The sequence below is a fragment of the Canis lupus genome, chromosome X (assembly GCF_011100685.1).
Source record: "Canis lupus familiaris isolate Mischka breed German Shepherd chromosome X, alternate assembly UU_Cfam_GSD_1.0, whole genome shotgun sequence".
Lineage (NCBI taxonomy): Eukaryota > Metazoa > Chordata > Mammalia > Carnivora > Canidae > Canis > Canis lupus.
In genome coordinates, this window is record NC_049260.1 from 115155703 (window position 1) to 115444060 (window position 288358).

At 38.4% G+C, this 288358-nt stretch overlaps 1 protein-coding gene, 2 long non-coding RNA genes and 1 pseudogene across 5 annotated transcripts; 2 read left to right on the forward strand and 2 right to left on the reverse strand.

Annotated features, from left to right (window-relative positions):
- The first annotated feature begins 31390 nt into the window (after nucleotides 1–31390).
- Nucleotides 31391–31611, forward strand: LOC100686375 (annotated as a pseudogene).
- A 54138-nt stretch (nucleotides 31612–85749) lies between these two features.
- LOC100856426 (TSC22 domain family protein 3-like) lies at nucleotides 85750–85926 on the reverse strand. The gene has a single exon (XM_038586626.1). It carries the CDS (start codon nucleotides 85924–85926, stop codon nucleotides 85750–85752), a length of 177 nt encoding a protein of 58 aa, XP_038442554.1.
- An 11641-nt stretch (nucleotides 85927–97567) lies between these two features.
- On the reverse strand, nucleotides 97568–179031 carry LOC102151614. 3 transcript variants are annotated; one of them, XR_005386023.1, is made up of 4 exons: nucleotides 178795–179031; nucleotides 173806–173944; nucleotides 98819–99064; nucleotides 97568–97983 (listed from the first exon to the last, which is right to left on the reverse strand). It is a non-coding gene; the product is annotated as an uncharacterized LOC102151614 (long non-coding RNA). The 3 variants fall into 3 exon arrangements; XR_005386022.1 differs by lacking the exon at nucleotides 97568–97983 and having other exon boundaries at nucleotides 98450–99064; XR_005386024.1 differs by lacking the exons at nucleotides 97568–97983; nucleotides 98819–99064 and adding an exon at nucleotides 158763–159222.
- A 139-nt stretch (nucleotides 179032–179170) lies between these two features.
- Nucleotides 179171–231301, forward strand: LOC111094678. The gene is made up of 3 exons (XR_005386025.1): nucleotides 179171–179290; nucleotides 216106–216241; nucleotides 231198–231301. It is a non-coding gene; the product is annotated as an uncharacterized LOC111094678 (long non-coding RNA).
- Nucleotides 231302–288358: the final 57057 nt, after the last annotated feature.

The window sequence follows — 288358 nt, forward strand, 5'->3', positions numbered from 1 at the left end:
TGAAGGCTATAAATCTGCATTTCCATTTGATCACTTGTATCAGTAGTTGTGCTAAAGGACCATTAAAGATTGTAAACAGAGTTAAAGCAAAATAATGGCCTTAAGTAGTTTGGCTGAGCAACTGAAATGTATCTAAATCTGACATCTGTAGAATGTTGTAAATAAAACCAAAACCTTGTGTGTGTGTGTGTGTGTGTGTGTGTGTGGTTGTGCTTTAAAGCACGCTCACAGTACCTATTAACATTGCTAACAAGTGTCTGTTTATAACTTCATAAATTTCATTTTCTGAAATCATACATCACACAGTTTTTCTATACTCTAAGTAGTTATTTTTGGGATGGGTTTCATCTCTTCCTTCCCTCACGCCCAGAATCAGTTTGATTCAAATTGCCTGTATGCGATAGTGTGAATGAATTAGTGCTCTGGAAGCAGTCGCTTTGGCAAGCTCTGTCGAGAGTGTGCCCCTCTTTCTCACCTGTGTAATCCCTTCTCTTACAACAGAAGTTCAGCCCACTAATAATTTCTGCAACATTACAACCATTGGAGAAACTGTGTTATAAATGACTTCGAATTTCACAAAACGCTATCATCATGTATGCACATAAATCATACATTGGGATGTACCGATTTATGTTTTTTTTTTCGATTTATGTTTTTAAAAGATTTTATTTATTTATTCATGAGAGACACACACACACACAGAGGCAGAGACACAGGCAGAGCTCCATGCCGGGAGCCCGATGTGGGACTCGATCCCGGGTCTCCAGGATCACGCCCTGGGCTGAAGGCAGACGCTCAACCGCTGAGCACCCCTGGCGTCCCTGGATGCACCAATCTAGAATCCATATCTGTGGTCAGGAATGTCCACAACGTACATATACATGTATCTGCGAATGCTTATGAATGCATGTGTAAGTGTGTGCACACACACTCAGTGAGCTAAGAAATGGATTCCACTGTGTCCACACCATCATTGAACCCCTAGTGCTTTGCAAGAATTATTTAAACTCTACTACCATATAGTCTTTACTCTGAGCATCTTTTCATATGTTTACTAATCACTCATATTCCTCTTTCTGTCAGTGTCCCGTGTGTCTTCCTTGCCTGCTTTTCTATTGGCTTGTTTTTTTTTTCAACATATAGATTCACCTTACATGTTTAGAATAATCCTTTATCAAAAAAAAAAAGAATAATCCTTTGTCATGTTTCCTCATAACATTATTTCGAGTCTGTTGTGTCTTCTTTTAACGTTTTATTTTAAAATAATTTTATACTTAATAGAATTGCAAAGATTTTCGTGCAGAGTTCCTGGACACCACTGAGCCATCTTCCCCTGGTGTTAACATCTTATGGAAGAGGCATGATAAAATTACCAAGACTAAGAAATTAATGTTGGTACAGTATTTACTAAACTATGGAATTTATTCAGATTTCACCAGGCTTTCCACTAATCTTCCTTTTTTGGTTTCAGAATCCAATCCAGTCTCCCACATTTCATTTAGTTGCCATGCCCCCCTAGTGTCCTCCAATCTGAAACCTCCTCAGTCTCCTCCTTATCTTTCATAACCTTGAAACTCTGGTCAGGTGTTTGTTGAATGTCCTTCAATTTGTTTTTTCCTAATATATCTTTTTCCTGATTAGACTGAGGCTGTTGATTTGAGGATAAATGCCACATAAACGCTGTGCCTTTCACCTTGAGTATATAAGGACATTCATGTTATCAGTAAGTCCTATTACAGGAGATGTAAACTTTGATGGCTTTGGTGAAGTTGGTGTCGGCCACAAATCTCCACTCTGAAAGTTATTTTTTTTCCTTTCCATATACTACACCTAAGAAGCTTGTCATTAAGTCCAGCCCATGCTTCAGTGTGTGAAAAATTAAGCTACAGAGCACTGAGTGGCTCAGTTAAACACCAGACTCTTGATTTCGGCTCAGGTCATGACCTCAGGGTGATGAGATCAGTCCTGCATTGGGCGCCACACTCAGCAGAGTCTGCTTCTCCCTCTCCCAGCCCTGGTTGCTCATACATGCTCTCTCTCTCTCTCTCTTAAATAAATAAATAAATAAATAAATAAATAAATAAATAAATTCTTTAAAAAAAGGAAAAGAAATATTAAGCTACACATCCTAAGATATGTCAAAAGTTTTGAGAACATATGTTAAAACCACCAAAGTCATTAATTTTTTGGGGGGTATACATATAGTCTATGCAAATATCCCATTTCTCTTAAACTTTTGCCAACTATTACTTTTCAGAGTGGATCTTGCCTGCCATAATTATCATTGGCGTTCTTTTATTTTTTAAAGATTTTATTTATTTATTTATTTATTTAGTTAGTTAGTTAGTTAGTTACAAGAGAAAGAGAGAGAGAGAGAGAGAGAGCAAGCAGAGGGAGGAGCAGAGAGAGAGAGGAGCAAGCAGACTCCATGGAGCCCAATGTGGGCCTCCATCCCACAACCCTGAGAACATGACCTGAGCCGAAACCAAAAGTCAGTTGCTTAACCAGCTGAGTCACCCAGGTACCCCTATCACTAATGTTCTAATGACAATTATCTATTTATCACATTCCCATCACCATTTATGATTCCCATCATTTATTTACATCCATTTGGACCCACAGGTATTAATTTTATTCTTTGCATTTTAATCCAAAACTTAGACTATTATTTCTTTTATTTTTCACATTACTCTACCTTTGGCCACTAGGATCTCTTTTGGATTGGTGCTTATGTCCTTTTTTTAACTATTTTATTTATTTATGAGAGAGAGAGAGAGAGAGAGAGAGGCAAAGACACAGGCAGAGGGAGAAGCAGGCTCCATGCAGGGAGCCCGGCACGGGACTCGATCCCGGGTCTCCAGGATCAGGCACTCGGCTGAAAGTGGTGCTAAACCTCTGAGCCACCCAGGGGCCCCTTGACATTACTTCTAGCCACTCTCTTCTCTGCTTTTGCATTTCTATGCTTTCTGGCATCACAAGACCTTTTAGGTGCACCCCCAAGGCCTGGAATTAACCAGCCCCCAAGGAGTCCTGGCTCCTTTTATTAGTAAAAGGTGCTTAAAGACAGAAATCTGGGAGCTATATGTGTGTTCTTATTGGGGTGTCATTGTTTCTAGGTCCTCTAGCCAGAGCTATGAATTAAATGTACGTGAACTAAGTATACAGTATATATACTTACTTATATAGATGTAAATATAATCATCTTTATTTGTTTATATAACTGTATACATGCTAAAATAAGCATGAGCTCTTAAGATATTTCCAACTGTAATCCACTACCACAGGGTGCATTAGAGCATTCCCCTTTGCCTAGTTGTGACTTCTTTCTTGGACAATGAGAAACTTGGCTCTCATTACTGCAATGTATTTTACTCATTTTTTATAACCTAGGTACATGTATAGTGATTTCAGATTTGCTAACCCTTAGTCTTGTGAAAACCTAATTTAACAATTAGAATGCAAGGCTTGTGTACAAGTCTTTTTGTCCTTTCCCTTACAGTATCTAATCAAAACATCATTTTCTTTTTTTAAAAAAAGATTTTATTTATTTTTGAGAGAGAGAGAGCGTGTGGGCACTAGTTGGAGGAGGGGCAGAGGGAGAGAATGAAGCGGACACCCCTCTGAGCAGGGAGCCCGAGGCGGCTCCACCCCAGGACTCCGGGATCATGACAGACACTGAACCTACTGAGCCACCCAGGCGTCCTCAAACAACCTTTTCAACAGTTGCTTACATCAGCTTCTTTCTTCCACCCCTCCTTCAATATGGCTAGGACCTACATTTTATAATTAGATTCATTTGTCACAGTCTGCATTCCCTCTTGAGTTCCTGTGACATCCTGTTTGATTTTTAAAATTTTTCACTAATATTAAATCTTCGTAGCCTATAATTCTGAGGACCTTGACAAATGCAGAGTCATGAATCTACGGATCACAGAACCCCCCAGAGGGGGTCCAGCACCATGAGAGGTGGCTTGCCCTGACCCTTTGTAATTTACCTCCTTTCTCCAATCCTGAAAGCCATTTGTCCCTTTCTCCATGCCTATACATTTGCCTCTTCCAGAATGCCATGTAAATGGAATAACACAATATGCAGCTTTTCTGTTGAGCCTCCTTCAATTAGAAAGATTCATTTGAAAAGCATCCACGTTATTGCATAGATCGATCAATGCTCCCTTTCCTTTCATTTCGGAGTATTATCATAGTTTGGTTTATATTAACTCATGGAGAGACAACTGGTTTGTTTTCAGATTTTGGCAATTATGAATAAAACTGTTATAAACATTCATGTACAGGTTTTTGTGTGAACATAAGTTGTCGACTCGCTTGGGTAAATGCCTAGGAGTGTGATTGCTGGTTGTATGGCAAATTTCACTTTGTAAGGAAGAGCCAAAGTTTGCATTTCTACCAACTGTGTGTTAAGTTCTAGATACTCCACATCCTCACTAGTACCTTTTTTCCTTTTTTTTTTTTTGTCTTTTAATAAATGTGTAGCGATATCTTATTGTGATTAACTTTCATTTCTCTAATGAATAATCATGTTGAATGACTTTTCCAATGCTCATTTGCAATCTCTGTATATTCTTTGCTGAAATGTCTGTTCAGAACTCTGATTTATTGTTTGTGTTGTTGATGAGTTTTACTCGACTCTCTATTATATAGAGAACATATAATCACATGATCAAATATGTCATTTGGAAAATATTTCCTGGTCTGCAGCTTGTCTTTTCATTCCATTAGCTGTGTCTGTTACAGAACAAGTCTTAACGTTTTCATAAAGTCCAATTTATCAATTTATTATTTGGAGGGTCATGCTGTTGGTGTTTTATCTCAAAGCTCTTTGACAAACGTATCACACAGATTTTAGTTCTTTTTAGTATCAGTTGTGCAGTTTGTGGCAAAGTTCATTTTTATGCTCATGGATGTTTGCTCCACTACCATTTGGTGAAAAGGTTATCTATTGAATTGCTTTTGCACTGTTGTTAAAAATCACTTGTCTCTATTTGTGTATGTCTCTTTCTGAGACTGTTGGTACATTTAAAAAGTGATAAAGATGTCCCTCCCAGGGGATCCCTGGGTGGCTCAGCGGTTTAGCGCCTGCCTTTGGCCCAGGGCGGGATCCTGGAGACCCGGGATCGAGTCCCACATCGGGCTCCCGGCATGGAGCCTGCTTCTCCCTCTGCCTGTCTCTCTCTCTCTCTCTCTCTCTCTCTCTCTCTCTCTCTCTGTCATAAATAAATTAAAAAAATCTTTAAAAAAAAGGTGTCCCTCCAGTGCCAACAACACAGTGCTCCTGCCCCTTTATAAGTCTTGATTGAATAGTTTGAGTATTTGAACATCGTTCTTTTTCTGAATTGTCTTGAATATTCTAATTTCTGTGCTTTTATATATACATTTTCAAATGAGATTGTCAGTATCTACAAGAAGCTTGACAATTTTGATAAGCCTATGTTGTACCAAGGATCAAATCAGAAAGAATCAACATTTTAACAATATTGAATCTTCCAATCTATGATTAAGGGATATCTCTCCACTTACCTAGGTCTTACTCTGACTTCACCAGTCTGTTTTATGGCATGCAGCACAATGATCTGGCACATATTTTGTAAGACTGATACCTCATTATTTTCATTTTTTGCTGTGTCAGTGGTATTGTATTTTTTATTCAAGTTATGGTTTTTCATTGCGATTAAAAGAACACACTTTATTTTATATTTGACCTTGTGTTCTTTTTTTTTCTAGATTTCATTTATTTATTCATGAGAGACAAAGGGAGAGAGGCAGAGACACAGGCAGAGGGAGAAGCAGACTCCCTGCGGGGAGCCCGATGCGGGACTCGATCCCAGGACCCTGGGATCACACCCTGAGCCAAAGGAAGCCTCACTCAACCACTGAGCCACCCAGGTGTCCCCACCTTGTGTTCTATACAGACAATGATGTGTTCTGCTGCTAGAGACAGTTTGAGTTCTTTCTTTCAAACATTTTGTGACTTCTAAAATAGTTTAGAGGGATCCCTGGGTGGCGCAGCGGTTTGGCTCCTGCCTTTGGCCCAGGGCGCGATCCTGGAGACCCGGGATCGAATCTCACGTCGGGCTCCCGGTGCATGGAGCCTGCTTCTCCTTCTGCCTGTGTCTCTGCCTCTCTCTCTCTCTCTCTCTGTGTGACTATCATAAATAAATAAAAATTAAAAAAAAATAAAATAAAATAGTTTAGAACTTAAAGCGTGATGTTCAAGAGAAGACATCTTTGCCTTGTTCTCAAACTTAGGGGAAAAGCATTCATACTCTCACCATTAAGGATGTTGCAAACTGGAGCATTTTTAATATATGAACTTATTAGGTTGTGTACGTTGTCTTCAACTCCAAGCTTGTTGAGACTTTTTTTTTTTTTAGGATCTGCTTGTGAAATTTGTTGAATGATTTTTCTGAGTCTATTGATTTGATCATATGATTTTTCCTCTATATAGTCTGTTCCGATGTTAAAAAATGTATTAATACATTTTCAAATGTCAAAGCAGTCTTTCATTTTTGGGATGAAACCCACTTGTGTTTGATGTATTATCCTTATTATGTATAAGTACATTGGATTTGTGAATATTTTGTTGTGGGTTCTGCATTTATGTTCATGTGAATATTGGTCTATACAGATATTGGTCTGTAATTGTTTGTTTTTGATATTAGAGTAATATTGGAATCATAATACGGAAAAAGGGGTATTTATTTTCTACTTTCTGGATGATATTGTGTAGAATTGGTATTTATTCTTTAAATGTTTGGTAGAATATGCCAGAGAAACCATCTAGGCTTGGAGTTTTCTTTGTTTTGGAAAGTTTTTCAACTACAAACTCAATTTCTTTAGTAAAGATGTGGGATTGTATATGACCTATTTCATTTAGAGTGGGTTTTGGTAATTAGTAGCTGTGAAAGTATTCATCATGCATTTTATGTAAATTGTTACAATTTCAGATATAAAGTTATTGTAACATTCCCTTATTTATTCAGTGTCTCTATAGGCAGTAGTGATACCTCCTCTTCCATTCTTTTTTTAAGGATTTTATTTATTTATTCATGAGACCCAGAGAGAGAGGCAGAGACATAGGCAGAGGGAGAAGCAGGCTCCCTGTGGGGAACCTGATGCAGGATTCGATCCCAGGACCCTGGGATCACACCTGAGCCAAAGGCAGGTGCTCAACCACTGAGTCACCCAGGTGCTGCCTTCCTCTTCCATTCTTGATAGTGGCAATTTGTGTGTTCTGTTTTTTTTCTTGTCAGAATGGCTTGAAGTTTGTCAATTTTGTTGATCTTCCCGAAGAATCAACTTTTGATTTCTTTTTTGATTGTTTTCTTTTCTCAATTTAGTTTTTTTCTGCTTAGATTTTTATTACCTCCTCCCTCTGCTTGTTTTGTGTTTAATTTGTTCTTTTGTCATAATTACTTAAAGTTGAATATTAGGTTACGGATTTAAATTTTTCTTCTTTTAATGCTTCATTAAATATAATTAAATATAATAGATGCCATTAAACATAAGCATTTAGTGTTTTAAAATTCTTTGTAAGTTTTGCTTAGATAGATGCATTCTAAAAATCTGATGTTTTATATTATAATTTTAATTCATTTCAATAATTTCCCTTTTACTGTAAGATTTAGATAGATGTTATTTAATTTTAAAATATTTGAGGATTTTCTAGGTATGTTTTTGTTACTTATTTCTAGTTTAATTCCCTTGTGGGCCAAGAACATAATTCATATGCTTTCTATTTTTAAATTCATTAAGGTTTATTTTGTGATTCAGAATATGGTCTCATTTGGTAAACATACATTTCAGAATTCTTCACAAGCTTTTCGAGATCAGTTCCTCACTTGTAAAAGGGAACTAAAAATAGTACCTATGTATGAGGTTTGTTTGCATTCTGCTATAAGTAAAAGATAACCTGAAAAATACTTGCTTTATAAGCTGGATTTCTTTTCACTCAGACAACCATAAGTATGGGGGTAAGCAAACAAAGGTCTGCCCACAGAGGTCATCCAAAGTTAATCTTAGGTATCTTCCTGTTCATAACAGCTTCATTTGGTGCTTTTGTTACTTGTGACCAATAAGACGCCCATTCTATCGCCAGGCATTATATTCTAATCCTTGGAAGAAAAATCCGAAGGGTTGTGCTTACAGTAGAGAAAGTTGTCCTAGAAAGCCTCAATTTCAAGGGCACAGGGGGTAAGGGGTGGTCTAGTTTTATTTGAAGGCAGACTAGCATTTATTAAAATGTGTACTATAGGGGCACCTGGGTGGCTCAGTCAGTTAAGGGTCTGACTCTTGGTTTCAGCTCAAGTCATGATCTCAGGGTCATGAGATCGAGCCCTGGGTTGGACTCTGCTCATTTCAGAGTCAGCTTCAGATTCTTTCTCCCTCAACCTCTACCCCTCCTGCTTGTGCTCTCTCTCTCTCTCTTTAAAATAAATAAATAAATCTTTAAAATGTATATTATAAACCTTAGGGCAACAACTAATAAACTTTTTAAAAGTCATACACAATGAGCAAATAGAAAAGGTAAAATTGAATAAAAATGCTCAACGAATCCAAGTGATGGCAGAAAGGAGGAGAAACAAAGAAGGAATAGAAAATAGTGAGATACAGATTTTAATCTGACCAAATTCATAGTGATTTTAAATGTGAGCAGTCTAAACACATCACTTAAAAGTCAGGGATTATCCAATTGGATAAAAAAAGCAAGGTACAACTAGATGCTGTTTTCGAGAACCTCACTATATGTATAAAGACGTAGAGCACCTACAAGTAAAAAGGTGAAGAAAGTTATATAGTGCACATACTGACGAAATGAAAGTTGGAGTAGTTCTCTTGATGTCAGGTTAGAAATCAGGATGAGAAACACCCTCACGGATGGAGAAACATTACACGATGAAAATGTGGCAAATTATTCAAGGAGATATAACATAACAAATACTTTTTTCATGATTATACAGCCTTAAGAGATAGAAGAGGCTTAAACTAAAACATGTTCATAATATATTTCCCACGTATATTCAAAATTCTTCCTGAGTTTGCAACTTGGTTGCACTAAGTTATCTGTTAATTCCTGCGCTGATGTCACAATCTACATTAAAACTGCTTTATAGTGCATTTTAATTCCTGTAAAGGTTAATTCCCCTGCTATTATTTTTTAAACAATTCCTTGGTGTTTCTCATGAATCGTCTTTCATATTAACTTGAAAGGATATTCTGTTGAGTATGAACAAGTCTACACACATAAATTTCACCACTTAGATGAAATAAACCTATTCCTCAAAAGATGCAAACTACTACAACCTATTCAATATGAATAATCTTAGAGCTAGTAAAGACATTGAATTCGTAATTCTTATGGCTGCTTTGCTTTCGAGGAGCCTAGGAGGAAGAAATGTAAGAAATAAAATGGCCAGCTCAGAAGAGATGTGGATTAATGAGCTTGATGTCTTTTAGAACGTTGTGGATTAAAAAAAAAAAAAAAGAACGTTGTGGATTATCTGAAAATAATCTGCATTGTGTGTTGATAGACCCGTGTTTGTATTTGTGAAACAGTGTGTTGGGGTCTGGGCTAAGTTCAGGGAAGTGAGGAAAAGCCAAATATATATTCTACAAGGTTTTCCTTGATTGCTTGATATACTTTATATACATCATCACATTTAAGGCTTCCCATAACCCAATGATGTAATTGGTATTATTATTTTCTCTATTTTATAATAATTACAGTGAATTCTTATATAGTGCCTATCATTTGTCAGGCATTATTCTAAGCCTTTACATAGATGCATTAATCTTGTCAGCAATCCCAGGAGATTAGCACTATTTAGAACCCTATTTTGTCTTCAAGGCATCTGAGATACAGAGAATTATACACTCTACCTCTGGTTCTATAGCTCTTGAGTAGCAGCATCCGGATTCAAACTTATGCTCCAGAAATTTTTCTCATAACCACTCTACTGTGCTAGGTTGGGAAGGATAAATAATTTCCCCAGCCAAGTTCAGTAATTCGGAAAGATGGAATACAAATCCAGCTGTGTCTAACCCCAAAACCCATGTTCTCTCCACTCTCCCTGTGAGCAGAAGTGAGAAGGGCTAAAAGTTTGGAGTCATCTTGTGCTATAGACATTTGTAAGTAATCACAGTTTCTCATTTTGTAGTTATTTTCACAGGAGCTATGACAGGCATAGGCCTGCTACATGACTCTCAATGTTAAAAATCTGCCAGTAGCAAATAAATGAATAGCTTATAGGAAAGTCATGGCCCCAACAGTGAGCTTCACATTTGTGGTTGGGGGTATTATTATTATTTTTGGGGGGGATTTCAAACCAGAAGTAAAGACAATAAAAACAAAAGTAAACAAATGAGACTACATTAAATTGGAAAGCTTCCGCTCTGCAGAGGAAACCGTCAACAAAATGAAGTCCATCTACAGAAAGGGCAGAAAGATTCTCAAATCACATGTTTCATAAGGGTTAATACCCAAAATACATTAAAAAAAACTCACACAACTCATTAACAAAACACAATCTGATTGAAAAATGGCCAGAGGAACTGAATAGACATTTTCCCAAAGACATCCAAATAGGCAACAGGTACATTAGAAGGTGCTTGACCTCAGGAAAATGCAAATCGAAGCCATGATGAGATATTACCTCATGCCTGCTCCACTTGCTTTGATCATAAAGAGACCCCGGGCCCTGATGAGGAGGATGGTGAGAAAAAGGAATCCTAGTCCACTGTTGGAATTGGTGCAGCCACTGTGGAAACATTAGGGGATTTTCTCAAAAAAAGTATAAATAGAGCTACCATATGACCCAGCAATCCCATTTCGGGGTGTAAATGCTAAGGGGACGAAGACAGGATCTCAAAGAGCTCCATGTTCACAGTGGTATTGTTCCCAGCAGCCAAGACCTGGAAACAACCTAAACATTCGTCAGAGTGAAGACATGAAGAACGCGTGGTACGTGTACAGAATGGAGTGTTACTCAGCCATGGAAAAGAAGGAAATTTTGCCATTTGTGACAATGTGGATGGACCTCACAGGCATTATGCTGAGTGAAAGGAGCCAGATGGAGAAAGACAGATACTGTGTGGTATCACTTATACGTGGAATTTTGAGAAAAAAAAAAAAGGCAAACAGCTACAGAAACAGGGAGGGTATTATGCTGAGTGAAATAAGTCAGAGAAGGACAAACATTATATGGTCTCATTCATTTGGGGAATATAAAAAATAGTGGAAGGGAATAAAGGGGAAAGGAGAGAAAATGAGTGGGAAATATCAGTGAGGGTGACAGCACATGAGAGACCCCTAACTCTGGGAAATGAACAAGGGGTAGTGGAAGGGGAAGTGGGCGGGGGGTTGGGGTGACTGGGTGACAGACACTGAGGGGGGCACTTGGCGGGATGAGCACTGGGTGTTATGCTATATGTTAGCAAATCGAACTCCAATAAAAAATTTAAAATAATAAATAAAAATAAAAATAAATAAATAAAACCGAGAGAAAAAAAAAAAGATTCTGTGTCAGGACTAACTTCCAGAAAAAAAAAAAAAAAAAGTCAGACCACACGTCAGAAGGAAGGAGAGGACTGTCAGCCTACTGAGATTATAGAGGTTAATGTGAACGGCCTTGCACAAAAGTGCCCGTGAATGAAGAAGCTCAAATACTCCCTCCTGACCTTCAGGGGATCCCCTGAAAACCACATGATCCTGTTTTTGAAAGCAGCTGTCCCATAGTAGGCCCTTGAAAAAGTCAGAGAGTTTAAGGAAGATTTGGCCTTATCAGAAACTCCCTCAAGGAATGAAGAGAGTTGTTCTAGTAACAAATGACAACAGTGGCTTTTTATTGAGTACCTGCCATGGGTCAGCCTCCGGGAGGGACTACGAGTGCTCACCCACACCGTATCTTTCCTTCCTGGACACAGAGGGGAACTGCGTGGTGTCATCAGCAGAAGCCAGTGGGCTACTCCCATGCTTTGTCTTCCACCCAGGCCCAAACATGGCAACCCCTTGTTCCAATGGTGAAGCCAAAGGATGGAAGCTGCCTGGATCCCTGGGTCACCTCAGAGTAGAGACCCTGCCAACTGCCACGTGAACTTACGTGAACAAAAGTGACTTCATTACTAGCATCAGCTAGCAGTTACGCGGACTAGTAACACACAGCTAGTGTTTCTGTTGTGAGGAGTGTTTAAATATTTTTTTAATTTTTTATTGGAGTTCAATTTGCCAACATATAGCATAACACCCAGTGCTCATCCCGCCAAGTGCCTCCCTCAGTTTAAATATTTTTATTGCAACAGTAGTCCACTTTTTGTTTTGTTTCTTTTTCTTCAGCTTTATGGAAAATCATAGGATAAAATCATAAGATACTTCAAGTGTCCGTCATGGTGATTTCATGTACCTACACACTCTAAAGGGACTCTCTCCATTTAGTTAACACATCTATCACCTCACATACTCATTTTGGGTTTTTTTGTTTTGATTTGTTTTCTTGGTGAGAACATTGAAGTTGTACTGTCTCGGCAAGTTTCAATTACGCAACACAGTGTTTCTTCTCAGCGACAGTTACCATGTGCTCCATTAGCTCCTCAGATTTTATTCATCTCACACCTGAGAATTTATACCCTTTTATTCATCTTCCCTATTTCCCCCAACCCCCAGCAACCACTTTTCTGTTCCCTGTTTCTTTTTTTAATTTTTTAATTTTTTTTACTTATTTATTTATTTATTTATTTTAATAATAAATTTATTTTTTATTGGTGTTCAATTTGCCAACCTACAGAATAACACCCAGTGCTCATCCCGTCAAGTGCCCCCCTCAGTGCCCATCACCCATTCACCCACACCCCCCGCCCACCTCCCCTTTCACCACCCCTTGTTCGTTTCCCAGAGTTAGGAGTCTTTATGTTCTGTCTCCCTTTCTGATATTTCCTACCCATTTCTTCTCCCTTTCCTTCTATTCCCTTTCACTATTATTTATATTCCCCAAATGAATATAGCCTCTACTCCTCTCCGCATGGTCGAACATGCCTGGGGGGTTCCACCCCCACCCACCCCGGGGCCCTTAGGCAAACTGCGAACCAGGATTTTCCCGTGTGGAAGGTCCACAGACACAGAGGCACAGAGGCAAGGCAATAGAATATTTTTTTTTCTTTTTAAAGAGTTAGCATGTCTACCAGGGAGCCAATTTTTACTTCGTGGGAGGATTCCAGGGTTTTAGGGATTCAGCTTCAGTAGATAGTTTTAAATGCCTAGGTGAGCTGATTCATCTGGGTCTGCGTTCACTGGCCAGTTTCAAAAAGACAGCCATTTAAAATCCTACTTCAACTATCAGAGTGGTTTAAAAAAAAAAAAACTTCTAATTTCAGGGTTATAAGCCTCCAAACCAGGAGATTATGGGCCAAGTCACTCTACTCAGTAGCCCAAGTGGAAAACACTTGGAGAGTGTGTTCAAGAGGCCAAAGGGGAATGAGTAGGCCTGGAAACATGGTGTCCAAAGTGGACTTTTTAAGTCGAAGGGGTTGTTGCTGTCACAGAGGTTCCAGGGTGAGAGGGTTGGGAGGCAAGGGGCGTTCTGGAAGGAGCAGCAATGCTTTATGTCAGGGGAAGGAAGGGCAGGTGACTCTAGGCTGTTCCCCTGGGAGTGAAGCATGGCCTTCAGAGGAAGACTTAGCAGGGGGCTAGTGAGCCGGTCAGGTTCCAAAGTTGGGCAGGAGGGCACACTGGCGAAGCCCAAGGGACAGTGCTGTCATGTGGGAAAGTGCTGGAACCGGACAGAAATAGAGTCAGCCCTCAAGGGGGCCCCTGTGGTTTGGAGAGGAGGGGGGATGTTAACAAAGCCCATAGGCAGTGCCCAAGTCCTGTTTGGTTTGCATGGCCACCTTCCTTCTTAGGCCTGCCTCCCTCTCTGATATTTCCCACTCATTTTCTCTCCTTTCCCCTTTGTTCTCTTTCACTATTTTTTATATTGTTCTGGGTTTTTAAAAGATCTCAGAACACATTCCATACCTGCCTCCAGTGGGGTGACTTCTCTCTGCTTTGTGCCTGATCCAAAGTGACTGCTAGGACAGTTTTCTGTTCCAGACTTTTCTCTCAGCTGTAAGGCAGGCCTTTTGAGAGTCTGGCCCCAGCAGAACTTAAAAGTCAGGGCAGCCCGGGTGGCTCAGCGGTTTAGCACCTGTCTTCAGCCCAGGGCCTGATCCTGGAGTCCCAGGATCGAGTCCCACATCGGGCTCCCTGCATGGAGCCTGCTTCTCCCTCCTCCTGTGTCTCTGCCTCTCTCTCTCTCTCTCTCTCTCTCATGAATAAATAAATAAAATCTTTTTAAAAATAAAAACTTATAAAAACAAACAAACCAGGAGGTGCCTGGGTAGCTCAGACCATGATCCCAGGGTCCTGGGATCGAGGCCCACGTCAGGCTCCCTGCTCAGCAGAGAGCCTACTTCTCCCTCTCCCTCTGCCCCTTCCCCCTACTTGTTCTCTCTCTCAAATAAATAATTAAAATCTCAAGAAAAAACCCACAAAACAAAGGAATGATATTTAAAAAAAAATAGGAAAAGGGAAAACCTCCAAATGGCCCACGTTGAACACAAACTCCAGGGTGTTATGCACTGTGTTGCCCCCAGATCCACCGCAGCTCTACACTACTTAGAAATCTGACTGTTGTCTTCAAATGAAGAGTGAAGAATCTGTTCATGTCTTTTGCCCATTTCATGATTGGATTGTTTGTTTCTTTGGTGTTGAGTTTAATAAGTTCTTTATAGATCTTGGAAACTAGCCCTTTATCTGATATGTCATTTGCAAATATCTTCTCCCATTCTGTAGGTTGTCTTTGAGTTTTGTTGACTGTATCCTTTGCTGTGCAAAAGCTTCTTATCTTGATGAAGTCCCAATAGTTCATTTTTGCTTTTGTTTCTTTTGCCTTCGTGGATGTATCTTGCAAGAAGTTACTATGGCCGAGTTCAAAAAGGGTGTTGCCTGTGTTCTTCTCTAGGATTTTGATGGAATCTTGTCTCACATTTAGATCTTTCATCCATTTTGAGTTTATCTTTGTGTATGGTGAAAGAGAGTGGTCTAGTTTCATTCTTCTGCATGTGGATGTCCAATTTTCCCAGCACCATTTATTGAAGAGACTGTCTTTCTTCCAATGGATAGTCTTTCCTCCTTTATCGAATATTAGTTGCCCATAAAGTTCAGGGTCCACTTCTGGATTCTCTATTCTGTTCCACTGATCTATGTGTCTGTTTTTGTGCCAGTACCACACTGTCTTGATGACCACAGCTTTGTAGTACAACCTGAAATCTGGCATTGTGATGCCCCCAGATATGGTTTTCTTTTTTAAAATTCCCCTGGCTATTCGGGGTCTTTTCTGATTCCACACAAATCTTAAAATAATTTGTTCTAACTCTCTGAAGAAAGTCCATGGTATTTTGATAGGGATTGCATTAAACGTGTATATTGCCCTGGGTAACATTGACATTTTCACAATATTAATTCTGCCAATCCATGAGCATGGAATATTTTTCCATCTCTTTGTGTCTTCCTCAATTTCTTTCAGAAGTGTTCTATAGTTTTGAGGGTATAGATCCTTTACATCTTTGGTGAGGTTTATTCCTAGGTATCTTATGCTTTTGGGTGCAATTGTAAATGGGATGGACTCCTTAATTTCTCTTTCTTCAGTCTCATTGTTAGTGTATAGAAATGCCACTGACTTCTGGGCATTGATTTTGTATCCTGCCACGCTACCGAATTGCTGTATGAGTTCTAGCAATCTTGGGGTGGAGACTTTTGGGTTTTCTATGTAGAGTATCATGTCATCGGCGAAGAGGGAGAGTTTGACTTCTTCTTTGCCAATTTGAATGCCTTTAATGTCTTTTTGTTGTCTGATTGCTGAGGCTAGGACTTCCAGTACTATGTTGAATAGCAGTGGTGAGAGTGGACATCCCTGTCTTGTTCCTGATCTTAGGGGAAAGGCTCCCAGTGCTTCCCCATTGAGAATGATATTTGCTGTGGGCTCACCCCGATGTTTCTAGCAGCAATGGCCACGATAGCCAAACTGTGGAAGGAGCCTCGGTGTCCAACGAAAGATGAGTGGATAAAGAAGATGTGGTTTATGTATACAATGGAATATTACTCAGCTATTAGAAATGACAAATACCCACCATTTGCTTCAACGTGGATGGAACTGGAGGGTATTATGCTGAGTGAAGTAAGTCAGTCAGAGAAGGACAAACATTATATGTTCTCATTCATTTGGGGAATATAAATAATAGTGAAAGGGAAAATAAGGGAAGGGAGAAGAAATGCGTGGGAAATATCAGAAAGGGAGACAGAACATAAAGACTGCTAACTCTGGGAAACGAACTAGGGGTGGTAGAAGGGGAGGAGGGCGGGGGGTGGGAGTGAATGGGTGACGGGCACTGGGTGTTATTCTGTATGTTAGTAAATTGAACACCAATAAAAAAAAAAAAAAAATAAAGCAAAAATAGTAGAAAAAAAAAAAAAAAAAAAAAAGAGTGAAGAATCTGCTTTGGACTTCCCCTAGGGCAGGAGAAGCTGCGGCTGGGACCCTGGAACGTTCACTGGCCATGGCAGTAGTACCGTCGGTGGTGGCAACCCTGGCTCGGGTTCTCTCTCGCTCTCGTCTCTCGAAGCTTCCTCATACCAGCATGGGAAGCAAGTGGGGTCAGTGCCATTGACCTTGGCAAAAAACTGCAGGATCTGCAACTTGCTGGGCTCGGCGTGGGCCCTGGGCCCCCAGAGGAACTCGTCGCGGGCAGGGTCGCTGTTGGGTACCACTTATACTCCAGGTAGCCTTCTGCACCCAGATGCTGGCGAGGAGCTTTCCGGGCCCTTCCAACATGCACCTCCATCATATTCAGCTCTTCCCAGACTTCCTCCCCAGGGGCACAGTTCCCCTCCATGAAGGCCACACCCAGGATAAGACCAAGAGGCTTGTGTAGGGCATGCCTTGGTCACCACTCGGCACCCCATTGCACAGCAGCGACTGGTGGGGTCCGGTTCCTTCACTTCAGCGCCAAAGACAACCTCCATGCAGTCATGGGCTTTCCTGAGGTCACAGGGAAATAGCCCTTGTGCTCTCTGATGACACTGCAGCCTTGGTGACAGCTCCTTCGTTACCTCCTTGACACTCAGGAACCACACCAATTTGGCCACCTTTGGGTTAAGTGCATCACTGAGGAAGGACGTAGGCTCTGGTGGAGCCCCTTCTCTTTCTTGGCTTCTAGAACTCTCATCAGATGGACACGATGGAGTGGCTGTGATGGCAGCAGCCTCTCTCAGAACTCTGGCGACCACTTGGTTTTCTGGCAGCAGGAACCGCCTCTGGGGTGCCCGGAGTCAAAGGAGAGAGAAGAGGAGGTCGTGGCTTCTTCTCCTGAGGCATGGGACCCTGCACACCTACCAGGCCCTGAGGCTGTCTTGGGGCCTGAAGGTCTCCCTGAAGCTTGCACACTTCCTCCTCTGCCCCAGAGGCGTGGTGACTTGTATTAGGAGTAGCTTGCAGGGCGGAAGGGGGGGGGGCATCGGGGATCCACAGACCTTGGGGAGAGAGGGAAAGTATCAGTGGCCTCCGCTGAGAGCCTCCACCATGACAGCTCAGATGAAGGCAGCTTACAGGCCTCCTTTCCGGTAGTGCTCTTGGGCCTCCAAGGGGGCCTGGTCCTAAGAACTGAAAGAGGAATTGAGATAGCTCCTCGGGGTGCAGCTGGCACAGCCTGAGGCTTCCAGGCCTGGGAGTAGGCCACCTATGGTCAGGCGCTGTGGGGTCCCCTCTTCTGGGGCCCTAGGTAGACACGCAGGGGTGCACCTCACCTTGACTCCCGGTGCTGCGTCAGCCTCTCCGCGGTGCTGGCCCGACACATGTGCCGCACACCACGGCTCTCCCCTCCCAGCTCCTCTCCCTAGAGCTCCTATGAGGGGAATTGCAGGGCCACCGCAGGCTGCGGACTACAGGCACATTCCTGGGCCCGCAGCGCTGACAGGAGGGCTGGGGCCACACCCTGTGAGGCCCCCACTGTGCTGGGGTCCACGGTTCTCTCACGGCCCAGAGTCCCCATCGTTCCTCTGCCAGGGTCTGGGCCCCACCACTGGCCAGAACTCTTCGGACTTTCTCCTGAGGAAGAAGTGAGGGGCACCGCGGCTGGCTATTCTTGCCCGGGGTCTCCCGGGGCTCATAGCAGGGGCCTCCTTTGTCTATGGTAGGAGGGCCCATTATCCCATTATGTTATGAATATTTACTCCTGACAGGGCCTGCTCCAACCTCTGCCTCAGCCGACCTGACTTTGCATCCTCAGACTGAAGGCCTCCCTCTCTGAGAGGACCCCCCACCCCCGCCCAACCCCATGGTGGAAGTGGGCCTACCACAACTGGCCGCCTCTAATTAGTGCCTCCCAGGTATGACAGCAGGGGCTGGGCTCATCTGTTCTGGGATAGGGGTACCCTCGGGTCTCCTTCAGGGTGTTCAGCTTTATATCTGTCCCTCCCCTCACCATATCTTCTTCTCAGACCTCTCTGGGACCACTGAGAGGAAAGGGAAAGGATGCCACATGCACCTACTTTTGCCTGAGGTCTCCCAGGCTTGGCAGCAGGGGCAGGTTTCTGTGGGATGCCCTCTCCCTGGGGCGGGGAGGTATTGTCACTCCTCCTCAATGTAGTCACAACTACTCCTGACAGGGCTTAGGCCACCTGTATTCTGTTGACCTGACAATTCTTCCTTCAGGCCATGGCTCCAGTATTCCCAGAGCTTCCCTGTCCTTCCTCAGAGGCCTCACTTTGATGCTAGCCCCTTCAGGCCCAGGTTCTCCTCTCCCTGAGATCCCTGATCCAGAAATGAGGTGGGGGTGTTATCCCTCCCTGCTACCCAGGACCTCCAGGACTGACAACAGGGGTCAGGGCAAATTTTTGTGGGGACGCCTCTGGTTCTGAGGTGGGGATCTCCCAGTCATTCTCTAGGTATTGCTGTTTCCTCTTGACAGAGCCTGGGACCCTTTCCTTCTGCGGGCCTGAGGATGTTCTCACATCCCTGAGACCCCCCAACAGGTGAGTGTTGGGTAGGCTTTGCCTGTCAGCCATGCCTGGAGCCGCCCAAGGCAGATCGCAGAGGTAGGTGCCTGTGAAATCCCCTCCGGCTGCGGTGGGAGGGTCCTTCACCATCCTCGCCTTGACACCCAGCAGGCTCTGGGATTCCTCCCCTTGCTGACCTGAGTCCAGTCACCCCAGCTGAAGCCTCATCTCCTTCAGACTCCAGAGGTTGAAGTCAGGAAACACTAAATCCAAGGACCCGGCCAGGGCCTCCCTTGGTTGAAAACAGGCTCTGCGGTGGGGGGTCAGCTGAGCCTTCCCACAGGATCAGCTCTTTGAGGCCTGGAACTGCCTGAACCCCCTCCTCCCCCCACCCTCCAGTCGAGGCTGGGCATTCCAGTTCCCAGAGCTGCAGATGGGGGTGGGGGGTGGGGTGGGGGTGCTTTGCTTCTCCTGACAGCCCTGCCCAGCGTCAACCAGGGCTGACGTAGGGTCACAGCGGGATTCTGGGGGTCCACACTGTTCCAGGGTGGGTGGACCCGTCCGTCTTCACTCACGAGGCTCTTGGCTTAGTTAGATGCCCTCTGGGAGAGGCTGTCCTCTGCCAGCTGCAGTGCTTTTACAGGAAGGTTCTGTTTCTCAAAGTGAGGCGCCAGATGGGGTGGCGGCGGCACCCGTGACGGGTGGTGGAGATCCGGAGAAAGCAGCCCGCCTTCCTATGGTGTCTCCTCACCCAAAAGGTGTAGACTTTGGAAATGTTCTGGTCCAACAGGTTATGTCCTACACCGCAGCAGCCAAGCAGCATGACTGGGGGAGCTCCTGCTCTTTTGAGGTTATCCGATATCGCCTTGTCCGGTGCAGTAAGTTCCAGTTTTCTCAAGCCTCACTGCTATTCCGAAGTGTATCCTGTAGCTCTGTTAAGCGTGCAATTCCCTATTCAGGACATTTTTATTCTGTTAAAATATTTATTTATTCATGTGACACACAGGCCGAGGGAGAAGCAGGCTCCACGCAAGGAGCCTGATGCGGGACTCGATCCTGGGACCCCAGGACCATACCCTGAGCTGAAGGCAGATGCTCAACCGCTGAGCCACCCAGGTGCCCCTGTTAAAATGTCTTTTTAAAGGCCAGGCTTCACTCGCTAAAGTGGTTTCAGGCGGTCATTAGCAGAGCCCGAAGCCTCACCGCATCAATCAAGCCAACTTTCCCTGATATCTGCTCCGACCCCAGGGCTACTGGCATCTGTGGTCCGAGGTGATGCCTCAGATTCCTTCAGTGAAAGAGGACAGAAGTTTAAAAATGTTCCTCCTGAAAAAAAAAAAAAGTTCCTCCTGCCTATCGCATCATCTGCCATCGATTGCAGGCCACAGACCCTCCTGAACTTCACTGCGGCCTCCCCAACCCCGCCAGCCCCCCAACCCAAGTACCAGTTCCCCACAGGATTTCTCATGTCTTAGCTTAGATTTTGTTGTTGATAGGCTGAAAAATTCTCCCCAAACATACCATCTCCCAGTCCCTAGAACCTGTCCATGCTCCCTGCTTGGGGGAAGGAGTCTTTGGGGTGTGTGTGATTAATTTAAGAATCTTTGGATGGTAGAGGCGTGGGTGGGATTATCCAGGTGGGGCCCTAAATGCAATCACTTGTATCCTTAGAAGAGGGAAGCAGAGGGATCAACAGAGAAGGCAAGTGAAGATGGAGCAAGGAGAGATTTGGAGATGTTGACCTTGAAGGTTGCAGCTAACGTTGCCCAAGCCAAGGATTGCCAGCAGCTGCCAGGGGCTGCAGGATGCAAGGAACAGATTCTACTCTGGGGTCTCCAGGGGGAGGACGGCCCCGCCAGCATCTTGATTTCAGGTCAGTGAAAGCGATTTTGGGCATCTGGCTTCCAGAATTCTAGGATAGAGCTCACTTCTGTTGTTTGGGGAACCCAGGTCATGGCAGATCTAGGAAGCTGAGCCATCCTTGTTTTCATTCTCCCTTCTATAGCTTTCCAGGGTTGACTTTGGGGAGTGAAAGACAGCAGCCCAGACCTGACTATCCTTTTTGGCAACTATAGCTAAGGCGCTAAATCTGTAAGTAATTTAAGGAGCATTAGCAGCTTTACGATATTCTGTTTCACATTAGTGAATATGGTAGGTATACTTCTCGCTCTGTTTGGGGCTATTTCTGAGTCCATCAGTATAATGTGATGTTCGCCTCCATAAAGATCCCATACATTTTTGTGATTTTATAGTTCCTCTTAGGCAACTTTGGGACTTTGGTTGCTACTGTGAGTGGAAGAGTATGTATTACATGTTCTAATTAGTTACTTCTTTGGTGTGGGAAGGCTCTTGACCTTGCTATGTCAACCTCCTACACACCACCTTTTCAAAGTCCCTTATCTATTTGAATATATTCCACACACCTGTTCCCTTTAATTTTCTAGGCATTTGACCCTATTGTCCACAAATAGTATCTTTTCAATGTTCATATCTCTGATTTGATATCCGAATCTCTGGCTTTCAGTTCCAGCGCAGTTTTAAACACTAGAGACGAGAGTACGTGTCTGTCTTGTTCTCGACTTTAATGAGAATGCTTCTAGCGTGTCACCTCTATGTTTGCAGTAGAATTTAGGAAGAGGAAGTTCCCTTCTATTCTTAGTTTGCTGGAGTTTGTACCACGAGCACATGTTGAATTTCTTTCAAAGGCTTTTTCTATACTCATTGGCACGAACACTTGTCCTCCTCTAATTTGTAAATGGAGGGAATTAACAATCGAAAGTGTTTTCCAATGTTAAGTCATGTTTTCATTCCTTGGACACAGCCTGTTTGCTCATTTAATTCACTGCTCTCTGGACTATGCTATTTTATTTGAGAAACTTCCTGCCATACGAATGAGCTTGGCTCAGATGTTCTGTTAGTGGGATTGGGGGTGAGGTTCTCATTTGGCTTTTGAATCAAGGGGAGTTAACTGGGGAAAAATAAGTTGAATAATATCCCCCCTTTTGGGGTATGCTTTGGCAAAGTTTACTAAGGCTGGCAATTAATCTTCCCTGACCATTTGGTAGAAGTGGTCTCCAAAATAGTCTTATCTCAGACATTTGAGAGTGGCTTAAACTTTATTTTATTTTTTTAAGGTTTTATTTATTCATGATAGACACAGAGAGAGAGAGAGAGAGAGGCAGAGACACAGGCAGAGGGAGAAGCAGGCTCCATGCAGGGAGCCTGACGTGGGACTCGATCCCGGGTCTCCAGGATCACACCCTGGGCCAAAGGCAGGCGCCAAACCGCTGAGCCACCCAGGGATCCCCGAATTTTAAATATGGTTTCCATTTGTGTTTTTGAATTAATGCTTTATGTTTCTTTATGGTTGAATTTGGTTATTTATTTTCTAAAAAACTGGTCCATTTCCCTTAAGCTTTCAGATTTAGTGGCATGATATTTATAATAAAAAGTGTGACAGAAACTGCCAAACTCATATACCAATAGAGAGAACAGTATAATGAACCCAATAGACCTGGCATTCAACATCAGCGATCATTAATATGTGACTAATGCATTTCCAATTATACCTGCACCATTCACCCAGCCTGCAACTTGAATGTGAAGCAAATTTAAGGCATCACCGCTAAGTATTTCAGCATGCATTTCTGAAGGATGAGGAATGTTTTCCAAAAATATAAACTCAATACAATTTCTATTCCTAAAAAAAAAAATCCTTAGAATTAAATGTCCATTTTTTCATGCTTGTCTGACAGCCTAATTACTTAAAAAATGTTTTTCTGAATTGATGTATAGTCTATATATCCTGATTGTTTATGTTCCTTAAATCTCTCTTAATCTACAACATTTCTCCATATCACTGCTTTTTCCTTGCATTTTTTTAAAAAAGTCTTGTGTTTTATCCTTTTTCCCATAGTCTGGATCTTGCCCACGGTACCACGGTAATAACCATGAACATGTTTTTCAGCCCTCTGTATTTTTTGAATTTGTAGATATAGAAGCTTGGTCGGATTGGTTTTTGCTTGTTTTTCCATCCCTCCCTTCCAGAAGACTACACCATAGGTGAGGCTGTGTACTTCCATTAGGAGGTGTGTAATGCCTGTTTCCTTTTGTGTTGATGTTAGCAGTCATTAATGGTTATCACCTCTATCTATTAATCCATTCGGGTGTCATGGAATAATCATTTTACCATTCCTTCCTTATTAGCTGAAATAACCTCTATATGTGAAAATATTTCCCTGGCTACAGTTTGGTTATCCTGAGGGAACTTATGTTCCCTTAGAGTAAACTCTCATCTCAATTTTGTACAAATTTATTCAACTTGTTTGTTCCCGCTCTCCTCTTTAGTAATTGGTCATTATTGCAAAAATGTCTACCTTATAGGTGGTTCCAAAAATACCTTGTGTAAGTTGGCTCTGCTGTTGGCAATTTCATTATTTTCTGCGTTTATCTTCATTATTTCCTGGCTTCTAGTTCTTGAGGTTGAATGTGCTATTCGTTCCATACCTTCTTGAAGTGCTTGGCTGTTGCCAACATTTATTTTCTAATCCATCTTTTTAAGACTATACATTTCTCACTGAGTACCACTTGAGCTGTGTAATACAGGTGGTATTACATACCTTCATGGGCAGTGCTTGAATGTTTTACAAGTTGAATACGTCACTCTATTACTTATGCTATTAGAATTTATGTGTGGACGTATATACATACACTAACTGAAATGTGCAAAAATTTATTTTTGAGTAGGCTTTAAAGAGGACAAAAGAGATAGAATATTTAGAGGAGGTTTCATAATCCAGAGGTATTTGTTTTTGCTTTTGTATTAATTATAACAGACACTTAAACATATTTGACTGCCAGTGACAGAGTTGAGTTTGTCCCACGACTGTGAATACGTTTAACACTAGGAAATCAATATGATTGGTAACATGTAAAGAATTGCAGCCTGCAGATGTCAGGCCCTATGTAGAGCAGGGGACAAGTGTGGATTAGATCTGAGGGAAAATACGTCCAGGACAGGCATACCACATTGACATACAATGTATTAACAGAAAAAAGGACAAACTTCACATGATCATCAAAATAAACACATCCACAAAAACTAGGAATAGAAGGAAACTTATTTTTTTAAATCTTTATATTTTATTTTATTAAATAATAGTAAGTATACTCTTTAATCCCCATCCCCTTTTTCCCCCTTCCCCCTCCCCCCTCCCCCCCCACCCTGGTAACCAGCAGTTTGTTCTCTATAGTTAAAAGTCTGTTTCTTGGCTTGTCTCTCTCTCTCTTTTTTCCTTTGCTCGTTTGTTTTGTTTCTTTTTTTGTTTGTTTGTTTTGTTTTGTTTCTTAAATTCTACATGTGAGTGAAACATGGTATTTGTCTTTCTCTGACTGACTTGCTCTGCTCAGCATTATATTCTCTAGCTCTATTCATATCATTGCAAATGGCAGGATTTTATTCATTTTTTATTCACTGGAAAAATATTCCATATATGTATATATTCCATATATATGTATATTCCTATCTATCTGTCCCCAAAGAAGAAGATACACACCAATATTGGAGTATATAAATACACACACTCACATATATATATATACACACACATATACACACACACACACATATATATATCTTTACTCATATACTGGTGGACACTTGGGCTGCTTCCATAATTTGGCTTTTGTAAATAATTCTTCTATAAACATAGATGTGCATATATCCCTTTGAATTAGTGTTTTTGTATTTTTGGGCTAAGTACCCAGTATAATATCACAATTCCTGGATCATAGGGTATTTTAAATTTTTAAAAGATTTTTAATTATTTATTCATGAGAGACACTCAGAGAGAGAGAGACATAGGCAGAGGGAGAAGAAGGCTCCTCACAGTTTGCATTTTCACCAACAGTATGGTAGTATTCCATTTTCTCCATGTTCTAACCAACATTTACTGTTTCTTGTGATTTTGATTTTAGCCGTTCTGACAGGTGTGAAGTGATATCTCATTGTAGTTTTGATTTGCAGTTCCCTGATGATCAGTGATGTTGAGCATCTTTTCATGGGTCTGTTGGCCATCTGGATGTCTTCTTTGGAGAAATGTCTATTCATGTCTTCTGCCAATTTTTAATTGGATTATTTGCTTTTGGGGTATTGAGTTGTATGAGTTCTTTATATATTTTGGATATTTACCCTTTATTGGATCTATCATTTGCAAATATCTTCTTCCATTCAACAGGTTGACTTTTAGTTCTGTTGATTGCTTCCTTTGCTGTGCAGAAGCTTTTTATTTTGATGTAATTCCAATAGTTTATTTTTGCTTTTATTTCCCTTGCCTCGGGAGACCTATCTAGAAAAATGTTGCTACAGCCAATGTCAGAGAGATTATTGCCAGACTGAAAGCTTTTCCTCCACAGTGAGCAAGAAGAAAGGATGCCTACCCTTATACCTTAATAGTCAACTTTGTACTGAAGGTTCTATCCAGGGAAATTAGGCAAGAATATGAAAAAAAAAAACACCATCTAGATTGGAAGGGAAAAAATAAAACTATTCTTATTCACAGATGACATGAGATTGTATAAAAAAACTATAGAATACACACACACAGACTTAGAGTAAGAATTCAGTGAGCTTGCAAGATATAAGATCAAATGCATATCAATTGTATTTCTTTTTTTTAAGATTCCTTTATTTTAGAGAGAGACCGTGCATCTGTGTGTGTGGTGGGGAGAGGCAGTGGGAGAGGGAGAAGGAGAGAAGCAGACTCCCTGCTGAGCACAGAGCCTGAGACAAGACTTGATCTCATGAACCTGAGATCATGACCTGAGCCAAAATCAAGAGTTGGATACTTAACCGGGAGCCCTGAGTTGTATTTATATAAACTAGCAAGGTATAAAAAAAAAAAATTAAGTAATTTCCATCTGCAATAGCATCAACAAACCAAAATCTTTAGTAGTATTTTAAAAAATAAGTACAAGCCTTGTACATATACATTTACAAAATATTATTGACAGAAATTAAAGAAAACCTAAATAATGACATCCTGTGTTCATGGATTGGAAGACTTAATATTGCTAAAATGGTAATCCTCTTCTACGTGATCTGCAGATTCAATCTGATTATGTAAATCCTAATTGGTATTTTTGTAGAGATTGGCAAGCTGGTCCTAAAATGCTTGTGGAAATTTCAGGGGCCTAGAATAGCTTAAAAATCTTGAAAAAGAAGAACAGAGTAGAAGGACTCACACTTTCCAGTTTCAGCTACAAAGCCACAGGAATCAAGCCAGTGCAGTGTTGGCATAAGACAGACCTATACATCAATAAGAAGTAATTTAAAATATAGATGTAAACATCAACAACTATGGTCAGTGGATTTTTCTTTCTCAAGAAGCTTAACAAGACAATTTGATGTGGATACAAGCACCTTTTCAGTTATTTTAGTGCCATTTGTTGACAAGTCACATGCAAAAGAATGAGTTTGGACTGCTGCCTTATATCATATACAAAAATTAAGTCAAAATGAACCACAAACCTAAGTATAAGCCAAAACTATTAAACCCTTAAAAGAAAACGTAGCTATAAACCTTCATGACCTTGGATATGGCCATGCTTTTTTAGATAGGACACTCAAATTACAAGCAACCAAAAAAAAAATTTGACTTCATCAAAATTGGGAAATTTTGTGCATGAAAGCACATGATCAAGAAAGTGAAAAGACAGCCCACATAATGGGAGGAAATACTTACAAATCTTACATATCTGATAAGGGTCTAGCATCCAGAATATATAAAGAATTTTTACAACTCCGCAATAAAAATAACTCAGATAAAAATGGGCAAAAGGGAACCTGGCTGGCTCAAATTAGTAGAGCATGCAACTCTTGATCTTGGTGCTGTGAGTTTTATTCCCACAGATATGGGGATTACTTTAAAAAAATGAGCAAAAGACTTAAGAGAGTGATCCAATGAAGCTATGAAAATGGCCTAAATAAGCAGAAATGTGCAACATTATTCATCATTGTGCAGCATTATTAGTCATTGAGGCAATACCAATCAAAACCACACGAGAGACCACTTCACACCCACTAGATGAATATTATTTTTTAAAATTAAAAATTTTAAAAAGTGTTAGCGTGAGTGTCAAAAAATTAGAAACCTCTTGCATTGCTAGTGGGAATGTAAAATGGTGTACCCACTTTGGAAAACAGTTCTGCAGTTCATCAAAAGGTTGAAAGAGATATCACGATATCCAGCAATTTCACACCTAGGTGTAGTCCCCAGAGAATTGAAAACATGTTTACAAAATAACTACTACATGAATATTCATAGAAACATTATCATGATAGATAAATTGTGCTCAGCAACTAATGAATCAATAAACAAATATGGCACATCCATATAATGGAATATTATTCAGCCATAGGAAGGAATTGATGACTGATGCATGCAACAACATAGATGAGCCTTGAAAGTATGATGCTAAGGTTAAAAAAGAAAAAGCCAGAGCTAAAAGACCACATGTAGTATGACTCCATTTATATGGAATGCTCAGAATATGCAGAATGCATATGGACAATAAGTAGAGTAGCACATGCCAGTGCCTGGGGGAGAAGGTATGAGAATTGATTCTTTATAAGGTGTCTTTTAAATGTGATAAAATGTTATAGAATGGTTGTGGTTTTGCATAATCTTGCAAATACACTAAATACTACTGAATTCTATGTTTTAAAATGTTGATAATGGGTGAGGAGCCTACTTTAAAAAAGAGTAGAGACTTCCTTTGTGGCACCTGGCTGGTTTAGTCGGTAGAGCATCCAACTCTTGATATCGGGGTTGTGAGTTCCAGCCCAACACTAGTGTAGAGATTAATTACTTTTTTAAAAGTATTAAAACGTTGAATTTTATGGTATATAAATATCTCCGTAATAAAAAGAACCTCCAAACTATTTCCCAGAGTGTCTGTAACATTTTGCATTCTTATCAGTTGCTCCCTATCTTTGTCAGCACTGATATTTTCAGTATATTTATATAAATCTAGCTATTCTAATGGGCAGGTAATCTCACTGTGATTTCAATTTTCATTTCCCCAAAGGAGATGAATATTCTTTCCTGCTTTGTCAAAGATTAGTTGACCATATAGTTGTGGGACAGTTTGGTACCGGCACTAGAACAGACACCTAGATCAATGGAACAGAATAGATAACCCAGAAATGGACCTACAACTGCATTTTTGTTCTTTTAACAATGTGTTTCACAGAAGAAAAGATGTTAATTTTGATGATGCTCAATTTATCAGTTTTTCCTTTTATGGATTGTGTTTTTGGTTTCAAGTCTTAAGAACTCTTCGCTTAACCTGAGTTGTGGTGATTATCCCCCATTCTTTTTTCTAAACTTTTTTAGCCTTACATTTTATATTTATACGTATGATTCATTTTGAATTAATTTTTGTATGAAATATGAGATGTCAAGTTTCATTTTTTACATATGGGCTTCCCACAAGATTCTTAGAAAGGACTAGCCCGCCTCCATTGAATTGCTTTTGCACCTTTGTCAAAATGTCACAGCCATTTTTTGTGGCTTGGTTTCCAGGTCCTTTTTTGTTATATTCATCTATGTGTCTATTTTTTTTGCTAATACTACAATGTTTTGCTTTCTGTAGCTTAAATTCTCTCTCTTAAAACAGGGTAATACAGCTCTTCCCACTTTCTTCTTTTTCCAAAATTATTTTATCTACTCTAGGTCACTTTACCTTTTCATATAAAATTTAGAATCATTTTTTCTAAATCCGTAAAAATACTGTTGGATATATTTTTAAAAGTAAGCCCTCACTCAACATGGGGTTCAGACTCATACTCAGGGAACAAGAGTTGCATGCTCTACCAGCTGAGCACACCAAGCACCCCTCTTGTTGGGATTTTGATTGGAATCCTTTTCAGTCTATAGATCAATTTTGAGAGAGTGGACATATTTACTATTTTGAGTCTTCAAATCCATTAAAAACAGTATCTTTTTGTTTTATGTAGTTTTTCTTTTATTTTTCATCAATGTTTTTTAGTATTCAGCATACCGATCCAGTACCTGTTTTCTTAGATTAACTCAAAAGATGGAAACACTAAGCTATTATTGTAAATGATATTAAAAAAATTCACTTCTCAATTATGCATTGGCTGTATATAGCTGTTGAAATAAATGACTTTTATATGTTGGCCTTGTAACCTGTGACCTTGTTATGCTTGTTAATTCTAGGGATCATGCTGAGATCTGAACATAGATATTAGTCTGATGGGTACAGATATAAAGATGACATGTATTGCTATAGTCCTCTGCATGGTATAAAGGTCCTCAGCATAGTAAGAAAGGCAAGTGTGAAAGCTCTTCTCTCAAGTAACAGTGAGCCACCTCTGTAGGCTTAGAGGGTTTTAGAAAATCTAGAGCTTCAAGATTCTCAAATGCATTTATGCAAAAATCACTATCTCATATTCCAGTTTTCAACCATTTTAGGGCTCTGACTTCACCCAGGATACTTGTCGAGTATGAGAATCCATTCAACATTTTCTGAAATTCTGCTACTCGTACAATTAAGCCTTGGGTCTGAGCTTTAGCTCCGTCAAACCTGTGGTAGCAAGAGATAGAAGTTTCTTTAAACACTGCTAAGGAGCCCTCTAACTTAGACTTTGCTTTGAATTGATGGTTAATTGAACTGAATGTTATTTTTTTTCTCTTCAAGGCCTCACTGGTACTCAAAAATGGCCAACTAGTTTTACAGTTATTATTATTATTACCATTTCCTTGTCTTTGCTTAAATGCCATAGATATTGCACAGGTCAGTAAATTCCCTTTTACCTGTATCTCACTTCAGTTCGCCACAGTGAATAACAACTTTTGATAGTACTATCAAAACATTCCAGGGGCACCTGGGTGGCTCAGTTGGTTAAACATTTGCCTTTGGATCAGGTCATGATCCCGGGGTCCTGGGATCAAGCCCCACATGAGGCTCCCAGCTCAGTGGGGAGCCTGCTTCTCCCTCTCCCTCTGCCTGCCACTCCCCCTGCTTGTTGTGTTCTCTGTCAAATGAATAAATAAAATCCTTAAAAAAAAAAAAAAACATTCCAGAGAATACCAATACCTAACCTCCAAGTAGTGATTTGCCAGCCAGCTGTGAGTAACCAAATTCCATATCTCCATTCTTAGGCTTCCTAGGCACACTTATGTTACCAATTGTCTAAGCATGTGTTTCTTAGAAGAGAGCATGGGAAGGTTATTCTTGTGCAAATGGTTTAATGATTGAATGCTTTCAGAACGTACTGGGAGTTCAGTGAGGGAATCAGGTTAGGGTAAGGAGTGAAGTGGATAGCAAAGTTGTGAGTTTAGCTGAAGACTAGCTTCAACTGTATCCCAATGGGAGCTCTCAGAGGGAAATGGCATCAGAGCTGTGTTGCCTTGTGGCAAGAGGGTAACCACTATATCATTGTGTCAGTAGTCCATTGTATGGATATATCACAATGGATAAATATCACATTTATCCATTAATGAAATGATAAACACTGGATTGCTCTCACTTTTTGGCTATTAAGAATAAAACTATTTCAAATAAAGCTGTAATCAACATTTATATACTAGTCTTTGTATATATCTAAGCTTTCATTTGCCTGAGTGAGTACCTAGGACCAGGATAGCTGGGTCATATCATGTTTGTTTGAAGTTTTGAAAAAATGAAATGTAGTTCTCAAAGTAGTCATACATCCCATTTGTCACTTTCAACAGCAATATTTGAGAGATCTAGTTACTCCACATAATTGCCATCTCTTGGTCTTAGGAATATAAAATTGGTAAAATTATAATTTCAGCCATTTTAATTGCTTATCCTCATGGGCAAACTATCATGCCTTTAGTAAACTCAGTTCTCAGTTTAGTTCTTTAATCCAAAAATGCAAATGGCTTTTAGTTTGTGTGAGGTACAGGTGGTTCAGGATTCATCCAGAACCTTGAGTTTAAAACCATTATTATGGTTTTCCCTTCTCTAGTACTCTCTCTTCCTGGACCTCTGCCATCCAGCAACCTGGTGTTCTCAGGCTCATTTCCCTGCTTCTTCCTTACAAAAGTGTTTTATTTTGGTGTTTTATTCAGTCCACCTACCCTCAGGGCACAGCGTGTGTCTGTCTGTATGCACAGATGTATACATACACACACCCAACAACTTCCCTTCTTGCCAATCACATCAAGTTTTGACTCCCCTCCAAAATCTGCATGCCCATGTCAAATCCCCAGAGCACTATTTGTTTTAGAAATAATTATAGTAGTAGTTATTTTAAAAATAATTCATCCAGGGGGGCATCTGTGAGCTCGCTGAGTTGATGCCATGAGCAAGGCTCACCCTCCCAAGTTGAAAAAAATTTATGGACAAGAAATTATCATTGAAATTGTGACAGACATGTCCAAGGAATATTGCAAGGGTTCGATCCGTTCATCAATCTTGTGATAGATGAATGTGTGGAGATGTCAACTAGCGGGCAACAGAACAATATTGGAATGGTGGTAATACGAGGGAATGGCATCATCATGTTAGAAGCCTTGGAATGAGTATAAACAATGGGCATGTTTATCAGAAGAGGAAAACTGCTTCCGCATGTCCCCTGTCCATGGTACCTGTTTTACTACAATATAAAAATCAGGTCACCTGCATTTTCATGTTGAACTTTTTTATTAAATAAACTTTTATAATAGTCAGAAATAATAATAATTCATCCAGGGTTTATCAATATTATTTCTAGGAGGATTTGTTTCTTAGAAGACCACTCTTTCATACCAGATGTGAAACCTAACCTGGTGTACTTCTTATTTACTCAATTGCTTTTCTCTCTGAATGCCATTAACTTCAGTAGTATTCAAAAGTACTAAAAATAGCATTCTTTTGGTCACAGTTGCTGACTAGTTAAAGGATCAGATCTTGCATTTGATCCCTTAGCAAAGTACATTCCTAGCATAAACAAACTTTACGTTCATTCCCCTTTCCTGACCTCATGACAGTACAGTCACATCACATAAACAGCCATTTTCAAGGTCATACTATGAATTTATGGCAGATGAGTCGAGGTTTCTTAAATGCCTAATGAATTTATCAGCAACCTTCAGTCAAGGGAGATAAACTGACAAACCATTTCTTTTTTTTTTTCTAAGATTTTATTTATTTATTTATCCATGAGAGAGAGAGAGAGGCAGAGACATAGGCAGAGGGAGAAGCAGGCTCCACGCAGGGAGCCCAATGCAGGACTCGATCCCAGGACCCCAGGATCACTCCCTGGGCCGAAGGCAGATGCTCAACCCCTGAGCCACCCAGGTGTCCCATGACAAACCATTTTTTTAGTGGCCTCCCACTTTGACTCTGGGGTTATTCCTGTGACTTGTTTTAGCCAATTAGATATTTGCAAAAATGACGCAAATAGAGGCTTGAAAAGTGCTGTTGGGCTTATTTTCTCTGGATTTTCTGCCGAGAGAACATGACCAGGCTAGTTACGTGGAGCACAGCTGCATCATCCCAGTCAGCTCTGATGAAAAAATTGTAGGTCAGCCAGAGCCATCTGATTCCCAGTTATGAATGAGTGTCGCTAAGATTAATTCAGCCCAGCCTAGTTTAGCTGCACCCTATATTCTTGTGAGTTAAGGAAATGATTATCACATTGCCACAGGGATTTGTGATTGGTTATTTTGCAGCATTACTGTGGCTAAAGGTATTTGATACACGTATATTATTTTATCCTTACAATTCTCTATGTGCCTCTGGCTTGAAGTCTCTCATGAGGCTTCTTGATGGGGAAAGGAGCCATCAGTTTCCAAAGTTATTTATATGACTGTTTGGAGGCCTCCGTTCCTTACTACAGGGAGCTCTTTGCAGGGATGCCTCATAAAGGACAGATTGATTCTATCAGCTTGCTTCCATCAGAGTAAGAGATCTAAGAGAGGGAGGGTGACAATGCTCAAGGTGGAAGACACAAGCTTTTTTGTTCTTACAAACTTTTCCCCCAGCTCTATTGAAATATAATTGATATATAACACTGAGACAGTTTAAGGTGTACAATGTGTTGATTTTATACACTGATCTGTTGCAGTAGGATTACCACCATAGCATTATAGCTAACACATCCAACACATTGCGTAATTCCATTTCTTCTTGTGGTGAGACCATAAGGTCTACACTCTTAGCAGCTTTGAAGTGCATAATTCAGTATTGGTAACTGTAATCACTGTGCTGTACATTAGATCCCCAGAATGTATTCATCTTCTAACTGGAAGCTTGTAGTCTTTGACCAACATCTCCCTATTCCCCACACTCCTCAGCCCCAGCTAACCACCATTCTACTGTCTATTTCTACAAAGTGAGCTTTTATTTTTTATTTTGATTCTACATAAATACTTGACATTTGAATGGGCAAAGATTTTTTTAAAGAGGTCACAAAAAGAACTAACTATAAAATCTAATAAATTGAACTACAACAAAATGAAGAATTGTTAATCAAGGGCAAGAAGAGGCAAGAAACAGAGAAAAGATGTTTGTGATATGTACACTTGACAAGGGTCTAGTATCCAGCTATATAAAACATTTGTAGGTAGTGGTAAGGAGAGACAGATACAACATCATGGGCAAAATACCTAAACAGGCACTTGAATTGAAATAATAAACAAATGGACAATAATTATATGAAAAAGTGCTCAAATGCATTAGTCATAAAAGCAATGCTGGAGTGCCTGGGTGGCTCAATTGGTTAAGCATCTGACTCTTGATTTTGGCTCAGGTCATGATCTCAGGGTTGTGAGATCAAGCCCCGCCAAAGAGCTCCGCCTGGGTATGGAGCCTGCTTAAGATTCTCTCTCTCCTTCAACACCCCTCCCCCTTACTGCTCATGCATGTGTGCACACATTCTTAAAAAAAAAAAAAAGGCAAATTAAACCCTTGATATAATACCACTATATAGACACCAGACAGATTAAACCAAATAGCAATATTGAGCATTGATGAAGATCTATGGCAACAATAAATACTATCAATTAGTTATATGACTATGTAACATTATAATAAATATATGAAATTATTTTGAAAGTTGTTTCAAAAATGTAGAAGCATTATGTATAATTACATTATGATAGTCAAAAATTAGAAGCAACTCATGCAAAAATACTAGAGTGAATACATAAATTGTAAGATAGTCCTGTAATAGAATACAACATAACAAAGAAAAAACCGCTCCTGGGGTACCTGGGTGGCTCAGTCTGTTAAGTGTCCGAGTCTTGGTTTCCATTCAAAGAATGATCTCACAGTTGTGAATTGAGCCCTGCATCAGGCTCTGTCCCCAATTCTCTCTCCTTCCCCCTCCCATCTGTCTGTCTCTCTCTCAAATGAATAAATAAAATCTTTAAAAAACTGTTCCTGCAGCAACACAGATGAATATCACAATTGTGCAATACAGGGCAAACAAAGCTAGGCACAAAAGAGTGTATGTTGTGTAACATTTACATGAACTTCTAAAAAAGGAAGATCCACTCTATGGTAATAGAAATAAGAATAGTGATTTACTTTTTTTTTTTAAGATTTTATTTATTCATGAGAGACACAGAGAGGCAGAGACCTAGGCAGAGGGAGAAGCAGGCTCTATGCAGGGAGCCCAGTGCAGGACTTGATCCTGGGACTCCGGGATCACGCCCTGAGCCCCCTGAGCCAAAGGCACATGCTCAACCACTGAGACACCCAGGCAACCTGATAGTGATTTACTTTTGTGGAGGAAGAGAAAAGTGTTCATTAATGACAGGGATAAGGCATGAGGTAGACATTTTGTGTGTGTAACATGTTAAGTGTTGGTGTGAGGGTGGTTCTATGGGTGTATTCACCTTTCAGGTTTTTTTCAGCAATATGTTCTGGTTTGTGCACTTTTCCATAGGTTATTATATTGGAATTAATTTTTTTTGTGTAATAGCTTGGTAATGGAAGGATGGACCAGTCAAAATGAAAAGTTAGGACTATTGGATATCAATATTAAAAAAATAAAATTGTATCTATATTTCACATATAATTCACAAGTGAATTCCATTTGTATGAGAAGTCTAAATTTGAACATTTTAAAATGTAAAATTACAAACTCAATACACTAAAAATATCTCCAATTAAATAAGGAGGAATTTCTTTTCATTTGTTTTTTTTAGGTTAAATTTATTTTTTGTGTGTGTATTCTTTTATTGGAGTTCAATTTGACAACATAGAGTATAACACCCAGTGCACATCCCGTGAAGTACCCCCTCAGTGTCTGTCACCCAGTCACCCCGTTCCCCCCCACACCTCCCCTTCCACTACCCCTTGTTCATTTCCCAGAGTTAGGAGTCTCTCATGTTCTGTCTCCCTCTCTGATTTTTCCCACTCATTTTCTCTCCTTTCCCTTATGATCCCTTTCACTATTTTTTATATTCCCCGTATGAGTGAAACCATATGATGATTGTCCTTCGACTGACTTACTTCACTCAGCATAATACCCTCCAGTTCCATCCACGTCAAAGCAAATGGTGGGTATTTGTCATTTCTAATGGCTGAGGAATATTCCATTGTATATATAGACCACATCTTCTTTATCTTTCCATGGACACTGAGGCTCCTTCCGCAGTTTGGCTATTGTGAACATTGCTGCTATAAACATCGGGGTGCAGGTATCTCGGTCTTTCACTGCATCTGTATCTTTGGGGTAAATCCCCAGTAGTGCAATCGCTGGGTTGTAGGGTAGCTCTATTTTTAACTCTTTGAGGAACCTCCACTTGGTTTTTCAGAGCTTCTGCACAGCAAAAGAAACAGTTAACAAAACAACCTAAAAGACAACCTACAGAACGGGAGAAGATACTTGCAAATGACATATCACATAAAGGGCTAGTATCAAAGATCTATAAAGAACTTATTAAACTCAACAGCAAATAAACAAACAATCCAATCATGAAATGGTCAAAATACATGAACAGAAATTTCACCAAAGACGACATACACATGGTCAACAAGCACATGAGAAAATGCTCTGCATCATTTGCCATCAGGGTTGTTAAACAATTTCCCAGGTGTTGTGGATGCAGCAATAAACAAAATGGACAAAAAATATTCCCTGCACAAATAGAGCTTGCATTCTAGTGGAACTAAAGAAACAATGAAAAACAAACATATAATGCATTTAATGATGAACTATAAAGAAAACAGGATGATAGGAAATGCTGTGACTGGAATGGAAGGTGTTTTTAAAGATTTATTTATTTATTTGAGAGAGAGATTATGAATAGGAGGAGCAAAGGGAAGGGGAAAGAGAAGAGATCTGTGGAAGAGATTTTTCTGGAAGAGCAAAGAACAATTGTGAGAATCACAAAACTGGAATGTGCTTACTGTATTCCAGAAACAGAAAATAGGCCAGTATGCTGGTAACAAGGTGAACAGGGGGAAAGTATTTGGAGATGGAGTCAGAAAGGTAAAGAGGGCAGGGTAGATTAGAGGGTGTTAGGAGAAAGGAGTTGTGTGGAGACTTACAGAATATTGTCTAAACATTGGCTTTTACTCAGAATGAAGTGGGACCTATTAGAGGAACTGTAGTCATATGGTCTGTCATATATGTGTACAGAATCACTCTACCTACTGTAAAGAATGATGGGAGTAAGAAGGAGAAAGCAGAGGACTGGATAGGAGATTCTCTCAGTGATCCATGCTAGAGATGATGGTGATCTGGACCAGTGTGATAATGGACAACGTGTGGAGAAATACTTAGTTGGACTCTGGATAATTTTCGAAGCTAAATCCATGAGGATTTTCTGGCTGATTGGAAATGAAGTGTTAGATAATGAGATGAATGAAAGATGAAGGGGAAACTACATGGATGGATTTACCATTAACTGCAATGGAAGATATAGTAGATGCATATGTTGCAAAGCCACAAATCATAAAGGAAACATATAAATGTGGCACATTAATATAAAAAATTCTGCCCAAGAAAAGTAGCTATGACTAAAATTGCAAGACGAGTCACAGGCAGGAACATATTTCAATTACCATAAACAACAGAGGTAGTATCTACTACAAATCAAGAATTAAAGTAATAAAAAGCAAATGAGAGACCTGAATAGTAAATTTATAGTAAAGGAAGACCAAATAGCCAATATATATGTATATGAAAAGATGCTCAACATTACCAGCAGGAAAATGTCCTTGAAACAAAACTGAAGTATCATTTCAAATGAATTGGAATTGCATACATTTTAAAATCTGATAAGAACAAGCGTTGGTATCGATGGGAACTCAGGAAATCCTGACAAGAGTAGAGATGATCACACCACTTCTGGGGAGATTTTGCAAATGTCTTATGAAGTGGGCCTGTATATATAAACCCTGTGATCCTGTAGTTTTACTTAAATACTCATCAAACAGGAATAGATAAAGGAATTGAATTCATTCAAAATGGGGAATCTTACACAACAGTTAAAAAGAACTAACAAGAGCTACATGTAACATCACAGATGCTAACATTTACAAACATTATGTAACATCTGCAATGCTCTTACAAAATTAGGTACATTCCCCAATGTACAGATGAGGAAACTAAAGTTTAAAGACTTTCAGTTGCCCTAACACCAGGATTTACATCCTGGCCCAGAGCTAAGTGAATTCCAACTTGATATTATTTGCAGCACTGTATGAGGTGTTCAGGATATGTCCTCAGCCAAGATGCACCAAGGGAAATGATGACGATTTTTGCCTTCTTAGTAGTCCCCAGTTCATTAGTCACTGAAAGACTATTCAGTTCTGAAGGTGTAGCATGACTAAAGTGGAAGGTAGACTTGCAGTTGTAATATATAATGTAAATGTCAATATTTGTTTTTGCAGACTTGGGTCTATTTTTAATTATACACATAAAGATGCATGATTTGCTCTTCTATGTAGATCAATACTAAGAATGATATTGATTCTTTCCATAATCTCCTCTCCAAACTTTTCGACATCGCATTTCCCTACAGTATTGATGACTATCTGCTCCAACCTGCAATTAAAGCAAGAACGTCTGAGCATTGTATGGTTTTCTGATTAAACTTTTCCCCAAAGTACTAAAGGCAGTCATTTAATTCATAATAATTAGCTTTCCTATTTATATATGGTCCATAACTAAACATTAATAAAAATTTAGACTTGGCGATGTAAGATGCATAGATTTAGTTGCATATCAGTACAGATACTGACAGGTTTTTGATTGTCTGTCTTACCACTTAACAGTGTCTAAAAGTCAATAGTTGACTTTCCTGCATTCCCTTTGTTAAAATTATTTCTCAGAGATAGGGTATTACTGAAGGAACAAAACAAATAGAAGATTTTCCATGGATGCATACACAACTATGATTTATACAGAGATAATTCTAAACTTATACACGGTATATTTGTGGAAAACCATATATTCATAGAAAAAGATAAAAATATCACATATTTCTGGATAAAGCCATAAGAAAATTGGCAATTCTCAAATTCAGAGTGAATTAATTTTATCTGAATGTCTACACATGAAATAATTTTTCATGTGTAAAACTCCAAATAAATATAATTGCCTAGAAACTAGGAAGTAAGGATAAAAACTTATAAAGAACTTTGTGAACTCAGCAATAAAAACAGACCCTTCCATTAGAAAGTGGTCAAGGGCATTGAAAAGCTTGGACAAAAACCTGACCAAAGAAGTTACAAGAATGACAAATAAGCACACGAAAAAAATGTTCAACATAAAAAAGAAAAAAAAATGTTCAACATAATTAGCCATTAGGGAAATGATATTACAACTACAAGGAGATATTGTTCCACCCCATCACAATATCTACAATAAAAAAATAGCAATAACACAAAAAGCGAGCAAGGATGCAGAGAAACTGGATCATTCACACATTGCTGGTGAGAATATAAAATGGTACAGCTATCCTGGAAAATAGTTTGGCACTTAACAAAATATTCAAAATTTTTCCATCTGTTTCACAGCAACTTGTGTTTTTGGTTTTTTTCGTTTTTGTTTTTGTTTTTGTTTTACTTTTTGACTCCCTTTACCCATTTCTCCCACTCCCCAACACTGGTAACCCCTATCCTGTTATCTTCATCTATGAGGTTGTTTTTCTTGTTGTTGTTTTTTGTTTCTGTTTTTTGAGATTCTATATATAGAAGATTATAAATAGCTTTTGTCTTTCTGTGATTTATTTTACTTAGCATGATATCTTCAAGGTACATCCATGTTGTCAAAAATGGCAAAATTTCATTCTTTTTAATGGCTGAATAATATTTGATTGCACACACACACACTACAATTTCTTTATCCATTCATCCTTTGGTGGACACTTGCATATATCTTTCTGAATTACTGTTTTCATTTTCTTTGGATAAATACCCCAAAGTGGAATTGCTGAATCATATGGTATTTGTACTTTTAATTGTTTGAGGAACATCCTTACTGTTTTCCATTCTGACTGCATCAATTTCCATTCCTGCCAGTGTGCTAAATTTCCCTTTTCTATATGTCCTCACCAACACGTATTATCTTTTGTCTTTTTTATTTTATCCATTCTAGAAGGTGTGAAGTAATATCTATCTCATTGTGGTTTTGATTGGCATTTCCCTGATTAGTGATGTTGAGCATCTCTTCATGTACCAGTTGGCCATCTGAATGTCTTTTAATTAATTAATTAATTAATTAATTATTGTATTGTATTGTACTGTGGGAGGGGAGGCAAGGCAGAAGGAAAGGGAGAGCGAATCTCAAGCAGACTCCATGCTAAGTGAGGAGCCTAACTCGGGCTCAGTCTCACGACCCTGAGATGATGACCTGAGCCAAAACCAAGAGTCAGATGCTTAACTGACTGAGCCACCCAGGTGCCCTCAATGATTTTTGTGGAGAATGTCTATTCAGATTATCTGCCTGTATTTTAATTGGGTCGTTTGGTTTTTTTTTTTTTTGGTTTTTTTTTTGTTTTTTTTTTTTTTTTTGCTATTGAACTGTATGAGTTCTATATATTTTGGATATTAGTCCCTGATCAGATAAATGACTTGCAAATATCTTCTCCCATTGCGTAGGCTGCCTTTATATTTTGTTGATGGGTTCCTTTGCTGTGCAGCAACTGTTTGTGTGTGTGTACAGTAGTCCCACTTACTTATTTTTGCTTTCGTTGCTTTTTATTTTGGTGTGAGATTAAGAGAATCATCACCAAGACCTATGTCAAGGGGCTTATTGCCTATGTTTTCTTCTAGTTTTATGGTTTCAGGTCTCATTCAAGTCTTTAATCCCTTTGGGTTAATTTTTGTGTATGGTGTAACACAGCAATTTAGTTTCATCCTTTTGCATGTTTCCCAACACCATTTATTAAAGAGACTGTCCTTCTCCTGTTGTATATTCTTGGCTTTTTTCACAAATTGACATATATGTGTGGGTTTATTTTCAGGCTCTCTATTCTGTTGCATCAATTTATATATCTGTTTTTATGCCACTACTATACTGTTTTAATTACTGTACCTTTGTAATATAAGGAGCATGATGCCTCCAGCTTTGTTCATTTTTCTGAAGATTGCTTTGGCTGTTTTGTTTTGGTGTGTGTGTGTGTGTGTGTGTGTGTGTGTGCGCGCGCGCGCACGCACAGTTCCATACAAATTTCAGGATTGTTTGTTCTATTTCTTTGAAAAGTGCCATTGGAATTGTGGGGATTGCATTAAATCTGTAGATTGCTTTTGGGTAGCATGGACATTTTGACAACATTGGCTCTTCCAATCTATAAGCATGGAATATCTTTCCATGTATTTATGCGTTTAATTTCTTTCATTAATATTTTATAGTTTTCAGCATACAGATCTTTTACCTCCTTGTTTTCCTAGGCATCTTATTCTTTTTGATGCTATTGTAAACGGGATTCTTTTCTTTATTTCTATTTCTGAAAGTTTGTTATTAGTGAATCAAAATGTGTCAGGGTTTTGTGTATTGACTTTACATCTGCAACTTTGCTGAGTTTGTTCATTTGTTCTAACATTTTTTTAATAGTTGACCAGAAAGGAACAAGGGTAATTTGGAGGATATAGGACCGTTCTTTATCTTGACTGTGGTGATGGTTACATAATTATATGCATTAGTTAAAACCCAGAGTACTGTACTCTAAAAAGGGTGAATTTTAAAGTGTGTAAATTATATCTTAGTAAAAAAATTCAAAAAGATAATTAACTTGAAGTAGAAATTAATAACCATATTATGAAAGCTTTTGAACATATATTGTAGTAAAAGATGAAAGTAGCACAATGGAGAGAATGAAAGTATATTTTGTAAACTAATGACAATATAAGAAAGGAGATGTAGTATTAGTTGCTTGTAGAATTAATAATTTTTAAATACATGTGGTAAAATCTTGCAGCAACTTCTGAAAAAAATAAAGAGGAAATTATAAACCAATTGTGGAAATGAAATTAAATACTAAAAATGCATATTTAATCCTAAAATCATCAGGAAAAATGAGAATGAAGAATGGAAAACAAATAGAAAGATGCTACACTTAAAAACTATCATACCAAAAAAAAAAAAACCTATCAAAAAAAAAAAAACCTATCATACCAATAATTACATTAAATATAAATGGACTAGGGGTGCCTGGGTGGCTCAGTTAAGTGTTTGACTATTTTAGCTCAGGACATGATCTCAGGATTGTGAGGTCGAGCCCATGCTCAGCAAGGGTCTATTTGAGATTCTCTGTCTCCCTCAGCTCCTCCCTCCACCATACTCACTCACTTGCTCTTTCTCTCTCTATCTGTATCACTCAATTTTTTAAAAGATTGTTTATTTACTTATTCATTAGAGACACACAGAGAGAGGCAGGGTCCATGCAGTAAGCCTGATGTGGGACTCGATCCTGGTATGCTGGGATCATGCCCTGAGACAAAGACAGACTCTCTATGGCTGAGCCACTCGGGCATTCCTCTCTCTCTGTCACTCTAAAATAAATAAACCTTCAAAAAATAGAAATGGACTAAATATTTAAATTAATTATATATTAGTAAATTATTTAGTAGAACTATAGTATAATAAAGATAAATATTTTAATATTAACTGTTATAATTTAATTAAAATATCAGCAATTTTACAATGAATATAAAACATAAGACCCAATTATACATTGCATTAAAGGATTCATCCTAAATACAAAGATACATGTAGATTAATTTTAACAAATAGAAAATTATATATTCTGCAAAGACTAATTATAAGCAATCTCTAGTGTCTATTACAAAATCAGACAAAGTACACTTTAGTGCAGGGCATATTAATAAAAATGAGGGATGTTATATAAGAATGAAAAAGGAAATTCATCAACAATACAGTGATTCTATTTATGTCTGCAAAAATAATAGAAAGAGATGAACTAAAACAGAATTGAAAAGGAAAAGAGCCAAATCTACAATCACAGTTTTGGTCAGAATATTTAACATATTTTTCTCAATAATTGATAGATTAAGTGGTCAGAAAATTATTAAGTACATAGTATACTTAAAGCACTAACTAATCTGGCTTAGTTAACCTTTATAATTTCACACAAAAACAGAAGAATAATAATTTTTCCCATGATCATAGGTGTGAAAATTATCATAATATCAGAAAATAAAATCCAACAATGTATAAAAATATTTCTATATCATAACCAAATAAAATTTATTCCAGTTACACAAGGCTAGTTCAACATTCAAAGTTCAATAAATGTAAACTAACTCATTAGCTGGCTAAATAAGAAAAATCATATCCTATCAATTAGTGGAGAAAAAGCATTTAACAAAATCCAACACCTAATCATAATAAAAACTACTAACAACCTAGGAAAAGTAGGAAGCTTCCTCAAATTGATAAGTAACAACTATAAAACTACAGCTTGCATTATGCTTAATGTCTTGCCTCACCATTCTTATGTAACATAATATTGGAAGTCTTAGCTACTGGAAAAGGAGAAAATGAAATAAATGGCATATATATGCAGATTAGAAAGAAAGAAATGCAATTATACTATACAACTTTATTTGAAGATTACATAATTGTCTATGTAGAAAATCTCAAAGAACCAATACAAATACCTCCTGAAACTAAAAAAAAAAAAAAAAAAAAAAAAAAAAGAGTACATCAATAGAGCAGCATATAAGGTCATTGTACAAAAAAAAATAAGAAAAAAAAAAAAAAAAACAAAAAACAAAAAAAAATAAGGTCATTGTACAAATAAATTGCTTTCCTATGTACTGTCAGTGTACAAACTGCAACAAATAAGAGAGAAATACTTAGGCATAAATCTAACATAATCTGTACAGGATGTATAGAGAGAGAACTGCAAATCTCTTGATAAAAAAACATCAAAATACTTCCAAATAAATTGAGAGAACATTCTGTGCTGATGGACTGGAAGTTTTAATATGAAGATATCAATTATTCTCAACTATATTTTAAATGAGCTGCACTCCCCATCAAAATACCAGCAAAATATTTTATGGATATTGACAAGTTATTCCTGAAGTGTCCATGTAGAAAGGCAAGAGACCCAGAATAATTAAAATAATACTGAATTAGAAGAAAAAAAATTGGAGGACTCACACTAACCAGTATAAGACTTAGTATAAAGCTACAATGATTAAGACAGTTTGGTATTAGCAAAATAAGACACATTGATCAATGGGACAGAACAGAGAACCCAGAAATATAGCTACACAAATATAGTAAACTGATCTATGACAAGGGCTAGAAGCCATTTAATGGAGGAAGGATAATCTTTTCAACAAATGACACTGGGAAAATTGGATTTCCATATGCAAACTAAATGAAACTAGACACAGAATTTTCATAAACACTAACTCAAAATTCACGATACATCTTGTAAAATTCAGAAATTCTAGATGTAAAATGTAAAACTTCTAGAAGAAAACATTGGGGGAAAATCTACTTAACCTGGGGTTTGGTGATGAGTATATAGATAAAACACCAAAAGCATGATTGATAAAATAAAAAAAAACCTTTTTGTTAAGTTGAATATCATTAAAAATATAATCCTCTGCTTTGTGAAAGATACAGTTAAGAAAATGAGAGTATATGCAACAGACTGGGAGGAAGTATTTGCAACATGTATCTAATAATGGACTTTCATTAAAATATACAAAGAACTTTAAATAGTAAGTGTTGGTGAGGGTTTGGAGAAAAAGAAACCTTTGTGCACTGTTGGTTGGAATGCAAACTGGTTGCAGCCACTGTGGAAAACAGTATGGAGGGCCTCAAAAAATTAAAAATAGAACTACCCTAGGGTCCAGGAATCAAAGTACTGGGTATTTGCCCAAAAAATACAAAAACAGTAATTCAAGGAGATATATGCAATCCTATGTTTATAGCAGCACTATTTATAATAACCAAATTATGGAAGCAGCCCAAGTGTCCATTGACAGATGAATGGATAAAGATGTGGCGCATATATACAATGGAATATTACTCAGCCATAAAAGGAATGAAATCTTGCCATTTGCAATGACATGGGTAGAGGTAGAGAGTATAATGCTAAGTGAAATAAGTCAGCCAGAGAAAGACAAATGCCATATCATTTCACTCAAATGAGGAATTTAAGAAATAAAACAAATGAGCAAAGGGAGAAAGAGAGAGAGACCAAGAAATAGACTCTTAACTATAGCGAACAAACTATGGAGATGAGTCAAATAGTTCAAGGGGATTAAAGAGTACACTTATGATGAGTACTGAATAAGGTATAGAATTGTTGAATCACTATATTGTACACTTGAAACTAACAGAACACTGGATATTGACTATACTGGAATTAGAATAAAAAATTTAAAAAATAAATAAAAACAAAAATTTACAAAGAATTCTTAAAATACAGAAATAAGAAAACAACCAATTTTAAAAATGCACAAAAGATCTGAATGCACACCTGACCAAAGAATTTATAGTGATGGCAAGTAAGCCAAGGAAAGGAAGCAAAACATTGTTATTTGTGAATTGCAAATTAAATCAACAATGTGATGACACTACATACTTAAAAGAATAGTTAAAATACAAAAACAAAAAAGCCTGACAGTACTAATTGCTTGCAAGAATGTGGAACAATAGGGACTCCCATTAATTTCTACTGGGAATGCAAAACTGACAGTCACTTTGGAAGATAATTTGGCAGTTTTTTACAAAGTTAAAAGGATAAAAACAATATGATTATCTTCAATAGATGCAGAAAACGCTTTTGACAATATCTAATACCCATTATTGATTAAAAGCTTTTGTGAAACTAGAAACAGATGGGAATTTCTCTTACTTGAAAAATGGTTTCTATGAAAATCCTACAGCTATCATCACAGTTTATGGTGAAAGACTGAATGCTGTCCCCAAGATCAGGAACAAGGCAATAATGCTCACTCTTGTGCCACCTCTATTCAACATTGTGCTGTAGGTCTGCTAATGCAATAAGGGTTGGGGGGAAGGTATCCAGACTAAAAATAAAGAAATAAAACTGTCTCTACTTACAGATGACTAAATACTGCATCTACAAAATCCTGAGTAATCTCCACAAAACTTCCAGAATAATAAAGTAGTTTATTTTATTTTTTAAATAAAATAGTTTAGCTGTGTAAAGATACATGGTAATAAACAAAAGACCATTGTTCTTGTATATGTTAGTACTGAATAGCTAAAAATACAATTTAAAAAAATTCATTCACAATAACATCTAAAGAATAATATATTTAATAATCAACTTAACTAAAGATAATATATTTATATGCTGAAACGTATAAAACATGCTGAGATAAAGAGATTTAAATAAAAGGAGAGATTCCCATGATCATGGGTTAGAGAATCTAATATTGTTAAGATTGTAAATCTTCCATACTGATCTCTAGGTTAATTGCAATCACTATCAAAATGCCATGGGAAATTATTTTTTTAGATTTTATTGTTATTTATTGGAGGGGGAGAGAGAATGCACAGAGACTGGGGAAGGGCAGACTCCCTTCTGAGCAGGGAACCCAACACAGGGCTTGATCCCAGGACCTGGAGATCATGACCTGAGTCGAAGGCAGACACCTAACCAACTGAGCCACCCAGGTGCCCCCACCATCGGAAATTTTTATAGACATTGAAAGGCTACTCCTAAAACTTATTTGGAAATGCAAATGAGAGAGAACAGGCAAAATGATTTTGAGAAAGGAAAACAAAGTTGAAGGACTTCCTCTACCCAATTTCAAAACATACTATAAAACTATAGTGACTAAGATAGTAAAGTGTTGATTGAAGTATTGGTATGAAGAATTGAGAGTTCAAAAGTAAAATCTTTGATTTATGGTCAGTTGATTTCAATCAAAGGACCAAGGCAATTAAGTGGAAGAAAAGATAGTTTTTTTTTTCAATGAACTAGGATAATTGGGTATCTATTTGAAAAATCAATTATAAATTGGACTTCATTAAAATGAAAAACTCATTTCAAAAGACACCATTAAGAAAATGAAAAAAGTCCACAAACTAGGAGTAAATAGTTGCAAATCATTTATATTTTAAAAAACTCCCATCCAGAATATATAAAGAACTCTTACAACTCAATAAGAAGACAACCCAATAATAAATGGGTAAAATATTTAATTAAACATTCACCAAAGAAGATATATGAATAGATACATGAAAATATTCTTAGCAAAGATGCTAAAGTAATTGGGCAAATTGAAATTAAAACCACAATGAGGTATCACTTTATATGATGAATAGCCAAAATAAAAGAGATGGACAATAACTGTTTATGGCATTTTGGGGAAATTGGAACTTTCATATATTACTGTTAGGAATTTAAATTGTACACTCAGTTTGTAAAACAACTAATTTTCTTAAAAATTAAAACATCAACTTACTATCACACTCAGTGCAACAACTTCTATCCAAAGAAAGACTTGTAAATAAACATTCATAACAGCATTCTTTGTAATAGCCAAAAAGTAGAAGGAACCAAAATGTCCATGAACTGATGAATGGATAAAAGAAAGTAGTAAATCCATATTGTAGATGTCTACACTTCAATTCAAGGGAACAAACTACCGATGCATTCTAGAGCGTGATTGAGTCTCAAAAACATTATGCCACGTGAAAGAGGCAAGACCCAAGGACCACATGTTAGGATTCTGTTTTCATGAAACTTAAGAAAAAGCAAATCCATAAAAACAGAACACATGTTTTCTTGTTGCTGGAGTCTGAATGGAGGTTGACTGCAAATTAGTTTGAGGGAATTTGGGGGGAGGCTTTGGTCCAAATATATCCCCCAAAATTCATATGTTGGAATACTAATCACCAAAGATGATGGGTATAGGAGTTGGGGCCTTTGGGAGGTATTTAATTCATGAGGGTGTAGTCCTCCTGAATAGGATTAGTGCCCTATAAAAGATGATCTAGAGAGATCTGTAGCTTCTTCCACCATGTGAAGACATAGTGAGAGGCTATGAACCAGGAGGAGGGCCTTCACTGGAGCACAGTCAGAGCCATGCCATGATCTTGGGCTTCCCAGCTTTCAGGACAGGGAGAAATAGATTTGTTTTTTATGAGCTATCCAGTCTGTGGCATTTTTATAGCAGCCTGAACTGAGTCAGGAGGTGACATAAATATGTCCTTAAACTAGATTTTGGTGATTGTTGCACTGCTCAATAAATTTACTAAAAATTATTGAATTTACACTCACAATGGGTGAATTTTATGGTATATAAATTATATCCTATTAAAACTATGAAAACATGAATCTAATAGTCAAAACAATGAATCTGATAGTTAGCTACCACTAGTCTAGGAAAGCAAAAGTGGCATTGTATGTATTACTGCCATTAAGCATTGGCAAGATTACCTATTTTTTAGAAATGTTTTGCTAATTTTCACACTCATGTCAATGACCAATACATATTATCATTCACCATGCCTTGGTGCCTCTGTAAGAGCTTTAATGAAATGAGCTGTGTCCTGTGAGGGCACCAGAGCTGAATCATCATCTGATCCTGCCCCTGAACAACTGAGGAATAATTACAAAATCTACTTAATCCCTTTAAGTCTCAAACATTTAATTTAATGAAGAATTATGAGAATAGTATGTTTGTGTAATAGAAGATATTTATAATTGAGAGCTTAAAGCCAACAATAATTTTTATTAAGTGAGGAATCTATGTTTGATTTGTAAGTCTTTGTTTTTCAGATAGTTTTTAGCATAAAACAGCCAGTAGTCTTTATTTTACTCATATTAAGAGATATTTGCTGAGAGTTTGATATCAATGTAGTCTAGCAGCTTTAATATGAGACATTTCAGAAACCTGATATCATGATATCTTGAACTCTTTGGGCCACTGTCTTAGTCCATTCTGGCTTCTGTAACTGAATGGCTTCAAACAACAGATATTTATTTCTCACAGTTCTGGAGGATACAAGTCCAAGATCAGGTGCCAACATGGTCGGTTTCTAGTGAAGGCCCTCTTCCAGGTTACAAACTACTGTCTTCTCATTGTACCCTCATATGGTGGAGAGAACTAGAGAGCTCTCTCAGGGTCTCTTATATAAGGATGTTAATCTCATTCATGAAGGATCAACCCTCACAATCTAATTACATCCCAAATGCCCCACCTTCTAGTACCATCCCATTGGATCCAACATAGGAATTTTCATTCCATTCAGTCCATAACACTCCCAGTAGCCACAAGATGATGTCTGTACTCCTTATCAAGGCACAGGAAACCTGTTACAAACTCATCTCAACCTCCTGTTAGCATGTCCTCTCTTGTCACCCCATCCAGGGCCCTATACTGCAGCCACACTCCCCCTCTCACTGTTCCTTGAGAAGAAGTCTAAGCTCTTTTACAACTGCATTCAGTGCATATGTTCTTTCCTTGGCCAGCACGACTCAGCTAATCCTTCCAGTGACAGCAAAAATAGCACATCCTTTATGAAGCCTTCCTCCAACATTCCCGTCCCATTTTCCTTCCTCCAGTTCACACAGCTATTTATATTTTTTCTTTTATTGCACCTATAATAGAATATTATGCTTTTTTCCTGGTAAATTATACATGTCTCAAGGAAAAGAACATACCTATCTAATGTTTTGATCCTTAAGTTCCAGCATAGTATATGACACATGGTAACCACTGAGTTATTGGATGAATGAATCAGGGATGAATGAGGTTCAGTTACTATTGCTATCTTTAAAATGTACACAGCCAAAAACCTCCAAGTCACTTCCTCCTTCAGAGGAAGATAATAAATAAAATAGCTTGACCTACATGCAACCTATAAGAAGGACAGTATTTAGAAAAGATAGAGGTGAGGGGCGGATCTGGGGTGTCCAAAATATTTCTGACAGCTATTCATATATATGTGGCATCTGAAGTCAGAAAAATCACAAGATCAGAAGCTTAGAGCTGAGAAAAGAACCATGTGAGATTACTGATATGGTAACTAACTTGATTGTTGGAATGCTTTCACCGTTTACACATACATCATCACATTGTACGCCTTACGTATGTTATAATTTTCTCAATTATACTTCTTTTTTTTAGATTTTATTTATTTATTCATGAGAGACAGAGAGAGAGAGAGGCAGATACATAGGCAGAGGGAGAAGCAGGCTCCATGCAGGGAGCCTGATATGGGACTCGATCTCAGAACCCTGGGATCACACCCTGAGCCAAAGGCAAATGCTTAACCACTGAGCCACCCAGGCGTTCCTGTCAATTATACTTCAATAAGCTGGGAAAAAATTACAGATAGAAAGCTAATTAATAGTTTTAGAATTTTTCTTAAGTATTCTTCAAAAATATTCTTTATCTCAAGTATCAATAAATAGCTTTTGAAATTTTCCTTGGTATGGGATCCCTGGGTGGTGCAGCGGTTTGGCGCCTGCCTTTGGCCCAGGGCGCGATCCTGGAGACCCGGGATCGAATCCCACGTCGGGCTCCCAGTGCATGGAGCCTTCTTCTCCCTCTGCCTATGTCTCTGCCTCTCTCTCTCTCTCTCTCTCTCTCTCTCTCTGACTATCATAAATAAATAAAAATTAAAAAAAAAAAGAAATTTTCCTTGGTATGAAATATAGAACTGGTTATACTATCCACTGTTAGTATCACCACCTTGACTGAGCCTGATGGACAAGCAGACTCCCTGATGAGCAGGGAGCCTGGTACGGGGCTTAATCCCAGGACCCTGGGATCATGACCTGAGCCGAAGGCAGACGCTTAACTGACTAAGCCACCCAGGCACCCCCACCGCCTTGGCTCTTGCCATAAATAATATTCCCTTTGATGTAACCATAACGGTAATAATAGCTATTTTGTTTTGGACATCAGGTATACACCAGTAGTTGTGCTTGTTGATTTGCATATATCATTCCAAATCTTTTTTTTTTTTCATTCCAAATCTTAATACCAACTCTATGAAGTCATTTTACAGATGAGTACATTGAGGCCCAGAAAACTGTAGCAAATTGTTCAGGATTAGTTAAGTGGAAAACCCAGGATGTGAATACAGATTCATCTTATTCCGAGTTCATGAGCTGTCCTTTTATATCATGAAGATAGCTTTGCTCCAGAGCTATTAAAGGGAACTAGAGTTGGACAAGACAATAACATATATATTATATATATATATATAATATACATATGTATTATATGTATGATCAATAAAGAGGAATTATGAATGCAAGTTGTTTCAGAAATAATTATGAATTTGGTAGCTGAGTAATTAAATTGGATTCCTGTAAGCAATAATACAAATTATTCTAGCAATAAATAGTAGCTATACCTAATCAGTCCTCAGTGCTTTTATCTATTGTGTATTAATAGACTGTTTCATGTATAAGAATACTTGAAAAAATATAAGCCAGTACTGTTAGGTATTAACAACTTTTAGAGAAATCTGAAAACTGGACAGTATGCTTTATAAAATATATCCTAATTAAACAGAACACCCTAAACACTGAGGAATAAAGTCAAATCCAGAAACAATCATTTAACTTTTGTCTGTGCCTCAATATACTTCAAATGCTATTTTAATAGTATCAGGGGGTGCCTGGGTGGCTTGTTGGTTAGGCATCTGACTTTGGCTCAGGTCATGATCTCTGTCTGGAACCTTGAGATCAAGCTTCATATCAGGCTTCCCACTCAGGGGGGATCTGCTTCTCCCTCTGCCCCTCTTGTACTTGTGCTTTCTCTCTGTCTCTCTCTCTCAAATTTTTTAAAACTTTAAAAAATAGTATTAGAAAAAATGTGTATATGTAAATTCCAAAAATATGTATTTTGCATTAAATTTACCTAAGCAGAGGCACCTGGGTGGCTCAGTTTATTAAGCATCTGCATTTGGCTCTGGTCATGATCCTAGGGTCCTGGGATCAAGGCCTGCGTTGGGCTCCCTGCTCTGAGGAGTCTGCTTCTCCCTCTCTTCACCTCCCGTGTGTGCTCTCTCTAGTTCTCTCGCTCTTTCTCTCTTTTAAAGAATTAATTAATTAACTAATTAATTAAAAAAGAAATAAATAAATGTAAAAAAATAAATCTACCTAAGCACTTAGTGCACTACTTAGGACAAATATGTACTATTTGGCATATTATGGAGCTGAAGGGTTTGAAGTATTATCAAAAGGATCTTTCACCTCTAAACATGAGGAATATACTTTCAAATAGGTAAAATGTTAGAGCCAAATGTTTATTGGAGAAACACTATCATAATGAGATATATTAAAATCATGACAAACTAATAAGGTCACAAATTTAAGAAATAGTGATTTTTTATATTTTTAAAGAAAAAGTATTTGTTGTCTACATAAAATATAGTAATAGATACTTTTGCATCTCTGCTTGAGGATGTGAAGAGCCAGAAAGAGTGTGACTCCCACTTTGCAGTTAAAAAGGAAAGCTGAAGAAAAATCTTTGAATTCATAATTTTTCACTAACTCGTGAGAGATTTGAGGTTGCAGGGCAACCAAGTGTCCTAAAACCTAAGGAAAAGACGTGAGCTCTGGCTTACTTGGAGAAGACAACAGGCAGATGATAGTGAATAGAATTCATCCAGGGTAGTGTTCACTTGCAAGACAGTGAATCCCATGATGACCACAAAAATTGAAGTCTGAAACATCTTGAAGGCTTTTCCTGCATGTACCTTAGAAGATGGATCACAGAGAAGATTAGAGAGAGTCCTTGCCTTGGAAAGTTCCCTTTATGGTACACACCAGGAAAAAAGGAACAGCAGCCACCATGAGAGGAGCTGGAACAAGGCTCAGATCATGACCCCTATTATCCATATTGAATAAAATCCTTCATCTCTGGGAGGAAAGAAAAATAGCACACTGATACTTAGGGCATTGGTGAAAATTTGTTGTTGGAGAAAAGGAACAGATTTTTTTTAAAAAATCTATTCAGGGGGAGGGACAGGCATGAGTGCCGTTGTCAGACCTACAGTTGGAGGAAGAATCAGGAGACTTCTCAGTCCAGAGCCTTGAAAGCTGACCAGGCTGCCTGCCTGGGAGGCACAGAGTAGGGTACGGCATTATCAATTTCCCATCTCTGGTGTTTTTGCCCAAAAAAAGAGCATAACTCGTATCTACTCATGAGAAAGCATCAGATAAAAGTGAACTGAGAGACATTCTATAATATAGCTTACTAGTATTCTGCAAAATTGTCAACATCTTGAACAATTAGGAAAGACAAAAGAAGTGTCACGGAAACGAAAGAGATGTGACAACTAAGTGTAATGTGCTATCACGGTCGAGCAGAACAAGGACCTTCGTTGGAAAAACTGGTGGAATCTGAGTGTCGTCTGTAGTTTAGTCCCAGTGTACACATTTCTGTCTCTTCATTTTTATCATTGGAGTGTGGTCAGGAGATGTTAACCTCTGAGGGAGCCGGATGAAAGGTGTACAGAAATTTTCTGCACTGCGTTTACAAGTCTGTAATTTTAAAATCATCCCAACCATATGCAATACCTTGTGGTCTCAGCTATGTATTTCAAGGGTGTTTGGTTGATTTTGCCTTGCATTTCTTTATGTTTTATAGAGGGTGGTTGTTCAGGTTACCTACTCTTTCTCTGTTGTTGGAAATAAAAGCACTCATCTACACATAGGTGATCAGTGTTATAACAGAATGTTCTAAAATGTTCTAACAGAATGCCCAGGCTACTAGTGATTTATTTGATGCCAAATCCACTAAGTTTTAGGTCCCTTCTAAGTATCCCTTAATATCACTTGATACACTACCATCCTTTTTGAAACACTCTTTTCCTGTAGGGTCTGTGTCACCACACTCTCCTGATTTTCTTCACACTTCTGTCTAGTTGTACACGTTTGGGATTCTCTGCAGATCTGTTTCCTTGTGTACCCGTCCCCCAAACTGAGAAGTCTTCTTTTTGCTCATTCACTACATGTCATAAATCATCAACTCTTGTTGATTTTATTTCTTAAATACTTTCCATATCCGTTCATTTATCTCCATCACCACCGAGCCCCTCTTTGCCCAGGAAAACATCAGCACTGTTACTGCAACAGTCTATGAAGTGGTATCTAGGTCTCTGTCCCCCTCTTCTAGAGTAACTGTTCAGTGGCAAACCTGCTCCTGATAAGCACCTGCTTAACATCATTCCATAGTTTCCTCCATTGGCCTGAACATGGTTACCAAGACCCTTTCTAACCTAATGCCTTCTCACTTCTCCTTCCCCCTTAGGTGAGATTTGTTTTCTTTTGTTTTGTTTTGTTTCTGTAGTCCTTTCCAGAATAGCATCATCATTTCTGCATCTGGACCTTTGCTGCTAGTAATCACCTGTGTCCTTGGAACTTTGTGCCGCGCTCTTCCCACATTGTCACCTGGTTAGTTCTTCTTCCTTCTTCGCGTCTCGCCTTTGCTATTATGTCCTCTTCAGACTCCCACAACCGGGTTAAATGCCCCACTAGATGAACTTCCCTGGTAACCTTTACCTGCCTCCCCTGACGTCTTCACTGCACCACTTATAATCTCTTGTTTGTATCCCACGATAGGCAGTAACTTCCTAAGGAGCAGCAGCCTTGTCTTGTTTGCTCTGTTAGTCCCAGAACAGAACTCAGGACTTTTTGTTGAGTGAATTAATGACACCAGGAGAGAGAGAGAGAGCATCATCCATGAGTGACACTGCCCATGAGGCTCTGGGCTTTGGTGAGGCATGGTCATCAGTTGGCCTTGCATGATTAATGGACTAATTTCCCATTATATTCTGAGTGCGTGTTTCCTCCCTGCGTTCTCTCTACCATGTGGTCGTGTTAACATTTTTTCATGATTTCTGGAGAGTTAGTAAATAGAAACCAACTCAGTGACATTTATGAGGCCTCTCCAAAAAGCACTCTTGTGAACAATGGCTGTTACACATTCATCCTATTCCCTTCCATATTGCCTACCCTGAGCTAGTATAATTCAGCGAATTGAAATAGTTGTTTTTGTTCGTCTCAAGCATGTTGTAAATGGAATGATAGTGTGGAGACATAGTAGATAATCTATGGATTGTTTGTCCTTTAGGGAGCACCATTCATGGCTGTTTGCCCTTGGCACTCATTTTCCTCCTGTTAAATGGAGATGTTGTACTGCAGTCAGTAAATTAGTAATTGTTTCTATCTCAATTTGGGGACAGTCTTCATAATGTGGACACACATAGACTCATGCCAAAAGGATAAGGTCATGTGCTTGAACATACTCATTTTTTTTTAATTCAGGCCTTTTCTTTTCCTCAGCCAGGGAATCCAAATCACTTAGTTCTTGGCCTTGTTCGATTGTTGATTTTTTTAATGCTATGTATCATCTTACCAATTAGGCTGTAAAGTTTTCAAGGGCAATGAGCAAGTCTTAGGCTTTTCACAGAATTGTCACTTGACGAATTTTTGAAGATGAAGATCTTGTATCACGTATCCTGTTATTCTGTGTAATAATAACAAATATAAATGTTACCCTTTATTAAATACCTGCCATATTCTGAGTACATGGATGTATGACTTCATTCATCTCTATTTTACAGATAAGGAAACTGAAATTTAAAGAGTTTGGTTACTCAAGGTCACATAGTTTTGGCCAGTATTGAACCTAATCTAGCCGATTTCGAAACCTCCGCTCATTGTCCTGCCCAGTGATTGATTGATTGATTGATTTAAGATTATGTTTATTTATTCATGAGAGACCCAGAGAGAGGCAGAGACACAGGTAGAGGGAGAAGCAGGCTCCATGCAGGGAGCCCAATGTGGGACTCGATCCCAGGACTCCAGGATCACACCCTGGGCCAAAGGCAGACGCTCAACTGCTGAGCCAGCCAGGCCTCCCCAGCCCAGTGATTTAAAACAATTTTTCTCCCATGGACCCTTTTTAAAACAAAGTATTATCCAAGCACAGTTTATAAAGACAATTAAGAACTGCTCTGTTGGGCAGCCTGGGTGGCTCAGTGGTTTAGCGCTGCCTTCGGCCCAGGGTGTGATCCTGGAGACCTGGGATCGAGTCCTGCATCGGGCTCCCTGCATGGAGTCTGCTTCTCCCACTGCCTGTCTGTCTGTCTGTCTGTCTCTCTCTCTCTCCCTCATGAATAAATAAATAAAATCTTAAAAAAAAAGAACTGCTCTGTTGAAGCAAGGAGTCAACCCTACTCCTAATTGTCCTCTTCCTCACTTTCCATGGTGACGCACGGACATAGACATGGATCTACCCAAGCTACAGAGTGTCAAGCTGGGCAAGTCCTCACTATTTCTTGTTACCTCTTCACGCTAACAATCTCTCATTTGGATGAAGAAGAAACAATTCTGAAATTAAGAAACCACATCATATTCTTGTCACACTTTCCTTATAAAGAGAGAATGTTTTATGAAATAGTTTCTATGCACCTAGTTTAGCCAAGTGCTGTAGGTAGCTCATAATAATTTGAGTAGCGATGTGGATTTTGTTTCCATCAGCAGGGGTTTCGAGCAAAAAGTATATTTGCATTTTTCAGTAATGAGGAATACCTGGAGAAACAATAGAAAGATGGTAATTCCCTGCAAATGAAATTTAGGTGATTGCAAAATGTAGTATAGCATGAGGAAAAGCCTATATATGAAGACAAGCTGGTTTACAAAGGAAAACCATTGAATCAACTTCCCCGATTTTCAGCCTGTAAGAATAGAACGTACTTTGTGATGTGTATCAGACGCTGGATCATCTGGGGTAGATATCACTCACTTTTTCAGGTTACTCTGAAACAGAGATAGAAGCCAGGAGCCAGATGTTGAAGGTGTGGCTAAGGATCTCAAATCACAGCAGAACATGGGAACAAAAAAATCAAATATGGGTACAGAACAGGCATTTGCCCCTAACAGATACTATGGTCTTAAAGGACCAATATTAAGCCTAGTTTCTAAGGTTATTTATCTTAGAGTTTTCTTAAATAGCATTTTAAGTCAGATGGTATTGTTTATGCATGAATGTACATAAAAAGATTGCTTCTTGTGACCTGCTAGTGCATCTTCAGAAGATTCTCTTCACTCCTGCTCTGTCTTCATAATGAACAAGTGGCTGCATGAAAAAATTCATCGTGACTTGGGTAAAAACAAATTCGGAGAAAATAGTAACGACAATGAACAGAAGTTGTGAACGTTATATAAAAGAAGAATGTTACTTCCAATCCTATAGATCTGAAGACTCATGAGCTATATGATTACAAACATGTCTCTAACCATTCTGACCCACATTCTTCTCTTTTTTTTAAATTTTTATTTATTTATGATAGTCACAGAAAGAGAGAGAGAGAGAGAGAGAGAGAGGGGCAGAGACGCAGGCAGAGGGAGAAGCAGGCTCCATGCACCGGGAGCCCGACGTGGGATTCGATCCCGGGTCTCCAGGATAGCGCCCTGGGCCAAAGGCAGGCGCCAAACCACTGCGCCACCCAGGGATCCCCCCGCATTCTTCTCTTTAAAAATGAGAGTATTTTGAGAATGAGCCACAAGGGTAATCACAAGTAATGATTCTTAAAGCCTCCACATGGAGCTGTTATACTGTGACTTCCACTCTTGTTCCATAGATTACAAATCTCATGGTTAAAAAAAAAATTTCATGGTTAAACCCCCAAATCAGCGGGACAGAGGAAGATATTCTGCATGCAGGAAGGCATGACAAAGGTTTGAAGGGAATAATTGTGAGCAGTGTCTACTGCACCGCTCTTAAGATAACCATTGTTAAAATGTTTGGGTATAACTTTCATATAATGCATATTTGACTTGAATTTTGATGGATAGATAGAGATTAGCAATGTTACAAAAGTCTTGACTTTTTTTCATAAATATATCACCTCTCTACAAAGGCTTTATAATCCTGAACCAAAATATCCATACATTCCAACTTTCTTTTCTAAATATTATATTTCACATCATGTTCAAAGATGGAGTCCTACAATTTTAGCAGTAATATATTTTTCTCATTCAAGTTTACTTAGAAACCAGATTTAAATTAGAACTGAGGAACATCCTAAGTGAGAGACAAGTTCAAGTTAATACTTATTTTCACCATTCTCTTTAATTCAAATTCTTTTGACTATTTCAGAAAAGAAATCTCTTATCTACTTAATCATTCCTACATCAGCCCACCCATATACTGTAAAATTTACAGTAAGGTGAGTGGCAGAGAAATTTACTCCGATTAACCATGCCATACTTGAATATATTTCTGGTATTCTAATAATAATGAGTCCACATAAGAGACCAACTTGAAATATTCCCTCAGTGCTTAATGTAAAACAATGCCCTCTAGAAGAACGCACTCTTAATATAAATACTAAATGAGGAAGGGTGAGCCTCCTGATTGAAACTAATGATTTATTTGCTAATCCCTTCTTGAAAATACTTTTTAAAATGTCAATCTTTGTCATAATTTTTTAAAAGGTCTATTTATTGACTTTAGAGAGAGAGCACAAGCAGGAGAGGCAGAAGGAGATGGAGAGAGAGAATCTCAAGCAGACTTCTCTCTGAGCATGGAGCCCAATGCAGGCTGATCCCATGGCCCTGAGATCATGACCTGAGCTGAAACCAAGAGTCAGATACTTAACTCAGTGTGACACCAAGGTGCCCCATCATCATTTTTCTTATTTGTAAAGGTCATACTGGATGCCAAAGAAGATTCATACTAGGAAGATAGGTCCTAAAAGCATTTCAAGGCAAGGCAAATACCAGTGCATCTTCTAAAAAGTCCTATATAATAAGATATTTTATGGGTACTAACAGACATCCCAGGGACCAGAGGGTGGAGGTAATAGATACATTGACCATTCCGTTCCTTTTTTTTTTAAAAAAAGGTTTTATTTATTTATTCATGAGAGACACAGAGAGAGAAGCAGAGACATAGGCGGAGGGAGAAGCAGGCTCCCTGCAGGGAGCCTGACGTGGGACTCGATCCCAGGACTCTGGGATCATGCCCTGAGCCAAAGGCAGATGCTCAACCGCTGAACCACCCAGGTGTCCCTGGCCATTCCATTCCTGATGAGGTATGGCCCTATTGTCCAGAATATGCCTTTACAAAATATAATCCCAAATTGAACTACTAACTAGCTCTGTGACCGTGGGCCTGTGTCTATCTTCCTTCAACTCCGTTTCCTCGTCCTGGCTTTGCCATCAGAACACCTCTGACATTTGACCAACCATATAAAACATTATTTCCAAATCTGTTTCCTTTCTATGCGATGAAAATACTGCTAATATCACCATTGCAAAGCTGTTGTGAGGGTTACAATAAATGAGCCAGTGTATACGAAAGCACCGTGTAAACAATAAAGCCCTATATAAGGGCTCAAAGGAACATCTATCCAGCTCACCTTAAAAAGGTTGTGAGAAAAGTGTGAGCTAATTTATATCAATGAGCGAATGAATTAATTGGTAATAATAAATATAACTTTTCTTACCCCAATAATCGTGGTTTGTGGCTTTATTATGTCACTTGCTATAGTGTATCATACAGTGCTCGCTTCGGCAGCACATATACTAAAAACAAGTGTATCATACATTGCAGGTACTTATGTTTCTGTCTTGTTGTTCACTAGATTTTGGGTACTTAAAGGGCTTAAGCCAGTTTTTATTTATCTCTTTGTCTCGTATAATGCCTAAAGGGCACATGGTGGATGCTCGGTATGTTGAATCATGCTGTTCCAGATACTGTTCTAAGCAGTTGATGTATACCGATTCATTTAATCCTCAAGTGCTCAAGGAAGAATGATAACAGCTTAGATAGTTTTGGTGATGATGAGGATGGAATTTAATGATGAGTTTAGGAGTATGAATAAGCAGGCCTTCTTAACCATTTTTTAAAATGTGCTATCAAAATCAAGGCAGTAGCTGGAGTAATATTTTATCTAGGAGAATTTTGAGAATTCATCATTTTGGGAATATTGCCTTCTGTTCTCCATGATATGCTTCCACCTTATCAAACAACATACAGAACACAAATTCCCAAGCCCTCTGATTGTTTAATTCAATGCTTCTCAGCCCCCAGAGAAAATTCTGTGTTAGGACAAAATACATTCCAGTTCCAGTTCCATGTCTTAACTTTGGACAAATCACTTCCTCATGTTTTTCTCTGTGTGTATGCCAGATTGTAGGAAATGACAATGGCTGCTGCTTCTCAGGACAAAACACAAATAAATTTTAGCCATATTAGCAACTTCCTCAGAGCAAAGCTACTCTATAAAAGTGTGACCATTTTGTGGTGCTCATATCAGCAGAAATCTTGGTTTCTATATGACCTTAGTAGAAAGAAATGCAGTTTTTAGATTGCAATTGGAAGTCTGAATATTAAAGAATAATCGCACATAAAGAAATAGCAAGCAATTCAGCATGCTATCAGGAGTTTCATTAGTTACTTAATAACCATTTTCAAAATTACCAGTAGGACAACAGATCCCATGTGTTTTGTGAAGGGAAGGTGTTTGTTCTTTCTATCCCAAAGCTTTGAGATTAAGATAAGCATTCACTGTAAGGACAAAGGTAAGTTGATTATACTATAATCCCTGAATTGGTAGCAAGAGAAAGGCTGACTCAGTTTACTTCACTTACTGTCCCTATTGAATTCCTGGGTACCTTGGAGAAGGAGCCATGGCAGCAATAATTAGCTTAAAAATACATGGGTTAGCCTCAGGATGTCCTAGTAGTTGAAACTCCTAGAATAGTCATCTTTTCATTATCCGATGCTCCTGGGAATGCCAGGATTCCAAGGGCTCCAATCCAATCCTTGTCTGTTTGCTCTGCTTTGTTCTGCCCTGACTGAATGTGTATTGCACCCAAATGATTGGTTGAAAATCAGAAAAATCCAAACAAGCTCACTACCCAGCATTAGATAGACCACCTGGCCATCTTACGGAAGTCAACCCATTGGTTAGTGAGTTTTACTAATTTTCCCCTGATTATCTGCATAGAAAAACCTGCCTAAGGACCTCATGTAGCATTGCTACAGTGGCAGCCTGCTAATGGGGTAACTATCATAAAGTGAGGGCAAAGGATATGAAGAATTGCTCATGCTTTTCAGTTGTATTTGAACAGAACTGGTGTTAAATATTTTTTCACTCATAATAAACCAACTTCATGTTACTACATCTATTCCTATTCCCTATGCATTATTTATAAGGCGGTAGATAACTCTTGATTTGCCTTACAAAATATAAAATCCATTTGAATAAATTCAAATTCTGAAAAATCTTGGACTAGAAGTTAAACTCTGGATATACCAAGTGTGACTTAAAAATAAGGTGATTGATTTTATAATGTGAAGATTTGAACTCATCCATCCAGATAAGTGTCATCCCCTTCTAAGTAGTACACATGGGAGAACATAAACTTCTTTCAGTGATGAAGCTACTGCTCAAATAATTCATGAATCTTCCTTCTTGGAATTATCTCTGGAGCCTGTGTCTCACTTATTCATTTATCCACAAAACATTAATTTAGCATCTTCCATGCACCAGTTACCATTTTGGTACTGCTCTCATCACTTGCAGGTGGATAAGGATGTTTTAACTAAACACCAAAAAGTAGTGTGAAATTACTAAATGGAAAATTGACTATTTTTTTTCTAAAACAAAGTATTAAAATTGCTTAGACAAGTTTCTCAAGTGGCTTTCAGCTGGCTTCCAAGAAAATTCCAAATGATGTATTCCAAACGTGTTCTGAGCACTAGCAGTAGTACTGGAATGTGTTATTTTCTAAGATTTTATTTTTAAGTGATCTCTACACCTGATGTGGGGTTCAAACTCACAACCCCAAGATCAAGAGTTGCACACTTGGGATGCCTCGGTGGCTCAGTGGTTGAGTATCTGCCTTCAGCTCTGGGCCTGGTCCTAGGATCCAGGATCAAGTCCCATGTTGGGCTCCCTGTGAGGAACCTGCTTCTCCCTCTGCCTGTGTCTCTGCCTCTCTCTCTCTCTGTGTCTCTCATGAATAAATAAACCTTAAAAAAAAAAAAAGAGTTGCACGCTCTACTGAGCCAGCAGGGCACCCCAATAAGTGTTATTTTGAAGCAACATGTTCATTGGATGGATAAAGCTTAGTACATATTAAAATTAGTATCTTTGATTTGCATAATAAGAATGTATAAATTCTTATATATGTAATTAAAGGTGAAATTATATTTTCTGATTATATTTTACAATGCACTTTTGTTTCATAACATTAAATCAGTGGCTACCATTTGTCATCTATTCACGATACTAATATAAACCAAATTCCAGAAATTTTCATTCAGTTGTAGTGCAGGATACAATCCTTTGTTGTACTCCTGGCCTATAAAATCCTTGCAGTGGGTCTCCCTGTCAAGAGTATACTATGACCTTTGCAAGCCAAACTGATGTGAGAAGTAAAGCTTCAGAATTATGCCTTTAATACCACAAAATTAGGCTTGATGCTTCATTCTGGGATGATATAATATTCTTAACTGGAGCATCTTGTTTTATTGCCAGTATCTACTGCTAACTTACGACTGGGTTGTTTTTGTTGGGTACTTCTCACCAGCATAGTTGTTAATCCTCTTTGAAACTTTAAATTATATTAACATTATTTTCTTCCATGAACAGCTGAAAGATGAAATTTGGTTGTCTTTGATTATATTTTCCTTTTCTGCATATCAAATCATTTGTCAATATGTCAACAGTGAAATGATTAATACTGTTTGTTGAAACATCAGGAGTATTAATAGTCCTATTAAAATGAGGTGGGTTATAAATACTTTCAGAGCTGATCAATGCAGCATATCATTATGGAAAGAAATCCAGCTGACTGAAGAAATGATGCATATTCTTTTCAAACATTGAGTGGAGCAGAATGACTGAGGTTGTTTCCACTCGCAGCTGAAGCTGTGCATTTGCAATGGTAAAAATAAATATATTCTTGAAAAAAAAGTTCCAACAGAATGTAGAACATAGATGTTCTGTGAGTACATAATGGGCATCCGGTACTTTCTATTCTTGTCAATTAGAATAACTTGGCAACAAAGCCCTGTGGACTTCCTAGTATAATCCAAACAGTCTGTCAAAAATAGAGAAAGGATGAAAATCAATGTAAAAAGGCTAAACTCCATCACTGAACAATTGTTCTAATGCTTTTTTTTTTTTTTTACCAGACTAAAGAAATCATAATGTAGCCATTAAATCCCTGGGCTGAATCTGAAACCTAGCTCTATCATGAACTAGTTGCATGTCCTTGAATAGATTTATTTTTCTTCTCTGTACCTCAGTCTTAGCATCTATAAAATGGATCATATTTAATAATAATATCTTCATCCAGGATTGCATGCATTCATACTTGTAAGCACTTAGAACAACCCTTGGCGTGTAGTAAATACTTTTATTTATTAAGCTCACTGAGATAGTGATTGTGTAAAACTAAATTTTTTTAAAGGATCATTTTTCCTCTCATGCCTACTACTGGCAAATGTTCTTAATTTTATGCTTTGCTGGCAGTGGTCTGGGTCATATATATATGTTTTAAATAGGGGTTATTTAAAGAATTAATTGACCTATAAGGGTTTTTCAAACTTAAAGGTGCAATGATACTTTAATTCTGTGAAATGTGCATATATCAAAATATCATGTGTGTCCCACGAGTAATTAACCTGTTACTAAAGATAATGACAACAATCAATAAAAATGTCAACTCTGAAATTAGGTTCATAAACTACCAGCAACTACCAAATATTTAGCAATTATGTTAAGACAGAGCTTGGGTTTTATAATGTAAATCAACATAAAATGTGAAAGAACAGACATGTTCATTGTGCATTAAAAAAGCTATCTGTTGAAGAAGTGGAACAACTGGAACCTTGTAAATGTCTAGGTTTCCTTGAAAGAATTGGACATCCCATAACTAAAGGGAAAAAAACCAAAAGGAAAACAAGAACACAAATGTGTTTATTTTGGTATAAAAATTATAAAACTGTTTAGTTCCAAGAAACAAAATTAAGACAATATTTATTAGAAATTTAATGTATTCTAATTACTTGGTATTCTAATGCAATCCAGTGCAGACTTGGAAGTGATCCCATTTTAATACAGCAATTCTTTTTCTCAGATCTGCCCCCTCCTTTGGATCCACCCCATAAACCACAGATAAAGAAATCATTTAACCACTTGAAGTAGGCAGAAAGAATTCACATTATTTTTCAGAAATCACAACAATAGTACTATACTGGTTACATGACTTTGGCAACTTAATCTCTCGTGTATTTTGGTTAACAAATTTTTTCCAGTGGGAAAAAATAATATCCATTTTGTAGGGGTTTTATGTTTTCATTGAGATAACACATATAAAGCACTTGTGCCAGACACAATAGAAATGTTTAACAGAGAGTATCGCTTTGGCATACAAACACAAAAGGAGTAGGATAGCATTCATGTTGATAGTTTCTTCATGGGATGATTAGGAAAATAGCAAATCAAGGTAAGGAGAGAATTCAGCATGGTCAGAGAAAAATGATGGCCTGAGACAAGTCCATGGTGTGAAGTGATCCATGCCCACGCTTGTAACTTCTAGTTGCTGAGACATGATACTAACGTGTCATTTATCCTCCAAATCACTGACTGTATGTTGAATGTTTAATTCCTATTGAAAGGGAAATTTATTTAATTTATTTAAGATTTTATTTATTTGAGATAGAGCATGTGTGCAGGTGTGAGCAGGGGGAGAGGCAAGGGGGTGGGGAGAGGGACGAGCAGTATCCTTGTTCAGTGCCGAGCCCCATGCCGGGCTCAATCTCAGGACCCTGAGATCATGACCTGAATAGAAGAAATCCAGATGCTTAACCAACTGAGCCACACAGGTACCCCTGAAAGGGAAATTTAAATAGTAGATTTGATATGCATAGTTGAGAGGAAGTGAGGTTGTATTTGAAAAGGTTGATTATATCTCAATTGGAAAAATGATTCATAAATATGAACTAGGGTGAGACCATATTGGTGAATATATGACATATAGTAGAGATGAGCAAAAAATAAGATAGCATAAAGGTGAATTCCCTGAAAGATTAGTAAAGTGAATATTGCTTTATTTCATGTCTTGTGTCAATTACTATGTCCTAAACATTTGTCTCCTGGATATATTTTTAATCTGTCACTGCCTTATGTTCCTACCCTTAATTTTTTTAGTAGAGGTTCTCCTCTCTCACCTAGGATACTACAACAACCACTTAGCTGCTCCTCCTGCCCTTAAGCTTCTATTCTCCACACTGTAGACATAATGTTTCTTGTTCTTTAATGCTACTCTTACCATATCACTTTCCTTTTGAAGACATTTCACTGGCTTCACATGGACTATATATATATATGATTAAGCTCAAATGACAGCAATGTCAAGGTAAGATCATTTTGGGCTCTGTTCATGTCTAGGAAAGAGACAGATCATGAGAAAGGATGGCATTGATAGGGATAAAGAAGAGGAGGCAGATTTAGAAATATTTAGAGGACAGGTTGTTCAGAAACTGGTGACTAAGCAGATGGTGAGTGAGAAGGAAGTATGAGTTTGGAGGCTTAGCTGTCATCCGTGGATATGGGACTACGAGTAGGAATAAAAATCTGATTGAAGTAGAAATAACCAGCAGGTCAACACTGTAGTTGAAGCCAAAGAGTTGATGGGATTCCCTATAGACCGTAGAATAAAAAGAACATTGGACGAAGACTAAAACATTTTTAAGCACCTGCATTGAAGGAGTGGAGGGAACAAAAAGAACTAGAAGGGTGGTATGAGGTCAACGTGTGGCATTATTAAGGCCAAGAGAGTAGTACCTTTCAGGAAGTAAGGAGAATAATCAGCATCAAATGCAGAAACGAGGTTGAGTAAGGGAAGGCATGAAAATGTGTTTGCGTTTGAGGTAAGGAACCCGCTGATAACCTAAATCAAAACACTGTGAAGCCTAGAATCCTGATGCAGTAGTAAGGTACAAAATAAAGTCATAAAGCTCACTAATATTTTGTTGAGATTTTTTGCCTCTGTATTCGTCAGAGATAATTGGCATATGGTTTCTTTGCTCGCAGTGTCCTTATCTGGCTCTGGTATCAGGGTAATGCTGGCCTCATAACATGAGTTTGGGGGGTTGCCTACTTCCTCATTTTGGGGGAATTTTATGCATTTATTTTAGGTTACCCATTTGGTAGATGTATAATTTTCCATAGTAGTCTCTTACAACCCTCACAGTACTGTAGTATCAGTTGTAATGTGTCCTCTATCATTTCTAATTTTATTTGCTTGAGTCTCCTCTCTTATTTTTTTTAATTTTTATTTACTTATGATAGTCACACACAGAGAGAGAGAGAGAGAGGCAGAGACATAGGCAGAGGGAGAAGCAGGCTCCATGCACCGGGAGCCCGATGTGGGATTCGATCCCGGGCCTCCAGGATCACGCCCTGGGCCAAAGGCAGGCGCTAAACCGCTGCGCCACCCAGGGATCCCTCCTCTCTTATTTTCTTACTCAGTCTAATGACAGTTTTGCCAATTTTGTTTATCATTTTAGAAAACCAATTCCTGTTTTTCTGGTCTCTATTTTATTTATTTCTACTCTGATCATTACTTCCTTCCTTCTGCAAAGTTTGGGCTTGGTTTGTTCTAGTTCTAGTTTGCTGGGGGTGTAAAGTTTGGTTGTTTATTTGAGAACTTTCTATTTTCTTAATATATGCCTTTATCACTTTAAACATCCTTCTGATTTTGAAGCATCCCATAGGTTTTGGTGTATTTTCATTTTCATTTGTTTTGACAGATTTTCCTATTTTTTTAAAGATTTATTTATTTATTTATTTATGATAGACATAGAGAGAGAGAGAGGCAGAGTCACAGGAGGAGGGAGAAGCAGGCTCCACGCCGGGAGCCCGACGCGGGACTCCATCCCGGGTCTCCAGGACCGCACCCCGGGCCAAAGGCAGGCGCCAAACCGCTGAGCCACCCAGGGATCCCCTCTTCTTTTACATACTATGGTTGTTCAGGAGTATACTTTTTAGTATCCACATGCTTGTATGTTCCTGTTTTCCTCTGGCTGATTTCCACTTTTTTACCATTGCAGTAGGAAAAGACACTTGCTATGATTTCAATCTTCTTGAATTTGCTGGCTTGTTTTGTGGCCTATCATGTGATCTATCCTGGAGAATGTTCCATGTGTACTTGAGAATTATGTGTATTCTGCTGCTGTTGAATGGAATATTCTGTATATGACTGGTGAGTCCACTTGTTCTAATGTGTGGTTCAAGTCCAGTGTTTTCTCATTGATTTTCTGTCTGGATTACCTATCCATTGCTGAAAGTGGGGCATTGAAGTGTCCCCCACTATGACTGTATCTGTTTCTCCTTTCAGACCTGTTAGTCTTTGCTTAATATATTGAGGTGCTCCACTGTTGGGTGTGCATATAACTATGATTGCAATGTTTTCTTGACAAATTGACCCCTTTATCACTATATAATAACCTTCTTTTCTCTTGTTACTATTTTTGGCTTAAAGTCTATTTTACTTGATGTAAGTATAGCTATCTCTTCTTTCTTTTGGTTTCCACTTGCATTTGAATATTATTTTCCATCCCTTTACTTTGAGTCTATGCATGTCCTTACTCTGAAGAGAGTCTCTTGTAGAAAACCTATGGTTCCGTTTTGTTTATTTTATTTTTTTTTTAGACTTTATCTATTTATTCATGAAAGACACACAGAAAGAGAGGCAGAGACATAGGCAGGGGGAGAAGCAGGCTCTCTGCAGGGAGCCTGATGCGGGACTTGATCCCAGGACCCCGGGATCATGACCTGAGCCAAAGACAGACATTCAACCACTGAGCTACCCAGGGGCTCCTAGTCTTGTTTATTTTAATCCATCCAGCCACTTTGTGCCTTTTGATTGATGAGTTCAATCTATTTACATTCAGAGTTATTTTTGATAGATAAGGAATCACTAATGCCATCTTACTAATCACATTATGTCTGTTTATAGTTCCCACTGGTTTTCCCACTTCTCTTTCTGCTTATCTTTATGAATTGACCATTTTCCATGGTGGTTGCTCTGCTTTCTGTTTCTTTGTCTTTTGTAAATGTAGTATAAGTATTTCCTTTGTAGTAATGGTGAGGCTTACGTAAAACATCTCATAGATAGTCCAGTTTGAACCGATAGCAACTTAACTTTAATCGCATATGAAAGCTCTATATTTATTCCCCCTTTTATGGTTTTGATATTACCTCTTTTTGATGGTGATTTATGGTTTTGATTGCCTCTTTTTATATTGTGTATTCTTTAACAAATTATAGTAGCTGTAGTTATTTTTAAGACTATTTTCTTTAATCTTTATACTATAGATAAATGGTTAACACACCTTCCTATTACAGATTTAGAGTTTTCTAAATTTGACCATATGTATATTTATCTTGACCAGAGTGTTGTATGTTTTCATATGTTTTTTATGTCACTAATTCACCTCTTTTCACTTCAGCTTGAAGCACTCCTTTCAGCTTTTCTTCCAAGGCAGGTAGCTTTTGTTTTCACGGAAAGTCTTTATTCTCCACCCCACCCCCCTTCATATCTGAAGGATCAGTTTGTTGAGCTTTGCTGTTTTGTATTGAAGTATTAGACACCTTCTCAAATCTTCCTTGTTGTCTTCAAGTGGGAGATGTTTTGCACTGGTCATCGCTTAGATCTGGGACTTACTCCAATCTTGTATGGATACACCTGCTACACACTTATCACTTCCCCTTGTGGCAGTATTCTTAAGCTTGTATGTCTTTTCTGGTTTTTATAAGTCACCAGGTTGGTAGTCTGAAGCCTCTCTTGTTTTCCAGAAGGTGGCACCACAGTTCAAATGTGTGGTTTTTCCCAAGCCCACAGACTTTGATCTGTTTTCTGAGGGAGTCCCTGTTTACTGAGGCTCGCTCTCACTGTTGTATCAAGTAGCCAACTACAGAGTGGGGGGTGATGTGAGTTTAGAACTTGGGGTTTTGGGAGTGTCCATGGGCCTCCTTGGGTGAGGTTCTCCCAACGTTTAATGGGCAGTCTTCCCGCTGGATCCAGAAAGCAGCCAGCAAGAATTGTGACCCTTTAATACCCTTTGGTATTCTTATCCACCTCTTTCCAGATCCCTTTCCTTCACCCATTCATGGAGTGCCCCCACTTAAGCACTCTTGGTGCTGCTGGAGAGAAACAGGCTTCTCCAGCAGCTTCTCACACAGTGGGAGCACTCAGGCCCTTCCTCACGTCTTTCCCTTATCCTCATAAGAGAGCTCACTGTCCTCTAGTTGTCCCTGTAGTCTACTGCCCTGGGAACGAGGCAGTGCTGGCAAAGCTCCCCTTACCTTCTCCATTGTGTTCAAACTCGGTTTGTCTTTTTGTTGTTTTGTTTTGTTTCCTCCAACATAGTGCTGGAATCCCTTTTCAGGAAGGCTGAATATTTGCAAAAGCTCTCGTATCCATGGGTGTCTGCCCAAGTCAGCACTTGCCTGGTTTTCCCCCACTATGGTCAAGAGAGACTTTGGCTGGTTCTGCAGCCCATACTGTGGTCTATCTGCCTAATACCCAATGCAGAAGTAGGAGACACTCCTCCCAGGCCCCTTGGCCTGTAGTCCCAGATTCCACAACTCCCACAAAGGTACTTTTGTTCTTTTTAAAATTTTGTCATGTTTGGGGATCCCTGGGTGGCTCAGCGGTTTAGCGCCTGCCTTTGGCCCAGGGCGCGATCCTGGAGTCCCGGGATCGAGTCCCGCGTCGGGCTCCCGGCATGGAGCCTGCTTCTCCCTCTGCCTGTGTCTCTGCCTTTCTCTCTCTCTATGTCTATCATGAATAAATAAAAAAAAATTAAAAGAAAATTTTGTCATGATCATACCTCCTACCATAATACCTTATTGTGAAGTTAAAACCAGATAGAGTACTTCACACTGCTAAGTGCCTGGTTTCTTGAGTAAATGTCAGTTGTAATTATTATTGTTGCTAGGCAATTTTGAAGAAAACTGTGTAGCATAATGTTACTATCACATTATTCTTAAGAGATTGTTGGGGGCTTCTGGATATATTTTTTGAAAATGGCAACAGACTCTTCTGTCTGAATGTCATTTGGCTTGTTGGTCAAGCTCCTCCATTCTGTTGTTAAAAGATTTAAAACCATATTTGCCTGCCTTGCTCACACACCCATACACAGTCATGCAAATGTTGGGCAAAGTGTTTGACAAATTGGTGTTTTTGTAAAACAGTATTGTTTACAATAATGATTGTGATAAAAATGTTAAATATTTTAGGAATTCATTTCCTTGAATCTTATTTTTTTAACTTTAAGAAATAACTGCATACATTCATTCAAGTGTTGACTAAACAAATGTTTTATTTCAACTTTGAGAATTAAAGATAGTCCAAGCTTCTGAACCAATTATGAAGAAGCAGACAAGATGAATATATTTCAAATTATACTGAGTATTTCAGAAACAAGTCTATTCTTGTCTTTTGTTCATACACTCATGGCTTTTCTAACCACATTGTTTATGCTTAAGAATACACATGAATTGTATAGATAATGATAAATGGAAAATTCCTTTGCTACCTATGCAATGATAATAGATTAATTCCTTAAAAGTAAATATCACATACCTGAATTTTGCTGTTTTTCCAGAGAAAGCTTTACAGAAGATCCAGGGATGCTTGTTTCATATATACTTTCTGTCAAATATTTAGGTAGAAAAATTATACTACACTCCAAAAAAAATTCTCTGAAATAATTTATCTGCTTTAAAGTCTTTTGTACATTAGTGCTACAAGTGATGATGGGCAAAACATATATAAGTTATGGACTATTTAGAAAGGGAAATTTGGGGGAAATATTTTAGATTCAAATAACTGAAAACACAGATCTTCTCTAAAAGATTAAATTTATAGCATATGAGTTAAATAATCAGAATAAAACGTGCAGTACTCACTACACTGTATATCTAAGGTATGGCCTTAAACATTCAGCAACTATATAGCTATTAGAATAATACTTTGAAGAACATCTGATATCATGGGGAAATGGTGATGGTGTATTGTTAAGCCAAAAAATTCTATAAAGTAGGAGCCTATGGAGTAGGATCCCATTTGTGGGTAAACTGTAGGCATGTACTACATTCAAGTACAGAAAATGTGGAAAAAATACAATCGTGTCAGTTTCTATCTCTGGGTCATTAAACTATAGATGTTTTCTTTGAATATTTTTATCAGCTTTATTTTTACTCAGCATTTCTACTTTAGTTACTATTCATGTATAATTGACATGCAATGTTATATGAGTTTCAGGTGTACAATATAAGTGATTTAGCAATCCTATACATTACTCCATGCTTATGATAAGTGTCATCACCAGAGGTTACTACAATAGTAGTGACAATATTCCTTAAGGTGTAGTTTTCATCTCTATTTTATAACTAGAAGTTTGTACCTTGTAATCCCCTTCCCCTATTTCATCCATCCTGCCCCTGCTTCCCTTTTGGCAACCACCAGTTTGTTCTCTGTTAATCACAGGTAAAAGTGATATATTTAAAATTGTTTTGAAGTTGAAATTACATATAGAAAATCTTGGTAGCTGTTGTAAGGATATACTGATCTTATTCCCCAATATTCAATGCTAGTTTTGTAATGGGGTTCGCTACCAGTAGAATATTTTAATGCTGCAGTAATAGAAATTGCCTTCATAGGGATTTGTCAGTAATTCTCTAATGTCTCAGGGGGAACTTGGCAAGGTCCTAAAATTGGAGTTACAGATTTAGGATTTTTACATTACCATTCTCATACAGTATGAAAATAATGAGTTGCTTACAAGCCTTAAAGACATTCATGAATGTTTCAAATCCTTTCTCGAGCAGAATTGCAACACAGGCTACAATGGAAACAATTTGGATACAGAGAGAATAATGATATCTTCCCACTTCCACATGTTAATTAATAACCAGGGCTTGATTTAGAAATGCTATGGCAGTTTGAAAAGCAATTATAGATCACATAGATGCAGAGTTTTCCTGATAAAACCTATCACAGTATCATGAGTCAGTAAATCCCTAAATTATCTTGAAAAACAATTTTAAAAAACTTGTTAAATAAATGCTGACTGGTATTATACCTAGATAGAGCAAAGGAACAGTAAAAAAAGAAAAAAAAAGAAAAAAGAAAAGAAAAAGGAAAAACAATTGCTGTAGCTAATGAACTCCTTTGAAGTTGCTGTTGACAGTCTCTCATTTGGGGTATAGTTTTATTTTTTTAATTTATTTATTTATGATAGTCACGGGGAGAGAGGAGAGAGAGAGAGAGAGAGAGAGAGAGAGAGAGAGGAGAGGCAGGCAGAGACACAGGCAGAGGGAGAAGCAGGCTCCATGCACCAGGGAGCCTGATGTGGGACTCGATCCCGGGTCTCCAGGATCGCGCCCTGGGCCAAAGGCAGGCGCTAAACCGCTGCGCCACCCAGGGATCCCCTGGGGTATAGTTTTAATACTGTGTTTCTTTCGCAATTTTTCATGAATACTGGAATTATGCAAATTCTCATCATTTCACACTGGACATTTCATTTGGCAGCAGTACACAGAATGATGTAGTACAGCATGAGGGATATTAATAATGAGAGTTATACTCTCTTCTTTGCAGCTACCCCCTTGTCCACCAGTGCAGTGATCTTCCCAACAAAGGAAATTAGTTTTGTGCCATGGTTTATTGCAAGTGTCCACTAGTGTTCCTACATATCTTTCCAAATGCTCTCAAGACATCTCTCTAACAATTTGGTAAACATGTGTCTAGTGTTACTGTCAAATAAATTGGACTGTAGTCTAGGGAATATGCTTTCTTACTAATTCCTTATGAAAACTAAAACATGGTTAGGTTATCATAATTTTTCATCATTTCTTTCATTCTTCATGATTTCTTTATGATCAAGGAGAGTGGCTTAAAACCCTTGTCTGAAAGCTCTTTCAATGACCCAGAATACAATTTATCATTTCAGAAACTTAAAATAATTTTCAAAACAGAGGAGTTCTGAGAATATATCTGAAAAGGTGAAAAAGAAGTTAGAGGCCATTTATTGAGTAAGTAAAATGCCATCATTAAAAAACAAATGTACGGGCGCCTGGGTGGCTCAATTGGTTAAGTATCTGCCTTCAGCTCAGGTTGTGATCTCAAGGTCCAGGATCAAGTCCCACATGAGGAACCCCAGTCAGCAAGGAGTCTGCTTCTGCCTCTCCTTCCCCTACTTGGGCGCTCACTCTCTTACAATCTCAAATAAATAAAAAAATAAAATATAAATAAATAAATATGTATATATGTATGTAGGAAAAATAGGCACTTCCTATTATATTCAATTTTGTGTTTATTCTAAAGTAAAAATTGGAGGCTAAAAGCAAAGTCAATCTCCCTGGTGAGAAACCTGAAAGAGATATTTATTTTATTATCTAAACATTATTTTCATAAGAGGCTCTATATCTACATAAATTTTATGTGTTATGTGATGTTGAGAAGTTATTTATCATCCACTTTGTGCATCAGTTTCTTTATCTGTATAATGGAAAATATGCTACAACCTCACAGTGTTGTTTTAATGAATACATAGGATCATTTATTAAGGCCTCTGGCATAGTTATTTAGATTTAATTTAAAGCTGAATGCAGGGACTCCAGGGTGGCTTGGGATGCCTGGGTGGCTCAGCGTTGAATATCTGCCTTCCCCTCAGGGTGTGATCCTGGAGTTCTGGGATTGAGTCCTGCATTGGGCTCCTATAGGGAGCCTGCTTCTCCCTCTGCCTGTCTCTACCTCTATCTCTGTATCTCTCATAAATAAATAAATAAATAAATAAATAAATAAATAAATAAATAAATAAATCTTTTTTTAAAAAGCTACAAAAAAATGAATGGGATATCTCTTGGCTTGCATTTTCTGATTCTTTTATATAATTTATTTTAGCACCTTAATATTTAAAATATTTTATTAGGATTTCATCTTAGAACATATCATATTTCTGACACAATATTCTTGAAGATTATTTATGTTTTTGCTTATAATTTGGGAGAACTAATAATTTCTGAAATGTTTGCTTTGACTCTTTTGCTGATATTCTTAAGAAGGGCCTTAAAAAGAGCATAAATTATTTAAACTACTACAACATAAGGGGTGCCTGGGTGGCTTAGTCGGTTAAATGTCCAACTCTTGGTTTCAGCTCAGGTCATGATCTCAGGGTTGTGAGATCAAGCCTTGAGTTGGGCTCCGTACTCACTTAACAGAGAGTCTGCTTCTCTCCCTCTCCCTCTGTCCCCTCCCCGCTCACACATGCTCTTTCTCTCTTTCTCTCTCTCTCTCTCTCTCTCCCTCCCTCCCTCCCTCCCTCCCTCTCTCTCAAATAAATAAATAAATCTTTAAACTACTACAACATTAAAATATTGTTAAAGTAACCCAGGAGATAATTTTTAGTTTCTCTTCAGGTGCTGACACTATTCCAAATTTCCTTCCCTTCTCAGATGATCTCAGACTGCAAACGTCTCCTTCTATGGAATAGTAAATATTGTAGATATAGAAAATAAAATACTTCTGGGGCGCCTGACTGACTCAGTTGGAAGAGCATGCAACTCTTGATCTCAGGGTCATGAGTTCAAGCTCCACGTTGGGTGTAGAGATTATTAAAAATAAACTTTAAAATAAATACATACATGCATACATACATGCATACATATGTTTTTTAGAAAAAGAAAATACAATGCTCCAGTGATACCCTTATAAGTGGTTCTTGCGCTCTCTTAAAAGCATGTCATTAGTCACAGCCAGTCTAGAATCTCTTTCTGGAAAACAAATGAGCAAAGTAGACTCCCATGTAAGCTCTAATTCATAATAGAAATCTCAATTTGCCTTAGTTGTGGTTGCCTTATATTTCAGTGTTTTTATACATTTCTGTTGCTCTCACTATACTGCCCATTTTGGGGAGGAACCAAGGATCACTTCATGTTTCCTTTTGTCTTTCACAACTTCTGAAGCTGTATTTGAATTATATAGTGATAAAAACTATAAGAAGTTGGTGAATAACAGGATCAGAAACCACTCATAAGATAGGACTCTGAAGACTTTCTCAAGTCTCTAGGTTCTGAGGCTTAGGCAAGCTTTGTCCGCCCATCTCTGTATCTATGAATGAGTTTTAACCTTCTACCATACTGTGAGGAGAACAGCTCCTATCAGACACAGAAAGTCAGAACAAGCAAGAGATGAAATGTTAATTCTAGCCTATCTTTTTAAAAATATTGACTAAGATGTGGCCTAGTAGGAATCTTCCAGGTAAAATTTTACTTCCATAGAAATTGCATCATATTACTTTCATTAAATTGCTTCCAAAAATAAAAAAAAAAATAAATTGCTTCCATTTATTCAGCTATAACCATGCCTTGTACATTGACACCTCAAGAGTTCCCAAAATTCCAAAAGTGAGAATAATTGAGGAAATATTTTAGAAGCACAAATGGAGGGTTGCGGACATCTAAGACTAATGACTGGCCCAAAGGGGCCACATCTTGAATAATTCCCTAGGAAGTGTTCCTAATCCTACAAACTAGGTTAGGGCCTGCTATTATCTGCTTTCAAAGCACCATGTATTTTCTGAGGTAATATTTTACTTTACTTTTACTTTATTGTATTCTATTTTATGCTGCAAAAAGTGTTATTGTATGCATTTGACCCATGGCCTGGGACAGTGATCCAGAGTGGTTGATAGCTACCTGGTGGGTGGAGAGAGAGACTTAGCCAGAATCTCTGATACCAGGGGGGTGAGAGGGGCCTGTCAAAGGCTGCTGGGCTCCAAGGGCTCCTCGCTGTACCCTTGGAGAGCTCCTAGCTTGGGAACTAGCTAATCCATCAATTTTAGTCAGGTGGTCACTCATCTTGTTGATGAGTATCACCTACTCATCTAGGCAATCATTCTCCAGGAGGTCACAAAGATGAGGGCAGAACTCAGGATGTACAAACCCGAAAGAGCCTGGTTCATGTCCTTCTCCAGGGCCATGGCAGCTTTCATTCAGGTTGCCACCTCACTCATCTTGGGAGAGCTTCTGCCCATCCTGGAAGAGGGCATAGTTGCTACATTGGTTTTGTATCTTCAAGAGACACACAGTACGCTTGTATTTTCCTGGGCCATCTCACAGAAGAAGTGGCCCACGCTCTCTATGGCCATGTGGTTTCCTTCTAAATAGAAGCCCAGCAAGTGATAGATATAGGATGCACATTGACCATGAAGTTGATAGCAGCCTCCACCTTGGTGGAATAATTCTTATAAGTCCTGGAGCTCATGGTTGATAATAACAAACTGACCACAATAAAACAATATTGGCTGGTCCCAGAAGCAGAGGATAGACAAGAGGGTGGCCCTAGAAGTAGTGACTAGTGAGATGGTTAGAGGATGGCTGGAATCTGGAAGAAGGGGAGTCCCTGGGTCTGTTCTATTCCAGCAGTTTTGAAGCAAGAGACAAATCCATGGGACCACCAGGTGCACTATCTACTTTATTTTTATGGAATTTCAAATTTGCAGAAAAGTTACAGGAATAGTACAAGAAATCCTGAATATGCTTTACCCAGATTCTCCAGTTGTTTGCCATTTATTCCATCACTTTCACACTCTCTGTCTCATTCCCCCTCTCTAATCTTTCACTCTTCCTGCATCCTATCATGTAAAAATAAACACATGCTCAATTACCTCTAAGTATTTAGGTGTCTTTTCCCTAAGACATCTCTTACTTAACTACCGTAACCACACTAGAGTTATCAAGATAAGGACATTTAACACTGATATATTATTATCTACTTCACAGAAGAATTCAAATGTCAGATGTCTCTCTAATACCATTTATAGGGGTTTATCTTCTAGTGCATGAGACAGTCAAGAATCAGGCATTGTAAATCAGCAATATGGCTGAATAAGATGTCCTTCATCTTGTCTCTCCCTAACAACAACAATCTGGCATGCTTCCATTGATAGAAGTGCCTTTGTGAAATCTGTGGGATCCAGGGCCATATGCCAAGGAACCCTAGAGGAGTCTTGCCTGCCTGGGCATTGGGTAATAGCATACAGACCTCAGTCCTAGCTGTGGACTCTGCAGTGACCCATGAACCAGCTCCAGCTTCTCTTGGCTGCATTATGGGAGCCCCTGGAGAATACTGTCTTAGATAATCACCCACGGATGAGAGAGTTTTGTGGAAGTCCAGGTTTCCAGTGGAGAAACTCCAGCACACCATTGGAAGGGAAAAAAGAGTTTGAATGCATTAGAGAGTTGAACTGAGTCATGAGCTACGTGATGCGGGGGTGGGGGGGCAGGTTGGGTGGGAGGAGGCTGGTGAATGGTGGCAAGGGGATGAAGATCCTACTAACTGCATCATGGACTCCATCAAGAAGCTTACCCACAAGTTACTGGGGACACCTCGCCTGCAAATCCCCCCACCTGGCCCATGGACACACCCAGTGCTTAGCATGCCTCATACATGCACCCCCACATCCTTGTGCATACTCTCAGTGGAGGCAAAAATGAACTTCGGCAGATGGCTAGTAGGCATACACAGAAAGCCAGACCAAATATGGATGCCAAGGAGAGACCACAAGCTTGCTCTGTAGTTCCACTCTTGAGAAACCAAAGGGAGGCTGTTAGTGCTTGGACTGGTACATTGCAGGATCAAAAGACACAAGCTGAAGAACTCTGCCACAAGAGGGGGAAGGAAGTATGGCTCAGATGTATCCATAAGCCTGAGAAAGCCTCAGAATCTCTAGCACAGCTGACAGGGTCTTGGTCTCTCTCTCTCTCTCTCTCTCTCTCTCTCTCTCTCTCCCTCTCCCCCTACCTCCCTCTATTATTTTTGTTTTAATTCTAGTTAGTTAACATACATTACAATATTAGTTTCTGGAGAATTCAGTGGTTCATCACTTACATACGACACCCAGGACTCATCACAATTAAGTGCATGTACCCCTTCAAATATGTATTTTTTGTATCTTTTGGGTAAATACCTAGTAGTGCAATTGCGGAATCATAGGGTAGTTCTATTTTTAACTTTTTGAGGAAACTTCATACTGTTTTCTCCAGTGGCTGCACCAATTTGCATTCCCACCAACAGTGCAAGAGGGCTCCCCTTTTTCCACATCCTCTCCAACACCTGCTGTTTCTTATGTTCTTAATTTTAGCCATTCTGACAGGTGTGAGGTGGTATCTCAACATGGTTTGGATTTGTATTTCCTTGATGATGAGTGATGTCAAAATCTTTTCACGTGTCTGTTGGCCATCTGTATGTCTTCTTTGAAAAGTGTCTATTCATATCTTCAGCCCATTTCTTAACTGGGTTATTTGTTCTTTGGGTGTTGAGTTTGATAAGTTCTTTATAGATTTTAGGTACTAATACTTTATCTGATATGTCTTTTGCAAATATATTCTCCAATTCCGTAGGTTGCCTTTTACTGTTGTTGACTGTTTCTTTTGCTGTGCAAAAGGTATTTATCTTGATGAAGTCCAATAGTTAGTTATTTTTGCTTTTGTTTCCCTTGCCCCTGGAGACGTGTCTACCAAGAAGCTGCTCTGACTGAGGTCCCAGAGGTTGCTACCTGTATTTTACTCTAAGATTTTGATGCTTTCTGGTCTCACATTTAGGCCTTTCATCCATTTTGAATTTATTTTTGTGTATGATGTAAGAAAGTTGTCCAGTTTCATTCTTCGGTGTGTTGCTGTCCAGTTTTCCCAGCACCATTTGTTGAAGAGACTTTTTCCATTGGATATTCTCCTGCTTTTGATTAGTTGGCTATATAGCTGTGGGCCCATTTCAGGGTTTTCACTTTTGTTCCCTTGATCTATGTGTTTGTTTTTGTGCCAGTACTATACTGTCTTGATGACTACAGCTTTGTAATATAGTTTGGAATCTGGAATTTTGAAGCCTCCAGCTTTGTTTTTCTTTATCAAGGTTGCTTTGGCTCTTCAGGGTCTTTTGTGGTTCCATACAAATTTTAGGATTGTTTATTCTAGCTCTATGAAAAATGCTGGTGGTAGAGAGATTGCACTAAATGTATAGATGGCTTTGGGTAATACAGACATTTTATCAATGTTTGTTCTTCCAATCCATGATTTCAAAACTTTTACCTTTTTGGTTAGGTTTATTCCCAGGCATCTTATTGTTTTTGGTACATTTGTAAATGAGAATTATTCCTTAATATCTTTTTCTGCTGCTTCATTATGGTGTATAGAAATGAGTATCTCTTCTCTTCTCAGGGCAGTTAGTAAAGACCAGAAATGATGGCTGCTACTTCAAATGTGAAATATTTCCAAGAACTTGAAAAATCAAGGAAATACAAGACCACCAAAGGTTCACAATAATCTTCTAGTAACCAATTCCATAGGCCTTGTATTTATCTGAAAAAGAATTCAAGGGACTCCTGGGTGGCTCAGTGATTGAGCGTCTGCCTTTGGCTCAGGTCATGATCCCAGGGCCCTTGATCCCATCAGGATCAAGTCCCACATCAGGCTCCCCACAGGGAGCCTGCTTCTCCCTTTGCCTATGTCTCTGCCTCCCTGTCTGTATCTCTCATGAATAAATAAATAAATTCTTTAAAAAAAGAATTCAAGATACTTAATGAAGGTCAGAAAATAAAGAATGACTTTCAGTGAGGTGTGGCAAGAACAATACAAGGCAGGGATGCCTGGGTGGCTCAGTGGTTGAGCATCTGCCTTTGGCTCAGGGCATGATCCCAGATTCCGGATTCCTGGGTTTGAGTCCCACATTGAGCCCCCTGCATAGAGCCTGCTTCTCCCTCTGTGTGTGTGTGTGTGTCTCTCATGAATAAATAAATAAAATCGGTTTTTTTTTAAAGAATAATACTAAGCAAACTGAGGAAGTTTAACAAAGAGAAATAAATCATAAAAAAAATAACCATACAGAAGTTCTGGAGCTGAAGAATTCAATGTTTTCAATGGAAAACAATGTACTAGAGAACATCGACATCAGAATAAATCCACAGAAAAAAAGAACATATAAATAAGAAGACAGGAGCTTTGAGACTATATAAGAGAGGAAAATAAAATTTTTAATAATTGGAAAAAAGTGAAGAAATCTTACTTGATTTGTGGGATACCATCAAAATAACCGATTTGTGAATTTTGGATTTCTAGAAGGAGAAAGAGGGAGAAATGATCAGAAAGTTAATTTAAGAAAATAATGTCTGAGAACATCCCTAATCAAGTGAGAAGTTTGGATATTCAAGTTCATAAACCTTATAAGTCACCAAACTCAAATTTAAAAAGTCTTCAAGATGTATTATAAGAAAACTCAAAAATGAAAGACAAAGAGGGAATCTGAAAAGCAATAAGAAAAAATTTTGTAGCTTAAAAAGGAATCTCAATAAGGCTATCAGCAGATTACTTATGGAAATAGTATAGTCCAGGAGAGAGTAGGATGATATATACAATGTGATGAAAGAAAAAACACTGCTACCTAAGAATACTCTGACAAAATTGTCGGTTAGAAATGGAGGAGAAAAACACTTCCCAAACAAAACCTGAGGGAGTTTATTAACACTATACCTGCTTACCAAAAAAAAAAAAAAAAAAATACTGAAAATAATTTTTATAGCAAAAATTAAGGAATGCTAATAACATGTAAGTATATGAAAATATACAACTCCTGGTGAAGATAAGTATATTGTCAAATTTAGAATAATGCTGTAATATGGTGGTGTTTATCTCTTAACTCTAGTATAAAAGGTAAAGGATGAAAGTATTACAAAATAACTATAGCTACAATAACTTGTTGATAAATGCACCATATAAAAGTGTAAATTGTAACACATAACCACAGAGGTAGGAAGGAGTAAAAAAGTAGAATTTTCATATGAGATCAAAGTTTAGAAGTTATCACCTTACAATAAACTGTTAGGTGTATAAGATGTTTTATGTGAGCCTCATGGAAACAACAAAGTGAATATCCACAGTAGATACAATAGATGAAGAGACAAGAATCAAAGTACTTGCATTACAGAAAATCATCAAAATGAGGGAAAGGCAGCAACAGAGAGAAAGGAACTACAAATAAACCAGAACACAATAAGATGGCACTAGTAAGTCCATACCTATCAATAATTGCCCTCGATATACATTGATTAAATTCTCCACTTAAAAGACAGAGTGGCTGGATGTAGAAAAAACAAGACCAAATTATATGCTGCCTGTAAGAGAGTCAGTGCAGCTTTTAAGGACACACATAACTCAAATTGAAGGAATGGAAAAATCTGTTCCATGAAAGTGGAAACCAAAAGAGAGCAGAAGTAGCTATACTTATATCAAACATCTAGATTCTAAGCCAAAAGCTGTAACAAGAGACAAAGAAGGTCATTGTATGATAAAGGCATTAATTCATCAAGAAGATATAGCAATCATAAATATATATGCACCCAAAATGAAAGCACCTAACTATATTAAGTAAATACCAACAGATCTGAAGGGAGAAATAGACAATGCTGTGATAGTTGGGGGCAGGGGTTGATATCCCACTTGCAGCAATGGATAGACAGAAAATCAACAAGAAAATTTTGGATTTGAACTACAGTTTAGACCAAATGGACCTAAAAGACATGTACAGAATGCCTATATAATGCCAGCAGAATACATGTTATTCTCAAGCACAGGCAGAGCTTTTCTCCAAGAGAGACCACATTAGGTCACAAAATAAAGATAACAAAGATAAGAGCAGGAATGAATGAAATGGAGACTTAGAAAATCAATAGAAAAAAATAACCAAAAGCAGTTTTTTAAAAAATATATAAATAAAATTGATAAGCCTTTAGGTAGACTAGCTAAGAAAAAAAGAGAAAGGACTTCAAAATAAGAAATGAAAGAAGAGACATTACAACTGATCATACAGAAATACATAGGATCATAAGAGACTACTATGAACAATAATACACCCAAAAAACTGGATAACCTAGAAGAATGAAAAAGCCCTAGAAACATACCACCTACTGTTATACTATATGTTGGCAAATCGAACTCCAATAAAAAAATTACAAAAAATAAAACAAACCCCAATCACTCACAGCATAGGGGTGGTGAGTGTTCTGAACTCAAAAAAAAAAAAAAAGAAAAGAAAGAAAGAAAGAAAGAAAGAAGAAAGAAAGAAAGAAAGAAAGAAGAAAGAAAGAAAGAAAGAAAGAAAGAAAGAAAGAAAGAAAGAAAGAAAGAAAAAAGAAAGAAAGAAAAAAGAAAGAAAGAAAAAAGAAAGAAAGACTGGATCATGAAGGAATTGGAATTGAAACTGAATAAACCAATCATGAGTAAGGAAATTGAATCAGTAGTCAAAAATGTCCCAACAAAGACAACCCAGGACCGGATGAATTATACCAAATATTTAAAAAGAATGAATGCCAATCCTTCTCATACGCTTCCAAAATATGGAAGAGGAGGGAACACTTCCAAATTCATTTTACAGGACCAAGAATTACCCTGATACCAAAGCCACCAAAGGACACTACAATAGGGCAGCCCCGGTGGCGCAGCAGTTTAGCACTGCCTGTAGCCCAGGGCATGATCCTGGAGTCCCGGGATCGAGTCCCACGTCAGGCTCTCTGCATGGAGCCTCCTTCTCCCTCTGCCTGTGTCTCTGCCCCTCTCTCTCTCTCTCTCTCTCTCTCTCTGCATCTCTATGAATAAATAAATAAAAAATCTTTTAAAAAAAGGACACTACAATAAATAGAAAACTACAGGGAAATATAGCTGATGAATATAAGTGAAAATTTTTTTTCTTAAGATTTTATTTATTTATTCATGAGACACACAGAGAGAGAGGCAGAGACACAGGCAAAGGGAGAAGCAGGATCCGTGCAGGGAACCCAATGTAGGACTCGATCCCAGGACTCCAGGACCATGCCCTGGGCTGCAGGCAGGCACTAAACCGCTGAGCCACCAGGGCTGCCCTAAGTGCAAAAATTTAAACAGAATACTAACAAATCAGATTCTACAGTACATCAGAAGATCATACTTTAGGATTGAATGAGATCAATATTTGACAAGCATTGGAATGTTTAATTCTGGCTTTTGCGACATTGTGGCGGGAGCTAGAGGGTACTTCCTAAGTGTGATAAGTCAGAGAAAGAAAAATAGTGTATGATTTTATATATGGAATCTAAAAGTAATCTAACTCACAGAAACAGTTAGAATAGTGGTTGCAGGAGGTTGGGAAAATGGGAAGCTATCAGTCAAAGGGCACAAACTTCCAGTTATAAGATGAATATAAGTTCTGGGGATTGGTGTACAATGTGGTGACTATAGTCAACAATATTGAACTACAATATTGTACTATATACTTGAAAGTTGCTGAGAGAGTAGATTTGAAATGCTCTCACCCCCAAAAGAAATAAGTATACATGATTATGGAGATGTTAATTAACCTTACTGTAGTAATCATTTTACAATATAAAAATATCAAATTATTACATATCTTAAACTTACACAATGTTATAGGTCAGTTATGTCTCAATAAAGCTGGAAAACAATAAAATAAACTAATGATATTTTAAAAAGAATCAGGTAGGGGCACCTGGGTGACGCAGTCATTTGGCCATCCAACTCTTGGTTTTGGCTCAGGTCATGATCTCGGGGTCATGGAATTGAGCCCCTAGTCAGGCTCTGTGCTCAGTGCGGAGTCTGCTTGGGATTCTTTTTCCCTCTCCCTCTGTCTCTCTCTCTGTCTCCCTCAAATTTAAGTAAATCTTAAAAAAAAATTCAGGCATTGAATTAAGTTGACATATCTCTTTAGTCTCCCTTAGTTATTAGGAGTGATGATCATTAGTGTTACTCCTGATACCATCCCCTTTTTCCCCCCAGACCCATGTCTTCTTACTGTTGTAGATTATATTAGTGCCCTACTATTCGTGTAACAAGTTACCATACACTCAGAAGCTTAAAAGAAAACCAGTTTATTCCCTTATACATAGTACTGGGAATCATAAGTCTGAAATCGATTTCACTTGGCCAAAGTCAAAGTGTTGATGGAGCTGTTCCCTTATGGAGGCTCTATTTCCTTGCCTTTTTCAGCTTCTATGGCCTCCTTTGTCCATTGGCTTGTTGCTTCTTCCTCCATTGTCAAAGTACATCACTCCAGTCTCCACTACTGTCATCATATAGGCTTTTTATTTTTTTAATCATATAGGCTTTATTGCTTTTATTGGTAGTCAAATCTCCCTCTGCCTTCCTCTTATAAGCACACTTGTGATTACATTTAGGGCCCACCCGGATAATCTAGCATAACGTCCCCATCTTAAGATCCTTAGTCATATCTGCAATACCCCTTTTGCCACATAACATAACACAGGTTCTGGTGATTAGGGCATGACACATCGTGAGAGGTATTACGGGGACCTCTTTATCGAACACAGGGACACAGTGTTCAATAAAGGTCTCTGACTCAGTCTATATACTTTGACCTAGAAGGTGGTGTTCCATCCTCAAAGAATATTATCTGTGAACAGATATTTTAGTTACATCCCCAGCTCTTTCTTCTTCCAGTTGTTCTACCAATTAGTGAAGAATCTTAAACTATCTTTGTGAATTTGTCTATTTCTCTTTTTAACTTTGTTGGTTTTTTCTCCATGTTTTTCAAAGTTGTTATTAGGCACAGTCACATATATAATTGTCACTTTATACTTTATAATACTTAATATTTTATAATGTCACATATATAATTGATGCATGATTCCTTTTATCTTCATGGAATATTTCAGGCTCTCAAAAAATATTTTTGAGTTAACTTAAATAACAAAATACAGCTAATTATCAAGTTCAACATAAATATGAAGTAAAGTAATACATCTTGATGTTTTGGGAAGGAAAGACACTAACCAGAGTTCCAGCCTTTGGAGAAACTTTCAGAATACTTTCTGAGTTCTTTAGACTCCTATTTTTTTTTTCGTTTTGTTTTTGTTCTTAGGAAAAAAAGAGCAAAGTTTATTGAAATTTCAAGCTACATTTGAAAAATCAAAATCCAATTCCTGGAGACACACATCAGGCTAAGGTGTCAGAAAGTGGAAAGCGATCACTGCCACAGAACCCTCTAGAGACAGGCTCCCTGAGCACATTACCCAGGCACCGCCGGGTCAAAGCCATCCCCTTGTCCATCAGGATACACCAGCAAGCCAATCATTCTGTTCACTTGAAAGTTTTCCACCAACATGAAAACAAAAACTTTTGAATGACAATGTGCAGTCCCAGCTGATCTCTCAACCCCATTCTATGTAGTCAGCACCAGTGAGCAGTTGGTCTGGCATTCCAAAGGGGACCTCACACGTCTTCAGGGGACAGATGGGGCAAAGGTTGCAGCAGCAAGGCATCAGTAGCCACAGTTAGAGGCTGGCCTCCTCCCTGCGTTTACTCTTTTGTCTTACTTAACAGAAAGGACAAACTGGATCAACTTGGTTAATGAACACAGTCGAAGAATTAGCTGCAAGAGATAAGAGACGGGTTGATACACCCAAAGCCTGTTAGGCCCTTCAACACAGACGTGTGTGTGTGTGTGTGTGTGTGTGTGTGTGTGTGTGTGTATACATCACTACCCTAAGTTACAGATCTAGCCCTATGGGCTTATATACGTGTGTGTGGCTGTAGAGAAAATCTCTGCCGGTACTAACCAAACAGGACTTTGTAAGCAGTCATCCCAAAGCTGTAATCCCACACTGGGCTGTGCATAAAGCCATGCATTAGACCGTATTAACCAACAGAAGGCTGACTTGGCTCCATCTTTTCTATCCATGGCCCTGCCTTGGCCATGCAGGGGAGGGGAGAGAGGTTGCCTCCGCTTGAACCACAAGCACCTTCCTCATAGGAACAGTGGTTGTCAGGCAAAGCTGCTGAAGGTGTCCATGGAAATGAAAACCAGACCCCTTACAGTTTCTGGAGTAAACTGGCATCACATCTCACACTACCTTTCCTCCTTGCCAGTTGCAGCTAAGTTGCCCAGGCCCTGGCAGCCACCAGGGCACAGCCTCCAGGGACCTGCCCTTTGTCAGGGGTCTGTCATGGATGTGGGCCCAGGTGGCCACATCCTGGGGGCATCTCTTGGCACCAGCTATGCTACGTGTAAAGGTCTCCACGTGAGATGATACCTGGGGAACCCAAAACCTGGAAAGAACTAGGTAGACCAAGTTTAGTGGCTCTGCTCCCCTCACCCCACTTACACTGTAAAACTACCAGGGGTCTCAGGCACTCATGGGCTTTTAGGAACTGACTCTTCAAGGCTCAGGTGGGCCTGGAACTTCTCCAGCTGCTCCAGACTCGCCAGGGTCTTCAAGAGGCTGTTTCCTACCAGCTCTCCCATCTGCTCCTTCAGCATCTCCACCTCCTCTCCGACTGCATACATCAGATGACTTTTTACCAGATCCATGGCTTGAACTTGTTGTCAGTGGCCCCAGAGGCCCAAGACCCCACACTAGCTAGGAATTCCTTCTTGGCTCCTGCTCCCCAGCAGAGCACAGCTGGTGGCCAGCCCCCTGTCCGGCCCTACCACCCCTCTGCCTCCAGTTGCCTCTCTAACCTCTATTTTCTTATTGTAAATATACCAGTGCTTGCTATTTGAAAGTAGGAACTTTGAAGAAAGCCACTATTTATAGCACAAAGAATGGACCATAGCAAATGAAACATCCAGCAAAATTCTGTGTCTTTAGGATAAGCACAAATAGAGTTCTTGATGTTAACACTGTAGTTGATGTTGCCAGGCTCTTCCTCCGAGCTTCCTGGAGACACTGGTAATTGTGGGCTGCAGTTTGGGTGGCCCCCACTAGAGGGCAATCATATCCCCTGAAGTTCAGTTTTCTTTTTGGTAGGATATTAAAAAGGTATGGTTATAGAGATAACAAATTAATCTGCGGAAATAATTGAGTAGACCAAAACTTTTAGTTCAGGATGGAACAACAGGAGTCTTAGGCATCCTGAGGATATCCTACCTCTCATGCATATGCTAGAAACCTGGTTTTTTAATTCATTGAACTTCCTACCTCAGAAGTGACAAATCCAAGATATCTTTCATTCATTACTGGCAAGATGTGTCAAAACTAATCTTAGCTTTATAATCCTTGTTAAAATTCAGCTGCAGGATAAAGGTTAACCTGCTCAGGCTTATATCCACGTTACCTTAAGTATTGCTCACGGAGCATCTCCTTGTGCTAATCTAGGCAAAGCGGTAGTAGCGCTAATTTTGCCCTTTGCAGTTGAACTATTCCACCAAAGATTCTGTGTTCCCTTCTTAAATTCAAACTGAACTTCTCATGCTTCTCAAGCCTATTACAGCCCCCCTCTCCCACTGATTACCACTAAAAAAAAAAAAAGTCTGGGCTGAATATAAAAAGCAACTACCCGAGGACTTTGAAAAGTATGGTAACTGGGCTGTCTGGAGAGGGAATTCAAAATGTGGAGCACAAGCTCCATGGGGTTTTTCCTGTTTTTGTGGGCTTTTTATTTGTTTTGTTTTTTGATAGTTTGCTGTTTTCCTCTTTGATCTCCTGGCTTTGTCCCAAGTCCTAGAAATCCTCAGAGAGAAAACTCCTAGAAAAGTCTCTTGGTGGCCAGAGGACAAAGGGAAAGATTCACCTGTGAACTGAGGAATGGAGTAGGATCTTCCTTCCCCCCTCCCTTTACCCTCCCCTCCCTTCTTCTTGCCTTTTTCTGTTTCTCTCTTTCTTTTTGCCATGATTAGGTTCAGAGAAAGGTTTCTTTCCAAAGAGGCATCTTGACGGGATTTGAGGGGAGCTGTAGAGCCTTTCCCCTATGTCTGTGGTGGTGCTGACATGGCTCTACGCATTTGTCAAAACTCACACACCAAAAGGTGAATCTTGCTCTATGCAAACTAGAAGAAAGCTAAAAACTTGAACTGGCCCTAGATGGGCCGTGTGCTGTTTTGTGTATACCAGGAGATTTTAAATTGGAAAGTCTTCTGTTCAAATACTAATTCCGCTACTTACCAATTTGTGTACCTGATTACATGGGAATGTGTATAATAAATTATTGAAATGGAAGTCAATTGAAAATCTATATTCATATGTAAAATAGTTGTTAGCAATCCTGGCAGCTCCTTCTTTCGAACTGAATAGAAGAATGTGAAGTCACAAATTTTTTCCTCAACCATGACTTTCTCTTTTTTTTTTTTTTTTTCTTTTTTTTAACCATGACTTTCTCAATCAGACCTGGCCAAACCTGCTAGCTTCCATGTCTGCCAATTATACAATACTGGCAGGATATGGGTTCTCAGACCTTCTTTAGCCTAGAGAGAAATGGCTAATGGATTAAGAACCTCTTAGACTCTTGTTCCTTCTTTATCTCTGAGTGGCTATTTCAATTTGAATTTGCATGGGAAAAGTTCCCATTACAAAGCTAATAAGTACATTTAATATTAATATGTGACATATATGTAAGTCTGGGTCAGTGATGAAAGATAAAATAAAGCTGCATGAACAATGTAAAACAACATGGCACTTGGGCATCCTAATAATCATGTTACTAATTAATATGATATAACATAAATAATGCATTAAAGCAAACCAGACATTTAACTGATAACTTCCCCATACACACAGGTGGTTGGAGTTAGAAGGGATTTTAGTGAATAATGTCTCAGTGTTTAAATAATCCTAAAGAGGTCCCGGTTATGTTTGCTTTGAATTTGTTTTTATTTGCTTTCCAGTGAGAAATAGAACCTTTTTTGAGGCAAAACCCTCAACCTTGAGGGGGGAAATTATAGGGTATTAACAAAACCCAGGTTTTTGCTGTATTAGTGTAATTAATTGAGAAATACTTAGGGCTTTGGTACCTAAGTATTTCTCAATTAATTACACTAATACATATTTTTGACAGTTCTATACTGAAGAAAAATAAATTATATCAAGATTGTAAAACTCAAAGACATATGAAACTGTTTTGGATTCAGACACAGGACAGCCTTCGGTTATGGCTTCTTCCTACATTGCCCTCTACACTTGACCACAAATGAGGACAATAGTACAATAGTATCTTTGTACAATAGTACAATAGTATCTTTTCCTTGAATAAGGACTACTCTCCTCTTTGTAAATAATTACTATACTGAGAACTTCCAGCACAAAAGAGAGAGCAATGCTGTATTGTTTTGATCCAAAATAATGTCCATTAACTTTCTCTGATTCAGTGATTATAGAATGATGTATTTTCTATGAAATGACACGTTCTTTAAGGAATGTACTTGTGACTAAGAATAGAGGCCAGAGGGGAATGACAGCCCAATTTACATCCTCCATAGTGTTTTGTAATGCTGAATTTGAGTTTCCACTGTAAGACAGTGTTCTTGCATCTTCTTCATTCTGCCCAGGAAAATATCCTGTTGCTAGCACTTGAGGTAATTTCATAATTTTGAAATTGTCTTACAAAAGTTAAAGAGCAAATTGAAGGGAATCCCTTCTGAGTTGAATATACTCATGATGAGAATATTTCTCCTGCATGGCCAGGCCTACATGAATCTGATGATAAGATGGTACAGAAATAGCTCAGCCATGGTGATTAGTGACAACAGCTAAGCAATCTAAGCTGACTATGCTATAATACATGTGGATAGCCATCTTTAAGCTAGAGAGTAGAATCATAGACTCCAAGATTAGAAGGGACCTACAAGGCCATTTCTAATTTGTCCTCCTTTCTAATTCAGAAATCCCTTTTCAAAATGGTTGACACGGTGGCATCCAGCCTTTGTGTCACCCCTTTTGGTGATAAGACAGATGACTGACTTAATTCTTTGACATCCCATAATAATATTGGAAGAACGTTGACACTAATCAATCTTATAAAGACAGAGCTCAATCCCCAAAACCAAATCCATCAAGAATGCTAGTGAGCATCATTTATACAAATAGTACATGGAAAGATTAAAGTTTATATGAATTTGGGAATAATAGAAGAGCTTTTCTATAAATTAATATGGTATAACTGAAGATAAAAATTATGTCTGTTGGCTTTTTTTAAAGTATTATTTGCATTTTACGAGCAGTTTGATCACCAAATGGTTCCGAAGAGGCTATGCCTTGATTTTTCAAATTCTTCCATTTGTGTTTCCAAGATTACTTCATTGATTATTTATAACCAATATTTAATGAGTTCTGCTATGTGCTCCACACTGTGGGAGATGGAGAATACTGTTTGAACATTTATCATCAGTTATTGAAGAACCATATTTTAAAGGACTAATTTAACTCCAAATATAAGTCCACTCAAAGCTAGCTCACATTCAAATTTACAAGTCTGATTATACATGCATATTGTAACGAGCAAACTTGAACGAGGCACATGCATGTAAGGTGATCGGTCTCATACTATGGCATAAGCAAAATGAAATTCTGAAATATTGGAAAATAATAATGTCTTGATATTTTTTGTGTCCAGTATATCATGACACACATTAAAAATTAAGGAGAGTTATTTGAAAAAATATGAGTGACTATCTCAGTAGGACCAGAAGACATATAGATGTATTGGATATCCCAAGGTGAAAGTGTTGTGTAAGTGACCAAGTCACTCCCCTGATGATGTGTCTGTTGAAAAGGGCACAATTTGAAGAGGCAAGAAAAGTTTTAAGTGGTAGTTTAAAACTTTCATGGGAAGAGATTCTATATTAGTTCCCATTGATGCAAACTTACTGGCTTAAAATAACACAAATTTATTATCTTACAGTTAAGGAGCTCATAATTTTAAAATGAATCTACAGGGCTGTGTTCCTTCTGGGGGTTTAAGGGGAGAATTAATTTCCTTGCCTTTTCTAGCTACTAGAGGCTGCCCATTCCTTGACTCGTGGCCCTTTCCTCTATATTCAAAGACAGCAGGAGAACATCTTTAAATCTCTCTCTTTCCCTCTCCCTCTCTCAACTCCTCCCGCTTCCTCTTTCTCTCTCCTTCCCTCTCCTTCTCTTCCTCCATCTCTCCCTTCACCGCATACACACACAGTTCTCTGCTTCTATCACCCCATCTCCTACTCTGTACTCTAGGGACTACAGTCTCTCTCTTAAAAGGAGCCTAGTGATTATGTTGGGCCCACCCACATAATCCAGGTTAATTTCCCCATTTTGAGACCCTCAACCTTAATCACATCTGCAGTCTCTTTTACCATGTAAATTAATATAGTCACAAGTTTTTTTTTAATTTTTTAATTTATTTATGATAGTCACAGAGAGAGAGAGAGAGAGAGAGAGAGAGAGAGAGAGAGGCAGAGACATAGGCAGAGGGAGAAGCAGGCTCCATGCACCGGGAGCCCGACGTGGGATTCGATCCCGAGTCTTCAGGATCGCGCCCTGGGCCAAAGGCGGGAGCCAAAACGCTGCGCCACCCAGGGATCCCTATAGTCACAAGTTTTGAGGATTGAGACATAGACATCTTCGGTGGCTATCATTCTGCCACAGTCTCCATTGGCCTCAGATGACCTAAACATAATTGTGTGTTTTTGTTTTGCTTTTTTAAAAAAACAGTCCACTAAAATAAAGTTATATTTTATATGTTTATTTTAGATCAGACTTTTTTAAGAAGAAAAATGTCCTAAGAATAATTAAATAAATTAGTGACAATTATATCCTTAAGTGTTGATAAGAATAGTCCTACTAGAAAAGTTTAAATCAGAAATTCCAGTAGAATGTTAGAAGGTCATTCTGTCATTGATTTACTTATGAAAAACACAATTTACACAAGCTTATTTAAACAGTTGTTTGAATCGTGTTCCTCGCATCACTCATTTTCTATGCTCTTTGCCCCAAGTTAGTACAACACTGACAAATATTTGAAGAGTAATCATTTGCTTCAGTACATATAGATTTAAAATATAAAGATTGTACTTTCTATTAGGTAGTATAGTCCTTGAATAATAAATATATTCCTTGTCAGTGTTCCTTTCTAACTATGCAAATGATACACTTTTGATGTTTAACTGGTCTTGTGTGCTTTATTTGTGCACCATATGGCTTTCATAGATAACTGTAGTCTAATTGGTTTGAATCAAGCAACTGACACAAATATGCAAATATAGTCAGAATAGAAAATATTTCTACCATAGTTCCCTTCTGCACTATTGATTGAAATATGAATGCTTAAAAATAGTTCTGTACAAACTATGTGAATAGTTTGTAATTACATCCATTCTCAATTGTCTCTGTTCAGAAGTATGACGCTAACAAGGGAAAATGACTGACCAAGTGCATTTATTTAACACAGTACTAACTCTAGAAAAACATTATGCTTGTGATTATTTGTATTTGGTGAGCAAAAAAAAAATCAGCATGTTTCTCAGTAAAACTGCTGTTAAGGATATACTGTTGTATGTCAAAGTTCTATGCGATTAGGCTAATGTTATATTACATTCTTGGTAAAGTTATTTTTTAAAGGAATCCTTATTATAGAAATATTTTTTTTTTATTTGAGGCAGCTTCTTTCTTTTCTTTTTAACAGCCAAGTGGGATTGCTTTAATTAAGGTCTCTAGCTGGTTCTATCTCTGTGCATCCTTTTTATTTTCCTCTGACCTTCCACAATCTGTTCACATTAGATATGAGGTGGACCATGTCATCAGTGAGCATATTTTCATTTGAAGGACTGCCAGCATAGCTTTCTGCTGTTTCTTTCCATTTGCTCAAAAGTATTGATGGAACTCTAGTATAACACCACTCAGGGTTTAGTTCCTGTACAGGTACCAAAGACTCAATAAAAGCTGAGTCACTCTTGAGCATTCCTTACTTTATGTCTTGCTATTTTCCTTCTCATTGTGGACCATTTCTTTCCTGCTTATTAATATTTTGTTAGATATTAATTCCAAAGTCACTTTTTCCCATGAATATGAATTCTTCTGACTCAATGAGACTGAACATGTCAAGAAGAGGAAGTATGCTTTCTACTTCATGTGTCACCCCATGGCAACTAGCTCAAGGCTTTACATACAAAAAGAACTCCACAAATGCTCATGTCTGGCAGCCTGTGTATGTTCACATATTGTGAAATAATGCATTCTATTAGCCAATTTTCCCCAGTATATTAGTCTCTGAGTGCAACTGATACAATTTGTGAGGAGAGGAGGTTAATTTGCTTAGGTCACTGGGATGCTATCAAAGAACAACTTTCTTTTTTAAAAAAGATTTTATTTATTTGAGAGAGAGAGCATGAGAGACAGAGCACGAGTGGAGGGGGAGGAGCAGAGGAAGAACAGGGAGCCCAACACTGCTGGATCCCAGGACTCTGAGCCGAAGGCAGACACTTAACTGACTGAGCCACACAGGTGTCCCCAAAGAACAACTTCCTATAGTCAATTAAGTGATACTTCAATAATAGTTTGCAATTATTAGGTTGTCTCCAAAATTTCAAAATGACTTATAAAACATCCAAAATCTTGGGCTGATTTTCTCCTTCAGGTTGATCCGCATATAAAGCTAACTTTATAGTAGCTTCTCATTTCTTTGGGACAAGCCTATATCTAAGGAGACTTTCAGTGGATTTGTGCCTCGTTTTAAGTTGATCCAACAGTGAAGCATAAAGATAAGCAGAGACTGAAAACAATTCAGTAAGGTACATCACTTTGGGTTAATCACCTTCCATTTTTTTAATGATCTAGGAGTAATAATGGTAACATGACCTTGATATTATTACTTGGCTAAGTATGGCTGTACAGCAACTCTCAATCTATAGGACAGAAAGTCTGGTCACTATTAAATTCTGGGTTGTTTTTCCCTTTGAAGGAAGTAAACTATTGTTCCTTTAAGCAGTGATTCAACAGTCATATTTTTTTAAATACTGAATCACTTCTTAATTTCTCCATTTTATGCAGTAATTATTTCACTAACGTGCATAATTCTTTCAACGATAAGAGTTCAGTGTTCAAGATAAAATGATAAGGGTATTGGGAAAAGTTATAAGAATGAGATTTCTTTTTACACACACTTATTCATTTCAGTGATGTGAGCATTACCTCTCATATACTCTCAACCAGTTACATACAAATGGAACCATATATGTGTATATTTCAGTATAGGTCTGGGATATTTGCTATGTTTGGACTGATTGAGAATCAGACCACTAAAAACTGGATTAATGCTATTTGACATAGAAACCAGATGGAAGGATGGGCAAGGGTTGTGTGTAATGACCCCACTATATAGGGGACAAATTCATCTTTTGCCAAGATGCACTTTCAATTCTCACTAGGGAATCTTACTCACTTCTGTATCCTCATGTGCCATCTGAGCCCTGTCCATCTGTGACTCACCTTCAGGCCAAGAATCACTTGTGTTTTTAATCCATGAAAAAAAACCCAATCATCATATAGATTCTTGTTTCTCTATCACATGTTCTCATGCTAAGTCTGTCCCCTGGCAATAGCCTCCTTTGTACCACCTTGAATTAGGAAAGAATAAAGAATCCACCTACCTATCTTCTGCCCAAGAAGAAACCATTGCTATAATGGCAGATCATATTTAGCATTAAATGTCTTGCAGTGTATCATGCATGATTCCTACCTACTTACAAACACAGCGCATCAAGACATCCATATGGACCATGGCTAATTGGCATAAATCCTAAACCGTTATGTGTAGCCAACTGAAAAGGAAAATAATAGGTTGTGAAAATGATTGTAAAATTTAAAAACTGCAGTATAAATAGAAACTGCTGGTATTAATTTTTAGTTCATATAGAACTATGTGTAAGACATAGGGTTTGACTTAACATCCAATAAATATTTATTTACAGAAAGTTTCTATCCTTACAACTGACTAGATTGATGTATAATGGGACTTATTATTACTATTTTATTTTAGTGTCATATATTGGTTCATTAGAAAGCACTGGTCAAATTCTGGGTAGGGAGATGTCTTCCTCATGTGTCACATTTGTTGGCTATATTCTATGTACATGCCTTCTGAATCCTTGTTATCAAAGAGGACAAGTTTAAAAAAAAAAAAACAAAGAGGACAGGTTTCCCACATGAAGGAATGTTCTTTATTCAGTAGTATACAAATAGCTATAATCCTTGACCAGAATCACAGCTAGTAAATACTATTAGAGTTCTTTTTAAAAAAAGATTATTAAAAAAAAAGATTATTTATTTTGAGAAGGGGTTGAGAGGAGGAGAGGGAGAAAGAAAGAGAGAATCCTCAAGCAGACTCCCCGCTGAGCATGGAGCCTAACACCAGGCCTGATCCCAGGGCCCTGAGATCATGACCTGAGCCAAAACCAAGAGTCAGACACTTAACCGACTGAGCACCCAGACAACTTCTTTTAGAGTTCTTTAAATCAAATTTACTAAGTATGTTCAATTCAGTGCTTTAAGAGTTGATCACATCTCAAGCGTAGTGTGGTCCGCAGGTGAGATTGTGCCTATATAATGCCAAATCTCCCAATTCAATAATTAACAAGCAAACAGAACAGTCAAGCCAACAGTTGGATGTCTAAGTACTGGAAAAATTCACTCAGTTAAGTTTTTTTTTCATTAAGTTTTTTACTTCTAAATAGGCATTGTACTTTCAATTAGACATTTTGCTGACTCTGTCATTATTTGCTTACATTTTCCCATTTATGACTTACAGGTATAAACTTGATTCTTTCTCTAAGTATAAACTCAGTATCTTGTTTTGTTGATAAGAAACTCCCAGTAATTCTTCCTTGTTCTGGGGCTACTTTATTATTTTTTTCTGGGGCAACTTTAATAACACTTTTTGTGGATTTCATGTCACATTATGTTGTTTAGGTCCTTACTATAAATATTTGTTACCCAAAATATATTTTCTATTTTTTGAAGTGGGGGATAGTAACCCATACACACCTGTATTATTAGATCATAGCTGTTGTATGTACTTAAAAAGAACTCTAAACAAAAGACTTTGGCAGCGAAAAGGGGAGAACAATTAATTTTGACTGCAGGGATTGGGAAGGACTTGATAGAAGCAGACACATTTGAATCAAACTTTGAATCATGAGTTGTTTCATTCATAGTAAAGAAAGAGTGGCTGAGGAAATTGTATTAACTGTATTTCCTTCTTTTCTGTATTCTGGACACCGTGGTCTCTGGGGCCTTGCTGACCATTGGGAAGGGACTGCCCCTTCTAGTGTTAGCTAATTCCTACAGTTAGCAAACAGCTCACCCTTTATATGCAAGCCAACCAGTCCCAAGCCTCGACTCCCCAGCTACCTTCTTTTTCTAGTTCCTATATTCTAGGTCATTGTCCATTTGCCCTACTCACTCCAGGGCCAGGTACCAGACAAATAGGGGTGACCCCCATATCCCAGAGCTCACTAAAATTATTCAAACTAGCCAATTCCAAGCTTTCTTACCCTGCTTTGTTTTGCCTTTCCCATAGAAACAACAAAAAAGGTTCTTGTCTATGTCTTCCCCACTCTCTCTACTTCCTGATTGGCCCTGATGCTTCCCCATATGGCACTATGTGGTATACCATACTTTCTGTTTTTAGGGAACTATGAATGAATTTTTCCACCATGACAGTCATTTCCATGTCTGTGTGTCTTATTATACCTGATTAAAACAAATCTCCGGTACATTTTTAAAATGTATTTGAGAGAGAATACACACAAGCTGGCAGAGGGACAGAGGGAGAAGGAGAAACAGATGCCTTGCTGAGCAAGAACCCCAATGCAGGGCTTGATCCCAGAACCCTAGGATCATGACCTGAGCTGGAGGCTGATAGTTAACTGACTGAGCCACCCAGACATCCCTCAGGTACATTTTTAAATAGCAATAATATAAGCAAAAGGAAAGAGACATAACATTGCATGGGTTTGTTCATTGAATGGCTGGAATCCGGAATTGTGGCAGGCAGGATAAGGATTAAATGAATACAGGGAAAATACTGTCTCGTATATAAATACCTGTCGAATCTAAGTATGAACACTTGGAATTTATGCTCATCCCTATCTTATCCTTTCCAGTGATGTCAGAATGATCATCCTAAAACAGCAAACTTGATTTTGTGGTCCCTCTGAAGATTTCTGGTAGCTATTAGTCATGTATAGACTTCTGAATATCACCATACCCTTCCCTATATCTTTCTTATACTGCAGCTATGCCAGCCAACTTGAAACTTGTATTTTCTTGGAAAGACTTCTTATTACATCTTTGATTGCATCTCCTATTCTTTTTCCTCTCACTCACATGTAAACAAGGCTGGGGATGAGGATGGAGGTGAGTAAAAAAATGGAGGTACAGTGGAAGCCAAGAAAGACCTTCACTTGGGCTATACTTACTGACCAAACTATGGTAAATGGAAACCCATGGAGAATCAGTGCTTTAATTCAATGCCTTATTGTGCTTTAGCAAAGGGAAATGGTGATCAGAAAAACTTAGATTCGTGGGCAGTCCAGGTGGCTCAGCGGTTTAGTACTGCCTTCAGCCCAGGGCCTGATCCTGGAGAACGGGGATCAAGTCCCACATTGGGCTCCCTGCGTGGAGCCTGCTTCTCCCTTGGCCTGTGTCTCTGCCCTTCTCTCTCTCTCTTTCTGTTGCTCATGAATAAATAAATAAAATCTTTAAAAAAAACTTAGATTCTTATTATAAAAACAAACTTAATAACTACATAATTTTAGAGAAATCAAATTACTTAATAGAGAAGCTATGGAATAGAATTCACATATTTGTTCATTTGTTGTCTTACTGTAGACTATTATCTATACCATTCAATTGATCCTCCTAAGGTAGAAGTTGTTAAAATGCAGAGTTCTGTATTAAATGCATTAGCAAGGGGGATCCCTGGGTGGCTCAGTGGTTTAGTGCCTGCCTTCGGCCCAGGGCGTGGTCCTGGAGTCCCGGGATTGAGTCCCACGTTGGGTTCCCTGCACGGAGCCTGCTTCTTCCTCTGCCTGTGTCTCTGCCTCTCTCTCTCTCTGTGTCTCTTGTGAATAAATAAATAAAATCTTTTAAAAAAATGCATTAGCAAGGGGTATCTGGGTGGCTCAGTCACTGAGTTAGTTAAATGTCTGCCTTCAGCTCAGGTCATGATCTCAGGGTCCTGGGAGCGAGCCCTGTGTTGGGCTCTTTGCTCAGCGAGAAGTCTGCTTCACCCTCGCCCTCTCCCTCTGTACTCTCTCAAATAAATAAAATATTTTTTAAAATAAATAAATGCATTAGCAACATAAAAGAATGACCCCACTGAATATCATTGTTAATAGTAAAATGAACTTTCTCTACAAACAAGAGGGACTATCTGATATTGTCAGAATCAAACTAGTCTCTTAATGGTAGGGGTTTAATATGGTGGAAAAGTTTATTCTGTCTGTTGATATGATATGGTGATATAGAGTTTTTATTGTCAGATGCCAAGAAATTTGTCAAGTTTCAGTATCTTTGCTCTTTTCTATACCACGCAGGGAGAAAAAAAACAGAACTGCATCAATAAACTTTCATCCACTCTCAAATCATCCTCCATGGTCACCCTTTCAGGAACAGTAAACCTGGAAAAACAATGCAGTATAACTTGGAAGTCTTCAAAATTAATGGGAATTCTTGTTTTTATATGAGTCTAAGTTTTAAAATTAGGCACATAGGCAAATAGGTTCCAGATTGTGAGCTCTTCAAGAACAACTCATAAAACCAATCCATACACATGCCCAAAAAGGTCAGAATAAAAAAATCCTTCTCAATTCTGAAGCTTGCAGTATGTAATGATTCCAAATGTAGTGAACTTCTTAGAGTAGAAACACTTTCTATTCATATAGAAAAAATTAGAAGCAAAATTAGCTTGAAATTGAAGTGAGGATTTCCCAGATGAAAATGATCCATGCACTAGTTAAATTTAACCCCTCTGTGGTCCCAGCATTCACCAGTGATTTATAGAGCTAAATGGTTTGAATTCATGTTTTTAAAATAGCTCTAAAGTGTTTGTTTTGTCTCATTATTGTAATCTAGGCACTTCCGAGGAGTATCAGAGGGGAGATATTAAATTTAAAAAAATATACATAGACAACAGATAACTTAGGATAAACATCAGATGTAAGCTTAAAGATTATAGAGAGAAAAGGGAAAGACAGTTGTCTAGGATAAAGGAACAAATGATCTAGAGATGTTATTATTACCAAAGTGAAAATTTAATCTTACTTCCCAACAGGAAAAGTGACAACTTCAACAGCAAAGGTTAAAAACAGAAAAAAAAGACCACATCAGAGTGTACCATAGAGTTTTCCACAAGGCAAGCATTTTCCTGATTCTAAAATCAAGAAAAGTTTTATAGGGTTGCTCATTATTTTTTTTTAAGTATATAAAGTGTGACACTGTGGATAATTATCTTACCTTGGGATATGCAGATGCAATATTTTAAAAATCATTGCTTTTATTTGCTCATCATAAAAGCACAGGCTGTAGAAGAGTTGAGGCTGTTCAGGGAGCAGGAGTAGGCCAGGGGTGTACTCCAGGTACTTTAGACTCAGCCTGGCCGGGGCAGGGGCATCATTCTCCTCTGTTGCTCCTACAAATGACTTCTTATGGAGCCTGAGGGTTTGCTATCATCACCTCTGCACCTTCTCTGAGCAGGTTACCCTGAAAGCAGATAATCATTTTACTTAGCATAAAAGAATGGAAAGTTTAGGAATCTTTTCAGCCACTTTTCTTTTTTCAAATTTGTGCTGTGTACTAGATAGATTGCAAAGCAACAGGATATACATGATGTCATTCTTTGAATCAGTTTACTTGAACATTTCGGGGGGGGAGGTAAGCGTTTTAAAGCAATTTCATGGGTAATTTGAAATATATTTAGACTTCAAAAGGTGTAAAGCTTTTTGTGGAATAAAAAATGCACATGATTGTGATGAGCACCAGGTGATATGTGGAATTGTTGAATTACTATAATGTGTACCTGAAACTAACACTGTATGTTAGTTCACTGGGATTAAAATAAAAACTTAAAACAATAAAAGAGTGCACACGAATGTTAAAAAAGAAGACATAAGAGAAACTTCTAACTTTTTTGTATGCTACTTTAGACTATTTCTCCCAAACCCAATCTGTGCTTCAAGTCTTCCTTTGTTTGTCACAGAGACATTCATTAGACACAAATAAACAGCCCTTTTTTTACATGGTTTATAAAATTGAAATGATTTCATCTCTGTAGAGAGGTCCAGGCAAAGCTACATTCTCTGATAAATACCCAGAAATGTAAATGAGATTCGAGCAATGTATGAAATGTAACCATTGTAATAGGTTTATTAGTTGTTGTAGTAGTTTTTTTTTTTTAATATATGTTCTTTAGAAGAAAGTATACTGTGGAATTTGGGAGGATAGATTTTGAAGTCAGATTAGCCTCATCTCTGGCATGTGATGGTTGTATGACCTTTGGAATAGTCATTACCTCTCTGTGCTTCAGTTTCATTGATGTATAAAATAAAGAAAATGGGGCTCCCGGGTGGTGTAGTTGATTGTCAGACTCTTGGTTTCATGAAGCTCAGGTCATGATCTCAGGGCCATGAGATCCAGCCCATGTTGGGCTCTTTCTCAGTGCAGAGTCCCTCTCTCCCTCTGCCCCTCTGGCTCATTCTCTTTCTTTCTCTATCTCAAATAAGTAAATTAATCTTTAAAATAACAAAAATGTTACCAACATCATGAGTTTAGGGGATGGTTAAATAAGATAATACACGTGAAACACTCTGCAAAATACCTGATACATAGAAACATGTAAGCTATTATTGTTTTTTTTTTGTAAGCTATTATTGTATATGAATATTTAGAGCATATAGAAATTATTGGGAAAGATCACCTATACTCTCTACTCTCAATATGCAAGGCCAACTTCTGTGTATATGCCTGTGTGTGTATGTGTAGTGTGTGTGTGTTTCAGGTATGAACTCCTAAAATTTCATCATCTTGGAGAAGATTTCACTTCTCTTAACAATGAATACTGAGGACTTCTCCAGCGATCATGGGAAAACCATGTTTATTAATTTACAAATAAGCACACATTGGGATGGCCACATAAAATTGTAATTTTATAATATATATACATTTATAAGTGTTTAATTACTTACTTAAAGATTATTTATAAAGTCAATAAAATAACTGTTGAATGCCTACTAATTTCCAGGCACTGAACTAGATTCTAGAAATATGGTAAGGGATGAAATAGACAAGGTCTCTTCCTCGTAGACATTCTAGAAGAGAAATGGACAGTAACCAAGTAGATAGAAACATACAGGGGTTATATATTGTGCTCTGAGGGCAATAACAATGGACTTGATATGATGAGTAACAGGTGATCTTCCTTTAGTCAGAATAGTCAAGAAAGGCCTTTCTGAATAGAGAATATTTGAAATAAAACCATACAAGTTTGGAATAAAGAAGCTGTGGTCTATATATACAATGGAATATTACTCAGCCATTAGAAAGGATGAATACATACCATTTGCCTCCACATGGATGGAACTAGAGGGTATTATGCTGAGTGAAATAAGCCAATTGGAGAAGGACAATATAAGAAATAGTAAAAGGGACCATAAGGGAAAGAGAAACTGAATGGGGAAAAATTAGAGAGGAAGACAAACCATGAGAGACTCCCAACTCTGGGAAACAACGGGTTGCCAAAGGGGAGGTGGATGGGGGGATGGGGTGATTGGGTGATGAGTACTGAGGAGGGCACTTGATGGGATGAGCACTGGGTGTTAGACTGTATATTGGCAAATTGAATTTAAATTTAAAAAATTTTTAAAAGAAATAAAACCATACAAGTTTGGAGAAAAGAATCCCAGGGAAAAGGGGGAAAGTTTGCAAAGATTCTAACAAGGGAATGTACTTATTGTGCTTTGCAAAGAAACTGAAAGGACAATTAGCCTGGCTGGAATTTAGGAAACATAGGGGAGAGTGAGACCAAATGAGATTGAAGAAGTAGACTGAGGACAGCCTATCAAGAGCTTCCATTGGACATGGAAAGGAATTGGTATTTATTCTAATTATAATTAGAAGCCACTGTGAGCTTTATGCAAGGGGGCTGATGTGATCCAGTTATAGTGAAGAAAATGTTTAGTGGGGGATGATAGAAGTTTTTGTTAGGAGATTGCTACAGTAATACAGTCAATAGGTGTTGAACTTGGAACAAGGTGATGATGATGGAGAAGATTTGAGATACATTTTAGAGGTTGAAGCAAGTGTTCTTATTTATTGTTTGGATATGGAGTAGGAAGTGATAGGGAAGAAAGGGAGAAGATAAAGGAGGATTCAAAGATGACTTAGTTTCTAGCTTGAGAGTTTGATCAATTTGATCCCATTTATTGACATAGGGAATACTATGGGAACAGGTTTAGGAGAGAAAAGTGTTCTATAACAGACAAGTTAAGCTTGTGACATTTATGGACTCTCCAAATGGAAACAAGTTAGGTAGTTGAGGAAAATGAGTTTTAACTTCAGAGCAAAGGATAGAGATATTAATTCAGGATCATCACCATAACCATTGCATGTAAATATATGGATCTAGATGAGCGTACCTAGGAACAGGGTGTAGAGAAGAAAGGAAGGTCTAGAACCAAAACTTGAGAAACTCCAAACATTTCCATTTAGAGATGGAGTATCCTTGAAAGAAAATAAGGAGGAAAATGGCCAGTGGGGAAGAAGAAAAACCAATAAAGAAAGGTAATATGTGATAACCAACAGAGGAGACTATTTCAATAAGTCTTTTTTAAAAGATTTTATTTATTCATGAGAGACACAGAGAGAGGCATAGGGAGAAGCAGGCTCCCTATGGGGAGCCTGATGGGCCTCGATCCTGAACCTGGATCATGCCCTTAGCCAAAGGCAGATGCTCAACCCCTGAGCCACCCAGGCACCTATTTCAAGAAGCCTTGTGGTCAAGCTGAGAATGTTAGGTGTTATTAGAGGTGCTCATTAGATTTGGCTACAAGGAGGTGGGCTGCTTGACCTTAGCAACTGCAATTTCAGTGAAATAATAGGGGTAGAAAATAAGATTCTAAGGCACTGGTCTTCAAGTGTGGTTCCCAGAGTAGCAATATCAACAACACCTGGGAGCTTGTTAAAAGTGCCAATTCTCTGCTCTCCCCAACCCAGATCATTAACTCTGGGGGCAGTGTCCAGAAGCCCATGGTTTAACAACTCCTCCAGGTGATCCTAATGTATTAGTTATGTTATATATCTGAACCCTTTGTTCTATGGGGTGAGTTTCAAAAGAGAACCAAAGGATTTTATCAAGAATGTGTAAACATCTAAGAAACGTAACTTTAAAAATATTTCAGTTACTTTGAATGGATTCTGGCGCATAAACGCCCTCATAGAACAGCATGAATTCCTGGATTTATTCTTTAATCAGATAACTTTACCTTTTTTGAGCATTTGTTTAGTTACTAAAAGATTTAAAATTCCAGGGGCACCTGGGTGGCTCAGTGGTTGAGCGTCTGCCTTTGGCTCAGGCGGAGATCCCGGGGCCTGGGATGGAGGTCCTCATTGGACTCCCCACAGGGAGCCTGCTTCTCCCTCTGCCTGTGTCTCTGCCTCTCTGTGTGTGTGTCCCTCATGAATAAACAAAATCTTCTAAAAAAATTTTACATTCCAATTTTAAGATGGTCACTGTTGTGTACTGCTCTGAGATATTGTCAAAGAAAGATAGTATGACATTAGAAGAGATTAAATATACTGGGAGGCCAAAGTGAAGTTTTAAGATGACACCAAAAATGAGGAAAGTGCAATGAAAAGAGAGCAGTTGGAAGGGGATATATGAAATGTCCCAGGACTAATCAAATGGAAGCATTGGATACACATAATCGAAAAGTTGTATGGATTTGGCTGCTCGGTGGACAGGAAATGTGTATTACAACTGTGAGCACTGCTCACCTTCACCTGCTGGTCTCAATCGGTGCATGCCTCCCATACCATATGAGACAAATTTGCCTTTCAGTTTCAAGACAATATCCTACCTCCTTTTCAATAAACATCAGATAGTCTCAGGGATAGATTCTTGACATCTTTATACTATATTTATTCACAGGAACTATAGCATATTAATTGCCACTAAATTCAAGCACTGGAGTTACTGTTAGCTCTTTAAAAGATTGTATTACTATCTTTAAAATACAGTTTAAAAAAATAAAATAAAATACAGTTTATCACCAAATACCTAAAATACCATAACCTTTTATTATTGTTAACTATTCAGGGCAGCCCGGGTGGCTCAGTGGTCTAGCACTGCTTTCAGCCCAGGGTGTGATCCTGGAGACCCAGGATGGAGTCCCACGTCGGGCTCCCTGCATGGAGCCTGCTTCTCCCTCTGCCTGTGTCTCTGCCTCTTTCTGTCTTTCATGAATAAATAAATAAAATATCAAAAAAAAAACTTAAAAAAAAACTATTCAGACCTGTGTCATAACTTACGTTGGTTGGGTCAGTTTTCGATGTGATTTTGTTTTAGTTCTTTTTTGGTTTAATTGCTTATATAATTGTAATAATACTTCATGTGCAACTTTATTTGCTATACATTTCACATAACAAACATTCTCCGTGTTGTTATAAATGGTCCATATGTATGAATTTACCAGCTACAAAATATTCTGAAGTTTTTCTTGGCCGTTTTCCAGTTGTTGAAATTATCGGGGTTTTCCTCATATTTTTGGATATTATGATGCTAGATGAGGATATTTATGTATAGAGCTTTGCTCCATATTTGGGAATACTTCCTTGGTATAAATTCCCCAAAGTAAAATCAATGGTTTTGTCAGTTTAAAACTTGTGGGAATCAGATGCCAAGAGGGAGTTATAAGTGCAAGAGATTTATAGGGAGGTACCTGTGAAAGATACACAGTAGAGGGCGTAGGAGGAGGCAAGGAGGGAGTCCCCATAATATAGGTCAGACACCTGTGAAAGGATAGAGGGAGAGAAGGAGACTTGTTTGGGGGAATTCTCAGCCCGTGGTGGAGCTCTGAGAAAGTCTTTCCCAGCCCAAAAGAGGCATTGTGGTGATTGTTCATAGAAGTGTTCTATGTTAGGCAGGAATGGGCAAGCCTGGTACCCCTACCATACTCTGTCAGCTGCCAGGTTAGAGCATCACCTTGGATCAAATGTTGCAGCAGATTATGAAGGTGCTGCAGCAAAAGGCTGTCAGCTAATTGTATTCCTCCCACTGAATTGCAACTTCTTTCTGGATGTTCCATGAATTCCCCTGTAGAAGTGGTATTTCGAGTTATAATGTAGCATCAGATTATTTCCCAAAGGTCTGTAAAAGTTCACACTGTAATACCCATGGTCTATTACCAACTTTCACTATCATCAACAGTAATCCTAAGTATTTTGAAAGATAAAATTGTTTCTTTCATATGTGTTTCTTGATTAGTAATGATGTGATTTTCCCCCATTGCTTTGTTAATGGGGTATCTTTCCTTTCTATTGATTCACATCTTAATGGAGGCGGAATATTATTGTGGATTCATACTAATTAGTTTAATATTTGGTGTTAACACGTAGTATTCTGGTTTTTGTTTGCCTTTACTTTTTAATTAAATATAGAGGGATTTAATTTTTTAGTGATTTTTGTCTCTCACTCCATAGACTTGAAAACCACTTGTTTTCTTTTATTTTGTAATTATTTTATATGAGACTCCATGTAAGAATTTATATTGATATGAATGTGATTTTACTATATCCCTAGTTGCCAATTAATATTTTCAGTTTCCTTTCTTGAATAAACTTTCCTTTCTCCATAGGTTTTTGTTAGAGCATCAGTGAGTTCAGATTCCCATGAACAGTGTATCAGAGCACCCATTATCCTGATCCTATTATATTAGATTTCATTAAAAAAAAAAGATTTTATTTATTCATTCATGAGAGACAGAGGCAGAGAGAGAAGCAGGCTCCATGCAGGGAGCCCGACGTGGGACTTGATCCCGGGTCTCCAGGATCACGCCCTGGGCTGAAGGCAGGCGCTAAACCGCTAAGCCACCCAGGGATCCCATTAGATTTCATTGATCTCTTCACCTGTGCAGAACCAGTGAGGATAATTGTATTTCATTGTTATTTAATTTGCATGGTCCTGACTGCTAGTGACACTGAGCATCTTTTCATTTATTTGTTCATTCATGCAAGAAATATTTATTGAATGACATGGCAAAAACAGAATGACAAAGATCCCTTTTCATAGGATAGAATACTTAGATTTGTTAAATACTAGCTTTATCTTTCTTCGTGAATTAATCATTCACGTATTAAAATAATTTTTTTCTACTGCTTTTGGTCTTTTTCTTACTGTCGATTGAATCTTCTTGGCATACTGAAAATACTGTCCTTCTTCTAGTTTATGCAATGTTAATATTTCTCCCAGCTTTTGACATAATAGAAGGTCTAAATTTTAAGGTAACTAAATCTGTCAAATGTGGTCATATCTCATTCTGACATACAACTAAATAACATATCATTAATATAGCATAGTGTGGAACAACACAACATGATACAATGTGATATGATGTGATAGAGCATGAGAATATGAGCACTTGCTTGACCCCTAGGACATCCAAATGTTTTGCTATCCCCACAGCACCATCTTATTTTTTAAAGTTTTCATTTTAATTCCAGTTAGTTAACACACAGTGTTATATTAGTTTCAGGTGCACAATATAGTGATTCTCCACTTCTGTACAACACTTGGTGCTCATCACAAGTGTGCCCCTTAATGCCCATCACCTATTTCACCCATCCCTCCATTCCCCCCCCGCCACCCGGTAACCATCAGTTTGTTCACTATAGTTAAGAATCTGTTTAGGTTTGTCACTTTCTTCCCTCTTTGCTCATTTGTTTTGTTTCTTAATTCCACATATGAGTGAAATCATATGGTATTTGTCTTTCTCTGACTGATTTCACTTGGCATTATATTCTCTAACTCCATCCATGTTGTTGAAGATTGGAAGAAATGGCAAGATTTCATTCTTTTTTATGGCTGAATATATTCCATTACATACACACATACACACCCACGCACACACACTTGGGCTGCTTCCATATCTTGGCTATTGTAAATAATGCTGTTCTAATCATAGGCACGTGTATCCCTTTGATTTAATGTTCTTGTATCCTTTGGGTAAAATGCCCAGTAATGTGATTGCTGGACCATAGGGTAGTTCTATTTCTGAGGACCCTCCATACTGTTTTCCAGAGTGGCTGCACCAGTTTGCATTCCCGCCAACAGTGCAGGAGGGTTTTTTTTTCTCCACATCCTCGCCAACACCTGTTGTTTCTTGTGTTACTGATTTTAGCCATTCTGACTGGTGTGAGGTGATAGCTTATTGCAGTTTTGATTTGTATTTCCCTGATGATGAGTGATGATCATCTTTTCATGTATCTGTTGGTCATCTGGATGTCTCTTTACTTCTAAGAAGTTACAAAACTCAACACCCCCAAAACAGAAATGTCTGTTCATGTCTTCTGCCCATTTTTAATTGGATTTTTTGTTTTGGGGGTGGACATCCTTGTCGTGTTTTTTTTTTTTTTTCCTTGTCTTGTTCCTGACCTTAGGGGAAAGGTTCAGAGTTTTTCCCCATTGAGGATTATGTTAACTGTGGGTTTTTCATATATGGCCTTTATTATGTTGAGGTATATTTCCCATAAACCTACTTAGTTGAGGGGTTTTGTTTAAAAAAAAGATTTTGGCCAGCCCGGGTGGCCCAGCGGTTTAGCGCTGCCTTCAGCACAGGGCATGGTCCTGGAGACCTGGGATCGAGTCCCACGTCAGGCTCCCTGCATGGAATGGAGCCTGCTTCTCCCTCTGTGTCTGTGCGCGTCTCTCTCTCTCTCTCTCTCTCTCTCTCTCTCTCTCTGTCTCCCATGAATAAATAAATTAAATATTTAAAAAATTTTATTCATTTACTTGACAGAGAGCACAAGCAGGGGGAGCAGCAGGCAGAGTTTTTCCCCATTGAGGATTATGTCCTTAATCCCAGGACCCCAGATCATGAGTTGAGCCATCCAGGCACCCCTGAGGGTTTTTATCATGAATGGATATTGTACTTTGTCACATGCTTTTTCTGCATCTATTGAAATAATCATATGGTTCTTATCTTTTCTCTTTTTGATGTATCACATTGATTAATTCACAAATACTGAACCACCCTTGCAACCCAGGAATAAATCCCACTCAGTTGTGTTGAATGATTTTTTTAAAATGTATTGTTGAAATTGGTTTCCTAGTATTTTGTTGAGGATTTTTGCATTTATGTTCATCAGGGATATTGGACTATAGTTCTTTTTTTTGTGGTGTCTTTATCTGGCTTTGGTATCAGGGTAATGCTGGCCTCATAGAGTGAATAGAAGTTTTCCTTCCTTTTCTATTTTTTGGAATAGTTTGGGAAGAATAGGTATTAATTCTTCTTTAAATGTTTGGTAGAATTCACCTGTGAAGTCATCTGGTCCTGGACTTTTGTTTGTTGAGTGTTTTTTGATTAATGGTTCCATTTCTTTGCTGGTTATTGGCATGTTCAAATTTTTTTCCTTTTTTGTTTTTGGTAGTTTATATGTTTCTAGGAATTTATCCATTTCTTCTAGGTTGTCCAATTTGTTGGGATATAGTTTTTCATAGTATTCTCATATTCCTTTGTATTTCTATGGTTTCTATGGTGTTCTATGGTTGTTATTTTTCCTCTTTCATTTCTGATTTTGTTTATTTGAGTCTTCTCTCTTTTTTTATTGAGTCTCACTAAGGGTTTATCAATTTTGTTTATCTTTTTAAAGAACCAGCTCCTGGTTTCATTGATCTGTTCTATTGTTTTTTTAGTTTCTATTTTTTTAAATTTCTGCTCTATTATTATTTTCTTCCTTCTATTGGTTTTCTATTTTATTTGTTCTTGGTTTTGTAGCTCCTTCAGGTTTGAAGTTAGGTTGTTTGAAATTTTCTCTTGTTCTTGATGCGGGTCTTGTATTGTTATAAAGTTACCTTTCAAAATAGCATTTTCTGCATCCCAAAGATTTGGACCATTGTGTTTTCATTTTCATATGTCTCTGTGTATTTTTTGATTTCTTCTTTGATTTCTTGATTAGCCCATTCATTGTTTAGTAGCAAGTTATTTAACTTCCGTGTATTTTTGTTCTTTCCAGATTTTTTCTTGTGGTTGATTTTTGGTATTATAGCATTGTTGTCTTTAAAGATGCATGGTATGCCTTCAATCTTTCTGAATTTGTTGAGACTTGTTTCATTGCTTAATGTGTGATCCATTCTGGGGAATATTCCATGTGCACTTGAAAAATATGTATAGTCCATGGTTTTAGGATAGAATGTTCTGAATATATCTGTTAGATCCATCTAGCCCAATGTGCCATTCAAAGCCACTGTTCCCTTATTGATTTTTTGGACGATCTCTCCATTGTTATAAGTGATGTCTTAAAGTCTCCTACTATTATTGTATTACTATCAATTACTTTCTTTGTGTTTGTTAAGGGGTGCTTTATGTATCTGGGTGCTCCCATGTTGGGTGCAGAAAATTTACAATTGTTATATCTTTTTGTTTGATCGTGCCCTTTATGATTATGTAGTGTCCTTCTTTGTCTCTTGTCAGTCTCTTTTTTTAAGTCTACTTTATCCAATATAAGTATTGCTACCCCAGCCTTCTTTTCATGTCCATTTGCATGATAAATGTTTTTCCATCTATTCACTTTTTTTTCCCCATCTCTTCACTTTCAACCTGCATGTGACTTTGGGTCTAAAATGAGTCTCAGCATATAGATGAGTCTTGGTTCTTTTTATCCATTCTGTCACCCTATGTCTTTGTATTGGAGCATTTAGTGCATGTACATTCAAAGTAATTATTGATAGTTATGTACTTATTGCCATTTTGTTCTTTGTTTTATGGTTGTGTTTGAAGGTCTTCTCTGTTTCTCCTCTTGCTCTCTTGCGATTAGCTGACACTCTTCCTGATATACTTGGATTCGTTTGCTTTATTTTTTTCCATATCTATTACCAGTCTTTTGACTTGTTACGATTAGTCTTAAGATAACATTTTGTGCACCTAACAGTCTACATTAAGTTGATGGTCACTTAAGTTAGAACCCACTCTAAAAGCACTAAATTTTTATCCTCCCCCCTACATTTTAGGTATATAGTATCATACTTGACATCATTTTATTTTGTGAATCCCTTGGCTGATTTGTGTAGATACACTTAATTTCACTGTTTTGTGTTTCCTATTTTTCTTACTCCTGCTTATGGTCTTCCCTTTCCACTCAAATAATCTACTTTAACATGTTTTGTAAGGCTGGCTTAGTGGTGATAAATTTCTTAACCTTTTTGTTTGTCTAGCTGTTTTCTTATCTCTTGCTGCTTTTAAAATTCTCCCATTATCTCTAATTTTTGCCATTTTAATTACTATGTATCTTGGTGTGGACTCTTGGGTTGATTTTGTTGGGGGCTCTCTATACTTCCTAGATCTGGGTATATGTTTCCTTCCCCAGATTAGGGAAGTTTTCAGCTATTATTTCTTTAAATAAACTTTGTTCCCCCTTTTCTCTCTCTCCTCCTTCTGGGATCCCTAAACTGCAAATGTTATTATGCTTGATGGTGTCGCTGATTTCCCTTAATCTATTCTCATTTTTAGCATTATTTTTCACTCTCCTGTTCAGCTTAATTGCTTTCCATTACTCTGTCCTCCGGGTCGCTGGTCTATTCTGCTTCCCCTAGTCTACTGTTTATTCCCTCTAGTGTGTTTTTAATTTCAGTTATTGAGTTCTTCATCTCTGATTGGTTTTTTTTTTATGTTTTCTATCCCTTTGTTGAGGGTCTCACTGAGAACCTCTGCTCCTTGCTCAAGTCCAGTGAGTATCTTAATGACCATTACTTTCAATTCTCTATCAAGCATATTACTTATGTCCATTTTATTTACCTCTCGTTCTGTGATTTTGTCCTCTTCTTTCATTTGTGACATATACCTCTTTCTCCTCATTTCGTGTAACTTGCCGTGTCTGTTTCTTTGTGTTAGGAAGGTTAGCTACATCTTCTGCTCTTGATAGTGGTGGCCTTAGGAAGAAGAGGTCTTGTAGTGGCCTGCAGTGCAGTGTCCCCAGTTCAGCAGAACCTGATGCTTCAGGGGTGTCACCTATGTGTGTTGTGTATGCCCTACTGTTGTGGTTGAACCATTTTTGTCTTCAGTCCAGTTGACTACAGTGCCTTCAGTCCAGTTGACTACAGTGCCTCTCTTTGTTATGGGCAGAGTTTGGGCCGGGCGTAGTTAATGGGACATTCTAGAACCACCTTGGGCTGTAGTTGGATCAGACCAGGCATTTACCATACTTATAGTAGAACTGAACTGTAGGGTTCTCTCCCTGTGTTGTCCCCTGGGAGGCTTTCATTGGTGGTGACAGGGCCTACAGCCAGGCCAGATGTCTGCCCCCAGCCCACTGCTGGAGCTGCAATCTAACTGGTGTGTGTAGTTATCTTCCCCTCTCCCCAGGGCAGCAGTCACTTTGGAGTGGTGCTGGCTCCTATCAGGGCTGCTTACACACTGCCATGTTTATGGCACTGCTTTGGAGGGACTCCTGCTAAGGGTTTGTTGGATGGGGAGGGTCCTCACAAGAATGTGGGAGTGGGGCATGTGGTGTTAGCAGGTCTGTGCAAGTCTATTATGAAAGGGGACCTGCAGCAGCTTTGGGGAACTGCTGAGGGCTGTTTGAGGGGGTAAGATCCACAAAAGAGTGTAGGGGCAGTGAGTGTGAGCAAGCTAGATGGAGAGTGTTCAAGCTGCTGTGGTTCCTGCAAATGTTTGTATATCTAGGTTAGGGACTGGGGATGAAAATGGTGCCTGCCAGCTCTTTTGTTCTTGGAGAAGTCTCCTAAATATTCCTGCCTCTCCAGTACTCATTCTGAGTTTAATAAATAAATTTCCCTGTATACCCCAGGCATTTTTCAAACTCCCACTTTTATATTATATTTCTGTGGAGCTTTGTTAAGCTGTCTCTTTAAGTGTGGGAACTCAGATTCCTATAGTCCTCCAGCTCCCCCTGAGCTAATAAGCCCATTGATTTTTAAAGTTCCAAGTGATAAGCCCCACTGACTGTAAGAACTCATGAAGTGAAGCCCCTATGGTTTTCAAAGCCGAATGTTATGGGGATTTGTCTTCCCAGTGTGGGGCCCCCATGCTTGGGGTACCTGATGTGGGGTCTGCTCTTTCATGCCTGAGGTGTGACTCCCTCCTGTGAACAGTCTTGCAGATCAGTTTGGTCCCCAACTGTGTCTCTGCCCTTCCTACCCTTTTTGATGTGGCCTCTTCTCTACATTTAGCTGTGGAGAATCCGTTCTGCGAGTCTTTGGGTCATTTTCTGGGTTATTTACTCGAATGTGAGTGTTATCTAGGTGTATGCTTGGGATGAGCTGAGCTTAGGATCCTCCTACTCTGGAAACTCCTTTTTAAGAGTGAGGCTTTTCTAGATTCCACATGTAAGTGAGATCACGCAGTATTTATCTGTCTCTCTCGGAGTTACTTCACTTTTTCTACTGTCCTCAAGATCCACTTGTGTTGTCATAAAAGCTAGGATTTCCTCTTTCATGTAGCTGGATAATATTCCATTGTATACATATATCACATTTTCTTTATCCATTCATCCATAGATGGACGCAAAAGTTGTTTCCATATCTTGGCTATTGTGAGTAACACTGCAGTAAATGTGTGGGGGGAAGCTATCTCTTTGAGGTTTTGTTTTTGTTTCCTTTGGATATATACCCAGAAGTAGGATTTCTGGATTATAGTGTAGTTTTTAACAAATTTTTTGAGGAACCTCCATAGTGTTTCCATAGTGGATATTCTCACCAACCGTGCACATCCTCACCAGCCAGCACCTGTTATCATTTCTTTTCGATGATTACCATTCTGACATTTCCACAATGATTAGTAACATCAAGCACCTCTTCATGAACCTTTCGGACACTTGCATGTCTCCTTTGGAAAAATGTCTATTCAGATCCTTTGCCCATTTTTAAATCAGATTGTGGGGGGTTTGGGCTATTGAGTGAGTTCTTTATATATTTTTAATATTAGCCTCTTATCAGATTTATGATTCACAAATATATTCTTCAATTAAGTAGGTTGCCTTTCATTTTGTTGCTTGTTTCTTTTGATGTGCAAAAGCTTTTTATTTTGGTATAGTCGAACATTAATTTTTGCTTTGGTTGCTTGTGTTTTTGGTCTCATATCCTAAAACAATCATTGCCTAAGACCAATGTAAAAGAGGTTTTCTCCCAAGCTTTCATCTAGAAGTTGTATGATTTCAAGTCTTTTTTTTTAAATTTTTTTTTAAATTTTTTTTATTTATTTATGATAGTCATCAGAGAGAGAGAGAGAGGCAGAGACACAGGCAGAGGGAGAAGCAGGCTCCATGCACCGGGAGCCCGACGTGGGATTCGATCCCGGGTCTCCAGGATCGTGCCCCAGGCCAAAGGCAAGCGCCAAACCGCTGCGCCACCCAGGGATCCCTGATTTCAAGTCTTATGTTTAAGTCTTTAATTTATTTCTATTTAATTTTCATGAAATGGAGGTCGAGTCTTATTCTTTTGCATATGGTTATTCCGTTCTTCAACACCCATTTGTTGAAGAGAATATTCTTTCTCTATTAAGTATTCGTTTTTTAAAATATTTTATTTATTTATTTGAGAGAGAACACAAGTGGGGAGAGGGGCAGAAGGAGAAGCAGACACCCCACTGAGCAGGGACTCCGATGTGGGACCTGATCCCAAAGGCAGACACTTAACCAACTGAGCCACCCAGGTGCCCCTCCCCATTAAGTCTTCTTAACTCTCTTGTAAAATAGTAGTTGACTATAAAATGTAAGGGTTTCATTCTAGGCTCTTGATCCAGTTCTATTGGTCTATGTGTGTAATTTTATGCCCTAACCATACTGTTTTGATATCTTAGTTTTGTAGTAGTTTGAAATCAGGAAATGTGAGGCCTCCAGCTTTGTTCTTCTTTCTCAGGATTTCTTAGGCTATTCAGGATCTTTTGGGGTTCTTTTTTTACATTTTATTTATTTATTCATGAGAGACACAGAGAGAGAGAGGCAGAGACACAGGCAGAGGGAGAAGCAGGCTCCATGCAAGGAGCCTGATGTGGGACTCGAACCCAGGAATCTGGGATCACACCTTGAGCCAAAGGCAGGCACTCAACTGCTGAGCCACTCAGGTGTCCCATCCTTGGGGGTTCTTTTTTCTGTTTTTGTTATTCAGCTCCCCAATTTTATTGTTGTAAAATATACATATTATAAAATTTACCATCTGAACCATTTTCAAAAGTAAAAAGGTTTTTTAAATGTACAATCATAATGGTATTAAATATAATGTCGTGCTACCATCCGTCCATCTCCACCATCCATCTCAAGAACTCTTTTCATCTTGCAAAACAAACTGCTAAACAATAGCTGCCCATTCCTCCCTACCATACTCCCTGGTACAATATTCTCTGTCTCTGTAATTTTAACTCTTCTCAGTATCCCATAAAAGAGGAATTACGCACTATTTGCCCTTTTTGTGACTACTTTTTTTTATAAATGTATTTTTAATTGGTGTTCAATATGCCAACGTATAGAATAACACCCAGTGCTCATCCCATCAAGTGCCCCCCTCAGTGCCCGTCCCCCAGTCACCCCCACCCCCTGCCCACCTCCCCTTCCACCACCCCTAGTTTGTTTCCCAGAGTTAGGAGTCTCTCATGTTCTGTCTCCCTTTCTGATATTTCATCTTTGGGGGTTCTATATAAAGTTTAGGATAATATTTTTCCTGTGAAAAAATACCATTGGAATTTTGAAAAGGATTTCATTGAATCTATAGATGACTTTTGATCGTATGGACACCTTAACAAAACTAATTCTTCCAGTCTATGAGCATGGGATATCTTTCCATTTGTGGCTTCTTCAGCTTCTTTCATCAAAGTCTTGCAGTTTTCTGTGTACAGATCTTTCATTTCTTTGGTTAAATTCATTTCTAAGTATTTTATGTTTTTCTGATGCTATTATTACAAATGGAACTGTTTATTTCTATTTCAGATGTTTTGTTGTTAGAATTTGGTTGTTTATATACACTATCTGTTGGTTCTTTGTGCTACAACTTTACTAAATTTGTTGATTACTTTTTTGGTGAGTTCATCAGGATTTCTTCTCTATAAGATCATAACATCTGTAAACAGAGACTATTTTAATTCTTTCTTTTGAATTTGGATACCTTTTAGTCCTTTCTCTTGCCTGATTGCTCTACCTAGGACTCCTACTACTATGTTGAATATGAATGATAAGAGTTGGAACCCTTGTCTTGTTCCTGATCTTAAAAGGCAAAGCTTTTGGTCTTTCACTGCTTCGTATATCAGCTTTATATTTGTCATATATATGGCCTTCATTATGTTGAGGTATGTTCCCTCTATATACAATTTGCTGAGAGTTTTATCATGAAAGGATGTATTTTGTCTTGTCTTTTATTTCTGATTTTACTTATTTTAGTTAGTCTTTGTTTTCCCAGTTTAGCTATTGATTTGTCAAATTTTTATCATTTTAAAAAACAAGCTCTTCGTTTTATTGATATTTCTATTGTTTTTCTGGCTATTTTATTTGTTTATTCTCTGATCTTTGTTATTTCTTCCTTTATGCTCACTTTGGTTTTAGTTTGTTCTTGGCTTTCTAGTTCACTGAGGCTTAAAATTAGGTGGTTTGAGACCTTTCTTTGTTTTCGTTTTTGTTTTGATGTAGGCATTCATCACTCTAAATGTCCCCCTTGGAACTGCCTTTGCTGCATCCCATAGATTGTGGTATATTGTATTTCTAATTTAACTTGTATCAATATTTTTTTACTTGTCTTTTGATTTCTTCTCTGACACAATAATTGTTCAGGATTGTATTGTTTAATTCCTACATATTTGTGAATTTTCCTGCTTTTCTCATGTTACTGATTTCTAGTTTCATACCATTGTGGTCTGCAAAGATGGTTGTTATAATTTTAATCTGAAATTTGCTAAGATTTGTTTTGTGATCTCTGATATGATAGATCTTGGAGAATGTTTCATGTGTGCTTGAGAAGAATGTATTCTGAAGCTGCGGATGGAATGGACTGTATAAGTCTGTTAGGTCCCTGTAGTCCAAAGTACAGCTCAAGTCCAAAGTTTCCTTGTTGACTTTCTGTTTGGATGACGTACACCTTGCTATTATTGTAGTGTTGCCTAAGTCTCCCTTCAGACCTGTTAGTATTGCTTAATATATTTAGATGCTCCAATTTATATGCAGATACATTTATGATTGTTATATCTTCTTGATAAATCTATTCTTTTTTCATTATATAATAATCTTCTTTGTCTCTTGTTTCTGTTTTGGGCTTAACTTTGTTTTCCCTGCTCTCTTTTAGTTTCTACTTGCATGGAATATCTTTTTCCATCCCTTCACTTTGAGCCTGTTTGTGTTCTTAAAGCTGAATTGAGTCCCTTATAGGAAGCATATGGTTAGGTTTTCTTTCTTTTTTCATCCAGCCACACTATCATTGGATAGGAGAATTTAATACATTTTTATTTGGGTAATTAATGTCAGGTAAGGACCTACTAATGCCATTATATTAATTTTTCTGGATGTTTTATAAGTCCTTTATTCATGTCTTCATCTCTTGCTACCTTCCTTTTTGAGTTGATGACTTTCCCCAGTGGTATGTCTAGACTTTCTTTTATCTTCTGTGAATCTACCATAGGTTTTTGCTTTGTGGGTACTATGTGGCTTACCTGAACCATATACACAGCAATCTATTTTATGCTGATAACAACTTAACTTCAATCAATGCAAAATTATGCCCCTTTACTCTCTCCCTTTTAATGTTTTTGATTTCACAATTTATTTCTTTTTAAATTGTATATTCATTAACAAATAACTATAGATATAGTTAAATTTTAATGTTGGTGCCTTTTAATCTTTATACTTGAGTTAAGTGATTAATATACCACCGCATTGCAGTATTAGAGTATTCTAGAATTTGACTATATACTTACCTTTAGAGTTTGTTCTATATTTTCATGACTTTTTATGTTACTAAGTAGCATCCTTTCTTTTCAACTTGAATAATGCTTTTCAACATTTATTGTGAAGCAGGTCCAGTTGTAATAGATTGCCTTAGCTTTTCTTTGTCTGGGAAAGTCCTTATCTCTCCTTCATTTCTGAAAGATAACTTTGCCAGATAGAGTATTCTTGCTTGGAAATTTTTTCTTTCAGTTCTAACTATATCAACCCACTCTTTCCTGGTGTGCAAGGTTTCTACTGAGAAACTTGCTCTCAGTCCCATAGGGTTCCCTTGTAAGTTTTAATCTTCTTTTCTCTTGCTCCTTAAAATCTCTATTTTTGATAATCTTATTATAATGTGTCTTCAAGAAGATCTTTTTACATTGATTTATTTTAACCTATGAGATTCATTCACTTAGATATCTAAATCTCTTTGCATATTTGGATATGCTCAGTCTTTATTTCTTTGAATAAGTTTTCTGACCCATTCTCCCTCTTCTCTCCTTTTGAAACTCCTAGAACACACAAATTGGTTATTATGATGGTATCCCATAGACGAAGTGGGCTTTCTTTACTTTTTTCCATTCTTTTTTCTTTGCCCTACTCTGCTGGAGAATTTCAAAGTTCCTTACTTCTATTTCAGATTCTTTTTTTCTTCAGGTGAGTTCGGTGTTGTTGTTCTCTATTGCAGAATTTCTGTTTGGTTCTTTTTTTATGATTTCTGTTCCTTTGTTAAAGTTCTCATTTTTTTCACGAATTGTTTTATTTCTTTGAACTGTCTTTCTGTGTTTTCTTGTAGCTCAATGGATTTCCTTAAAACAGCTATTTTGAATTCTTTATCAGATAAATCACAGATCTTCATGTCTTTGGGACTAGCTACTGGAAGATTATTGATTGTTTGGTGATGTAAGTTTCCTTGATTACTCTTATTCCTTGAAATTTTGTGTTGCTATCTCTACGTTTGAAATAGCAGTCACCTCTTCCAGTGTTTACTGCCTCCAGGAAAGAAATACCTCTGTCAGCCTTGCTAGTGATTCGGAGTCTTTCTCAGACCTGTTCCATGCTTCTTGCTACCTCTTGAGGTAGAATCTTAAGTTTGTATGCTTTCTCTAGATCCTGCAGTGTACCAAACTGGAGGCTGACAGCCTCATTTTTGTTTTCCTAAAAGTCATGCTAAAGATGAAGATTGTGGTTTCTTTTTTGGCCTGCAGATTTATGACAACTGTCTTCTGCCAAAGCTCTCTGTCACTGCCACAGCTGGAAAGGTGTACAGGGAGCTAGCCACAGGGTGCAGGTGTTTGTGAGTGTGGCACTCTGAGCACTAGGGGTGCCCATGGGCCTACTGAGGGGATCTGTGAGTGAGATGTTTCCAACAACTCCTTGCAGGCTTCTTTTTTAAAGTTTTTATTTTAATTGGTTAAGATACAGTGTTACATTAGTTTCAGGTATATAATATAGTGATTCAATAATCTATACATCACCCAGTGCTCCTTATGACAAGTACACTCCTTAACTCTTGGGGTGGCTTCTTGATGGAGTCTGTCAGATGTAGTTAGTAGGATCTGCATTTCTCTCTCTCTCTTTTTTTTTTTTTGGTAAAGATTTATTTATTTATTTTATATATAAAGAGTGCAAGTGGGGTAGGGGCAGAGGGAGAGGCAGAATGAGAGAATCTCAAGCAGACTCCATGCTGAACACAGAGCCTGATGTGGGGCTTGATCTCACCACCCTGAGATCACCACCTGAGCCAAAACCAAGAGTCAGACACTTAACCAACTGAGCCACCCAGGCACCTCAGGATCTGCATCTCTTTAATTTCCTCAAGAGTCTCAGCCACTTCTTGCTCTCTACTTATGCAGCTCTCAATTCTGTATTCTGGATGGGGTGAGAGAGTAATCAACCTCTTTCTTTGTCAGAATCCCTTATAGCTGGGAATATGGAGTATTCACACTCTCACTTTTCTCTGGGAGAGAAATCATAGGCAAAGTACGTCTCTCTTGACCCTAAGCTTTGCTGCCTTGGGGGAGGGGTGATGCAGTAAAGTCAAGCTGTTCTTCTTACCCTCTTCAGTACGTCCAAACTCATATTTTTTGCTCCAGTGGTGTGCTAAAACTTTTCCTCTGTAAACTTACACTTCCACAAGGGCTCTCCTCTTCCATTGTGGGTGATTGTCTAAGACAGAATTTTCCAGACTGGTGGAGAGAAGCTGGAGCTGGTTCATAAACCACTGCAGGGCCCACAGCCAGGACTAAGGTTTTTATGCCTCTTATCTGATGCACGGGTGGGTGAAACTCCTCCAGAGTCCATTGGTGTATATATTGCTGGATCTCATAGTTCCCACAAAACCACTTTTGTCTGTAGATGGATGCCAAGTTATTTTTGTTGGGGGAGAGGACAAAAATGAGGAACATTTTATTTCACCATGATGCTGATATCACTCGTTGCCTCTATTTTTATGCTTTTTGTCATATAGAAATGTTAATTTATTATAGATTAATTTATTACTATTATCATCTCTTCATGTGTTTCTTTGTATCTTTTTTGTAACTTCTTTAAGAAACATCAAGACCATTTAATTGTCTCGAATATTTAATAATTTTGAAGGCATGGTTTTATCATTTACATCCCTAACCATATACAATTAATTTTTGTAATAGATGAGAAAATATAATTTTAGATGGATAATCAGTTGACCAGAACCATTTATTGAGTAGCCCATCTTTTCTCCACTGACTTGCTGACCTCTCTTTTATATAGCATTTTCATGTATTTTTGTGTCTTTTTCTGGGTTCCCAATTCTATTCTAATGGCTTGTCTCTCTATGAAAATAACAATTTTTAAAAAAATTTATTTACTTATTTTAGAGACAGGGAGTGCAAGCCTGGAGGGGGGGGGGGCTTGAAGAGGGGAGAGGGAGAGGAAGAGAAACCCAAGTAAATTCTCCACTGAGCATGAAGCCCAATGTAGGGCCTGATCTCACCACCTGAAGATCACTACCTGGTCTGAAACCAAGAGTGAGACGCTTAACCAAAAATAACAAGCTTTAATAATACATCCTGATATCTTTTAGGATGTGTGTCTCTACTTTATTGCTCTTTTGTTGTCATTATTGCCATCATTGATATATTTTCCGTCTCTCCCTTCTCCTCCCCTCTTTCTCTATCCTGTGAAAAATGTCATATAAATTTGGACTTTCTCTTCACCTAATTCAGTACATGTCATTACTAAAACTATTGAGACCTGTTTGGGTTTTATTTGTTTGGGTTTTTGTTTTGTTCTCTTCTTGTGGTATTTTCTACAAAGTGGAATACTTGTATTTTCCCTTATCCTTCTAAAGTTCCATCAAACCTCCAATGCTGCCTTTGGATTTAGAACACTGGAAGGTTATTGCTCCAGCCTGCTCACTGCTTTGTGATTCTATTGTGTTTCTGGTCTTCAGAGATATGTATCATATTTGAGATATGGACATGACTATTTTTTCTTTTAATCTGTCATTGCTATATGATTGAAAAATATGTGTGAATGTATAAACTCACTGAGCCATATTGACCAGAAGTTTAATTTTAATATATGCATTTTCTTTTATTAAAAAAAAATACCATTCTACAAATTCTACAAATAAAGTTTTGGTTAAAGGTCAGGAAATCATGGCCAACCATTAGGGTTCCCTTCTGTTAAAATATTAATTATTTATCCCAGGAGTAAGCACCTTTTAGACTAAACTATGGTTACAAGTGGATTTAATGTTATAATGACTTTAGTACATATGGAGAATTAAGGCCTTAAGAAAGGAGTGGGGTGGGCACCTGGGTGACTCAGTTGACTAAGTGTCTGACTCTTGGTTTCAGCTCAGGTCATGATCTCAGGGTTGAGATCCAGCCCCAAGTCAGGATCTGTGCTCAGTGGAGAGTCTGCTTGAGATTCTCTCTCTCTCCCTCTGCCCCTCCCCCTGTTCATGTGCTCGTTCTCTCTCTCTCTCAAAAAATTAGAAACCATCTAAATGACTCAAGAGGGGGACAGATAAATCATGATGCATCCTTGAGGAGAGTATTTTTGAGCTCTAAACAAAAGATACACTTAGAAAGCTTATTAGGATATTGAATGTAAAGGGCAATTATAATAACAATAACAGCAATCACAACTGACATTTATTGGGTATTTACTTTGTGCCAGGGACTGTGCAAGTGCTTTACATTTACTTATTTAGATCTCACAACTCCCCTCTGAGGTAGGAAATATTATTTTCTCCATTTTAAAAATGAGGAATCTGAGACTTATTGAAGCAACATGATTTGTTATCACACAACCAATAATAGTGGGCCATGATTCATGAATTCATGTATGTATGCATGTAATACGTGGGAAAGATAACTAGAATAAAATGCACTAAAATGTTAAAAAATCGTTATACTTGCATGGGTCATTTCCTTTTCCTCATATAGATATGCACATGCGGGCTGTGTTTATGTGCATGTACATATTTATATATTTATGTATATTTTTCCAAATTATCCACCATGAGAGAATGCCCTTTAGAATCAGAAACAAAAATTATTTTAAATGTTCCATGACCTTCACCCATCTGTTTCTTTGCCTTGACCTCATTGGTATGGTCCAAAATATAAGAAGGACCCTTTAGAGAAATCCCATTGTCTTTCTTATAACAACAGAGAAGTCAACATAATACTCACGATTGAATTTACCATGGATGTTATTAAACCCAGTTTTTTAAAAATAAATTGTGTGTGTGTGTGAAAGCAAGCTAGTGAATCGCAATTGAGCATTCCACATTCTAAATGTCATCTATCAGAATACAGCACTATAGTATGCCGCACAAAAGCAACTGAGCCAAAGAGATGAGACAGTAAGTGGCATTAAAAATGTGAAGATGAATTTGATAGACCAGGATTTAAATGAAACATATTATGGTATGAAGTGAAGTGGAAACTAATAATAGCACAGTAAGACATAAGAGTGCTAAGAGCTTTGTGATAGGAATTCGAGCAAACACAGTATTATTAAGGAGTAGACTAGGGTTAACTGTATCCACCTGGTACATTCATACAATTGCAGGGAATCATGCTTCCTCACTCACCCATTACATCCCATTTATCACATGAATATGCTTTCATAATATTACTGCCAAGACAAAAGAAAATTACAGGATGAAAAGATCTATGTTCTTTTCTTCTCTTTAGTGTGTAGTGTTCTGCAAATACTGCAATGTATTTTGCTATGTTTAGAAGAACTTCGAGCACACTATAAAGGAAGGGGTCTTCAGATGTTTGGATGAGATTATAGTGCTTCAGAGAAGATAGTTAGGTCTTAAAAAAGAAGGGTTAATTTTCCTGGGGAATGTTTCTTTCCCAGGTGATAGTCAATCTACTATTTGTGAGCATCCGACCAAGATCAAAATTTAATTCCTCATTTGGTGCTCCACAGAACTTACCAGATGCCCAAGATATATACACCAACACTTTATTACTTCCTAGGACTTACACATTTCTATGTGCTTTTTCAACCTTATGAACTATTCTAAAGTGCATATTTCCTATTAGGACTCCATTAATGCCACTCCCACTCAGATTGATAGCCATGTATTGTATGACCACCAGTCTGCCTGCCAAACTCACTGAGTTGACAAGAGAAGAATAAGTCAGGGAAGTGTTGGCTATACCTTAAACTTTAGGGCAGTGATTCTCAATTTGGGGAGAGGGTCCAAAGATCTCATTGAGAATCTGATTAAAGCAGCGGATCCTTCCCCCTCAAATGTTTTTTTTTTTAAATACATATATGCTATGATTCACATAAAAATTTCACATACTGTCCAGACTCCAGTTCTAAAACTTGTGCTCAAGCAGAGTTTAAGCCCCTTTACCTCAGTTTACCCCAAACAGAAGAATCCTATATGCTATCATAGGATGTACTGCGATAAACTAGACTGTGGAGATAGAGGATTGGGCTTTTAGCATAAATGAACCTAGAACAGGAATATCTTGATAAAAAAGATTAGGTGAAGCCTGGGAAAAAAAATAGATATAAGGCCACTGGATGTGTCCTCTATTTGAGTGACATTATTTTGCTTGCATTCAATGGGTTATCCCAGCTCCCAAGAGCCTGAGTTTACACGGCTGAGGCTTAATCCCTGAGTGAGACATAATTATCTAGGGTGTCCTGTGTGGATAAGCCCGTGTACACAGGATGGCCAGAAGTGGTCAGAAGAGAAATGAGAGTTGGAAATGTGCCCCATCCCTTTTTTAGACTAGGCAACATTAATAGCAGCCAACTAGGAAGAAGAAACTATGGTGACAGTAAACTAATCATTGAAATATACTTGAAGGCTCTTGGCTATATAGCTTATGGATGGATGGTTGTGGCAGAGCCAGTGTATACATGTAACCTACGACACATGTCTCCGCTAACCACGTTGGCTGCAATAGACTTGGAATCTGTGTCCATCCTCATAGGGCATAGACTCTGATTTTTTATTAAACAATGTAATTTTGGAGCAGCACACCTCAATGAAAAAAATAAAGGCTTGGAGTTAGACACAGCCAGGGCTGAATTCTAGCTCAGACACTTCCTGTGATCTCTTCTATATTATTCTTCATTTATGAGCCTGTTTCCTAATCTGTGAAAAGGGTATAAATAATACCTACCTCAGGATCACTGTTAAGAATTGAGAATCAGTTAAAATGCCTAATCTTAGCTCTCAGTCAATAGTAGCTATATCCGATTATCATCTTGGGGCCAATGCTTCTGTGTACCAGAGTGATCCATTCAAGGAAATTATTAAAACCACTGCAATAATTGTGGTTGATCTTAATTCCAGAATAAGAAGCCCCATGCTTTATTCCACAGATAATGGGGAGTCATTGAAGATTTCTCTCCTAATTTTTCATGTGAATGAAAACAAAACAAAATAAGCTAATGGAAAATTATGAGAAAGTACTTCTTCATTCTGCAAATTTAGATTGATTTAATTACATTCTGCAGGCCTCAAAACATAGTCGTTTTTCAAAGAAATAATTTAGAATTTCAATGACCTTGCATCCTATTGCAGCTAGTGTTTTCATTATTAGAAAGGCATGTTGTGGGATCCCTGGGTGGCGCAGCGGTTTGGCGCCTGCCTTTGGCCCAGGGCGCGATCCTGGAGACCCGGGATCGAATCCCACGTCGGGCTCCCGGTGCATGGAGCCTGCTTCTCCCTCTGCCTATGTCTCTGCCTCTCTCTCTCTCTCTCTCTCTCTCTGTGACTATCATAAATAAATAAATAAATAAATAAATAAATAAAATTAAAAATAAAAAAAAAAATAAAATAAAAAAAAAAAAAAAAAAAAAAAGAAAGGCATGTTGTGGACAGTTAGCTCACACCTAAGTGATGGAATTTGTTCAAAAGTTGCCAACATCCCTCACAAGAATCTGAGCTGTATTAGTTGAAGAAAAGTGAGAGACTAGAATATGTGAGGTTTTGTGGAACTCACATTTACTTCTTTAATAGGGGTTACAATTGCTGGAAGCCCTCTCAGATGGCCAAGGCAGGGGAAACTGAGGCCCAGGCAAGAGCAGTGGAGTTGTATAGTAAGGTAGTACCAGAGTATAGAACACAGAATACAAACGTGAATTTTCTTTCTAACACTGAAAAATGTGAGTGAAATCTTTGCAGGGAAGGTTTGTTCCTTTCACAAATACAGGAGTTCCTACTTATGTGGGAGGGAGGTCATTCATTCCATAAATATGTGAGTCACTACTATGTAGCAGGCACTATACTAAGTGAACAGGTCAGACAAAACTCACCCCTCATGGAGCTCATAGGTTAGAGGAGTGAGTCAGACAGTAAAACAATTGAGACATTTTTGATTTACCTATAATTCTGTAACTCTGATGCAGGAGATGCATAGAGCTAAGAGAGACTACAAAGGGAAGAGCTTATCTAGTTAAGGAAGCCAATACAAATTACTACAATCTAAAACAAGTTTTTTAGTATTTTAAGAGGCTGCTCTATCTAGGAAAATAATTCTGATGGCTACAGGAGTCTTTATATACCAAGTAACTCACAGTTTATTTGTATCCCTTAGAAAACCATACTGTAAGGTCTCAATCAATATGTTACCTTACTTGACTTTATATTTTCATGTGTAATTCCTTACTACACAAGTGGGAAAAGTATCCTTTGATTTGATTTTGTGTTTCATTGCTTTGAAGCTATTGCCTTCACCAGGAAGTGATCCAGGCAGGTCTAACCACTAGGGGTCGCCTTGGGCCAGGGCAGCAGCAAGAACACCTCTTCACCTACATCTGTGGCTGGAGTCAGCATGAATCCAAAATGTGTGTTTAAGATTCCAGTTGAGCCTGGAAGAGTGGTAAGACTTTGGATATACACAGTTGGATATGAGAAGAACCTCAGTTATTTGTTCCAATATTAGCAAAAGCAGAGTGGGGAATATGGAGGAGGTTAATGGACAGAAACAACTAAATCAGTTCAGCTGGAACACTGAGTGTGTGAAGAATATAAACAGAGCATAAGGTTGGAAGGGTGGTTTGAGATGTAATTCTTGAAAGTCTTAAGTACCAGGCCAAGGAGTTTAAATTTTATCATGTTACCGATTGGGAGTCTGAAAAATTTTTAAGAAGGAAATATAAATAGAGTTACCATGGTTTAGGAAGTTTTTAAATATCCCAGTGAGACATAACGACAGAATTGTCATAATGGCCAATCACTGCAATAGAGAACGCAGAAAGAGGAGGAGGATGAAGGGAAAGCTAAGGTCAAGTTTGTACAGTGCTCTAGACTATGGGTTTGATGGACTTGTGAGTCATCCTGATGGGATATAGACTGGGCAGTTGGAAATAGAAATTTGGACCCTAATAGAAAAGGAGAGCTATCAAAAAAATTCAAGGAAAATAAGCTTAGAGGCGATAAAGTCCCAGAATAGAGCATAAGAACAGAAGCAGAGAAAACCTAGAATGCGAATTTGGAAGATTGCTACATTTGGGTGTAGGATGTTGATGAAGCAATAGAGGAGACAGAGAAAAAGTAGCCAAAGTGGTTCTTATTCTACTAAAACAGTAGATTTGGAAGAAGGCTGGCAAAAACCATTTTTTGTATATAGAGTTAGAAATTGACAACAAAGAATAAAAGTCAATGAAAAAGCAGCTTTGCTCCCACAGCTTTGAAAGACATAGATAGATACAAGCCAGAACCAGCCAAAAGAAGAGACACAGCCCAAGGTCTGGGAGTGTCCCACATGTGAAGCTTCGGCAGCCTCCTCCCTGTGGAGTTAGGATGGTTCACCCTCCTAGTAGAGTATTGTCTAACCAGGGAAGCTCACCCCAGCTTTGGTGTCAAAACTTTTACTCAGGCTTTTTATTGGGGTTTCATTATGTAGGCATGATTGATTGAATCACTGGTTAGGAAGTTGAATCAATCTCCCTCCCTAGAGGCTCCCTTTAGTCACATGATTGGTCTTTCTGACATGGCCAGCCCCATCATAAATTATTTCCTTAGTAAAATTTATCTAGGGGCTCAACATAAGTCACCCCATTAGCATGAACTATCAAGTGCAGTATGTGGGACTTGATAACAAAGCCACTCCTATCACTCCTATCACTGAAAAAGCTACTCCTATCACTGAAAAAGACCAAGGCTTTAGAGGCTACCTCCCAGGTAGAGAGAAGAGGGTAAAGAGGAACAGGGATAGAGGGAGAGAAGAATGGAGAGAAGCAGGGGAGGGGAGGAGGAAGGGAGGGAAAGGCAGCTCTAGATGGACTTCCACTGGTGTTTAAATGCCCTGGCCCAACTGCCATGTTACTTCTGCTCACAACTCATTAGTCCAAACTAGTCATATGAATTCACCCAACCACAAGGGGGTCATGAAGTACAGTCCTCCCATGGGATTGGAAAGAGAGAATAAAAAAAAAGAAACTTAATAATGACACCAATAATTATTCTGTAAGTTTTTCCACTGGGCAATCATTTTCTTAGCGTGGTTGCATTTTACCAGTATTTCCATTCACAATAATTTTTTACATGAGTGTGGCCTTTAAACCTAGCTAAAATATCATTATAATGAATGATCTTATTTGGAAACTCATTGATTATTTTTTATAGGTTTAAGGGTTTTTTAATGATATAAGATGATTTCTAATATAAAGCATCTGTATTCGTCTTTTATTTCCATTAACCACATTAAATTGTGTGTTCAAAATAGAAATTGTGTGTAGCAAATTGGACACTTTAAATATTTTTTGTTTGTGAAATTATTTCAATAAGAATAATTTTAAAAGGTAACATATAGCCATTTTGTTATGTTAAATTAAAAACTTGGGCTTGAGAGACAAATGTTTCTCTTTTATTTACGAAGTAACCTAGATTGCTATCTAGCTTGATTTTGATATCACAAATAGTAAGGGGAATGAAGTAATCTTAAGCTATTAGTCATAATGTCATGCAAATACACAGATAAGTAGTTATTAATATGACCTCAGAAGGTAATAGATTTTTCCTTTGTAAAATAGAACTTATAAATAGATTAAATGAAATACAAGACTCAAAAGCAGTATTCAACGCCATTCATCTGACAATCAAATGCTCAGTATATATAACCATTTCTGGATGATGTCAAGGGTATCACATCTGTGGGAAAGAATAAAAAGAACTGAAAAAGGGAAAGATGATTATTTTAGAGAACAGACTTGCTTTTGTTTAGAGACTCAGAATAGCTGAATCTCCTCCCGTTCCCTATGCCCCAGGCCTATGTGAATAATTGCTTGATATATTACTTCACATCAGTCATCACCTAATAAGATGGCACTGCTAGGATCTTCCTGAAATTGCATCATACTTTCATACTTCCCCACTTACTCTTCTGCTAGGAATTCAAAGAAGGAAATGCCTAACTAGTCAGGCAGCATGGGAATTATAGTTAATTCTGAAAAGACTCTTATAATATTAGAATTCAGTTAAAAAGAAAGAAGATATTCTCAAAATCAACTGGGCTCTTCTTCCAAGTCAAGAGAGATCAGATGGAAAACTTAAAAAATAACAACAAATTCCCATGGGACTCTGATCACCAGTCTTGAGCAGTAATGAAAAGAATGATAGTGATTTTTATATACTGAGAGTCTAACATGTGTGAATTAGATTCGTTATCTCTAAGGATCCTGGTAACATGCAAAATAGATGTTAGGATCCTTAATTTGAAGAGGAGGACATCGAGACTCCAAATAGTAAAGTTATTGGGCAGCCCAGGTGGCTCAGTGGTTTAGCGCTGCCTTCAGCCCAGGGCGTGATCCTGGAGACCTGGGATTGAGTCCCACGTCGGGCTCCCTGCATGAAGCCTGCTTCTCCCTCTACCTGTGTCTCTTCCTCTGTGTGTATGTGTGTGTGTCTCTCATGAATAAATAAAAATCTTTAAAAAAATAGTAATTACTTCATCAAAATCACACTTGCTGGAGCCAATGATAGACCATAGTCACCAGATTCATAGATAGGACCATCCTCCTTTTCTTCCAACCTCTGGCTTGCTGGAGCTGACCTATACTGGTGTGCAAGGGACAATTGTTAAATTTTCAGGGGTTTTTCAAGCCATTATGAAAAAACAAATTATATAAACCTACAGGCAAATAAATTATATTTTATAAGGTAATAAATACTTAAAACTTGTAACTTCCTAATAATTTTCTTATACTTTATTGCCTGAGTTTTTGAGGTTATTTACCTGTTGCACCTGTATGGTGGAAACAACAAACAGTGGTTCACTGCTGTGTATCTCTTTCTAACTCCCCATTCAGTGACATGTTGGTAGCTTGAAATCAGTCATGGTGGGAGTATTTAGACCATGAAAATCAGCAAATGCTACAAATCAGAGCTCGGATTATTGTTCTGGTGCTTTTCTAGATTTAATAAAGTGCTAGAAAAAGTGTTAATAGTGCAGATTAAAAGTTAAAGTGTTCCACACCTGTAACCATTGTGTTGTGAATAGCAGAAATAAATGACATAGTCTTCCAATAACAAAAAACTATCATCCAATTTAGCAAAAATTCACTCGTGTTCTAGGCAGAAAGTGAAGTTTTGACATTGACCTTTGATGTTTCACTTTCATCTTCTCAGCATAAATGAAAATATCAACCAACACTGATGTCAGAACTACATTCATTGATTCATCAGTTGTGGCCAGAATATAGAAGTTAGGCAAAAATCAACAAAAGTATTCTGCGAGGATAACTTGACTAAGTAGAATTGACAATTTATAATATAGAATGTTGTATATTATATTAGTCTTTGTAAATTGCACAATCCTTAATACCATTGAAATTCATTAAAATGTATGTATACCACACACGTTTTTTTCAGAGAGCTGGTTAAGCATTTGTCAGAACATCAGAGCTTTCAATGTCATCATATTGTCAACATTGAATGAGATTGCTTTTGCCAGAGTCACCAATTCCTAGTCACTAAATTCAATTCTTTCTTATTTGATTTCTTTGTAGCATTTAGCACTTCAGCACTCTTTTTGTGTGTGAAGTATTCTTAGCTTCCAGAACCTACTCCTTCTTTGCTTTTATCATAGTTCAATCTAAGTCCCTTATTTTGATCTCTCTTCTACTTCCTATACTCAAAATACTGGTATTCCAAGGAGTTCTATTCTAAGGTCTCTATCCTTATAATATTCACTCTGAAAAATCTCAACTGCTCGTAAGGTTTAACAACTTATGGTTTGATAACTTGCAAATCTGTATTTCTGGCCTAGATATTTCTCTTAGCACTATATAGGCAACTATATAACTATGTAAATATTCGAAAGTGGACCTCTTTTACTAACTGCCATAAGCTCAATGTTTATTGAAACATAATCTCCACTGTGATGGTATTAGGAGGTCACCTTTGGGAAGTGATGGCATTAGTACCCTCATAAAAGAAATCCCAGAAAATCCCCTCATTCTTTCTACCTTGTGAGGACACAGCAAGAAGAAGGCCATCTATGAACCAGGGAGCTGACTACCAGATACCAAATCTGCTGACACTTTGATCTTGAGTTTTTCAGCCTCCAGAACCATGACACATAAACTTCTGTTGTTTACAAGTCACCCAGTCTAGGGTATTTTTGTTATAGCAGCCCAAACAGACTCAGACAGAAGTCTTGCACTACATACAGCCAAAACCTAATATGTTTTCCCTTGCAAGTGTGCTCCTTCTTTGTTATTTTCTAATCTGATTAATGGCATTATGCAGCCATCCAAGAAATCTATGAGTCATCCTAGCCTTCTCATTCAACTCCAATTTCAATCAATTATGAAGTCTCTTTATCTGGTATGTCTCTCCTTTTCTTTTTAAACCTTAAGTTAATGTTTTAGTTAGGCTCTAACCAATCTGTTGTCTGGACTATTGTAATAAGTTTCTAATTGTTTTCCTCACATGTACTTTTGCCCACCTATAACCCATTCAACAAGGTGCTGCCAGAGTTGTATTTTTAAAATGCAAATGTAATCATATCATTCCCCTATATGAGACCAAATTTTCTTTAGCAGTGTTCTTCTGTCTCTTCCACTGTAACTTTATAGGAAGAGATACTTCATTAATCAGGACCCAGTGTATGTACACATGCATGTGTGCACACGAACCTGCTGGGCACACACACGCGCACACACACACACACACACATACATACACAATTGAAACAAAAATGGAATGAAACAAGTTAACTTTCTTACATGCTTGCATTCTATTTGGTACATATTATGTAATATTTTAACTGCTAGCCAACTACAGGCCACTGAATTTATCCTATGACCTACAGATGATGTGACCCTTCACATTATAAAATACCAAAGTAGAAGAAAAATAGTCTGCATCCATGAAGCATAGCACACAAAGCCTTTTGTGATCCAAAGTAATACTAGAAAATGTTTGCAAATGGAAGGTAATAAAACATCACCTATCAAAATGTGTTGTATGATTCTGTAACTCTAAAGCTATTCTAAAATACAGTTTATGGGATGCCTGTGTGGCTCAGCGGCTAAGCATCTGCCTTTGGCTCAGGCCATGATTCTCGAGTCCTGGGATCGAGTCCCACATCGGGCTTCCTGCATGGAGCCTACTTCTCCTTCTGCCTGTGTCTCTGCCTCTCTCTCTCTCTCTCTCTTTCATGAATAAATAAATAAATAAAATCTTAAAAATAAAATACAATTTATCAAAATTGTGTTGGATGTAGCTAAAGCAGTACTTTGAAATATAAAGTAAAGGTAAGATTTAACTAAAAACAGGCACGAGGAAGCTCTCTGGAATGATGGCAATATTCTATACCTTGAAACTTTAGGCAACATAGATGTATGCATTTGTCAAAGTTCAACAACTAGCGCTCATATTATCTGTACTTTTTATTACATGTGAAATTTACCACTAGAAGAAAAAAAAGGAACGACACAAACATGTACAACTATGAAGATAGGCATATTGAAGTATTTAGAAAACATCATACTAATATGCATGAACTGACTTTGATATGCATCCAAATCGAATATGTATTGGAGCATAGACAGATATGTGAGAAAGCAAGTATGGTAAAAGGTTAGTGGTAGACTGCAGTGGATGGGGATGTGGATTTTCACATTCAAATTCTTGTAACTTTTTAATATGACTGAAATGCTTCTTAATACAGTGTTTACAAACTCATGCTGTGTAAAAGAATACAGACACAGAAGAGTACCTACGATAAGATTCCATTTCTGTGATAATCAAGAACAGTGAAAAGTATGGGGGAAAAATGAGAATAGTGATTGACAGTAGGGATGGGAATTGACTGGAAGGGGTAAAAGGAAATATCCTGGGGTGTGGTCTGTGTGGTGGTGGTTACATGGACAGATATATTTATTAAAATTCACCACATCTACATTTAAGATCTGTGCATTTCACTCTTCCTAAATTTTATCTGAATAAGAGCAAAAATTCTAAGAATAATAGGTTATGTTATTGGAATCAGACATGTTGAATTCAGAGACAAAAGTACTAAAGAATACAACAAAGGATACTTCATAATGAGGAATGAGCAATTAAAATGTTGATTTGAGGTGATGAATTTTATGTACCCGATCATATAGCATCAAAATATCCTGTGTAATACCACAGGTATCATAAAGAGTCTGACTCCATTGTTGTTGTTTACCTGCTGACAGCTGTCAGGCCCCAGTGCTCCTCTTTCTCCTCCTGCCTCATGTCTGAGCTAGGTGAAGAGAAAGTCCAGGTACCACCTCCCTTGGTGCTGGTGGCAAGCTCAAACCATGTGAGCCCAGGCCCACACAAGGGAGAACCCTCAATCCAGCCCCACCCCCTAACCATGATGGAAACCTCCAGCCAGTCTCCTTGCCCAGACCTATCAAGCCATTTGTAGACCTCCTTGGGAGCTGCCCATCTGTCTCTGGTAAATCATTTCAAACACTTTTGGTGCGTGTGTGGTGTCATTTGTACCAAATTCTGGGTGAGAGAATCCATCCTACTTCTGTGGAGTGACTACTGAAAACAGGGCATGCAATAAATAGGAGGAGATCATAGAGATATCCTTTGATTTACCTCTCTTGCCCTTGAAATGTCACATAAACAAATAAGAGCATTTCACTTTTGCTGCATGACAAAACACCTCATTACTTCGAGCTGGAAAAATTTATTATTTCTCACAGTTCTTAGTGCTGACTGAGCACAGCTGAGTGGTTCTCACTAGGTTTCCATCACATGCCATGGATAGACTCAACCAAAGGCTTCTTCACTTGCATGTCTGGTTCATGGACTGAGGTGGTTGGAAAAGCTGGGAGCCATCATGCTGTCTAACGGTTTAGGGCTTCCTCACAGCATGCCATCCTCCAGTTAGTCACACTTCTTATTGGTGTCTGGCTTCCAGGAGGCAGGAGGTAGAAGCTGCCAGGCCTGTTCTGTGCTGTGCCTGGAACTGGCACAGTGCCACTTCTGCAATATTTTATTGGTCAGAACAGTCATGGGGCTTGCCCAGGTTCAAGGGATTGGAGAGTCAGGCTCTTTTTTTCTTCAGTTTTTATTTAAATTCCAGCTAGTTAACATACAGCGTTGTGTCAGTTTCAGGTGTATAATATGATGATTTAACACTCCCATACGTCACCTGGTGCTCATCAGAAGTGTGCTCCTTCATCCCCATCCCCTAGTTCACTCATCCCCCCACCCGCCTCCCCTCTGGTAATCATCAGTGTGTTCTCTGTAAGTTAAGAGTCTGTTTCTTGGTTTCTCGCTCGCTCGCTCTCTATCTTTTTCCCCCTTTGCTCATTTGTTTCATTTCTTAAATTCCACATGTGAGTAAAGTCATATGGCATTCCTCTTTCTCTAACTGAAATAAGTTTCGAGAAGCAGGCTCTTTTGGAGGGGGAGTGGCAAGTCTCACTGCAGGAGAGCATGGGGGATGAGAGTCATTATCATTGCCATCTTTGGATAATACTGTCTTCCATAATAAAGATAAAGGACAATGTAAAGTAGAACTAAGTGATGTAGGTTAAACTCTATAACCCGAAAACTTAAACCCTAGACTCTATTCAAGTACACATAAAACATTTGCAACACTAACTATAAATAAGAGCTAATACATTTCAAATAGAAGCAGGGTAGGGAACATTCTCTGGTCATTAAAACCGAACAATAATACTTAGTGATTACAAAACAAACAAACAAAAGCAAGTATTTCTCCCCCCTGGAAAATTAAATGCGATAAAAAAATTAAATCCTTTACGAAGCAACTCGATTCACAGAGCAAATCACAACTAAAATGTTGGACTCTCAGGAAAATAATGAAAGTGTTATATATAGGAAACTTTAAGATCCAGCTCAATCAGAGCTCAGAGGTAAATTCATGTTGAAATATTTATCAAGTAGGGCAGGCTGAAGGCAGTAACAGCAGTGCACACTTACAATGGCCCAAACACAACAGAAGTGTATGTATATCTTACATAAAAGTACAGCACAGGTGAACAGTTCCTAGGGCTATTCCTCCTCCACATAGTCATTTGGAGTCTCTGGCTAATGGAGGTTCTACTATATTGAATTTCTGGCTTTCAGGGTTTCCCTACCTGTCATCTCCATCTCCATTTACCTACCAGGCCAGAAGGAGCAGAGAGGACTGAAGTGGGTTTTCTTTTTTAAGATGCAGACTTTAAAGTAGCACAATTCATTTGGGCTCCCATTCCCTTGGTTAGATTTCGAACACATAACTGCGTGTCCAGGGAAGATGAGCTAAAAGAGCACGGATGACATTTATGAAAGCAATCTTTTCATTAATGAGTGTGTTATTGAAAGCCTGATATTTAATGGGACCGGTGCTAGGAATTTGGGATGTAGTGATGGATATAAATCGGACACACCATACTCTCATGAATCTTAGAGTCTAATTAGAAAGCAAGTGATTATAACTTAATATATGAGTTATGATATATTCATACAATGGCATATTTTCATCAGTAGAGGTAAGTGAATTAGAGATGCATCAGAGTGTATACATCTTCAAAGTGTATTGCATAGTGAGCACAAGTTACATAAGGTTACATTTTATATGATATGTTATATATACATTATTAGTAAATGAATGAAGACATGTATGTGAGTGGTAAATACCAAATTCAGGCTAGTGGTCAGCACTGGGAAGGTAGATGGGTTGAAAGAGTCTAATTTGAAGAAAGTTCAGGGGACTTGAATTTGTAATGCTTTATTCTTTTTTTAATTTTTATTTGAGCAAATCACATATATTTAAGGTATACAGCATGATATTTTGATATATTCTGAGCTGAAATAATTACCAAAATCAGACTAATGTACATATCTATCACCTCTTATAGTTACCATTTGCCTCTGTGTGTGGTGAGAACACTTGAGATCTCTCAGCAAGTTTCAAGTATATATTATTAACCAGAGTTACTATTAATTATACTTACATGCTGTAAATTAGGTTTCTAGAACTTATTCATCCTATTGCTGAAAGTTTGTACCATTTGATCAATATCTCCCCCCTTCCCCCACCCCCACCCAGCCTCTGGTAACCACCATTCTTTTTTTTAAAGATTTTATTTATCTACTTGAAATAGAGAGCAGAGTAGGGGGAGGAGAAGTAGGGGGAGGAGGGGAACAAGCAGACTCTATACTGAGTGTGGAGCCTGTCATGGGCTGATCCCAGGAGCCCGAGACCAAGGCCAGAGCTGAAACCAAGAGCCAGACACTCAACTGACTGAGCCACCCAGGTGCCCCTGCTACCCAGCATTCTGTCCATTATTATGAGTTCAAGTTGTGTTTTGTTTTGTTTGTAATGCTTTATTTTTTACCATGGTGATGGAAACACAGGTGTTCATAATATTATACTTTCCATGTTTTGTATGTCTGAAATTTTAATAAGAAAACTTCAAAATAAAACCATAATCCTATGTACATATTCAGGAGTAAATCATATACAAGTGCTTTTGTCATAATCATCAGTAAATATTTATGGAAAGGTTTTTTAAAAGACTGTGGGGAAGACATCACATTCATTATTCACTGCTCCAAAGAGTGATTGTATTATCCTGGACAAGAATGGAATGTTCGGTGATTGAATTAGTGACTCTCATGAGCATCTCCTGGACACGAAATGAGTTCCTTATATGGCCAGTCCAACCATCTCTGCTTCTGCCTATTCAGACTTAATATGTCCTTCAATCCCACTGACAAATTAGTAAAGGTTTCCCCATGGCTGGACCAGGGTGGGAGTTTCTGCTAACAGCCATTACTTCCTGGTGCTGGCCTTGGGGATTTAGGATTGATTGAGAGGCTGAGCAACCACAAGTCACAGCCAGATTTTTTTTTCTGGAATTATTTATCAAGTAAAACTTCAGTTGACTGCCTGAAAATTCATTCCAAAGAATTCTATTTGATAGCAACTAATGCCAATAGCACCATTGGGTCGTGCTGTTTGAATCCCTGAGTGAACAAATGGAAAAACCAAGGATGTGCTAACCATCTAGGGCTTCTTTTTTTCTCCTGGGCACAAAGCTTTTTTTCTTTTGCTCCCTGCTTAATGGGATGGCCTCACATTTTGGATAAGAAAACCATTATCCTGGTGCATTGGGTTGAGAGACATCTCAAATCTTCCTTAGAATGTAATGTTGGCTTACAACATACCCATTTTCACTTATTTTTATTTAGTAGGGATAGTTCAAGAGGTGCTTTGGAGAGGCCTTGAGTTTCTGGGTTCTCCCAGTTCCACTGGCTCCTCCCAGATAACCCTGTATAAACAGTATAGTTCATGGTTACCTAACCAGCACATCTATTTTAATTCTAGAAAGTGGTTTCAGCAGAGAATTTGACTGCTTCAGTCCAGCAAAAGTCATGATTATAGAAACTTCAGCAGTCTCAATAACACTAGCTAAAATCAGAAAGGACTTCCTTAACAGAGGTTTCCTATCATTAATTCTAGATTTTCAGGTAAACAACCATAGGTTGCAGCACTTATTATTTAACTTTTTTTTTTTTTTTTATCTTCCAGTGCTCCGGCAAGAAATTTATGGCATGCTCAAAGTGAGTAATTTGAAAATAAATTGGTAAAGGGACTATTCATATGGATGTGTTCGGGGTTTACGAAAACCAGTGACAGGGTATGGTATCCCAGGACTATCATCAACAGGTAGATCTTATGACCCTTAGACTTAACAGCATAAAGGGAGAGACCATTTGCTGAAACCCTAGTAGGTTTGGAGAGGGCTGCCTGACAGGAGCTGTGTGCTTCCACAGATGGACTCGACCATGATGACCCAACAGAGTGGTAAGCATGGGTATAAAAGCCCTGTCTTCCTTTCTCTCCTTCTGCCCATGTTGTGTCAGACATAACCAGACACCAAAGGTCAAGGGAAATCATGAGCACAATCAATCCATATGGATCAGCCTACCATAGCATAGAGCTATGTGAGGCAGGGTGAAGGGTAGGACCAAAGGGACAAATGTAAGATATCCAACGTGTCTCACTCTCTTATAGTTTCTTTCTTGTAATTTCTTTTTATGACTTAATTTTTAGAGTAGTTTTAGATTTACTGCAAAATTGAGGGGAAGATACAGAAATTTCCCATATCCCCCCACCCCGACACAGGCATAGCTTCCCCCATTATGAACATCCCGCACTGAAGTGGTACATTTGTTATAGTTGATGAGCCTACATTGACATATCACAATTACTCAGTGAATAATGAACGTTGTGTTTTTCCCACACTCTTGAAACCCATGGTTTAAATTAGGATTTACTTTTAGTGTTGTACATTTTATGGATCTAGATAAATGTATAATGATATGTATCCATAACTATAGTGTCATACAGAGTATTTTAACTGCCCTAAAAATTCCCTGTGCTCCACCTATTCATCTCTTCCCTCTACCCCAATCCCTGGGAACCACTGAACTTTTTAGTGTCTCTATAATTTTGCCTCTTCAAGGATGTCATATGGTTGGAACCATACAGTATGGTGACTTTACAGATTGACTTTTTCTCCAAGTAATATGCATTTAAGGTTCTCCCATGTCTTTTCATGGCTTGAGAGCACACTTATTTTTAGCACTGAATAATTAGTGTAGTTTCTTACTGAAGAACACAGGAATAGCTTACATGCTCTGATACAATGGCAGTTTCCTAGAACTCTCTCTTAAGCTTAGGCCATAGTGGTTACATATACTGCATCTTATACTATGGTGCACCCAAAACTGTTCAATAGCAGTCATCATATTTATCTATTTGATCATCATATTTATCTATTTGATATATTCTCCCCTAATATAAGTTATCATTATAATATGTTGAAATGATCTCTAAACTCAGGCTCATAAACCTTGCTCTGAATAACTATTGTATGACTTACAAGCCATGGGTTATTCAATAAGTCACTAAGTTCTCTGAACCTAGATACCATTATCTCTAAAATTGGCTTAATAACACCTGCTCCAACTACCCACTGGGTTTTCATGGCCAAAGGCTATAAATAAATTACATATGAATAAAATGAGATAATGTATGTGAAAGCTCTTTGAGAAATTATAAGTCAATGCAATTTTAAGTTGTTTGCATTGTTTAAAGACAAATTTCTTCCATTCTTTTTCTTACTTCTCAAGCTAAAGCCACAGATCATTAATTTTCAGTCTTTCCTTCTTTTAAATATAGAATGAAATGCTATACATTTCAAGTATGACAGCAGAATCCCATGAGTTCTTATGTGGTTATTTTCACTACCACTCAGTTCTAAATGTTTCCTGATTTCCATTCTATGTGTTCTTTGTTCCATGCGTTTTTTTAGATATGGTCTTCTAAAATTCCAAATCTTTGGATTTTAAGAATTTATATTTTTCTTATTAGTGACTAGAGAATAAGGTCTATATTCTCCAAAAAAGAATCAAGGTAGAGTGTTTCTTTGGTGGCTGTCAATGAACCACAGTTCCCTTTATTCATACTCTTCCATAATATCTCTACTATATTTGCTCTGGGCTTGGACATGTGATAAGCTACAGACAATGGAACATTAGCACTCATGATATAAGTTGGAGCTTGATAAGCACTAGCAGTTATGTTTTGTCCTCTTGGAATATTCCTTCTGGGAACCCAGCTACCATGCTGTGAAAAGCCACATGGAAAAATCCTGTGTTTTGGTTATCTGTTGCTGTGTAACAGTACACCCCCAAATTTAATAGCTTAAGACAACAGCTTCCTATTTCTTACTATTTTATGAGTTGGCTAGATGGTCCTTCTGCTTAATGTGGTGATGGCAGTTGGGGCACTGTGGCAGCTGGAATGTCCAAAGTGGATTCATTCATATAGCTGGCAGATGTCTAGGGACACAGCTAGGGATGTTGGCCAGGGGCCTTGTTTCCCCCATGTAGGCATTCCCAAATGGTTGTTTAGGTTTCCTCCCAGCTTGGCAGCTGGGTTCCAAGGAGTGTTTCAAAGGGACATGACATTACTTAACAGCAGAGTCAATACTCCAAGAGGACAGAAACAAACAGGCAAAGTTAGCATTATATTTAAGAAACATAAACTTAAAAAAAATCTAGCATTCTAGGTACAGATTCTATGAGGGCAAAAGTACAGGGAGGCTAAAAATATATAGTCTAATAAACCGACTAAAAGAGATAGTGGAAGATATAAGCAATATGAGATGAGAACATACGAAGATGAAGAAGAAAATCCCTCTAGGTAGCAAAAGTATATTAATTGAAGTAAACTATGCAATACAAGAGATAATGAGCAGATGGACAAAGAGGAAAAAGAAATTAGGAAATTTATAGAGCAGATTAAAGAAATCTCATAGAAGAAAAAAGTAGGAACTGTAAAAGAAAAGCTAAGAAATATAGAAGATAGAAATAGGCAGGATATTAGAAAAAATAGCAGAAAAATTTGAAGCAATAACAGAGATAAATTTGTCCAAATACTAAAAGAAAGACCTCAGAGTGCCCTAAGGGGCCAACATGGAAGATTAGGGGAAAAATACACCTAGACATGTATAGAGGGGAAAATATTAACAGAAAGTAGAAAATAAAAAAATAAAGGATAAGTCTAGTAGTAGGTTTATCTTTAAGAAAGAAAAGCTCACATATAGAAGAACAAAATCAAATTGACCTTAGATTTTTTTCAAAAGGGGGCTCCTGGGTGGCTCAGTGGTTGAGCATCTGCCTTTGGCTCAGGTGGTGATCCTGGGGTCCTGGGTTTGAGTCTTTCATCAAGCTCCCCATGGGGAACCTGCTTCTCCCTCTGCCTATGTCTCTGCCTCTCTCTGTCTCTGTCTCTCATGAATAAATAAATAAAATCTTTTCTTAAAAAAGATTTTTTCAACAGTAAAACTGAACCTATGAAAACAATGGAGTAGAATTTTTGAAGTGCAGAAGGAACATAGCTGTCTTTCAAATATAAGCTTATGAAAATTTCTTTAGATATAGTTGGCTTCCAGAATTTTGGCACACAAGGCCTCATACCACAAATAGTTTGCATGATGTGCTTAAATAAGAGATATTAAAGGGGAAGAGATGAACAAAATTAGGGTTATCAGATATCTCAGTGAAATATATTAATATCATTTATAAATCTAATACTAAAGAAAAAGAGAACATATGTTCATAGTTACTTGTAATTAAATCTTTTAGATAATATTTACATGATGGAATTTGGGAATAAGGGAGACCAATGAATGTATGATCTTAATAAAGTTCTTGTCTTACTAAAGGGCAAAATAGATAGCATTTTTGAAATAAAGTAACAAAAGATAGAAAGGGACAGAATACTTCCAAACTTGTTTTATGAGGCCAGCATCACCTTGATTCCAAAACCAAAGACCCCACCAAAAAAGAGAATTATAGACCAATTTCCCTGATGAACATGGATGCAAAAGTTCTCAACAAGGATCCAATAGGATTCAACAGTACATTAAGAGGATTATTCACCACGACCAGTTGGGATTTATCCCCACGATGCAATGTTGGTTCAACACTAATAAAACAATCAACATGATAGATCACATCAACAAGAGAAAAAACAAGAACCATAAGATCCTCTCAATATATGCAGAGAAAGTGTTTGACAAAATACAGCATCCATTCCTGATCAAAATTCTTCAGAGTGTAGGGATAGAGGGAACATTCCTCAGCATCTTAAAAGCCATCTACAAAAAGCCCACAGCAAATATCATTCTCAATGGGGAAACACTGGGAACCTTTCCCCTAAGATCAGGAACACGACAGGGATGCACACTCTCACCATTGCTATTCAACATAGTACTAGAAGTCCTAGCCTCAGCAATCAGACAACAAAAAGAAATAAAAGGCATTCAAATTGGCAAAGAAGAAGTCAAACTCTCCCTCTTCACAGATGACATGATACTCTACATAGAAAACCCAAAAGACTCCACCCCAAGACTGCTAGAACTCATACAGCAATTCAGCAGGATACAAAATCAATGCCCAGAAGTCAGTGGCATTTCTATACACTAACAATGAGACTGAAGAAAGAGAAATTAAGGAGTCAATCCCATTTACAATTGCACCCAAAAGCAAAGATACCTAGGAATAAATCTAACATAAGGATCTATACCCTAAAAACTACAGAACACTTCTGAAAGAAATTGAGGAAGACACAAAAAGATGGAAAAATACTCTGTGCTCATGGATTGGAAAAATTAATGTGAAAATGTCTATGCTACCCAGGGCAATTTACACATTCAATGCAATCCCTATCAAAATACCATGGGCTTTCTTCAGAGAGTTGGAAGAAATAATCTTAAGATTTGTGTGGAATCAGAAAAGACCCCGAACAGCCAGGGGAATATTGAAAAAGAAAACCAGAGCCGGGGACATCACAATGCTGGATTTCAAGCTGTACTACAAGCCGTCCATCCAAATCCTAGAGAACACAGGCAACACCCTTTTTGAACTTGGCCACAGCAACTTCTTGCAAGATACATCTACGAAGACAAGGGAAACAAAAGCAAAAATTAACTTAAGATAAAAAGGTTCTGCACAGCAAAAGAAACAGTCAACAGAACTAAAAGACAACCTACAGAATGGAAGAAGATATTTGCAAATTACATATCAGATAAAGGGCTAGTATCCAAGATCTATAAAGAACTTATTAAACTCAACACCCAAGAATAAACAATCCAATCATGAAATGGGCAAAAGACATGAACAGAAATCTCACAGAGGAAGACCTAGACATGGCCAACAAGCACATGAGAAAATGCTCCACATCACTTGTCATCAGGGAAATACAAATCAAAACCACAATGAGATACCACCTCACCCCAGTGAGAATAGGGAAAATTAACAAGACAGGAAACAACAAATGTTGGAGAGGATGCGGAGAAAGGGGAACCCTCTTGCACTGTTGGTGGGAATGTGAACTGGTGCAGCCACTCTGGAAAACTCTGTGGCAGTTCCTCAAAGAGTTAAAAATAGGGCTACCCTATGACCCAGCAATTGCACTACTAGGGATTTATCCTAAAGATACAGATGCAGTGAAAAGCCGGGACACCTGCACCCCGATGTTTATAACAGCAAAGTCCACAATAGCCAAACTGTGGAAGGAGTTTCAGTGTCCATCGAAAGATGAATGGATAAAGAAGATGTGGTCTAGATATACAGTGGAGTATCACTCAGCCATCAGAAATGACGAATACCCACCATTTGCTCGACGTGGATGGAACTGGAGGGTATTATGCTGAGTGAAGTAAGTCAATCAGAGGACAATCATATGGTTTCACTCATATGGGGAATATAAAAAATAGGAATTATAGGGGAAAGGAGAGAAAATGAGTGGGAAAAATCAGAAAGGGTGACAACACATGGGAGACTCCTAATTCTGGGAAACAATGGGTAGTGGAAAGGGAGGTAGACAGGGGGATGGGGTGACTGGGTGATGGGCACTGAGGGGGGAACTTGACAGGATGAGCTCTGGGTGTTATACTATATATTGGCAAATCAAACTTCATTTATATATATATATATACATATATATATATATAAAATGAAATAAAGGATAAAGATTAAACAAAAATTATGGAACAAATGAAAGTAATGAGTTAGTATGATAGAACTAGATCTAAATATATCAGTAATTAGAATAAATGCAATTGGATTAAACTGGCTAGTGAAAATTGACTAACTGGGAAAAATGCAAATATACACAGTTTACTAGACGTACTCCTAAGTATATGCAAAGATTTAAAGTAGAGTGATGGAAAAAGACCTGAGACAACTATAAATCCTAGATAGCTGTAGCTTTCTTAGCTATATTAATATGTAGCTAAATTAGTATAAGAAAAAATATTCATTAATGCAAATGTACAAAAGCATCATTTAGGGATGATAAAGGTCACCACATTATAAATATTTGCATTCAAAAGAAGACCTGATGGTTAAATGTGTATGTGCCTACTAATATGGCCTTAAAATTTATGAAGTAGAATCTGTAGAACTCCAAAAGGTTGATGAAACCATCTTCCTTTTGAAAATTTCAATCCAGCTCTCATTCAATTCATAGGTGAATCCGAAAAAAAAAAAAAAGGTATACAAAAGATGAATGATATGATTAGCAAGCTTAACCTAATGAATATTCAGATACTGTATAATGGATATTAGGATACTGCACAGTGGAGATTAGGATATCTGTATGTATGTGTATAGGCAGATTGATAGATGATAGTCTTCCAGCAGTTAGAAAATCCACATTTTCTCAAGCACACGTGGAACATAAAACATTAAACTTGTACTAAGCCATTACAGAAAGCCTCAACAAATTTCAAAGACTGAATATCATACAGACTGAGATCTCAGCTTTTACTTCAGTTATATTAGAAGTTAATTTTTTTTTGCTGTTCATTGTCATTTTTTTTGTTTTATTTATTTTCTTATTGGTGCTCAGATGTGGTCTATGTATGCATTAGAAGTTAATTTTAAAAATACACTCGCCACATTTAGACAATAAAATATATATTACCAACTGACTCATGGGTTAACACATTTTAAAAAGCATTTCAAATATAAATCCCTATTTTCTATGAGTTCCAGTTCTACTGTTGTCAAACAACCTTTCACGTACAAGCCTTTTCCTTATTAAGACAAGAAACTTTCCCCAAAACAGTTTATTGCTGTGAATTTCTGTTCTCCTTCATTTTGTTCCCTGAAGAATTTTCTAATTTTATTGTGAGTTCAGATATTAATTTAAAATGATGTTTTATTTTATCCAGCATCTCTTTGTGGGTTTTGGGATGGATTTCTGTTTAGCTGAAGGGTTTTCAGAGTATCTACCCTGCCATATTGTTGGAACTTGAAGTCTATACTCTCTTTTACTTTTACATGATTTACTCATGTAAATCCATCTACCTTATTTCCTTCAAACCTAAATTGGTAGATAAAATGCTTTCACCAGAGATTATTTAGCAGATATGATCTCTCTAATTATAAAATATACAACACTGTAAAATATGTATCAATAAGACTCCAGCATGGAAATTTCAAAATAGATGTTAGAACCAATTGAGAAAGTACCAACATTTTTCTATGCATAACCATATGATGCTCGATAATTCACATGTGATCTATTTCCTGCTTTCCTGGTATTTTCTAGATTTTGTCATATATTATGCACAGTTCCTGCCTCTGGCATAGCTAGAAACATAAACCAATTGGGATTTTCAATGCTATGACTGTGAATCAAATTACTTTGTCATTTGGACCAGAAAGTGAACAATAAACTCAGTGACAGTTAAGAAAACCAAAGACTTGACAGGTAACCAAACTCGCTCTCCCCCTCAGCATATGGAGATTGCATCAGAGGTCATTAAATGTCAAAACGTCCTGCCCAAGATGTTGATGTGAATACAGGCTTAATCTTGAAAGTGGTGTCAAGGACCGTTTTCCAATGTTTATGGTGTGATATGTCTTGTTTATTTGAAGAAGCACCTCACAGAGTTACCAAAGAGAATTCACCTGTGCTAGTAAACAACTCCAAAGTTACATTTTTAAAAAAAATTTTATTGGAGTTCAATTTGCCAACATTTAGCATAACACCCAGTGCTCATCCTGCCAAGTGCCCCCCTCAGTGCCCATCACCCAGTCACCCCAACCCCTCGCCTACCTCCCCTTCCACTACCCCTTGCTCGTTTCCCAGTTAGGGGTCTCTCATGTTTTGTCACCCTCACTGGTATTTCCCACTCATTTTCTCTCCTTTCCCTTTATTCCCTTTCACTAATTTTTATATTCCCCAAATGAATGAGACCATATAATGTTTATCCTTTTCCGATTGACTTATTTCACTGAGCATAATACCCTCCAGTTCCATCCATGTCGAAGCAAATGGTGGGCATTTGTCATTTCTAATGGCTGAGGAATATTCCATTGTATACAGAGACCACATCTTCTTTATCCATTCATCTTTCGATGGACACCGAGGCTCCTTCCACAGTTTGGCTATTGTGGACATTGCTCCTATAAACATCAGGGTGCAGGTGTCCCGGTGTTTCACTGCATCTGTATCAAAGTTACATTTTCCACTCATTTTTTTCTTTGATTATTTGAGTATAAGTTACCTAGCTGAATGAATTGCCTCTTGAGCAAATACAATTCAGTAATTTCTTTCTGTATTTCCCTGTTTCATCCACGGAGCCCACGGTTGTCTCGAGTGTGCTCTGTATCTTCCCAGCGTCTCTTCTCACATTGGTGTGTTGAGAGAGTGACAGCTGGTTGAGCTGTAGCTTATGAGGATAAAACAAGAAATTGCCTCTCCTTTTTGACCTGACAGAGTCCTGTGCAGAGTGATATTAAGGAAACAAAAAGTGATTTGAAAACTTCAGCAAAATAGAACAATTCTGGAGCTTTTACTGTTGGATATGGTGTGTAATATGTGATCTAGGGACCATAAGCAAACATCCAGAGTTTCTCCTTCATAAAATGTGCTCTTTACTATGCTGAGAATTATCCATTATTTCCAATATATTGAATTTTAAAAATGACAGTGACAACTCATATGTATTATTTAATGTTCCCATGTGTGTAGGTAGGTGATGCAAAAGGTCAATTTAATTTCACTAAAGTTATCTAGTACAAAGCATTCCATTGCTTCATTTCCCACTAGTGAAGCATTCTAGCCTAACTGGCCTATAGATTCCTTCCGTCAGGTTCCAAAACACTCTCCCTATCCCTTTTCCCTATATTAGCCTCTCAGCTCTTGGTGGCAGCAGATCTGCTCTTCTATTTAACCTTCTGTGGTGTCTAGCCTTTCTTGCAAATAGTGGGTGTTCGATAAGTGTTGAATTAAATTAAACATGCTTAAAATTCTACTTGACATCAATAATTTTTGTTTCATAGAGAATAAAATTGCCACACATTAGTTCCATAGAAATCTAATTAATTCACATTTCATCTTTTATGTTCTTCTTCTTCTGTTCTCTTTTCTTACCAGTATGAGGCTGAAACTTCAGGCAGGTCTGAAGCCTATGTCTAATGAGGTAGATGCCTGGAATTGGCCTCTGATTTCATCCAGGGCCCTGTGTCTTGTACTAGCTCTCTTACTTATAAGGCAAATGAGGGGATATGAACATTCAAGGACAAGGTGCATTAATACCCTAATGCAATTGATTTATACATGGTTGCATCAAGCTAGCAGGCTGGCATGGAATCAGAATTTCTTCATGCCTCTCAGAACAATTAGACGTTGCCACAGGGGAATGAGACCTCTCCCAAACAACAACACAAAGATGAGGGGGAGAGTGCTTAGGCTTATCTTCCTAAAAGGCTTGATGGAATCCTAATCCTGATCACACAATATCATTGAGAATTGTGTGGCCTTGTGTGGGGCAGAAAAGCTGCACCTCCAGCTGGCAAAATGCTACTGCATCCCATAGCCATCTCAGGTCAGCTCATTTGTTATAAATTTTATGTATATTAAAGGAACCTAGGGGCACCTGGGTGGCTCAGTCCCTTAAGTGATTGCCTTTGAGTTCAGGTCATGATTTTAGAGTCCCAGAATAGAGTTCAGTGTTGGGCTCCCTGCTTAACAGGGAGTCTGCTTTTCCTTCTCCCTCTGCCGGCTGCTCCCCATGCTTGTGCTCTGTGTGTGTGTGTGTGAAATAAATAAATAAAACCTTTAAGAAAATAAAGAAACTTGTATCATGTGTCTCTGGGTTGATATTACTTCCACCCTTGTGACACCTGTCTTAGCTGTTCTATATAATTTTAAAGCATGATTATGGGAATGTGAGTGATAGTTTTGTACTGAAACCCCATAACTTATACAAACAAATGGGTGCTGTCATTTTTTTAACTCCTCTTGTAGAGATTTGTTTTCCAAAATTATAGTTCCTCTAAATAATACCTTTACTTCGCTTTAATTTTCTTATTTTCTACAGCATCTTAACGATACTTCCATTACTACTGAATAACTGTGTGACCTTGGGTAAGTTACTTTGTCTCTTGTAAATGTCTTTTATCATCTATAAAATTGAAACAAGCGCACATATTTCGTGGTGAGACACATAGTCTGAGTTCTAGGAAAAGGATATTCAGATATTTACAGAGAAGGGTCTACTATCACATCCTCTAGTAGGGAATATGGAATCTAAAAAAGATTTGCAGGAGACTAATTAGGCAGCTCTTGTCATATTTCTAGGGCCTGAACTAAGATAATGGGTGTAGGGATGGAGATGAAGGGTCAGATTTAAGACATATGGCATAAATGTCATAGTTGTGGTTGAGGACGAGAGGGAGAAAAATCTAGGATCACTGCCAAATTTCTGACTTGGGCCACTAGATGGATGACAGAATGTTAACCAAGACAGAGAACATTGTGGGATGGGAAACAATGGGTTCAATTTTTTAATATCTAATATTTATTGAATTATTATATGTCAGACTCTAAGTTAAGTATGGGGAATATCTCATTTAACACACACAACTTTCTTGTGTTAGTGCCATAAATATCCTCAATTTCAAATAAAAATACTGAGACTTAGAGAGGTTAAATAACTTAACCACATCAGAAAGCAAATGAGTTGTGTAGCCAAGCACAGAAACTACATCTGCCCAATTCTAAAGCAAATGCTCTTAACTATTACTAGTATAGCATGTCCCAGCTCAATCAATGGTGGATACTGCCTTTATTTTTGAATATATCCAAATTTCCTATTGTAAAGCTAGCACATTCTAATTCTTGCTGAATAGTCCTTACATCTTTATTAAGGACATTTTCTAAGATTGTGATCGTAAAATATACAAACATTAAATTCTATTATCCTTATTGAATATGTTTGAATTAATATAATTACATTTCATGGACATGTCCTCTGATGTACAAAAGGTAAAATTTTCTGTAACTGAAGCTTCCATTGGCACTGAACAGTGGTAAAACTATTAAAGTGACTCAAAATAAACTTAGTGGTTTCCAGCTTATACCTTAGTTTCTTTTTGCATAATCCATTCAGGAGTTCCCCTTCCCCCCCTTCCCCTTCCCTTTACCCTAGGAGGATTGAAGATATTTCTGTCTTGAAGTCAGAGGGGGCTGGCTTCTATTAGCAGCTCTCTTTGACCAAAGTACTATAGTCTGTGTTGGGAAACCACTGTTACCCTCTGCCTTCATTCTCACTCTACAGGTTATATGAGTTCAGGGTTGTTTTTTATTTTAAAGATTTTATTGATTTATTCATGAGAGACACACAGAGAGAGGCAGAGACATATGCAGAGGGAGAAGCAGGTTCCCTGCAGGGAGCCTGATGCAGGACTCTATCCCAGGACCCCAGGATCACCATCTGAGCTGAAGGCAGATGCTCAACCACTGAATTACCCAGGCATCCCTATGAATTCGGTTTTAAATTTGAAGTTTGTTGTACTTGTGGGAAAGTCAGAGGAGTTGGTTAGCTAGCAACTGGAAATATGATTCTGAAACTCAAGAGAGAATTCTGGGATTGAGATGGTTCTTATAGAAGCATCAGTAATACATGGTGGTTTCAGACACAGATGCTGATAATATCACCCAGAAGTCATGCATGAAGTTATGAAAATGGAGGCAACAACCATGTGCCTCAGTTATATTGAAAGGGGATGTAGAGGAAGCAGAGTCTACACAGTATATTGAGACAGATACGTATCTGTGTGAGCTTGCTGTCAAATATTATACTCAGATATTTCAAAGACAGAAAATAACTGTGTCTAACAAACTAGAGAAATTAACAGGGAAGGTTTGCATTTCCATTTAAAATCAATTGTCCACAGGCAGAGGAGGAGGGAAGTCTGGTTTGATACAGTTTGGTATTGAAAAGACTTAGCATGGGATGCCTGGGTGGCTCAGTGGTTGAGTGCCTGCCTTTGGCTCAGGTCATGATCCTGGAGCCCCAGGATCGAGTCCCACATCAGGCTCCCCACAGGGAGCCTCCTTCTCCTTCTCCCTCTGCCTCTCTTTCTCTGTGTCTCTCATGAATAAATAAATAAAATATTTTTTAAAAGGAAAAGACCTAGCAGGATTGGGGTTAGTTGACTACAATCCCAATGCCTGGGGTAAGAAATAATCTATCTGATCAAAACTGATTTTCCAAAATGCCTTTCTTATTTCTCTCTGTCTTGCAAGACCATTTATCTTAAAATTAGCAGTCAATTCTTCTCTGGCTCTGACGGATGCAAATTGTGTATCACTTTGTGTGCTATTTTTGCCAGCTTCTGCTTTAGAATTCCTGTAACCATCGTTTCATAGTATCAGTATCCTCCAGTGTCTCAAACTCTCCCTGCTTCATAGTAAAATAACTTGGCTAATGTATCCTATGCCATCTTAGTACTTTTTATCCTCAAAAGTTAGTCTAATTCAGCATTAAATTCATTATACTCAGACCCCTGTGCCTCAACAACTTGGATCTAATAGTTTGTTGTCAAGCTGGGATGAATGTCTCAAACTGATACACTTCCTTGGCCTGCTCTGGTTGGGCTGGCTTGCCAATAGTTGAGCCTTTCCCTCAATATGTTCCTGGGCAATTGGAAAAAAAATGTATTAATGAGCCAATTATAGACCAAAGACACCAAAATTTAGAGCTTTGGGAAGTTGAGCATTATCCCTCTAAAGCCCACCCCAAACTTGTCCCTCAATTATCCTCCTTAGAATTTTACTTTCACAATTGTTCCCAGTAGTATCACTTTCTTTTGGTCCTCTCTCCCATTATTGACATGACCCTGACAATCTGGACTTTTCTTATTTATTTATGGTAATTCTCAGAAATCATTGTCTGCATCTTTTGTCTGTTCTCTCTGAAAACTGTATTAAATTATGGATGTATTTATTTTGTTTTTGTAAATTTACTACTGCTACTATAATAATTCCTAGTACTGCAGAAGTGATCATCACTCACCTCAGCAAGAGCATCAGCTCTTACTCGGGGACTTGATACTGTGGCTGCTAGAGGTCCTTAAACATACATGTTTGCTTTTGAAATATATAACATCTTTTTTTTTCTTTTTCAAAGGTTTTGTTTTTAGATAATCCTACACCCAGCATAGAGTTTGAATTCACAATCCCGAGATCAAGAGTCACATGCTCCACTGACTGAGCCAGCCGGGCACACCTGTAGCATCTCTTCTCTATCAGTATTTTAACTCATGTAGGGGCACCTGGATGGCTCAGTCGGTTAGGTGTCTAACTCTTGATTTCGGCTCAAGTCATGATCTTGGTCATGTGATTGAGCCCTGTGTCAGGCTCTGCACTGGATGTGGAGTCTGCTTGAGATTCTCCGTCTCCCTCTTCTTCTGTCCCTCCCACACTCTCTCTCCAAAAAAAAAAGAAAATTAATTCAGGTAAATGGTATTGTGTTTAGATTCCATTATCTTAATTCTTTCACTCAACTATACAATTTTTTAAAATATCCATATTGATATATTTAGTCCATTACTTCTCGTTCCATAGTATTGCATAGTACGCATCATCACATTTTGCTGTTTCTTTTACCAAAAAAAATGATGAATTAACACTGTTTTTGCTTCTTTTTACAACCAACCTCATTAGAAGAGATGGTTATACTTGCTATCCTCACTTCATCATCTCTCATTCTGTCTTGAACACAGAACAATCACTCATCATCAACACTGTAGTATAACACTATATTAAACATATTTGTCAGGGTTGCCAATGAATTCCAAGTTGCTATATCCAGTTGTCATTTTTCAGTTGTCATCTTTCTAGACCTTCCAGCTGTCTGATCTTCAACCTCATACTCCACCACTTTCCAATTCATTCACTGAACTCCAACTACATGTGCTATATTGTTGTTACTCAAACACATTAATCCTGATTCAATATCATCATTTTTGCTTTTGCTGGTTTTTCTGCCTGAGACCCTCATAGCTCCATACAGATACATCACTCATTTCCTCCACTAATTCCTCCAGCCTTACTATCTGGTAAGAACAGCCCTGTGACTGTCATGTTCTCTTCCCTTACCCTACTTTATTAACTCAGAACACTTAATATTACATGAAATCTCATTATATCATTACTTATTTATTTTGTTTATTGTTTGTCTCCCCTCATTAGAATGTAAGCACCCTGAGGGCAGGGATTTTTTTCTATTTCTTTCACTGCTACATTTCCATTGTGTGGCACAATGTTTGGCTCACAGATTTTGAATACATTTTAGTTGAATTAATAACTGAATCATATCACATTACATACCTATATAGTTTCTGTAAGAAATACAATTTGCTCATTCTTTTGTTTGCCATTTTAGTAGTGTTAGTAGAAAAGAAGCATACCAGACAATTGAATTATGATTGGCTGTTACTAAGCCAATCATTTCTGCCTGAGGAGGTCTCATTTTATGGGTCCCTTCAAAGTAAGTAATGAGACAAATTACAGGAATCAAGACATATAAACCCATTAAATAGTTTTTCTTCTCCTTTATCTTCTACCTTAAATAATATTAAACAGCATTCAGATGTTATGCAAATATTATTCAAATAGTTGGGCCCCTGTCCTTGTGAGATTTTTCTATTTTCCTGACGTCTATGCTTCCTACAAAGAGTGAGGAGATGATTTTAGTTTCTGAAATTTCTAACTCATTGCTTACTTTGAAGGGACCAGAATTAGCTCCAACCAAAGAAGGATGTCACCTTTGAATTTGGTAAGTGCCTAAAAGATCTATAAGCTTGTAAAGGACAATAAGATAGTCATTACATAGTAAATGTAATGAAGATTTTTACAGATATAAAAATATAGCTCTTCCTCATATGAAAACCTCTAATATTGAAAACAATTTACAAGCACTATATTTGTGTCTAAAATAATAGCCTTATTGTGTATGTCAAATTATAAAGCCTAAGAAGAAACTTGCTATTTCATAAATATCTAATTTTGTCCTTTAACAGACAATATTGCTCTATAAAGAAACAAAAATCAGTGATTATATGTTGGCAAATTGAACACCATTAAAAAATAAATTTATAAAAATTTTAAAAATGTAAAAAAAAAATCAGTGCACTATGAATGACTTAGAGGACAAGATGACCAGGTTGACCTCTATTCTAGAAGACCTACTAAACCATATCTGGAAGACACACTAGTAATTATGTCACTTGGTATTGCCATTTGCACTCCAAAATTAAGCTGTCTTGTTGTTTCAGCCTTTGTTATACTAAATGCCATTTGTTCTTGAAACAGATGGGCCCCTGCTAATTAAGAAAACTGCTCTGGTTCATTAAAGAAATAGCAAACAACCAAATGAAGTGTCAGTTCTTAGGGTCACTCAATGTACAAAGCTTGATCACATTACTCATTTGTTCCATCTTTCTCTGAAACATTGACTAACCTAATGATTTACCATCTATTACTTTGAAGTATTGTAATTGCAAAAACCACAGCATACCAAAAGGTTTAAGTATGTGAAATATTATTTTGGGGGTGAATATTTCATACTCTTTTTTGGACCCTGAAAAAGATGATTTATAAAAGTTTTATCTTCATACTTGGAAGAGATCTTAGGCATCTTTTATTTAGTTCAATGTCTTTCACTCTTTCAAATGTTCATTACTTTTTGAACTCCTTCTACTTGCTAGATTTGTGCTAAATGCTCCTGATGCAGATATTACTAGGATTATCCTTGTCCTCAAGCTTTCAAAGTCTATTTGGGGACAGAGATACATATAAGGTATTCCAAATGGGTTATTTTGTCATTTAAATGTGTAAGAAATTTTGTCAGTGCACAAACACCTAGCTCTAATATTGTGTAGGATGGTTAGATAAAGTTTTCATGGAAGAGATAATCTTACAGGTATACAGGAAAGCTCTTAATTTTTGTGTGTTTTTCTTGCTGCTATCTTGAATGCCATTTTGTTGATCTCTCCTACTAGCTCTAATGGTTTATTAGTATATTCTCATTGATTTTCCTACATAGATGAGAATATTACCTGTAATGATGATAACTTTATACCTTCCTTTCCTGTTTATCATTTTTTATTTCATAGTATTGGCTAAGATACTCTAAACTTTACTGTGTTAGGTGCGTAGGTGGTGCAGTTGGTTAAGCATCTGACTTTTGGTTTTGGCTCTTGATCTTGCGGTCATAAGATTGAGCCCCGTGTTGGACTCCACACTCAATAGGAAGTCTGCTTCAGGATTGTTTCTCTCCCTCTGCCCCTCCCCCCCACACACTCGCTCACTCTCTCTCTCTCTCCAAATAAATAATCTTTTAAAAAGAACTTTAATGTGTCCTGTGTTCTAATTTATTTAATAATGAATAAAAGTTTTATTAGTTCAATTCCAGTTAGGTTATAGAAAGTCAAAATAAATTGTCTTTCTCACCCTATCAGTTAGAAAAATCTAGATAAAATGCAAAGTTATAAATTTTCAAAACCCATCAGAGAGCTGAGAATGTCCCAGTGAACAAAATACATAGACTTCAAGCCCTTCCTAGGTGATACAAGAACTCCTGCTGCTTCCATCCTTGACAAAGTGAGAAGAGGTAGAACAATCCTTTAGATATGGGGGTAAGGAGAAAAGAGCAAAACTTTCAGTAAACATTTAATGGCTACGCGTGGCCTGGAATTGCAGAATATAATTTTTTCTTTTCTTTTTTTTTTTTTGAGAGAGAGAGTGTGTGGGGGGGTGGAGGGGGTGGGGGGCAGAGAGTGAGGGAGAGAATCTTAGGCGGGCTCCACTCAGCACAGAGCCTGACACGGGGCTCGATCTCATGACCCTGAGATCATGACCTGAGCTGAATCGAGACTTGGATGCTTAACACACCAAGCCACCCAGGTGCCCCCAGAATAGGCTTCCTGAGAGCTCCTGCCTCCAAGCAATTCTGTGTCTGCCTGCCAACTCTTTCCAATGGATCTTCAACAAGGTCACAGGGGTAGGCTAGCAAAGACTGAGTTGAAGGCAAGAGAGCTAAGAAAGCTCTCCCACTAAGGCACTCATGGAGCATTCAGTTAAAAGCCAAAGCCTCAAGATATGACAAGGAGAGCTGGCTCTTCATCAAGGTCAGTGCAATAACCCTCCAAAAGCTTAGGGCAAGGCACCTCAGAAGAGATCAAACAAGGACCAGAAATCCAGAGACAAGATTGAATAACAAAGAGAATTCTAAAGCAACCCAATCATTGTTGGCCAAGCCACTCTGTAAAGCAAAGTGATTTCCCATGGATTAGAAAGCTGGTGACTGTAGTATTAAGCATAAAATGTTCTCTAGTGTCTTGCTGATGCTTTCATATCTTTTGAAGGGGAAGTTCTGACCCTACCTTTGAAATATTTGGAATTAATGCTGAAACAAAATCTAACGTAAATTGATGAAAAAGTTCATACTCTGGTCAACTATAGGTTAGAAAGACTTAATTTCCGACCTCTAATACATTTAGTGACTCAAAAGAAGAAGAGATGTGATCTCTTTCTGGAAAAAAAATATTATTTACTTCAGAGTCTGCTGTATTCTTTTTTTTTTAATTTAGGCTACACACCCAGTGTGGACTCCAAAACAGGGCTTGAACTCACGACCCTGAGATTAAGACCTGAGCTGAAATCAAGATTTGGATGCTTAACCTACTGGCCACTCCAGCACCCCTTTGCTATATTCTTTTATATGCAATATCCAGAACGCAATAAATTATGAGAAATGTTAAAATAAATAAGCTATAACCCATGATCAAGAGAGGAAACAGTCAAAGGGAGCATACACAGAGATGGTCATAGGTTGAAATTACCAAGGAGGAGCTTTACAATGTCCATGGTAAATGCATATAATACTTATTTGAAAAGGTGAATAACCTATAATAACTGATGAAGAATTTCACCAAAGAGATGGAAAGTAGTATTTAAAAAACTTCAAAATAAAATAAATACATACATACATACATAAAAATAAAAATGCTAGGATTAGAAAATACAAAATCAGAAGTACAGAACTTATACCATGTGATTAATAACAAACTGGACACAGTACAAGAAATTGTTCAGTATAAAGAGAGACTTCCATAAGGATGATCATAGCATCATTATTCATAACAGTCCAAAATGGAGAACAATCCAATATCAAATAATTGGGAAATGTATAAACAAATTATGGTATATTAATATTTAAAATTACAACCAATATAAATAAGAATGAACTCTTCCATGTAACATGGATGAATTTCAAAAACATGCTTAGTGAAGCCAGACACCAAACAGTACATACTGTGTTTCCCCATTTGTATAAAGTCCTTAAGAGACAAATCTAATCCATATTGACAGAAATTAGAAAATGGTCGCCTATGGGAATTCATGGGAAAAAAAGACAAGGGAACTTTCTGGGATGAATGAAATGTTCAACATATTTTGGAGGCATGTGATTATATGTGATTATGAACTTTAACAAGAATTGGACACTTAAGATCTATGCATTTTATTGTACATAATTTAAACCTCACTCATAAGATATATATTCCTAGAGTTAAGGCTATAAAACAAATACCAACATATAGTAGCTTACATAAGCCAAAGTCTATTTTTCTCTCATGTAACAGTTAAGTTGTTCCGAACTGGAGAAGATACTCTGCTCAAAGTAATCACTCAGGGAACAACATTCATATGTTGTTCATATGTTCTTTTTGCTCTCACATTCCCTAAAGTCATCTTCAACTACATGGTCAAAGCAAGGTTGCTGCTATGTTCATGTTCTAGTTCATGGATAGAAAAAAAGAGCCATGGAAGTTTGTTTTCTTTAATTTGAGATGATCCAGAATTCATGCACCTGACTTCCACTTCCATTCCAAAAGCTCAACATTAGTCACATGGCCACTCCTACCTGAACACTCATCATCTAAGAGTTATGGCAAGGGAGCTAGAAGGGCATTAGGAAAAAGAAGGTAAAATATAGTTACTTAAAAGGTGGGAAAGTTAAGCTGCTGGGTAGAAAAGTATAGCTTTAGACAGCACTGAAGGCCCACTTGAGGTTTGTGATTAGGAATTTAAAGTGCAATCAGCTAACAGATTTGTTCTGTTTCTAGCCATGTTCAGCTGCAACATACAAAGGTGGAATAGCCTGAGAGTTTTATTCAACCAGGGGTGGCTTTGCCAAAGAAGTATAGTAAAGTGAGAGAGGAACAAGGCAATTGTGAGTGTGTGCATGGGAGTGATTATAATGATTGACCACCTTACAGATGACTAAACAGTCTCATAGAAGGTGAAGGATAAACCCAATGTCATGAACCTACAAATGTGTGGAGCCAGGGGTTTAAGCCAGGTCACCTGATGACAATTTCTCTACTTATTATATTGTAGCACAGAGAATCCTTGCTTTAAGTCAGAGCTGAACAACACAATTTCATGGATCAAATAACATCTATGTATCAGGGACGTAGATGTACAACTCTACACAATAATAATCAACTGACTTCAGGAATTAAGGAGAAAATAGTATTTAGATAGAAAAATATGTGAATGATTTAAACTAAACTAAAAGAATTCCCTGATGGATCTATCCAGGTAAGGCAAATTTATTTAAAAGGTACTTTGTTATCACTGAGTGACTAGAGGAGTCCAACTGCTTAATTTTGTAAATGAAGAGACAGATCTAGAAATTATAAAGCACAGCCTGAACTAGACCAAAAGTCTCCTGATATCCAGGCTATATCATTCTTTACATTACACCACGCAATTTCAGAGGGTTTAGATGTAGTCCTGTCTAATGCCAAGATGATTGGACAGATGACCTCCTGACATTGCCTTTATTCTTTTAAGATATATTCCTTGATTCTAAAATACCTGCCACAAGATTATACACACTAATATCTGTAACACTATTTTCTTAGCCTCTTTTTCCCAGATTTATTGAAATGTAATTTACAAAAAATGTATATATTTAAGGTGTATAATGTGATGATTTGAAATCTGTATCCATTGTGAAATGCTTACCACAATAAGCTATCTTAGCCTCCTCATGACTCCCTGTATCCTTTATCCTAAAGACTCATGGAAGCTCAGAATTCATTGTATTAGTTTGACTGTTTTGAGAAAAACTGAGAAAAATAAATAAGGGATAATGATTTTAGCTAAGATCGTAATAGAAAAAGTAGCGAGTTTTCCAGAATCTCCTAAGTAATTTTCTACTGAGGAAATCTGAAGATGAGCTTAAGAACTGTAACTGGTAGGCAGTGCTTATTGAAATTTTTCTTACATTGCTGAATAATTTCACATTACTTAGGCTGTGTCATTATGTATTTCTATCACAATAGGGGGAAAACATTAAAGTAATGAATGTCGTGCCTCATTTGTCAAGATCTGAGTCACTGGCATGAAGCATCTTTCACTGTAAATGCAATTTGGAAGATTCAACTATACTTCTCCTATTTGAAAATACCAAAGTGGTTAGTACTGAGCCATTTTACTAATACATTGAACATTAAAAATGATTTGACATATGGAAAAGCTATTTGAGACTAGATGATTAAAAAGGAAGACTAAATGAGACTGCATGTTTTATTTGTACAGGCCATAGTTTACCCTTTTGTGAAGAACAGCAGGACTTGTCTGAAAACTGGTACTTTTAGAATGCCATAGTGTATAAAATATTATGGAAAAAATCAATTTCCATTTTCCTAAACACGTCTTTCAAGATGCTGCTTTTACAAGCATCATGTGGGTGTCCTTCATTGTAAACACCGTAGGATATGAAAAAAATCAATGTACACAGTTTAAGACAATGAGCAAACTGGCTAATCCATACTTGAAGTGTCAAACTATTGGGGCCAGGAAAAAATCCAGGGCAGGGAGTTTCAAAATAAAACAAAAACAAAATCACTGAACAAAGAAGCAGGTGTCAGACCTCTCTTTTTCCATCCCTGTTAATGAAATTAGAACTCCAACTTCCATTAGGAAAACAGAAGAGAAATTAAGCCTAGGAAAATGGGAAGGGGCATTAGTTTTTATAGTATTCATGTAGTTTTTTTTTTTCTGTTAGATATTGGGTATGAATTTTTGAATACTAGAATATATGCCTAAATCCCGAAACGTGTATTGACCTGGAAATGGAGTTGAGACCTGCCTGGACATCTGTTCACCAAGGTTAGGTGGTCCGAATACAACGAATAATTCTTGAGGTCTAAGTGGCACACTATGCAGGGAAAGTACACGAGTATTTTATATTAAATGTAATCCTGCCATACTTCTGATGATTCCCACCTCCTGGTATTCATGCTTTTGTATAATCCCTTGAGGATGGGCAGCCTGTGACTTCCTTCTACCCAACAGATTATGACAAAGGTGATGGGATGTCACAACTGTGATTATGACATTATATAAGATTCTATTTTAGCAGACTGCAATGAGATTCCTTGTGGGCATGAAGTAAGCAGCCATATTAAAGAACCCCATGTGGGAAATAACCTCAGTTATCCCCCAGGATCTGGAGACAGCTGCCAGCTGATAGTAAATATCCAGGGCTCTTAATAGTATAATTTCCAGAAAGTGAATCCTGAAGATTCCCCAGTCAAGACTCCAGATAGCTCCAGCAAGCATTTTGATTGCAGCTTTGTGAGACTCTGAAAAGGAGGGCCCAACTAACCCATGCCTGACTCCTGGTCCACAGAAACTGAGATAATAAATGTATGTTTTACTTGAGACACAAAATTTGTGATAATTTTTTAGGCAGCAATAGGAAAACGAACAATGCAATATATGCATTCCTGGAAAACTTCACAGTTGGTAAATTAATGCATAAAATATAAAAGGGTTTGTGGAGGGAATACGGTTGTGACAGACCACTTAAAAAATCATGCAACAGGGATGCCTGGATGGCTCAGTAGTTGAGGGTCTACCTTCGGCCCAGGTCATGATCCTAGAGTTCTGGGATCGAGTCCCACATCAGGCTCTCTGTGAGGAGCCCGCTTCTCCCTCTTCCTATGTCTCTGCCTCTGTGTGTCTTTCATGAATAAATAAATAAAATTTTTAAAAATCATGCAATAGATAATGCAGAGTACAAACAAAAACTAACAAAGTCCTGAGAAATTTTAAAAGATGGGGTAAATCACTAACAAAATTACATTAGATATATGATTTCACCAAGAAGGGTTAAAGGTAACTTGATGGAAGGTAGTAGAAGGGTTAGGACTGCTGAGTTATGTGGACAAAGGTAAAATGCACACAGATCTGTGAGAATGGACTGATAAGCACTTCCAAGCAGAGCAGGTTGTCTAAGCTATGAGGAAGAGCAAGGTAGGGGATGGACATCATGTACAGTGTATTAGTTTTGTAGGGCTGCCATAAAAACGTGCCACAAACAGGGAGGCTTAAACAACAAGATTTTATTGTCTCTGAGTTCTGAAGGCTAGAAGTCCAAAATCAAGATGTGGCCAGGGTTGGTTCTTTCTGAGGACTCTGTGGGATCTGTTCCAGGCCTCTTCTGGCTGTCTTTTCCCAGTGTCTCTTTATATCATCTTCCCTCTATGTGTGTCTCTGTGCCCAAATTTCCCCCTTTCATAAGGACATCAGTCATATTGGATCACGGTCCACTCTAATGACCTTACTTTATTGCCTCTGTAAGTGCTCTGTCTGCAAATAAGCTTCACATCGTAAGCTACCAGGGGTTAAGACTCCCAACATATATTTTGGTGGGGGGGTACAATTCAACCCATCATATAGAATAATGGACCCCTTTGTGGTTTGCTGGATTCACTGCTGTGCAACCTTTGTGGTTTGCTGGATTCACTGCTGTGCATTCAGCTGCTGTTATATGGTACAGAAGTTTCATTGCTGATGGGGAAAAAAAAGAGCAAAAGCCAAATCAACTTCCCCATCATACCAATTATTACTAATCCCTAATACAGAAACCTACCCTTTCACAGAACAGTCTAGAAAGCATCTAACCTCTTCACTCTCACATTATATATATGTGTGTGTGTGTGTGTATGCATAAAATGATGTTGACTGCTCACCACACTTAATTAAATAACTTGCCCAAGGTCACGCAGCTAGTAAAAAAAAAAAAAAAAAAAAAAAAAAAAGGTATAATTTAAAAATGGGAGGGGCACCTGGCTGGCTCAGTCAGTAGAGCATGCAATTCAAGCCCCAGAGTTGGGCATAGAGCTTACTTAAAAAAAATAACAGGAAGCAAATGCAAGTACCTTGGCTCAACACCCTGTAAGTTTCTAAATTTTATTTTAAATTCCAGTATGATTACCATACAGTGTTATATTAGTTTCAGGTGTGTAATATAGTGATTCAACATTTCCATAAATCACCCAGTGCTCATTACAAGTACACCCCAGGGATCCCTGGGTGGCGCAGTGGTTTGGCACCTGCCTTTGGCCCAGGGCGTGATCCTGGAGACCTGGGATCGAATCCCACGTCGGGCTCCCGGTGCATGGAGCCTGCTTCTCCCTCTGCCTATGTCTCTGCCTCTCTCTCTTTCTCTCTCTCTGCATGTGACTATCATAAATAAATAAAAATTAAAAAAAATTAAAAAAAAACAAGTACACCCCATATCACCATAACCTATTTTGACCATCCCCCCAACCCCCTCCCCTCTGGTAACCATCAGTTTTTTCTATATATATAGTTAAGAGTATGTTTCTTGGTTTGCCCCTGTCTCTCTTTCCATTTGCTCAATTGTTTTGTTTCTTAAATTCCACATATGAGTAAAATTGTATAGTATTTTTCTTTCTCTGACTTACTTCGCTTAAGCATTATACTCTCTAGCTCCATTCACATCGTAGCAAATGGTAAGAATTCACTCTTTTTATGGCTGAATAATATTCCATTGTATATATACCACATCTCTATCCATCCATCAGTTGATGGACATTTGCACTGCTTCCATATCTTGGCTATTCTAAATAATGCTGCTGTAAATATAGGGATGCATGTATCCTTTTGCATTCTTTGTATTAGGGTTTTTGTATTCTTTGGGTAAATACTTAGTAGTGCAATTACTGGATTTTAGGGCTACTTCTCCTTTTAACTTTTTAAGGAACCTCCATATTGTTTTCTCCAGTGGCTGCACCAGTTTGCCTTCCCACCAACAGTGCAAAAGGGTTCCCTTTCTTCCATAGCCTTGCCAGCACTTGTTGATTTTAGCCATTCTGATAGGTGTGAGGTGATAGCTCATTATAGTTTTGATTTGCATTTCCCTGATGATAAGTCTTGATGAGCATTTTTTCATGCATCTGTTGGCCATCGGGATGTCTTCTTTGGAGAAATGTCTGTTTATGACTTCTGCCCATTTTTTAACTGGATTGTTTGTTTTTTGTATTTTGAGTTTTATAAGTTCTTTATATATTTTGGATACTAACCCTTTATCAGATATGTCATTTGCAAGTATCTTCTCCCATTCCATAGGTTGCCTTTTAGTTTGTTGACTGTTTCCTTTGCTGTGCAAACTTGTTATTTTGATGTAGTCCCAAGAGTTTATTTTTGCTTCTGTTTCCCTTGCCTCAGAAGACAGATCTAGAAAAAAATTGCTATAGCCAAATGTCAGAGAAATTACTGCCTGTGCCCTCTTCCAGGATTTTTAGCACTTCAAGTGTCACATTAGGTCTTTAATTCATTTTGAGTTTATTTTTGTGCATGGTGAAGAAAGTGATCCAATTTCATTCTTTTGCATGTGGCTGTCTAGTTTTCCCAACTCCATTTGTTGAAAAGACTTTTTTTCCCCATTGCATATTCTTCCCTGCTTTGTTGAAGATTGACCATATAATTTTGGGTTCATTTCGGGATTCTCTATTCTTTTGTATTGATCTATTTTTGTGCAGTAACATACTGTTTTGATTACTAATGCTTTGTAATATAGCTTTAAGTCTGGAATTGTGATACCTCTAACTTTTCTTTTTCAAAATTGCTTTGGCTATTTGGGGTCTTTTGTGGTTCCATATAAATTTTAGACATTTTTGTTGTAGTTCTGTGAAAAATAACAGCCTACAATCTTAACTATTATACTGTGGTGTATCTCATGACACAGATGTTAGAGTAGCCATCCTCTAGATATATTAACCCACCATACTGGGGCTATAGGCACTGATCTAAGCCTGTTTTTTTTTTTAACACTGAGATCTCTATGAGGATTAAGTGTTTTATTTACATGTTAATAATTTTAAAATATTAATAAAAGCATATTATGAATTATTTGGATTGTTATCTTTGAAAGAGTTATGCCCATGTCTCTCTGTATTTCCATTTGTGTTTAAAGGGAAATAAATGACCACCTAAAGTAACATCATTTAGATTCTATTGCACTTTTTCTCAAATTATGATCTGAAGACTTTTGGGAATTGAGATAATTTGCCAAATTTATAAAACACTCACCTGGCCTAGGATGAAGGACTATCATGAACAAATCATAAAGATGGGACATTATGTACCAGACTTAAATTCAGAGTAGACTTACAGTATAATGGTGGGCATGGTACACAAGATAGGTACTTTGGTCAAAAGCATGAGGTAGGGATATACACTCACCACCTCCAGCCCCCTGGAGTGCCTGGGTGAAAGAGCGAGTATGGACGTGCATGTATACACATGCACACACACTTGTACAAAGTATTTTGAGGGTTACCTGAGTGGCTCAGTTGGTTAAGTGTTCCAACTCGATTTCAGCTCAGGTAGTGATCTCAGGGTTGTGGGATAGGTCTCCACACTGGGTGTGGAGCCTGCTTGGGATTCTTTCTCTCCCTCTCCCTCTGCTCCTTCCCCAGATCATGCATTCTCTCTCTCTCTCTAAATAAGTAAAATATTTTTTAAAACAAGATTTTGATTATAGGAAGGAAGAAATATGACTTTGAGGACAGAGGAGGAGAAAGGATTAGGGGTGCTTCTGAGGAACTATGCCCTAAGGTTAAGTCTGATTGTCAATACTAAGGAAGCAATACAAGAATCTATCCAGCTTAACTGGAACTCTGCATATGGAATTATGATTTAACTGTAAATCCCAGACCTATTTTAGTCAAAGCCTGGAGCTGCAGCATCACAGGGGAGTTTATCAGAAATGCATAGTCTCAGGCCTATACCTCAGACCTATTGAATCAGCATCTGCATGTTAATATGTTTAAAAACAGATTTTGAACATCTAACTCCAATGCTTATCATTTAATACATCTGAGGTGAAGTATTTCTAATAAGTTCTCATATGATGCTGATCCTTATGCTGCTGGTCCATGCACTGTACTTTGAGAACCACTGTTCTAGTATAAGGGGGCTGAAGAGCACAAGAAAGTATAGATATACTTCCTGCTTTATTTAGGATTCAAACATAAGATGAAACGGGCTTGAGCCTGCAGGTGGAGATTATCAGTTTGTTCAGCCTTTTTTTTTTTTTTTTTTTAATTTTTTATTTATTTATGATAGGCACACAGTGAGAGAGAGAGAGAGAGAGGCAGAGACACAGGCAGAGGGAGAAGCAGGCTCCATGCACCGGGAGCACGACGTGGGACTCGATCCCGGGTCTCCAGGATCAAGCCCTGGGCCAAAGGCAGGCGCCAAACTGCTGCGCCACCCAGGGATCCCCAGTTTGTTCAGCCTTGAAGAGCTAGCAATATAATTTCTTCCTATACATGAGGAGGCCTTGTACATTATTTTAGCAATTCCTGGATACCCCTGTATTAGTCAAGGGTTCTCCAGAGAAATAGACCCAATAGGACGTGTGTATATATCCATCTGGAGAAAGAGAGACAATCATTATAAAGAATTAGTTGAAAATTTATGGAAGTTAAGAAGTCCCAAGATCTGCAGTCAGTAAGCTGGAGACACAAGTGATCTGGTGTGTAGTTTCCAGTCTGAGTCCAAAGGCCTGAGAACCAGGAGAGCCAATGGTGTAAGTTCCATTCAAAAAGCCAGAAGACCAGAGACCCAAGAAGAGCTGGTTTTAGTCTGAGTCTGAAGACCAGTAAAGACCAGTGTCCCAGCTGAAAAGGCAGGCAGGAGTTTCCTTTTTCTTGGCCTTTTTTGTTCTCTTATGGTCTTCAAGAGATTGGATGAGGCCCAACCACTTTATGGAGGGCAAGTTGCTCTACTCAGTCTACCAATCCACATGTTCATCTAATCAAGGAACACCAGAATATCAGAGACATACCCAGAATTAGGTTTGCCAAATGTCTGGGCACCCTGTGCCCCAGGCAGAGTGAGACATAAAATTAACCATCACACACCCATAGTTTTGGTTGCTACTATGAATATTTAAATCATTATAAACTTGTTTAATTTGCTGTGATGACTCTATAGAAACATTTTGGTGCCTTGATCTTGTGTGTATAAATTGCCTAAGAAATCTTCTTCCTAAAATTTATTTTGTAGATATATTTTCCATGTAGACAATCATATCAGCTAGAAATAACTTTCTTCCTTTCTTTCTAAACTATATACACCTTACTGCTTCTTCTTACCTGAGATTGTAGACTGGTCAGAAGTATTGAATTGGTAGCTAACTTCCTCTCCTGCTTTCAATTACAGCTATGGAATGTATGGTATAATCTTAAGTTATCTCACATCTTTAGATCTCAATTTCATCATGACAGTTAGCCCTAGTATGTATCTTAATACTGGTTGTCCCTTGAAGAATTATGAGAATTAACAAAATCTTGATGGAAAGTACTTATAATTTCTATGGCTTTTATGTTTCTCTTTCTATATTAAGCAATTTCTGTTAAATCTTATCCAGCATTTCCATGTTTATAGCAGGATTGGGACTTATTGGCATCAGCTCACGTCTCCAAACTTCAGGCAGTCGTCTAGGTCAGATTCCTTTATGTTGTAATCTCAGTATGACTTGCACCAAGTCACTTGGGTTGCTTGTTTTAAAAGGCCTATTCCTGGATACCCTAGGCCAGACCAACTAAAATAGACATGACTCCAAAAATCTGCATTTTAAATGAAAACATGGCACCTCTGCACATTAAAGTTTACCAACCATCTTTTTGGGATTTCCAAATTAGTGCTCCAGGACAGAAAAGACAACCAAAGCCCTCCTGGGAGTAGAATGCCAGTTATATAGATTTCTTTACTGGATTTCCATATGAATAAATCCTCAATCTCACAAACGTAAGAGGAAATCCTCAAAATGCTAGAGTAATTTTGCTTTTTCTTTAAATTTCAGGGCACTGTTGACTTTCTCATTCTGCTTGCCTTAATAATGAATTCTTAAGTGTTGGAGCGCCTGTTGTGTGCGCTTCCCTAGCAGAGCTGAAACAAGCCAGGCAATTTCAAGCAGAGCAAAGAGACATTGAACGACAAATCTGGTTTAGTTTAGGTGAAGAAAAGAAGGAGGAATTTTCCACTTTAAGCTTACTGGAGGCTGTAGTGACACTACATTCCATCTGTTTGAAAAATCTTCTTACACCAATTAAATGTGGCATATTTTGATTTAGCTTCCAATAAGTTTAGATTGTGTAATTCAAAGCTTTTCTTTTTCAGGAGACATTCTCTACCACATTACAGTTTAGTACCTAACCCAGTGAGTTCAGTGGTTGCTAAGGGACTATTCAATGCATGTTTGAACTATCAAAGCTGTACCTTCAATTGACAAAGAGTTAAGGTTAAGAGATACAATCAGGCAGCTGAGAAATGTCCTCTTGAATGTAAAGGATGATCATAGGGTTGAGTGTAGAGGCATAGTGCTAATGAGTATTTTTTTTCTCTCTTGAGGAATTGAAATAAAGAATCAGGTATGCTTCTTAGCATCCAGCTAACTAATTTTGAACTTTGGGAAAGAAACTTAGCATCTTGTTACTGATTATTTGAGAAACTGAAGTCTTTATCAATCGGGGAAAGATTCCTCCTACACAGGCAACAGCTGAGAAGAGTCGTGTAATGGAGAAAAGGAGGCCAAGAAATATCTCTGAGGAGATTGGAATGTGCAGGAGGCAGTGATACTTCTTATACATAAGGAAGGTTTTGCTGGCAGAAGAGTCTGGCCCCATCCTGATCTCAGAGAAGCTCTATGTAAGCTCCCAATTCTTCCCAAGTATTCTGAGGATTGAACACAGGCCACACCTTCCCATTCACTAGGTACCAGCAACTAACCACACATACACCACACACACACACACACACACACACACACACACACACCTCTCTCCCTCTCTTTCTCCCTGCCCCCCTTCCTATTTACAGAGTCTAGGTGAATGAAATAACAATTTCTCAGTGTAGCATCCCTCTGGGTTTTTAGGACCTCTTGACATTTATTTTTGAATTACAAAAGCTTTTCACAGGAAATTAGCCATATATGTTAGGGCTAAAATCATTTTTGCACAAAGCTTAAGCTATTTTAAGGAAAAGGGTAGAGTTAGAAGAAATGTTATATTTAGGAAAACAGTGGTTATATTAACTAGTGGTTGATAAGAAGGATTAGCAAGTAAAATACGAAATTGGCCTTAGGTACGTGGGTTCTTTTGATCTTGCTTTAATCATAACCTATGAGGTCAGTAGTGTTTATTAATGAACAATTTTAATGAAATAGTATTTGGATATTTTCAGTAAAATAGAAAGCAAAACTGAGTTTGAAAGCATACCAACTATATGTAATACATTTTACCCATTTATTAAGTAAGTTAGGGAAAGAGGAGCAAAAGCAAAAAATTTCTTGCTCAGCAACATGTTGGTAGTTAATCAGAGTCCAGATTCCCAGGTTTTCATTCCAGTGCCTATACTACACTATATTTTTAAATCTTTTATTCACTTTATTTTGCCTCTGAAGAAACTAGTTCCTTAGAGCTTGAAGGCATCACCAAGGCACTCCTATCTATCATTAAGTATAATCTAAATATGATCTAAGCAAAAGAAATAAAAGGGATCCAAACTGAAAAGGAATAAGTTAAATTGTCTCTGGTTAAAGATGACATGATCTTATATATAGTAAACCCCAAAGATTCTACAAAGAAACTCTTAGAATAAATGAATACAGTAAATGTACAATACATAAAATCAACGTATAAAAATCTGTTGTGGGGATCCCTTGGTGGCTCAGCAGTTGGGCGCCTGCCTTCAGCCCAGGGCGTGGTACTGAAGTCCCGGGATGGAGTCCCACATTGGGCTCCCTGCGTGGAGCCTGCTTTTCCCTGTGTCTCTGCCTCTGTGTGTGTGTGTGTCTCTCATGAATAAATAAATAAAAACTTTAAAAAAATCTGTTGTGTTTCTACATACCAAAAATGAATTGTATGAAAAAGAAATAAAAAATACAATCCCACTTACAATAGCATGAGAAAGAATAAAATCCGTAAGAATAAATTTAGCTGAGACACTGAAAACTATAAGATGTTGATGAAAGAAACTGAAGAAGACACAAATAAATTGAAATATATCTGTGTCCATGGATTAGAGGAATTAACATTATTAAAATGTCCATACTACTCCCGGCATGGAGCCTGCTTCTCCCTCCTCCTGTGTCTCTGCCCCTCTCTCTCTCTCTCTATCATGAATAAATAAATCTTAAAAAAATAAAATAAAATAAAATGTCCATACTACCCTAAGTGACCTACAGGTCCAGTGTAATCCCTATCAAAATTCCAATGGCATTTTTTATAGAAATAGAAAAAATAATCCTAAAATTCATATGGAACCATAAAAGAATGGGGTAGGCAAAACAATCTTGAGATGGAAGGCAAAGCTGGAGGCCTCACACTTCCTAATTTCAAACCATATTACAAAACTATACTAATTAAAACAGCATAGGGATGCCTGAGTGGCTCAGCCTTTAGCTCAGGTCATGAATCCAGGGTCCTGGGATGGAGTCTCGCATCAGGCTCCCTGCAAGGAGTCTGCTTCTCCCTCTGCCTATGTCTCTGCCTCTCTCTCTGTGTGTCTTTCATGACTGCCTCTCTCTCTGTGTGTCTTTCATGAATAAATAAATAAAAATCTTTAAAAACAATAATAATTAAAACAGCATAGTACTGGCATAAAAACAGACACATAGGCCAAAAGAACAGAATAAAGAAATTGAAAAGAAACCCATGATAAGTGAAATAAACCAAGGACAAATACTATATGATCTCAGTTGTATGTTGGAATTTAAAATGTCGAGATCAGAGGGCACCTGGGTGGCTTAGTCGGTTAATCATCTGCCTTTGGCTCAGGTCAAGGTCCCAGGGTTCTGGAATCAAGTCCCACATCAAGCAGGGAGCCTGCTTCTCCCTCTCCCTTTACCCTTCCCCAACTGCTTGTGCGTTCTCTCTCTCTCATAAATAAATAATCCTTAAAAATAAAATAATAAAAATAATAACTTGATATCATAGAATCAGAGATTAGTACAATATATACCAGTGACTGGGGGTTGAGGGAAATGGTGAGATATTGGTCAAATAAAACAAACTTTTAGCTACAAGATGAATGAATATGTTCTGGAGATGTGATGTGTGATAGGGTGACTATATTTTATTTATATTGTATTGTATACTTGAAATTTGCTAGATACTAAGTATTCTCACCACACCAAAAAAAGGCAATTATGTTTTATGATGGATGTGTTCATTAACTTGATTGTGAAAGTCATTTCACAATGTGTACATATCAATGTATTACTTTATACACCTTAAATATATATATATGTATATATATATATATAATATATATATAATTTTGTCAAAAAATAAATTAAGTCCTTCAGTCTTACTGGCCTCATTTCAATTTCTCAGTAGCAACATGTGTCTCCCATTTAGGACAATGCAGTATTCAATCCTGTTTTCAAGGGATTTGTAATAATAACAAAACATGCAATCTAAGATTTCTATAGAGGGAAGGACGTCACTGAGAATAAGGATATAATGGTTTCAGTGACTTAGAAGTTTAGATTATACAGGTGCCTGGCTGGCTCAGTCAGAAGAGCATGTGACTCTTGATCTTGGGGTTGTGGGTTGGAGCCCTGTTGGGTGTAGAGATTACTTGAATAAAACTTTAAAAAATTCAAGAAGTTTAGATTATAAAATATCTGAATGTGTGGAGGCAGAAAGCTAAGAGCATGAACAGATAAATGGGGGTAATGAGAGAAGGAGGCATGTTTTGGAGGTTTGTACTGACAGCATGTCATGATGGCAATGTCCAGAGTGGAACCACAGAAGTCTTGGCTACAGTGGAATGGGATTGGCAATGGGAAAAAAGATCATTAGAAGTAAAGAGGGTGAGGAACTGAGGTTATGGAGCTTTGGTTGGGTCACCCACCATAGATGCTTAAGTCATAGCAGCTAGTAACAGGAATAGGGTCGAAGGGAGAGACTATGAGCCAAGAGTCCAGGTCCCCAGTGAAAAAGGAAATTTGAGTAAGATGTCAGTGATGACTGAAGAAGTTGTACTGGAGTTACAGTCTTTTTTTTTTTTTTTTTTGGAGTTACAGTCTTGTATGGACTTGTAGCATAGGCTACAATGGTTGCATGAGCTACAAGAATGCTGGGCATTTTTTAATAAGGTGGGAATTAAATGGAGGCTGAAATGTCAGAAGGTGCAGTTTCCAGTGTCCATGGGAGAGCAAATAGGAAAAGGAGAGAAAAGTTTTAAGGATGATATTAGAAAGGACAATTTCCAATCTAAGACTTTTGTCACAACTGAGTGCAGAGTGACAAGCCATATATGACCTTGGCCAGCAGCCCCTGGGGCCTTAGGAAATACCTGGTAGGAAGAAGAGACAAAACATTAAATAAAATACAGTTGGGTGGTTCCAGAGATGAAGCTGACTTGAGAAAGCGGAAACAGAGACTAGGAAGGGTTTTTAAAGTGGTTGATATGAGCATAATTCTCAATTGGCACAGTAAGGCCAATAACTAATGAACAATCGATCTCCCCGCTGAATATTAGACATGGTGTTAAGAAGAGCAATAAAGGGGGATCCCTGGGTGGCGCAGCGGTTTAGCGCCTGCCTCTGGCCCAGGGCGCAATCCTGGAGACCCAGGATCGAATCCCACATCGGGCTCCCGGTGCATGGAGCCTGCTTCTCCCTCTGCCTATGTCTCTGCCTCTCTCTCTCTCTCTCTCTGTGATGACTATCATAAATAAATAAAAAAAAATAAAAAAAATAAAAAGAAGAGCAATAAAGGGAGCTGGTCTGGGAACTATCCATCTCTGATCTTCACAGGGAAAGAGCTTCCTATATAAGCAGTGACTCTACTTGGGGGTACAAACACACACTCAACACACAACAATACAAAATGCAAACACTTTTATTAAGAAGTTTTCAATAGGCGAGGACCTAACAGATGAGGTAGCAGAACCAGGACAGCTCCCTGCATAAGCACAAAGAACAGAGCACATAGAGCTCAGAAAGCCATTTGAGTCCAGGAGTCAGCATCTTCCTAAAGTAAACCTGGACTCAGGGATGTTCCAGCCCCCAGCCACGGGCAGCTGCTCTGAGGCCCTGTCTGTGAGCAACCTTGAGGTCAGAGTCTGGGCTCAGTAAAGAATCGCTGGAGGAAATGAAAGAGCTACTTATGAGGCGTCAGGAAGAAGCATGCAAGTCTAATAGTTTCCTTCTATCAGTTCCTCCCTGTTCCCCAAATCCATTCAGACCTCTGTTCATGACCATATAGGCTCCCTCTGGTTGCATCCAGATAACTCAAGCCCAGCAACCATCATAGAGGAGCTCCCCCATGAATGCTTCAGGTGCACCCATGCTCTCAGAGGACATGTCTGCAGGTCTCACCATGTGGGGCATTCTTGAAGGGCAGGTGTTACACCAGGAGCTCACAGCACAGCACCTGCACGCCAGATCCATCTCCTCAACTCTGTGTTCCTCCTGCAGTCATTTCTGAGGTCCAGACTCCTGCATAATATTTTGGTTTTCTGGTTTTTTTTTTTGAATAAGGATATAGCAGTGAGTGCTGAGCAGAGCTCTCATAGCCAGGAGGGTTCTTCCTCCCCAGCCTCAAATAAGCAGAGAGCTTCAAGGCTCCAGGAAGCTCTGGACAGACTCCTTCTTGGAAAGGATCCTCTGCTGAGAATGAAGTGTTGAGAGAGAGAGAGAGAGAGAGAGAGAGAGAGAGAAAGAAAGAGAAAGAGAGAGCCTCCTACTCTCCCACACCCAGGAGGTCCGCTACAAGCACAGCCACAGCACAAAGCCACTGCTGAGGAAGATGGGCAGGGCCCAAAGAGGCACTGATCTTACACAAAGAGAAAACTCTGCACCTAGTTTTTATAAAAGTATACATGTACAGACAACATGATAGGTGGCCAAAGCACACAGGAATGGCAGTTGTCCACTCTGGTAATACAATCAAACTGGTATGTGATCCTTGAACCAGTTCTGAAGAGGGCTCAGTGTGAGGACATGGTTATTTTTAGACCTCTCTATACACTAAATCTGTTAACTTGAGGTAACACTGAGTATCTCGTATGGTCTGAAAATTAGCCTCAAGTTAATCACAAAAAGGAATTCTAAAACACCTTGACCAGTGACAGTAGCATCAGAATAAGCCCATGGTGATAACTGTGACGCCCACACATACCTGCATGTATTCACTCTGGTCCACCTATTAATTCTAGTAGCTTCAACACAAGGAAATGGAAAGACGTTCCATGCTCATGGATTGGAAGAAAAAAATGTTGTTAAAATGTCTATACTACCCAAAGCAATCTACACATTCAATGCAATCTCTATCAAAATACCAACAGCATTTTTCACAGAACTAGAATAAACAGCCCTAAAATTTGTATGGAACCACAAAAGACCCTGAATAGCCAAAGCAATCGTTTTTTAAAGCTTTATTTATTCGACAGAGAGCAAGAGCACAAGTGGGAGGGGCAGAGGGAAAAGAGAGAGAGAATCTCAAGCAGACTGTCCGCTGAGTGCAAAGCCCAATACAGGGCTTGATTCCACAACCCTGAGATCAAAACCTGAGCTGAAACCAAGAGTTGGATGCTGAGTCAACTGTGTCACCCAAGTGCCTCTCCCCCGCCCCCCCCCCCCCCCGCCAAAGCAATCTTAAAAAAGAAAAGCAAAGCTGGAAGCGTCACAATTCTGGACTTCAATTTATATTACAAAGCTGTAGTAATCAAAACATGGTACTGGCACAAAAATAGACACATAGACTAATGGAACAGAATAGAAAATCCAGAACTAAACCTGCAATTATATGGTCAATTAATCTTCACCAAAGCAGGAAAAAATATACAATGGGAAAAGGACAGTCTCTTCAAAAAACAGTGCTGGGAAAACTGGACAGCCACATGCAAAAGAATAAAACTGGACCACTTTCTTCTACTGTACACAAAAATAAATTCAAAATGGACTAAAGACCTACATGTGAGACCTAAAACCATAAAAACCCTAGAAGAGAACAAGGGCAGTAACTTCTCTGACATTGGCGGTAGCAACTTTTTTCTAGATGTGTCTCCTGAGGCAAGGGAAACAGAAGCAAAAATAAACTATTGGGACTTCATCAAAATAAAAAGCTTCTGCACAGTGAAGGAAATGATCAAGAAAACTAAAAGGCAACCTACAGAATGGGAGGTGATATTTGTAAATGACATTCTGATAAAGGGATAGTATCTAAAATATATAAAGACATCATAAAACTCAATAAGCAAAAACCAAATAATCCAATTTAAAAAATGGGCAGGGGGCGCCTGGGTGGCTCAGTCAGTTAAGTGTCTGCCTTTGGCTTAGGTCAAGATCCCAGGGTCTTGGGATAAGACCCCACCTCAGGCTCCCTCCCTGCTCAGCTGAGAGCCTGCTTCTCCCTCTCCTCCCCATTTGTGCTCTCTGTCACTATTTCTCTCTCAAAAAAATAAATAAATATTTTTAAAAAAACATTAAAAAATGGGCAGCAGACATAAATCGACATTTCTCCAGAGAAGACATCCTGATAGCAGACAGACACATGAAAAGATGCTCATCATCACAGAAATGCAAATCAAAACTACAATGAGCTATCACCTTACACCTGTCAGAATGGCTAAAATCAATAACACAAGAAACAACAGGTATTGGCACGGATATGGAGAAAAAGGAACACTCCTGTACTGTTGGTGGGAATGCAAACTGGTGCAGCCACTCTGGAAAACAGTATGAAGGGACCTCAAAAATAGAACTACCCTATGATCCAGCAACTGCATTACTGGGCATTTACCCAAAGGATACAAGAACACTAATTCAAAGGGATACATGCGCCCCTGTGTTTATAGCAGCATTATTTAGCCAAGATATGGAAGCAGCCCAAGTGTCCCTCAATTGATGAATGGATAAAGAAGATGTGGTACACACACACACACACTATTATTCCGCCCTAAAAAAAAGAATGAAATCTTGCCATTTGCAATGACAGGGATGGAGCTAGAGAGTACAATGCTGAGCAAAGTTTAAGTCAGTCAGAGAAAGACAAATAGCACATGATTTCACTCATATGTAGAGTTTAAGAAACAAAACAAAGGAGCAAAGGGAAAAGAGAGAGGCGACCAAACCAAGAAACAGACACTTAACTATAGAGAACAAATTGATGGTTACCAGAGGGGAGGGGGCTGGAGGATGGGAGCGCACTTATCATGATGAACACTGGGTGATGTATGGAATTGTTGAATCACTATATTGTGCACCTGAAACTAATATAATACTGCATGTATTATATACAAACTTTAAAAAATACAAACTTTAAAAAATTATTTAAAAAATTCCAGTCACTTTACAGTGACATTCACAGTCCTTTACCAGATCAAATAATGAGATGTCTTTTCAGTGTTTTTTCTGAGTTGATCATGAGTTCAATTTGGTTGTGTGTAGTATTTTGTTTTAGATCTAATTCCACTCCTAAATAACTGCTGAGTTGAAAACAGAGAAGCCCCCCTACAGAGGATCAAGGAGGCTAAGCAACACCTGTTAGCAGAAAGAATGAGGAGTCAACATGGAAGCCCACACAGCTACACAACCATCCCCATTCCACACTAAAGACGAAGAATAATCAAACAAGTGGACCAGGAGCAAAAGTGAACAAGTGAGGGGCATTCAAAACCACATAAAGTATGTTACTGTTGATTTTGTTTTAATTCAAGTCCTCAACAGCTTTCAGTGGTGTCATACAATGTGCTGATTTGTATATGGATCCTTATCTCCATAACTATAATAACTTCATAAAACACTATACTTACTATTCTGATTTCTTATACGTTTCAATTATTTCAAAAGTCGGGACTTTCATATTTCTTACAAAGAGTTATGCTCAAGGGGAGAGACAACATTCTGGAAGAAAGAAGGCTTTCAATATGTTTGTAGAGCTGCCTTCAAGTACCACACCTGACACTGGATGGCAGTGAGCATTTATAACAGGAATGTCCCCTCTGGGGACAACGAAGCTTTAAGCCTATAACTGAGACTGTGTTTTCCTCTAAAGGATACCAGGTGAGAGGTAATGGTAAATGCCTTCTGGGCGCCAGACTCACCTTTCTTCTTGGAAAATAGCTCCTCACCAAGGGCCTCTGCTGTGGGGCTCTGGGCACCCCATACCCCTGGGCCAGCCAGCTTCCCTCTTGTGGAAATCCAGGATAAGGATCTCAGACTGAGTCCAGCCTATGATGGGCACTGCAGGGAGAAGCAGAGGGAAACAGGCTCAGGTGGCCCTTTCCTGCCTCTGGGATGCCCATGTAGGAAAGCCTGACTCCAGGGAGAGACTAAGGATGTAAAACTCGCAGAGAAAAGTAGAGGCAAGGAATCTGGGGGCCTCAGAGAATGATCTGCAGCACAAAGAGCCAATCAGCTATACAGAGAGGATGCAGAAAAGCCATGACAAGAGCCACAAGAACCACTACCGTGGTTCCTTTCAGTTCCTGATTTCAGCCTGTCATGGGGCCCAGCTGGACATTCTGCCCATGGCTTCTGCAATAGCTCCCCATTCCCTTCCAATAAATTCTCCCTTCATTTTGAGCCACTTTGAAGGGGATTCTAATCCTGGCCCCACCATTCCCTGGAAGGCACATAGGGAGACCAGGTAGGATGTGAGACCTAAATGAGGCAGGAGCTATGGGGAGGAGAGAGGGAAATCTGGCCTGGCCAGGCCTGAACAGTGGGGGCAGAATGAAGGTGGTTGCAGGTTCCCTAAGGGAACACCTTAAGGAAAAACCTATCCAGTGAGAGCAGGTCACCTGGGTCTGCAGCACCACCTCCCAGTGCAGGGACCTCTGCTTTCAATCTTTTGGGCCAGGACCCCCCCCAAGGAAAGGTCATGGCCACATCCTCAAAGGTTGCTGATGCCTAGGAAGGCAAAGGGAGGCAGGGATTAGAGTCTGTCACTCTGTCCCTGGAAAAGATCCAGGGGTACCCAAGGTCCTAATCACTATGCACCTCCTGAGGGCCTCGCTCTGCGCTGGGCTCAAGGGGGAGGTGGACACTGCCCTTGCACAGAATGCAGTTGCGTCAGAGTAAAAAGTCTGCTGTAGGGGAAGCCAGTGGAGAATGACACAAGACAATAACACGCCTCTGTGTCCTGAGAGGAGCACATAGTAAGCACTTGAGGACGTCAACGGAGGAAATCACGACGGCAATCATCACACCAGTAATGGCAACAGCAGCAGCTGCTGAGTCTCCCTGGTCCTCACTGTGTGCTTGGCTCAGAGCTGAGGCCCTGACAAACCATGTTACGGTGATGAAATGTCTCCAGCAGTAGAGCCAACTCCTAGGCTTGAATTGAGCTTCTTGAATCTGACACTTGCCTGCTGTGTGATCTTGGGGAAGTCACTTCATTTCTCTGAGCAGTGAATTCTGCACCAGTAAGACTAATCATGCCCAGGCTGTTGTCAGAAGGCAAGAGGAGATGTTCATAAGGCAGACACTGGGATGCCCGGCCCATGTCTGTGCTCGGTATGTTTTTGCTGCTTATATTAATCTTCCCACAACCCAGGTCAACACTATCATCTCCATGTCACAGTCAGTGTGCTGAGGCTCAGGGAGATCTAGCAAGTCAACCAGAGTCATGTATCTTATAAGAGGAGATCTGAACTCAGGTCCCTCTGGCTCAGGGGTTATGTGTATAGCCCCCAAACCTGCCTGTCACTACAGTGAGGGTGAGATGAACATGCTGCAAATGATCACACAATTTTGTCTGCTGGGACATGTCTCAGCAGATGTAGGGGGCTCTCAGCAACCACATCGGCCCTCTCAGTGAGCCTCCTGGAACAATCCATATTCCTGCCTTTGCCCATGCAGTCCCGTCTCCCCAAAATGCTCCCAGTGCCTTCCTCATTCCTAAGCCCAAAACCATTCTGCAAAGGTGACTTCAGATGCCATCCCTAGGCCTCCCCAGACCACTATGGGTACTGTCATGGTTGGGAGTGGAGGCTTTGGTGGTTGGCATAATGAGTTTCAGTTGCAGCTATTTGAGAGCTGTGTGACCTTGGGCTGGTAACTTGACTTCTCTGAGCCTCAAGTGTCTCTTCTGTGAAGTAGGGATAAGAACAGAATTGAACTCTAAACAGGAGAGAGTTAAATGAGGTGGTACAAAATAGCTTCCCCTCAGTGCATATCAAGAGCTCAATGAAGGCCAGCACTTACGGTTGTTTTGTTACTACTATTTTTCCTTTTTTTTTAAAAAAAAAAGATTTTATTTACTTATTCATGAGAGACACAGAGAGAGAGAGAGGCAGAGACACAGGCAGAGGGAGAGAAGCAGGCTCCGCGCAGGGAGCCCAATGTGGGACTCGATCCCAGGTATCCAGGATCACACCCCGGGGCAAAGACAGGCGCTAAACCGCTGAGCCACCCAGGGATCCCCCCGACTACTAGTTTTCCTATTGACTCCATCAGCAACCCGGAAAGGCTCAACCTAGCCTGCATTTTTGCTTTTGTAACTGTGCCAAATTCCCTGCACAAAAATGCCAAAATGAAAGCAGGCTGGGACAGGGGCCATTTTAGCTCGAACTGCCAGGAAAGGCCTCATCAAAGAGGTGACATTTGAGTAGAGCCTGGAAGGATGTGAAAGGGCTGCTAAGGAGTCATCTGGCAACAGTGTCCCCATCAGAAGCAACTCCAAAGGCCAAAGCTGGAAGGAAGTAGGAAAGAGTATGGCATATTCAGGTTGGCCTGGCAGGATGGCTGTGAGCAAGGGAAGAATAGAAGGGGACAAGGCTGGAGATGGTCTCCAATGATGGGACTTTCCAAGGCATGGTAGGGAGTCTGTGAAGGGTAGCATCGTGTACTCATTTACTGAGCACCTGTTACAAACCAGCACTGCTCTCGGCCTGAGGATAGAGCACAAAGAGAAGCTTATACTCCCGAGTTGGAGAGAGATCATCCACAAGGAACTAAACAAATGATCAAGAGAATCCTAAAGACAACCAATTAAGAGTAAGGACACAAGAGACTGGAGGGCAACTTTCCATGGACCAACCAAGGAAGGCATCTCAGAGGAGGAGACATTGGGTCAAGCCTGCAATGAAGTGAGGGACTGGATCGATCCATGTCACAACAAAGGAAAAAATTAGGCAAGTCCTGACAGTCATCAGGTCTGTGATAAGAGCAGAGTGGCTCCTAGAGAAGTGACTGGCCCTGGTGCATGTTTGCATCCAAAGGGACACCTGGGTTCAAATTCCAGCGCTGCCCCACACCAGCTGCATGACCTTACAGAAGGAATCAACTGCTCTGTGCCTCAATGTACTGATCTGTCAAATGGGCACACCAATGGTACCCATCCCATAGGACTGTTGTTGCTATCAGTTTAGTGTAACATGTCAAGTGCGGAGTATCAGCTTTTCTGTCTACAGGATTAACACCTTGGTGCAATGAGGTGATGAGCCTTTGAAAATGTGGGCGGCTTTCCTGCTTACTAAGCATTTAAGAGGATGTGATATTTGAAACTTGTGATTTTAATCAAATGTTTGGAGATATAGTAACTTTTCAAACCATTGGTAAGAACGTGAGTGAATTTAAGTAGTTAAACGTGTAAATCTAAATTTACATTGTGGGTTTTTATTTAGAGAAATGTCTAAAGAAGCAATCATTCCCTAAATAAATATATCTATAAATTTGTGCGCGGGGGCAGGGGGCAGGGGGCGTCTAAGCAGGCTGGTGAGATACTAGGTCTTTCAGCAATGCAGCCTGTGCGCCACACGGTCCCCTGCCGGAGAACCTGCTCATGGAAATGTCCATTAGAGCACTGGCCCAACACTCCTGCTGGAGGGCTTGAGGGAGCTCGAAGAGGTGCCGCACCCCTGTCCCGGTCTGGCCTAGGCTGTTCCACTGGCCTAGCTGACTCTTCCTGTGCTCACAGGAATGAGACACAAGGTCCTGCTGAGCCCACAGGGCAGTTGATACATACCACCCTACAGCGCGGTCTCTATTCCTGCCTGGCTCTTTACCCTCAGCTCCTTATCCCTGGCCTCCCCTCCCTCAGATAACGGCCAGAACGCAATGGGACCGAAGGCCCTCTCCCCTCTGGAGGCAGCCTCAGGGATGCCCACACCCTGTGCCTCCCCTCCAGCAGTTCCATCTCTCACCTCGGGCCCATTGCAAATACCAACGACCTTATGGTTCCCTCTCCTATATCCACTCCCCAGGCCATGTACTGGTCCAGATCTAAAACTCCCTTGGACATCCCCAGTGTAGACCCCCCCTGGAACTTCAGACTTGCTTGTCCACTTGTCCATCTCTTTATCTTTCTCCCCGCCCTCACTTTTCTGGAACATCTCAGAATCACCAAGTTCAAAATGCAACCTCTGATCTCTCCCTCCCCCAACCTGCTCCCTCCACCCAACTTCTTCATCTCCACTCTCCCAGATGTTTGTCTCCCAAACAAACAAAAAACTTGGGGTGGTCTTTCACTCCCGACTTTTCTTCACAGGATGCAGAAACCCCTAAGCTCTCTGTGTCCTCAGGGTACTTTGCCCTCGTCTACTGTCATCACTGGCCTGGACCCCATTCTAATGCTCCTGGACTCTACTGCAGCAGTCTCCCCATTTGTCTCCCTGCCTCCACCTTCATTTCCACTGTCCCACTCCCCCAATCTCCCCTGAGCAACTTTCGGGGAAACTCAAAATCCTAACGCAGATCATGTCCCTCTTGTGTTCACCACTGTCCATGGCTGGTAGCGCCCCTAGAAAAAAAGGTCCACCTGTCCAGGTGCCTTTCCGGGTGTGACCCGCCCCTCACGCTCCAGTCCCTGCAGACAGGGCGCGGATGCCTGACTTCCCTCGGGGTTTCCCAAGTGCTCCCGACCCAGTCGCACATTCCGAGCCTTTGCACATGCCTGTCCTCCTTGCCGGCAACGCCCCCACTCCTTCTCCCACTGGCTGTCAGAAATGGGGACCCCCCCCTCAGGGCACCCCTCTGTGTTGGGACACAGCCGCCCGGGCTTCCGTGACCTCAGCAAGCTCCCTCATTCGGAGCTTCAGGGTCGGTAGGTGGCGTCGGGCGGGTGACCACCGGGGAGTGACAGCACCCACCTGCGCGGGGTCCCACAGCGCAGCCGCCTCCCCCGGATGGGGAGCCTCCCACACGGGTGGGGACCGGAACTCCGTGGCCAACGGCCCAGGCCCCGCGGCGGGTGACACCAGGCAGCGACACTACCGAGCCTCAGACCCGGCTCTGTGCAGTGGGGACAACACTTTCCCTCCAGTCACGTCGAGAGCGACACAGCGCTGCGGAGCCGGGAACAGTTAAAATATCCGCCTCACGGGCAATGCCGGAAGTCCCGCCCCGACGGGCGCGTCGTGCGCGGAAGCGTCCATCTCCAGCTTCTCCATTGGCCAGCGACGCCGAAGCTCGTGGAGGAGAGCCTTCTGGGTGATGTAGTTCCCCAGAGCCCGGCGGAGGCCAAGGGTCAGGGAGCTAATAACCAGGAACAAGTTCAATGCAGTATTCTCGGGGACAAGAGAAAAGACTTTACACACGACCACGGTTGCGAAGATGGAAGAGACATGCCAAGGGGTCCTGAAGCAGGTAGACAAGGGTGGCGCTTCCCCTGGTTCCCTCAGGGGAAAAAAAAAAATCTCCCCGCCTGTATAGTTAGAAATTGTGTCCCAAACTAGGTAGTAACACCGTTTTACCCAGATGTGTCTTACTCCAGATCCTGATATATATCTGATTCATTTTACACATATGGGACCTCGCTGGGGAGAAAAAAAATAAAAGTGACTTACCAAGAGCCATTTCCTGGGGGGATAGTGGCTGCAGTGGTCACAGCACGTGTGGAAAAGGGGCCATAAGACCCCTGCTTAAAAGTTTGGGACACCATGATTTCATCTTCTTGCTGGAAAGTGGTTATAATTTCACCTGAAATCTCAGTAGCAAGGTCTGCATAGGGAGTTGAGATGATCTCAACTCATGTACTTATGAAATATGTACTTATTTATGAAATATGTACTTAATTAAATATGAAATATGTACTTAATTAAAGCTACCAATAATGCTAAGAAAGTGGCAGAAATGGATCTGGATAAACATATCTGACACATATGAAAAAGCTACGAGCTCATTTAGTTTGACCAGGGAACACAGAAGTCTGAGAAGCTGAGGACATGGTTACACTGGAAACTTGGCTATTCTGAGGCTTTGACTTTCTAAAGTATGATATATTTCTTAAGGTTTTTAAATTTTATTTTAGAGAGACAGAGAAAGCAGCGGAGGGAAGGGGCAGAGAGAGAGGGAGAGAGAAATTCAACCAGACTCCATTCTGAGCAAGGAGCCCAAGGCGGGGCTCGATCTCACAACCCTTGAGATCACCACCTGAGCTGAAGCCAAGACCCTAAAGTATGATATTTTATTTTTAAATATTTTATTTATTTATTCATGAGAAAGAGAGGGGGAGAGAGGCAGAGGGAGAAACAGGCTCCATGCAGGGAGCCCGACATGGGACTTGATCCTGGATCTCCAGGATCACGGCCTGGGCTGAAGGTGGCGCTAAACCGCTGAGCCACCGCGCTAAACCCCTGAGCTACCCGGGCTGCCCTAAAGTATGATGTTTTAAATCATTCTTGAGAACACTGAGCAATACCAACTTGAAGAGAGAGGCAAAGTGGGAATTCAGGGAGTTTTCAGAATGGTAACAACCAAGAACTCATACAATTACTCGTAAGTAACCCATTGTTTTGATAACTTCCCTTCTCCAAAGATCCCTAAATTTTGTCTCACTTTCAAGCTTAACCAGGCACTGAGATGCAGCTCATTGCTGGCTGCCCTCAAGAGAAATATTTCCTGTTAACCCTCCACTCCCATCCCCGCCAAATCATACTGGCCACTGATCCCACAGCTTCCCATTCCTTGCAAAGCTCCTGCTACCCCTCCTTACCCTTCCCTATTAAAAAAAAAAAAAGGCTTTTTTCCGTTCAAGTTTAAGATGCCTTTGGATATTGTGGTTAGAGCGTTTTCCCTATTGCAATAGTCTCTTCAAATAAATTATTTCTTTACCTAACTCTGCCTTTATTATTTGAGTTTTGTAGTGCTATAACTCAACACAAGATTGGACCTCTCTTACAGAGCCCTGTCATATTTACCTGCCCAGGTATCTAGTGGCACCTTGCAAATTCTTTGAACTCCTCTCTTGTTCATGAATTCGGAATCCTTTGGTAAATTCGGTTCTCAAACCAGTGCTCTGGGCATCATGTCTATGCACAGTAAGGAGTTACTTTGATTGTTTGGGCAAAGAATGTTTCCTTTGGCATTTTGAATGGAGTCTCATTCCCTGACTCTTGAGAAGAAGCCTTCCCTACTCTTCTGTGTGAGGATGCCCTCATTTTCCCTTGGGAACTGGGGGAGAGAATTTCGTTGACCCTTTGGGAATGATCAAGCAGGAGTCTTTCCTGCTTTAAGGTCTTATCTCTGATTTAAATGACTAATGCCATGGGTAACTGTCACTCTACTTTCCCTGCTGACTATATGCTCCACCATTATGGCATTAATTCAGTTCAATATCTTCAAAAATGGCTAATTTTTACTATAGACAATTTAGAATTTCAATGGCTTCTTTGGGAAACACAGGATCTCCCTATACTGGCTCATCAATTACCTATCCCTTCCTATCACCTGCCCCCCCATCTTCCTTCCTCCTTTTCATGACCTTCAATCTTCCCTTCAGCTCCCTTGAATCCTTTGATCTGTCTGTCTCCCTTTAATACTCCTACCTCCTCTATCCGTCTATTCACTTCTACCCAATTTTTTTCCATCCCCATTGGGCTCTTCAACATCTTATAGTCACATAAGCCTCTAGAACCCTCTCTCCCTCTCGGAGCTCTTGAGGGGCTCAGGGACCCCAAGAGCAAACACCTAATGCTGAAAAAGTTCATCTGAAACAGGCTGGATGTTTTATCAACTCAGATGAACTTTAGACACCACTACGGTCACTTGGTATCTCTTCAGTCCCTTGCCCAAGATTTAATCCACAGCCTCCATAAGATTACACATCAGGGCAAAGAAAATTTGAAGGGTCTCCTCCAACTAATATTGTTGGAAACACTTGAGCTCTCATTTTGAGTAATAACCTCCACTTGCCCCATCTACCAGAAATACAGTCCTGACTTTTTTGTGTCTGGCTGCGTTTGTGTCTGGCTGTATATGTATATATGTATGTATGCTTTTTTTCCTACCCGCAAATAGTATTAACATAATTGGATTATAAAATGCCTTAAATGGGATGCCTGGGTGGCTCAGCAATTGAATGTCTGTCTTCGGCTCAGGGCATGATCCTGGGGTCCTGGGATCAAGTCCCGCATTGGGTTCTCCATGGGGAGCCTGCTTCTCCCTCTGCCTGTGTCTTTGCCTCTCTGTGTTTCTCATAAATAAATATATAAAATCTTTAAAATAAAATAAAATGCCTTGAATAATTCTATTTTAATTGGCTTAGAGATAAATAAGCACTTCTCTAAATTAAATAGCCCTTAAAAACCTCAGGCAGCCCGGGTGGCTCAGCGGTTTAGCACCGCCTTCAGCCAATGAGTGATCCTGGAGACCTGGGATCAAGCCCCATATCAGGCTCCCTGCCTGGAGCCTGCTTCTCCCTCTGCCTCTCTCTCTGTGTCTCTCATGAATAAATAAAGTCTTTAAAATAAATAGTCCTAAAAATCTCAAAAGTTGAGGAATTTTAACATCTAAGATTTTTTAAAGATTTTATTTATTTATTCATGAGAGACACGAGGGAGAGAGAGAGAAGCAGGCTTCATGCAGGTAGCCTGACGTGGGACTCAATTCTGGGTCTCCAGGGTCACTCCCTGGGCTGAAGGTGGCGCTAAACCGCTGAGCCACCCGGGCTGCCCAATATCTAGGATTTTTAAAACTAGTCTTACAGAAACTAATCCAAATATATTTTTTAAGTTTTTTGTTTACATTCCAGTTAGTTAACATACAGTAATATTAGTTTTAGGTGTACAATATAGTGATTCAACACTTCCATAGAATACCAGGTGCTCTAGGAGAGAGAGAGCACACATGGGCACTTAGGGTAGGGGCGTGAGGAAGGGACAGAGAGAGATACAGAATCCTAAACAGACTCCACCACTAGTACTGAGTCCTGAGCTCCCCGCAGGGCTCCATCTCACCACCCTGAGATCATGACCTGAGCTGAAATCAAGAGTTGGATGATTAACTGACTGAGCCAGCCAGGCACCCCTAACCCACATATTTTTAAAACTCAAGTTCATACAAATAAATCTTGACCAACATGACTAGTTTAATATTATTGGTTTAATAAAATCAAGTATGTCTTCTGAGTTATCAAGTTTAGATAAAATATTTTATTCGGAATATTCTTCCTCAACTTATACAGGTTTACTGATTGAAAAGACTATTACATCTATTAAATATTTAAGATTATAAAAAATGGAAATTTGTGTTTAACCAAGTTAAATCATTATCCCGACAATCTTTAGTTTAACGCTGATTATGTTTTGTAATATGTCAACTTGAAAACAGTTTTCAAAATCTTCTGGTAAATTAAAACCTTAGACTTAAGCTAAATTAATTGATGAATATTTATTAAATGACTAGATCATTCTTAGGATAAATATTGAAATATTAATAACTAATCATACTTTTAAAGTGATATGTGTTTGGGTCTATTAATGCATGTATTCATTTTGCCTCACTGAAAAGTTGTACTATAAGAAATAGTTATAGCTATAAAAATTGTAAGATATATAATCTCTGGTGATCTGCTACAAAATACTGGTGTATGACAGACGGTTTACAATTATCCACCTCCCAGTTTTCTCTAAAATAAAAGTCACTGTGCTTGAATGTTGTAATCAATATATGTGAGTGAAATTCTACTAGTAGCAATAATGGCATACAGGAACAACTTTGTATGCAAAGTAAAAAAGATATGGTTTTATTAAGGGAAAACATAGTTACGTCCTAAAGTAAAATGACTAGTTGTTCCAGAATTAAAAAGAAGAAAATGTAGGATAAAATTTAAGTGGATATAAACAGTGATAAAGCGAGATTTTATTTGCTGTGGTCAAAGCTGGCAAAAGGTTAATAGGCTTATTTTTAAGTTTTTAAAAGGGAAACTATCAAATATACTAATGCAAAACTAGAATTAAGTTTTACTCCCTGTTAAATAACAAAAGTTTCTTGGATTATAGATCTGCTCATAATAAGAAATCACAAAATTTTTTGACTTCTAAGTAATTTGCCTAAAAGGCAAAAATACTCTATCTTATCAGAATAATTTCATATGCTTTTTGTATTGATTTAATCATATCTGTGTTTATTTAAGAAACCAAAGTCTTCTCACTTTTAAAAGTTTGAATTCCTTGGGGTACATAGGTGGCTCAGTTGGTTAAGCATCTGCCTTCAGCTCAGGTTATATCTCAGGGTCCTGGGATAGAGACCAGTGCCTGCCTGGCTTCCTGCTCAGTGGAGAGCCTGCTTCTCCCTCTCTCTCTGCCCCTGCCCCCAGCTCATGTACTCTCTCTCAAATAAATAAAATATTTTTTAAAAGTTTGAATTTCTTTACAAACTCCCATAATTTTCATGCTTTGTTCTGGGAAATAACCAAGACTGTGGACAATCTTACTGAAACCATGAATATGATCACCACAGAACTACATCAATTTCAACAAGTGGCCTTCTAAAGTCATCTGGCCCTGGACATGATTCTGGCTTCCCAAAGGGGCACTTTCACAGTGGTCAGTGGTCAGAAGTGGCTGCTATGCATATGTTCTTCGAAACATCTCTGATGTCTGTGCTATCACCAAAAATATTCAAAACACAAACCAGAAAACCTATTAGATCACCACTGCTATTCTCACTTTACCATCTAAAGACACTTTGGGTCCAGTGTCCTAGAAGCCTCTCAACAGTCTTCTTTCCAACCTCAGATTTTGGTTTTACTCCCATATTCAACCTTGATTACTCATTCTTTTCATTATATTCCCAGGCATAGCCCTCAGCAGTGCCTTGTCTCTAAGACCTTCCAATAGCTGTCAGTTGACAAAATGCTCAACATATAATATAGCTAATACTTCAAAGCCAACAAGAATGTGAGGTCCAGCACACCCCTGAGAAGTATTATGACCAACTTGGACCTCACAGCAATTCTAATTTTATCCATGGTAGTATGTAAGGACAGTCTTTGCCTATTTATCTATCTATCTATCTATCTATCTATCTATCTATCTATCTATCTATTGTTCAATTATCCAACATATATTACATCATTAGTCTCAGAATCAGAGTTCAAAAATTCATCAGTTGCATGCAACACACAGTGCTTATTACATCATGTGCCTTCTTTAAAGCCCATCACCCAATTGCCCCATCCCCCACCCACATTAAGCTCTCATTCTTCACAGATAACATGATACTTTATTTTTTAAGCTATTTTACTTATTTGTTTGAGAGAAAGCATGAGCTGGGTAAGAGGCAGAGGAAGAAACAGGCTCCCTGCTGAGCAGCGAGCCCAACTCAGGGCTCCATCCCAGGACCCTGAGATCATGACCTGAACCAAAATCAACAGTCAGTCACATAACCAACTGAGCCACCCAGGCACCACTATTTTATTTGGGGGGTGTGGGGGGGACTTGAGCAGGGGGAGGGAGAGACGGGGAGAATCTCAAGCAGGCATACGTAATCTCAAGCAGATGCGGAGCTTGATCTTACAACCCTGGATCATGGCCTGAACCAAAATCAAGAGTCAGTCTCCTAACCGACTGAGCCACCTGGGAACCCCCAGTCTTTGCCTACCTTAAACAACAACAGGGCCTAAGTGCTCACAGTAATCTATAACATACACTCTGAGTTGGCTTAACCAAACTTTAGTCAGGTTTTCCTCCTCATGCGCCTCTGAACTTTGGCTCACCCCCCGGCTTAAGCAAGAACCAAGATGCAGAAATCCCCCATTCAACAGCTCATTCTGAGAATCAACTAGAGAGAGAAATCTTTCCTGTTCCCATCACACTATCAGCTCACTTCCCCCATTTGTCCCCACACACAAAGTTCCTGCTATCCCTGCCTACCCTTTCCTATAAAATAAACACCTTTTTCTGTTCAGTTTTGAGATGCTTGCAGACCTTGTGGTCAGAGCAATCTTTCTATTGCAGTGGTGGTTTCGAATAAAGCTCCTAACATAAATCAGGATTTGTTTGTACTTGACAGGAAAAATGAACAGGAATTCTGTGGCTTAATGTTTATTCCTATTTAACAGATATTAATTGAACCCCTACTGTGTGTCAGGCACTGTTGTGGGTGCAAGGGACACATCAGAAACCAAAAGACATAGACCCCTGCCCTCATGGGGCTTCTGTTCTGGTCAAGGAACATGGAAGGGAAACAGCCAACCAAATAGTCCAATGATACTGTATAGAGAGAAAGTTCCAGGTGATGCGAAATAGGGAATTCCATGCCCCCAGGGGGCAGTAAGGGAGAGGCTTTATTAATCCAGAGCATTTAAGCAAAGACTTAAAAAAGTGAAGGAATGACTTTGCTTGTATCTTGGGGAATAAATTCTAGGCAGAAGAAACAAAGACAAAAGCCCTAAATTGGTATTGTCTGTGCCCTTCTGAAAAAGCAATGAGGCTGGTGCAAATGGAACCAGATGAGTGAGGAGGAGAGTAGAACGAGATGAGCTGCTGGACAGAGACAGCAGGCAGAAAAAGGGGGAAAGCAATATTAAATTTATTTTTCCATTTACATGATGAATTGGTTCACAGTACACAAACTGTAATGCGCTGTGGTAGTACAGAGGAGAGGCATTTGTCATAGTCTGAAGGCAAGGAGGTAGGGGAGGGGTGCTTTTAAGTAAAGACACCTGAGGTGAATTCTCAACCGCCAGAAGTAGGTAAACAAGTGAAAAGGTGGGAAAGTGTTTTCCAGACAAAGCAAGGGGGGAGAATTCGCAAAGGCTCTGAAACCCAAGAAAACTGGTTCTTCGGGAGTATATGTGTGGACTACGACTACAATGGAAGGTAGGATGGGGGCATTGGGAGGAAAGATAGCCAGGCAGACATAAAGGGGTAAGAACTTGAAGAGACACTTGGATACATGTTAATTTAATAGCTGTATAACTCTGCTTTGAAATAGCTTTATTAATGTTTTCTAGTTAAAAATATATACTCAAAAAAAATAAAAAATAATATATACTCAGTGCAAAATAATCTGGAAATGCAAGAAAAGCTATAAATAATGAAATTAGAAAGCACCAATCATGCCCTCTCACAGAAATATGTAGTGTTAATATTTTGGTGCTTATTGTTCTGCCTTAAATGATTATAATGTATACAATATATACAATCAAATGGGCATTTATTCACAAATGAATATACTTTTTGGAGCAGAAATTGAACTGAACTCTACATGCTATATTGTGGTTTTCTTTTCAACACAGTATTTTGGGAAAATATTTCCAAGTCAACATATATCTGTCTTTTCTTTTTTTTTAAGATTTTATTTATTTATTTATGAGAGAGAGAGAGAGGCAGAGACATAGGCAGAGAGAGAAGCAGGCTCTCCGCTGAGCAGGGAGCCCAATGCGGAACTCAATCCCAGGACCCCGGGATCACACCCTGAGCCAAAGGCACACGCTCAACCACTGAGCCACTCAGGCGTCCCTGTTATCTTTTCCAATGATCGCTACAGTGTTCAGATTCTTGCATAATCCCATACTGGAATCAAGTTTCATGAAGATAGGGACCATGTGTGTCTTGTTCATTGTAGTGTCCCTTACATCTAGCAGCATGTAGAACATAAAAAAAAAAAAACTTAATAATGTGCTTAATTGTGGATTTTTAGGTGTCTTTACAATCTTTGTTATTATAAACAATGATACTGTGGAGAATATGTGCATAAATGCTTGCAAACTCTTTGGTAATGTCTTTAGATGCTAAAATTAACTTTTAGATTTAAAAGTTAAAATGCTAAGTCAAAATGTACGTTCCTCTTAAGGCTTTTTATATCAATTGGCAGCTGCCCTTCAGAAGAGTTTTTATTGCCAATTCATAGTCTGAAAATAGATGAGAATGCCATTTTCCTCATGTGCTTGCCAACCCTATATAGGAACAGTAGTATTCATGTTTGCAAATATGATGTGACAAAGTAATCGCACCTTAATATATATATGTATATTTGATTACTAGTGAGATAAAAATATCTTTCTATATTTTATTGATGTTGATCACTGGTATTTCTTCTCTGGTGAATTTCTTGATTATGTCTGTTGCTGTTTCTCATTCTGTGTTTGTCTTTTCCTGATTTATAACTTTTTACTCGTAAAATGCTCTTGGCATTTTGTCTAGGTAGTGAATGTTGTAAGTTGCTTCTGTAACATTTATTTTACCCATTCCCAACTGTCTAGGATTCACATCATTGGGAATGGATTAATCCCCTTCTCCAGGAGTAGACTCTGATTGGTCTACACTGGAAAGGATAATTCCACCTTCTGGCCTTGGTGATTAATTCAGGCACTGGTGCCTAATTCAGGCCTTGGCCAATTGGTGATTAGTTCAGAGGTGGCCAGTAGTAGCACTCATATTGGTGGAATACTACACTAAGACAATTGAATAATTATACCCCACATTCCACAGGGATAGGCACTAGGCCAAGCTTAACTGGATCAGGTGATGGCAATACCCCCTGGCCAGAGTGATGGAGTTTAAGAGTAATCAGAAATAAACTTTAGACACGTTTTATGTTATGGGAAGTAGAACATCTCCTCTCCTTGCAATGAACAAAAAATTATATAGCCCAAGCTACAAGTCACAACTAACTTATGAGTATGAAGAAAGCTGACCTGAGGATGAAGTCAACACTAGAAAGAGTATTCAATCAAGAGAAACAATTAGATCCAGAGCTTTGTTATAACCATACCAGATGTCTACTCAGAGAAAATATAATTTTCTAGAAGTATTTTAAGGCAGCCTAAGAATATATGAAGGTAAAATAAAATTTTTTATTCTACTTATTCTTAGTTGATCTACTCTATAACTGTCCAAGGAATCCAACAACATATTAAATGGTAATTACAAGCATATGGATAAGTGAAATGAAAGGCAGCATTGTTATAAGGGACAGGAGGGAGGAATTGAGAACATTCTATTTATCACTATCCATGATGTGGATATAATGGTATTTGAAAGTTGACTTGGATCAGCTGTAGACTTATATTGTAAACTCTTGGGAAAAAAAAAACAATTTTTTTAAAAAGTATAATTTATATAGAAAGGAGAGAAAATGGAATCATATAAAATGTTCAGGTAAAACCAGAGAAGGCATAACAAGATGGGAAGGGGGGAAAAAGCAACAAAAACAAGTTGAACTAATGAAAATGACTACAAACATGGAAGGTATTTACTATAACAATGATCACTTTAAATGTAAATGATCTAAATATACCAATTAAAAGACAGATACTGACATAGTGGGTTAAATAAAAAACCCAGCTAGATGTTGTCTATTTTTTAAAAAAGTAACACCGAGAAAGTGTAATATACTTCAATGGAAGAGGAAAAATTAAAATGAACTCGGGGAAACCTATCTGAACCACTAAAACAGATAAACTTGTTAAAAAGGATAGGCAGTTAACATTTTTTTAAAAGATTTTATCTACTCACTTGACAGAGAGAGGGAGAGAGGGAGAGCACGCACAACTAGGTGGAGCAGCAAGCAGAGGGAGAGGGAGAGGGAGAAGCAAACTCCCCGCTGAGCAGAAGCCCGATGTCAGACTCGATCCCAGACCCCAGGATCATGACCTGAGCCGAAGGCAGACAGATGCTTCACTGACTGAGCCACCCAGGTGCCCCCAGGCAGGTAACACTTAACCAAAGCAAGGGGAAAACAAGTTTATGAAAAGTAAAAGATCTCTATAAAATATTATCTTCAATCTGATACACAGATACTTTTAAAATGGGCCTTTTTGCAACATTCACTAAGGAAAAACTTCCCCAGTACCTAAGCCTCCCAAATTAAAAACCATCTGCTGCACAGCAACCACAGGTGGTATAGTAGAAAGATAAGAAGTACTTGAAAATGGTAAAACCAGTTTCTTAGCTTATGAAAGCAATTGAAGAACGTACGAATTTGGAAAATATACCTAAGAACCCGTTAAAAAGAACTGTTAAAAAATATGACCTCCTGGTAAGAGATTATTTTGTTTTTATTTTTGTTTCTTATCATATGCTCATTTTAAAATCGAGATGACTAAAATTTATGGCATGGAGAGTTTCTCCTCATTTGTGTTTCAAGATTTTCTGCTTGTTCTGATTTGATGTTTCCCATTCACGCAACTAACTTTATTGTGATTTTTGCCCATTTTTATTGATGCGAATGTTTTTCGGTCTTATTTTTTTTGCTTTTTAGCATGCAATTTGAAGGATTTTAAAGTCAGATAAAGTCAAATTAATCAAGTCATCCAATAAATATTTACTGAATGTCTCCTTTGTGCCATATATTCTATTGGGCACTCACATCAGCAAGCAAAATAAAGAACAATTCCTGTTTCCATGGAACTACTCACATTGGAGAGTCAATACCTCACATATTACTCAACAGTCTTTCATATCATTTATAATTATCCTCTTGATACATATATTAGGTATTTAAAAATATTTTCTATACAGAAACTGAGTCCTAGAGAGGTCAAATGACTTGTGAACATCACATGGCTAATAAAAAGCTGGGCCAAGTTTATAACCCAATTTTGCCTTTGACTTTCAGGATAACTTCAGGAAATGGCATTGTTCTTGTTACAGGAATGATGATGCTATATTTGAGTGAAGAATGTTTCTGAAAGCAAACGGGAAAATGACCAAGCACAGCTACTGAGCCTCAGCCTGTGTGTTTAATCCTTTAGGATTTAATGAGCATTTGCTGATTTCTGATAACATCTCCTATACTTCCAGTACTTAGGATACATATAACCTCTTCTGATGCTGAAGTTTATATGAAAATCAAAATAGTTCAGGCATTTTGACCCAGTATTTGGGAAGGGGATTTGTTTACAAAGATCCTAGCATAAATAGTTGAATGTTCATAATGGATCCTAATTCATAGGAAAAAGCCCTTAGGGCCAAAATATATGAGAATAAAATAAAGCTATTTCATTTTCTCATCATAACAGGTCATGTTCTCATCAGAAAACATTTTTTCCTAATATATCCCTTTGGAACTATGCAAAATATGAGTATTTTAGAAGAATTCTATAACTTATTATTATAGACTTAAATGTATCTCTATTTTTCTATAATTTCCTTCTTTTGGAGGGAGAGTTAGATAATAGTATGTTGATTACACACTGTTATGGGCACCAAAAAAAAGTAAAAAGAAAAATGAACCAAACATTCCCAAAGCAGATTTTATTTTGTTCTTGATGCAATTTCTTCTTACGTTCTGTTTTGTTTTGGATGGTTTCCTTGAATGATTTCTTTCACTCATGTGGACTTAACTTCTTATCTTACTTCAATAATTCCTATTTTGAGTTTTTTTCTGAACTCTGAGACCATATTTTTCAACTACTAACTGGATATCCCCACTTGGGTGACACAGTGGCAACTAAAACTCTGGTAGGACTGGAAGCAAATTAATTATCTTCTCCTATACCCATGTCCCTCCTTGTATTAGCCTAAGCTGGTTAACATCTCCACTGACTATACTCCATCTCCCAAGAGCAATATAGAATCCATCCTCAGTTTCTTGCCCTCTCTAATCACCCACTGTCAACAGGTTTTGTCAATTCCATTCCCATAACTCAAGTGTGCCTGCTCTAATACATCCATGATGCTTTAGTTCATGTACTAATGAGTTCTTGGCCAAATGTTTGAAATATTAACCTATTGTGTTTATGATTAACCCAAATAAGTACAACAGTGCAGCTAGAAAGAGGCATGCAAGCAATTAATGATTCTGATAATTTATTATATAATATAATCTGAATAAAGAAGAATCTGAGGATATAAGAGGTGAGAGAGATCAAAAGGGTGGAGGTCCAATGTATTAGAGATGCTGCCAGGGGGGTCATAGAATGTTTTAGATGTGGTACTAAGAAGAGCAGGTTGGAAACTTCAAAGGTTGGAAAGTTATAAGGAATGGGAAGATAGAGGAGTTGTGGTTATTGGAAATGATAAAGTCTAGGATGTGGCCATGGGAGTGACAGACTATAAGGAAGTGAAAAGCAAGTTCACTGGAGGAGGGGAAAAGGAACTGAGAAGACAGAGGACTGGTAGGACCATCTGTGTTTATATTGATATTGCCCACAATTAGGGCAGGAGTAGAGTTAGAAAGAGCAACAGGGAGTCAGTGGTCTGTAAATGAGGGATTATGGGGTCCATGCTGTGAAAAGATGAGATATTTTGCTGGATTGTTGAGTAGATGTTGGTAGTGATCATTTCCAGAGTATCCAGTGAATGGGTTTCAGGAGTTGAGAGGTAGGAGAAATAGAAAAGATGCACTAAGGCTTTTAGAGTCCAGGGGAGAAAGGATAAATGACTCAGGACTCTTGGTTTGTTGTGGTAACTGGATCAACATGCATAAAAAACAAAATGAATTCTATTTTTTTATTGTAAAAATACAAACATAAAATCTAACCTCAACAAGTTTTGAAGGATTAAAATTCTATACTGTGTATACTGTCTTGTTTACTATATGCTCATTGTTGTACAGCAGACTTCTAGAATGTTTTCATCTTGCATGAAACTCTATACTTCTTGAACATCAACTTCCCATTTCACACTACTCCCAATCCTTGGCAACCACCATTCTTACTTTGTTTCTATTAGTTTTACTACTTTAATTACCTCATGCTACATGAGGTATTTGTCCTTCTGTGACTGGCTTATTTCACTTAGTATGATGTCCTCGAGTATCATCCATATTGTAGCATATGACAGGATTTCCTTCTTTTTAAAAGCTGAATAATATTCCAGTGTATGCATATATCACACTTTCTTTATCCATTCATCCACCAATAGACATTTAGATCTTTTCCATCTCTGTTCTATCGTGAAAAATGCTACAAGGAACATGGGAATGCAAATGTCTTTTTGATATCCTGATTTCAATTATTTTGGATGAATACCCAGATATGGGATTGCTGAATCATAGGGTACTTCTATTTTTAATTTGGGAATGTCCATATTGTTTTCCTGTTTCCCATAGTGGCTGCAACAACGTTTACTCCCACCAACCATACACAAGGGTTCCAGTTTTTCCACATTCTTGCCAACACTTTTTATTTTCTGTTTAAGATATGTATTAATATATTTATATGACTATATAGATCTCTATCTACTTATCTAACTAAGATGGTCATCCTTGCAGATGTGAGGTGATGCTTCATTGTGTTTTTTATTTATTCCCTCATATTGTGTTGAACATCTTTTTATACAACTTTTGGTCAGTTTTTAAATTTTTTCCGGCTTTATTGAGATATAATTGATATATAGCATTGTGTAAGTTTAAGGCATACATGGTATTGATTAGATACACATATATATTGCAAAATTATTACCGCTGTAGTCTTAGCACCTACATCATATTACATAATTACCATTTCTTTTTTGTGGTGAGAACTATTTATTTATTCATTCACTCATTTGTTCATACATACATACATACATACATACACACATAACTTTTTGGCCCTCTTCATCTATTTCTCTTATCCCACATGCCCTGTCTCTGGCAGCACCAACCTCTTCTCTGTACCTATGAGCCTGGTTTATTTGTTTAGATTCTACATGTAAGAGACATCAGATAGTATTTGTCTTTCTCTGTCTTATCTCACTTAGCATAATGCCCTTGAAATTCACCCATGTTGTAGGATCTAGTTCTTAGCAGCTTTCAAGTACATAATGCAATACTATTAACTGTAATCACCAGGGTGTACACTGGATTTCCAGAACTTGTTAATATTATACCTGAAGTTTATAGCCTATGACTGGCATCTCTCCATTTCCCACACCCCTAACCTCTGGTAACCACCACTCTACTTTGTTTCTATGAGTTTTGGATTTTTAGACGCCACATATAAGTGATATCATACAGTAGTTGTCTTTCTCTGGCTTATTTTACTTAGAATAATGTCCTCAATGTCCACCCATGTTGTTGCAAATGGCAAGTTTTCCTTCTTTCTGATGGCTGAATGATATTCCATTATATGCACCCATATAAATAAGATATGTGTACAGCATACATAAAAATATATATCCTATATAAAATCATATAACAGGTATAATTAATAAATATAATATATACCATATATAACATCTATATCCATTTGTCTGTTGATAAACAGGGTATTTTCACATCTTGATTATTGTGAATAATGTTGCAATAAACATGGGAGTTCAGTTATCTCTTCAAGATTGAGATTTCATTTCCTTCGGATATATACCCAGAGGTGGAATTGCTGGATCATGTGGTAGTTCTATTTTTAATTTTTGATGAACTTCCATATTGTTTCCCTTAATGGCTGTACCAATTTACATTCTTAACAACAGCACACAAAGGTTCCCTTTTCTCCACATTCTCACTAGCATTTGTTAACTGTTGTCCTCTTGATAATAGCCATTCTAACAAGTGTGATGTGATAGCTCATTGTGGTTTCGATTTGCATTTTCCAGATGACTAGTCATATTGAGCATCTTTTCATGTACCCACTGGCCACTTGTGTATCTCCTTTGGAAAATGTTTACTCAGGTCCTTTGCTCCTTTTAAAATTGGACTGTTTTTTTTTTTCTTGTTTTTGCTTTTTGCTATTGAGCTGTATGAGTTATTTATATATATTGGCTATTAGCCCATCATCAGATATATGATCTGCAAGTATGTTCTTCCCTTCTGCAGGGTGCCTTCTCATTTTGTTGGTCATTTATTTTGCTGTGCAGAAGCTTTTGAGTTTGATATAGTCTCACCAGTTGATTTTTGCTTCTGTTGCCTGTGCTTTTGGTAGCACGTGCCAGAAATCATTGCCAAGACAAACATTATGAAGTTTTTCTTCTGTGTTTTCTTCTAGGAGTTTTATAGTTTCATGTCTTACGTTTTGATCTTTAATCAATTTCGAGTTGATTTTTGTGTGTGGTATAAGATAAGAGTCTAATGTTATGCTCTTGCATGTGGATATCTAGTTTCCTGACACCCTTAGTTGAAGAGAAGACAGGATGAAGTTGAATCACGATCATCACAAGGCCAGAAGAAGAGGTGACAAGCGTGTAGGAAAAGCACTAGGGTGAAGGGTCTTGGCAGGAGCAGTTAGAATTCTGGGACTCCCCCTTGATCCCTGATGATGGATGGATGGATTCCTGCAGAGAGGTGTTATCGCTCTCAGCACATAAGCTCCCTCTTGACCTCTGCTGAAAAAAAGCCTCAGAGCCAGCAGTATGGTGCTCTTTTTGTGAGTCCATGAGCACTCTGTTGGCTTCTGCCTTTGGTTTCTAAAAGGAGTGGTGTTAATACAAGGACATGGAGTTCTTGACTTCTGGTAAAAGAAACCGCTGATTTAAATAGCTTCCACCTCTCTTGTGTCAACTGTATTTCAATATTATTTAATTAAATTAATAACATCCAACTCCTACTCACTCTCCAGTTTGTCTGTGTTTTGTATTATATTTTCAAAACAGATTCTTAAATGTAATTTGCAGAATAGAGTGATTCTCTCCCCCTTATACTCCTAGATAACTCTACTTCTGATGATAATTTACATCACAGTGTTGATTTTTAAGAACTTTACCCCTCTAGAATGTGTTTCTGATAAGCCACACATTCAAACAACTATTATATAGGCAACGTGCAGTAAATAGTAAAATAAATGAGTAGAGAGAATTTAAAAACTAATACTTAATGGGGTGATTGAGAAAAGGACTTTGGAAGGTAGCTGTTAGTCTAGGCTTTGATGAATATTAGGTTTGGGGTCATGGAGGATAGCATGGATATAGGTGAAGAGGAAAACAGTGGGTCTTATGGAAATCATTGCATTAGTCAACTTTTCTGGAGCTTGAATAGAGGTTGTTATGGATGTGGCTGCAAAGATAAGTTGAAGCCTGTTCAGAGGGGATCCTTCCTGTAAGTTGAGAGTTTGCACTATACTTTGTAAGTGCTGAGGAGCAAATTACAGCTTTTGCAATAGGAAATGACATGTCGAATATTCTATCCTTTCCAAGGGGAATTACACCCATTTGGTATTGATCTTTTTTGTTATTATTGTTCTATTTGGCTATATTTACTCACCGTTCATGGTTTCTTATTTATGTTTTTCTTTTCTAACCCTAAGTATCCTTGAATCCTTTTTTAACTCCAAGTATTCTCAGTTCTTTGTGGAATATGACAAAGTATCCCATGCAAATTTAAGTATATACTGGAGCTCTTTTGGGAAACAGGGTGCTCTAACATTTGCTTTTGGTCAGCCTCAGCTCTTGAGGCATAGAAATCAGTTACCTTGCAGTATAACAGCAAGCATTTCTGCAAGTCCTACAACAGAGCATTAAAGTGCAATAGTGTCAAATGCTTATAATGTATGCAGATCAGGAATAAGAACATTGGCCTATCCATAGACATAAGCTCTCTCTGTCCATATCAGCCTGGTAGCTGCTTGAGATAATCGATTTTCTACAAACAAGGCATGAAAGTGCTCCCACTTCCTTTGAAAGGACAGCACACCCAGGATGTCTTTCACTCTTATTGATTTTAAATCACATTCAGCGACTGACTTTGAATCATCAACTGGGTTTCCCTGGAGTTAAAGTGCCAGAAAGATTTAATTAGAGAGCCACAGTCCAGATAAAAGATACCATATCATTGACTTAAAATCTGAACTGAGCTTCTCTTTTGATGCTGATGGGTGAAAAAACTCCATGTTTTAGCTTTTTCTAAAATGTTTTCTGAGGTCATGCAAGTTTCTTGAGGTCAGGAACTTTACCTTATGTATCACCATTTCTGCAAAGCTTAGCAGAGGCCCTGGTATTAAGTGGGTACTCTGGAAGAGTTTTCAGTTTATTTGATTGAAAGGTACTTTACCCTTCTAAGAACTTTTTCAAAATGAGAGATAACATCAAATTATATATTCCACACTCTAAAACAATTTATAAAATGTCCAAAAACATATTAATATGTTATCATTAAGGCTTAATAAGAGCAGGAAGTATCTTGCTATATTAAACAATTAGAATGTGAAACTGGAAAGTTTCCGATGTCACCAAGGAATGATTTCAGCTATAAACCTCAGCAATGTGTGTGGTTCTTACCACACTGTTATATTTTTCAACCATAATGTAGACATTACATAGAATCTATGGAGCTGTGTGAAAATTTCTCTGGGATAAAGCCCCACAAACAGAATTGTTGGGTTGTAAGGTTTGCATGTATTTAATTGACTAGTGTTGGATTATTCTCAATAATGGCTATACTATACCAGTCCACATTCCTTCCTCTCAACAGTGCAATGTCTCAACAACTCAACCAGGACTTGAGAGTATCCAGCTTTCTGATGTTTTGCCAGTCTAATAATAAGTGCATTGTTATTTTGTTTTCACATCAATTTATTGAAGTATTTGAGATGCCCTGGTTTACACATGGGAAAGGTAAGGCACAGGAAGATGAAACCATTTGCCCAAAGCCCCATAGTTAGATGTGTGCTGTCAGGTAATAGAATTGATTTGCCTATCTCACTTGGAGTCAGGGTGACCTCTTCAAAGAATTTCCTTCCGTGGGGAATTGTGTTACACAGAATACTGTTCCACTTCTGTAGTTAATAGCCTATGAGTTCTGGATTCATGAAATTGTCCTTTTTCTAATACGCTTAAGATCTTCTCATTTATTCCAGGATGGAGCTTGCAAATTAGTAGTTCCAAAACAACCAAGTGGAGCTCTCCATTCAGAGAGGCAGAACAAAACTGGATTTAAAACCAAGTATTCACAAATACATTGGCTGTTTGATTATGGGCAAATAACATAGCTTCTATGCATTTCAATTGATCCTTCTGCAAAATGAGGACAATAAAATCCAAGTCATACAGAATGGGGGGGGGATTAGATGAGTAATCATATATTAAAACTACCCCAGCACAAATCACATCTGACATATTGTAAATATGTGTGGTTAAATAAATAAATATTGTGTAACAGTTGTGTAAATAAGTGGTTTACGATGTGTTTGTTACTATCTTCATACCAGGATAGTATCAGCACAATAAGTTCATTTTCCTGAAATAAATATGCATTATTTTTTAAAGATTTTATTTATTTATTTATTTATTTATTTATTTATTTATTTATTTATTTATTTGAAACACAGAAGGCAGAGACACAGGCAGAGGGAGAAGCAGCTCCCAGCCGGGGAGCCCGATGCAGGACTTGATCCCAGGACCCCGGGATCACAACCTGAGCTAAAGACAGATGCTCAACCACTGAGGCACCCAGGTGCCCCAATATGCATTAATTTTAATATATGTAAAGCCTATTTATTATAAAGTCTAAATGAATACAAGTGTGTATATTTTTTTTTAAATCAGATCATTTCCCAGTCACATTTCTCAGAGGTAACCCTGGTTCTTAAAGACCTAATTCTCTGTAATATGCCTATAGATTTATTATTAACAGAAATAGGAACATAATACATATACTTTCTATTATTTGACTTTTTCTTTATCTATCATCTATCTATCTATCTATCTATCTATCTATCTATCATCTATCTATATCTTCCTTTAATAGTCTTGTATTCCATGGCATGACTATACCCAGAGGTATATTAGTAAATATAAATAAATAGGGCCAGAATAAAAAGGCCCTAATTTGTATCATTTTCCTTTTTCTGTGTCGTAGATACTTCTGTGTTGTAAATTGGCTGAATTCAAGCAACAACTGTGATATCACTGAATGCAGTATTAGGAAGAAATGCTTATTATCAGCTCTTGCAAAGCAGTATCACAGGACTCCAGTGCACCACTGGATGTACTCTTTCTTTTTTTTAGATGATGTTTTTTATAAGCAACCTCTAAACAAAAGAAAGAGATTATCTGAGGATAGACCAAAATGATTATGGTGTGGAATAGTAAAAAGATTTCTATTTTAAAATCGAAGCAAGTACCTAAATAATAAGTCTATATTTTCTCATAAACAATCTGTATAAAACGGTACATAAAACTTTATGGTTTAGGAAAGCACATTACAAATAGAATATTAGCATAATTTTATGAAAAATTTAAATGTGTACACATATACACACATTCAGATGAAGACCCAAAGTTGTATTTATATAAATACTAGTTAGATACAAAGGTGACTATGAGGAATGCCTGGGTGGCTCAGCAGTTGAGTGTCAGGGCATGATCCCATAGTTCTGGGATCAAGTCCGTCATTGGGCTCCCTGCAAGGAGCCTGCTTCTCCCTCTGCCTGTGCCTCTGCCTCTCTCTCTGTGTCCCTCGTGAATAAATACATAAAATCTTTTTTTAAAAAGGTGACCATGAGAATTCTTATCAATGGGCAATGGGATTATTGGTCATTTTAGTTTTTCTCTAAGCTTCTGTATTTTTTTTTAATTTTTATTTATTTATGATAGTCCCAGAGAGAGAGAGAGAGAGAGGCAGAGACATAGGCAGAGGGAGAAGCAGGCTCCATGCACCGGGAGCCTGATGTGGGATTCGATCCCGGGTCTCCAGGATCGCGCCCTGGGCCAAAGGCAGGCGCCAAACCGCTGCGCCACCCAGGGATCCCAAAGCTTCTGTATTTTTAAAATATTTTACAAAAATCTCATTGTAATTTATAACTCAGGTTTAAAACTAAAATTCCAGTTTTATAATCAGATTCTGTAGTCCCAAAATACCCTACTTTTAAAAAATGTTGGAAATTTAAGGCAATCAAAGTACTGTAAGGACTCAATCTATGTAAATAGTCACTGAAATCATATATGATTACTTAGCCACTGCATATCAAAGGTCCATTGTTTAAATTTGCTAGTATTTAGAACTTGTTTGGCTCCTGATTTAGTCCCAGCACCACTAATCCTTATGTCCCCTTCTTATATACCAATACAGTATTGTTTCAAATATATGTAATTTAATTACATATACATGTACTAGAATATTAAGTAAAATCAGTAATATTCAGAGTTAGCTAATATTCATGGAGTAATTTTACTAAATGTGTTATTTTCCCAGTAACCAGTAAGTACCGAATACATATTAGCTTCCAATTCTGTTATTACATCATTTATTTCAAACTCTAGGCATACCTGTCATCAATGTTCCAGTAGCAAAATAGGAACAATTCTAAGTTTCCAGACAGGAAGTGTTTGGGTTTTTTTTTTTTTTTACAGTAAATTAGTTCTTTTCAAAACCATTGCAAGGGATAAGACTTCCACTTCTGAGAAAAATGAAAAAAGAACTTCTTTACCTTCCTGCCTACAACAATTAAAAAAGCAGACAAAGTATATTTCATATCAGCTTTTAAGACATTGGACATTGGCTTATGAAGGACAGTGATATCCATGAGACAGGATAAGAACAAGGTGAGGCTTTAGGAGGACACAGCTTACCTCCTGGATTGAGTTTACAGGTTGTGATACAGAAACAAGAAACCTGGGAAGATCCTGGTGGTTTCCCCAAGGTGAAGGGACAGAGCTGAGAGTCTAGGCAGATCAAGATGGCCTGAGTTCAGAGGGGCAGAGCACTAGAGAGGAGGGAGTTGGTGGTGTGGGGGTGGAGAATGGGAGAAGAGGGGAGAGAGAAAGAGAGAACTTCAGGGATCTACAGATGCCCCCCATGCCCTGAATACTCAGCATTCAACTGAGTAGCAAATTGTGTGTGAGGAAACTACCCTAGGTAAGGTTTGGGGAGGAGCAATCCCCACAACTTAAACAGGGCTGAGAGTTGTGTGCAAAATATTCTGTAGTACACAAGATAGTATACACAGGGGTCTGCAGCCAGGGTGGGGCAAGGTTAGCCCTAGTCTAAATATCACTTTCATCCCACCTAACAAAGCATACAACACCCAAAAGTATTGAAGTGTTTCCTAGAAGCTCACTAAGCAAGTTAATCCAGTGTGCCTAAAACCTTTACAATTTTTGTGATATCCTTGTGTATCTAGAATCTCCCGTTTTAATGTAGGATGTGTGTATTACATAATGACCTCTGGGATTATAGATTGGAAGTGATTTGGAAGTCATCTCAAAATAATTCCAAATCATTTATGAACTTTCTATAGGAAGGAGCAGTGGTAACAGCCAGCCTGTGTTGGGGCCAACAGTACAACAGAGCCTTCTCCAAATTAATTCTAAGGCAGAAGACGATGACTTCTTAAAAGGATAAATACTAAAAATGTTCTGTGTTGAATATTAGATAAACTTTTTTGCATTTTTATTGTGCTGAAATGTACATAAAGTAAAACTCTCCCTTTGAGCCATTTATACAGTTCAGTGGTATTCAGTTCATTCACAATGCACCTATCACCATTATCCATTTCCAGAGCCTTTTCATCATTCCAAACAGAAGCTCTGCTCCCATTAATCAAGAAGTCCCCATTCCTTTCTCCCCCAAGCCCTGGGTAATTTCTATTCTACTTTCTGTCTCTATGAATTCACCTAGTCTGGGTACCTCATACAGTATTTGTCCTTTTGTGTTTGGGTTCTTTCACTTGACATGGTGTTTTCAAGGTCTATCCATGTTACAGCATGGATCAGAACTTCATTCCTTCTACAGCTGAATAATATGCCATTGTATGTATATGGCATGTTCCATTCAGCCAGTCATCTGCTGATGGACACTCATGTTTACACCTTTTAGCCATTGTGAATTATGTTGCGATGAACACTGGCCTGCAAGTATTTGAGTACCTGTCTTCAATTTTTGGGGGGGGGGTCTATAATTAGAAGAAAAATTGCTGGATCATATAGTAATTTTATGTTTACTTTTTGAGGAATCACCAAACTGTTTTCCACATCTTCTCCAACACTTGTTAGTTTTAATTTTTTCACAGTAGCCATCCTGGTGTATATGACGTGGTGTCTCATGATTTTGACCTGTATTTCTCTAATGACTCATGATGTCGAGCATCTTTGCATGCGCCTATTGGCCATTTGTATATCTTCTTTGAAGAAATATATACAAAAACCTTTGGCCATTTTTTGATCGAGTTTAGTTTTTTGTTTAGTTGTAGAATAAACCTATGCTTTTGAAACCTGAATCACAAAACTGTTTAGAATTTGAACAAAAGGCTTTATTGAGGAAGACTGTAATTATTGAGAAATGCTGGGGTGCAGTAATAATTAAAAGACCATATTTTACTGGGTTTTATAGTTGTATTAAAACTCTGCAGACAAAGATCCTCTTTATCTCCTGCCCTGGGAGTTGACTACTCCCACCACCCCACCCTCAGTTTCTTAGCAGGAAAGGAACCTAATCAGTTTTGGGTTTGTTCCCTCTAAACATTATTCCAGTACTTGGGAATGCTGATGGTGACTTTTAGTAAGGTGAGCATTTAGTAAAGCTGAGCACCTTTAAGCTTACAGCATATAGTGGTGGGGTGCAGGTGAACCCCACTGAGGTAGGTGACCAGGAAGTGATTTCTTTATTTTGCCTTTTTTAAGGAAAGTATCATAGTCACAGTTACTGTCCATACATCAAACCCTCTCCCCATCTGGGTTGTTGCAATCTAGACCCTAATGTTGCTCTGTATCCCCAAACAAATGCAGTAACACCACCTCCTTTTCTTCCTTGCCTCTGAGATAAAGTGTTAAGGAGGGGAATTTATCTTCAGTGCTCAGTTCTGAAATTTAGTCCTTATCCCTAATGTCTGGCTAACTGTAGCCCTGAGGATCTGGTCCCCAACCCTCCAGGACACCATGTCCCTCCCTTTTCACACACCTGCCTCATCTCCTGCTTCCCTCCCTACCAACAGAGAATTCAGAGACACACTAAATACCATCTTTTCACAACTTGATTTTTTATTTTGATCATAGCCATCAGTTTACCCTGCTGGTGTGAGATTCAGCTTCAGTGTGGTTGGCCTTTTCCCAGAAACCATGCCTCTGGAGACTCAACAGATGTTTCTTTTTCTTTTTCTTTTTTTAAAGACTATTGATTTATTTGAGAGAGACAGAGAATGAAGGGAGGGGCAGAGGGAGACTGATAGAAGCAGACTCCCCATTGAGCGCTGAGCCCAACTTGGGACTTGATCTCAGGACCCTGAGATCACAACCTGAGCCGAAATCAAGAGTCAGATGCTTAACTGACTAAGCCACTCAGGCGCCCCTCAACAGATATTTCTAAGGTCTATGACCTTTTTTATTCAGTTACTGGCTGCACAAGTTACATGAAGTGGTGGGCTTCTCCAGAGTCTCTTGTTCTGAGACCTTTGATCTTATCTCTTATATTGATTTCTTCTCTTACTTTGATGCCACTTCTATTCAGCATATGGTAACAGTTGAAATTGTTGGCTTCATGCTCTTTTCAGCTTTTCTGAGTGAGTGGTAGATATTTGAGATTGCTTTTTTGGGGGTTCCCTTGAAGGGATCTTTTGGTCTTCCTGGTTGTTTTGGGCAAGGGCAAGAGAGTGAGCCCAGGGCATTAATTTGGATAAAGAGGATGAGGACCAAATGGGAAGGAGGAGCTTCATGAAAAAGGGTGTGGACCAATAAGGGGTTTTGTGCCAGGCAAGGATAGGATAAAGGACTTGGGAGACAAAGTCAATAGGGAAAGAGGAAGAGTTTGCTTAAAGTCCTCTCACCCTAACACCAGCTCTGGATCTCGTCTTCCTCCCTTTGGTCATTGGGGTTGGTTGTGTTATAACTATTCCAGGCTCCTATGGTTTTCTGGTTACCTTAGCCACAATAAAGGCAAGAACTGGCCTAACCCAGAGCCTCTGACCTCCCTATATATGCCCTCCCTGGGACAATGAGGGGCCACATTCTTCAGTTTGATTGATCAGCTAAGCACTACCCCAGCCAATGGTGACTTGGGGGCCTTAGATATCACAGAGCACCACTTTGGACATTGACCTATAGCATGGTGGGTACTGGTGAGGTCATGATATGGCTTTGTTTTTTTTTTTAAGATTTATTTATTCATGAAAAGAGGGAGAGAGAGACAGGCAGAGACATAGGCAAAGGGAGAAGCAGACTCTTCACAGGGAGCCTGATGCAGGACTTGATACTAGATCCTGGGATCATGCCCTGAGCTGAAGGTAGAAGCCCAACCACTTAGCCACCCATGATATGGTGAGCATCCCATGATATGGCTTCAAAATCACAAAGTACCACTCTTAACACCTCTGTGGGGGTGATTCTGGGGAGGCTAAGGTTCTCTGGTTGGACAAAAGGGGCTTTCTTTAGCCCTCTAAAAAGCATCCTCACACTGACCTGTTAACTTTCCTCATGACCACATTCAGTTCTGGAGGCTCACAGGGCAAGGAGAAGGTATTTTCTCCATTCCCCATGGCCACCCCTATTCCATGATTCATTCCATTCTCTCTTACCCTTCACCATTACTTAGTATTTTATATCTCTTACCTAAAATCCCTCCAGGCTAATGTGGCTATTTTTAAGTCTGATGGAGATGTGGATCATCCTACTTCTCTCCTATTAGAATAGATAAAATTAAAAGAAGATAATTACAAGCATTGGTGAAGATGCAGAGCAACTAGAAATCGTTTACAATGGTACAATCACTGTAAAATGGTATAATCACTTTGGAAAACTGGTAGTTTCTTCAAAAGTTGAACAAACCTCCTTGTGATCCAGCCACTGCACTCTTTTTAAATGTCTGATCTTATTTGATACTCTTAGAAAAATCTCATTTTTTACTAGACTCAGAGGTAGAAGCTCTCAGAGAAGACGGCCTCCATCTCTTGTCAATCTGTTTCTGGTGTTTTTTCTTTGGCCTCCTTCATTCTCTTGACCAAAATTTAGTATAGTCTACAGCCTCTTCCTTATTTTTCTTAGTACGCTGTTTCTTCAGAGCAGTATGCCAATGCTTGTGTTGGAGGGCATGTGTTGGAGAGACTGAATTGTGGGCTCTTTGGTTTTACCTTCTTTGTTTAGGGCCCTTTCTCACAATGTACTCATGGACATCATCTTCTTTAGAGAGACCGATGTTTCGCTTAATCCTAAAGCAGCCTACTGCCTTTGAGGTGCCATGAGAAAGAGCTAGCCATTGCACTCTTAAGTTATTTATTCAAGGGCAATGAAAACATGTCTCTACAAAGACTTACAGGAATGTTATAGTAGCTTTATCTGTAATAACCAAAGCTGGAAACGAAGCAAGTGTAAATGTCCATCAATGCGTGTATGGGTGAATAAGGTATTTCCAAAAAATAGAATGCTATTCAGTAATACAAAGTAATGAAATCTGATGCCTGAAGCAACACTGGTGAATCTCAAAGAACATTAAGATGAGTGAAAGAAGCCATACAAAAAAAAAAGAGTACATACTGTAAGATTCCCATTTATATGAAACTTAAAAATATAAACTAATCTATAGTGACAGAAAGCAGATCATTAGCTGCCTGGGGCTGGAGAACAAAAAGGAAGGAGAGGGTTAATTATATCAATTATAGCTCAATAGATTTGTTAAAAAGTCAACAAGTGAGCAAATGACAAAGCACTGGAAGGAATAAAGAGGGTACAAGTCAGGCAGAGGCTTATGGAGATGCTGCTGCCCAGGATCGGGATCTACAGAAAGTCACTGCCAACCTTACAGATCTTCTTCAGCCTCAAAGCAGATTAAGTGGCCAAGAGATGCAGAGGATACAACAAAAAACATGCATCTGCAGATCCAAGAGTCTGCTTGCCAATTACAGAAGCAGCAGCAATGCTTCTCATTTGCTTCCCAAACCTCATGCCAATGCATCTTAGCATGGAATCTAAGACTGTGGATCTCAGCTGGCAAGGCAGGCTGGCAAAGGAGCCCCAAGTTTGCATCCTGTGTAACAGAGGGGAAGATACAGAGCAGGGTATAAAAGGGTACTGAATGCCAACAGAGAGCAGGCCCCACATAGGATTGGGAGGCATGACAAAATCTATAGGGTTCTGTATCAGAAGCAACTTTTTGAAGAGCTGCTTAGGCAAAGGAAGGAAACAAGTGTAACATTTATTCTGTACTTACTGTTTAAGTTTGGAAAGCCAAAGTCATTTGCTTATAGCTGACTGTAGAATTTCTCACACAAGCCAGGACACTTTTTTTAAGGGAAATTGGGGGTATTAGTGATCATGCCTGAGTAAACAAGAGTCAACTAAGCTTGTGCTGGGCAAAGAAGGACAATTTGTCCAGCAATCTAAATGAGAAGAGCCCTCTGGATCAATTAATTTGTTATATAGGATTCAGCACTCTCCATGTTGCAGTTTGACAGATGGTCATAAAATGACTCTGGAGTTCTCTAATTGCAATGAGGCTTGGGAAAAATTGGTTCACCTAAATTATCACATTGGGTTTGTGATAAGACCTAAGAGGCTCTTGCTTTGAGGAAATGTGAGCCTCAAATGTAAGAATATAACTGATGTGAAGTTACCTGCCTTTGAGGCAACAAACTACAGAATGAACCAGAGAAAGGAAATTAATGTTGAGGTTCTGGGAGGAAATGTAGAGATGGTCCTCAGGCAACAGATCAAACTTAGATGTATTTAAGCACTCTGCTTACATCATCTCAGTCCATTCTCTTAAGGACACTGTGACACAGGTAGTATTAATCCAATTTTGTAAGTGAAAGAAATGACAACTCAAGAGCTGAAGCCTCTTGTTCAAATTCACACAGCTGGTGGTGAGTCAGGAATTGAGCATAATTCTCTGTGACGCCAAGCTTAGTGCTTGTTCCACTAAGGCCATGCTGCCCTTAGTACAGTAATTTACCACTAATTTCTTTCATTGCTCATAATATAGAGACAAACCTGAGTAAGGAGCTATTGGAAGATTCACAAAAACTGAATCTGAAACTGGATCTGGGATGTTTGAAATGTTCTTTTACAAAAATTGTAATGGAAGTAGACCCTAGAACCTCATGATCTGTGTTTTGGGCAGAGCTTAAGCTTTAAGGTACTTAGAAATCACATGATAAAATGCAGATTCTGATTCAGAAGGCCTGAAGTGAAGCTTGAAATTTTGTCTTTCTTTTTTTTTAAGATTCTTTCTTTCTTTCTTTCTTTCTTTCTTTCTTTCTTTCTTTCTTTCTTTCTTTCTTTCTTTCTATCTATCTGAGAGAGAGGGAGCGAGCTCATGTGCACAAGCGGGAGGAAGGGGCAGAGGGAAACACAGACTCCCCACTGAGCAAGGAGCCCGATGCAGGGCTCAGTCCCAGGACCCTAAGATCATGACCTGAACTGAAATCAGACACTTAACTGACTCCCATTCAGGCGCCCAGAAATCTTGCCTTTCAAACAGGCTCCCAAGTAATACTGATACTTCTAGTTTGTGGACCACTCTTGAGTAAGGAGACTGCAAGATATGACTTGATCTGGATCATTCTTGAACTCCACTTTAAGGAAGCTTAATTTTGCCAGTGACAAGATAACTCCTTTGTGACTCTGTTTTGTTTTGTCTCTACTGTGGACCTGTCAGTATTAGAGCAAACCACCTGTATTTCTGGGGTTTTATTTTTTTTTTAAGTGTGTCTGAAACTTGAGGGTTTATCAGTCTTGGACCGTATTAGTTGTCGGTGGGTGTATGCAATGTCTGGTGTTGGATGTATTGCTCATGAGATGCACCTTTTCACTTCTCACCTCAAAGTATATATTCTAATTTCTCTCCTCTGCTGTCCAGCACTGATGTGTGTGACAAGGCTGACCATTATGTTCTCTGAATAGCCACAGTCAATATACCTATTAAAGAAGAATATCTGTTTGCCTTTGTAGAAAATCTACACATTCAGAACACTACAGTTATCCAAGATAGATTAGCATTGGATCTTTTATATTTTTAAAGATTTTTATTTATTTATTCATGAGAGACACAGAGAGAGAGAGGCAGAGACACAGGAAGAGGGAGAAACAAACAACACTTTGGAGATTGTAAAAAAAAAAAAACATGATGGGATGAGCACTGGGTGTTATTCTATATGTTGGCAAATTGAACACCAATGAAAAATAAATTTATAAAAAACCCAAAACCTAAAGATTTGGAGAAATGAGTTTTGTTTAGAGAGAGAAAAGAGACAGAATGAATATACAATGACTAAAAAGCCTCCTTCCTTCTCTTCTAATGACAAAAAGAGCAATGTCACCAAAATTTAATCTCGGGGCAAGCAGTAGCAAGAGGACATGATCTGACTCCATGCTGTACCACCTACTCTTCTTGCATTCTTTGTTTCTACTCTACCACAGATTACTTCATTACTTTGAAAGGATCTTTTAAAAATCTTGAGTCATTCTGGAAGTCTTTCCAATTGTGGTCTGAACAACCAATATTAGGAATTACTTTTTTTAATCTTTAACCTCTTGGAAACAAAGAACATTTTGAAAAATTGACATTGCTTGTGTCATTTATTTAATACTCATTCCCTTATAAACATCATTCTACTCAAAAGGCAGCACTCAGAAATACAGCTGCCCTTGTCTGCAATGACTTTCCCACAGTTCCAATAAATGTCACTGATGCTTTCATAAAGGAAACATTACCCCCCACTCCCTCAGATTTTAAAATATTTACTCACTGATAACCTGAACACATGTGTTTCCCTCGGAGAAGGTGTGTTGGTTCCTCGAAGGCTTTTCAAAAATCAATAGTGTGCAAATTGATCCATGAGATCATAGGAAAATTCTGTTACTTTGAAATTTCAAAGTTTTTTCATCTATATTTCTGATGGATCTTCAATTGTCAGGAGACTCCTCAATGGCCCCCTTTTAGCCATGTGTACGAAAGGACCTGTAAATAGCTGCCAGGGTGAGGCTAGCAGAGAATTTAAAGGAGGACTTTTTATTAAGTCAATCTTTGAGGTTTGTTCAAATTTTACAATATCATTTTGGGTTTCGGTAACACTCCCTTGTATTTAGGTTGGAAGAAATTAATAATATCAGTCCACTAAATCTTTCACGATCCTCAGGGAAACAGTTTCAATAGAGAAGGGCTTTCTGAGTTCTTCCTCCCCCTCTCCTACTATTCACTTTTCAGCTACTTTTCTAAAAGCGTCTTTGAAATCACATATCCTTTCGGTCAGTGCTAGAAGAAGAGGGCTTTCTGACTGCGAAGCCAGCTCCTTCTTAGCAACAGATGACACACACACACCCGGAATAGCTACAAGCTCTGTGCTTTCTGTGTGTCTCTTGTATGATCAGTGACAATTTGCTTAGTTTCCCCTCACCTGCTTCCTAGCTAGTAATTACCCAGAGACAGAATCTTTGTGTAACCCTGACTTACAGCTATTAGAATAGGATGTAATTGTACCCAGTGTAATTGGCTTCAGTAGCAGAGCCCCATTAACCTGGCACGGCCGTTCTTAAAGCAGCCTGTGATCTAGCTCATTAAATTTTATCTTCAGTAATAAGAAAAGTTATGACCTTTGCTGTTCCTGTCTTAATGTATTTATGCAGACATGTCACCTAGGATATCAAAACATACAGTGTCATCGAAATGCAGAGGCAAGCCAACCTTGTATACCCAGAGTGACTAAAGATTGAGTTCCAAATGTGACGCAGGTGAAAGACTTGACCCATGCCTAAAGAGAGTCCTGGGAGGTCCCCGGCAAGAAAAGCTTTCTGCTGGGTGAGGTGCTCTCCTGCCTACGTACCCTTCTTCTCCAGCAACGTGGACGGTACCTGGGAGCTGAGCTATGTGCCCTAGGAGAGGCACACAGGAGATTTCTCAGCATGCACATGTTCCCACAGTATAATGCCTGGAAGAAGGAGGCCAAAGAGTTCATCTTTTTCCTCAGTATAGACTGGTGTGCCCTTTTGACGGTTGTCTGTGAGTCACAGTGGAAAGAGAACTGGACTGGGTTGTTAACCTCAGGTTGGGTCTGAGCCCTGGGCCCAGTTCACCCATTGATAAAGTAAGAATCCTAGCTTAAGTACTATCTAAGATCATTTCAAAGTAAAGATTTCAAAACGGCCAAATAGGCACTATGTTTTATTTCTTAATGTATCTGAACAATTGAATTGCATCACATCAATTCTCCCTTTCGTTCAGAGACAGGGCTCATAAGGACCACATCGTAGCCGGTAGAGGGGACCCAAGAAAATTTTGTCAATGAAGAAGAAAAAAAGCTTTTGTGTGCTGAGAGCTTTAGAAGGTCTTAGAACATCAGAAGGTTCTTGACCTGACAAATTTTACATTTGATGGTTAGTTTTCTGTGTCCACTTGGCTAAGCTATAGTACCTAGTTTTTCAATCAAACACTAAACTAGTGGTTGCTGTGAAGGCATCTTATAGATGCGGCTAACATCTACAATCAATTGACTTGCAGTAAAGTGAACTACCCTGGATAGTGTGTGGGGGCTTCATGCAATCAGTTAAAAGCCTGTAAGAGTAAAACTAGGGTTTCCATGAAGAAGAAATTCTGCCTGTGGATGACAGTTTCAGCTCCTGCTAGAGAGTTTCTGGCCTGCTGGCCTGCCCTATATATTTCTGACTTGCCTCGCCAGATGCTACAATTGCATAAGCTAGTTTTTTGATTGATTGATAGATAGATGAAAAATATTTCCTGCTATTGGAGTTTGAATTGTGTCCCCAAAAAGATATGTTGGAGTCCTAATTTCCAATCCCAGACACTGTGAATGTGAAGTTATTCACATAGGGTCTTGATGTAATCAGATTAAGATGATGTCATCTTGAATTAGGGTGGGCCTTAAATTCAGTGACCACTGTCCCTATGAGGAGAGGGAGATTTGAAGATATAGAAATACACAGAGAAGAAAGCCAAGGAATAGTGAGGATTGTCAGTAACCACCAGAAACCAGAAGAGCCAAGGAAGGATTCTTCCCTATAGCCTTTAGAGGGAGGATGGCACTGCTGACACCTTGAAATCAAACTTCTAGCCTCCAGAAGTGTGAAAAGAATGAGTTTTGCTTTCTTAAGCCATTCATTTTGTGGTAAATTTTACAACATACTACCCCAGGAAACTAATATACCTATTTAACTACTGATTCTATTTCTTTGGTAGACTTCTGACTAATTCAGTGTTCTTTTGGTGAAAATGTATCAAAGTGGAATTACAGGATTTTTTTCCTCAGGCTATCTCCATAACTACTTTTGCACAGATGGAACTTTTTTTAAAGATTTTTTTTGAGGAGTGTCTGGGTGGCTCAGTCAGTTGAACATCTGACTCTTGGTTTTGGCTCAGGTCATGATCTTAGGGTTAGGAGATCAAGCCCCACATTCAGCCCGGTGCTCAGTGGAGAGTCTGCTTGAGATTCTTTCTCTCACTCTGCCCCTCCCCTCTCTCTAGATTAAAATAAATAAAGCTTTTTTTAAATTTTTTTTAAATAAAGCTTTTAAACATAAGATTTTTTATATTAGCTATACCCAATGTGGGGCTCAAACTTACAACCCCTGGATAAAGAGTCACAGGCTCTACTGACTGAGCCAACCTGGCACCCCACAAATGGGACTATTTCTAAGAAATGTTTGCAGGGAAAAAGTCATAGTCAAATAAATGTGGAAACACTTGGAAGAGGTAACTTTGGCTTCTTTCTTACAGATCTACTTGGAGCCTTTTATAATAACACATGTCAAGTGTCTCTAAGACAGATCTATAGAATGTAGCATTTCCCAAAAATTATAAAAGCTTGGAAAGTCTATTCAGGTACACATATTAGTATCTCCCAAATGTAATGCTTCTTGAAAAACACTTTGAAAAATGCTGGATTAGAACCAAATTAAATTATTTTCTATGCCATTACCTTTTTTTTTTTTTGGATATGATCTATTGATCAATATAGAGATAAATGCAGAGCTAAAAGTAAGGAAAAGTTAACATACAGAACAGCAGAGCCAAGCATGGAATATATAGTAGTTCTTGAAACTTTATGAAATCATTGAGAAACTGACAAAATCCATTGCCATCTCTATCAGTTAGGATAGGCTAGAGTGGTAAAGCCTCTGTTGTGGTAATGAACACTCCCTGGCCTTACTCAGCAAAGGCTTGTCACTCATGTCATAGTAACATGTATCGTAACATAACAGGATCCAACTACTCTCTAGTCAGTGACTCAGGACCTATGCTCTTTGCAACTTGTAATGATGCCATCTACAAGTCCATCACTTACAGCCATAGAGGTTGGAGAGAGAAGGCACATGGAGAATGTACAGACTCCTAACTGCCTTGGTCCATATCCCCTTGGTCACATTCTGATGGCCAGAACTCAACATATAGCACTTATTCATTCTAGAGTCACATCTTCCATTTTAGTGGGAAGTAGGAGGCAAAATATACAGATACACATATAAAAGAGTGATAGGTTTGGCGGTGGGAAAACAAAACATTTCTTGGCTGATTGCTTTTATTCCCATCTTCTCTTTTTAACTATAGCCTTATATTTACCACAGGTTCGCAACTTAGCCTGCACCATCATAGCATTCATCCTCTTGAGATTGGAAAAAGTGGACTTTGTTTTTGGTTTTGTTTTTTATCTTTTCAGGATGGACTTTGTTGATAATGCTGTATTGGGGGGGGTCCCATTCAGGCATGTCAGCTGACAGCTAAATTGAAATTAAAACCTTTGCCAATCGAAATAGAAGTTACATAAAATAAACAGTGAGCACAGCACACTATTTCCTTAATTTCTTCTCCTATTTTTAAAGCAGCTTTGCTAGTTAGCAAAAGTAATATAAACCCATCTATCTCAAAGACAAGGTTTAGATTTATATGCCATCCCTTTTCTAGAGTTACTCAAGTCAGCAATTTCAGGATCTGTTCTTTCTTTTCAATAAAATAAATAATTAAACAAACAAGCTTGTCTTTCTTCCTATAAAATAAAATATTTAACAAAAAGCACTGACATTGTCTAAGCAGCAATTACTGCCAATTAAGGAATTCAGTCTTTGGAATCAGCGATGAATGGAAGATACAATTTTAAAACAAGGCATTCCCAAGTCCAAATTAAGTACCTTCTCCTCCTAAACTTCAGTCGGAAACTATGTATTACCTCAGAGCTTTCCTTAGAGACTTGGCTATAAATCCCCTCTAGCCATTGCTGTGGTTGCGCTCTGGGCTATATGGCCACAGTGTTATTTGTGGAACTACCAAAGCTTCAGGGTGGGGTGGCATGGGGTAGAAAGAATGAGAGGGTGGGCATCTAATCCCACTTCCCCTCCTGCCAACAACCACATGAGTTCTTTTATTTTTTTTTTAATACAATACAGCCCTGGTTAAGATTCCAATGGAAAATAAGGTACTCCTGCTTTGAGAGTTACAAGGGGCTCCTTTCTGCCTTTTCACTACCTGCCTGTAGAAAAGTGATGCTGCTGCTTGTCTTTGCTGCACTCACCTTTCTTTTTCTTCCCCATGGCTTCTTATACCCCATCGAGCCTTCTCATTTTGAACTTTTAATCCTTCTGTCCTGTCTTCATCGTGCCCTCTTGAGAAGGAATACACACACATAAAGCCAATACACTACCTTTCCCTATGAAACGTCCTTCCAACTGTGTGACTGTACTTTTGAAATCAGTGTTTCCCTGACAACTTGAGTACCTCAATAAGTGGAGAGAAGGGGAACTAATATTTACAAAGTGTCTACTGTGTGACATTACATAGTATTTATTCCCACCAAGCTAGGCACTTCCTGCACATTCTCTCATTTATATGCACCACCTTGCTCCCCATTCCAATAGGCGTGCTGAAGGAGTTACGCCTTTTTCTTTGCTTCTTGAAATGTTAAAAATAACTGTCACTGACTAAATTAATTCAACAAAATTATAAGGTATTTCCCTCACAGATATTCCCTGTTGCCTTTGTAGAAACAGCCTTAATAAGGGATGTGGCAACAGGGCTGAAGTCATGTCTCCCCGAACATAGCTGAGCCAATTACAAAAATATTCTTCCAACCAGAACTTCATAGGCCACATCAAAAATGTGGTTTATAATTATTTGTTTAGAATGGTCTCTTAGGAAGCAGACAGCATTTCTCCTGATATAACAATTTGCCCCTCTGAAGGAGCATTTACTTTGAATAATTTTAAATATTAAGCATTCCTGCTCACACCTTTTTCCTGGCAACTGCATTCTTTTTCATGACCAGGAAAATGTGAGTTTTTATAGGAAGAAAGATGCAAGATAGTAAAAAGGTGTTTTGTGAAACGTAGTTTTCAGAGACATTTATTTTTTATTTCTTCGACAGAAACACAATTTCTATGATGCATAATAATGCCACCAATGATTTTTAGCTCAGACATTTCAAGGACATAACCTGAAAATACAAATAAAAAAAAAGATTGCTTTACTTGTAAGGTACATGAAAAGCCAATATAAACTGTGGCTATATTGTTGTATTTTTTTCTGCACAGAGAACCAAATAATAAATTCACAGCTGATCAAGTACCCACACACACTAATGCATATGTCTTATCTGGTATTAACATACTGAACTGCAGTTTGGGTACACAGTGGGTCTTGCGTAGGTTTTTTTTTAAAAGATTTTATTTATTTGAGAGAGAGACAGAGATAGTGACCAAGACAGCACAAGCAGGGAGGAGAGGGAGAAGCCAACTCCCCGCTGAGCAGCGGGGCTTGATCTGGGGCTTAGACCCAGGACTCCGGGAACATGACCTGAGCCTAAGGCAGATGCTTAACTGACTGAGCCACCCAGGCACCTCTGTAAGTTTTTATCCACATCCAGCATAGAGCCCAACACAGGGCTTGAACTCATGACCCTGAGATATAGACCTGAGCTGAGATCAAGAGTCAGCCACCTAGCTGACTGAGGCACCCAGGCACCCCCACAGTGTGTCCTTCAAAAAATTATTAATTCTGGTGTAATTCACATACAGTGTTATGTTAGTTTCAGGTATATACAATGTGTCTTCCTCTTTTTTAAAAGATTCTATCTATTTATTCATGAGAGACCCAGAGAGACAGGCAGAGACGTAGGCAGAGGGGGAAGCAGGCTCCATGCAGGGAGCCCAATGTGGGACTCAACCCCAGGACCCTGGGATCATGATCTGAGCCAAAGGCAGACGCTCAACTGCTGAGCCACCCAGGCACCCCACACTGTTTATGACTATTTGTTGAAAGCCAGTTGTGTACAAGCGCTGAGTTCGGGCCTGCAATACAACAGTGAACAAAACCAGACAAATTCCTTGCTCCTTGGTGCTTATTATCTAGTGGAAGAGATGGAAATCAAGCAAATCACCAAATGGATGAGAGTAGAATTTTAAACTGAGAAGATTCAATGAAGAAAATGTACACGAGATAAGCAAAAGCTATAAAAATTGATAGCTGACTGGATCTAGGAATCATGTGAAGGCTTCCACGCAGAAGTGACTTTTTGAGCTGAAATCTGAGGGATGAAGAAGGATTAACTAAGAGGCAGGGAAAAGCAGGAATAATATTCCAGGAGGAAGGAGCCACATTTCAAATGTAGCTCAGAATCAGGCAGAAAGCAGAGGAAGCCAGTGATGCTGGAGGGAGCTGAACGCGGGAGAGACCGGGACAAGACGTGATGGAAAGGTTAGGCTGAGACTAGACGGTGTGGGACACTGCAGGCCCTGGTTAAGGACCTCGGCGTCAGTCCTAAAAGCAGTGGAATGTATGGAAAGCTTCAGTGTGGAGGGGAGGGAGCCGCAGAGGGCAGGGTAGGACAGATGTTTGTTGTCGTTGTTGTTTTCCCCATGCAGTTACCTTTACTGATGCCATTTTTTTCCTTCTTTAAATTGAAGTATAGTTGACATGCACCATGTTACATTAGTTTCAGGTGTGCAACATCGTGATTGGACAAGTGTACACGTTATACTGTGCCCGCCACAAGCGTAGCTGCCATCGGCCACCGTGCAACGCTATGACAATACTGTCGGCTCTGTTCCCTATGCTGTGCCTTTTATTCCTGTGACTTATTCTTCTATAACTGGAAGCCTGTATCTCCCCCCTCCCTTTCTCCCATTTTGCCCATCTCCTCACCCCCCCTTCCCTCTGGCAACCATCCATTTGCTCCCTGTATTTATAGGCCTGTTTCTGCTTTATTTGTGTTTGCGTCTTCATTTGTTTTGTTCTGAGTGGATTTCTCTGGCCTTCGTGGTGTTCTGATTGGATGGAGACACACGTGTGGATACAGGGAGACGGGGGTTAGGATAAAGGTGTGCTTGTCCAGCCAAAAGATCTTAGTGATGAGGAATAATCTCAAATGCTTTGAGTGCCCCCTCATCCTTGTATGCAAAAGCTGTAAACTCTAAATGTATGCTGATTCATTCTCCATTCATCCCTTCCACCCTCTGCAGGTCCACTTTACACCTTTTTCGGCCTGTTCTCTGTACTGGAGATGGAGCCTTGCTTTCTTGCTCGGCTGGCTGCTGGCCTGGTTTTTTAGCCTGCCGGAGGCAGCAACAGGACATTGGAGGACAAGAGGAGAAAAAGGTAAGGGTAGTATTCCTCCCCAACTCCTTCCCAGCCTCTGCACTGCTTCTCTGGCAGTATTTGTATTCCTTTATAATTACAGCTCTTGCTGGGTGGCCTCTACTCCATAGGTCATTCTCAGCTCCCCAAACCTTAAGAAGTGCAACAACTTGAAAGAAAATACTTTGCCCGTCCCCTTTCCTGAAGCAGTATGATTATGTATGCAAGTATGTGATTAAAATAAATCTCTACCCAGATTATTGAGTCATGCTATTAATATAAAGCAAGAAAGTAGCAAAAAAAAAAAAACTGGTTCATGTTGGTAAATCATGTAAACATGGGTGCCAGTCTACCTCCATTCAAATCCCAGCTTCGTCATTTCTTGGCTATGTGACAGTGTGCAAGTTACTTTGTCTAGAAGCACCCTTGCCTCCCTTCACTCCTCTAGCCCTAGCGATGGTAATGGCTTCCTGTTGTTCCTAGTCTCTGGGGCCTCGACATCCATTGTGAGTTCTCTTAATCCTGCCTCACATGTCTACATGTCTAAGAAGTCTATTCATTAAAGTGGTTTCACTTAGGGTGTCTGGGTGGCACAGCCAGCTAGGCATCAGACTCCTGGTTTTGGCTCAGGTGATGATCTCCTGTTTGTGGGAGCGAGCCCTGTGTCGGTGTCCGCACTTAGTAGGGAGTCTGCTTGGGATTCTCTCTCCCTCTGACCCTCCTGCTCATGTTCTCTCTCTCTAAAATAAATAAATAAATCTTAAAAGAATAAAAGGGTTTCACTTGAACCACCTACCAGGAAGGTTATTCCCTGCTGCCACCATTATTATACAAACTACAACAGAAATAGTCGTTTTAGAAAGACAGAAACCTAAGTGTATTGAGGGATGGAGTAGACCATAACCCTAGAATGCAACACATGCATATAAAATGTGACAGTCTGTTATTCTCAGCCACCTTGAAGTGAACACCTACACTTGGAAGATGGAATTAGGTCAACAGAGCCTTGAACAACACATTCCAGGGATAGAATCCTGGGCTAAGTTTTGTATGAGTATCTAGATGCTTGAGATCATCTAGAGGTAGCGTATCTGGGTCAGCCCCTGGAGTCCTACCTGTTCCTGCACACATTTTAGTTATATACATGGGATGAGTTCATTTGATCGATGATATCCTCTGGTTGACATCGCCAGGCTGCTGAGTGGGAATAGAGTCTTTTTCTTCAGTTTGTGCAGGGTGATGGTGGGTGAATGAAGAAGTAGTTTTGGATATATGCAGTGGTATAACATTAGAAACATAATGACCCTGGGTCAGTCTTATAGACAAAAAGCAGTAAATGGGACAATTGTATGTGAATAATGGGCAAACCATGTGAATGATCTCAGAGTTCAGTCTCTATGTGGATGCCATTCACATTGCTCAGTCCCCTCATAAATGAGTACATTTCTTTTCTAATTCAGTGTATGTATATTTTCTTGGCACACACATTCCCAAATACCATACTAATTCCTTCCAAGACCTCACTAATTATCCAAAGCAAGACATAAACTGTTGATGAGAAAATGAACTGCTTTAATAATATATGCTCTATCTCCGGCAGTTCCTTTTGCTTGTCAATAGCGATACTATATCTCAACAGTAAACTGAGAACACTAGACTGAAGTACTGACAAGAGGTCAATACATGCTGTTCTCAGCATAGACTATAAAGCAGTGTTCTTGCATTCCATTATAAAGTGGTAATGAAGGAAGAATATAACATTTGCAGAAAACCTTAGTCTCCATTTCACTGCCAGTGCCTGCTATCTCTTCAAGAGACTCGATTTCATGCTTTCTAGGGTCTTCCAATTCACCACTGAGTAGTCAGGGACAATACAATAGTGACAATGTCCTTGACAATTGCACTCCTCAGAAAAAGATTAGGCTTAGTACAAATCAAAAAGCCATTGTTAAAAGCCATTATTCTTCCATGTGACAAAAAGAAATGTATGCTTACCCTTCAATTTTATGGAAGGAAATGAAAAGGCAACTATTAAGATGAGCCTTATAATGTGATCTATAAATGCTATCCAATATACATGAACATTTGCTAAGGCCTCTCTCTACTCACACATTCTCTATCTAGAGAAAAGTTACCTCTTTGGAAGATTTGTTCATTTGGGCTTGCATATGCTAAATAAAGGCGTGCTTTGTTGCTTTTTTTTTAAAAAAAAATCTATTTATGGTCATGGTGCCAGCCCTTTATCTCCACATACAAAGTCATCTTCTGGGAGCAGAGGTTCCTAGAAATATCTGTTATCCCAAAAGAATATTTACATATAATTGAAAATGGAATTCTAACATATTCTGGATGTGTGAATTGAGGGATATGAGTATAATGCAGATGAGAGCATAATGCAGATGAGGTCATTTAGTTAAGTCAGTTCTTTGGCCAAAACCTGAAGCCATTGGCCCAGGCAGACAACTGTCAATAACATTGCATGTTGGTCAGAACTACAACCAAGTGGATTTAACACATCCTCACCTACTGCTCACATCCTAATAAGAGGCTGTCTGTCAGTTGTGACATTTTTTGGGGGGGGAGAATACAATAGATGTTTATTAAATTTGTTACAAGTTGTGTCGCTAGTCTTTTTTAAAATTTTTTTAATAATAAATTTATTTTTTATTGGTGTTCAATTGGTGAATGGGTGACGGGCACTGAGGGGGGCACTTGACAGGATGAGCACTGGGTGTTATTCTGTATGTTGGCAAATTGAACACCAGTTGTGACATTTTTATAATAACATGAAACTATTTGTACCAAAGGGAAGCCTTTTAATTTTGAGGATCTTTTGAATTCCTTAGGTTGTATCTTGAATAGGAGACAGTGTGGAACATGCTATGTCAGTAAGGAAAAACCAGACTCTTAGAATCATTAATGTGCCTCCTCTTGGGAGAAACACATTGAGACTGAGTTGAGGGTTAGGCTAGCTGAAAATCCATTGCACAGTTTGTAAAAAAGATATGATGGGCGGCAAGAAAAATGAATTCACAATACAGTTGGATATTTAAAACCCCTTTGTTAGCAACTGCTAAAGCACATAGACAAAAAAAGGAAAAAAGTTATTATATAGAAGATTTGAAGAGTCAATATGACATAATTGATATCTATTGAACAGTATATCCCCAAACTACAGTATATATACTAGGCCATAAAATAAATTGCAATATATTTAGAAGGATTCATATCATCCAAAATCTATTCTCTGACCACAATGAAATTGAATTAGAAATCATTAATAATAATATTCAAGAAATGTGTAACACAAAAACAGATGCATAGATCAATGGAAAAGAATGGAGAGCCCAGAAATAAGCCCACAATTATATGGTTAATTAATCTTCAACAAAGGAGGCAAGAATATACAATGGGAAAAGAGTCTCTTCAACAAAAAGTATTGGGAAAACTGGACAGCTACATGCAAAAGAATGAAACTGGACCACTTTCTTACACCGTACACAAAAATGAATTCAAAAATGGATTAAAGACCTAAACGTGAGACCTGAAACCATAGAAATCATAGTAGAGAGAACAGACAGTAATTTCTCTGACATTGTCCATAACAACATCTTCCTAGATATGTCTCCTGAGGCAAGGGAAACAAAAGCAAAAGTAAGCTATTGAGACTTCATCAACATAAAAAACTTCTGCACAGTTAGGAAACAACCAACAAAACCAAAAAGCAACCTATAGAATGGGAGAAGATATTTGCAAATGACATATCTGATAAAGGCTTAGTATCCAAAATACATAAGGACCTTATACAACTCAACACCAAAAAGCCAAATAATCCAATTAAAAAATTGGCCGAAGACATGAACAGACATTTCTCCAAAGAAGACATCCAGATGGCCAACAGTCACATGAAATATGCTCCACATCACTCATCATCAGGGAAATGTACATCAAAACCACAATGAGATATAACCTCACACCAGTAAGGATGGTTAAAATCAAAACTCAAGAAACAACAAGTGTTGACAAGAATGTGGAGAAAAAGAAATCCTCTTGCACTGTTGGTGGGAATGCAAACTGGTATAGCCACTGGCAAAAACAGTATGGAATTTCCTCAAAAAGTTAAACAACGCTATGATCGAGGAATCACGCTACTGGTTATCTACACCCAAAATACAAAAACTCTAATTCAAAGGGATGCATGCACCCCAATGTTTACAGCAGTATCATCAACAATAGCCAAATTATGGAAAGGCCCCAAATGTCCAGTGAATGATTAGTGGATAAAGAAGAGGTGGTATATGATTACAATGGAGTATTATTTGGCCATAAAAAGAATGAAATCTTGCTATTTGCAACAACATGGATGGATCTAGAGGCCATAACGCTGAGTGAAATTAAGTCAGTCGGAGAAAAACAAATACCAAATGATCTCACTCATATGTGGAATTTAAGAAACGAAAAATAAATGAACAAAGAAAAAAGAAACAAAACAAAAAATAGACTCTTAACTGTAGAGAGCAAACTGATGTTTACCAGAGGGGAGGTGGATGGAAGGATGGGTTAAATAGGTGATGGGGATTAAGAAGTACACTTGTCCTGATGAGCTTGGATGATGTATGGAAGTGAAGAATCACCATATTGTACACCTGAAACTAGGATAGCCACATTGGAATGTGGTTCCACTGTATGTTAACCTCACTGGAATTAAAATTTTTTTAAATGCCTAAACATTTGGAAATTTAACAACATACTTCTGAATAACCCACAGATCAAAGAAGAAATCACAAAGCAAGCTATAAATTACTTGGACTTGAACAATAATAAAATCATAACACATCAGAATTTAGCAATGAGTTAAAGCAATGATTAAAGGAAAAAAGGTAGCTATAAATGCACATATTAAAGAGGAAGAAAAATTTCAACTTTAGTGATCTAAGTTTCCACGATGAAACATTAGGAAAAGAAGAAAAAAATTCATCCTAAAGTAAGTAGAAGGAAGGAAATTACAAAGAATGAAAAGTCAATAAAATAGAAAATAGACAAAAAACCGAGGAAGTCCAAAAGTACAACTTTCGTCTTTGAAAAGCCCGATTAAAAAATTCTGAAAAGACTGATTAGAAATGGACAAACACCTAACAAGATTGATCCAGAATAGAAGGAAAAAAAGAAACCAATATTAGGAATGAAAGTGGAAAAATTATGACAGTTCACACAAATGTTAAATGAAAATAAGGAAATATAAGCAATTTCATGCCACTAAATTAAATAACTTAAATGGACAACTTTCCTCTGGAAATGCAACTTACCAAAACCTGATAAGAAATAAAAATCTACATAACACAATATCTGTTAAAAAAAAATAGGATGGTACTTCTCTGGCCAAGATGGAATAACAGAGATTGGATTTACCTTGCCATTTGAAACAGCAAATAAAAGCCAAAAAATATTGTATGAAACAATGGTTTTCACAATGATAATCAATGACAGACAGTGGTATCTGAGAGACAGGAAACAAATGGAGTGAGTCCTATGATTGCCCCAGCTTCCTGCCTTGAGAAAACTTCCAGGCCACAGTGTGGGGAAGAGGAGCATAGAACCTAGAGAAATCTCTGAGTGGAGCTGAAACTGAGAGTGCAGGTAGAGCAAGACAGCTACAGTCCAGAGGACAGAGTACTGGAGAGGCCAGAGCGACACAGAAGGAGAAAGTCAGGCAGCCGCCGAGCATTCAGCAGAATACTGATGAGCACATGCATGTAATGAACTACCCAAGGGCATCTTGAAAGAATTAGCAGTAGTAGTGCTTACTGCTCAGGATCAGGAATAGCTCAGTTCCCACCAGCTAGTCTGGAAGAGTCCTAATTCACAGAGCATTCGGTAAGTGCTCAGTAAGGACTTGCCTCTGTCTGGAGTGAGGAAAAATTAGCCATAGACTAAATGCTGCTCAGGTCCTGCTTATAAAATATAAAAGGAAGATCCTGATGGATCAAACTGTTTTCAAGAAACAAATATTTCAGGAGCACAAAACTATTCAGCGTGCTAGAAAGTAAAGTTCAGGGCAGCCCCGGTGGCCTGGTGGTTTAGCGCCGCCTTCAGCCCAGGGCATGATCCCAGAGCGCTGGGATGGAGTCCCACGTTGGGCTCCCTGCATGGAGCCTGCTTCTCCCTCTGCCTGTGTCTCTGCCTCTCTGTGTGTGTGTGTCTGTCATGAATAAATAAATAAAATCTTTAAAAAAAAGGTAAAGTTCACAATGTCTGACATCCAATTACAGATTACTACACGTGAAAAGAGGCAGGAAACATGATTTATAATAAGGACAATCACTCAAAACCAACACATAACTGACACTGATGTAAGAAATAGCAGACAAGGATACCGAAAGAGTTATAACTATTCTATATGTTCTATATGTTCAAGTTAAGTAGATACATGAAGTGTAAAGAAAAATTAAAATGTCAGAGATGAAAGGTAGAAATTAATAGAGATGAAAAAGGTATAAATTTCCAGTTATAAAATAAGTCATGGGGGTGTAGTGTACAGGATGGTGGCTATAGTTAATAATATTGTCTTCCACATTTGAAAATAGCTAGGAGAAAAAAAAAAAAAAAAAGAAAATAGCTAGGAGAGTGGATCTTGAAACTTCTCATCAAGAGAAAAAAATTGTAACTGTATGATGATGGATGTTAACTGGACTTCTTATGGTGATCATCTCACACTATATACAAATACTGAATCATTACATTGTATACTTGAAACCAATACAATGTAATATCCATTATACCTCAATTTAAAAAAAAGTTTTAAGTGTATTCTATATGTTCTAAAAATTACGTAAATACACGAAATATAAAGAAAAAATATGTCAGAGATGAAAAATACACCAGGTGGAAATAAAGGTAGTTGACATTGTAGGGGGAAAAGTGGTGAATTAAGGGTGAGATATCCAGAAAGAATGATTTTGAAGAGATATATTAAGATATCTTTGTAAAGCATGGAACCTGACACATGAAAGTACTCAAAATATTTATTATTATTATTATTATTATTTATTATTGGTATTTGGGTCCAAAAAGATGGGATGAATTTTATGATAGGTCTTGGCTTTAGTAGAGAAACAAGGTGCCAGATGGGGACACTGAAGGAGGAGCACAATCCTGTGAATTGAGTCAACATGGAAGGGGTTCCGTTAAAGTAAAATTTTCATAGCAAGAGGATACCTATGACTCTCAGGAGACAGAGTGACAATAACTTCATTATTTTTTAAAATTAATTTTACAAGTAGGCCCATGAGGAGCCAAAATTTATTACAGTACCAGGAAGAATGTTTTAAAAATTAATATTGCCCAACAATTCAATGGTCAACCTTTTGAGGATGTATTTAATCAAATGGTGATAGAGACTGGAGAAACATAAATGGAGGAAGCTGTTTTATAGGGTGAAAATTTTGAACTGTCCACATTCATCTGGGATATGCCTCTTGCCTGATTACAAGTCATACATCCACATAAAGGATATAGAAAAATTCCTAGGAGCAACCACATTAACTCAACAAACAACCATTTAGTATCAAGTCCTATGTAAAATACAAAGATGAATCAGACATGGCCCCAGTACCCAAGGACCTTATGAATCAAACTATGACATAATATTATCTGATATCAATCCCCAGGGTTATTTTTATATCATGCATTCATTCTATTAATTATATTTTACCCAGTTTCCACAGCATTGAATGGATGTCTTCATATATATATCTATATATATATATGAAATCATTTTCTGGCATGACATATGTTGTCTGACATGACATAAGAAACTCTGTCTAAATCCAAAGGACATGGGAGTGCATTGGTGTATAGACCTTATGTTTTCTATGAGACTGAATTGCTAGTTTGCAAGTGTTTAAAAATACCTCCATTAGCTAAGGGATGGAATCTAATATTTCATGATTGGCACGTGAGTCATCTTTAGCATGAGGAAATAGGTTGGAGTGGTAACCAGAGGAACAAAAAGAGGCACTCATTGAAAAGCCACTGGAATAACATAGACACTATCTGCCATTCATACTGAGACATGCAGAATGGATTCAGCCCATGTTCCTGAGATTTTTCTAAATCCATTAGAGGATTGTTACAACTAGTGGATTTTATAGTTTGCATCAACACATAAAAGCCTTCCTTTTTTGGAACTTGACACAGAGTTGAAGTCATCGAAATTCCCAAAACCTTGTTCTAAAGGTTGACAGTAATTTGGAATAAAATACTTTGTCTGTCCCCTTTCCTGAAGTATGGTTGTGTTATGCAAGTACTTAAGATAAATCTCTACTTAGATGATTGAGTCATGCTATTGACATAAAGCAAGGAAGTAGCAAGAGAAGGACTAGGTCAGGTTAGAAAATCATGTAAACTTGGGTACCAGTCTACCTCCATTCGGATCACAGTCTACTCAATTCTTAGCTCTGTGACTTTGTGCATGTTATTTTTGTCTCGATTTCCTCATTTGTAAAACAGGAAAACAACGGCCTCTATCTTATAACATGGTAGTGAGGATTAAATTACATAATTCATGTAAGCATTTAGTACAGTGCCTGGCACACAGTATGAATGCAATAAACAGTAGTTGTTACCAGTATTATTTCCTCCAGGAGACATCTCACCATAAGCAAATAATTACTCAGATTATGGGAGTCTTCATGGCCCTCACTGTTCTTCTGACCCATGATTATTCACATAGAGGCTCAACTTGGAAAGGGAGGCCCATCTTAACTCTGTAACTTGACCTTTCCTGGTGTTATTGCAATGGCAGTGATGGCATTTTCTACTTACAGACTGGCAATTTGTGGTACTTCCTGTCTTCTTGATAGATTCTAGCTGCTGGTTGGAGCATATGCTGCTGTGGATATTAAAACAGCAAACGAGGAAGGTCTATTTTGATACAAAGGTTAGGGAGCAATGTGACTTTTTATTTAGCAATGTAATAGCTTTTCTCACTTCTTTTGTTCCCTTAATGTGTGCAGTTTCATATAGATATCATGGACTAGGGAAGTAATTGTATAAATTGCTCTAAATCAAATCAACAAATATTTACAAAACATCTACTATACTAGGTGCTGTTGAGAATTCATAGATATAGGAGGCACCGCTTAGGGAGCTTATGATCTGGTCAGAGAGAGATAAGAGATCTAAGGATTTATAGAAATTTAAGTAAGTAACAGTTTAATATTGAAGCTGCAGTGTCAGAAACAAGGTAAATATTTCTAACACACAGGGAACCTAGGATTGGCTCTTATAAGAATTATGTTGGCAGGGTACCTAGGTAGTGTAGTCAGTTAAGCATCCGGCTCTTGATTTCTGCTCAGGTCATGATCTCAGGGTTGTGAGCTCAAGCCCCCATGTGAGGCTCTGTGCTGAGTGCGGGTTCTGCTTAGGATTCTCTCTCTTCCTCTGCCCCTCCCCACCCTCCCTCTCTAAAAAAATTAAAGAACTATGTGGCTAGAAGACGAGAATGAATCTTCAAGTATGGAGATTTTTGAGAATAAGCATACACACAAATAGGAAGTATAATAATATAACTAGATGGGATGTAAGGCTGAGATTGGGAAGGATCTTTCATGTCAGGGTAAGGAGTGTGAGCTGTGTGCCTATTATTGGGTGCCCCTGAAGGCTTTATAGAAAGAAGGAATAGGAGGAAAGTAAAAGTTAGAAAAAAATTATTTGAGCCTAATTTGTAAAACTGGAAAAAGGCAAGGTAAGAATCAGGCTTACCAGTGTGGAGCATATCAAAGGAATCTGAGGCCATTGGAAGAGAAGAAGAGGGAGGTTGCAATGAAAGAATCAACAAAGTTTGTTGACTGATTCGGTGGGGGTGGCAAAGAAAAAGAATGATACAAAACTCCTGCTTTTTGGTGCTGGGAAGATGTGGAGTCATTTCAAATAACTTGGAAATTTAGACAGCTTGAGCTGTTTGGGGTTTTTGTTTTTGTTTTTGAGAAGACCAAGAGTTGAGTTGCAGTCAGATTTGTATGATGCAATAATTACAAGTAGCAGAAGTCATGAGGCAGTAGCACTTGGAGTTTTAAAAGTTACCCTTGGTAGTGGCATTTGGAAGCACGAGAGTGATGGAACTAAGCAAAGGGAGAGAAGAGTCTTTGGATAAAGACCAAACCTTGGGCAATATCTGCAACTCAGAGGAACTAGCAGAGGAGAAAGCTGCTGTCAAGGATTGTGGGTTAGGAATATTCTCAGCTAGTTTACCCTTTCTGCTCAATTACCAGGAAGTCCAAAATTAATTTGGTGCCAAAATAGAATATTTTGTTATTATTTTGTTATTATCCCAAATAGCTGATACATCCCTCTCATTTCTAATGATTTCAGATTTTTTTTTAGCTTTATCTAATCCTCTTTCACCTGCAGCTCTGGATTTCAAATTGACACAAATCTTTTCTGATGATAGGATATAAATGACAGATGAAGAAAAAATAACATAAAACCATGGAAGAGACAATTCAAAAAAGGTGAAATCTCTAATAGTTTCAGATGCCATAGGCACAGGGATAAGCATTGAAAGGCCGCCTTTCATTTTGCCAATTAGGAAACTATGTGACTTGAGAAGTAAATAAAATGTTGGCGAAGCTTGGGGTTGGAGTGAGAATGCCAAAGGAGAAGGGTAAAGCATGTGATAGCGAATCAAAAATACATGCATAAAACACCATAGGGAGCATTACATATAAAGATATTTTGGGAGTTTTACCCTAAACATGTTTTCATAACATCAAATATTTGTTTGTTGCCCCACACCCATGAAACAGGCATCTGGTCCCCTAATTGCATTTGTGACAAGGACTGCTATGAGAATAGATTGACAACTGGAGATACAGGAGGAAAAAACACCTTTTCTGCCTGCCGCTTGTGTTCTTCAGATGAGCCAAACAGCACCACAGAGGGAATACAGTCAATGACATTGGAATAGCGTTGTATGGTGACAGATGGTAGCTACACTTGTGGTGAATGTAGCATAACCTATAGAGAAGTTGAACCATTATGTCGTACACCTGAAATGCATGTAACATTGTGTATCACCTCTACTCAAATAAAAACAATTTTTAAAGATGAGCCAAACAGAAAAGTTGGCAAGCATGCATCTGAAGGGCCCAAACACTACTTTTAGGTAGTAGGCTGTCTAGAGGGAATCTGCATGCTTGTTCCAAATGCTACTGCCCGAAGCATTGCTGGGAACAAAAAGAATGGTATTACAAAGACATGTGATTATACAAGACAAAATTGGATAGGAAAATCTTTTTTACTTTGGCCTCATTGACCATCACCAGAATCATTGAGTTAAAAAGACACATAAACCAATGGAACAATTAGAGAAGAGGATAAACCATGAAAGCCCTCTAACTCTGGGAAACAAACAAAGTGTTGCAGAGGGGGAAGTGATGGGGGGGATGGGGTAACTGGGTGACAGGCAATGAGGAGGGCACTTGATGGGATGAGCACTGAGTGTTATACTCTATGTCAGCAAATTGAATTTAAATAAAATATTTTTTAAAAAACCAATGGAATAGAACAAAGAGCACAGAAATAAGTTCCCACATGTAGGGTCAATGACTACTTGACAGGGGGGCCAAGAATACTCAATGGGGGAAAGGGCAGTCTTTTCAATAATCTTTTCATGATAAAAACTCTCAATAAATTTTTTGGCTATGACACCAAAAGCACAAACAAAAACAAAATAAATGAGTGGTATATATCAAACTAAAAAGCTTCCGCACTACAAAAGAAATGATCGAGAAAATGAAAAGGCAACTTACAGAATGGAAGCAAATATTTGCAAAACATGTATCTGGTAAGACCCTAATACCAAATTTGTAAAGAATTCTTATAATTCAATAGCAAATACTACTAATAATTAATTAAAAATGGGCAGAGGACATAAATAGGCATTTTTCCAAAGAAGACACACAAATGGCCAACAGACACATGAAAAGGTATTTGACACTACTAATAAGGAAAATACAGATCAAAACTACTATATATAGGTATATATATTTATATTTATATAAATATTATATATTTTATATATACGTATATATATAAAAGACAAACAACAAGCATTGATGAGGGTGTGGAGAAAAAGGAACCCTTGTTCAGAGTTGTTAAGAATGTTATTGGTGCATCCATTATGGAAAACAGTATGGGGGTTCCTCAAAAAATTACAATAGGACAACTATATGATCCAGCAGTCCCACTTCTGGGTATATATTGAAAGAAAATGAAACCAGGATCTTTTTTTTTCTTTTTTAATAGGTGATCAGTGATTTTTTTATAATAAATTTATTTTTTATTGGTGTTCAATTTGCCAACTTACAGAATAGATATACGCACTCCCGTGTTCACTGAAGCATTGTTCACAATAACCAAGACATGAAAACAACCTATGTGTCTCTCTATGGATGAACCGATAAAGAAGATGTGATTATTTTACCCCTCAATGCCTTTGTATGTGCTTCATTTTCTCTCTGGAGTGTCCTTTAGAGCACAGAAGAACTGGGAGAGTGTTGATTCTATTCTCATAAATAGGGAAGTCTTGAAGGAGAGTTGGCTTAGAAGTGAGTTCCTTTTTTTTTTTTTTTTTTTTAGAGGTGAGTTCCAATGATACCTTCCATTTGGGTTGTGTTGAATTTGACATCTGATTGCAATATCCTAAGAGGTGATACCCTGTTACTACTAATTAGCTCAATTTCTGACAAGACAATTGAAGCATTCTCTTTAGTCAGGCTATTTCAGCCATCTTACCAACTAAGTGGGATGAACTCTGTATCCACGAAATGAAACTATATCATAAAGATTTGGCTTGTGCCCTTCTCCCCTTATTTCTGGTCATAAAAAAAATCCTTCCTAGTTTGGAAAATCGAATTACAAATACCTTCGTGACTGTTAAGTTATGAATATGTCATCAGATGGGTTGCGTGCCAACATAGAATAGAAAAAGTCAAAGAAATGCCATGGCTCTTGCCCTTATGGAATTTATATCTAAAATTTTAAAGTTTGCATGGGGGATCTTTTTTGGGTCACCAATCTTTTGAAGAGAATCATAAAAGCTATGGATTTTCTTTTTTAATGTACATTTATAGACAAACAAAATCATACACATAAATTTAGGGGAGATTGTGAGAACCCTGATGTCTATATTTTGACTTTTTGAGAGTCCATATGCCTGGATGAATCATCCTTAGTGAAGGGAAGTTAAATAGTTCTATGCTCCACTCAAAATAGCTCTGTAAGCCTCATTTTTTTCATCTGTAAAATCACATAATATGGCCCACTTTGTGAGATAATTATGATAATTTGAGATAATGTGTGTAAAGAATTTTTTATGTTGTTGTTCTTATGACAATTTACAAACCTCATACCTTTCCAGGCTTTGTGGATCCATCAATAGTAAGGTACCTTTGGATGTTGTTAATCCTAAAATAAAAGATGTCTATAATTATACATTGTGTAAGTTTCATAAGAATTACATATTTTAAACAAATATAGTTATAAATTATATAATCATATCCTGCTGGAGAACAATACTGGAAAAGACATGTTATTTACTGTCTGACACAAGCATAATTTGAACTATTTAGAACATCTCTTTTTATACTGACATTTTTTTTTTAAGATTTTGTTTATTAGAGAGAGAGAGCACGAGCAGGGGGAGGGGGAAAGGGAGGGAGAAGCAGACTCCTTGCTAAGCAGGGAACCTGACCTGGGGCTGTATTCCAGGACCCTGGGATCATGACCTGAGCTGAAGGTAGATGCTTAACCAACTGAGCCACCCAGGCTCCCCATCTTTTGTACTGACTTCTTAATGAACCCCAAGTTCCTTTAGAAGTTGCAGGTAAAGTGACATGGTGATATAAGGATGATTCTTTGAAATTTTGAAAATTATCCTGAAATATTACATGTATTTACTCACAGAAGCTCATTCTTTGTTCTGTTTTGATGTTTATAAATATGTTTTTGCATCACATTGTGTAGACTCTGCTTTGTAAGCTCAGCAACAGCCTTTAGACAAAACAATTCAATAAGGACCTGACCTAACAGAAACATTGATTTCTTTTTTCCCTCCACTGTAAGAGTCAAGAAAGCTTATCAACTTATCTAAATAAAGTAACATAGATGACACCAATAAATATCACCAGTAATCATAATTGAAGAACTTCTGTGTTTCTCTATAAAGAAACGATATACAGAAAGCTAATGTCATTTTTTTCAAGTCCTAGGAACATCATGAAACTGCATGATTCAGATGGAACATATGTCCTTTAGTACTGAGGGAAACAGAATATATTAATGACAGATTCTGACTTTGAATTTTCAGGGATTTCAAAGTCTCAGAATAATATCTTGTATTTTTCCATTCTCAGTCTATCAAAATGTGTTATAATGATGGTTCAGATAGATAACAATATTTGAAAACCATATATTTGATACTCAGGAAAACAATTATATCTCATAGTCAGGTATTTATCTGGGCTGCTTTGTGTGTTTTTAAATATATCTTAACAACTCAATATGTATGTGTGTGTGCATGTATGGAAAGAGGTTTTGGGGTAGCAATATTGAATTGCATTAAATTTTCATGCCACAAATTCTCTGTAGGATTCCCGTTATGGAGTCTCTTCAACATCTAATGGAGATTTTAAGAACCCAGTACTGGGATCTGAATTGTCTACTCTGCAGCCAGTAGCTCAAAGTATCTAAATTAGTCATTTTGAAGGGCAAAAGAGCTTCCAGTTATGGAGTCTCTTCAATATCTAATGGAGATTTTAAGAACCCAGTACTGGGATCTGAATTGTCTACTCTGCAGCCAGTAGCTCAAAGTATCTAAATTAGTCATTTTGAAGGGCAAAAGAGCTAACTCTAATAGACTTAGTGTAAGCCCATGAAACTAATCAAATCCCTCTTTATTTTTTTTTCTTCCTCTCAGAATCAGATTCTGAAGATCATCTACTTCATTTTTAGTGCCTGGAGATTAAGTAGAAAAATATATGGCGAAGCTTTATTTCACAGAGGTTTATAGACTTAGGACATGGAATGCTGTTGAGAACAAAATGCATAAAAATAAAGACCATTCTTCAAACAACCTTCTGAGAATAGACATGTGAGATTATATGCATCTGTATCTCAAGGAAACAATGTTTTGTTTTCAATAATGAAAAAGTGCTTTTGGTGTTCTTAGTCTGATTGAAAGGTCAATACGGCTTGCCCTCAGCTTGAAAGTGTGTTGTTTGACATCCATAGCTAACATTTTAGGGAATAACATCTAACAATCCAGAAATTTCACATAAAAATCCAAATTTGTTGCCTCTCTTCAAAAATGAGAATATTTGGCAATGCTGGAAGAATGTTTCCATGTGGTATTAATTAGGGTAAACTAAGCCATTGCCAACTGCCCTTTAAATGGGGGCATGTGTTATATCTTTCTTGCTCCTTCCGCCTGCCTGCTCCATGCATTTAGGTTACCTACTCAGCCTCTGTAAGCATTTCAGTTTGGGAGACCCTTGTCCAAATATTCTACAGGTTAATATACAAGCTTCTGTATTTTAGCACTTCCTGGAACTAAAACAATTAAAATCCATTTATTAACTCCCAGGACTCAGACTATAAAAATTCACCTCTGTCTCTTAAGGGAGGATCAGTACCCTCAATGGAGCACTAGCCTCTGGGAAATTAATCTTCCTTGTGCTTCTAGATTGTTTTTGCGCAACATTTTTAGCTTATTGTACAACATGAATTAACCCCAAGACCCAGTCCCATTTCCAAGGACAGCTTACATAAAGTCTTCAACTATTCTTTAGGGGACTAAGCCTTATTCCAGTGGGTGGTATTTGCTATTTTTGTGGTTCTTGCCACTATCTAAAATTAACACAGTAATTGTCACTATCTGAAATCAATGTGTTGTTTTATATGTATGTTTGTCTCCTCTTCCACTGGAATGTAAGCTCCATGATAGCAGGTATTTGTTTGCTCATCACTGTATTCCCTGCCCCTAATATTAGCCTATAGTAACACATAACAGGCACTAGTAAGGTGGAATTTATCACATACAGTTGTCCTGGTCGTGCACTGTGCAACACCAGGGGGTACCACAGAACCTATGGAGTAAGTCAATGCACAACTTACATAACTGTACGGCAGTTATGTCAGTTCGGAAACAATTTTAAAATCCCAGGCAGGGGATTAGTGGCTTGTATTAGAGTGATAACTGTGGAGACAGAAATAAGTCATCAGATAGAGCCAACTACCCTTGCTGATGGATAAATAATAATGATGACATTAGAGGGATCACTATGTCTATCCCCCATGCTTCTATTAAGGTGACACTCTCAGCCTCTTTCCACCCCCTCACTCTTTGTTCTCTTTCACTTGCTGATCCTCAGGTAAGGAGAATAGACTAATTTAAGAGAACAAACTGGGCATACCAGGCTCACTCCCATACTCTTCCAGTCTCTTCCTTAGGATGTACCCATCTCCAGGGAGGGTGAATTTTGGTCTTCCCCCTTGGCCATTGCTTTAAGGCTCTACTGTACATCCATTAGCCTCTCCCAGGAAACCCGAGGTTTGAGAAGAATGTGTCCACTTCAGAAAGTGAGGATAAGCCCAGTTAGCTGCACACCTAAGCCACATCCTTTAATAGAGCTTTAATCAGTAATCAAACTGATTACTGATCTCTGTCTCTATCCTCTCTCTCTCAGTTCAGAATTAAGGAGGAGAAGGGAGGAGAGGTATTATTTACTGTCCTAAATAATGAGAGCTGGAATATTTTGAAAATTAATATGATGTTGGCTGTTAGCTTGAGACTTGTGGAAATAGCCTTATATAACTAATATCCTTCTACAAGCTTTTTTCCTTTTCCTTATGAGACAACTGAGCACTAATTCAGTAAATATTTATGGAGTATACACAATGTGCCAGGCATTGTAGTAGGTGTTGGATGGGTATGGAATGTTATAGAATGTCTTCATAAATCTGTTAGGTTAATAGTTCCTTGTTGGAACTATCAATGTTAAGTGCTGTGTTATTGCCATCATACCTAACTTCAAAATTTAAATCAGTACACCAACTTAAACTACCTTTCTGTCATTTCTCCTTGTCAGTTTTACCTAGACACAAACTAAAATGCCATGCCAGTTTTCATTTGACATTCTTTTATTCTATAAGATAAACTTGCAAGAATGTAATTTTTTCAGGTGAGTCAATAATTGCATTTTTAATAGTAAAAATATTCTATAGACCTTTTTTCATTTTCTCCATTTGTGTCTTGGGCAAAAGCTTCTCAGTATCACATTATAGATGTCTCAATACTACATTATCCCGTATCCTTGAGAAAAATCCTACTCAGTTGCGAATAAGTTGTTCAATGTATTGATGAACTGATTTGTTTATAATCCTTGTGTTTCCTTAAGGTTACATTTGATAATACTTGAAAGGGGTTATTAACTCATGTTTTGTTGACTCTCACCTGTACCAGATCCCACAGCATTTCCAACTCACTGTAATATTCTTTTCTACTCATTTGAAGATTTCCAGATGGTTGAATATTTTTTCAAAGATTGTATTTATTTGAGAGAGAGAGAGTATGTGAGGAAGGGAAGGGAAGAGAGAGAGAGAGAGAGAATCTTAAGCAGGCACCACACTCAGCATGGAGCCGAACCCAGGGCTTGATCTCATGACCCTGCGATCATGACCTGAGCTGAAATCAAGAGTTGGACACTTAACTGACTGAGGCACCCAGGCACCCCAAATGGTTGCATATTTTAAAAGAACCTATTCTTTTCTTTGGCTAAGAATTGTTCCTGTAGACTTTGCTTAGCTCTCTGAAGCCCCAATGTCCAATTTTCAATACACAGGTAAATATCTTTCTGTAGGGTGAACCTTTTTAGCTAGGAACTTTAGGATCTCTCAAAGTCCAAGGCCTCTATAACTGACTCAACGAATCTCTGGGCTTCCAGATTATGATAAAGAACCAATATTACTCTTCACTGTGATACATTGCAATATACAACAATATCTAAAGATGTGCTGGAATTAAACAACAAAGTAGATACCATATCAATAATTGAAATGATAGGCAACATTTATTGACCATTTGCTATGTGCCAGATCAGGAAATTAGAGCAATGAGAGATTAGGGAATATCTGAGATTGGGTTTCTTGGAAACAGCACTTGGTGTAAAGAATCAAGTGGATGTGATTTTTGGGGAACATATTCTTTAAGCAGAACCAGTATGGTAGGGATGGAAACAAAGCAGGGAACAGGAAAGAGTTGAGGAAGTATGTCATCTTAGGTAAAGTTTAGCTTTGATTTAATCCTTGAGGGGTCATGTGCATGGAAGACTGGGGAGCATAAACCAACACCAGAGAGTTATCCCACCTTGTTACAAGAGGGCCACGGGGCTTTTGTAGCCCCCCACTCCCAAAGTCAGTCATTAGCCATCCCGAGAGGTGGAAGGTTAACCTCACAGGCATTTCTTGGTCAATGAGACAGTTCTCATTAGCCAAAAGGAATTCTCAAGAGCAGGTTGCAAGGGCAAACCATTAGTCCCAGCCCTCACAAAGCTTGTGGATGGGTGTAACTTGCCTTTCCTCTCTTCCTCAATTTCATATGCTGAAGTCCTAACCCCTAATATCTCAAAATGTGACCATATTTGGAGATAGGGTTTTTATAGAGGTAATTAAGTTAAAATAAGGTCACTAGGAGGGGCCCTAATCCAATAAGACGACAGCCATCTACAAGCCAAAGAGAAATGTCTGGAACAGATTCTCTCGCATAGCCTTCAGAAGGAGCCAACCCCTCTGACACCTTGATTTTGGACTTTGGGCCTCCAAAATTGGGAGACAATACATTTCTGTGTCTAAGTCACCCAGTCTGGGGCAGCTGGTTGGTTACAGCAGCCCTAGAAAACTCATGCATGACCTAAGATTATACAGTCAGTGGCAGAAGCAAGATCAGAATCCTTAACACATTGGAAAACTATTCCTGAGACAAGGAGAATACAGGCCCTTAAAGCCCCAGCCCAGGACAGAGCAGAGGGGAATTCAGGGGCAAGGGATCTCTGTGAGAGATCATTCATCTCCATACTAACATAGCAGGTCTTTGGGAACTTCTTTAGCCCAACCTGCTTTTCCAGCCTCTCCTCTCTTTAATTCCCAAATGGCCACACATACAGACAGACCCCTTGCAACTATCTGATGTGCTGTAGTCACTCTGGGCCCTGGCCTGTTACCCACGCAGACACTGGCTGAGACTGGTGCTGCCAACTGCCAGTAATAGCAGCTTTCTGGGCTGCACCGTCTTTCATCCGAGGTGGCCCGAGGCAACCACAGATCTGGCTTTTGCTTTCTGCCCAGTGACCAGTTCTGAGGCCTCCTCCATTCTCTCATCTTCCACAATGCCCCCGAGCAAAGTTCATCTCTCCCCTTTCACGCTTCTATTATGGACTTCTTGTCCACAGCAGAATAACTTCATTATACATTGATGCATCAGTTCAGCCAGGTTTCAAATTTAGACAAAACCCGGATTCAAATCGCACATCCATGACTTACAAACTCTAGTTCTTAATTTGGCCAGTTTCTTACCTCCTGTACCCTTCAACTTTCTCATCTTGAAAACGAGGACGAGAGTGGCTGCCTTATGTGGTCGCCTCAAGAATGAAATGTATACAACAGGTACTTTTATTTCTACTTCCTGCTTCTCTGTGCTTTTAATTCTTTAGATGAAAAACATATTTTATACTTGAATGGGACCTAGACAGTTCACTTTCCAAACAGCGGCATATTAAAATGGATTCCCCAATAAAATCAAAGGTAAATATTCTAAGGAAAAAAATGAAATGCGTGTAAAGTGTTTAACACAGTTCCTGGCACATAGGTAGTAATAAATCGTACCTATTATCACTTTTTAAACTTGATTTTTTGCATTCAAGATATATAGGGTACCTGTTTTGTTTCATCTTTCTCTCTTCCACTAGACGTTCAGGTTCCCAAAAAGTGTGGACTCTGGTTCTCTTGAAGACTTTGGAATGAAAAAGAAGTGCAGAATGCATATGCAAATCAGGTTCCAGAAACAGCTAAAGTGTCTCATAGTTCTCCAAAGGAAATGTACAAACTGAAATACAAAAAAAGGCCTGGCTTTTCTACCCATCTACATGCAGAGAGATACTGAAATTTTAAAAGGATGGAAACTTCTTCAATGCTCTAATATTCAGGCAAAGAAACTCAGAAGTCAGAAAATATCAGCATAGGCAAGAACAAAATCATGAAAATTAGTTTAAATTGTATTTTTGTGGAACTTGATTGAATGCAATGATGAAAGAGATCGAGACCCCTGACTGTTGTACCAGTTTAGTGTTGGCGATATTCTGTTCAGTCAAGAAAGAGCTGTTGCACATGAAGACACATAGTTAAACTCAAGGGAGCACTGTGATTTTTGTAGCAAATTAGATCCATCTCTGGCCTAGTTGAGAGCTGACACTAACCACAAGAAAGATGGAATTCACACCTGCTGTCATGAGTGGCTTCTTTAAAACTGTGGCAAAACCCATTCCTTTTACCCAAACAATATTGTAAAGTGCATATATATACCAAGTACAGAAAAATGAAAATAAATGATCAATTCCAAGCCAAAAAGAAAGAATGTATCCAATTTAATAGATGTACCTAGGGGGTGGAGTTTTTAATAATATATAGACAATTGGCTTTTTTTTTTTTTTTGACAATTGGCTTCTAAAGAGAATATCAAAACATAATTACGAGAGCCTGGGTAGTTCAGTCAGTTAAGCATCTGACTCTTGGTTTTGGTTCAGGTTGTGATCTCTGGGTTGTGGGATCGGGCCCCACATAGGGCTCCATGCTCAGTGGGGAGTCTGCTTGAGATTCTCTCTCCCTCTCCCTTTTGCCCCTCCCGTTCGTGAAAGAAGCCAGTCACAAAGGACCACATACTGTGTGATTCCGTTTACATAAAATGTACATAATGGACAAATCTCTGTAGACAGAAAGTAGATTAGTGGTTGCCCAAGGCCAGGGGGTTGAGGAGAGATTTGAGGGTGACAACTTAGTAGTGCAGAGTTTATTTGAAAGAAATGAACATGTTCTAGGGTTGATGGTAGTGATAGTTACACAACTCTGTGAATATGCTAACAACCTTTGAATTGTATGCTTTAAATGAAAGAATTGTATGGTGTGTGAATTTTATCTCTATAAAGTTGTTATAAAGAAAGAAGAAACATTTCATCCTAGGGAACCCTTGGGCCAGGGAGCAGAACAGACTCTTTCATATCTTGAGGCCTATTTTATTGTAGTTTACTTTTCAATCTCTAGAACCTTTTAGATTTAATGATTACAACTGGTCCTTTTATGCCCCATTTCTTTTTTTTTAAGATTTTATTTATTCATGAGTGACACAGAGAGAGAGGCAGAGACACAGGCAGAGGGAGAAGCAGGCTCTATGCAGGGAGCCCAGCATGGAACTCGATCCTGGGTCTCCAGGGTCATGCCCTGAGCTGAAGGCAGATGCTCAACCACTGAGCCACCCAGGCTGCCCTTATGCCCCATTTCTCTATGCAGCAGTGAGGGGATTTTTTTTTTTTTTTTTGCCACAAAAACTTCATGTTATAAAAACTGAATACAGGGCACCTGAGTGGCTCAGTCAGTCAGTTAAGCACCTGACTTTTGGCTCAGATCATGATTTCAGGGTCCTGGGATCAAGCCCTGCATCGGATTCTGCACTCAGTGCAGAGTCTGCTCTTCCCCCCATCTCTCTCTCTTTCTCTCTCTGAAATACCTAAATAAAATCTTTTTTAAAAAAGCTGAATGCATTTATGATACATTTCATCAATATGAATTGATGAAAACTGATCATTTTTATTGACAGTCTTTTGCAAAACTGTTTTCTGCTTTAGGGACCCTTCCCAGGCAAAGGCCACCATCCCCTTCTATGGCTCCTTTGGCCACACTTTTTTAAAAAGCAGAGGTAAGAAGGGGTGGGGTTGGTTCACAAATACAAATGTGAGTTTCAGCTGCAACCGAGTCCCTCCAAGGCTCCTGCTGCCAGAGGTGACTGCCTACCATGCCGGTAGTGGAACCACTCATGCTAATGTAATATGGTATAGAGTAGACATATTCCTGGCTAGTGGAAGCACAAAGGGACATCAATTCTCTTTCTATGGATATTTTTATTTAAGATGGATCACTATGTAGAACATGGGTTTTTCCCCCCCCTAAGATTCTAAAATCTTAAATGTATGACCAATTTCATATAATCTATAGTGTCTATAGTCCATGAGTTAGAAAGTAACATTTTTATATGCATGGATTGAGAAATGAATGCAGGGAAAAATGATATAAATAATACCACAATCAATTTTCTCTGAGCACTGATATAAATTGCATTTGGCTACGCTTTTCTAAAGTCTTGATTGCATTGTCACACTCGAGATTTCTCAACAGATATGCCTGCACTTCCAAATGAAAAGGCAAACCCAACTGATGTTTTAATGTATTTTAACATTTGGTTCCACTGCTAATTAAAATGAGCAGGACATAGGAATGGGATTGAAAAATGATATGCCCACGCAACATCCCTATGGCCACTCATTTTTCTGAATTCCCCTTTGTAATATTTTAAATTTTAAAATGTCTTTGAGCATTTACCATGCTGGTAAAAACCTAACTTCTCTGATTCACTGGAGTCATATATGACTTTTAACTGATTCTTGATTTTTAGCCATCAGGGAAAGCACAAGATAATAATATAAACTGAGAAAAGTAATCCAGTCCCTTCATAGGATTTTTTATATAAATTAGACCTTACATGTACATACTTAGCTGTCTTTGGAGAGCCACCTCTTGGGAGGTCCCCGCTCCAGGCATCCGCCACCGCTTGGGAGCCAGCATTCTTTTTTAATCAATGATCATTTAGCAAATAAACACTCTGGTCTGTTTTTCTACTCACAATCACTCCTGACAGCAAATTTGTGAGGTTTTGTTCCCCACACCACCCAGTTCGCCAACTCTCCAGGCACTAAGACAGACATCAGACCCTACAGCTAAAAGACTCAGTCCCACAAGACTGCCCCCCAACTTCAGACACCAGTCGCTAGTCTCTGGGGTCTCCTGTACTTCAGATGGACCAGCTATTACTATGACCTCCTTCTCAGGTTTAATAACTTGCTAGAATGGCTCAGAGAATGCAGGAAAACAGTTTATTTACTATTAAATAAAGGATGCAATTCAGAATAGTCAAATGGAAGAGATGTATAGGGCAAGGTATAGGAGGAAAAGGTGCAGAGCATCCACATGATCTCTGGGTGCACCACTCTCCTGGCTCCTCAACGTGTTCACCAACCCAGAAGCTCTCTGAGTCCCATCATTTAGGAGTTGCTTTGTTTGATTTGGTTTGGTTTTTTATATGGAGTTTCTATTAGATGGATGTGATGGATGGATGAAAGCATTAGCCATGGGTGATTAACTTAATCTCTAGCCCTTCTCCCCACATGGAGGTTGCGGGGTGGAGCTGAAAGTTCTAACCCTCTTATCACACATTGGTTTTTCTGCCAACCACAACCTGAAGGCCCCCCAGCTACCAGCCATCTCACAAGGGTGCAAGAAAGACACTCATCACCTCTTCGAAGCTCTTGTGTCAGGAATTGGGACTAAGACCAAATATTATAACAGATGATGCTCCTATCACACCTGTCATTCAGGAAAGTACAAGAGTTTTTAGGAGCTGTGTGCCAGAAAGCAAGGACAAACACAAAATATCTCTTATTATACCATAACATCATGGACCAAGGTTGCTTCTTTATTTGTTGAAGCTATGGGATCTATGAATGCACTTTATGACCAAAATAAGGGCACAAGATCATGTGTTTGCATCTCTGTGCAGATTAAAACACACTGTTCTAGGTCCTATACAACAGAAGTAAATAGGAAAGGGATCATCAGCCCTTCTCCCATGCAATCCAATGGGAAACACAAATGTGATATGTGAAATTATAATATGAGGCACAATTAAAGAAACACTGCCATAGAAATAGAAGAAAAATACTAGCTACTGTCATTATTGACTAGGATGGAAACACTGAACTGATGCCATCCTTCTTTGCTGTTGTTGTTTCTCTTTTCCTACCTCTGAAACTGGGATTACCCCAAGCTGAAGAGTTCCTTTTGTCCACTGGGAACCTTTTGATATTTGTGTGGTGGCATATTTTTCAATGTAGCAAAAGCCTAAGAGACAGCCCTGTATATGAGAAATAATGGTGAAAGGAATCTCTAATGTGAGCACCCAAAGCAAAATTTATGGAGAGGAAACATAGTAGAGATCCTGGTTCAAGGAAAAGACTAGAGTCAGACTGCTTGAATTTAAATCCAGATTTCTCCTCAGGAATGAAATGATCTTGAGCAGGTGAATAAATTCTCTCCTATGCCTCAGTTTTACAATACGTAAAATAGCAGCACTTTTTAGAATTAACTATTTATTTTTAGAGGACCTCCCCAAATATAGGCGAGAAATTAAGGAACAAGAGTGCACAAGAAGTAGACTCACATAGCAATCAGAATAATATTTAGCACATAGTAAGCGCTCAATAATCTCAGCTGTTACCATTATTGATGTTAGAGACAATGATCATCCAATTTTATTTTATTACCTCTCAAATATAACTATGCAGTCAAAAGAAGACCTTAAAGGAAATGCTTGCATAAATAGATACAATAATGTACAGAATGCTCTTTGTGATGGTGGGTAGAAAAGTAAAGCTAAATGTACAACAGGAGGTGGAAGGGGAGGAGGGCGGGGGGTGGGGGTGAATGGGTGACGGGCACTGAGGGGGGCACTTGATGGGATGAGCACTGGGTGTTATTCTGTATGTTGGCAAATTGAACACCAATAAAAAATAAATTTATTATTTAAAAAAAACTAATGGAAGTAGAAAGGAACGTTGATTTATTGACACACAATATATTGATTAGTTGGCATGTGTAATTTGTCCTGTTCAAAACCGTATCAGAAATTTAAATATTCCAAAATCTAAGTATTAATAAGTTGTATAACATGTTCATTGGTCCACTAGTGAAGATATGGATATCTGGATTCCTACTTATCTCTTGTATATATATAGGTCAGATCAGAGTGATAATTGTATAGATGGTGATGGTGAATTGTTGTCACAATGAAAATTATATTATGCAAATGACTTCTTTTTTATTAGAATGAACCTCTACAGTGCTTTGTTTTAACTAAAATATATCCTGATTTGTTGAATATTTATAAGCATTGTATACTGAATTAAATAGGTTTGAATTCCCAATATATTAACAAATTGATTCTTATCAGAGGGGAGGTAGATGGGGGGGATGGGTTAAAAGGATGATGGGAATTAAAGAGTACACTTGTGATGAGCACTGAATGTTGTATGTACGTGATGAATCACTAAATTCTGTACTGAAGGTAATAATTTACTGTATGTTAACTAACCAGAATTTATGTAAAACTTAAAAAAATTCTTCATATATCAAGTAAAATAAAATCATAGTTTGTATTTTAGAAAAAACACAGGAGAATGGCTAAATTAATTCTAATTCATCCACAGAGTGAAATATCATGCACCTTTAAAAAAATCACAAAATGTATGCAAATATGTGTGTTTTGAAACAAAACTTTGTTATCTGTTTACATGGGAAGAGAAAAAACAGAGTACAATTATGCTAGGTGATCTTATTTTAATATACATGTGGGTGCATGCATGTAGAAAGGACTTTATTAGTCATATAGGGCAAGAAAATCTCTAGCAGTATATATCACAAAAGTTAACTGCAGTCTCCATGGCAGGATCAATAATGATTTTGTCCTCCTTTTTGATTACTTGTATCTTATCAACTTTCTATAACAGACGAGCAAAACCTGCACAATACTTTAAAAATAAATCTTTCAAATTTTACGAAGAAAAAAGAAGATGTTTCTGAGTTTTTCGCGGAGATAATTTGTGGGAGGATAACGACACCATATTTTTTTGTACAGAACATAAGAAACTTGTTTAGAATCAGTTCTGGTCCAATATTATATGAATCAGACTCCAGTGAGAAGCTATGTCTATTTAGACATATCATTTTAGCTCAATTTCTGTCTCTTTAAATATAGAGTACAACAAAAGATTTTTGTTTAATCTGTCCCTAAGATGAAGTTAATAGTTTCACAAAGTTTCAGTATAGCTGAAACTTTTACATACTTTTGGGTAAAATACTTTTATTTTGATTCCTCCTGCAAATATAAGCCCTAGAACCCAAGGATGCTCTCCTACCCCACCCCCACCTTTTCTTATGATTTTATTTATTTATTCATGAAAGACACAGAGAGAGGCAGAGACACAGGCAGAGGGAGAAGCAGGCTCCCTGCAGGGAGCCCGATGCGGGACTCGATGCCAGGACCCTGGGATCACAACCCGAGCTGAAGGCAGATGCTCAACCACTGAGCCACCCAGGTGCCTCCCAACCCCCCACCCCCTTTTTAAAAGTAGGCTGCAAACTTAGCCCAGAGCCCAATGTGGGGCTTGAACTCATGACCCTGTGATCAGGACCTGAGCTGAGATCAAGTCGGGTGCTTAACGGATTGAGCCAACGAGTAGCCCCTCGTTCCCTTTTAACACCCAAACCATCCTGTAGACAAACCCCTTCCTGTGAAGCCCCTGAGCCCAAATCAAGCAGAGTGGGATTTTGCAAAGGACCTTTCCAGATACCAGTAAAAGTTCAAGGAGCAGGAGTGTGTAGGAAGTAAGTGGTCCCTGACTAACAGAGGCAACTTTTGCTCCCACAGTAGGCCTCCTTTCGGAGCCTTCCACCATGTGCCTTCCACCTACCTCCTGCCCCGTTTCTGTGTGGAGGGTTCAGAGGCAGCTGAACACCTAGATGCTCTCACCAGCTAGCCTCTGCTGTGCACTGTGGAGGATCCCAGCCACCTTTGGCTATTTCAACGTAAGTGTAAATGAAATTCAACTAAAATAGAATTTAAAAATTCAATTCCTCAGTCTCACTGGGCTTATTTCAAGGATTCAGTAGTTAACTATGGCTAGTGGCTACTGTATAGGATGGCACAGAACTGATCTGTCATCGTCGAAAACTCCATTGGGCAGTGTTGCTCTAGTGTCTTGACCAAGAGTTGGCCCCTACGCTGAGGTGTACCTAAAATCCTCCTAGGGTCGGAGTTTGTTATGAAGATTGCATTTTCCCTCCAGATATTTGGATCAATGGCAGGATCTCCTTCTGCTGAGACACTGCTCCCTATATCCATACTTTAGCTTCAGCTTGATAGTGATTCATTTCTTATCCCTTCACCATAGAGCAACTGTAACTGCCACTCAACCAAAGTTATCCGCTTCAGTAATAAGTCTGTTATTTCACGGAAGCTTTTACTTAGAGATTGAATCCCTCCCTCTGGAGCAGAATTCCACAAACTGGAGGCTCATGATACTCTGGCACCACTGAAGGAAATGAGCTTAGGTGTCCATTCATAACTAAGTCATCCTGATATTTTGCTTTATTTTTCAAAATGAATCTTGCTGCACACCCATTATCCTGCTCTGATTGTGCACTCATCACTGCCTTGATTCTATTAACTTCCTCTGATCCTTCCTCATATTTTGCGTAATATGGAGATTTCACACTAAGCCAACCACCTGGGTAATTGGAGCTCTTGCAGCTTGTGAGGCTGTAGCTACTGAAAGGAACTTCTCTCTGGCTTTTTGGTTTCCAGTGCTCACCAAATTCAGAAGCATGAATTATTCCACAGTGTCACTTTGGGGAGAATATTTTGCTTCAAGTACAGAGAAGTTTCTTTAATGACTCAGCCTTTCTCGGGGCTTTTTTCACCTCCCACATACCTGGGTTGCTCATTAAAAACAAAATGATCTAGACTGATTTCTTATACTCAGCGGCCCCACTGAGTCACAAATTCAAATGCTTTCATGCCATGGCCTTCAAACATTTTTGAGCATGATGATCTTAGTGACCCATCATGTGTGTGCAACACACACACGTGCGTACACAAGTGTCAAACCAATACTTCATATGATGCACTCAAAAATATTCCATTAATTTTGTTTCTTTACTTTTTAATTTCATCACCGAATAATGGATTACAAAGTAGCGTAGTGTATTGGTGTGGACGGTCATGGTTGTTAGGCAAGAGAAATCTAATTTAAAGTAGCCTAGATAGGGAAACTAACTAGGGGTGGTGGAAGGGGAGGTGGGCGAGGGGTGGGGGTGACTGGGTGACAGGCACTGAGGGGGGCACTTGATGGGATGAGCACTGGGTGTTATTCTATATGCTGGCAAATTGAACACCAATAAAAAAGAAATTTATAAAAAAATAAAGTAGCCTTGATAAAAGGCATATGTTTTGGAAGGCTGTGAAGTGTTCATCAAAATGAATGAAGAAATGAACTGAGCTTCCAGAAGGCAATAATGAAAGCACTCTGGAACTAGAAGCAGGCACTTGTCCGCTGTCAGAACCTGCCACTTTTTCTTCTTTCTCTCTCCCTTTCCCCCATCCTATTTCTTTCTAACTCTCACTTCTGTTTCTGAACATTCACATCCTTCTCTATGATGCCAGATATATGGCCACTGGAATAATATGAAAACTCTCAGGGAAAATAATCTGCTTGGACTAATTTGAGACATGTACCCTCTCTCCAACCTGACAACTGACCTCTGTGGTTGGCTTCATGAGGTCATGTAAGGATACAGAAACAATCATTTGAACCAAAGACAGTAGTTCAGGGTGCAAGAAGAAGCAGTTTCTGCCAGGAAGTAGTGATAGCAGAAATGTCACAATTAAGCAAATCATTGGAAGCCAGAGAGCCATGTCAATTTATGAAAACTTATCTTGCCCCTTAACTACCTAGCATACACGCACATTCTTCCTATAATATGCTTGTAAAAATACCCCACTTCCCATTATCATCACCAAGAATAATGCAATTTTCCCACATCCAACTCATAAACATTTCCAGGCCTCCCCCACAAGAGACAACCCAGAGGTGGTCATACATAGCCACAACATCATCTCCAAGTCGAGGATCTCAAAATGACATCTACTCCTCTTAACCAAATTCAAATGTGATTCTTTATACTCATATACCCTATGACTAAATGACAAATTTATCCACCCACAAATTAACCAATATGTTACAGTGGAACAGAAGCAGATTATAATATCAATAAAGACTCCTATTCAATATAGGGAGAAGGAATTATTTGATCAGCTAATCACATGGTTCCACTCCTATGTTCCAAGTCCTCCAAGGCTGTTCCTGATATGAGAGTTAGGGTGATTTCTAGGTCATATACTTTGTTAGGGTTTGGCCAATTTCCCCCTTCTTTGGCTCACTAACTACATCTATGGAAGTGAGTGATATAAGAAAATAGTAGATTCCATTTAGACAATGTGTTTGGGGGCAGAAGAGAATTCTTCCAAAGAAAGGAGAACACAGGCATGGTCACTGGGATTGCTGTGAGCCAGGAAGCGACCCCATTTTGTATCTCCTATTATGAGTGCATTCAAATGAACAAACATTTATTGAATGCTTATTGTCTCTGATCTCTCTTCTTGGGGACTGGATTAAGCCAGTATGAGTGGATGCCAGCCATGAGAGCCAACTCAGAAGAGGATTATGGCATTTGATGGCCTTATCAAGAAACGGAGTTACTGAGGGTAGCCAAACAAGCCTGACTAGACTACAAGGCAATTTCAGCCCAGTCAAATGAGTTTCAAAGCTGGAGAAGCAGTTGCAGATCCGAGGGGGTAAATGTAGAGTCCAAAATGAGAAGGAATGCAAGAAAGAAGAAACCAGGGGAAAAAAAGAACAAGTCAGGAAGCAAAGCAAAATCAAGGACAAATGGTCAAGGATTCTAGCCATGAATAGGGCTTAGGGGCTTGAAGCTCTCTTGCTGGGTGCTGGCTACAAGGGCATGAATCAGAGTTATAGCCACGGGCAGATAATGTGCCAACATATAATCCAGTTTACAAACTACACTGGTGCCAAGACTCTGGCAGAAGATATAGCAGTATCCTCCCTCTTGGGAATTTTGCCACATGTCCTGTGAAATAAGCAAGAACACAGTGCACAAAGTAGTATGGCGTAGTACAAAGAATCAGAACCTAGAAATCAGAAAACCTGATTTCTTTGTTAATTTATTAACGCAGAGATATTTATTTGTTGAGTGCCTAGAATATTGCAGGTACTGTCCTAGGCACTGGAGATACAGCCATGAGCAAAATGAGTCTCCTGCCTTCCTAGCTTAGATACTTGGTGAGTGAGTGTGGAAGACATGATATAAGCAGTTAGCTCCTTAGGCTAGCCTCTATCTACATTCCTCGAGGGTAAGGACAGTGTCTGGTTCATGTATATACATATCCCAGGGCTTAGGGGATTACCCAGCACTTAGCAAACAATAAAAACTTAGTGAATGTGTGAATAAATCCACAGAGATGAGCTGATTGTGACACTTGTTTGCCCAGTATTTATAGTAGGACAGCTCACTAGTGAAAAGAGAAAAGTTAGTGAAACAGGTATTTAATGACATAGGGCTGTGAGTGAAGGGAGTTAAGGATTTTATAGCCACGCTCTGGTAAACAAATTACATTTTCATCTATTCTCAACAAATTGATTCATTCTTTGATGTGACCCAAAGTGCCAGCCGCTTTAGCATCACGTCAGGTTGGCTTCATAACACCGAACTATATGTATCTATAGATATAGATGTTAGAGGCCTCTATGAAACAGGCCAAGACATCACAGAACCTGTCTCTCAGCAGTGACAGCTCCAAATGATTCATTTGGGTTCTTTTCAATCATTGCTGACACATCACCTAGTTAATCTTCTTCATTTTTTCTTCCCTACTCTTGAAATGGATTGTGGTGCTATTTTTAGCATTGTTAAAGCAAGAGTGTTAGCAACCTGATATTTCCCAGGGACAAGCCAGAGTAGCCATTTGAGAGCTATGGAGTCTCTTCACTGTCCCTATTTAATTATTTGCGTATTTTGGAAATAAAAATAAAAAACACCTTAAACCTGAAGTACACATTTATTTGGACCTGGTTTTTATGCTACTTTTTTTGAATGCTGTTACCATGCTTATTGTTGTATATGTTAATAGAAGTGATCAGGTTTGGATCATAGGATGTCCTAGATCTGTCAGTCTCTACTCAGGCCTAGCCCCAGACATTTCTCCACCTTGTAAAATCAGAAATAAAAGCCTTGTCTGAAAACATATTTGAACGATTCACCTGAAAAGATATACATGACACACCAAAGTCATAGAACCTGAGGACCCAGGAAGAGCAGCATGCATTTACCTGTGAAAGTGGGTGGTCTTCATGAGTGGCTCCCCTTTAACCAGGACATCTGGAGCTAGGTCTCTTTTCTATTCTGTGATGTGATACACAAGGGTAACTAGCCCTGTTTCTTGCCTTATCCCTTCTAGCTAGCTCTGTTGCTAGAGAATGCACCTGATTCTCTCCATTCTTTCTTTTTTTAAAAACTTTTTCATTTAAATGCAAGCTAGTTAACATTTACTGTATTATTAGTTTCCGGGGTAGAGTTTAGTGATTCATCAGTTGCATAAAACACCCAGTACTCATTCCATCACGTGCCCTCCTTCATGCCCACCATCCATGTACCCCATCCTGCACCCACCTCCCTTCCAGCCACCCTTAGTTTGTTCCCTAGAGTTAAAAGTCTCCAATCCTTCTGTATAGTCCATTTTCCCCACAGTTCTGCTCTGCAGTCTTGGTTATCATTCTTGAAACATTATTCCCAATATAGTTCTCTAGGGTTTTTAACTCCTTTGAATTCTGACCTCTACTTAGGATTCTACTGAAGTTTAATATTCTCAGAGGTCATTTTGTTGAAAATTTCTGGCCTCTGATTCCTAAGGGAAAGGAAGACGGCCAATTCCATGAGGGAAGATCTCTCCTTCTCCTGGGTCTTCCCCTGTATCGCACTTCTCTACTCCACCCTGCTCCAAGCACTTTATATGGCCGATATTGACTCATGGTTTGTAGTAGCTTCTTTTTAAGAACCATATCTAACTTGTTCACCCCATCATGATTTTTGTCTTTCAATTAATATTGAATATGGTTGCCTTTATTGTCACCATTTGTAAATGAGGAAAATGAGACTCAAAGAGGTAAAAATATTGTCTAATAATGCACAGAAATCTACCGACACAGTTTCCTTTCTCCGGGGTTTCTTCCTTCCATCTTCCTTGTATGAGATGTTGATGTTTCTTATTGTTATTAAAAGTATCCATTAACTGGGGGCCTGCGTGGCCTGGTTGGTTAAGCATCCAGCTCTTGGTTTCGCTCAGGTCCTGAGATCAAGCCCTGCCTTAACACGGAGCCTGCTTAAGATTCTCTTTCCCTCTCCCTCTGCCCCACCTCCCCTCTCTAAAAATAAATAAATAAATCTTTTTTAAAAGTATCCATTAATAGTCCAATGTGTATTAAACTCCACTGTGACTTTTTAAACCACATAAAATGACCCTTGATTTTGAAGACATACTTTTAAGCAAGTGTTTATTTAAAATTCCTTTCAAGTTGTGTGATACAATGTCTAAGTTGCTATTATGTTTCCAGGATTTTTTCCCACCTATATGGTTAGGCCAGAGCCCAGCACCTTCAAGAAAACTCTAACTGTTGCCTATGTATTCCATATCATGAGAAGAGTAAGAGATTAAAGCACTTTTATCCCATACAAAATAACTGAATGGAAACTTCTAAAAATGAAGAGAGAGAATAACATCAGAATAGGAATATAGGGCAGAGGAATCTGACTTTCCACTGGGCAAGATAAAATCCCAATAATGAAATTGGATTTCTTCAGTACATAAAGTTCATGAATTTGATATAAAACGTAGTTCCTAACTTCTAAGAATGTATATGGGAGTAGGAAAGTAATAAGTGCAGAAAGTCAACATTCATCATGTCAATAAACATTTATTGAGCACCTACTATGTGGTAAGCATTGGTCTAGACGGAGTGCAGGGCAGGGAATATAGCAGTGAACAAAACAGACGAAAGTCTTGCTTTCAGAGAGCTTGCATGTTATTAATTTTATTTTTTATTTTATTTTTCTTTAATTTTTTAATTTTTAAAAAATTTTTTAAATTTTTTTTAAATTTTTTAAATTTTATTTTTTAAAAGATTTTATTTAATTATTTCTGAGAGACAGGGAGGCAGAGACACAGGCAGAGGGAGAAACAGGCTCCCTGCGGGGAGCCCAACACAGGACTCGATTCCAGGACCCCGGGATCATGACCTGAGCCAAAGGCAGACGCTCAACCACTGAGCCACCCAGGTGCTCCAGAGAGCTTGTATTTTAGATGAAACAGAGAAAAATAAACAAAAACAAAATTCTTATGTCACTTATCACTTAGGGTGACATAATAATATGACTTGTGATAAGTCTTAATAAGAAAAGGAAACTAAGGAGGAGGAATATACAGAGAAAGGAAGGTATGGATTTCATTTAGGGCACTCAGAGGAGGCATCGATGACTAGGTGACACTTGATGAGAAACTGGAATGAAGTGAGGAAATAATACATGAGGATTTGGGAGGTGTTGGTTCACAGGATAAGGAGCCCCAAAGATGTCCATGTCTTAATCCCTAGAACCTGTGAGTATGGTACCCCACGTGGCAAAAGGGACTTTGCAAGATTCTTAAGTTAAGAATCTTGAGATATAGAGATCATTCTGGCATATCCAGATAGACTCAATGTAACCAAAAGGATCCTTGTAAGTAAAAGAAGGAGACAGAAGAATGGGTCAGAGAGATGTGAAGATGTGCTGCTACTGGCTTGAATATGGAAGAAGTGCCACTAGTGAGCAGAGAAATGTCCTAAGAGAGAACGTCAGAGAGGTAACACTGGCCAGATCCGGTAGGGTCTCGGGATAATGATAAGGCTCTTGTATTTTATCCTGGATGACAAACAAAACCCTTGGAAGATCTGGGCTAGAATGATTAGGGCAAATTGATTGGCAGGGCTGGCATTTTCACTGACTAGGAAAAACAGGAGTCTATTCAATAGATAAAATGTTAGCTAGAAGAGGATAGAATGAGTACAAGAAAGCAGCTGGTGGATGGTTCTGAGATGGAATTAGACTAGTTTACATGGAGGAGTACTGTAGAGGCCAGGGTTGGGGGAACCTGCAATGCCAAGGTAAGAAATCTGGGCTATTTATTAGTAAATGAGGAGCTATTGAGTATAAGGGAAAGAGGTAGGAAGAAATATGATAAAAAGAGTTTTAGAGGCACCTGGGTGGCTCAGTCAGTTAAGCACCTGCTTTAGGCTCAGGTCATAATCTCAGGGTCCTGGGATCCAGCTCCCGGTGATTGAGCCCCAGTGGGTAGAGCCCCCGGGGTCAGGTTCCCTCCTCAGCGGGGAGTCTACTTCCCTCTCCCTCTGCTCCTCCTCCTGACTCATGCGCTCTCTCTCTCTCTCTCTCTCTCTCTCCCTCCAATAAATAAAATGAAATCTTTTTTAAAAAGGGTTTTAAAGAAGGCTGAGCTGGTATATTATGAATTCACTGTACATGATACTGGACTCATGAACACAGTTTAGGAAGCTGTGACCATGATGCCTATGAAATTGAGCGCAGGTTAAGGTAATTTTCATGGTAATTTGAGGGAAAACCACAGGGTCATTAATTCTGAAAAATAGATTGAATGCCTATCCCGATGGCCTTTTTTTTTTTTTTTGAAGACTTTTAAACTTCATTTATTTGACCGAGAGTGAGAGAAAGAGAACACAAACAGGGGAGAGGCAGAGGAAGAAGCAGACCATGCACTGAGCAGGGAGCCTGATGCGGGACTTGATTGCAGGACCCTGAGATCATGACCTGAGCGGGAGGCAGATGCTTAATCAACTGAGCCACCCAGGTGCCCTCCGATGGCCTTCTTTCATTTTACCTGTTAGATCAAGGCAGCCAAAAGGAGCAGGATTTTTTCTCTTAAAATGAAATTTAGAAACTCTAGCTTCTAATTAGAAACTGTCACATTATCACCGATGATACATTTTTTAAGTTAAAACTTATCTCAACTGTTGCTTAACGTAGGTAGTCCCATGATGGAGACAGTAGAAAGAGAAATTGCTAATGTTGTTTTGAAAATATTTGCCCCTGATTTATATTGCTACATGAAATAACTTTCTAAGAGTGTCTCACATTTATAATAGGAAAATATCAAAATTGATGGAGGATGTGAAAAATATCAATACTTTCCCCCTTGGATTAAAATTATATATTTTAATTTAAATATGTATATATTGGAAATCCGTAGTCAAAAAATGAACCTTTATCTAAACCTCACATCTTACACAAAAATGAACTTAAAATGGATTAGGGTCTTAAATGTAAAATGTAAAACTACAAAACTTGTAGATAACAACATAGGAGAAACTCTTCAGGACCTAGGGCTATGCAAGAAAATTCTTAGGCTTGAAACCAGGAGCATTATCTATTACAATGAAAGACTGATAAACTGGACCTCATCAAAATTTAAAACTTTTATTCTGTAAAATACTGTTAAGATGATGAAAAGATAAGCTAACAAGTGGGAGAAAATATCTGTAAGCCATATAACTGGTAAGAGACTAGTATCTAGGCTATATAAAGATCTCTCAAAACTCAACAGAAGAAAACCGAGCAATCCAATTAAAAAATGGGCAGGAGCGCCTGGGTGGCTCAGTCGGTTGAATGTCTGCCTTTGGTTCAAGTCGTGATCCTGGGGTCCTGGGATTGAACCCCAGGTCAGGCTCCTTGCCCAGGGAAGAGTCTGCTTCTCCCTCTCCTTTTGCCCCTCCCCTGACTCATGCTTGTGCACTCTCTCTCTCGCTCTTGGTCTCTCTCAAATAAATAAATAAAATCTTTTAAAACACTTAAAAATAAAAAATGGGCAAAATGCATGAAATAATATTTCACCAAAGGAGATATACAGATGGTATATAAGCACATGGGAAGTTGTTCAACATCATTAGCAATTTAGGAAAACGCAAATTAAAACCACAAAGAATTATCATTATACACTTATCAGAATGGCTAAAATTTTTTAAATGTGTCAATACCAATTGGTGAGGATATGGAGAAACTGAGTCACTCATACATTGCTGCTGGGGATGTGAAGTAGTACTCTGGGGACTGTTTCTTGATAAACTCAACATGCAACTACCCCACGACCCAGCAATTGCAGTCCTGCACATTTATCCATAAAAACTGAAAACTTGTGTTCACCGAAAAACGCGTACACAAATGTTTAGAGCAGCTTTGCTTTTAACATCCAGGACCTGCAAACAACCTAGATGGCTCTCAATAGGTTAATGGATGAACAAATGTGATATATGCTCAAACATCTTATATCTTAAAAAAATAATAACCAAACCTCCCTTGACCCAGCCGCTTTGCTTGCCTTCCAGCTACCATTCCGTCGCTCTGCCACTCTTCCCAGAATAGCTTGTCTAAAATGTTGTCTATACTCTATCACCATTTCATCACCCAGAAACTGTTTTGGTCACACATGGCCTCCTTGTTCAAATCTGGGCTCCCATGATATTGCCCCTTCCCCCTGCCCCACCCCAGCTCTCTGGCCAATCATTCTCAGTTCCTTTTCTGTTCCTTCCTCCTGAGCTCTACCTCTTAATGTTGAAACACTCAGTGGTTCAGTATTGGATCCCTCTTCTCTTCCATCATTTACACACTCGGTCACTTGCTACATTCCAACCATACTGGATTTCTTTCTAATCCTTGAACATGTCAATTCCATTCTCAATTTAGGATGTTTGCCCTATTCCCTAGAACATTATTTCATTTGACCTTCATGTACCCTGTTCCCTCACCATATCTGGTGTCACCTTGCATGTCTCTCCATCCTTGATCTTCTGTCACTCATATTTTAGTTCACATACACTCACTGAGGGTATTCCTAACCACCCAGTCAAAATCAGCTCCCCTCCTTTGGTCATCTGTTATCACAGTTTGTCTACTTTCTTTTCTTCCTTGAATTTCTAACTGGTTAAATTTGTCTTGTTTATTTACTCTTCTTTTTTCCTATCTGCCCTCTCAGCCCTAGGATGTAAACTCAATGAAAGCAGAGTGACTCAGAACCTAAGAGTGCCTGCCTCATAACAGGGACTCGATAATATTTGAGGAATAAATGAAAGACTATATTACAAACACACCTTTTAAATGGAAATCCTGTAAAAATTAGTAGATTAGCTGCTCCTTAAGCCTGTGCTTCATCTGCAGCAATGAGTAGGTAACAAAAGTGGAATTATATTTCTATGGTGTTCTTAAGTGTGATATCTGCTATCACATGTTTAATGAATTCAGTTAATACCACTTCAATATGTCGAGTTAGAAGCTTTAAAATAGCATTAGGGAATGGAATCACCCCTTGTAATTTTATTAGAAATTCTGTGTTCAACCAAAGGCTCAGTATTTGAACTTTAATTGGATTTAGAGTGATCATTTGGGGGCTTGTTTATTTGTTGGTCAAGAGAGCAGACTTTATATGGTTATTTTGTTTCCCATTGCAACCAAGATTATCAATTACTGAGCATAGCGACCAAAGTAAAAGAAAGAACTACAAAGCTAATGATCATGATCATTTACCTTAAAAGTAAATTAAAATTATACATAGCAAATTAATCAAAATATAGTAACATGAAAGGAGTGCTAAATCCATCAATAAGGAGCATGGGGGTCAAAGAGGGAGAGAAATGTGTTATGAAACTAGAAAAAGAAAAATAAATACTGTAGCTTCTAATTCAGCCATCAGCATTTGAAAAATCATTTTTAAGATAAATGAAACTTAGCTCATATGCGGTGACATTTTTATTTGTTGAATGAACTATTTTAAAAAGACATTGCATCCTTTTTTGCCCAGCAACCTCTCTACTTGTCCACACTGACAAAGAACATACTTTGCTTTTTTGAAGTCTTCTAAGCCTGTCATCCCATTCATGAGCAGCCATTTCCTGACACCCAGTCAGGAAGGCTGGAGAAGAAATTTCACAGCCCAGAATCCACTGGAAATTTTTATGGTTTGAGATATTATGTTGAGGGACACCTGGAAGGCTCAGCCAGTTAAGCGTCTGCCTTTGGCTCAAACTATGATCTCGGGATCCTGGGATGGAGTCCTGTATTGGGCTCCCTGCTCAGTGGAGAGTCTGCTTCTCCCTCTCCCTTTGTGCACGCTCTCTCTCTCAAATAAATAAAATCTTTTAAAAAATATTATGTTGATTCATTTTAATTCTGATGCATCAGTATAATCCCTGATGGTAGCATAGTACAATGGCAACTGTAAAGTTGAATTTAGCCTTAGGTTTGACACCAGTTTTCTAACCTCTAAAGTGAGGTGGTTGGCTTGGTTTGATTTTCAAAATTACTTCTGCCTCTGAAGGTTGGTGATTCTATGAATAGGCTTGAAATAACAATAGTATTATACAAAAATGCCCTGGAAGGTAATGATGGCTTGGGACAGCACCTTTATTGTCAACATTTTCTTTTCTTTCCTTATTAAAATTGTACAGACTCAAGAGCATGCACAAAAATTCTCCCAATGTAGACTTATCTGCCGACTTTAAGAACAACATTTGCAGTTTAGAAAAACAGAACTCCATGAAGATGAGTCTTTGTGTTTGGTAATCCTGAATTTACTACAAAGGAGCTTTGAAATCCTTTCCTACTATGTTATTATGTCTAAGATAATTGAAATGTTAAGTTTAAACATTGGCAAGACTAAAGTACACACATGATAGTATTGTTTGTTGTTATTTATTCCTGTGTTGTTACAGGGTATAGACGAACTATGAGCACTGAGTTGGTTACCAGGACACACATTTGCTTTTAGAAACACTCATTTGCTTTTAGAAAAAAAAGATGAATCTTTTTTCATCTTGCTGTCTTCACCTTGGCTTTTTTTTTTAAAGAATTAATAAATTTGGTTCTCTGTTCCAATACCCACATTTTCTAATTCTTTATTATAATGGAATTTCTAGCCAACCCTATACTTTGTCCTTCCATTTACTCTATTCCTCTCACTTCTCCATTAGACAAAGATAAAATAAAACCTGTCCGCTTGAGTAATTCCAATCAAGCTGCCAGAATGGGAAAACCACTCCCTCATCCTCCCTTTCTTACCTTTCACTTCTGGAATCTCAGGTGTTCCTGGAAGTGAGCCCTGTAGTTTCAACAAGGAAAGAACTGACATTAAAAATAATATTTTTATTTTTCTAATTGCCAAAGCAGAGGAAGTTCAGTATGGAGAATTTAGAAAATACAGCATCATTAAAAAAATTTTTTTCAGTCATAGAGATCCCATTATTTTATGTAATTCCTTAAATGCTTTTCCTTCTGCCCAGGATCATACTGTGAATAAAGTTTTACATCCTTTTCCCCACATTTAAGATTATATCATAAGACTGTCAGTTATCATGAAGTATTCTTCAAAAATATGATTTTATTGGCAGCATATCATTCCATCCTATGGATATACAAAAAACTGACAGCCTAACCAGAGAAACAGCTGATTGAGATGAATTCTTAGAGCTGTCTTTCTCTCCTTTCCTCCACTCCTGATGGTAATGAAGCAGTTGATGTAGTTGTATCATTTCTCCTCTATGGACCATGATGACAAGAATCCCATTATCATCTGTCCCTGATAACAAAGGTAGAAATCAGTGTCCTCTTAGCCCCTTCTCAAATGTTTCTGTCACTTGTTATATCTTCAGTCCCCCCTCCTATGTGTGGGGTGGAATCATTTAGCAATCAGTGAAGAGGAAATGACAAGGACTTGGGCAGAGGCACTTGATGTTGACATCTCCTCTCCCACCCCCAGACTACAAGACAGATAACAGAAGTCATGTGAATAAAGTCACTGAGCCATAGCCACAGCATCGTCACACTTGGAACGGGTAGCACACCAGGAATGCTGCTTGCCTCCTTCCCGGATCCCCAGAGAACACACATTTGGAAAATGAGGTGATCTCAGTCTCTACCCCCTCACCCAACAGTCCTCAGGGTCTAGCATCAACCATCAGAGTAAATTGACATCGATTTCCAGGAAAGTTGCAGAGCATGTCAAGGAGTAATGATAGCATGTAACCTATTGTTCTGCTTTTAATGAAATGTGAATTTCTTCTTCTGGTTTCCAGAGGGAAGTAATAACCTCTAAACCTCCCCTTCACAGTATTATAACCAAGATTGAGCCCATTAAGAGGGGTCTCAGGTATCTCCGGATGCCTGGCTGGTTCAGTCACTGAAGCATGCGACTCTTGATCTCAGGGTTGTGAGTTTGAGCCCCACGTTGGGTGTAGAGATAACTTAAAAATAATTTTTTTTAAATAAAATCTTAAAAAAAGAGAGAGGTATCAGGTATCTGGTTGGTCTGGATTCATTTTTCAGCAAGTATAGCCTAGCTTATGTGTTCCTTCAAAGACTGTGTAGCACTCAGGCAGGGAAGTTTCAAAATTGTGTTTAATGCAATTTTAAGTCTCTCCTGTGTCCCAATTTCCCGAATATCTAAAGACTAATCCGGGTACCAGCCCAACACTTTAAAAACTGAAAAAAAATTGAAACAAATTTCCAGCTGCTTCAATTGTTTATATCTTCTTCAGCTTTATGGAAGTATAGTTAACAAATAAAATTGCAATATATTTAAAGCATACAACATGATAATTCAATATATGTAGCCATAGTGAAATGGTTCCCACAACCAGGCTAATTAACACAACTGTGACCTCACATAGCTACCTTCTTTTTTTTTTTAGAACTTTTAACATCTACCCTCTTAGCAAATTTCGAGCATACAATACAGTATTATTAACAAAAGCCACCATGCTGTACAGTAGATCCTTAGAACTTATTCCTCTTAGAGCTGTTTTTGAAAATTGCTGTTCCATTTATATTCTCAGCACACTGTACTACAGTTCCCTTTTCTCCACATCCTCACCAGAATTTATCTCTTGTCCTTTTGACAATAGACATCCTAACAGGTGTAAAGTGATAGCTCATTGTGCCTTTGATTTGCATTTCTCTAATTATTAGTGATGTTGAGCCCTTTTTCATATAGCTGTTGGCCACTTATACATAGTCTTTAAAAATGTCTTTTCAAGTCCGTTGCCCATTTTTATTGGGATTATTTGGTTTTGGTTTTATTTTGGGTGATTGGGTGGGTTGTGTGAGTGTTTGCTTTGCTATTGAGTTGTAAGTGTTCCTGTATATTTTGAATATTAACCCATCACCAGATATATGGTTTGCAAATATATGCTCCCATTCTGTAGGTTGTCTCTTCATTTTGTTGGTGCTTTCATATTTGCTATGCAGAAACTTTAGTCTTATGTAGTTCACTTATTTTTTTTCACTTGTTTATTTTTGCTTTTGTTGCTTGTGTTTTTGGTGTCAAATCCAAAAAAAAAAAAAAATCACTGCCAAGACCAATGTCAAGGAGGTTTTCCCTTATGTTTTCTTTTAGGAGATCTACAGTTTCAAGTCTTATGCTTAAGTCTTTCATCTATTTTAAGTTGATTTTTGTGTGTGGTTTAAGATAGGGTTCTTCTGCATGTGAATATCCAGTTTTCCAATGCCATTTATTGGAAAAGCTATCCTTTCCTTGTTGTGTATTCTTGGTATCTTTGTCAAAAAGTAGTTGACCATATGTACCTGGGTTTATTTTGGGGAACTCTATTCTGTTCAATTGATCTATGTGCCTTTTTCAATGATAATAACATACTGTTGTGATGACTATAGCTTTGTAGCATAGTTTGAAAACAAGTAATGTGGTGCCTCCAGCTTTGTTCTTTCTCAAGTTTGTTTTGTCCATTTGAGGTCTTTCTGGTTCCATACACATTATAGGATTATTTTTTTATATTTCCATGAAAAGTACCACTGGAATTTTAACAGGGATTACATTGGATCTGTAGACCACTTTGAGTTGTATGGATATTTTAATAATACTAATTCTTACGATCCATGAACATGGTTATCTTTTCATTTCTTTGTGTCTTCTTCGATTTCTTTGATCAATGTTTTATAGTTTTCAGTGTACATATCTTTCAACTCCTTGTTTAAATTTATTCCTAAGTATTTTAACCTTTTTGATGCCATTATAAATGGGATTGTTTACATAATTTCTTTTTCAGATAGTTAATTGTTATTGTATAGTGATGTAACTGATTTTTGTATGTTGATTTGTATCTTGCAACTTTGGTGAATTCATTTATTAGTTCTAATAGTTTTTTAGTGGAGTCTTTAGGATTTTCTATACATAAAATCATGTCAATGCCAACAGATGATTTTACTTCCTCCTTTCCCAATTTTTTTTAAGATTTTATTTATTTATTCATGAGACACACAGAGAGAGAGAGAGAGAGAGGCAGAGACACAGGCAGAGGGAGAGTCAGGCTCCATGCAGGGAGCCTGACATGGGACTCGGTCTCAGGTCTCCAGGATCACACCCCGGACTGAAGGTGGCGCTAAACCGCTGAGCCACCCGGCTGCCCCTTCCTTTCCAATTTTAATGTCTTCTAAATCTTTTTCTTTTCTAATTGTTCTGGATAGGATTTCCAGTACCATATTTAACAGAAGTGGTAAGAGAGGGCACTGTTATCTTTATTCCTGATCTTAGAGGGAAAATTTTTAGCTTTTTGCTATTGAGTTAGCAGTGCACTTTTCATATATGGCCTTTATTATATTGAAGTGTGCTCCATCTAGATTTAATTTGTTGAGAAATACTAGAGTGGAAGGATATTGAACTTTGTCAAATGCTTTTCCTGCACCTGTTGAGATGATCATGATTTCTAGCCTTCAGTTTGTTATTTTGGAGTATCATTTTTATTGATTTGTGTATGTTGAACAATTTTTGCATCCCAGTGATAAATCTCGCTTTATTATGGTATATGATCCTTTTAAAGTGCTATTGAATTGGGGAATTCCTGGATGTCTCAGTCAGTTAAGCACCTAGCTTGTGATTTTGGCTCAGGTCATGATCTCAGGGTTGTGAGATCAAACCCTATGTTGGGCTCAGTGCTGAATGTGGAGCCTGCTTAAGATTCTCTCTCTCTGCCTCTGCCCCACCCCTGCTTCCTCTCTAAATAAATGCTCCTGAATTGGGTTTGCTAACATTTTGTTTAGAATTTTTGCATCTGTGTTCATAAAGAATATTGGCCTATAATATTCTTTTTTGTGTTATGGTTGTCAGGTTTTGGTGTTAAAAATGCTGGCCTCGAAAAATGAGTTTGAAGCGTTCCCTCCTTCCCTTCTTTCTTCCTTTCTTCTTTTCCTTCCCTCCTCCCTCAACCCTTCCCCTTATTTTTTCCCCTTCCTTGCTCTTCTTCCTCTTTTGCTACTATAAAAACACTGTGATAAATATCTTCACTTATATATTATGCTCTAGTGATTTTGTTTCTATGAAACAGATTCTGAGTGACCCATCTCACTAGCATATATAGCCTAATCAATGTCATGGAATAATTGCAATCCTTCTCAACTCAATTCCTTGAGTGGGCACATAGCAATCAATGAGATGGTTGGAAAGAGTTTCATTTTCCACCTAAAATTTTTTGATGACCATATTGAAGATGAGAAAATGGAAGCTCAAGGCAAGCCATCGGCTAATCTCATGTGTTAATTAGGATAATGTCAAATGCTATAATAAATAAGCCCCAAAGATCCCATCAATCAATCAATCAATCAATCAATAAATAAATAAAAAGCCCCAAAGTCTCATTGACTGAGACCAATAGAAACTTATTTCTCACTCACGTATTAATTCTATGTTGCTGTTTGTGTTTGGCAGACTGGTCTTCCACTCAGGAATCTAGGCTGCTTCCATATTTTGACTGCACTTTTCCATAGGACCTCCATGTCATCTAGACTCAGCCATCAGATGGGAAATGAGAGATTAGAGAAAGCACATCTGCATAAGTGCCTTGACCTGGAAATGTCTCACACCACTTCCACTCATTGTCCACTGGCAAGCACCGTCCTTCATTTTCATGTAGATGCAAAGGGAACTGCAAAATGTAGTCCACCGCTGGATAGCCACTTCCAAGTAATAATTCTAAACTGTGTTAGAGAGAACACTAATCTTCAGTAAAGAACTCTTGTTATACCTAAGGTCACATAAATATTAAAGAAAAGGGTCATGAGGTAAACGTTTTTGCTATTTATATTCTCATGTGAATTGGTCTTTAGGGGTTTTGTGCCAACTTTTCATTTGAAGATTACAGTCCCACTAGTCTCATAAAATGAAATTGAAAGTATGTCATTGTTTTCCATACTCTGAAAAGTTAATATACATGACAATTGTTTATACCTTGGAGTTTAAAGGAACTTACCTTTAACATCTTCTAAGGTTAGTGCTATTTTTGCTGGTAGCTCATTCCCTAGAAAATTATTAATTATGTGAGGGTTTTTTTAAAAGATTTATTTATTGGAGCAGCTGGGTGGCTCAGTCAGTTGGGTGTCTAGCTTCAGCTCAGGTCATGACCCCAGGGGCCTGGGATGGGCCTGTGCTGGCTGCCCTCCCTTCTCAGCAGGGAATCTACTTATTCCTCTGCCTCTCCCCTAGCTCATGCATATTCTCTCTCTCTCTCTCTCTCTGTTTCTATCTCTCAAATAAATATATAAAAAATAAAATCTTTTTTTAAAGATTTTATTTATTTATTCATGAGAGACACACAGAGAGAGAGGAGAGAGAGAGAGAGAGAGAGAGAGAGAGAGAGAGAGAGAGGCAGAGACACAGGCAGAGGGAGAAGCAGGCTCCATGGACAAGCCTGATGTGGGACTTGATCCTGGGACTCTAGGATCACAATCTGGGCCAAAGGCAGGTGCTAAACTGCTGAGCCACCCAAGGGATCCCAAATAAAATCTTTTTAAAAATATTTACTTATTTATTTTAGAGAGAGAGTGCACACAAGCAGAGGAAGGGGGAATAGGAGAGAGAAAGGGAGAAAAGCAGACTCCCCACTGAGTGTGGAGCTCAACACAGGCTCTATCTCATGACCCTGAGATCATGACCTGAGCCAAAATCCAGAGTCAGATGCTTAACCAACTAAGCTACCCAGGCACCCCTCATTATGTGAAGATTTTTTTAAATATTAGTCTAAATTTCTATATATATCAAATATTTTCCAACTCTGTAGTTATATGCATTCTTGATTTCAAATATTGTGTATGTACATTTTCTCTTTTCCCATTTTGTTCTTTATTAGTTTCATCAGAAGTTTGCTTTTTTAAATTGATCTTTCCAAAGAACCAAGTTTTGATTTTTTTTTTTTTGTTTTGGTTTTTTTTTAATATTATATTTATTTTATTTTATTTTATTTATTTATTTATTTATTTTTATTGGTGTTCAATTTACTAACATACAGAATAACACCCAGTGCCCGTCACCCATTCACTCCCACCCCCGCCCTCCTCCCCTTCTACCACCCCTAGTTCGTTTCCCAGAGTTAGCAGTCTTTACGTTCTGTCTCCCTTTCTGATATTTCCCACACATTTCTTCTCCCTTCCCTTATTTTCCCTTTCACTATTATTTATATTCCCCAAATGAATGAGAACATATAATGTTTGTCCTTCTCCGACTGACTTACTTCACTCAGCATAATACCCTCCAGTTCCATCCACGTTGAAGCAAATGGTGGGTATTTGTCATTTCTAATAGCTGAGTAATATTCCATTGTATACATAAACCACATCTTCTTTATCCATTCATCTTTCGTTGGACACCGAGGCTCCTTCCACAGTTTGGCTATAGTGGCCATTGCTGCTAGAAACATCGGGGTGCAGGTTGTCCCGGCGTTTCATTGCATTTGTATCTTTGGGGTAAATCCCCAACAGTGCAATTGCTGGGTCGTAGGGCAGGTATATTTTTAACTGTTTGAGGAACCTCCACACAGTTTTCCAGAGTGGCTGCACCAGTTCACATTCCCACCAACAGTGTAAGAGGGTTCCCTTTTCTCCGCATCCTCTCCAACATTTGTTGTTTCCTGCCTTGTTAATTTTCCCCATTCTCACTGGTGTGAGGTGGTATCTCATTGTAGTTTTGATTTGTATTTCCCTGATGGCAAGTGATGCAGAGCATTTTCTCATATGCATGTTGGCCATGTCTATGTCTTCCTCTGTGAGATTTCTGTTCATGTCTTTTGCCCATTTCATGATTGGATTGTTTGTTTCTTTGGTGTTGAGTTTAATAAGTTCTTTATAGATCTTGGAAACTAGCCCTTTATCTGATATGTCATTTGCAAATATCTTCTCCCATTCTGTAGGTTGTCTTTGAGTTTTGTTGACTGTATCCTTTGCTGTGCAAAAGCTTCTTATCTTGATGAAGTCCCAATAGTTCATTTTTGCTTTTGTTTCTTTTGCCTTTGTGGATGTATCTTGCAAGAAGTTACTATGGCCGAGTTCAAAAAGGGTGTTGCCTGTGTTCTTCTCTAGGATTTTGATGGAATCTTGTCTCACATTTAGATCTTTCATCCATTTTGAGTTTATCTTTGTGTATGGTGAAAGAGAGTGGTCTAGTTTCATTCTTCTGCATGTGGATGTCCAATTTTCCCAGCACCATTTATTGAAGAGACTGTCTTTCTTCCAATGGATAGTCTTTCCTCCTTTATCAAATATTAGTTGCCCGTAAAGTTCAGGGTCCACTTCTGGATTCTCTATTCTGTTCCACTGATCTATGTGTCTGTTTTTGTGCCAGTACCACACTGTCTTGATGACCACAGCTTTGTAGTACAACCTGAAATCTGGCATTGTGATGCCCCCAGATATGGTTTTCTTTTTTAAAATTCCCCTGGCTATTCGGGGTCTTTTCTGATTCCACACAAATCTTAAAATAATTTGTTCTAACTCTCTGAAGAAAGTCCATGGTATTTTGATAGGGATTGCATTAAACGTGTATATTGCCCTGGGTAACATTGACATTTTCACAATATTAATTCTGCCAATCCATGAGCATGGAATATTTTTCCATCTCTTTGTGTCTTCCTCAATTTCTTTCAGAAGTGTTCTATAGTTTTGAGGGTATAGATCCTTTACATCTTTGGTGAGGTTTATTCCTAGGTATCTTATGCTTTTGGGTGCAATTGTAAATGGGATGGACTCCTTAATTTCTCTTTCTTCAGTCTCATTGTTAGTGTATAGAAATGCCACTGACTTCTGGGCATTGATTTTGTATCCTGCCACGCTACCGAATTGCTGTATGAGTTCTAGCAATCTTGGGGTGGAGACTTTTGGGTTTTCTATGTAGAGTATCATGTCATCGGCGAAGAGAGAGAGTTTGACTTCTTCTTTGCCAATTTGAATGCCTTTAATGTCTTTTTGTTGTCTGATTGCTGAGGCTAGGACTTCCAGTACTATGTTGAATAGCAGTGGTGAGAGTGGACATCCCTGTCTTGTTCCTGATCTTAGGGGAAAGGCTCCCAGTGCTTCCCCATTGAGAATGATATTTGCTGTGGGCTTTTCATAGATGGCTTTTAAGATGTCGAGGAATGTTCCCTCTATCCCTACACTCTGAAGAGTTTTAATCAGGAATGGATGCTGTATTTTGTCAAATGCTTTCTCTGCATCCAATGAGAGGATCATATGGTTCTTGGTTTTTCTCTTGCTGATATGATGAATCACATTGATTGTTTTACGGGTGTTGAACCAGCCTTGTGTCCCAGGGATAAATCCTACTTGGTCATGGTGAATAATTTTCTTAATGTACTGTTGGATCCTATTGGCCAGTATCTTGTTGAGAATTTTTGCATCCATGTTCATCAGGGATATTGGTCTGTAATTCTCCTTTTTGGCGGGGTCTTTGTCTGGCTTTGGAATTAAGGTGATGCTGGCTTCATAGAACGAATTTGGAAGTACTCCATCTCTTTCTATCTTTCCAAACAGCTTTAGGAGAATAGGTATGATTTCTTCTTTAAACGTTTGATAAAATTCTCCTGGGAAGCCATCTGGCCCTGGACTCTTGTGTCTTGGGAGGTTTTTGATGACTGCTTCAATTTCCTCCCTGGTTATCAGCCTGTTCAGGTTTTCTATTTCTTCCTGTTCCAGTTTTGGTAGTTTGTGGCTTTCCAGGAATGCGTCCATTTCTTCTAGATTGCCTAATTTATTGGCGTATAGCTGTTCATAATATGTTTTTAAAATCGTTTGTATTTCCTTGGTGTTGGTAGTGATCTCTCCTTTCTCATTCATGATTTTATTAATTTGAGTCTTCTCTCTCTTCTTTTTAATAAGGCTGGCTAATGGTTTATCTATCTTATTAATTCTTTCAAAGAACCAACTCCTGGTTCTGTTGATCTGTTCCACAGTTCTTCTGGTCTCGATTTCGTTGAGTTCTGCTCGAATCTTTATTATCTCCCTTCTTCTCTTGGGTGTAGGATCTATTTGCTGTTTTTTCTCTAGCTCCTTTATGTGTAAGGTTAGCTTTTGTATTTGAGTTCTTTCCAGTTTTTGAATGGATGCTTGTATTGCGATGTATTTCCCCCTTAGGACTGCTTTTGCTGCATCCCAAAGATTTTGAACGGTTGTATCTTCATTCTCATTAGTTTCCATGAATCTTTTTAATTCTTCCTTAATTTCCTGGTTGACCCTTTTATCTTTTAGCAGGATGGTCCTTAACCTCCATGTGTTTGAGGTCCTTCCAAACTTCTTGTTGTGATTTAGTTCTAATTTCAAGGCATTATGGTCCGAGAATATGCAGGGGACAATCCCAATCTTTTGGTATCGGTTCAGACCCGATTTGTGACCCAATATGTGGTCTATTCTGGAGAAAGTTCCATGTGCGCTTGAGAAGAATGTGTATTCAGTTGAGTTTGGATGTAAAGTTCTGTAGATATCTGTGAAATCCATCTGGTCCAGTGTATCATTTAAAGCTCTCGTTTTCTTTGGAGATGTTGTGCTTAGAAGACCTATCGAGTATAGAAAGAGCTAGATTGAAGTCACCAAGTATAAGTGTATTATTATCTAAGTATTTCTTCACTTTGGTTAATAATTGATTTATATATTTGGCAGCTCCCACATTCGGAGCATATATATTGAGGATTGTTAAGTCCTCTTGTTGAATAGATCCTTTAAGTATGATATAGTGTCCCTCTTCATCTCTCACTACAGTCTTTGGGGTAAATTTTAGTTTATCTGATATAAGGATGGCTACCCCTGCTTTCTTTTGAGGACCATTCGAATGGTAAATGGTTCTCCAACCTTTTATTTTCAGGCTGTAGGTGTCCTTCTGTCTAAAATGAGTCTCTTGTAGACAGCAAATAGATGGGTCCTGCTTTTTTATCCAGTCTGAAACCCTGCGCCTTTTGATGGGGTCATTAAGCCCGTTCACATTCAGAGTTACTATTGAGAGATATGAGTTTAGTGTCATCATGATATCTATTCAGTCTTTGTATTTGTGGACTGTTCCACTGAACTTCTTCTTAAAGGGGAATTTTAAGAGGCCCCCTTAAAATTTCTTGCAGAGCTGGTTTGGAGGTCACATATTCTTTTAGTTGCTGCCTGTCTTGGAAGCTCTTTATCTCTCCTTCCATTTTGAATGAGAGCCTTGCTGGATAAAGTATTCTTGGTTGCATGTTCTTCTCATTAGGACCCTGAATATATCCTGCCAGCCCTTTCTGGCCTGCCAGGTCTCTGTGGAGAGGTCTGCTGTTACCCTAATACTCCTCCCATAAAAGTCAGGGATTTCTTGTCTCTTGCTGCTTTAAGGATCTTCTCCTTATCTTTGGAATTTGCAAGCTTCACAATTAAATGTCGAGGTGTTGAACGGTTTTTTATTGATTTTAGGGGGGGATCTCTCTATTTCCTGGATCTGAATGCCTGTTTCCCTTCCCAGATTCGGAAAGTTTTCAGCTATGATTTGTTCAAATACATATTCTGGCCCTCTGTCCCTTTCGGCGCCCTCGGGAACCCCAATTAAACGTAGGTTTTTCTTCCTCAGGCTGTCGTTTATTCCCTTAATCTATCTTCATGGTCTTTTAATTGTTTGTCTCTTTTTCCTCAGTTTCCCTCTTTGCTATCAACTTGTCTTCTAGGTCACTCACTCAGAACCAAGTTTTGGATGTATTATAGACTTTATTGCTTTTCTCTGTCCTAACATATTAATTCTCACTTTTGTTAATGTTATTCCCATGTTTGCCTATATTAGTTACATTGATAGTTCCCTCTCCCACTTTCACCAAAATCACATCTGTCAAATTCATCAGTGACCATATTCTACATACAGTGATCAGTTCTCAGTCCTCCTCTTCTATGGCCTATAAACATTAGATTCATTGGTATTTCTTCCCCTTTGCAACACTCTCTATTCTTGGCTTCAAGAATAATTGTTCTTTTTTTCTCCTTTCTCATGTATCACTTTTTCTCTGTTTTTCTCTTTCCCTCTCCCCTTGCTCCTCCCCCTGCTTATGCTCTCTCTCTTTCTCTCCCAAATAAATAAATACATATTTTTAAAAAAGAATTAAAACAACTTAGGCTATATGGAATAACAAAAACATGGAAATGCCTGTCACTTTAAACAATAATGTTTATTTCTCAAGCAACTACCTATCCACTATGAGTCAGCAAGGGGTCTTATGGAACCTGGCTGCTGGAGGTCTTATTTTGACACTATTTTCCATGATCATAGAGGCAGAAAAAAGACAGTATAACAAATTATAAACATTGATTCGTTGAGCTTTTGCTGAGGAGTGATACATGTCACATTTGTCTATATTTCATTGTCATCAAATACACTTTCTATTACCTACCTTATTGTTATTCAAAACCACATACCACCTAACACATTATTCACTTAATTGTGTGTCAAGTTTCTTCCTCTCTCTGTCTCTCTTTCTCTCTGTCTCTCTGTCTCTGACTGTCTCTCTGTCTCTGTCTCTCTCACACACACCCGCGCGCACACACACACACACACACACACACACACAATGTAGGTTTCATGAAGGGCACCTGGATGCCTCAGTTGGTTAAGTGTCTGCTTGGGCTCGGGTCATGATCCCAAGGTCCTGGGATCAAGCCCCACATCGTCAGGCTCCCTGCTCAGCAGGGAGGCTGCTTCTCCCTCTCCCTCTGCTGTTTTCCCTGCTTATGCTTCTTCTCTCTTTCTCTCTCTCACTGTTAAATAAATAAATAAATAGATAGATAGATAAATAAATAAATAAATAAAACAAAGAATGTTAAGTTCCATGAATGCACAGACTTGGTACCTTTACTGCTGTATCTTTAATGCCTAGCAGTATCTGGCACATAGTAGCCACCCAATAAATATTTATTGAATGAATAAATTAATCTCTCCTGCCTTTTTTTACATTTACTTCTTTTAATTTTTGTTATTTTTAGTTAAATTCTTATCTTTGTTCTTTCGCATAAAAACAAACATATATGGCCATAAATCTTCTAAGTTCATCTTTGACCACCATCCATATATTTTGAGATATAGTGTTCTGATGTTATCATATTCTAGTCTGTCACCAGTTTAGAGTTCCACTTTAACCTAAACACTATTTAAATAATGTTTTTAAACTTCCAAATGGTCAGATTTTTCTATGAATTTAAACTATACATATTTATTTATTTTACTTATTTATAAAACATTGTATTTATTTATTTTAGAGAGAGAGGGGGAGAGTGAGCAGGGAGAGAGACAGAGGGAGAGGGAGAGAGAATCTCAAGAGAATCTGCACGGAGTGGGAGCCCCCATTCAGGGTTTTGATCTCATGACCCTGAGATAATGACCTGAGCTGAAACCCAAGAGTCTGATTGCTCAACCAACGAGCCACCCAGGTGCCCCTGTACACAATATATTTCTAGCTTTATTTCATAGTGGTCAGAGAAGGCTACCAAAATGCAGAATTTCTACCACCTACATACCCCCCACACAATTAAAAGTACCCAATTATAACAAATGAACATGAAGTAAGAATAAGATAACAGATCTTTTGGATTTCCATGCAGTCTTACAATGCTAATATTCTATTTCCTCTGTGTTGTTTTCCAAGGTTTCAGCATGCTGCCCTATGACAGTCAGTGCCTTTGAACAGGGTTATAACATCTTGGCTTGGTATCCCAGATGAGTATAAGTTTGTTTGGTCATAGGAAAGAAAATCAGGTTGTTCCTGCCTTGGCTATGAGTGGTATTTAACAACTCTGTCCCTATAAATTGTTCTCAAAAAATGATGCTATGGGATTCAGTAGGACCTACAAGCTTGTGAGAGGTTGGTGGCTGCTTGAGCTCTCCAATTACTATTATTCCTTGAAATTTGAATTGCCAGTCACTTTTCTCAGGTGCTATAATCAAAACTGTTTTTGTTTCCTCATAGTGATAGTCCCACAATTCCTGGCCCCTCTCTATTCACTGGCTCACTAGAAAGATCTCAGCTTGTTCAGCAGCTAGGATCCACAAAATGTGATGCTGAGAAAATGTATGCTGCTGTGGCTCAGGGCACTATGAGAGCTTAGGTGCTCAAATTCATTCTGCAATAAGAGTGCCATTTTGGTGGCCCATGCACACAGTGCTGACCATGGTCACCACACATGCTTTAGAGAGAACATGAACAGAAATTTGTTTCTCTGATCCAACTGTTGGCCAAAAAATTTATCAACATTTTTGGCAATTTATGATAATAAAAGTAATGGTGAACAAAGAAATACTAAAATGAAAAATTGCATTACATCATGACAGCTCTGGGTCATTGTAATAATGATATTATACAAATTGATCTCGAGTGGATTATAATGAAATTTAATCATTGATCTTAGGAGAATTCAGACTATAAGGAATCTCTTAGTGGATAAAAAGGAAGAAAACAGATTCCTTCAGTACCTATTATTTTCTAGGCATGTGTGTATGTACATGTGTATATTCTCTGAAATATTGTGAGCTAGAAATCATATATAAATATAGATATCATAGCCTTCATTTTATGTATTAGGATACTGAAACTAAAAATTATCTAAGGTAACATATCAAGTCACTGACAGTCCTAAGTTTACATACAGCTCATACTGCCATGGATGGATGGCAGAAAGGAAATTTATAAGCCTGGTCAGTTTACCTCCAAAGCCTATCCTTTTTTTCTGTTCATGTGCTGGTACTATCCCACCTAGCTGCCTTAAGGAGGAGGTTAGATAGATACTTGGGTCTGAGTATGGGATATCCAAACACCTATTGAAGTTTTTATGGTTATTTTTTGTAAGTTGGAAGTGTGTTGATATCACTCTGGGTATGATTACTTCTTTTAGCTTCTCACTGGGTAACCAGCACTCACAATTCAACGTGACTCCCTGATTAGTTAACATGGGAGAATCAGATCACTCTACTCCTTTCCTCTCACTTCATCATCATAGTCTTTTCAGTAGATTTCACAAAATAAAACAGATATATACAAAGGATAGAAAATAAAGTCACAAGTGACCATGTACCCACCATCTAGCTTAAGAAACATAGCATTGCAAGTATAGGTGAAACTCCTTGAGTACCTCACCCCATCACATGCTTCTCATCCCCTTACACACACACCACACACACACACACAACCCTCACTTAGAATTAGCCTCTATCCTGAACTTGGTAATTATCATTCCTATTCATGTCTTTATGGTTTTACTATATATTTTTTTCAAGCACTATGTAATATGGCTTTGTAAGTTTTAAAACTTTATATAAATACTGTGTTGTAAATACTCTTCTATACAATATATTTTACTCTGTATTTTTTCTTTATTTATCTTTTATTTAAATTCAATTAGTTATATAGTGTATCATTAGTTTCAAAGGTAGAGTTCAGTGATTCATCAGTTGCGTATAACACCCAGTGCTCATTACATCACATGTCCTCCTTAATGCCCATCACAGTTACCCCCATCCCTCTCCTCTCCAGCAACCCTCATTTTGTTTCTTATAGTTAAGAGTCTCTTATGGTTTATCCCCTCTCTGATTTCACCTTACTTTTTCCTCCCTTCCTCTGATTGAAACATATGATATTTATATCCTCTGCTAATTTCCACATATGAGTGAAACCATATGAGTTGTCTTCTCTGATTGACTTACTTGCTTAATATAATACCTCTGTTCCATCCACAATGATGTAAATGGTAAGTATTCATCCTTTCTGATGGTTGAGTAATATTCCATGTGTGTGTGTGTGTGTGGTGTGTGTGTGTGTGTGCCACCCCTTCTTTATCCATTCATCTGTCGATGGACATCTGGGCTCTTTCCATAGTTTGGCTATTGTGGATATTGCTGCTATAAACATTGGGATGCAGGTGCCCCTTTGGATCACAATGTTTGTAACCTTTAGGTAGTAGTGCAATTGCTGGGTCATAGAGTAGCTCTATTTTTAACTTTTTGAGGAACCTCCATACTGTTTTTCCAGAATGGCTGCACCATTTCACATTCCCACCAACAGTGTAAGAGGGTTTCCCTTTCTCTGCATCCTCACCAACATTTGTTGCTTCCTGACTTGTTAATTTTAGCCATTCTGACTGGTGTGAGGTGGTATCTCATTGGGGTTTTGATTTGTATTTCCCTGATGCCAGTGATGTTGAGCATCTTTCATGTTTCTGTTGGCTGTTGGTACAAGAAGACTTGTACGTCTTCTTTGGAGAAATGTCTGTCATATCTTCTGCCCATTTCTTGACTGGATTATTTGTTCTTTGGGTATTGGGTTTGATAAGTTCTTTATAGATCTTGGATACTAGCCCTTTATCTGATAGGTCATTTGCAGGTATCTTCTCGCATTCTGTAGGTTGCCTTTTAGTTTTGTTGACTGTTTCCTTTGCTGTGCAGAAGCTTGTATCTTGATGAAGTCCCAATATTTCATGTTTGCTTTTGTTTCCCTTGCCTTTGAAGACATGTCTAGTAAGAAGTTGCTTCAGCTGAGATCAAAGAGGTTGCTGCCTGTGTTCTCTTCTTAGGATTTTGATAGATCCTGTTCTCATATTTATGTCTTTCATCCATTTTGATTATTTTTTGTGTATGGTGTATGCAAAGTGGTCCAGTTTCATTCTGGACCATTGGCTGTCCAATTTTCCCCCATGCCACTTGTTGAAAAGACTGTCTTTTTTTCCATTGGATATTCCTTCCTGCTTTGTTAAAGATTAGTTTGATCATGGACTTGAAGGATCCATTTCTGAGTTTCTTCTATTCTGTTCTATTGATCTATGTGTCTGTTTCTGTGCCAGTACCATATTGTCTTGATGATTACAGCTTTGTATTATAGCTTGAAGCCCAAAATTGTGATGCTACCATCTGTGGTTTTCTTTTTCAACATATCTCTGTCTATTCAGGGTCTATATATTTGAAAATAATCAATCATGTTGGTAGGTAAGCTATACAATATAGTTCATTTGTTTGCTGGTTGTATATATTCTATTTATAGAGTAAATCACAATTATTTTATTCCACCCTTCAAGTTATGGACTTTTAAAAAAGATTTTATTTATTTATTTATTTATTTATTTATTATTTATTTATTTATTTGAGAGGGAGAGGATAGAGGGAGCGGGAGAGACAGAATCTCAGCAGAGTCCCCACTGAGTGGGGAGCCCCAACTTAGGACTATGATCTCACGACCCTGAGATCACAACCTACCTGAATTGAAATCAAGATTGGATGCCTTAACTGACTGAGCCTCCAGGCGTCCTCAATTGATGGACTTTTAACTTGTTTTGAAATCTTTCATTTCTTATAAACAATTCTGCAATTAACATCTCTGTTAATACCTTACTTTGGACATGATAGGAATTTCCATAGGGCACATATCTAAGAGTAGATCTGTTTAGATCATAACATTTATGCATTTTCAACTCTACAGGGTAGTAACTAATCAACTCCTTATTTCTTTTTACTTCTCATGGCATTTCTATGTGGGGACTATCTAATAATATTTAATGGTTCTGTAGAATCAACTAACCTCAGAATTTGGATTGCAATTCATTCTTCTTTCAGTTAGAATCTTTCATAATCTCCCTCCCTATCTCCACCCCTCTCTCTCAATATATTTTTTTTTCTTGAGTAAAGTTTGGACTAATTTGTCAACCAGTAGAAATAAAATATCTATATGATTCATTTTTCTATGCAGACTTAAAATAAATACTAACTGCTTTAATAATAGCTACTATTCAGTGATCAACTAATTACCTATTGACTGTCAAGTATTTCCCTTACACTCATTTAGCACTCATAATAGCCATGCAAAATAGCTATTTTGATGCAATTGTATAGATAAGGAGTTCAGAGACATTAATTAACTTGTTCAAAGTCACAAAAACTAATAAAGTGCTGAGCCAGATTTCAAACCTAGTTCTAATTGATTTGCAAAATCCATGGTCTTTCCACTATCCCACTTTACCTTAAGAGTTATAAGGTACTTTCTATCTTTACCAAGTGTGATTTATTGCTTGTATATTGCCTGATTGAGTGATATTATTATCTTTTTTATTTTACAAATGAGGGAATAAAGGCTCTGAGAATTATATGCCTCTGGCCAAAAAGTTATATAAGCTAATATGTGCTAATACTAAGAACCTAAATCCAAAACTTTGGACTCCTGTGTTAGTTCTTTTCTATAATCCAATACTTTCACTGTAGTAATGAGATTGTTAATATAATACTGGGCTAGGTCACACTGAGTAAAGAATGCCTCTGACTAAAGAAGTTTGTAATATATTGTGTTATTGATAAAGAGCCTTGAAAAACTTTTGAGTATTAGAGGGACTTGCTCATAAGCATGCTTCTAAGAAAATGACTCAAATGACACAGGACATGGAGATGGGGAAGGTCAAGATACACCTTGGAGTCCAGAAGTCACTGATGAATTTTTCTTTGGCACAAAGGAAAGGATTCTTATCTATTTTATTCACTGACAAGCTACCAGTGCCTATTAGCACAGTCCTTTGTACACATTAGAAAATAACTACTTGTTGAATGAATTTAGAATTTTGGCACTGAAAGAAAACTTGAAATTTACCTAGCTGAAACCAATTTGTTTCATCAGTGAAGCAAATGAGACTCAAAGGAGCTAAAGGTAGAACATGTTAGAAAACGATCTTCAAATAAAGAATTCCTTCCAGTCAGCAACACTATCCAGGACTAATACATTTAAAACAGAGTTCATGTGTAGTTTTCAGGCATGATAATATTCAAATAGTCACTTCATTATAGCAAATATACATACTGTAAAGTCATATAATATTTTCCCCTCAATTGTGCAAAACTTCCCTAAATAAAAACCCCAAATTTTCAACAGTTTCTGTAGATAGATACAAAAAAAACTAGTTAAGTAATTATGAACTGGAAAAACTGTCTATAAAACAGTGTACAGGAAGCATCTATGTATGAAGAATTCTTTGAAATGCACATGAAGATGGGTTAGGGTCATTATATTAGAGTACTCAGGATTTAATGAAGGCATTTTCAGAATTGCAAGACAGCTATAATTATAACTCCTCCATATATTTTCCTCATCCAGAGCTGAAAATGTCTATGTTGCATTTTGTTCTGATTTTACTTCCTTAAAGGGAAATGGAATTTGCTCACATAATTGTGTAAAAACAAAACCTCTAGTGGATCTATTCGATTTTCATGCAGTCAACATAGGCATCTATGACCTACCCAATGAATCTTTGTGAGTTATGAAGCAGGTATGAACCTTGTGTGGAATATTAATCTTTTTTTTCTTAGCTATATGAATGCCACAGGTCTTAAGTTGAAAAAAGAACTATAAGTTGAGAAAACAACTAGTCTTGCTAAGCTGAACTTACCGGGATTTACAAAATGTTACAAAAATCACTTCAGTTATTCTTCAAATATTCAGTGATTGACGCTTGGCTAATATGTTTTGATATAACTGGCCATCAATAGGCTGACAGTTCATAGCTACCCAGCTTCCAAAACACACACACACACACACACACACACACACACACACACACACACATCCTTGAAAGGCCTATCCAGAACAGTTTATTGTATAAGAGAAACCCCTCTTCTCTGAGAGGAAAAAATGTAAAGTTTGATCTCTCATAAAACTACATCCTCTCTTTAGATTTGAGTCCTGGCTATGCTCAGAGAAGACAACTCATTTTATTGCATACAAGTCCAACCTCACTGTTTCAGATACTTCTGGTTTAAAATTTAGTCTCTCTTGGGTTCTCCCTCTGCCTGTGTCTCTGTCTCTGTCTCTCTCTCTCTCTCTCTCTCTGTCTGTCTTTCATGAATGAATAAATAAAATCTTTTTAAAATTTTAGTCTCTCTTGGATACATACGCAGTCAGATTCAAGTCACCGTCAGGTTCACCATCCCAGGGCTTCCCCTTCTTGCAGGTGTTTTCTCCTTCATCTTCCCTGGTTCTGCTTTAATTTAAAAAAAATATTAAAAGTGCCTGTATTTTTTTTAAAGTGCCTGTATTAGTTTTCTGGGCCCATCATAACAAAGTGCCACAGACTGGGTGGCTTAAACTGTAGAAATTCATTGTCTCACAGTTCTAGAGAATAGAAGTCTGAGATCCTAGCATGGGAAGGGTTGGATTTTAAGGGCTGTGAGGGAGGTATCTGCTCTATGCCTATCTCCCAGCTTCTAGTGGTTTGCTGGCCATCTCTGGTAGTCCTAGGCTTGAAGCAATATCACACCCATCTCTGCCTTCAACATGGTGTTCTCCCTTGTGTGTGTCTATGTATAAATTTCCCCCTTCTTATAAGGACACTAGTCACATAGGATCTTAAATGATTAGACCTGCAATGACTCAATCTCTAAATAAAGTCACATTCTGCGATACTTAGCATTAGGACTTCAACATGTTTTGAAGGGACACAGTTTAGCTCATAACAATACCTGCCTCCTGGAAGTAGGTGGGAGGGCAGGGATGGGCTAGGTGTAAGGGAGGTAGTTGGTGGAGACATCATCAATCTAAGGCAGCCATGGTACATCTGTTGATGTTTGTGACTGTATCACTCAGTGTGTTCTATTCAAGGATGGGAAAAGCAAAGCTTGTCCAAAGCTGTTATTTGTGTCTGGAACAATCAATTGTTTATAGGCATCTGCTAGGCAGCCCCTACACAGCTTTTGGATACCAACGATTCTACAGAAGTATAACTGCCATCTCAAGTTTGTGTTTCACCCCACAACTTCTCATTGAAATCCTTTCATCCCACTGGGATATTTATAAACTATAAGGTTTCTTGAATGGATCCAGCCAGCCAGCAAGTACTCCCCTGCTACTTCCTGTAGCTCTCCATGTCAACTTCTGCAAAAGTGGAAAAAAATCTTTGCCCCATCTTGATTTCTTGGGCTACCCTGTCCCCTCTATGCTGCTCATCCTTCAGCCGACAGTGTCAAGTAATGTTGTTTCTTCGTACACAGTGTGAATTTCAGACAGGTTGCAGGCCAAATCCCTCTATTTAGCAATAGCCCCCTGATTGTTAAGGGGATTATTTGGTATTGAGGAGGGAGGTCACCCAAAATGGAAGAAGAGGATAACATTATATTTCCAATTCTCCTTTTGGAAGCTGTTCAACAGACTTCCTTTCATTTCCATCTTTGTGAGGATTAAAATAACCTGGCCCCCTAAATGATAGTTCTTTGAATTTAGAAGCTAAAGGATATGACTTTTTTTGTTCACAGCTCTGGGCTTTTCCCAAGGCAATCCAGTACTTTAAGTTTAGACACCAGATAGAGAAGAATCCAGAACAGTATTTCAGGGAGCACCAAACAGTATTTGCTTGTCATCCCCAATACAGCTGAACATAACTGGAGAAAATACAAACCATGCAAAGTCACCTTACTTTCAAATCCTTACCATAAACCTCAAAGGGTGAGGAGAGGTCCTTAATGCTGCCAAGCAATCATAATATGCATCCCTAGTTCATTCCTTCTTACACTTTCCTAGATGAGCATTTAACATGCTCTCCTCTCTACTCACACGTCCATCTCTTCCTTGATCCTCACTCTTTGTCCATTACCTTAATTCCTACTTTGGTGAGAAAATTGAAGCAATCAGAAGAGAATTTCAAAAATCTCCCACAACCCATCTACCTACCTACTTACATTTGGGTCTCTGTACTCTGAATTCCCTCTGGTTTCCGTGAATAAGCTGCCCAAACCCCTAGCTAAAGCCAATTGGGCATTAGCTCTCCAACTTTCTCACTTTTTCAAGGACTTTGCTTTTCTTCTCAATCCTGCATCATCAACTCCCCACCCCCTTTCCTGGATGTTTCCAATCGGCATACAACCATGCTTTTACTTCTCTCATATTAAAAAGAGAATTAAAGAATAACTAACCCTCATTTAACCCTGTTTTCTAATCCATCCAGTGGCCTTTCCTTAAAACACAAAAATAACAGGTTTGTTAATACTCACTATCTCCAAATTCTCTCTTCAACTGTTCCAAACAGGCTTTTTCCCTACTACTCCACCTAAACTTCCCTTGTCAGAGTCCCCAGTGACCTCCACATTGCTAAATCTAATGGTCATTTCTTGGTCCACATGTTATTGTTACTCACAGATTTGACACACTGATCACTTCTCCTGAAACAATTCCTTCACAGGGCTTCCAGAATCCCACAGTCCCTTAAGTTTCCCTTCTACCACATTGGCCACCCACTTGTTCTTTGTCTCTTTTGTTAGTTCCTTAAACTTTCTCCAGCCTCTAAATGTAGGAATGTTACAAAGCTAACTCCTTGGACGTTGTCTGTCTTCTACATACATGGACTGTCTGGATATCTCTCTAGATATCTCTAGATATCATTCAGTTTCATCGATTTGGTTACCATCTATTTTGTAACCCATCCCAAAGTGACATTTCCAACCTACATCTTTTCTCTTAAACTCCAGATTCATACATCCAAATGCCCAATCAACATCGCCAATTACACGTCTAATAGACATCCCGAACTAAATTCTGATTCTCATCCAAATTCCCACTCCTCTTTGGTTGCTAATTCTCTCATAAGTTTCTCAGTTAATATTTATTCCATCCTTCCACTAGAAGGCAAAGCTAAGTAATATTCCATTGTATATATATACCACATCTTCTTTATAAAAAAAAAAAAAAAGAAGGCAAAGCTAAACTGTCAGAGTGCACATCCGAATCTCATATATCCCCAGAACTTTAAGGCCCTTGGTAATCCAGTATTGCTAGGCTCTTATCCTCATGTTACTTATCACATTGTCTTATATGACCTAGCCCCATCCTTGTTATGTCTTCCTGGCGAATTGAACTTTATCATGATCTGATATCCTTCTTTGTCTCTTGTAACAGGTTTTAACTTAAAGTCTATTTTGTCTGCTATAATTATGCCCACCCTACTCTCTTTTGATTATCATTTGCATGGAAATGAATTTTTTTTCATCTTTTTTGCTTTCAGCCTTGTCTTATCTAAATGCATAACTTCCCTTTTAGCCCTGTCAGGCAGATACTGTTTCTTATTTGTCTTTTTTGCTATTATAGCTGCTTTTCTTGTATTCTGGGCACCTCAAGAACAAGAGACAGGGTAGCCAGCTCCCTCAATCCCCACTGCTAATTCTGGTGATTTGTTCTCCTACCTTTGCTGCTTTGAGGCACATGTCATTCAACTACATCCTTCTTCTTTCTTGTCCCTGTCATTTCCCATTACTTCCTTGTCAATCTACTTTTTTCAGGGAAGATTTAGCTTCTTTCTCACTCTCTTCCTCTCTAGCTCAACTCTTGTCATTACCCTGGGTAATTTCAATGTCTATGTGGATGACCTACATAACACTCTGGCTGCAAAGTTCCTTGTTTAACTCATTACAAATGAACTTTATTTTTAAAGACTTTGTCAATCATTCTTTCCATAGTCATACTTTGGACCCTAGACATTACTCGAAACAATACTATCTTTAAAAAAAATTTTTAATAGGCTCTATACCCAACATGGGGCTTGAACTCACAGTCCCTAGATAAAGTGCCACATGCTCTACCAACTGAGCCAGACAGGCACCCCATCTTTAAATTTTTGATATCAAGCATCCTACTTTCTAACCACAACCTCTGAACCTTCCAACTCACTTATATAAGTGCATGTCGGCTCATCATTATAATCATTCCCTTACAAGTAATTTCGAATCCTTTGTCCCCCCTCTTCTTCTGTCAAACTTGCATGGAAAACACCAGACTCTGGATGAACTTTATTAGCTTACCTTCTTTATAGCTACATCTCAGTAGTTGACCATTGCTGGAGAAAATTGCACAACTGAGTTGATTGTGTTTACTTTTATTGTATAATAAAAATATTGAATGAGAAGCTGCTGACTAGTAAGCCTACTAGGCTGCCCTAGAAATTTTGTCTTTCCACAACCTAAAATTACTATTTCATAAGTTCTCTTTCTGTAGACTTTTCATTCCTTCTGTTATACTGTCATTTTTACTTGACACCACCACATGGTGAACTGAGAAATCAAAAACTTCTTCCAACAGCCACCACCAACAAATCCATAAGTTTATCTATTTATGCATTTATCTCCTCATTTTATAGTAGGGACAGTATCACTCCTATAAGAGGCCAACGTCTCTTCACTGGAGCTCTGGATTCTATCCCCTCTCATTTTCCTGAAATTTTCTCCTACAGTTGTCCTAAAAATTAGGCTTCACCTCATTATTGAATGATTCTCATTAGCTTATAAACATGCTTTAGTAATCTCCACATCTTGAAATTGTTGAACGCAACAAAAAATCTCTGGAGCCCAGTAATAACCAACTGTAATCTATTTACCCAACTACTCATTATGGCCAAAATTCTGGAGTTGTTTATACCTCCTTTGTTAGCATTATAGTAGAAATTAATAGCACCCATCTTCTTGTCTGAATGCAAAACAAATTGAGATAGGGAAAACATATGAAGATGAAAATAGCATCATCATTATTGATAAATGCTGAGCCGTACTTTGTGGCTTAAGCGTTCAAGCAACAATTTTCTAAACACTGAATTCCAGAATTAAGAACTTACTTTCAGATTTACAGGCAGTACAAAATAATCAGATACCACCATAACCACCCTCTAATCATCAACAAGTAGAGCAAAGTGATTACCACTAAGCATGCAACATTCAGGTAAAATGGTCTAAAGAACATTCCCTTTGCAGTAAGATAGATCCAAAAAGAAAGGATGGAGAAAGAGATTAAACTACTTTTGCCACTTCTTCCATCAAACTCATCATTTAGGTGACTGACTCTATTTCCATGGAGGAGAACAAGGGGTGGGGCAGGAGTACAGGAGTGTTTAAGAAAAGACTCTCATCATGGGAACCCGAGGTGTTGCTGAAAAACTTATTTTCAATCTGTACATCTTTGATGAGATGTCTGTCTATCTTTTCCTCATTTTTAAGTTAGGTTGTTTCCTTATGCAGATGGTCCCTGACTTACAATTTGACTTAGGATTTTTTTTACTTTACAATGGTACAAAAGTGATTATATACATTCACCAGAAACTGTACTTGGGATTGTGAATTTGGATCTTTTCCCAAGTTAACAATATGCAGTCTGAACACTCTCATGAAGCTGGGTGGGGGCAGCAAGCCATAGCACCCAGTCAGCCATACAATCACAAGGGTCAACAATCCATACAACCATTCTGTGCCCATACATCCATTCTGCTTTTCACTTGCAATAGAATATTCAATCAGTTACATGAGATAGTCAACACTTTCTTATAGAGTAGGCTTGTGTTAGATGATTTTGCCCAGCTGTAGGTTCATGTAAGTGTTTGGTGGGTTAGATGTATTGAATGCATTTTCGACTTAGGATATTTTCAACTCACAATGGGTTTATCAGTTGAGAAAGATTTGTACTTGAGTTTTAAGAGTTCTTTGTACATTTTGCATACAAGTCCTTTATCATATATATTTTGCAACTATTCTCCCCAGATATGTCTTGTCCTTTTATTCTTTTAACAGTGTCTTTCAGAGACCAGATATCCTAATTTATATTCTTTCAAGGATCATGCATTTGGTGTTGTAGCTAAAAACTCATCACCAAGTTCAAAGTCATGTATTTTCTCCTATATTTTCTTTTAGAAGTTTTATAGTCTCTACTCTACATTTATGTCTATGATTCATTTTGAGTTACTTCTGGTGTGAAATGTAAAGTCTGTGTCTAGATTCATTTTTCATATTGATGTCCAATTGTTCCAGCACCATTTGTTGAAAAGACTATTCTTTCTTCATGAAACGCCTGACATTTTTTGATAAAAAATCAGTTAATTGTGTTTGTGTGAGTCTATTTCTGAACCCTCTATTCTATTTCACTGATCTATGTGTCTATATTTTCACCTATACTACGTGGTCTTGATTATGGTAGCTTTATAGTAAGTCTTGAAATCAGCTAGTGTGAGTCCTCCAACATTCTTCTTCAGTATTGTGTTGGCTATGCTGGGTCTTTGTCTCTCCATATAAATTTTAGAACCAGTTTGTCAATATCTACAAAACAGCTTGTAGGAATTTAATTGAGATTGTGTTGAATCTCTCTATCAATTGGAAAGAATTGACATCTTAATAATAAACTGAATCTTCCAGTCCATGAGCACAAAATGTCTATTTCTTTAGATCTTTAATTTCTTTTGTCAGTTTTGTAATTTTCCATATATAAATCCTATATATTTTTTAGACTTTTACCAAAGAATTTGTTTTTTATCTTATTACAAATAATATTATATTTAATTTCAAATTCCAATTGTTCAATGTTTATGTATAGAAAAGCAATTGACTATTGTAAATGTACCTTGTATCCGAGACCTTGCAGGTACTGAAGGTGCCATATCAGTCTATGAAAAACCTCCCCAGGTTGCAGGCACTAAAGATAAGACTTGTCCTCTAGCAAGACACTTGACTAAAACTCTTCTTTTTAGGACAGAACAGAACAGCAACAACAACAAAGGAAAAATAAAACAAGGGAAGATGTTCTTGTTTATATTAGGAAATTTGAATTTATCTGTGAATACAGACATTGGAATTGATAAGTGAGGAGGTGTTAAATGTCACATATGACATTTATATATTACATATATTTCATATGACACTTTATATATTATGATATCACTAAAATGGTACAGCATAACCTAACTTAAAGCACACTGCATATCCTCACATGTTGAATGTGAGTGAACCAACTGAGCATAATTAATGGATAGAAAGAACAGACATTGATTTTTTTTTACTTAATATGCATTTTGGCCTTATGAGAAAACTTAATAGTAAAATGTCTAATATTTCAGAGGCTTCTTGGAGAAATACCCATCACTAAGCAATGGCCTCGAGAAGCTGAAATGCCTTTCATCTTGGTCTGAGGTAGACTCATAAGAACAGCACTAAAAAATGAAGTAGCTTCCTGAAGAGACAAGTAGGACATTTTTTTTAGAGAGAGAGAGAGAAAGAGAGAGAGTGAAAGAGCATGCAAACAGGGCTGGGGTGGGAGGGCAGAGAAGGACAGAGAATCCTAAGCAGACATCACATCCAGTGCAGAGCCCACTGAGGTGGGGCTTGATCTCACAACCCTGAGAGCATGACCTGAGCTGAAATCAAGAGTCGGATGTTTAAACCAACCCAGGCACCCCAGGTCTTTTCTGATAGTCTGTAAATTTCCTCCCTAAAGAGTCAGTCTTGTGCCAAACTGATTATAGATCTGACTTACAGGCCATTGAGTTAGCATATAAAACAGCAAAATGTAAAGATCTAACATTTTGGGAGAACTCAATACTCTTTATCCCCATTCATCCCTTACAAGGAGTAGTAAGACATAGATAAGCCTAGGCCATATATTTATTAGAATTTGATTTGCTAAGAATTTGGAGTTGCTAAGATACCAAAAGCTCACTTTTCTATGTTTGGTTCCTGTATTAGTTTACTAGGGTTGCTGCAACAAGTACCATACACTTAGTGTCTTACAACAACAGAAATTTATTATCTGTACAGTTCTGGAAGATAAAACTTCCAGAAATCAATGTATCATCAGGGCCGTGATTCCTCTGAAAACTGTAGAAGGCAAATCCTTCTTTGGCTCTTCCTAGCTTCAAGTCGTGATGACAATCAATCTTTGCATTCCTTGGCTTGCAACTGTATCACTCCAGGTCCTACTTCCTTCACCATGTGGTCTTCACATGGCCATTTTCTCTTTCTATACATCAGTCATACTGCACTAAGGTCCACGCCTGATCACCTCATCTAAACTTGATTACATCTGCAAGGTTCTTATTGCCAAATAAGGGTACATTCTGAGATAATGGGGATTAGGGTCCCAACATGTGAATTTTGGAGGGCACAGTTCAACCCATGAGTTTCCTTTGGATTCTCCTCTCTATGTCTTCCTTCCTAACCAGTCAATGTGGTGAAATAGACCTGGGGAAGCCTCTGCATCAGAAGGATGCTGTTCCTACTCTGGGAAGACTTTGAAGTAGAAAGTAAGCTCTGACATTCTGGGGTTGCCTGGCATGATTGGCTTTAGCAAGCTATTCCCTGGGTGATAGGAGGAAAAATTCACTTTTGCTAAGCTCAATGGTAAGAGACCAAGAAACACTCTTGATATCAAGTAAAAGGCAACTTTTTTACAACTCATATACTGGCCGGCTGAGCTGACTATAACTGGGAGGAGTTCTGTGGATCTTAATGTCAACACTCTACATAATATAAGGGTATTTTTCTTTCTTTTACAGTCATCATTGTTTCTAGAGAGTGGTTCCAGCTAAATGAAAAACCCTACTGTTCTGCTTAGCACTGATAATTTCAGATGGCAGAGGCAGACCTGAATTGGAGTTAGCTTATAATAGCAATACAGAATTGAATGGCTACATATAATAAAGTAAGGTAATTTTGAAATTACCTAGGGAAATCTGAGTGAAGAGTTGGGGTGAAGAGGAAAAGTGAAGGGAGGAAGAGAGAGGGGAACTATTAAGATGTATGAGCCTGAAGGACTACATAAATTGAACCAGGCAGTCAAAATTCCCTGGTGGTAAGAAGGTAAAGGAACTCTTCAAAAAATATTTCATCACTGTGGTAAGCCAAACACTGGCCACCCAAAGATGTTGATAGCCTAATCCCCAGAATCTGTAAATATGTTATCTTATATAACAAAAGAGACTTTTTTTAGTTGTGATTAAATCAAGGATTTTGAGATGAAAGATTATCCTGAATCAGCCAGTGGATCCAGTGTCATCATTAAGAGTTCTTATAAGAGGGAGACAAGTGGGGATCCCTGGGTGGCACAGCGGTTTGGCGCCTGCCTTTGGCCCAGGGCGCAGTCCTGGAGACCTGGGATCGAATCCCACGTCGGGCTCCCGGTGCATGGAGCCTGCTTCTCCCTCTGCCTATGTTTCTGCCTCTCTCTGTGTGTCTCATTAATAAATAAATAAAAATCTTTTTTTTTAAATCTTAAAACAAAAGAAAAAAAGAGATGGGACAGAAGAAGCAGAGGTTGAAGTGAAGCTCTTTAAAGATGGGGAAAGAGATCATGAGCCAAGGAATGCAGGCAGCCTCCAAAATCTGAAAAGGCAAGAAAACAGGTTGTCCCCCCAAGCTTCTAGAAGGGACCAAGCCTACTGACACCTTGACTTTAGTCTGGTGAGACTGCTTTTAGATTTCTGACTTCCAGGAGTGTAAGATAATAAATCATTTGTTAAATCCACTAGGTTTGTGGCAATTTGTTACAGCAGCAATAGGAAGCTAATACAATCTGACCTCTTTTGTGATGCTAAAAGTACACCATTCCTCTGTGCCTTCCCGTTCCAATCAAATTTGTGAAATCTAACATACTAGTAGGTATTTTGTGTGAGAGTTTGTATGTGGGAACTGGGGAAGACGCTGTGGTCATCACTAGACCAGTGTTATACTGGATGCAGCAGCAAATGTGCAGACAGGAGCTCTGGAACAGAGGGGAGCTTGAATGCCTAAGACGCCATCAACAGCCCAGAAATATCTGGGAGCAGTTTGGGAAGCTGATGTCACAATGGAAGCCTGTCTAAAGGTGCATTGCTCAACCTCTCCATAAAAGACATATTTATTTTTTTATAATTTTTATTTATTTATGATAGTCACAGAAAGAGAGAGAGAGAGAGAGAGAGAGAGGCAGAGACACAGGCAGAGGGAGAAGCAGGCTCCATGCACTGGGAGCCCGACGTGGGATTCGATCCTGGGTCTCCAGGATCGCGCCCTGGGCCAAAGGCAGGCGCCAAACCGCTGCGCCACCCAGGGATCCCAAAAGACATATTTAATAGGGAGTTCTCACTGAAAGAGAAAGTCCATTGTGAGAGGAGCATTAATTGACTGGATCTTGATTTTCAGCTTCACCTAAACTTTTATGTTTTCATAGATTTTCTTTGTTGAAAATGTTTTGCTGTAGCAAATAAGTAGATTTGATAGACTGGTTGATGTGTGCAAACATAAACTTCTCCTCATCAAAGATAACTAATTATCTTAGGATCTTTAAAAAAAATCCCCAAATCTACATGCACTTTGCATATAACTTTAAAAAAACCTGTAGTAATAAAGCACCACAAATGGATACACATTTAAGTAGGAATTTATACACACTGGAAAGGACTTCAGAAGTTATGTTTAATGGCAATTTAAAATTCTCCACATAGTTTATGCCATTTTATTTTTTTATATTTTTTATTGAAGTTCGATTTGCCAACACATAGTTTAACATCCAGTGCTCATCCAGTCAAGTGCCCCCTCAGTCCCCGTCACCCAGTCACCCCATCCCCCCGCCCACCTCCCCTTCCACTACCCCTTGTTCATTTCCCAGAGTCAGGAGTCTCTCATGCTTTGTCACCCTCTCTAAATTTTTCCACTCATTTTCCCCTCCTTTGCCCTATAATCCCTTTCACTATTTTATGCCATTTTAATTACCAGAGAATTTGAGGATAAGGATTTTAGTACCATGGTGAAATGTCACCCAAGAAAATAAGTTAAAATAAATTGAATTCTGTCTTGCAATAGTGAGCCAAAGATGGACATGTCGATGTATAAGAACATGATTGGAGCTTAGTGCTGGGGAGCTTGCACTCATTTAGGAAAAGCATATAAACGTTATCCCATTGAATATGAATATGTATGCAATAGATTTCTGTGTGCCTGGGCTGACCTAGAGGTTGCCTAGGATGAGGTGAAGTTTTAGAGATATCTCCCTGGTGCCTATTTTGCACCCCCCATTTAATGCTGTTCCCCCTAAATAGCTAGCTTGGTGCCTAGCACATAGTAGGTTCAATGATTTAATAATTATTTGTCAAGTAAGTGAATAAATTATAGCTATTGACATTTTTATTATTGGGTATAACAAATTCATTTCTTTCCATGGATTTAGAATAATTTAAGATTACGTATTTTGCTCTGAGTCAATGTGCCACCTCTAAATAAACATACACGAATACTGTTGAATGAACTTCTCTATTACTTTCCTATGGCTGAAGAAACATGTTACCTGGAAGTTAGTGACTTAAAACAACATAATTTCATTAACTTACAGTTCTAGGGGGCAGAAGTACCAAATGGGTATCAATGGGCTAAGATCAAGGTGTTGGTGATGCTGGATTCCCTCTGAAAGATCTAGGGGGAAATCCATTTGCTTGCTTTTTCTAGCTTCTAGAGACCACTGGCATTTTTTGGTTTATGGCCTTTTTATCTTCAAAGCCAGCAGGATATAATCTTCAAATCTCTCTCTTCGACTCTAACCTTCTGCTCCTCTTATAAGGACCCTTCTCATTACATTGGGCCTACCTAGACAATCCAGATAATCTCCTTAGATCAAAATCAGTTGATTAACAGCCTTGATTTCATATGAAACTTTAATTCTCTCTTGCCATATAATACAACCTGTTCACAAATTCTAGGGATTAAGACATGGACATTTTTAGGAGGGAGAACTATTCTTCCTATAATAACATCTCAATTCCTCTTCTTCTTCTTTTTAAAGATTCATCTACTTATTTATTTATTTACCATCATATAATGGTTTGTGGCATTGCTGAGACAAGAAGCTAGTTCTCTTGCCTTCCAGGGCAATGCTGTCTCCTCTGCACTGTAAAATGGTCAGGTAAAAATAATCATCAGTATAAGATCAATGTTATGTTTTAAACAAAAACTACCCATGTGTACTTAAATCACCAAGAAGCCAATAAAAATATTCTGAAGCAAGTTTATCTTATACTTAAAATTTGGCAGTTTTTTCAACTAAGGAATTTCTACTTCTCTCAAAAATATCCTTTAAAATGTGTCTTTCACAAGTTTCTTTTGTCAAGCAATTATTCCCTTCTTTGAAATGGCCTATTGGGTGTCTTACTCTCCCACTTCTAACCTGGAGCAGATGGCTCAATATCCCCCACTCCTGAGTGGATAAAGGGTAATTCCTGGCATTGTGGCAAGGCCCAGCAGTTTGCTTCCCAAGTCACTACCTACTTCCTAAGATGTTTATTTGATTCAGAGAAATGGCAGATTATTTACAATTTCCACTGTTTCAATAGTATTCTTAAAAACCTCAGTGTAGTGTTGTAAACTTTAAATGTCTTACAATTTTATTTGTCAACTATACTTCAGTAATGCTGAAAAAAACCTCAGTCTAGTATGCCTTCTCCATAGCCAGGGATTCTGAATGTCGAATGTGTAGGAGAACAAAAATATGTAGGAGTATAAGGAGGAAGAAAAAAATGTTGGTTTTACAATTGGTTTTGATGCACAGTGCAGTGAACCTTCTTTATACTAATCCAATGTATAGCAAGTATCCTAAAAGCCTCATATTGCCATGATTATCCACTGTATCTCTAGACTGGCTTTTCCTTTTTTTAAGATTTTATTTATGTACTCATGAGAGACACAGAGAAAGAGGCAGAGACATAGGCTCCCACGGGGAGCCAGATACAGGACTCGATCCCAGGACCCTAGGATCACTCCCTGAGCTGAAGGCGAACACTTAACCACTGAGCCACCCAGGCGTCCCTAGGTTGGCTTTTCTATAAGCACCACTTAGACTATGATGATAATCCAAATTCAAACCCAATGAAAATGTTATACAACCCTAGTAATTTACAAAAGTATGGGATGAAAATTTGATTTAGATCAGGTTCCTGCCCTGGAACAGTCTAATAGATAACACAGCCACACAAACCAATAACACAGTCTAATAGATAACACAGCCACACAAACCAATAAGACTAATTGCTAGTACATGTTCAAGCCTATAACTTGTGATATATGGGCCTAAATTTCTATCTGTAAAATGAGAGTTTTGGACTGGAAAAGTCGCTTTAAGACTGTTATGCAGATCCCTAGATATGTCTATTTGAAGTATGATGGGAGCCATGGAAAGTAGTTTGGAGAAATTGAGTCAATTGGGCTTTAATAGCTAGATGCAAGAACTCTATATGTATTCAGAACTATGGGAGCAGCAAAGATCAAAAGATCAATTCCAGATGTAGGTGTTTTTTTTTAAGATTTTATTTATTCATTTGAGAGAGGGAGAGAGAATGGGGGAGAAGCAGAGGGAGAGGTAAAAGCAGACTCCCTGCTGAGCAGGGAGCCTGATGCAGGGCTTGATCCTAGGATCCTGTGAAGGCAGACACTTAACCAACTGAGCCACCAAGACACCCCAGAGATGTAGGTATTTTTGAAGGCTTCATGCAGAAAGTATCATAGGAGTCTGGTCTTCCAAAAGGGAAATTTCAACTAAAAGAAATCGAGAAATAGAGCATTCCAAGCAAAAGGAATGGCATGAACAAAATTAAGGAGAAAGTATAGGCACATTTTGAGAATGTGAAGTTAGTCTTCTTTAAATAAATTGTAAGGGCATCAGGAACAGATACCAGGAAATGAGACTGGAAACATCAGGGACCAGGATGACCATACCTGGGTTTGGGAGATTATTTGAAAATCATTTCATCCAGACTCAAGGCTTTAGATTCCATCTAAATGCTTATGACTTAATGTATATCTCCAGTTCTACCCTCTTTCTTGACTTCTAGACTCATAGTCAACATAACCATCTTCAGTAGATGTCTAGTAGGTTTCTCTAATTATAACATGTCCAAGCTCAAGAGCCTGTTCTTCCTTCAGTC

Excerpts from the sequence above, each read along its gene's own strand:
- LOC100856426 (XM_038586626.1), bottom strand. The coding sequence starts at position 85,926 with ATGGATCTGGTAAAAAGTCATCTGATGTATGCAGTCGGAGAGGAGGTG.